Source organism: Neltuma alba, unplaced genomic scaffold (genome assembly GCF_004799145.2).
Source record: "Neltuma alba isolate B1F8T4 unplaced genomic scaffold, ASM479914v2 tig00010110_pilon, whole genome shotgun sequence".
Lineage (NCBI taxonomy): Eukaryota > Viridiplantae > Streptophyta > Magnoliopsida > Fabales > Fabaceae > Neltuma > Neltuma alba.
In genome coordinates this window covers 444,402-732,759 of record NW_021635062.1, presented here as the reverse complement: position 1 = coordinate 732,759, position 288,358 = coordinate 444,402, and the positions used below count along the sequence as shown (strand labels likewise).

Genomic DNA, 288,358 nt, shown 5'->3' with positions numbered 1-288,358 from the left:
CTTAAAAAGAACCTCATTAACTCAATGAGTCCAAAGCTTTCATTAATGAACTCATTAATGAAAACTTTGTTTAGCTTCCTTAATGTGTAAATTTGGAATGATCATGCAATTGGCTTAATGTAACACATAATCAACTCAGTACCCAAACACAACCATGCAAGATAGGAGAGAATAATGAGAGTTACAATAAGCATATATGCAACTACATATATTTAAGCTCATAGTTCAACATCAATCAATCCAAATTACAAATGATAATCAGTAACCACTGATTACAGAATTAATCAAAGTGCCTAACTAAGACTTTACAACTCCTATACCTAGGAAATTATAAACACATAGCTAGAAACCAAAAATTAAAACTAAAACTCCCCTTTAAAGCTTGGGAACTCATGCTACTCCACCATCTTCAAGAGTTGAAAAGCTTAGCTCATCATAGCCTTGGAATCAGCTCCAACCAGAGGTAGATCTTCAGCCATAACAGTAGCAGATGAAGGAAATGAAAATGGATGAAGAAGAAGTGCAAGAAAAATGGAAGGTGAAGGAGATGGAGATGGAGGATTAGGGATTTTGTGGGAGAGATGAGAGAAGATGATGATAGAAACGTAGGTGGTGGTTGAATAATAAGGGTTTGACCTCACCATACCCAAAATAGGGTTTCTAAGCCAAAAATTGCGTGTATGGGTCGGTTCCTGGGGGTGGGTAGGTCAGAATTTCCCGAAATGGTCGGGTCTAAAATTTGCTGATACGAGGGGTTCGTCGCGGCGAACCATGGTAGAGAGCTTTGCTTTGACAAACGATGTTCACCGCGGCGAAAGCAGAAGTGTACTGCGGTGAACTGAGGCAGAGGCTCCTCTCTTGCTTCTTGTGCCTTGACTTCTTCAATTCTAGCCCCAATCTCTAGTGTCCTACAATAAAAAGCAACAAATTGAAGTATCAATTGTCCTAGAAATCAATTGAATACAATTAATAACCAATTATGACAATTTTATCCTCAAAAAGACACTAACTTAAACTAAGGACTCTTAATCTAAATTAAGCACAATTATCATTAAAAAGGGCCAGAAAATACCACAAAATCATGGATAATGTAATGAAAAGATAATAATATCTTGAGCTCAATCAAATTCCCCCACACTTAGACCTTTGTACTCCTGGACAAAGCTCAAGAATAATTCAAAGAGATACTAGCACAAAGAGAAACACTACCATGCTTAAAGATGAAGGCAGAAGATTAGTAAGAAACTCTCACAGGGTTTGACATTAGTAAAACAAGGATATGCTAAGAAAATGACCACAATGGACAATTAACTCAAAAGATTGATCAAGAAAGATTTATCTCACGGATAAGTGTTTCACTCTTAACTCACTTGTTTTAGGGTTATTTCACTCCAAGTCTACTCAATCCAATTCCTATTGTAGGCTTGTAATAATTCTGCCTCTCTACCACAGGAAGCAAACTTTGCAAATCAAGAGGACTTTTAAGGGTTAGAACTTGAATGAAGGCCAAGTGAAATGAATGGAATGAGAATAAAAACGGAAATGAGTACAAACATACAAATTATTAAGACAGAATTAATCTAAATAAAAGTAAGGGGAGAAGCTATTTAGTTTTTATTTTATAATTTTTATATCTTTATCCTTTCTTTTCTTTGCTTTTTCTCTTTTTCTTTCTTTCTTTCTTTTTTTCTTTCTATTTCTTTTCTCTGTTTTTTTTTACTACAAAATAATTGCATGCATGTACTCAAGATGAAGGTCCAAAGGGGTTTACAACGGTAAAATGATTGGGTTTGTGTTTGGGAAACGAGGATTTGAAATCGAATGCCTCTATCATTTTTACAAAAATTGATTCACTAAGCTTCGATTAAGAATTAAAACAAGTTCTAGAGAAATATGAAATAAGCAGATTCACTCAATTTAATAACTTTAGGCCCAAAAATCCTTCCAACAAGGCTAAAATCTCAATTAATCAATCTCAAGGGTTAAGAACCACACAGTCATAATTTCAAAGCATATCATCATTTACTATCTGTCAAAAACATGAGAATAACTAGCCCAAGTTCAACCCTCATTTAAAAGCATGGGAAGTTTTCTAAAAGCACCAGTATAATTTGAACTTTTACAATAATTTTAAAATAGGGATGCAGGAGCGTAAAGAATCTAAGCCAGGAAAAATTTCTGAAGACCAGCTGAAATTGCAAAGAATTTATTATTTAAATTTTTTTTAGGGGGCTGCCACGGCGAAGAATGGAGGTCGCCGCGGCGAAGGCTCATAGAGAGCCAAACCTGGAGAAAGGCCCAGCTTCACCACGGTGAAACATAAGTTGGCCACGGCGATGTGTGGCCGAGAGCTACATTAACGGGATAAAAATGGGCTTCACCGAGGCGAAGGCAAATGTTTGCCACGGCGAAGGGTGGCAGAAAGCGAAATCCTGTGCAATTTTCAACTCTTCAGTAAACCAAGTTCAAAATATTTCAATTCAACCAATTTATCAGTTCAAAAACACCTCAAAATCACATAGATGCATGGATGCATGAGAATTATTTGCTAAAATCCACAATAAGTACCTCTGCCACACTTAAACACAACATTGTCCTCAATGTGTGAACAATGTGAATTAATGACAGCAAATACCAGAAATGAAGTGCAGGGGTGAAAATAAAGCAAAGATCATAACAAACCAATGAGAAAACATCCATCTAAACAAGTTCAAAACTAACGGGGCACAATAAAGGTTAAGAAATATCCAGCCTCAGAACAACAGAACAAACGAAACAAGAGAAAACAACAGAAACACAGAGACTAAAAACTAAAGCTGCTGCCCAGGATCATCTGCCCCGGACCCTGATGGTCCTGCACCCGATATGCCTGCTCTGTCCATACCCATACTGCTCTTTGGCTCCTCCTCCTCAGCTAGTAAGGCAAAGTTCAACCGGTCCGCGATCAAGGCATCAATACGGCAGCTGTAGTGACGATCTCGGTCATACAATGCATCACGGTCCTTTTGCCGCTTAATCTCCCGGAGTAGTGTAACGCGTAACTGGTGAACATCCTCGGACAGCTCGTCAATGTCATCCGCAAGTGCGTCTAAGGTGACTGGCTGGGAAGGCTCAGGAGCATCTTAGCCTTCCTCGACTGGCTTAGCAGCTGCCTGGCTTGCACTAACATCATAAATCGGATCAATAGGAGGGTGGGGTGCAATAGTAGGCTGTTTGAGGTGCTCATACCGGAAGAGGGATGCAGGTACCCCGCACACGTGGAAAATGTCAGAGATAAGGTGGGGAAAAATGATGCTATTGGTGAGTTTGGTGGTGTTGACGGAATCGTAGAGGGCTGATTGGATAGTTTCAGCTACATCGAAAGTTTTTCCGGTCATGAGGAGAAAAACGTAAAGGTCTTAGTGTTTAGGAAGGTTTGGAGATGGGAAGTGGGCAAGATGTTGTTGCAGACCAGGTGCAGCCACGGCCTCGCCTCAAGCCGGAAATCAAAGCGTTTCAAGTAAAGCTCAGCATTGCGGGGACGATGCCAAGTGGCACCATCCCGGCACAGGGTCTAGAGAATTTCATCAAAAGGGTAATTACCTCTATAATGCGAATAGTGGGAATGACGAACCTCAGGAAGGTGGTAATGGCGGGATATGTTATCTGTGGTGAAGGAGTAATTCACACGATGGTCACAGAACACAATGGATAACATGCCATTAAGGCGGGCGTAGGTGTAAAAGTGGCAGACGAAGGCATTATTGCCTATTTCTCGTGGGCGAACCAATTCAGTCAATTGGGATTCCTGGAGTTGTTGGACAAAGGGGTTGTCTGGTGGGTCAAGAGGAAAGGGTCTCTCCTTAAGGAGGGGCGCTGGTCTACTAACTTATAGAGGTCGTCATAAGACAAGCCTTCCTTAGAGTCAGAGTTAGACGCAGGCAAGGGTTCAGGGCATTTAGTGTGAGGCATTATCCTGTAGCAACAAACAACAGAAACACTAAACACAGAACAAACAACCACAACCTAAATAACCCCAAAAAAACCAAAATTACAACCTAGACAGTAGCAAATGGTTATATAATGATTCATAGGTTTTCAGAGGATCAAAAGTTTTCAAAATTAAGCAAAGAGATTAAAGAAAAACACAATGTACTATGAATCATTAGATAACCTACAGGCTACGTAACTAAAATCTAACAACAAAATAACCCAACCCAACAACACAATACCAGAACAAACAAGCTAATTAACAACTAAACAAAATTAAACTAAAGGAAATAACAAAGGAAGAGAGAAAAACATACCAAGAAGGGGAGAGAAGCAGGCACACGGCTGATTAAGAGCAGAGGAATGAGGGAGAGGGAACCGAAAATTTGAGAAGAAAAGGGAGAAGAGAAGAGAGGGGGAAGCAACTGAGAGGGAGTCGACGAGTGAAAGAGAGCCTTTTCTTGTCGTTCGCTTAGAGGTTCTCGCTCAAAATTTATCCAAGCTATGCAGTAGTGCAAACTCGGGTCGTTCTCTTTTGGGAGCCTAAATTAGATGTCTAAGTTAGATTAATGCTATGCAGAGTAATGAAAAAGGGGTTTTAGGTGTTTTTATCCATTAATGAAATGCTCAAACTAAATGCAATTAATTCAAATCTAAGTGACTATGTTTTTGGATTTTTCTAAGATAGTAGTAATGAAGTGAAGTTAATGATATGTAATCTCTTGAATATAGCTTTGAAGCAATCATAGTTCAAAATAATTATGGGAGTAGAAATCACCAAGTTTTCTAAATGAAAAACCTTAAAGAACTCTTTAAGTCTAGGATCTTAATCAATGGTACCCATTTCATAAGATCCTATTAAGCTCACTTAGTGTGTGTATTAAGATTAATTAATGCACTTGGTTAAATGCAAGCCCAGATCAACTCAACAATCACACATTACCATGCAAGACAGAGAGTATCAAAAGAGTTGCATAAAAACATACATGTAACCACATGTATTGAAGCTCAAATTCAACACTAATAATCCAATACACAAAACAATCATCCAGAATTGATTACAACCATAATCAAAATAGTTCAGCCCAAATTTACAAATCCTAAGACCTAGAAATTCATAAACAAAGAACTAGAACTTATAGATGAAGCTAACTCCCCTTTGAAGCTTTGTGAACTCATGCTTCTTCCACCATATTCAACAGTTGAGAAGCTTAGCTGGTCATAACTCTTGAATCAACTCCAACTAGGTATTGTTCTTCAGCCATGGCAGCAGCAGATGGGAGAGATGGAAATGGGATTAGGGTTTCTGAGGTGGAAATGAGAGAAGAGGATGGAAAATACGTAGATGGTGGCTGAATAATGGTCATCCCCCCTCATCATACCCAAAATAGGGTTTCTAACCCGAAACTTACGTGCATGGGTCGGTTTTTGGGAATGGGTAGGTCAAAATTTCCCGAAATGGTCGGGTCTAAGATTTGTTGCTTCGAGAGGTTCGCCGCGGCGAAACATGGCAGAGACCTGTCTTCACGGATGGATTTTCGCCACAGCGAAGTGAGATGTTGGCCGCGGCGAACTTAGGCAGAGGATCTTCTCTTGCTTCTTTTGCCTTGAGTTCTTCAATTCTGGCTCCAAATCTTTAGTGTCCTACAATAAAAAAATAACAAAATGAAGTATCAATTGTCCTAGAAGTCAATTGAATCCAATTAACAACCAATTATGACAATTTAATCCTCAAAATGACACTAACTTAAAGTAAGAACCATAAATCTCAGTTAAGCACAAATTTCATTAAAAAGGACCAGAAAGGATGACAAAATCATGGATAATGATATGAAAAGAAACTAATAATTTGAGCTCAATCAACGAGCTTGGAGATGGAACGCAGAGAGTGAGGGGCCGACGAGTTAAGGAAAGGGAGAAGTCGAGAGGGGGTTCAGAATGAGAGGCTTGCGCGAAATAATGGAGGAGCTGACGGTTTAGAGAGAATTGAATAGGTTAATGGGGGTTTAAAGGAATGGGTAGGGGAAAAGACGGAAATAGGCTCAGGTGAGAAGGGTGGGCATGTAACATCCAGACTTTTAGGCCTAGAAGTTCCAAAAATAGCCTAAATTAAATAAGTTACCAGACCCCTGTGAGCAGAAGTCCCAAAGACGAGAAAGGAAGTTAAAGCAGTTTCAGGGACAAAACTGCAAAATAAAAGTTTTCAGGGGCTCGAGTATAATTAAGGTTAGAGGCTCCAGTAAAGTCTCGAAGGCCCAAAAAGAGAAAAGAGGCTAGATACAAGCCAATAGGTAAGTTAGAAACCTCAAAGAGATGGTTCTATGAGGTTAGGCTTAAGCAGGGGTAAAACCGTAAATTCAAAAAGTTATGACCAGCAAGGGCAAAAATGGAAGAGTGTACAGAAAATTTCAAGAAAATCCCAAAAAATAGGAAATAATATTCTAAGACTCTTCTATGAAGAGAAAAGATGAAAATACCCCTCAGGCAGCTTAAATAGAATTTATGAGGTTGTGACCGGTAAAAAGTATACCGTTTGAGGTAATTATTTGAAATAGCAAGAGACCTCAAAAGTGTATACAAAAATGAGGTTAAATGGTTGAAAGGTTGTACTAATTTATAAAATTAGTCCCGCAACCAAAAGGCCAGTAGATTGGCTTTAAGAAATTAAAGAGCCGTTTTGCCGATAAAAGGGTATTTTAGTAAATGAATTTTATCCAAGGCTTAAAGGAAGTGTTATGGGCTAAGAAAATTCATAGATACTCTCTAGAATTAAAGAGAATTTATGGATCTGATAGAAAATAATTACAGAGGCCAGAGCACTGTAATTAGAAAAAAGAAGTTAAACCCGGAGTAAAAGTGCACCGATAAAGTATTAATCAGAGTCTTGCACTTTACTTGGGCCACAAGTCGCCACTTGTCAAGCCTTTAATGGATGGTAATTAAAGCTTTCCAAGTGTCAAGCTACCAATGGAGAGGATCTTGACTTTGGAATTTAATTACATTATGATTTAAGTTAATTAAGAGAGAGGATTAAGATTAAGTAGGCTAATGACACTTGGCATAACATTAATGATGGTTGGTGGGATATTTTGTACACATTAGTGAGCTTCTTCTCCCCCTAATTGCTAATGGAATTTTTTCCAAGTGAGAGGAAGAGGGAAAAGAGAGGGTTTTGAAGGAGAACCAAGGAAAAGCTATCAACTTTGGTCATCAATCAAGGATTCAAGGTGAGATCTTGGTCTAGATGTGTTCTTGTCTTGTTTTCCTTCTCTTTTAAGGTTGAAAAATCTGTCTTCTCTTCCTTTTGATGGTTGGTCGAAATGGTTGATGAGTGGGGAAGGGAGTTTGGTTGTTAGATCTTGCTAGAACACCTCAAAGTATAGTAGATCCAAGTGGATCTATGTGAAAATTGGAAGAATTACGTGCTGATTTGATGGCTTTTTTGAATTAGTACTGTTCATATCTGGTTTTGAAATTTGGCATGCTTAAAGTACACTCTGTGAGCTTTAAATCCATGGATAGAACACTTCATTTGGATATGTGTACGATTTATGGTGATTTTTCAAAGTTAGGGTTTGAAATCTGGAAGCAGTGTTAAGCTTTTGGAAGGGTGTTGAGTTCCGTACAATTCTGGTATTGTTCGGAATAGAATTGGTTCCTGAAACTATTTTTCCTTTAAATTTAACTTAATAATATTTCAGTGAGACTTGGAAGCACTCAATTTGGATTTTTATAGATTTAATTATGAATTTTCAAAGTTGAGCAAAAATTCTGGAGATTCTACGTGAACAGTACCCGCGAACCAAAATTTCCAGATTTGATATTCTTGAATCTAAAGCCATCTAAAGTGGTCCTAATTGATAGGAAATAGATCATAAGGATGTAAAATGATAAGATTTATATTATAAAAGTTAGAAAGAAAACCCTAAGACTAAGAGAAAGGGGTTGAGGTTCAAGAAAGCTAGTCTTGAACTTTATGTAATCTAATGGTCCTAATGGATTGTGTCATCATTATGGTTATGTTTAGGACCTTTGGAACATCCAAGAGGATGTTTAGTGATGTTGACCGAATGCCCACATGGTTGGAAAGTCAAGGGAGTCAAAGGAAAAGTAAGAGGAAAGCTTGAGGTGCAAGGTAGTGAACTTACCCTTTATGTGCTTGACATGGTATGCTTATGTGTTGGTTTGTATTTGTTGTTTGAATGATGTTGTGACATGATGATTGTTGCTGGAAATGCTGTTTTTAATATGTTCCCATGGCCATGCATTTTTATACCAAGCATAAAGCATGATGGCTTGTCACTAGTTAACTTAAGTTTATGAAAAACTACATACCATACACTAGCATCCATCTTGTGCATGTATGTGGTAATGTTTGCTACTAAGATTCTCCCGAATCTCACCCCCTCCCTAACCAACCATTTAGGTCAAATCAATGATGGGCACTAAGGGCATGAGAAGCAAGGAGAAGAAGTGGAGAATTATTAATGCTAATGATTGATATTATTATTCAATGTATAATTCTCCTATGTTGTAAGTTATGTTATGAATGCCATCAATTCAATGTATGTGCTTAGGATGTTTATGGCATGAATGAAAGTATATGAGCATGAATGGGAAAAAGTAAGCCCATGTTAGGTATGCCAAAGAAATAAAAAGAATTAAAGTAAAGAGATATTAAGGGATAAAACGTAGGTCCTGAAGCAGTTAATTTCAAGCTTCAGTTCGACCTACCATATGAATGAGTTAAGCTACGGAATTTGGTACACTTATAATAAATATCCCAAGCTTTAAAATGAGTGGTAAATCACATCATTTGGATGTGTATACAATGAGATATGAATTTTTGAAGTTAAGGCGCAGAATCTGGAAAGTCCAGATTTTACCAAATGAATAGTATTTTTAATCCAATAAACTGTACGTTTTCAGTGAGGATGAGTTCAGTTGAATATTTTTCCCTTAAAGAGCATTGAAAGAGCTTTCTGTAGAATTTTGGAATACCTCCATATGATATTTCTAGAATTAGTTATGATTTTTCAAAGTTGGACCTGTAATCTGAAAATTGGACAGTGAACAGTAATTTTTCGAAAATTAACGTCCAAATTGAAAATTTTAAGCTTAAGACCATCCAAAGTGGTCTGGAATGGTTCTAAATGAATGCTAAGGTATTATATAAGTAAGGTGTGACATTTTTGGTATCAGAGCAGAGGTTCTGGCATAGGAAGAAGAGAACTATCTGCAAGAATTTAGAAAAGCCCAGTTCAGGTTAGAGCTAGTAATGGAATACTAGCTAAGGTCCAACTAAGGTTATGGATTGGAGGTGAATGCTCTAGGGAAAATAAGTAATAAGGATCTTTAAATGAAGTTGGGATCCTCTGTTAGAAAGGTATAGATAAAATGATGATGAGAAGTTATACGCAGAGGAAGGTAGCCACTGTGTAAAGATAAAGAGACTTCCTTCTAAAGAAAAGGGGATAATGGCTCATAAGTCAGATAGAGGTATGAGTCTAAACCCTAGATGAAAAGGGTCAAGTGGCAACCTAAGTTAGATACAATTACTGTAGCCTTGATACAAGGTTAAGGCAGCACGATCAAAGTAGTTATCTTTGATTCCTAAATAGATATAAAAAGGTCAGAAGAGCTAAAAATTAATTTCTGCCACTGGTAATCCTTGAGGATAAGGGAAAGCAAAAGTGCTAATGGGCTAGAGTTGTGAGCCTGACCCTTCCTTTATTGCTTGAAAGGAAGTAGTTGACTTAGTTGGGGATTACAATGAGGCTAGGACATGGAAGTCCTTCAGGCAACAGTTAAGGTTACGATAAACAAAGCTAAGTAAAACTAGCAGAAGTAAGAGAATGTATGTTTTGTCATGATGAACCAGAGAAAGTGGTGGCGAATAAGAATTCTGGTCATGACGAATAGAGATAGTGACTCTCAGATGCTGAGGTGGTATCTTGGCACGACTTGATGGGCTATGAGGTCCCTGAGAGTAAGACTGATAGAGCTTAGAGAGAGGGTTGTAGCCACTATTTAAAAGCTATCAGATTCCTCCAGGGGGTCTTATTGAATTCAAACAATAACTACACTACTTTCCTACTGAAAAGGGTTTCTCCCCCACACTCATTCAACATACAATGCACAAAACATAGCAAGATCAATAATTAAGCAAAAGCATGTAAATGAGTGAAGGAAAGAAATGACCAGGGAGTTAAGGCGGCTTTTAGTTCTCATGGTAGAGCTTCAGTTGATGGCCATTAACTTTAAGCTTTGCTCCAGTTTCCTCATTAAGAAGCTCCACCATTCCAAAATTATGCACCTTTGTGACTGTGTAAGGCCCATCCCAACGGGTATTGAACTTTCCTTGCTTAAATGTGAATCTGGCCTTAAACATCAGTACCTTGTCTCCCACCTTGAAATTCTTTCGTAGGAGACCCTTATCATGCACAAATTTTGTCTTCTCCTTGTAAAGTCGAGAGTTCCCATAAGTCTCCAATCTCAACTCCTCTAATTCTTGCAGCTGCAACTTTCTCTCCATCCTAGAAGATTCCAAGTCCATGTTACATTGTTTGACTGCCCAATATGCTTTATGCTCCAATTCTACTAGTAGGTGACATGCTTTGCCAAAGACTAAGCGATAAGGAGACATTCCAATTGGTGACTTATAGGCAGTTCTATAGGCCCACAATGCTTCCTCTAATCTTAGGCTCCAATCTTTCTTGGATAGCTTGACCATTTTTTCCAGAATATGCTTCACTTCCCTATTAGATATTTCAGCTTGGCCATTGGTTTGGGGGTGATATGTAGTGGAGACTTTGTGGGTGACACCAAATTTAGAAAACAAGTTATCTACTACCTTATTACAAAAATGTGTACCTCTATCACTCACTACAGCCCTTGGAATCCTAAACCTACAGAAAATGTTAGACTTAAGAAACTTAGAAACCGCCTGGGCATCATCTTTTCTAGTAGGTACAGCCTCTATCCATTTGGAGACGTAATCAATAGCTAGAAGAATGTATATAAAACCAAAGGACGGAGGAAAGGGACCCATGAAGTCAATTCCCCAAACATAAAAAATTTCACAAAACAATAAAGGTTGTTGAGGCATTTCGTGTCTTTTACCTAACCCTCCAAAATGTTGACATTTGTCACAGGACCGACAAAAGTCAAAAGAATCTTTAAAAAGGGTTGGCCAATAAAAACCAGAATCTAAAATCTTCCTAGATGTTCTCCGAGCACTGAAATGATCACCACAAACGATGGAATGGCAAGCTGCAATGATAGGCTCAAACTCTTCACTAGGCACACACTTTCTTATAACCTGGTCACTACATATCCGCCATAGATGAGGGGCATCCCAAATGTAGTGTCTCGATTCGCTTCAAAGTTTTTGTGCCTGAAATTTAGACATAAAAGGAGGGGTGAGTCTAGTTATAAGATAATTAACAATATGCGCATACCAAGGCTCTTTAACAGCTAAGGCACATAATACTGAATCAGGAAAGGAATCACAGGTGAGTTCAGAAGAGTCTACTCCCTATGTATCATCTGGTAGCCTACTTAAGTGATCGGCTACATGGTTCTCTACCCCTGCTCGATCCTTTATTTCAATGTCAAATTCCTGGAGAAGTAATGCCCACCTAATCAATCTTGGCTTAGATTGTGGTTTCTTAAGAAGATAGTGAACAGCTGCATGATCAGTGAAAATAGTCACATGAGAGTTTAACAAGTAAGCCTAAACTTTTCTAAAGCGAAAACAACTGCAAATAGCTCTTTTTCTATTGTTGTATAGTTGACTTGAGCTGCATCCAATGTTTTCGAAGCATAGGCAATGACTCTTGAGAGCTTCTCTTCCCTCTGGCCTAACATAGCTCCTACAGCAAAATTAGAAGCGTCACATGAAATCTCAAAGGGCAAAGTCCAGTTAGGTGCAACAAGAATAGGAGAAATGAGTTTAGACTTTAAATCATCAAAAGCAACTCTACAAGAATCATCAAAATCAAATTTCACATCTTTTTGTAAAACTTTGAGAGAGGTAAAGCAATCTTGCTAAAATCTTTTATAAACCGCCTATAAAATCCCGCGTGACCCAAAAATGATCTAATATCTTTAACACAAGTAGGATAAGGCAAAGAAGATATAACCTCAATCTTAGCTTTATCAACTTCAATTCCCTTTTTAGAAATCAAATGCCCTAGCACTATCCCTTCATTGACCATAAAATGACACTTTTCGAAGTTTAAAATCAAATTCTTGTCAATGTATCTTTTTAAAACTTTTTCAAGACTAGCAAGACAATCATCAAAAGAACCACCATAAACAGTAAAATCATCCATAAAGACTTCCATACATTCCTCCAAGAAATCACAGAATATAGCCATCATACAACGTTGGAAAGTCCCTGGAGCATTACATAACCCAAAAGGCATCCTACGATAGGCGAAGGTACCAAAAGGACATGTGAAAGTAGTTTTATCTTGGTCCTCTGGTGCAATAGGTACTTGAAAGTACCCAGAGAAACCATCTAGAAAACAGTAATGAGATTTGCCTGCAAGTCTTTCAAGCATCTGGTCTATGAAAGGAAGAGGAAAATGATCTTTTCGTGTGGCATCATTGAGTTTTCTATAATCTATGCACACAAGCCAGGAATTCTGAACTCTCGTAGGAATAAGCTCATCCTTATCATTTCTAACCACAGTAACCCTACTCTTTTTAGGCACTACATGTATTGGACTAACCTACTCACTATCAGATATGGGATAGATGATCCCAGCACTTAGAAGTTTGGTAATTTCCTTCTTAACCACATCAAGAATCAGGGGGTTTAGTCTTCTCTAGGGTTGTCTCACTGGTTTGGAACCTTCACTAAGCAAGATCCTATGTGTGTAAATGGTTGGGCTAATCCCCGAAATGTCTGCTAAAGTCCACCCAATAGCCCTCTTATACTCTCTCAATACAGTAAGGAGTCTTTCTTCCTCAACCTTAGACAGGGAGTTAGCTACAATGACAGGTAATCGCTCATCAGACTCTAGAAAAGCATACTTCACAGTAGGGGGTAGGGGTTTCAAATCAAGTGTAGGTGGTTGCACAATAGAAGGAATCAATTTATGAAGTTCAAGAGAGAACAGATTACTCCCCTTTCCTTCAACCAGTGAGAGTTCCTCAACCTTGCAGTTAGCTTCCTCTCCAAGTGTTGAACTAACTTCTAGTTGATCTACAGCAACCGCCTTAGAGGGATTCTTCTCCATGACTTCTTCCTCCATATCTGAAATAACAACAGGAAACCTTTCCCCAAGGGAATTATCACTGATAATAGAGGAATCACAGTCTAACTTGGAGTTAAGGGAGGAAACAGAAAATGCATGTGGGATGGAAAGCATACAATTAAACACAGTACAATCAAGGCATGTAACATCACCACCACATGAGCAAGAAGAAGGTGTAGAGTAAAGAGATGAAAAAGAAGAAATGGATTCATCCTCATCAATAGATTCATCAGTGTAAATATCAGAATAGAAAGAGTCATTTTGCAATTCAACTTCAGAGCATGCATCCTCAACAGCAATGTCTATCATGTTAACCCCCAAAAGTGAATCGTCCTCATAAGGATGTTTCATTGCTTCATACATGTTAAAAGAAACTTTATGATCACCCACCTCCATAGTTATGGTGCCCTCTTTCATGCCAATCATGGTATTAGCAGTCCTTAAGAAAGGTCGACCAAGGATTAGTTTAGTATCATTCACACGTCCAGAAGACATGTCAAGCACATAAAAATCAGCAGGAAACACCTATCCCTTAACTTGGACTAAAATGTCTTTAATAATGCCCTCAGGATACCTAATAGTCCTATCAGCTAGTTGGAGCACAACAGTGGTAGACTTAAGAGTCTTGACTCCTAGAGAGGTGTATACGGACTTAGGTATGACATTAATGGCTGCACCTAGATCTAACAAGGCTCCCCCTATAGTAACCTTTCCTATAGTGCAAGGGATAGTGAAAGATCCAGGGTCTTGACACTTTACAGGAATTTGGGGTTTAAACAAAGCAGACACATTAGAGGGTAATTGGACTCTTTCATTAGGTTTAAATCTCCTCTTTTGAGTACATAATTCTTTTAAGACCTTAGCATACTTAGGAATCTTTTTAATCAGGTCAAGCAAGGGTATATTCACTTCTACTTTCCTAAATGTCTCAAGCAACTCATGATCTTGCCTCTCCTTACCCATTTTCACATTTTTTAAATAAGCATTAGGGAAAGGTAGTTCATTGATGTTTACCTCGTTACCTTCCTTGCTTGAGGCTCCATGATTGCTTGGCTCAGATTCCACAGTTGTCCCTTTGCCATCATGTTCTTTTGAGGCTTCTTTCAGCTTTAGCCTCTTCTCCTTGGAGCTTTCAGACTGCTTCTCCTTTGAAGGTGCTTACGGCAGCTCATCACACAAGATCTCCTCATCTATAACTTCATCCTCCTCTTCTCTGAATTTCACTTGCTTCCCACTCCTAAGGGTAATAGCATTGAAGCCCTTAGGATTGATAACAGTGTTGGAGGGGATTGCGCCACTGCTCCTTGCTTGTTGCTCACTCATGTTGTTGGACAACTGAGTTATATAGGAGTTAATGTTCTCAGATTTAGTCTCCCATTGCTCCATCCTCTTTTCTAAAGCACTAAATCTAGCATCATTCTTGGATGAGTCTTGTTGAATTAGTGAAGCTAAGGAGTTGAACTGAGTAGCGTTAGTAGCCCTTTCTTCCTTCATTAAGGTCATCATATTTTGTAGGAGTTGATTTGTTTCATCTTTAGGCGGGACAGTTAGGGCTTGAGATTGGTTTTGGAACTGGTTTGAAGATGGCCAGCTCCTCCACTCTTCTGAAATCTGTTTGGAGGTCTACTATCATCATTCCTCCAGCCCAATCGAGGGTTTGCTTTCCATCCCTCGTTGTAAGTGTTGGAGTAGGGGTCCTACTTTTGATTTGGACGGCCTTGGAAGACTGCAGACACTTCCTCATAGCGGTCTGGACAAACGCTAGAAATATGCATGACTGATCCACATGTTTCACAACTAGGCACTGTAATGTCCATAGGAGTAGATGGGCGATGCACACTCATATTCTTCAATTCAGTAGTGATCAAAGACAATTGAGATGTCACTTTGCGTCCCAAAGAATCTACTTTTGATTCTAAAGCGTCCATTCTCCTACTGTGCACCGAAGCAGCTCCCATCTCATGCACTCCTCTAGTATCTCTCACACCATGTTGTTGATGATTCAGGGCCGTCTTCTTTATCAAATCCCAAGCCTCCTCAGCAGTGGAGTCTATTAAAGATCCTCCCGATACAGCATCCAACATACCCTTCTCTTGGTTCTTCAACCCATCATAGAAGTACTGCACCAGTTGTTCATCCGGAATTTGATAATGTGGGCATCTTGATAGTAGGTCCTGAAATCTATTCCAGTAATCATAAAGAGATTCGTCATAGTCTTGCTTGGCAGAATAAATCTCCTTCCCCATTGATGAAGTATGAGAAGCTGGAAAGTATTTCTCTAGAAATGCCTTCCTTAAGTTCGCCTAACTGTGGTATGCATCAGCTACATGTCTTGGGAGGCTCATGTACCATTCCCTAGCTTTTCCTTCCAAGGATAGATGAAAAACCTTCCATAGCACTTGGTCCAATGATGCTCCCACAGGCTTCATACTCTGAAAATCATGGAAAGAGATTGCAGATGGAGGTATGGGTCTTCTCCTGTCAAGCCATGAAATTTAGGAAGAGAGTTAATCAATAAACCTTTAATCTCAAAGTTAACTTCAAAATTTGGACAAGCCGCAGTAAAAGGGTCAAAATTTACATCAGAAGTTGTGGCTTCTCTAATTGTTCTTCTCCTAGGGTTTCCATTATTTTTCTCCTACTCTCTTGTTCTCCATTCCCTCCATTGCCTCCATTCCTCACTTGGTTGGCATTGGGGTTAGGATTAGGTTGGTTTTGTGGTAATTCAGCCATTATCTCTTGGTCAGTAGGCTCACTCTCACTACTAGATAGGCTAGATTCCACAGAAATATTCTCTTGCTCAATCACCAACTCACTTGTCCCCTCAATTCTTTTCTCTCTTCTTATCTCTCTGAGTCTTCTCTCAATCTCAGGGTTATAGGGCACAAGTTTTGTTTTCCGTGGCATGCAAGATAAAAGTCACAAGAGAAAGAGCAAACAAAATTGACTTGCAGCACACAAAGTCAACTAAAAGCATGCAATGTGATGAATGCAAGTGTATGGGTGAGTATGAGTATGTATGCACAGAAAAAGAAGCAAAAAGTGTAAGTTTCAAAATTTTCCAGAAGAGTTCACCGCGGCGAAAGAAGAGGTTGGCCGCGGTGAAGGTTGACAGAGGCGACCAGATATCTGATTGCAGGGAGTTGGCCGCGGCGAAAGAGAATGTTTGCCGCGACGAAGGTATCCCGAGAGGAATCCTTCGGTTTTTCAGATAGTTGGCCGCAGCGAAGGAGAAAGTTGGTCGCGGCGAAGTGTCACAGAACGCTTATCAGATACTGGACTCCACTGATGCAACGTGAGATATGCTGAAAATCAAGAAAATGTATATTTGTTTGTATTTCCAAAAATTTTGATGCTATGCAAGATGAAAACCTATACTATGAACAAATATGCAACTAAACTACCTAAGATGCTACCCAAAAAGATCAAAACTTCAATTGACAACCAATTAGCACAAGCTAACCTAGAGAACCAATTTCTTGGCTCCCCGGCACAGCGCCACTTGAAGAGAGCCTTTCGTCGTTCGCTTTGGGGTTCTCACTCAAAAATAAATCCAAGCTATGCAGTATAATGCAAACTCGGGTCGTTTCTCTTTTGGGAGCCTTAATTAATTACCTAAGTTAGACTAAATGCTATGCAAAGTAATGAAAAGGGGTTTTTGGGTTTTTAACATTTAATGAAATGTGCCAAAATTGAATGCAATGAAAACAAATCTAAGATACTATGTTTTTGGAGTTTTTAAGATAATAATGATGTAATGGAAGTGATTGATAGGAAATCTCTTGAAAATGGTTTTGTTGGCAATCATGGTTCACTTAAATACTGGGAGTTTCAAAATCCATTAGGTTTTCTTAAAAAGAACCTCATTAACTCAATGAGTCCAAAGCTTTCATTAATGAACTCATTAATGAAAACTTTGTTTAGCTTCCCTAATTTGTAAATTTGGAATGATCATGCAATTGGCTTAATGTAACACACAATCAACTCAGTACCCAAACACAACCATGCAAGATAGGAGAGAATATGAGAGTTACAATAAGCATATATGTAACTACATATATTTAAGGTCATAGTTCAACATCAATCAATCCAAATTACAAATGATAATCAGTAACCACTGATTACAGAATTAATCAAAGTGCCTAACTAAGACTTTACAACTCTTATACCTAGGAAATTATAAACACATAGCTAGAAACCAAAAATTAAAACTAAAACTCCCCTTTGAAGCTTGGGAACTCATGCTACTCCACCATCTTTAAGAGTTGAAAAGCTTAGCTCATCATAGCCTTGGAATCAGCTCCAACCAGAGGTAGATCTTCAGCCATAACAGTAACAGATGAAGGAAATGAAAATGGATGAAGAAGAAGTGCAGGAAAAATGGAAGGTGAAGGAGATGGAGATGGAGGATTAGGGTTTTTATGGGAGAGATGAGAGAAGATGATGATAGAAACGTAGGTGGTGGCTGAATAATAAGGGTCTGACCTCACCATACCCAAAATAGGGTTTCTAACCCGAAAATTGCGTGTATGGGTCGGTTCCTGGGGGTGGGTAGGTCAGAATTTCCCGAAATGGTCGGGTCTGAAATTTGCTGATACGAGGGGTTTGCCGCGGCGAACCATGGCAGAGAGCTTTGCTTCGACAAACGATGTTCGCCGCTGCGAAAGCAGAAGTGTGCCGCAGTGAACTAAGGCAGAGGCTCCTCTCTTGCTTCTTGTGCCTTGAGTTCTTCAATTCTGGCTCCAATCTCTAGTGTCCTACAATAAAAAGCAACAAATTGAAGTATCAATTGTCCTAGAAATCAATTAAATACAATTAATAACCAATTATGACAATTTTATCCTAAAAAAGACACTAACTTAAAGTAAGGACTCTTAATCTAAATTAAGCACAATTATCATCAAAAAGGGCCAGAAAATACCACAAAATCATGGATAATGTAATGAAAAGATAATACTATCTTGAGCTCAATCAGATTTTACTCCAAGTCTACTCAATTCAATTTCTACCATAGGCTTGTAATAATTCTACCTCTCCACTACAGGAAGCAAACTTTGCAAATCAAGAGGACTTTTAGGGGTTAGAATTTGAATGAAGGCTAAATGAAATGAATGGAATGAGAATGAAAACGGAAATGAGTACAAGCATACAAATTATTAAAACAGAATTAATCTAAATAAAAGTAAGGAGAGAAGCTACTTATTATTTTTGTTTTGTAATTTTTATATCTCTATCCTTTCTTTTCTTTTCTTTTTTTTCTTTTTTTTTGTTTTTTTCTGTTTCTTTTTTTTTATTGGAGCAACTTCTCTCTCTCTGTTTTTTTTATCACAAAATAATTGCATGCATGTACTCAAGATGAAGGTCTAAAGGGGTTTATAATGGTAAAATGATTGGGTTTGTGTTTGGGAAGTGAGGGTTTAAAAACGAATGCCTCTGTCATCTTTACAAAAATTGATTCACTAAGCTTTGATTAAGAATTAAAACAAGTTCTAGAGAAATATGAAATAAGCAAATTCACTCAATTTACTAACTTTAGGCCCAAAAATCCTTCCAATAAGGCTTAAATCTCAATTAATCAATCTTAAGGGTTTAAAACTAGATAGTCATAATTTCAAAGCATATCATCATTCACTATCTATCAAAAACATGAGAATAACTAGCCCAAGTTCAACCCTCATTTAAAAGCATGGAAAGTTTTCTAAAAGCACAAGTACAATTTGAACTTTCCATCAATTTCAAAAGGATGTAGGAGCATAAAGAATCTAAGTAGGAAAAATTTCTGAAGATTAGTTGAAATTGCAAAGAATTTATTATTTATTATTATTATAAAAAAATTTCATTCGTTTTTTTTTTGGGTCGCCGCGACGAAGGCTCACAGAGAGCCAAGTTTGGAGAAAAGGCCTGCTTCACCGCAGCGAAGTGTGGCCGAGAGCTACCTTAACGCTGATAAAAGGGATTTCGCCGCAGCGAAAGCAGATGTTTACCGCGGCGAAAGGTGACAGAAAGCAATAAACAATGCAATTTTCAACTCTTCAGAAAACTAAGTTCAAAATATTCACAATTCAACCAATTTATTAGATAAAAAACACCTTAAAATCAAATAGATGCATGGATGCATGAAAATTATTTACTAGAATCCACAATAGATCCCTCCCCCATACTTAAACACAACATTGTCCTCAATGTTTGAACTAGAATAGGCAAACCAATCACAAAGTGAACTAGAAGTTATGAAGTCCAATTGAAATTGAAGCACAACACATCGAATTCACAAAAAGGAGGGAGAAGGTGATAGGTTGTATGTAAAACAAAGAGGAAAAGAAAACAATAGAAGTTGGGACTAAAGTAAGAGTAACAGCAAATTGTAAAGGCCATCAGTAGCCAAAGAGTCGAATAACATCCAATGTAACATCAAAAAAGTTTAACAAGTAACCAGCTACACCAACTAAAAAGAAACACAAAGAACAATAAAGAAAACAAAACACAAGCAAAGAGCTACTGCTGTGTCCTAGTATCATCTGCCCTAGACCCGGATGGTCCTGCACTAGAAGTGCTTGCTCCAGATGTGCCAGCTCCACTCTGAGGGTCTTCCTCGTCGAGAGGTAGGATGAAGTTCAACCAGTCAACAATCAGGGCATCCACACGACGACGATAACGTCGGTCTCGATCATACAGAGCATCGCGGTCCTTCTGCCTCTTCATCTTGCGGAGGAGGGTGACTCGCAACTGGTGGATATGGTCGGCCAGCTCATCAATATCATCAACCAAAGTGTCCAAGGTGACAGGTTCAGGAGCTTCTAGATCTGGCTGGTGTCACACCCTGATAATTTTATTCTAACTGATGAATGATTTGTGACTGACTAAGGCCAAGTAGTATAGTAGACTGGTAGAGGATCCAGGCTATGAGGAAAAATCAGGATAGGGACATAACGGTCATTTCTGAAAAGATCAGTTAAGAAAGGGCAGTATTGGAAATAATGTCCAAATTTCCTGAAAATTCCCAGAAAATCATGAAAAATAGAAAGGAGGGTACAGAATAATGTTTGAGGCTTAGAAGATGAATATAAGATTAAAAATAATTTATCAGGAATTATTTGTAATTATGGGAATTTTTGGTTAATTAAGGAAAATTAGCCAATTTCCATTATTTAAAATATATAGAGGCCTCAAAAATTCAAGGAAAAATATGGATAAATTATGTGACATATTATCCTAATTTATAAAATTATTTCCCACCTTTGGATGTACAGAGGTTAGCTTAAAGAATATTTACTACCGAATTATTATCGGTAGAATAGTGATTTTTGACAGAATAAAATTTAGAAAATTATAGAGGGAGATAGAACTTGAGAAAAATCATGGATTACCCTTGGAATGAGGGGAATTTAATGAGGTGTTGAAATCGGAATTTTGTGACAGTAAATTGGACAGGATTGTTGGAAAATCGGGCCGGAAATACACAAATAATCAGTGGATTGCACTGATTATTGGATGAGTCATATTTTTTCCAATATTAAGAGCAATAATTCGGCCAAAATTAGAAGGGGAGGACAAAGTTGGAATTTTCCAAATTGTTCAAGGGCATAAAGGGAAATAAGAGACAAAACAATAAAATAATATTTATTTTCCACATGAAAATCACATGGTGATTAGGTGTCCCTACATGTGTCACTTTCTTATGGTGAGTGCCCTAAGATTTGTCCATGTGTAAAGTAGAAAAAAATGGACGGCCGAGATCGCATCTTTTTCCCGAAGGGCATTTTCGGCATTTTGAAATATCAAGGCCTATAAATACCCCCCCTTTCATGAAGAATTCGGCCAAGAGGTGTTGTTGGGAGAGAATTTTGTGTTCTTGAGTTCTAGGAGAGAGAAAGGAAGAAAGAAGAGAGAGAAAGAGAGACAGCAAGCTTAATCACCTCTAATCGCCGATTAAGCGCTAATTAAGGTATGTTTATCTCCCTAAGTGTTAATTATTTTTAGTTGATTATTTATTTGAGGAAGATTAGGATTAATTACCTTGATTAATTATGGTTTAGTGATAGCTAAGATTAATTATGTTATTTGATTAAGGATTAGTAAGTGATTAAGGTTAGCTACCCTAATTAATTAGTGATTAGTTATGATAATTGAAGGATGATTAATTATGGGTAATCATGTTGATTAAGTATTGATTAAAGCTTAATCATATTGATTAGAGAATGATTAATGATTAATCATATTGATTAGAAAATGATTAATCATGTTAATTAAGGAATGAATAATGGTTAATCATATTGATTAGAGAATGATTAATGATTAATCATATTGATTAGAAAATGATTAATCATGTTAATTAAGGAATGAATAATGGTTAATCATGTTGATTAGAGAATGATTAATGGTTAATCCAAAAGGGATTAGTGATTTAATCCTAAAGGATTATGACTATGTGACTTGAGGACCTTAATTAAGTATTGGATTAAGGACTAAGGGTTAGTGATTAACCAAGGAAGCATGATTAATCATGGGTTAAGGAAGAATTCCAAGACCTTACTTGAGGATTAAGGCTTGGTCAAACCAAGGTCAAAGGTTTAGGAAAGGTATACAGAAATTATAAATTGAAAGATACAAGGGTAGCATCATATTGAGAAAGAATGGTATACTGGATATGGAATTTACCATACCCTTACTGTATGGTTGATAGGCAACTCTTCTGGAAACCTAGGAGGATCTCCAGCAAGGGATCAAGGAGGAAACGTTAAGCAAGGAATTGAGGTAGCGTGAACTGCAATTATTTTGTTGATCTGCATTTGATGTATCTGCTATGTGTGTTTATGTGCCATGAGAATGTTATGTACAGATGATGTGAACTCCTTGCAATGTATGCCTTGGCTCTTGCATGATTGAGTTTTGACCAGAATGATTATATGCTCCATGATATGATGACATGGATACAGAATGATTATAGCATGGCATAAAGACTAGAAATGTTATCTTACTGCATGTAGCATGACATCTTATGCATGTTGACTTGATGGTTGTATGTTCAATGCTACTGGGATTTCTATGAAATCTCATTCCTCCTATAACATGATATCCTAGGTGCCACTACTGCTAAGGAGAAAGGAAAGGAAATAGTCATGGCTTGAAGAAGTTATGAATTATGTAATGTATTATACGGTTTTGAACCTTTCTCTTTCAAGCCATGCAAGCATACTATGTTCATAAATACATGATATGATACCCTTTTTGGAATGTATATTAATGATAGAGTAGCTTTATAAGTGATTATGGTATGATTATAGTGAAAAACGAAATGCTGTCAAAATTAGTGAAAAAGGGGATAAAAATGGTCTAGATTTGACCAAACTTTGACCAACGAAGACCCTGGTCAAATGGTTGACTTTTTCCCTGAAATTTGGTATGCAAATAGATCTTATTTTTTCCCTTTAAAATGAGTGGTAAAGCGTCACAATCGGAGCTCTGTGTAAGAAGTTATGCCTTTCCGAAGTTAGGCAAAAATCCTGGAAAATAGAAAAATGACCAAATGAACAGTACTTTACGAAATTGAAAACGAATGCGTTTCTGATTAAAGCGGAACCTGAGGTCATTTTTCCTTGATAGATGATGTTGAGAGCTTCGAGTGAGACTTGGAACGACCTCGTTTCGATTTTTCTAGAATTAGTTATGATTTTTCAAAGTTATGCCAAGTTTAAGGTTACGGTGAATAGTAATGCGGGAAAAGAAATTTTCAAATTCAGGTTTTTCAACCCGGTAACCTTAGTTTGCGCTTCCGAATGTCTTAACTTGGCACAATATAAGGTCGTAAACGTAAGGTGTTACATTTATGGTATCAGAGCACATGGTTCTGGCACACAGAACAAATTTTGATATTTTGTATGCTCTGCATTTTAAGGAAAGCATGTGATAGTGCTTATTAATGAGTTCATTTGGTCATTAGGATTACAGAAAAGCTCAGGTAATGGCTGTTTGTAGTGGAAGTGGAAAATCCGGAGAGACCATCAGCAAGGTCATGCCCGGTGAGCGATATCCATGGTGGTATGATGAGACATGGTGGTACGAGGACATTGAGAGGTATGGAGAGCTTAGCACTAAATCCCCAGCTACTCAGGTAGATTACTTCGGTTTCAAGGGGAAGGCTCTAGAGAAAGACATTGCCACTGTTGCCTCTAATAATATAGCTCCAGTTGTTAAGATGCCTACTAAGGATGAAGCAGGTCCAAGTAAGATCCCTATACCTGAAATTAAGAAAGAGTTCCAGTGCCTCCCTCAGCTAGTTCAAGAATTCCAGTTTAGAAGCCGTTTCATTAGGCCATATGAGCACCAGGAAGCTGATGTATACTTAAGGTTCTTAGAGGACATTAAGAGCCTTTATTATTGGGTGACTAGAGAGGATCATACTTTGGGAAATGAAGATTGGATCCTAGCCCTGTTCCATGTAATCCCCAAGACATGGAAATGGAATGAAGGAATCAATGAGATATGTAATCGCCTAACCAGATGCACTTTCCTGGAGATGGTCGACGCCATAGAGACCTTTGTATGGGCTACTTTTCCATGAGCTGGTCATGGTCAATGCTAGACTGATGATGTATATAGTGTAAATAGTTTTGGACTGTATATAAGTTAGGCTAACTGCTAAAAACTCTGTGTAACCCTTGTGTTGCTGTACAAATGTTTGTTATATAAATAAGAAGGGTATGTTTATATGATAAATGATTAAAGAGTTCCTTTATTCTCCCATAGTTAGTTAAAGAACAAGCGAAATGGTGAGAACACGGAGAGGAGCAAGAAACACTCCTGAGGAACCACATAGAGATCCTATCCAGCAAGTAATGAATAGGCTGGATGAGCAACAACGAGTCGTACAGCAACTACAAGAGGCACAGTTACGGCAGCAAGAAGAGAGAGACGCCGTTATAGCAGCAGCGGTAGCAGCAGCGATTGCTCAGTTACGACAACCTGAGCAAATGCAAGCTGAAGCGACCCCACAAGTCCAACAGCAAGTACCTGAAGAGCAAGCAGGAGTGGCTGAAAATCAAGAAGATATTCAGCAGTGGATTACGAAATTTTGCAAGCATAATCCGCCAGAGTTCAAGGGTTCATTGGAACCACAAGTAGCTGAAGATTGGATTACCCGACTGGAGAAGATCTTTCGGGTAATGGGATGCTCATCTGAGGTTAAAGCTCAGATGGCAATTTATAAGCTAGAGAAAGAAGCAGATCAGTGGTGGAACAACACTGAGTTGGTACTGCAAGCCAACAACACCCCAATAACATGGGAGGTGTTCAAAGAAAGATTCTATCAGAAGTACTTTCCCCGATCAGCACAGGATAAAATGGAAGCTGAATTCCTAGTGTTGCAGCAGGGGAATAATGAAACTTTTGATGACTACTTAGCCAAGCACATTCGGCTGTCCCGTTATTCTGCTTATTTAAAACGTCTCAATGATGAACGGTGGAATACGGAGAAGCTGGTCAGAGGATTAAAGCCAACGCTAAGAGAGGTCGTGGCGCCTCAGCAGATCGAGAGTTTTAACAAGGCAGTAGAAGTCTGCCGTATTACTGAAGCAAGTCAGAATCATCGAGGAATGATGCCGATAGCTTTGAAAGCTGAGAGACCCCCATCGAGGCCGAATCAAGAAGGAACCTCTTATGTTAATAAGAAGAGGAAGAGGCCTGGCTTTGGCAGAAAGATGAGAAGAGGGAGCAGACGACCTGAAGGGTTTGATATCACACGAAGGGCCAAGAATGTGAGAAGTGTGGCAAGAATCATGGCGACAGGCCATGTTTATTTGGCCAGAACGTGTGCTATAGATGTGGGAGACCAGGACACTTTTCGAAGGAATGCCCACAAGGGGCAGATGGGACGAGACAGCAGACCCAAGGCAGGGTGTTTGCCCTTACACAGGAAGAGGCCCGTAAGTCACCTGACATGATCCAAGGTACGATCACTGTTAATGATTGCCTTGTGTATGCCATGTTTGACTCAGGTGCTAGCCATTCCTTTATATCACATGATTGTGTTGGGCGATTGGGTTTGACTGTTGATACCTTGCCATATGATATTGTTGTTTCTACTCCCACTAGTCCTAAAGTTGTGACTTCTAAAGCATGCCTGAATTGTGTGGTCTGTTATCAGCATTGTTGCACTATCATTGACTTGATATGCATGCCTTTTCGTGACATTGAGGTGATAATTGGTTTGAATTGGTTATCTGCCAATAACATACTTCTAGATTGTGGTAAGAAAACGTTAGTATTACCCTCTAAGGAAGAAATCCCTAGAAAAGAAGTAAGTTTAAATTTTATGACTGAAGCCGAAGCGAGTAGATGCTTACGGCACGGATGTCAAGGATATATTGTATTCTTCTCAATTCGAGCAGAGGCAGAAGAAGGAATTGAAGAAATACCGATAGTGAAAGACTTCCCAGAGGTATTTCCAACAGAGATCAGTGGACTTCCGCCAGAGCGAGAAGTGGAGTTCACGATTGATCTTGTACCAGGGACAAAACCAATATCCAAAGCTCCATATCGAATGGCTCCCAATGAAATGGTTGAGCTAAAGAGACAAATTGAGGAGCTGTTGGAGAAGGGTTTTATAAGACCAAGTGTATCTCCCTGGGGTGCTCCAGTACTCTTTGTGAAAAAGAAAGACGGTAGTCTAAGGCTATGCATTGACTATCGAGAGCTAAACAAGGTGACGATAAAGAATAAATACCCTCTGCCGCGAATTGATGATCTGTTAGACCAACTGGCAGGAGCAACGGTGTTTTCCAAGATCGATCTACGATCGGGATATCATCAGCTGCGGATAAAGACAGAAGATGTTTCGAAGACTGCATTTAGGACCCGATACGGACACTATGAGTTCTTAGTGATGCCGTTTGGATTGACAAATGCACCTGCTATTTTCATGGACTACATGAACCGGATTTTTAGACCATACTTAGATCTGTTTGTAGTAGTTTTTATTGATGACATACTAGTGTACTCCAAAACTCAGAAGAGCATGAGCAGCACTTGAGAATTGTGCTGAGTACACTGAAGGAGAAACAACTCTACGCCAAGCTCAGTAAATGTGAGTTTTGGTTAAAGGAAGTTAAATTCCTAGGCCATGTGATTAACCATGAAGGTGTGGCCGTAGATCCCAGTAAAATTGAATCAGTACTGAACTGGGAGCAGCCTAAGACAGTAACAGAGATACGAAGTTTCTTAGGGCTGGCAGGTTACTATAGGAGATTTATCCAGGACTTTTCTAGAATTGCCCAAGCGCTGACAAAGCTAACCAGGAAGAACCAGCAGTTCTTGTGGGACGAGAAATGTGAGGCAAGTTTTCAAGAGCTGAAGCGAAGGCTAACCTCTACCCCAGTACTAGTTATCCCCGATCCAACACTACCATATGTAGTGTACACAGATGCTAGCAAACAGGGATTGGGATGTGTACTGATGCAGCAGGGAAGAGTTGTTGCCTACGCCTCGCGCCAATTAAAACCTCACGAAGAAAATTACCCCACTCATGACCTGGAGCTTGCAGCGATAGTGTATGCCTTGAAGATATGGAGGCATTATTTGTATGGGGCAACTATAGAATTGTTCTGTGATCACAAGAGTCTCAAGTACCTGCAAGACCAGAAAGAACTTAACATGAGACAGAGGAGATGGATGGAGTTGTTAAAAGATTATGACTATCAGATCAAGTATCATCCGGGAAAAGCCAATGTAGTGGCTGATGCTCTGAGCAGAAAAGTGGTGCAAGTAGCTACCCTCATGATCAAAGAGGGTGATCTGTTAGAAGATATAAGAGATTGGGGTCCTATTTATCACATGCAGTTAACAGCAGATGATGTGGCTAATGAGCCATTAGTGCAGAGAACAACTGTTGATGTGATAAGACAAATCAAAGAAGCTCAAAGAGGAGATCCGTTAGCAAAGACCCTTCGAGCTAAAGTCTTGAGCAATGAGGCAAAAGATTTCGAGATCTCAACAGAGGGAGTAATAGAATTCAGAGGAAGATCGTATGTTCCTCCTGTAGATGATCTCAGGAAGCAAATCCTAGATGAGGCACATAAAAGCAAATATACGATTCATCCAGGAATGACCAAGATGTATCAAGACATCAAGTCATTATTTTGGTGGCCTGGTATGAAACGAGATGTCACGGAGTATGTGACAAAGTGCCTTACATGCCAAAAGGTGAAGACGGAACATCAGAAGCCGTCAGGATTGTTACAACCCCTTAGTATTCCTGAATGGAAGTGGGATAGTATCTCTATGGACTTCATAGTAGGACTACCTCGTACGTCGTCAGGATACGATGCAATATGGGTCATAGTTGATAGACTGACGAAGTCGGCCCATTTCTTGGCGATTAATGTTAAATATTCGCCAGAGAAGTTAGCGAGGTTATACATTAAAGAGATAGTAAGATTACATGGGGTTCCAGAGTACATTGTGTCTGACAGGGATCCAAGATTCATGTCGAGATTCTGGAAAGCAGTGCAAGAAGCCATGGGCACGGTACTGAGTTTCAGTACAGCTTATCATCCGCAAACGGACGGACAAACAGAACGAACGATACAGACACTAGAAGATATGCTAAGAGCGTGCGTTTTGGATTTCAAAGGGAACTGGGATGAATATCTGCCTTTGGCAGAATTCGCATACAACAACAGTTACCATTCCAGTATCCAGATGGCACCATACGAGGCATTGTACGGAAGAAAGTGCAGATCCCCGCTTTGTTGGACAGAACTCGGAGAGAGAAAATTTGGGGTCCAGATATAGTAGATCGTACCTCTGAACAGATTAAACAGATCAAACAGAGGCTACTCACGGCTCAAAGCAGACAGAAGAGCTACGCCGACAGTAGGAGAAAGCCGTTAGAGTTCGAGGTTGGAGACCATGTCTTCCTGAAGGTATCTCCAACTACCGGAGTAGGACGATCTATTAAGGCGAGAAAGCTGACGCCTAAATATGTGGGACCATTCCAAATACTCTCAAAGTAGGACCTGTAGCCTATCGACTGGCCTTACCCCCGAACTTAAGTCAGTTGCACAACGTCTTCCATGTTTCCCAGTTGAAGAAGTACAATCCGGATCCAGAACATGTGCTAGAATATGATCAGATTGAGCTAAAGAACAATCTGACATTTGAAGTAAGACCAGAACGCATAGTGGATCGGAAAGTCAAGCAGCTGAGGAACAAAGGAATCCCTTTGGTCAAAGTGATTTGGAAGGATCTAAATCAAGAAGAGGCCACGTGGGAAAAGGAGGACGAGATGAGGAGCAAGTATCCAGAGCTCTTCACATAAGGTATGTGTTAAAATTTCGAGGACGAAATTTATTTTTAGGGGGGAAGAAATGTCACACCCTGATAATTTTATTCTAACTGATGAATGATTTGTGACTGACTAAGGCCAAGTAGTATAGTAGACTGGTAGAGGATCCAGGCTATGAGGAAAAATCAGGATAGGGACATAACGGTCATTTCTGAAAAGATCAGTTAAGAAAGGGCAGTATTGGAAATAATGTCCAAATTTCCTGAAAATTCCCAGAAAATCATGAAAAATAGAAAGGAGGGTACAGAATAATGTTTGAGGCTTAGAAGATGAATATAAGATTAAAAATAATTTATCAGGGAATTATTTGTAATTATGGGAATTTTTGGTTAATTAAGGAAAATTAGCCAATTTCCATTATTTAAAATATATAGAGGCCTCAAAAATTCAAGGAAAAATATGGATAAATTATGTGACATATTATCCTAATTTATAAAATTATTTCCCACCTTTGGATGTACAGAGGTTAGCTTAAAGAATATTTACTACCGAATTATTATCGGTAGAATAGTGATTTTTGACAAATAAAATTTAGAAAATTATAGAGGGAGATAGAACTTGAGAAAAATCATGGATTACCCTTGGAATGAGGGGAATTTAATGAGGTGTTGAAATCGGAATTTTGTGACAGTAAATTGGACAGGATTGTTGGAAAATCGGGCCGGAAATACACAAATAATCAGTGGATTGCACTGATTATTGGATGAGTCATATTTTTTCCAATATTAAGAGCAATAATTCGGCCAAAATTAGAAGGGGAGGACAAAGTTGGAATTTTCCAAATTGTTCAAGGGCATAAAGGGAAATAAGAGACAAACAATAAAATAATATTTATTTTCCACATGAAAATCACATGGTGATTAGGTGTCCCTACATGTGTCACTTTCTTATGGTGAGTGCCCTAAGATTTGTCCATGTGTAAAGTAGAAAAAAATGGACGGCCGAGATCGCATCTTTTTCCCGAAGGGCATTTTCGGCATTTTGAAATATCAAGGCCTATAAATACCCCCCCTTTCATGAAGAATTCGGCCAAGAGGTGTTGTTGGGAGAGAATTTTGTGTTCTTGAGTTCTAGGAGAGAGAAAGGAAGAAAGAAGAGAGAGAAAGAGAGACAGCAAGCTTAATCACCTCTAATCGCCGATTAAGCGCTAATTAAGGTATGTTTATCTCCCTAAGTGTTAATTATTTTTAGTTGATTATTTATTTGAGGAAGATTAGGATTAATTACCTTGATTAATTATGGTTTAGTGATAGCTAAGATTAATTATGTTATTTGATTAAGGATTAGTAAGTGATTAAGGTTAGCTACCCTAATTAATTAGTGATTAGTTATGATAATTGAAGGATGATTAATTATGGGTAATCATGTTGATTAAGTATTGATTAAAGCTTAATCATATTGATTAGAGAATGATTAATGATTAATCATATTGATTAGAAAATGATTAATCATGTTAATTAAGGAATGAATAATGGTTAATCATATTGATTAGAGAATGATTAATGATTAATCATATTGATTAGAAAATGATTAATCATGTTAATTAAGGAATGAATAATGGTTAATCATGTTGATTAGAGAATGATTAATGGTTAATCCAAAAAGGGATTAGTGATTTAATCCTAAAGGATTATGACTATGTGACTTGAGGACCTTAATTAAGTATTGGATTAAGGACTAAGGGTTAGTGATTAACCAAGGAAGCATGATTAATCATGGGTTAAGGAAGAATTCCAAGACCTTACTTGAGGATTAAGGCTTGGTCAAACCAAGGTCAAAGGTTTAGGAAAGGTATACAGAAATTATAAATTGAAAGATACAAGGGTAGCATCATATTGAGAAAGAATGGTATACTGGATATGGAATTTACCATACCCTTACTATATGGTTGATAGGCAACTCTTCTGGAAACCTAGGAGGATCTCCAGCAAGGGATCAAGGAGGAAACGTTAAGCAAGGAATTGAGGTAGCGTGAACTGCAATTATTTTGTTGATCTGCATTTGATGTATCTGCTATGTGTGTTTATGTGCCATGAGAATGTTATGTACAGATGATGTGAACTCCTTGCAATGTATGCCTTGGCTCTTGCATGATTGAGTTTTGACCAGAATGATTATATGCTCCATGATATGATGACATGGATACAGAATGATTATAGCATGGCATAAAGACTAGAAATGTTATCTTACTGCATGTAGCATGACATCTTATGCATGTTGACTTGATGGTTGTATGTTCAATGCTACTGGGATTTCTATGAAATCTCATTCCTCCTATAACATGATATCCTAGGTGCCACTACTGCTAAGGAGAAAGGAAAGGAAATAGTCATGGCTTGAAGAAGTTATGAATTATGTAATGTATTATACGGTTTTGAACCTTTCTCTTTCAAGCCATGCAAGCATACTATGTTCATAAATACATGATATGATACCCTTTTTGGAATGTATATTAATGATAGAGTAGCTTTATAAGTGATTATGGTATGATTATAGTGAAAAACGAAATGCTGTCAAAATTAGTGAAAAAGGGGATAAAAATGGTCTAGATTTGACCAAACTTTGACCAACGAAGACCCTGGTCAAATGGTTGACTTTTTCCATGAAATTTGGTATGCAAATAGATCTTATTTTTCCCTTTAAAATGAGTGGTAAAGCGTCACAATCGGAGCTCTGTGTAAGAAGTTATGCCTTTCCGAAGTTAGGCAAAAATCCTGGAAAATAGAAAAATGACCAAATGAACAGTACTTTACGAAATTGAAAACGAATGCGTTTCTGATTAAAGCGGAACCTGAGGTCATTTTTCCTTGATAGATGATGTTGAGAGCTTCGAGTGAGACTTGGAACGACCTCGTTTCGATTTTTCTAGAATTAGTTATGATTTTTCAAAGTTATGCCAAGTTTAAGGTTACGGTGAATAGTAATGCGGGAAAAGAAATTTTCAAATTCAGGTTTTTCAACCCGGTAACCTTAGTTTGCGCTTCCAAATGTCTTAACTTGGCACAATATAAGGTCGTAAACGTAAGGTGTTACAGCTGGTCTTCTTGAGCTTCAGGAGCTGGTGCAGCGGCTGCATGCCCTGCGCCAACATCATACACAGGGTGGATGGATGGAGGGGGTCCAATGACAGGCTGTTTAAGGCGGTCATATCTAAACAAAGGGGTTGGCTCAAAATAGCTGCCATTGTTGTACTCAGGGACATTGGCAGCCCTAAAAGGGTCAGTGACTAGGTAGGGAAAAATGATACTGTTGGTGAGTTTGGGGGTGTTGATGGCATCATGGAGGGCTGAGTAGATGGTGTCAGCTACATTGAAGGAGCGGCCAGTCATGAGAAGGTAAACGTAAAGGGCTTGGCGCTTTGGAACATTGGCTAGGTGGGTGGTGGGTATAAGGTTGTTACAGATAAAATGCAGCCAGGGGCGAGCCTCAAGTCGGAACTCGGATCGCTTAAGGTATTGCTTAGAAGTACAGGGGCGATGCCAAGGGGCTCCGTCATGACATAAGGTTTGGACCACATCGTCAAATGAGTAATTGTCTCTGTAGGTCGAATAACCTGAATGGCGACTAGGGGGAAGGCGGTAATGGAAACGGATGTTGTCGGCGGTAAAGGAATGGCGGACAAGGACATTGCGGAAGTCGACGACCAAGGAACCATGGAAACGGGCATAAGTGTAAAAGTGGCGAACAAAAGCGTTATTACCCATAGAATGCTCTTGGACCAAACTGATCAATTGGGAGGCACAGAGCTGGCGGACAAAGGGGTGATCAGGGGGGTCTAAGGGAAAAGGTCATTCCTTAAGGAGGGGTCTTTGGTCAATTTTTCAGTATAATTCCTCAAAAGTGTATTCATCCCCCGAATCAGACTCAAACACAGGCGCAGGGTTCTTAGTGTGAGGCATACTTTGAACACAAGAAGTAAAACATACTAAACAAAATCCACACAAACAACAACTAACACTACCCCAAAAAAACCAAAATCACAACCTAGACAGTAGCAAATGGCTATATAATGATTCATAGGTTTTCAGTTTATCAAAAACTTTCAGAATTAAGCAAAGAGATTAAAGAAAAACACAATGTACCATGAATCATTAGATAACCTAAAGGCTACGTAACTACAATTTAACATCAAAATAACCCAACCCAACAACAAAATAATAGAACAAATTAAAAGACTAACAACTAAACAGAATTAAAACAAAAGAAAGAACAAAGGAAGAGAGAAAAAAACATACCACAAGAGAGAGATAGAAAGCTCCAGCGCCGACTAAGGAGAACAGAGGAAGAGAAGAACGAAACTAGGAGAATGAGAGGGACGGAAAGGGGGAAGGTCGACGGTTTGAATGGCTGAAGGTGAAGAGAGCGCCGGCTTGCTGAGGGTGGAATATGAAGAGTGGAACAGTTTCTAATGGGGAGAGACCGAGCAGTTCAAGCTGGGGGGCGACGGTTTTAAGAGAAAAAAATGAAAGGGTAAAGGGAGTATAATGGCATGGGGAAGGGAAAAGACCGAAAAGGGTTTAAGATAATGGGATGGGTGAATCAGAAATAGGGGCAAAAAGGGAAATTGATAAGTAAAATAGGGTTGAAACCGAGAATGATCAACGCTGAAACGGTGGGTTCGCCGCGACGAACCATTCCCGAGACGAAAACAAAGGGGGAGAAGGACGTTTCACCGCGGCGAAACTATCCCCAGAGCAATACCCAGAAGCTAGCGGTATTTGCCGCGGCGAAGTCTGGAGTTCGCCGCGGCGAAAGGTCACCGAGAGCAACACAAGAAACACAGAACCACTTCGCCACGGCGAAGGGTTAGGTTTGCCGCGGCGAAGTGTCATAGAGAGCACAAAACAACACAAAAAACACCCAAACAATAGAGAAACACAACACACAAACAACATATGTAGCTGGATACTTCAAAAATTTTAAAGTGCATCAAAATAGATCAAAAGGGTGCTCAATAAGTCCATCATTAAGCAATATACTACAAACAAGTTTTCTCAATCAATCTGATTCATATAATTCATTGCAAGCACCGTATTACCAATAAGCACAAAATGAAATAGGATAGAGATCAGAACTTGCAGGGGGTCTTATTGAATTCAAACTACAACTACACTACTATCCTACTGAAATGGTTTCTCCCCTACACTCATTCAGCATACAATGCACAAAACATAGCAATATTAATAATTAAGCAAAAGCATGTAAATGAGTGAAGGAAAGAAATGACCAGGGAGTTAAGGAGGCTTTTGATTCTCATGGTAGAGCTTCAGTAGATGGCCATTAACTTTGAATCTGGCCTCGGTCTCCTCGTGTAGTAGCTTCACCATACCGAAATTGTGCGCTTTAGTGACTGTGTATGGCCCATCCCATCTGGTGTTGAATTTTCCTTGCTTGAAAGTAAACCGAGCCTTATACAACAGTAATTTATCACCTTCCTTAAAGTTCTTTCTCAAGATACCCCGATCATGCACAAATTTTGTCTTTTCTTTGTAGAGTCTGGAGTTCTCATAGGCTTTAAGTCTGATCTCCTCCAACTCTTGCAATTACAGCTTCCTTTCCATCCCAGAGGACTCTATATTCATGTTGCATTGCTTGACCGCCCAATATGCTTTGTGTTCCAGCTCCACTGGCAAATGACATAGCTTTCCACAAACTAGACGGTAGGGAGACATGCCAATGGGTGATTTATACGCAGTCCGGTAAGCCCATAATGCTTCTTCTAGATGTGAGCTCTAGTCCTTCTTAGATGGTTTGACCATTTTCTCCAAAATATGCTTCACTTCCATATTAGATATTTCAGCTTGACCATTGGTTTGGGGGTGATAGGTAGTAGAGATTTTATGAGTGACACCAAATTTGGACAACAGGCTGTTGACTATCCTATTACAAAAATGTGTTCCCCGATCACTCACTATAGCCCTGGGGATCCCATACCTACAGAAAATGTGTGATTTTAGAAATCTATGAACAGTTAGGGCATCATCTTTTCTGCAAGAGATAGCTTCAATCCATTTGGATACATAATCTACAGCTAATAAAATATATACAAAACCAAAGGAAGAAGGAAAGGGTCCCATAAAGTCAATTCCCCAAACCTTAAAAATCTGACAAAACAGAAGTGGCTGTTGAGGCATCTCATGTCTTTTTCCCAACCCCCCAAATCACTGACACTTGTCACATGATCTACAAAATGTAAAAGAATCTTTGAAGAGGGTGGGCCAATAAAATCCAGAATCTAAGACCTTCCTAGATGTCCTCCTTACACTAAAATGACCACCACAAACCATGGAATGACAAGCTGAAATAATAGATTCAAAATCCTCCTCCGGCACACACTTTCATATTACTTGGTCACTGCACATCCTCCACAGATGAGGGGCATCCCAAATGTAATACTTTGACTTGCTACGAAGCTTTTGTGCCTGAAATCTAGACATAAAGGGGGGAGTGAGTCCAGACATGAGATAATTGACAATATTAGCATACCAAGGCTTTATAGTAACCACAGAACATAAAGTTGAATCAATAAAAGAGTCACAAGTCAAGTTAGAAGAATCTACTCCCCTTGTGTGCTCCGGTAGCCTACTCAGGTGATCGGCTACTTGATTCACTGCCCCGGGTCTATCCTTAATCTCAATGTCAAACTCTTGAAGCAGTAAAGCCCATCTGATCAATCTTGGTTTAGATTGTGGCTTTTTAAGTAGATAGCGAACAGCTGCATGATCTGTATACACAACCCACTCAAGAATTGATTAGATACTGTCTAAACTTATCTAAAGCAAATACAATGGCAAACATTTCTTTCTCAGTGGTGGTATAGTTGACTTGAGCTAGGTCAAGTGTCTTAGAGGCATAGGCTATTACTCTAGATTGCTTCTCCTCCTTCTGGCCAAGCATAGCACCCACTGCACAATTAGAAGCATCACATGAGAGTTCAAAATGTAAATTCCAGTTGGGTGCAGTCAAAATAGGAGGTGAAACAAGCATAGACTTTAGAGTATCAAAGGCATGTCTACATTTTTCATCAAAATTAAATTCAACATCCTTTTTAAGGAGAGTAGAAAGGGGCAAAGCAACTTTACTAAAATCTTTAATAAAGCGCCTATAAAACCCTGCATGCCCAAGAAAAAATCTCAAATCTTTAAGACAGGTGGGGTAAGGCAAAGATGAGATAACTTCAATTTTAGCCTTATCAACTTTAATCCCTTTGCTAGAGATGAAGTGACCTAACACTATGCAACTACCCACCATGAAATGACATTTCTTAAAGTTCAAAACAAGATTTTTGGCTATGCATCTCTCTAGAGCCTGCCTTAGGCTATTCAGGCACTGATCAAAGCTCTCCCCATAAACCGTAAAATCATCCATGAAAACCTCCATATTGTGCTCTAAAAGGTCACTAAAAATCGCCATCATGCACCTTTGAAAGGTGCCTAGAGTGTTACATAACCCAAATGGCATCCTTCGATAAGCAAAGGTACCAAAAGGGCATGTGAAAGTGGTTTTGTCCTGATCCTCAGGGGCTATAGGTACCTGAAAATAGTCGAAAAAGCCATCTAAAAAGCAGTAATGTGATTTACCAGCTAGTCTCTCTAACATTTGGTCAATGAAGGGTATAGGAAAGTGATCCTTATGTGTTGCATCATTAAGTCTCCTATAGTCTATACACACACGCCATGAGTTTTGAACCCTTGTAGGAATTAACTCATCCCTTTCATTCCTTACTACTGTTACCCCACTCTTCTTTGGCACAACATGCACCGGACTAACCCACTCACTATCAGAAATTAGATATATTATCCCAGCACTCAACAATTTAGTAATTTCTTTCTTAACTACATCCAATATGAGAGGGTTCAATCGTCTTTGGGGTTGTCTCACTGGTTTTGATTCCTCACTCAGTAAAATTCTATGTGTGCACACAGTAGGACTAATTCTTGGTATCTCTGCTAGTGTCCAACCTATTGCCCTTCTATGCTCCCTCAAAATAGACAAGAGTCTCTCTTCCTCACTCTCAGACAGTGAGTTAGCAATTATAACAGGTAGTTGTTCATTAGACTCAAGGAAAGCATATTTCAAAGTAGGTGGTAAGGGTTTCAAATCAAGTGTAGGTGGTTGCACAATAGAAGGAATCAATTTATGAAGTTCAAGAGGGAACAGATTACTCCCCTTTCCTTCAACCAGTGATAATTCCTCAGCCTTGTAGTTAACTTCCTCTCCAAGCATTGAACCAACTTCTAGTTGATCTACAGCAACTGCCTTAGAGGGATTCTTCTCCATGACTTCTTCCTCCATATCTGAAACAACAACAGGAAACCTTTCCCCAAGAGAATCATCACTGATAATAGAGGAATCACAGTCTAACTTGGAGTCAAGGGAGGAAACAGAAAATGTATGTGGGATAGAAAGCATGCAATTAACCACAGTACAATCAAGGCATGTAACATCACCACCACATGAGCAAGTAGAAGGTGTAGAGTAAAGAGATGAAAAGGAAGAAATGTCACACCTTACTTATATGATACCTTAGCATTCATTTAGAACCATTCCATACCACTTTGGATGGTCTTAAGCTTAAAAATTTCAATTTGAACGGTAATTTTCGGAATGTCACACCTTACTTATATGATACCTTAGCATTCATTTATAACCATTCCAGACCACTTTGGATGGTCTTAAGCTTAAAAATTTCAATTTGAACGTTAATTTTCGGAAAATTACTGTTCACTGTCCAGTTTTCAGATTACAGGTCCAACTTTGAAAAATCATAACTAATTCTAGAATATCGTATGGAGGTGTTCCAAAATTCTACGGAAAGCTCTTTCAATGCTCTTTAAGGGAAAAATATTCAACTGAACTCATCCTCACCGAAAATGTACAGTTTATTGGATTAAAATTACTATTCATTTGGTAAAATCTGGACTTTCCAGATTCTGCGCCTTAACTTCAAAAATTCATATCTCATTGTATACACATCCAAATGATGTGATTTACCACTCATTTTAAAGCTTGGGATATGAATTATAAGTGTACCAAATTCTGTAGCTTAACTCATTCATATGATGGGTCGAACTGAAGCATGAAATTAACTGCTTCAGGACCTACGTTTTATCCCTTAATATCTCTTTACTTTAATTCTTTTTATTTCTTTGGCATACCTAACATGGGCTTACTTTTTCCCATTCATGCTCATATACTTTCATTCATGCCATAAACATCCTAAGCATATACATTGAATTGATGGCATTCATAACATAACTTACAATATAGGAGAATTATACATTGAATAATAACATCAATCATTAGCATTAATAATTCTCCACTTCTTCTCCTTGCTTCTCATGCCCTTAGTGCCCATCATTGATTTGACCTAAATGGTTGGTTAGGGAGGGGGTGAGATTCGGGGGAATCTCAGTAGCAAACATTACCACATACATGCACAAGATGGATGCTAGTGTATGGTATGTAGTTTTTCATAAACTTAAGTTAACTAGTGACATGCCATCATGCTTTATGCTTGGTATAAAAATGCATGGCTATGGGAACATATTAAAAACAGCATTTCCAGCAACAATCATCATGTCACAACATCATTCAAACAACAAATACAAACCAACACATAAGCATACCATGTCAAGCACATAAAGGGTAAGTTCATTACCTTGCACCTCAAGCTTTCCTCTTACTTTTCCTTTGACTCCCTTGACTTTCCAACCATGTGAGCATTCGGTCAACATCACTAAACATCCTCTTGGATGTTTGAAAGGTCCTAAACATAACCATAATGATGACACAATCCATTAGGACCATTAGATTACATAAAGTTCAAGACTAGCTTTCTTGAACCTCAACCCCTTTCTCTTAGTCTTAGGGTTTTCTTTCTAACTTTTCTAATATAAATCTTATCATTTTACATCCTTATGATCTATTTCCTATCAATTAGGACCACTTTAGATGGCTTTAGATTCAAGAATATCAAATCTGGAAATTTTGGTTCGCGGGTACTGTTCACGCAGAATCTCCAGAATTTTTGCTCAACTTTGAAAATTCATAATTAAATCTATAAAAATCCAAATTGAGTGATTCCAAGTCTCACTGAAATATAATTAAGTTAAATTTAAAGGAAAAATAGTTTCAGGAACCAATTCTATGCCGAACAGTACCAGAATTGTACGGAAATCGATAATCTCCCAAAAGCTCAACACTGTTTCCAGATTTCAAACCCTAACTTTGAAAAATCACCATAAATCGTACACATATCCAAATAAAGTGTTCTACCCATGGATTTAAAGCTCATAGAGTGTACTTTAAGCATTCCAAATTTCAGAATCAGATATGAACAGTAACTAATTCAAAAAAGCCATCAAATCAGCACGTAATTCTTCCAATTTTTACATAGATCCACTTAGATCTACCATACTTTGGGGTGTTCTAGCTAGATCTAACAACCAAACTCCCTTCCCCACTCATCAACCATTTCGACCAGCCATCAAAAGGGAGAGAAGACATATTTTCAACCATAAAAGAGAAAGAAACCAAGGCAAGAACACATCTAGAGCCAAGAACTCACCTTGAACCTTGATTGTATGACCAAAGTTGATGCCTTTCTCTTGGTTTTCCCTCAAAACTCTCTCTTTTTCCCTCTCTTCATGCCTTGCACGAAATTGCCATCTGATTTAGGGGAGAGATGAGCTCATTAATGTGTACAAAATATCCCACCAACCATCATTAATGTTATGCCAAGTGTCATTAGCCTACTTAATCTTAATCCTCTCTCTTAATTAACTTAAATCATAATGTAATTAAATTCCAAAGTCAAGATCCTCTCCATTGGTAGCTTGACACTTGGAAAGCTTTAATTACCATCCATTAAAGGCTTGACAAGTGGCGACTTGTGGCCCAAGTAAAGTGCAAGACTCTGATTAATACTTTATCGGTGCACTTTTACTCCGGGTTTAACTTCTTTTCTCTAATTACAGTGCTCTGGCCTTTGTAATTATTTTCTGTTAGATCCATAAATTCTCTTTAATTTTAGAGAGTATCTATGAATTTTCTTAGGCCATAACACTTCCTTTAAGCCTTGCATAAAATGCATTTACTAAAATACCCTTTTATCGGCAAAACCGGCTCTTTAATTTCTTAAAGCCACTCTACTGGCCTTTTGGTTGCGGGACTAATTTTATAAATTAGTACAACCTTTCAACCCTTTAACCTCATTTTTGTATACACTTTTGAGGTCTCTTGCTATTTCAAATAATTACCTCAAATGGTATACTTTTTACCGGTCACAACCTCATAAATTCCATTTAAGCTGCCTCAGGGGTATTTTCATCTTTTCTCTTCATAGAAGAGTCTTAGAATATTATTTCCCATTTTTTGGGATTTTCTTGGAATTTTCTGTACACTCTTCCATTTTTGCCCTTGCTGGTCATAACTTTTTGAATTTACGGTTTTACCCCTGCTTAAGTCTAACCTCATAGAACCATCTCTTTGAGGTTTCTAACTTACCCATTGGCCTGTATCTAGCCTCTTTTCTCTTTTTGGGCCTTCGAGACTTTACTGGAGCCTCTAACCTTAATTATACTCGAGCCCCTGAAAACTTTTACTTTGCAGTTTAGTCCCTGAAACTGCTTTAACTTCCTTTCTCATCTTTGGGACTTCTGCTCACAGGGGTCTGGTAACCTATTTAATTTAGGCTATTTTTGGAACTTCTAGGCCTAAAAGTCTAGATGTTACAAGAAATGGATTCATTCTCATCAATAGATTTATCAGTGTAAAGATCAGAATAGAAAGAGTCATTTTACAATTCAACTTCAGAGCAAGCATCCTCAACAGCAATGTCTATCATGTTAACCCCCAAAAGTGAATAGTCCTCATAAGGATGTTTCATTGCTTCATACATGTTCAAAGAAACTTTATTATCACCCACCTCCATAGTTATGGTGCTTTCTTTCATGCTAATCATAGTATTAGCAGTCCTTAAGAAAGATTGACCAAGGATGAGTGTAGTGTCGTTTACAAGTTCAAAAGACATGTCAAGCACATAAAAATCAGCAGGAAACACCAATCCCTTAACTTGGACTAAAATGTCTTTAATAATGCCCTCAGGATACCTAATAGTCCTATCAGCTAGTTGGAGCACAACAGTAGTAGACTTAAGAGTCTTGACTCCTAGAGAGGTGTATACGGACTTAGGCATAACATTAATGACTGTACCTAGATCTAACAGGGCTCCCCCTATAGTAACCTTTCCTATAGTGCAAGGGATAGTGAAAGATCCAAGGTCTTGACACTTTATAGGAATTTGGGGTTTAAACAATGCAGACACATTAGAGGGTAATTGGACTCTTTCATTAGGTTTAAATCTCCTTGAAAGAGAGCCTTTCTTATCGTTTGCTTAGAGGTTGTCGCTCAAAAATTTATCCAAGCTATGCAGTAATGCAAACTCGGGTCGTTCTCTTTTGGGAGCCTTAGTTAGTTATCTAGGTTAGACTAATGCTATGCAGAGTAATGAAAAAGGGGGGGTTTTTTTTTCGGGTTTTTAACAATTAATGAAATGCCAAACTAAATGCAATTAATTCAAATCTAAGTTACTATGTTTTTTTGGATTTTTCTAAGATAGTAGTAATGTAGTGGAAGTTAATGATATGTAATCTCTTGAATACAGCTTTGAAGCAATCATAGTTCAAAATAATTTTGGGAGTAGAAATCACCAAGTTTTCTAAATGAAAAACCTTGAAGAACTCTTTAAGTCTAGGATCTTAATCAATGGCACCCATTTCATAAGATCCTATTAAGCTTACTTAGTGTGTGTATTAAGATTAATTAATGCACTTGGTTAAATGCAAGCTTAGATCAACTCAACAATCACACAATACCATGCAAGAAAGAGAGTATCAAAAGAGTTGCATAGAAACATATATGTAACCACATATATTGAAGCTCAAATTCAACATTAAGTAATCCAATACACAAAATAATCATCCAGAATTGATTACAACCATAATCAAAATAGTTCAGCCCAAATTTACAAATTCTAAGACCTAGAAATTCATAAATAAAGAACTAGAACTTATAGATGAAGCTAACTCCCCTTTAAAGCTCTTGGAACTCATGCTTCTTCCACCATATTCAAGAGTTGAGAGGCTTAGCTCGTCATAACTCTTGAATCAACTCCAACTAGGTATTGTTCTTCAGCCATGGCAGCAGCAGATGAAAGAAATGGAAATGGGATTAGGGTTTCTGAGGTGGAGATGAGAGAAAAAAATGAAAGAGACGTAGGTGGAGGCTGAATAATGATAGTCTGATCTCATCATACCCAAAATAGGGTTTCTAACCCGAAACTTGCGTGCATGGGTCGGTTTCTGGGGATGGGTAGGTTAAAATTTCCCGAAATGGTCAGGTTTGAGAATTGCTGCTACGAGAGGTTCGCCGCGGCGAAACATGGCAGAGAGCCTTGCTTCAACAGATGATTTTTGCTGTGGCGAAGTAAGATGTTTGCCGCGGCGAACTTGGCAGAGGATCCTTTCCCGCTTCTTTTGCCTTGAGTTCTTCAATTCTGGCCCCAATCTTTAGTGTCCTACAATAAAAAAGCAACAAATTGAAGTATTAATTGTCCTAGAAATCAATTGAATCCAATTAACAACCAATTATGACAATTTAATCCTAAAAAAAGACACTAACTTAAAGTAAGGACTCTAAATCTAAATTAAGCACAATTATCATTACAAAGGGCCAGAAAGTATCACAAAATCATGGATAATGAGATGAAAAGATAATAATATCTTGAGCTCAATCAAATTCCCCCACACTTAGACCTTTGCACTCCTGGACAAAGCTCAAGAATAATTCAAAGTGATACTAGTACAAAGAGAAACATTACCATGCTTATAGATGAAAGCAGAAGATTAGAAAGAAACTCTCACAGGGTTGACATCAGTAAACAAGGATATGCCAAGAAAATGAGCATAATGGGTAATTAACTCAAAAGATTGATCAAGAAAGATCTAACTCACGGATAAGTATTTCACTCTTAACTTATTTGTTTTAGGGTTATTTCACTCCAAGTCTACTAAATCCAATTTCTACCATAGGCTTGTAATAATTCTACCTCTCTACCATAGGAAGCAAACTTTGTAAATCAAGAGGGCTTTTAAAGTTTATAACTTGAATGAAGGCCGAGTGAAATGAGTGGGATGAGAATGAAAATGAAAATGAGTACAGGCATACAAATTATTAAGACAGAGTTAATCTAAACAAAAGCAAGGGAAGAAGCCACTTAGTTTTTATTCTATAAATTTTATATCTTTATCCTTTCTTTTCTTTTCTTTTTCTCTTTTTTTTTTCTTCTTCTTCTTCTTCTTGTTTTTTTTTGCTGCATAATAAATTACGAGATAATTGCATGTATGTACTCAAAATGAAGGCTCAAAGGGGTTCACAATGGTGAAATGATTGGGCTTGTGTTTGGGAAATGAGGGTTTGAAATTAAATGCCTCTATCATATTTACAAAATTGATTCACTAAGCTTCGATTAAGAATTAAAACAAGTTCTAGAGAAATATGAAATAAGTAGATTCACTCAATTTAATAACTTTAGGCCCAAAGATCCTTCCAAGAAGGTTAAAATCTCAATTAATCAATCTCAAGAGTTAAAAACCATATAGTCATGATTTCAAAGCATATCATCATTCACTATCTGTCAAAACATGAGAATAACTAGCCTAAGTTCATCCCTCATTTAAAAGCATGGAAAATTTTCTAAAAGCACTAGTACAATTTGAATTTTTCTAATAATTTAAAAAGGATGCAGGAGTATGAAGAATCTAAGCCAGGAAGAATTTCTGAAAACCAGCTGAAATTGCAAAGAATTAATTATTTGAATATATATATATATTTTTTTAAGAAAGGTGATCGCCGCGGCTAACTATTGAGGTTGCCGCGGCGAAACATGGCAGAAACGAAATCTGGGGAAAGGCATGCCTTCGCCGCGGCGAAGTATAAGTTGGCCGCAACGAAAGTATCCCGAGAGAGAATTAATCGTGAAAGAAAGGGGGTGCTTCGCCACGACGAATGGTAATGTTGCCGCGGCGAAGGGTGGCAGAAACGAAAAATCCTGTGCAATTTCAACTCTTCAACAACTAAACTCAAAATATTCCCAATTCAACCACTTTATAAGTTTAAAAGCACCTCAAAATCAAATAGATGCATGGATGCATGAGAAATATTTGCTAGAATCCACAATAAGTCCCTCCCCCACACTTAATCATAACATTGTCCTCAAGGTGAGAATCAAGGACAGCAAATACCAGAAATGAAGCAGGGGGAAAATAAAGCAAGGATCATAACAAACCAATTAAGAAACATCCATTTAAACAAGTTCAAGACTAAGGAGCATAATAAAGGTTCAGAAATATCCAGCCTCAAAACAAATGAAACAAAAGAACAAACAAAAAGAACAGAAACACAAAGACGAAAAACTAAAGCTGCTGCTCAGGATTATCTGCCCTGGATCCTGATGGTCCTGCACCTGATGTGCCTGCTCTGTCCATACCCATACTGCTCTGTGGCTCCTCTTCCTCAGCCGGTAAGACAAAGTTCAACCGGTCTGCGATCAATGCATCAAGACGATGGCGGTAGCGACGATCTTGGTCATACAATGCTTCATGATCCTTTTACCGCTTAATCTCCCGGAGGAGTGTAACGCGTATCTGGTGAACTTCCTCAGACAGCTCGTCAATGTCATCTGCAAGTGTGTCTAAGGTGACTGGTTGGGAAGGCTCAGGAGCATCTTGGCCTTCCTCAGTTGGCTCAGCAGCTGCCTGGCCTGCACTAACATTGTAAACAGGGTGGATAGGTGGGTGGGGTCCAATGGTGGGTTGTTTAAGGCGCTCATACCGGAATAGAGGTGCAGGTTCGAAGAAGATGTCATCATTAAATGAAAGAACTCCGCACTTGCGGAAAATGTCAGAGACAAGGTGGGGAAAGATGATGCTATTGGTGACTTTTTTGGTATTGACGGAATTGTGGAGGGCGGATTGGATAATTTCAGCTACATTGAAAGTTTTTTCGGTCATGAGGAGAAAAACAATAAGGGCTTGGCGTTTAGGGAGGTTCTGGAGATGGGAAGTGGGCAAGATGTTATTGCAGACTAGGTGTAGCCACGGCCTCGCCTCAGGCCGAAAATCAGAAAGTTTCAAGTACAACTCAGCAGTGCGGGGACGATGCCAAGTGGCACCATCTCGGCATAGGGTCTGGACAATTTCATCATAAGGATAATTATCGCGATAATGTGAGTATTGGGAATGACGGACTTCAGGAAGCCGGTAGTGGTTGGCTATGTTATAAATAGTGAAAGAATAATTCACAAGGTGGTCACAGAAGGGAATGGATAGCATACCATGAAGGCGGGCGTAGGTGTAAAAGTGGCGGACGAAGACATCATTACCCATTGCTCGTGGGCGAACCAATTCAAGCATTTGGGATTCCTGGAGTCTTTGGACAAAGGGGTGGTCGGATGGTTCAAGGGGAAAGGGTCTCTCCTTAAGGAAGGGGCGCTTGTCCACTAACTTATAGATGTCATCATAAGATACGGCTTCCTCCTCAGAGTCAGTCAGACACGGGTAAGGGTTCAGGATTTTTAGTGCGAGGCATTTTCCTGAAGCAACAAACAATAAGAACACTAAACACAACACAAACAACCACAACCTAAACTACCCAGAAATAACCAAAATTACAACCTAAACAGTAGCAAATGGTTAGTTGATGATTCATAGGTTTTCAGAAGACCAAAAATTTTCAAAATTAAGCAAAGAGATTAAATAAAACACAATGTACTATGAATCATTAGATAACCTATAGGCTACATAACTACAAACTAACCACAAAAGAACCCATCCTAATAACAACACAAAGCCAGAATAACTAAGCAAACTATCAACTAAATAGAATTAGACTAAAAGAAAGAACAAGGGAGGAAAGAAAAACATACCGAGAGGAGAGGAAAAACAGGCACACGATGGAGCAGAGGAAGAGGGAACCGAAAATTGGAAGAAGGAGAAGAGAAAAGAAAAGAAGTGGGGGGGTTAACAGGTGAGAGGGAGATAAATAGGGAGGGGGAAACTGATGGGTAAGGAGACGGAAGGCAGAGGGGCGCTGACTGCGGTTGAGGAGAGGGAGAAATCGAAGAGATGGAGCAGGGGAATAAGGGGTCGAATGGGGGGAAAGAGGCCGACAGTTTTGAGTAAGTAGAATGGGTAAAGGGGTTTTAATGGGGTGGGGGTGCAAAAAGATGGAAATGGGTTGAAGAAAATATGATGGGTAAATCAGAAATGGGGGGCAAAACGGTAAAATCACACGAAAAATCAGGGAAAAATGAAACCGTCCAGCGCACCGCGGCGAACCATGCCCGAGGCAAAACAAAGGGGAAGAAGGACGTTTTCGCCGCGGTGACAGTACATGTTCGCCGCGGCGAATACTTCCCGAGAGGAATACACAGGAACTGGCGACCTTCGCCGTGGCGAAATCATAAGTTCGCCACAGCTAAACATCACCGAAAGTAACACAAGAGAAAACGAACCACTTCGCCGTAGTGAAAGATAGGGTTTGCCGAGGCAAAGTGTTACAGAACGCACAGAACAAAGACACAAAACGCTCAATCAACAGAGAAACAGAACAACAATCAACAGATGAGGCTGGATACTTCAAAAACCTTAAAATGCCTCAAAAGAGATAAGGAGGTGTTCAACAATTTCCATGATTAAGCAGTATATCACATACAAACTTTTTCAATCAATCTGAATCATACAATTCAATATAAGCACCAAATCATCAAGCACAAAACAAGATAAGATAGAGATCAAAACTTCCAGGGGGTCTTATTGAATTTAACAAATAACTACACTACTTTCCTACTGAAAAGGGTTCCTCTCCCACACTCATTCAACATACAATGCACAAAACATAGCAAGATTAATAATTAAGCAAAAGCATGTAAATGAGTGAAGGAAAGAAACGATTAGGGAGCTAAGGAGGCTTTTGGTTCTCATGGTAGAGCTTCAGTTGATGGCCATTAACTTTAAGCTTTGCTCCAGTTTCCTCATTAAGAAGATCCACCATTCCAAATTGATGCACCTTTGTGACTGTGTAAGGCCCATCCCAGCAGGTATTGAACTTTCCTTACTTAAAAGTGAATCTGGCCTTAAACACCAGTACCTTGTCTCCCTCCTTGAAATTCTTCCGTAGGAGACCTTTATCATGCACGAGTTTTGTCTTCTCCTTGTAAAGTCGAGAGCTCTCATAAGCCTCCAATCTCAACTCCTCTAACTCTTGCAGCTGCAACTTTCTCTCCATCCCAAAAGATTCCAAATTCATGTTACATTGTTTGACTGCCCAATATGCTTTATGCTCCAATTCTACAGGTAGGTGGCATGCTTTGCCATAAGAAGACATTCCAATAGGTGACTTATAAGCAGTTCTATAGGCCCACAATGCTTCCTCTAATCTTAGGCTCCAATCTTTCTTGGATGGTTTGACTATCTTCTCGAGTACTTGTTTTACCTCTCGATTTGAAACTTCAGCTTGGCCATTGGTTTGGGGGTGATATGCAGTGGCGACTTTGTGGGTGACACCAAATTTAGAAAACAAGTTATCTACTACCTTATTACAAAAATGTGTACCTCTATCACTCACCACAACCCTTGGAATCCCAAACCTACAGAAAATGTTGGACTTAAGGAACTTAGAAACCACCTGGGCATCATCTTTTCTAGTAAGTATAGCCTCTATCCATTTGGAAACGTAATCAACAGTTAGAAGAATGTATATAAAACCAAAGGACGGAGGAAATGGGCCCATGAAATCAATTCCCCAAACATCAAAAATTTCACAAAAAAGTAGAGGTTGTTGGGGCATTTCGTGTCTTTTACCTAACCCTCCAAAACGTTGACATTTGTTACAGGACTGACAAAAATCATAAGAATCTTTAAAAAGGGTTGGCCAATAAAAACCAGAATCTAGAATTTTCCTAGATGTTCTCCTTGCACTGAAATGACCACCACAAACCATTGAATGGCAAGCTGCAATGATAGACTCAAACTCTTCACTAGGCACACACTTTCTTATAACTTGGTCACTACATATCCGCCATAAGTGAGGGGCATCCCAGATGTAGTGTCTCGATTCGCTTCGAAGTTTTTGTGCCTGAAATTTAGACATGAAAGGGGGATGAGTCCAGTTATAAGATAATTAACAATATGCGCATACCAAGGCTCTTTAACAGCTAAAGCACATAATACTGAATCAGGAAAGGAATCACAGGTGAGATCAGAAGAGTCTACTCCCCGTGTATCATCCGGTAGCCTACTTAAGTGATCGGCTACATGGTTCTCAGCCCCTGCTCGATCCTTTATTTCAATGTTAAATTCCTGAAGAAGTAATGTCCACCTAATCAATCTTGGCTTCGATTGTGGTTTCTTGAGAAGATAGCGAACAGCTGCATGATCAGTGAAAACAGTCACATGAGAGTTTAACAAGTAAGGTCTAAACTTCTCTAAGGTGAAAACAACTGCAAATAGCTCTTTTTCTGTTGTTGTATAGTTGACTTGAGTTGCATCTAGTGTTTTCAAAGCATAGGCAATGACTCTTGAGAGTTTCTCCTCCCTCTGGCCTAACATAGCTCCTACAGCAAAATTAGAAGTGTCACATGAAATTTTAAAGGGCAAAGTCCAGTTAGGTGCAACAAGAATAGGAGGAGAAATGAGTGTAGATTTCAAGTCATCAAAAGCAACTCTACAGGAATCATCAAAATCAAATTTCACATCTTTTTGTAAAAGCTTTGAGAGAGGTAAAGCAATCTTGCTAAAATCTTTTATAAACCGCCTATAGAATCCCGCATGACCCAAAAATGATCTAATATCTTTAATACAAGCAGGATAAGGCAAAGAAGATATAACCTCAATCTTAGCTTTATCAACTTCAATTCCCTTTTTAGAAATCAAATAAAATGACATTTTTCAAAATTTAAGATCAGATTCTTTTCAATGCATCTTTTTAAAACTTTTTCAAGACTAGCAAGGCAATCATCAAAAGACCCACCATAAACAGTAAAATCATCCATAAAGACTTCCATACATTCCTCTAAGAATTCACAGAATATAGCCATCATACAACGTTGGAAAGTCCCTGGAGCATGACATAACCCAAAAGGCATCCTACGATATGCGAAGGTACCAAAAGGGCATGTGAAGGTGGTTTTATCTTGGTCCTCCGGTGCAATAGGTACTTGAAAGTACCCAGAGAAACCATCTAGAAAACAGTAATGAGATTTGCCTGCAAGTCTCTCAAGCATCTGGTCTATGAAAGGAAAAGGAAAATGATCTTTTCGTGTGGCATCATTGAGTTTTCTATAATCTATGCACACACGCCAGGAATTCTGAACTCTTGTAGGAATAAGCTCATCCCTATCATTTCTAACAACAGTAACCCCACTCTTTTTAGGCACTACATGTATTGGACTAACCCACTCACTATCAGATATGGGATAGATGATCCCAGCACTTAGAAGTTTGGTAATTTCCTTCTTAACCACATCAAGAATCAGGGGGTTTAGTCTTCTCTGGGGTTGTCTCACTGATTTTGAACCTTCACTAAGCAAGATTCTATGTGTGCAAATGGCTGGACTAATTCCAGGAATGTCCGCTAAAGTCCACCCAATAGCCCTCTTATACTCTCTCAAAACAGTAAGGAGTCTTTCTTCCTTGACCTTAGACAGGGAGTTAGCTATAATGACAGGTAATCGCTCATCAGACTCTAGAAAAGCATATTTCACAGTAGGGGGTAGGGGTTTCAACTCAAGAGTAGGTGGTTGCACAATAGAGGGAATCAAATTATGAAGTTCAAGAGAGAAAAGATTACTCCCCTTTCCTTCAACCAGTGAGAGTTCCTCAACCTTGCAGATAGCTTCCTCTCCAAGCATTGAACCAACTTCTAGTTGATCTACAGCAACTGCCTTAGAGGGAATCTCCTCCATGACTTCTTCCTCCATATCTGAAATAGCAACAGAAAACCTTTCCCCAAGGGAATTATCACTGACAATAGAGGGATAAAAGTCTAATTTAGAGTCAAGGGAGGAAACAGAAAATGCATGTGGGAGGGAAAGCATACAATTAAACACAGTGCAATCAAGGCATGTAACTTCATCACCACATGAGCAAGAAGAAGGTGTAGAGTAAAGGGATGAAAAAGAAGAAATAGTGTCATCCTCATCAGCAGAATCAACTGAATAAAGTTCAGAACTAGAGGAATCATCTTGCAATTCAAACTCAGAACAAGCATCATCAACAGCAACATCAATCATATTTACACCCAAAAGAGAATAGTCTTCACAGGGATGCTTCATTGCTTCATACATGTTAAAACAAACCTTATGATCTCCTACTTCCATAGTGATGGTACCTTCTTTCATGCTAATCATAGTGTTAACAGTCCTCAAGAAGGGTCTACCAAGAATCAGTGTGGTGTCATGAACAAGCTCAGAAGACATGTCAAGTACATAAAAATCAGCAGGAAAGACCAAATCCTTAACCTGAACCAAAATATCCTTTATGATGCCTTCCGGATACCTAATAGTCCTATCAGCCAACTGGAGTACTACAGTGGTTGACTTAAGAGTCTTGACTCCTAGTGAAGTGTATACAGACTTAGGCATGACATTAATAGCTGCTCCTAGATCTAATAAGGCTCCCCTTATAGAAACTTTTCCTATAGTGCAAGGGATGGTGAAGGATCCAGGGTCTTGGCATTTCACAGGGATTTGAGGTTTAAACAGGGCAGACACATTGGAGCTCACTTGGACTCTTTTATTTGGTCTAAACTTTCTCTTATGGGTACACAGGTCTTTAAGGTATTTAGCATAAGCAGGAACCCTCTTAACAAGATCAAGCAAAGGAATATTAACTTCCACTCTACTAAACAAATCAATAATATCTTTTTCATACTTAGTTTTAGTCTTTCTTTTGCTTATCAAGTACGAATTAGGAAAAGGGAGGTCTTTGAGATTTACCTCTTTATCATTCAGCTTATCGGCTCCATGCTTAGATGACCCAATATGCTCCTTTGATGCTGCTTGCTCATAATTGCTCTCAGATCTTGCTCCTTTGCTACTTAGAAGAGTTGACTTCTTTTCATCTAGCAGTTCTCTCTCTTTTGCACTCTCAGAATTCTTAACTCTTGAATGTGTAAGAAGAGGCTTATCACACTCAATCTCCTCATCAACTAATTCCTCATCCTCTTCACTAAATCTTGCCTCCCACTTCGCAGTGTGATTGCATTCAAACCCTTTGGGTTCATGACAGTATTTGAAGGAATGGTGCCATCACTTCTAGCTTGTTGCTCACTCATGTTGTTGGATAACTGAGTTACATAGGAGTTAATGTTCTCAGATTTAGTCTCCCATTGCTCTATTCTCTTTTCCAAAGCACTAAATCTAGCATCATTCTTGGATGAATCTTGTTGAATTAGTGAAGCTAAGGAGTTGAACTGAGTAGCGTTGGCAGCCCTTTCTTCCTTCATTAAAGCCATCATATTTTGTAGGAGTTGATTTGTTTCATCCTTAGGTGGAACTACAAGGGCTTGAGACTGGTTTTGGAACTGGTTTAAAGATGGACCAGCTCCTCCACTCTTCTGAAATCTATTTGGAGGTCTACTGTCATCATTCCTCCAGCCCAATCGAGGGTTTGATTTCCATCCTCATTGTAAGTGTTGGAGTAGGGGTCCTACTTTTGATTTGGGCGGCCTTGGAAGACTGCAGACACTTCCTCATAGCGGCCTGGACAAACGCTAGAAATATGCATGACTGATCCACGTGTTTCACAACTAGGCGCTGTAATGTCCATAGGAGTGGATGGGCGATGCACACTCATGTTCTTCAATTCAGCAGTGATCAAAGATAATTGAGATGTCACTTGGCTTCCCAAAGAATCTACTTTTGATTCCAAAGCGTCCATTCTTCTGCTGTGTATCGAAGCAGCTCCCATCTCATGTACTCCTTTAGTATCTCTCACACCATGTTGTTGATGATTCAGGGCCATCTTCTTTATCAAATCCCAAGCCTCCTCAGCAGTGGAGTCTATCAAAGATCCTCCCAATACAGCATCCAACATACCCTTCTCTTGGTTCTTCAACCCATCATAGAAGTACTGCACCAGTTGTTCATCCGGAATTTGATGATGTGGGCATCTTGAAAGTAGGTCCTGAAATCTATTCCAGTAATCATAAAGGGATTCATCGTAGTCTTGCTTGGCAGAATAAATCTCCTTCCTCATTGATGAAGTACGAGAAGCCGAAAAGTATTTCTCCAAAAATGCCTTCTTCCTTAAGTTCCCCCAACTGTGGTATGCATCAGCTACATGTCTTGGAAGGCTCATGTACCATTCCCTAGCCTTGCCTTCCAAGGATAGATGAAAAACCTTCCATAGCACTTGGTCCAACGATGCTCCCACAGGCTTCATACTCTGACAAATCATGGAGAGAGATTACAGATGGAGGTATGGGTCTTCTCCTGTCAAGCCATGAAATTTAGGAAGAGACTTAATCAATAAACCTTTAATCTCAAAGTTAACTTCAAAATTTGGACAAGCCGCTGTAAAAGGATCAAAATTTACATCAGGAGTTGTGGCTTCTCTAATTGTTCTTCTCCTAGGGTTTCCATTATTTTCTCCTACTCTCTCTTGTTCTCCATTCCCTCCATTGCCTCCATTCCTCACTTGGTTGGCATTGGGGTTAGGATGAGGTTGGTTTTGTGGTAATTCAGCCATTATCTCTTAGTCAGTAGGTTCACTCTCACTACTAGATAGGCTAGATTCCACAGAAATATTCTCTTGCTCAATCACCAAGTCACTTGTCCCCTCAATTCTTTTCTCTCTTCTTATCTCTCTGAGTCTTCTCTCAATCTCAGGGTTATAGGGCACAAGTTTTGTTTTCCATGACATGCAAGATAAAAGTCACAAGAGAAAGAGCAAACAAAATTTACTTGCAGCACACAAAGTCAACTAAAAGCATGCAATGTGAAGAATGCAAGTGTATGGTTAAGTATGCAGTGTATGGATGAGTATGAGTAAGTATGGGTGGGTATGAGTATGTATGCACAGATAAAGAAGCAAAGTGTAAGTTTTAAAATTTTCCAGAAAGGTTCGCTGTGGCGAAATAAGATGTTGGCCGCGGCGAAAGTTGGCAGAGGCGACCAGGTATCTGATTGCAGAGAGTTGGCCGCGGTGAAAGTATCCCGAGAGAAATCCTTTGGTTTTTCAAAGAGTTGGCCGCGGCAAAAGATAATGTTGGCCGCAGCGAAAGTATCCCGAGAGGATTCCCTCAGTAATTCGAACAGTTGGCCATGGCGAAAGTTAATGTTGGCCGCGGTGAAAGTTGACAGAATGCTTATCAGATACTGGACTCCACTGATGCAACGTGAGAGATGCTGAAAATCAAGAAAAGCAGTATATTTGTTTATATTTCCAAAAATTTTGATGCTATGCAAGATGAAAACCTATACTATGAACAAATATGCAACTAAACTACCCTAAATGCTACCCATAAGGATCAAAACTTCAATTGACAATCAAATAGCACAAGCTAACCTAGAGGACCAATTTCTTGGCTCCCCGGCAACGGCGCCACTTGAAAGAGAGCCTTTCTTATCGTTTGCTTAGAGGTTCTCGCTCAAAAATTTATCCAAGCTATGCAGTAATGCAAACTCGGGTCGTTCTCTTTTGGGAGCCTTAGTTAGTTATCTAGGTTAGACTAATGCTATGCAGAGTAATGAAAAAGGGGGGTTTTTTTTTTGGGTTTTTAACAATTAATGAAATGCCAAAACTAAATGCAATTAATTCAAATCTAAGTTACTATGTTTTTTTGGATTTTTCTAAGATAGTTGAAAGAGAGCCTTAATTGTCGTTCGCTTAGAGGTTCTCGCTCAAAAATTTATCCAAGCTATGCAGTAGTGCAAACTCGGGTCGTTCTCTTTTGGGAGCCTAAATTAGATGTCTAAGTTAGATTAATGCTATGCAGAGTAATGAAAAAGGGGGTTTTTGGTGTTTTTAGCCATTAATGAAATGCCCAAAACTAAATGCAATTAATTCAAATCTAAGTTACTATGTTTTTGGATTTTTCTAAGATAGTAGTAATGAAGTGAAGTTAATGATATGTAATCTCTTGAATACAGTTTTGAAGCAATCATAGTTCAAAATAATTTTGGGAGTAGAAATCACCAAGTTTTCTAAATGAAAACCTTAAAGAACTCTTTAAGTCTAGGATCTTAATCAATGTCACCCATTTCATAAGATCCTATTAAGCTCACTTGGTGTGTGTATTAAGATTAATTAATGCACTTGGTTAAATGCAAGCCAGATCAACTCAACAATCACACATTACCATGCAAGACAGAGAGTATCAAAAGAGTTGCATAGAAACATATATGTAACCACATATATTGAAGCTCAAATTCAACATAAACAAATCCAATACACAAAATGATCATCCAGAATTGATTACAACCATAATCAAAATAGTTCAGCCTAAATTTACAAATCCTAGACCTAGAAATTCATAAATAAAGAACTAGAACTTATAGATGAAGCTAACTCCCCTTTGAAGCTCTTGGAACTCATGCTTCTTCCACCATATTCAAGAGTTGAGAAGCTTAGCTAGTCATAACTCTTGAATCAACTCCAACTAGGTATTGTTCTTCAGCCATGGCAGCAGCAGATGGAAGAAATGGAAATGGGATTAGGGTTTCTGAGGTGGAAAAATGAGAGAAGAGGATGAAAGATATGAAGGTGGAGGCTGAATAATGGTCATCTCCCCTCATCATACCCAAAATAGGGTTTCTAGCCTGAAACTTACGTGCATGGGTCGGTTTTTGGGGATGGGTAGGTCAAAATTTCCTGAAATGGTCGGGTCTGAGGTTTGCTGCTTCGAGAGGTTCGCCGCAGCGAATAATAGGTTCGCCGCGGTGAAACATGGCAGAGAGACCTTTCTTCACGGATGAGTTTTCACTGCGGCGAAGTGAGATGTGTGCCGCAGCGAACTTAGGCAGAGGGTCCTTTCCTACTTCTTTTGCCTTGAGTTCTTCAATTCTGGCCCAAATCTTTAGTGTCCTACAATAAAAAAAGTAACAAATTGAAGTACCAATTGTCCTAGAAGTCAATTGAATCCAATTAACAACCAATTATGACAATTTAATCATCAAAATGACACTAACTTAAAGTAAGAACTATAAATCTCAGTTAAGCACAATTTTCATTAAAAAGGACCAGAAAGTATAACAAAATCATGGATAATGATATGAAAAGAAACTAATATCTTGAGCTCAATCAAATTCCCCCACACTTAGACCTTTGTACTCCTGAACAAAGCTCAAGAATAATTCAAAGTGACATTAGCACAAAGAGAAACACTACCATGCTTAAAGATGAAAGCAGAAGATTAGTAAGAAATTCTCACAGAGTTGACATCAGTAAACAAGGATACGCTAAGAAAATGATCACAATGGAAAATTAACTTAAAAGATTGATTAAGAAAGATCCATCTCACGGATAAGTGTTTCACTCTTAACTCACTTGTCTTTAGGGTTATTTCACTCCAAGTCTACTCAATCCAATTTCTACCATAGGCTTGTAATAATTCTACCTCTCTACCATGAGAAACAATTTTGCAAATCAAGAGGACTTTTAGGGGTCAAAATTTGGAATAGAGGTCAGTCGGAATGAATGAAATGAGAATGAAAATGAAAATGAGTACGAACATACAAATTATTAAGACAAAATTAGTCTAAATAAAAACTGGGAGAGAAGCTACTTATTTTTAATATTTATATCTTTATCTTTTTTTTTTTGCATATATCTCTTTTTCTTTTTCTACCCCTTTTTGTATATTTTTTTTTTCGTACGAGCAACTTCTCTTTTTTTTTTTATATTTTATATTGCATGCATGTACTCAAGATGAAGGCTCAAAAGGGTTTGCAATGGTAAAATGATTGGGTTTGTGTTTGGGAAATGCGGGTATGAAATCGAATGCCTCTATCATTTTTACAAAAATTGATTCGCTAAGCTTCGATTAAGAATGAAAACAAGTTCTAGAGAAATATGAAATAAGCAGATTCACTCAATTCAATAACTCAAGGTCCAAAAATCCTTCCAACAAGGCTCAAATCTCAAAAGTTAACAACCACATAGTCATAATTTCAAAGCACATCATCATTTACTATCTGTCAAAAACATGAGAATAACTAGTCTAAGTTCAACCCTCATTTAAAAGCATGAAAATTTTTCTAAAAGCACAAGTAAACTCTGAACTTTCTATCCATTTTAAAAAAAATTGTAGGAGCATAAAGATTCTAAACCAGGAAAATTTCTGAAGACCAGTTGAGATTGCAAATTTTAAAACTTACATTTTGCTTCCTTATCTATGCATACTTACTCATACCCCACCCATACATACTCATACTCATCTATACATACTCATACTCATCCATATACTTGCATACTTAACCATACACTTGCATTCATCACATTGCATGCTTTTAGTTGACTTTGTGTGCTGCAAGTCAATTTTGTTTGCTCTTTCTCTTGTGACTTTTATCTTGCATGCCACGAAAAACAAAACTTGTGCCCTATAACCCGGAGATTGAGAGAAGACTCACAGAGATAAGAAGAGGGAAAAGAGTCGGAGGGACAATTAAGTTCGTGATTGAGCAAGAGAATATTTCTGTGGACTCTAGCCTATCCAGTAGTGAGAGTGAACCTACTGACCAAGAGATAATGGCTGATTTACCACAAAACCAACCTCAACCTAACCCCAATGCCAACCAAGTAAGGAATGGAGGCAATGGAGGAAATGGTGAACAAGAGAGAGTGGGAGAAAATAACGGGAACCCTAGAAGAAGAACAATTAGGGAAGCCACCACATCTGATGTTAATTTTGACCCTTTTACTGTGGCTTGTCCAAATTTTGAAGTTAACTTTGAGATTAAAGGTTTATTGATTAACTCTCTTCCTAAATTTCATGGCTTGACAAGAGAAGACCCATACCTCCATCTGCAATCTCTTTCAATGATTTGTCAGAGTATGAAGCCTGTGGGAGCATCGTTACACCAAGTGCTATGGAAGGTTTTTCATCTATCCTTGGAAGGCAAGGCTAGGGAATGGTACATGAGCCTTTCAAGACATGTAGCTGATGCATACCATAGCTGGGGGAACTTAAGGGAAGGCATTTTTGGAGAAATACTTTTCGGCTTCTCGTACTTCATCAATGAGGAAGGAGATTTATTCTGCCAAGCAAGACTACGATGAATCCCTCTATGATTACTGGAATAGATTTCAGGACCTACTGATAAAGCCCAATTTTTTTATATTTTATCCCACAATAATTCAGGATTTAAATGATAATTTTGAGCTTAATTAGACTTTTTATGCATTATTGAATAAATTGGTTGATTTTTGGATTTTGCATAAAAATTGAGATTTTGGATTGAAAATATAAATATTTTGTGCTTTCCTATTTTTGACTTGGAATTAATTTTTCCCATTTCTTTGAAAACAAGTCTCATATTTTTAGAAAGATTATTTTTAGAAAGTTTTGCAAATTCTTGCCTAATTTTTGTGCAGATTCAATATTTTATTTTAGACATAATCTATATTAATGGATGCACTTAAAATCTTGTAGGTTAAGAAAGAGCATATAGAAGATCCAATGGTGCAAGATTGTTTCTTGGGATTTAAGCACAATCCAATGGCTAATATCAAGTGGACCAATTAATTACTAATGGGCTTGAGCTTTAGATTCATAAAAATTTCCTTTTCCCCCATCAAAATATTTTCCTTATTTTTTTGAGGAGAATTCACGCCGAAGAGCAAGACCTCCTTTCCATTCTCCATTGAGGACGCACGGATACCATTCACCCACCGCCAAATCATACCTTTTAATCCTTCTCCATTCAACGCGAACGTACATCATTTTTTAACGCCAACTCTCTCCTCCCCCTCGTTCACGTCAAGCCTCTCACCGCCTTTGAATAGCCTATGATACATTCTCAAATCATTGGGAATTCAGTATCTTGAATACCTCTCTTCACTACCACGCCAAGGACGCACGCCACTGTTCTTCAATTTCCTCACCAACATGGCCGTTCTCCACGTCATTAAGCTTGGAGGAGGAGACATTTTAATGGCAGCTTAAGCTTACAGGGAGGCAACTTGGGAGGAGCATGAAGGAGACTTGAGCCTTGGGCTAGCACTTGAAGACCACAAGGGAGTGATGTTCCATTTATCTTTTTAATTCAAGGACTTGAATTTATTTAGTTTTAAATAATTTTAAGTTGTAATTTTGTGAGACAATTTAGTTCTAGATTGTCATCTTTATGCTTGGATTGGATTGATATTTGGATTTTATTTGTGTTGAGACACTTGTTGGAATTTATGTTTAGAACCTTTGCATTGTTAATTGAATTTATAATTGAGTTTTCATTATGAGTTTAATTATCAATGTGGTTTGAATTGCAAAATTTGGGTTCTTTTGCCTCTTAATTGTTTAATTAAGTTGGTTAATTGTCTAATTGTTTAATTGGATAATTTCAAACATAATTTCCAGAATTAATTGGGTTATTTTTCATTGGTTTTAATAAGCTTAATTAACCAACCTTATACTGTTATGAGTTCTCTAATAGTTTAAGGGCTTTTGAAATTGAGGGTTCCCTTTGTTTCAAGTAGTAATTAAGTCTATTAATTCCACTCTCTTATCACTTCCCTTTGGTCTAATTAACTGATTAAGGTTATGAAAGTTAAATCCATGCGAATCCTGAGTTGTCCCCTCTACCGTACCTGAAGAGAAATCTCTGAATTTTTACTTCTTAATTTTCTTTGCTTTCTGATTAATTTTCTTTATTCATTATTTTTATTTTCTTTCAAAAAAACCCCCAAAAATTGCATTGCATTTATTTAGTTTAATTTAATTTTCATATAGATTTTAGGATATTTGCATTTTCCATTTAGAATTAGAATTTTGCATTTTAGTTTAGGTCCAATTTATTTTATTTTTTTATCACCTGAATTTTTACCTAAAGAAACCCATAACTTGCTCCTTGGAAGTAATGACCTAGGTCGACCCTAAACTACAAATTAATTGGGACCTAGTTTAATTGAGTGCTTTAACGACAAAAAGCATCATCAATTTTGGTGCCGTTGCCGGGGAGCAATGGTTAGACTTTAGGTTTGAGTTCTAAGTGATTCTGCATATTTCCTCTGCATTTTTTTTTGGTGCAAATTTTTTTTTTTCCATTTCACTTTGATTTGTGATAGTTGCTTAGTGCATGACTAGATCCTCTAGCAAGGAATTATTTGAATTTGATCCTGAGATTGAGAGGACTTTTCATCAAAGAAGGAGGGCTCAAGCTAGCAATCTTATAGAAAGTGATTCTTCTGTTAAGTTAACTGCTGATTCCTCTAATTCTCCTGACTCTTCTCATTCTGACAGTAGCATGGCTAATCCTGCTAGGACTATCAAGGAATTGGTTTCACCTGATCTGCATTTTCAAAATTGGTGCATTAATTATCCTGATATTGACACTGATTTTGAGTTAAAGTCTGGATTGATTCATTTACTTCCAAAATTTAATGGTCTTACAGGTGAGGATCCATACAATCACTTGAAGACTTTTCATATGATCTGTACTGCTATAAAGCCTTCTGGTGTGTCTGAGGATCAGATTAAGATGCGTGCCTTCCCATTTTCTTTGGAAAGTTCTGCAAAGAATTGGCTTCTTCGCTTACCTCCTGGATTCATTACTTCATGGGACCAGCTGAAAAGGTTGTTTTTGGAAAAGTATTTCCCAGCATCTCGTACTTCCTCCATCAGGAAGGATATTTGTGGTTGTCGACAAATGTCTGGGGAATCCTTATATGAGTATTATGAGCGCTTTAAGGCATTGTTATCCAGTTGTCCTCACCACCAAATTTCAGATACATTGTTGATTCAATATTTTCATGAAGGGCTCTTGCCTCTTGAGAGAGATTTACTAGATTCTGCTGCTGGAGGTGCTCTTCTTGACTTGACTGTTGAAGCTGCTTGGAGATTGATTGAAAAGAAAGCTGAAAATACCCAACAGTTTGGTACTAGGCAGCAAGCTAGAGTAAATGAAGTTGGATTGCATTCATCTTATTCTGAGTCTCGCCTTGAGAGCAAAATTGATAAGTTAACATCTGCTATGGAGAAAATGGTTGTATTTCAGATGAAAAACTCCCAAAATATGGCTCCTTCTGTGGGATCTTCCTCTGCTTTCATCCCACAAGCTGACTCTACAGCTCTAATTGGGCCACTTTGCTCTATTTGCTCTCTAGCTACTCACACCACTGACTCTTGCCCCTACCTAAATGATGGAGTTGACTCATGTAATGCAGTATACCACACTAAGCCTATGACTCAAGGTGGCCAGAAATATGATCCTTACTCAAATACATACAACCCTGGATGGCGTGACCATCCAAATCTCAGATATGGGAGTGGCCAGCCTCAACAATCACAGTTCAATCAAGGCATAAACTCTTCTGGTGGTAAAATGTTCCAACAAGTTAGGCAAACTATGCCCAATCAAGATGAGAGTTCAAAGTTAGAAGGCATGATGAAACTCCTGATGGATAAGTTTGAACAAAAGGATTTGCAACATAGCCAAGAAATTCAGAATCTTCAAACTCAAATTGGGCAGTTATCTAATGCATTTAGTAACATGCAAAGTCAAGGCTCAGGGAAGTTGCCATCTCAAGTAGTAGTTAACCCTAATGTTGGCACCCAGCAGAATCCTAACATTGGTGGAATTAATGCTATATCTCTTAGAAGCGGAAATTCAATTACCTCTGCAGATCCTGTCACTACCCATGCTTCAACGGACAAGGAAGCTATCATTAAAGATTCTCCCCCTGCTTCCACATCGCATAATAAGTCCACTTTATCAACACCACATGTGGCATTGCAAGAAGAGCAAGAAAAAGATGGGGAAGGGAAGAAAGTGAGCGAGCAAGTCTTACCTTTTCCTACGGGGTGATTAAGGCTGAAAGGAGAAAGAAAGAAGCTGAGATGTTCAAAGAGGTTTATGATATCTTCAAAAAGGTGGTGATCAATGTTCCATTAGTTGATCTAGTTGCACAAGTGCCTAAGTATGCGAAGTTTTTGAAGGAGTTGTGTACCACCAAGAGAAGGCTTAAGCATGATGGCAAAGTTGACTTAGGGGCGGTTGTCTCCTCTCTTTATCAAATGCCAATGCCAGTGAAGTGCAAGGATCCTGGTAGCTTTCTCATACCGTGCACCATTGGTAACATTGAGTTTTCAGATGCTCTAGCAGATCTAGGAGCGGCCATCAATGTCATGCCAAAATCAGTTTTTGCTCAACTTCAAGGTGTGGATCTTAAGCCTACAAATCTAATCGCTTCTCTTGCTGACAGACGCTGTGTAGTTCCAGAAGGAGTCTTGGAGGATGTCTTGGTGAAGGTAAAAGATCTCATATTTCCTGCAGACTTCTATGTTCTTGATATGGATGATGCTAGATTTAGGCAAAAGGGACATTCATCTTTGATTTTGGGTAGGCCATTTCTTAAGACTGCTAGGGCTATGATAGATGTGCATGCTGGTACTCTTACTATGGAATTTGCTGGTAAAATCATTAGATTTGATGTGCTTGACTCTATGAGACATCCACCTGATAGTTGTGCTGATGATGCTGATGTTAGATAGTATGATAAGTAGATCATGTGATATTGTTGGCTTAGATGATTCTATCTCTTGTTCATGTTCTGAAATCGGTAGTTGTGATACTTGTACTGGTATAGATGCTGCTGATATTGATGTTTTCACTGATTTCATTGAGATTGTTAGACATTTTAGTTTTGATTCTTCTGCACCTGTCCATAGACTTGGCACTTTCAGTGATTCCTCATCTAGTACTTCTATTGATTCACATGGACTCTCTCAGTTACTTAGTGTGATTGATGCTATAGATGCAACTGATTCATCTACATTACCTGACTCTGAGCTGTTAGTTAACATTGATCATGTCCTTGATATAGAGGTCTCTGATTTTGATCCCGATGTCGCTTCTGACATGAGTGCTACTGATGGTACTTCTTTCATGAATTGTGGTGTATTATCTGATTCTTCTGTTGTTACTGTTCCTGCTAATGATTCCCAAGTTGGGAAAGTCTGCTCTTTTGCTTGTGAGTCTTCAATGCAGGTTTCTAGTTTGACTAACATTGATTTGAAGCCCCTCGTGCCCTCAATTGAGCGAGCTCCTTCTTTAGAGCTAAAGCCACTTCCCGATTCGCTGAAATATGCCTATTTGGGGGAAGATGAGACATTGCCAGTGATTCTAGCTCGCGACATAGCTGTTGATGAAGAAATTCGCCTCCTGGAGGTGCTGAAAAGAAGGATGAAAGCTATTGGATGGACTCTTGCTGATATTCCTGGAATTAGCCCTAATGTGTGCGTGCACCGGATTTTGTTAGAGGATAGTGCCAAAGCTGTGCGTCAGCCACAGAGGCGACTCAACCCATTGATTCTTGATGTGGTAAAGAAAGAGGTTTCTAAACTTCTTTCTGCAGGTATAATCTATCCCATTTTTGATAGCCAGTGGGTTAGTCCGGTTCAGGTAGTTCCGAAAAGACTGGTATTACTGTTATTCGTAATGATGAAGGTGAGCTTGTTCCAACTAGAGTCCAGAATAGCTGGAGGGTATGTATTGATTATAGGAAGTTGAATTCTGTAACCAGAAAAGATCATTACCCCCTTCCCTTTATTGATCAAATGCTTGAAAGACTGGCTGGTAGATCCCATTATTGCTTTTTGGATGGTTTTTCTGGATATTTTCAAATTTCTATTGCACCTGAGGACCAGGATAAGACCACATTCACATGTCCATTTGGAACCTTTGCATACAGACGCATGCCGTTTGGATTATGCAATGCACCTGGCACTTTTCAGCGTTGCATGGTCTCCATATTTTCTGATTTTCTTGAGCATTGCATGGAAGTATTTATGGATGATTTCACTGTCTATGGTGATTCTTTTGATGCATGCTTAGCTAGTTTGGATAGGGTTTTGGAAAGATGCATTGAATATAATCTTGTCCTGAATTTTGAGAAATGTCATTTTATGGTCAGAAAGGCATTGTTTTAGGACATGTTGTCTCACATGATGGCATTGAGGTTGATAAAGCCAAAATTGATATTATTTCATCTCTTCCATATCCCTCTTGTGTGAAAGATGTGCGCTCTTTTCTTGGACATGCTGGATTTTACAGGCGATTCATTCAGGACTTTAGTAAAATTGCATTACCATTATCTCGTTTACTGCAGAAAGATGCGGGCTTTGTTTTTGATGATGCTTGCAGGTATGCTTGGGATGAGTTGAAAAAGCGACTCACTACACCTCCTATCATTCAGCCACCTAATTGGAGCCTTCCCTTTGAGCTCTTGTGTGATGCTTCTGATTATGCATTGGGTGCAGTTCTTGCTCAGAGAATAGAAAAGCGGCAACATATCATAGCATATGCATCACGGACACTGGATGCCACCCAGGCTAATTACACAACCACAGAGAAAGAGCTATTTGCAATTGTGTTTGGGCTTGAGAAATTTCGTTCTTACATCCTCCACACAAAAGTGACTGTCTTTACAGATCATTCGGCTATCAAGTACTTGTTCAAGAAGCCAGACTCTAAACCCCGCTTGATTTGATGGGTAATGCTGATACAAGAGTTTGATGTGGAGATCCGTGATAAGAGCGGTGCAGAGAACATGGTAGCTGATCACTTGAGTAGGATTGAGACTCTTGTGGTAACATCTTCTTTACCCTTAGATGATTTTCCTGATAATAGACTTTGTGGAGTTGATATGACTGTTCCGTGGTATGCTGACATTGCTAATTATCTGGCTGCATCTGTTTTACCAACTGATATGAATAAGCATCAATTAAACAAGTTTAAGAGTGATGCTAAGTTCTATATATGGGATGATCCCTACTTGTGGCACATTTGCAATGATCAGGTTATTAGGCGATGCATTCCTGATAGTGAATTTGAATCTGTGTTGACATTTTGTCACACTCTTGCTTGTGGAGGGCACTTTAGTGCTAAGCGTACTGCTAGGAAGGTCTTAGAAAGTGGGTTATTTTGGCCTACTCTATTCCATGATGCCCATGAGTTTTGTAAGAAGTGTTCCAGGTGCCAATTTGTTGGCAATATCTCTAGAAAGCATGAGATGCCGCAACAACCTCTGTTGTTTTGTGAAGTCTTTGATGTTTGGGGTATTGATTTCATGGGACCTTTTCCTACTTCATTTGGTTATGTTTACATTCTGCTTGCTGTGGATTATGTCTCTAAGTGGGTTGAGGCAATCCCCACTCATACTAATGACTCTTCTGTAGTGGTTTCTTTTGTCAGGTCTCACATCTTCTGCAGGTTTGGAATCCCAAGAGCTATCATTAGCGATCAGGGTACTCATTTTTGCAACCGAAGTATGCAGAGCTTACTGAGCAAGTATGGTGTGATGCATAAGGTGGCTACTCCATACCACCCTCAGACAAACGGTCAAGCAGAACTCTCAAACAGAGAAATTAAGCTCATTCTTGAAAAGACAGTGCAACCTAACAGAAAGGATTGGAGCAAGAGGCTAGATGATGCACTCTGGGCATATCGTACAGCATATAAAAGCCCAATTGGAATGTCCCCATATCGAATTGTCTTTGGTAAGGCTTGTCATCTGCCAGTAGAGGTGGAGCACAAGGCATATTGGGCCATCAAAAGCTGCAGCCTTGATCTTGCTAGTGCTGGTATTGAAAGAAAGTTACAATTGTAAGAACTTGAAGAGCTTAGGAGAGAAGCCTATGAGAATGCTCGGATCTACAAGGAAAGGACTAAGGCTATCCATGATAAGCTCATCTTAAGAAGGGAGTTTCACGTGGGCCAAAAAGTTCTACTTTATGTCTCTAGACTTAAATTCATGCCTGGTAAGCTCCGTTCTAGATGGGAGGGACCTTTTATTGTTACTAATGTTTTTCCCTATGGTGCTGTAGAGATTAAGAGAGAGCCAACTGGAAGATGCTTTATAGTCAATGGTCATCGCTTGAAGCCTTACTATGAGGGGTTCTCTACCCAAGATGTAGAGGTTATCACACTACGAGACGCCACGTAGCCTTGGTTGTATTCCTTCCCTTCACTCTTTTTGCTTTGCATTGTCATATTATTGAGTTGGGCTGTGCTGGATACTACTTGCTTTGTGACTTGCCTATGTGTTCTACATTGAGGACAATGCATTGTTTAAGTGTGGGGGAGGGATTTCATTCTTTTAGTTTTTTTTTTCCTTTTTTTTGTGTGTTTTTACTTTTGTTTTAGTTCCTCTAAAAAAAAAAAAGAAAAAAAATGTTTTGTTTCGTTTTGTTTTGAATGTGAAGATTGCAAGTTTGAAGTGATTCAAGTATGATGCATTCTTGATTTGAAAAGTGATTGATCATGTCTTGAGTGGATAAACTAAGTGGCAATGGATTTGACTTAGGTGAATTTAAGCTAGTAATCATGTACCTAATGAGGTTTTGAGCCTGATGCATTTTTTTTTCTGTTCATGTGTGTATACTCCTATCTCTTTCCTCAATCTAGAACTTGACTTGAATCTTGTTTGAGACCACGATTGTGCATTTGCAGTCATAAAGATGATAAAGGCACTCATTTCAATTTTTCTAGCCAGATAAGCCAAAAGCCCACCCTTTTCATGCATTTTTCCTTTGCTTAACTCCTTTGAGCCTTCATTTTTTTTTCTCCTAACTTATAGCAAAAAAGAAAAAAAAATCCTACCCTTTCTGAATGTCTTAGGAGTTGAAGAGTACTAAATTACATGTGCTTGGAATGGAAGAACACATTTGGAGTCATGGTTTGGGTCAATGTGAAAAAAAAACAGAGAAAAAGAGAAAAGAAGAAAAAAAAATACTATAATAAGATTCCGCTCCTCTAGTTTAAGCTGTGCTTAGTAACCGGGGATCTTCATCACCAATGTCAATCTTCGCGTCAAACGGCCAGTAAAAGCTATGAGTGTGCTAGTAGCATCTTAGTGCCAATGAGTTATCCATGCTTGAGTAACCGGGCCTTTGTATCACCAATATGAAGGTTTGCGTCAAAAGAGCATATACATAACAGCCTAAGAAAGTTTAAAAAAAAAAAAGTGCTTGAAAAAAAAAGGAGAAGAAAAGAAAAAAAAGAAAAAAAGAAGAAGAATGACCCAATCCAAGTTTAATTTAGTTTCTTGCACTCCATTACATTTTTTCGTTGGTTCTCTTCATTTCCTAAGATGTTCACCTTTGTTTTCCCAAACACTCTATCCGTTCTTTATTTACCTTAGCCCCATTACAACCTAATAAAAGTCCTTTTGATTTATGCTTGTAATTACTTTATGATTGGTGAAGAATATAGATTCTTGTCAAGCCTATGGAAAGAGGATTGAGTAGGATGATTTTGAGTGTAAACACAAGCCAATACACTTTTGAGTGATGAGTGACATACACATTAACCTTGGTGAGGGATTTCTGACTTAGATTCCCCTTTGTCAAGTAAATTACTATGATGTTTATTTTCTTGATTCATGAGAAGATTACTTGGATAAGAAAGATGTTAATTGCTTTGAGTTGCTTTTTTGCTTGTGATTGGAACATTCTCTTTTATTTGATTTTCTTTTGTTTTTCTTATTGTTCTTTGGTCTTCATTTGCTTTGCCCAGGAGTGCAAAGGCTAAGTGTGGGGGAATTGATAAAGCCCAATTTTTATATATTTTATCCCATAATAATTCAGGATTTAAATGATAATTTTGAGCTTAATTAGACTTTTTATGCATTATTGAATAAATTGGTTGATTTTTGGATTTTGCATAAAAATTGAGATTTTGGATTGAAAATATAAATATTTTGTGCTTTCCTATTTTTGACTTGGAATTAATTTTTCCCATTTCTTTGAAAACAAGTCTCATATTTTTAGAAAGATTATTTTTAGAAAGTTTTGCAAATTCTTGCCTAATTTTTGTGCAGATTCAATATTTTATTTTAGACATAATCTATATTAATGGATGCACTTAAAATCTTGTAGGTTAAGAAAGAGCATATAGAAGATCCAATGGTGCAAGATTGTTTCTTGGGATTTAAGCACAATCCAATGGCTAATATCAAGTGGACCAATTAATTACTAATGGGCTTGAGCTTTAGATTCATAAAAATTTCCTTTTCCCCCATCAAAATATTTTCCTTATTTTTTTGAGGAGAATTCACGCCGAAGAGCAAGACCTCCTTTCCATTCTCCATTGAGGACGCACGGATACCATTCACCCACCGCCAAATCATACCTTTTAATCCTTCTCCATTCAACGCGAACGTACATCATTTTTTAACGCCAACTCTCTCCTCCCCCTCGTTCACGTCAAGCCTCTCACCGCCTTTGAATAGCCTATGATACATTCTCAAATCATTGGGAATTCAGTATCTTGAATACCTCTCTTCACTACCACGCCAAGGACGCACGCCACTGTTCTTCAATTTCCTCACCAACATGGCCGTTCTCCACGTCATTAAGCTTGGAGGAGGAGACATTTTAATGGCAGCTTAAGCTTACAGGGAGGCAACTTGGGAGGAGCATGAAGGAGACTTGAGCCTTGGGCTAGCACTTGAAGACCACAAGGGAGTGATGTTCCATTTATCTTTTTAATTCAAGGACTTGAATTTATTTAGTTTTAAATAATTTTAAGTTGTAATTTTGTGAGACAATTTAGTTCTAGATTGTCATCTTTATGCTTGGATTGGATTGATATTTGGATTTTATTTGTGTTGAGACACTTGTTGGAATTTATGTTTAGAACCTTTGCATTGTTAATTGAATTTATAATTGAGTTTTCATTATGAGTTTAATTATCAATGTGGTTTGAATTGCAAAATTTGGGTTCTTTTGCCTCTTAATTGTTTAATTAAGTTGGTTAATTGTCTAATTGTTTAATTGGATAATTTCAAACATAATTTCCAGAATTAATTGGGTTATTTTTCATTGGTTTTAATAAGCTTAATTAACCAACCTTATACTGTTATGAGTTCTCTAATAGTTTAAGGGCTTTTGAAATTGAGGGTTCCCTTTGTTTCAAGTAAGTAATTAAGTCTATTAATTCCACTCTCTTATCACTTCCCTTTGGTCTAATTAACTGATTAAGGTTATGAAAGTTAAATCCATGCGAATCCTGAGTTGTCCCCTCTACCGTACCTGAAGAGAAATCTCTGAATTTTTACTTCTTAATTTTCTTTGCTTTCTGATTAATTTTCTTTATTCATTATTTTTATTTTCTTTCAAAAAAACCCCCCAAAAATTGCATTGCATTTATTTAGTTTAATTTAATTTTCATATAGATTTTAGGATATTTACATTTTCCATTTAGAATTAGAATTTTGCATTTTAGTTTAGGTCCAATTTATTTTATTTTTTTATCACCTGAATTTTTACCTAAAGAAACCCATAACTTGCTCCTTGGAAGTAATGACCTAGGTCGACCCTAAACTACAAATTAATTGGGACCTAGTTTAATTGAGTGCTTTAACGACAAAAAGCATCATCACCTACTTTCAAGATGCCCACATCATCAAATTCCAGATGAGCAACTGGTGCAGTACTTCTATGATGGGTTGAAGAACCAAGAGAAGGGTATGTTGGATGCTGCATCGGGAGGATCTTTGATAGACTCTACTGCTGCGGAGGCTTGGGATTTGATAAAGAAGATGGCCCTGAATCATCAACAACATGGGGTGAGAGATACTAAAGGAGTACATGAGATGGGAGCTGCTTCGGTGCACAGCAGAAGAATGGACGCTTTGGAATCAAAAGTAGATTCTTTGGGAAGCCAAGTGACATCTCAATTGTCTTTGATCACTGCTGAATTGAAGAATATGAGTGTGCATCGCCCATCCACTCTTATGGACATTACAGCACCTAGTTGTGAAACATGTGGATCAGTAATGTATATATCTAGCATTTGTCCGGGCCGTTATGAGGAAGTGTCTGCAGTCTTCTGTCACACCTTACTTATATAATACCTTAGCATCATTTAGAACCATTCCAGACCACTTTGGATGGTCTTAAGCTTAAAAATTTCAATTTGGACGTTAATTTTCGGAAAATTACTGTTTACTGTCCAGTTTTCAGATTACAGGTCCAACTTTGAAAAATCATAACTAATTCTAGAAATATCGTATGGAGGTGTTCCAAAATTCTATGGAAAGCTCTTTCAATGCTCTTTAAGGGAAAAATATTCAACTGAACTCATCCTCACTGAAAACGTACAGTTTATTGGATTAAAATTACTATTCATTTGGTAAAATCTGGACTTTCCAGATTCTGCGCCTTAACTTCGAAAATTCATATCTCATTGTATACACATCCAAATGATGTGATTTACCACTCATTTTAAAGATTGGGATGTGCACTATAATTCTGCCAAATCTTGTGATTTAAATCATTCATTTGGTAGGTTAAACTGAAGCTTGAAACTAACTGCTCCATGACCTACGTTTTATCCCTTAATATCTCCTTACTTTAATTCTTTTTATTTCTTTGACATACATAACATGGGCTTAATCTTTCTCATTCATACTCATATACTTTTATTCATGCCATAAACATCCTAAGCATATACATTGAATTGATGGCATTCATAACATAACTTACAACATAGGAGAATTATACATTGAATAATAACATCAATCATTAGCATTAATAATTCTCCACTTCTTCTCCTTGCTTCTCATGCCCTTAGTGCCCATCATTGATTTGACCTAAATGGTTGATTAGGGAGGGGGTGAGATTCGAGGGAATCTCAGTAGCAAACATTACCACATACATGCACAAGATGGATGCTAGTGTATGGTATGACGTTTTTCATAAATTTAAGTTAACTAGTGACATGCCATCATGCTATATGCTTGGTATACAAATGCATGGCCATGGGAACATATTAAAAACAGCATTTCCAGCAACAATCATCATGTCACAACATCATTCAAACAACAAATACAAACCAACACATAAGCATACCATGTCAAGCACATAAAGGGTAAGTTCACTACCTTGCACCTCAAGCTTTCCTCTTACTTTTCCTTTGACTCCCTTGACTTTCCAACCATGTGGGCATTTGGTCAACATCATTAAACATCCTCTTGGATGTTCCAAAGGTCCTAAACATAACCATAATGATGACACAATCCATTAGGACCATTAGATTACATAAAGTTCAAGACTAGCTTTCTTGAACCTCAACCCATTTCTCTTAGTCTTAGGGTTTTCTTTCTAACTTTTCTAATATAAATCTTATCATTTTACATCCTTATGATCTATTTCCTATCAATTAGGACCACTTTAGATGGCTTTAGATTCAAGAATATCAAATCTGGAAATTTTGGTTCGCGGGTACTGTTCATGCAGAATCTCCAAAAATTTTGCTCAACTTTAAAAATTCATAATTAAATGTAGAAAACTCCAAATTGAGTGCTTCCAAGTCTCACTGAAATATAATTAAGTTAAATTTAAAGGAAAAATAGTTTCAGGAACCAATTCTACTCATAACAGTACCAGAATTGTACGGAACTCGACAATCTCCCAAAAGTTCAACACTGTTTCCAGATTTCAAACCCTAACTTTGAAAAATCACTATAAATCGTACACATATCCAAATAAAGTGTTATACCCATGGATTTAAAGCTCATAGAGTGTACTTTAAGCATGCCAAATTTCAGAACCAGATATGAACAGTAACTAATTCGAAAAATCCATCAAATCAGCACGTAATTCTTCCAATTTTCACATAGATCCACTTGGATCTACCATACTTTGAGGTGTTCTAGCAAGATCTAACAACCAAACTCCCTTCCCCACTCATCAACCATTTCGACCAGCCATCAAAAGGGAGAGAAGATATATTTTCAACCATAAAAGAGAAAGAAACCAAGGCAAGAACACCTCTAGAGCCAAGAACTCACCTTGAACCTTGATTGTATGACCAAAGTTGATGCCTTTCTCTTGGTTTTCCCTCAAAACTCTCTCTTTTTCCCTCTCTTCATGCCTTGCACGAAATTTCCATCTGATTTAGGGGAGAGATGAGCTCATTAATGTGTTCAAAATATCCCACCAACCATCATTAATGTTATGCCAAGTGTCATTAGCCTACTTAATCTTAATCCTCTCTCTTAATTAACTTAAATCATAATGTAATTAAATTCCAAAGTCAAGATCCTCTCCATTGGTAGCTTGACACTTGGAAAGCTTTAATTACCATCCATTAAAGGCTTGACAAGTGGCGACTTGTGGCCCAAGTAAAGTGCAAGACTCTGATTAATACTTTATCGGTGCACTTTTACTTCGGCTTTCTTTATGGCCTTTCGGAGCTCAGAAAATTATTCTGTCTACTTTATAAATTCCCTTTAATTCTAGAGAATATCTATGAATTTTCTTAGGCCATAACACTTCCTTTAAACCTTGCATAAAAATTTATTTACCAAAATGCCCTTTTATCGGCAAAACCGGCTCTTTAATTTATTAAAGCCACTCCACTGGTCTTTTGGTTGCGGAACTAATTTTATAAATTAGTACAACCTTTCAACCATTTAACCTCATTTTTGTATACATTTTTGAGGTCTCTTGCTATTTTAAATAATTACCTCACATGGTATACTTTTTACCGGTAATAACCTTATAAATTCTGTTGAAGCTGCCTCAGGGGTATTTTCATCTTTTCTCTTCATAGAAGAGTCTTAGAATATTATAATCCCATTTTTTGGGATTTTCTTGGAATTTTCTGTACACTCTTCCATTTTTGCCCTTGCTGGTCATAACTTTTTGAATTTACGGTTTTACCCCTGCTTAAGCCTAACCTCATAGAACCATCTCTTTGAGGTTTCTAACTTACCCATTGGCCTGTATCTAGCCTCTTTTCTCTTTTTGGGCCTTCGAGACTTTACTAGAGTCTCTAACCTTAATTATACTCGAGCCCCTGAAAACTTTTACTTTGCAGTGTAGTCCCTGAAACTGCTTTAACTTCCTTTTTCATCTTTGGGACTTCTGCTCACAGGGGTCTGGTAACCTATTTAATTTAGGCTATTTCTGAAACTTCTAGGCCTAAAAGTCTGGATGTTACATCTTCCAAGGCCGCCCAAATCAAAAATGGGACCCCTACTCCAACACTTACAATGAGGGATGGAAATCAAACCCTCGATTGGGCTGGAGGAATGATGATAGTAGACCTCCAAATAGATTTCAAAAGAGTGGAGGAGCTGGTCCATCTTCAAACCAGTTTCAAAACCAGTCTCAAGCCCTTGCGGTCCCACCTAAGGATGAAACAAATCAGCTACTACAAAATATGATGGCTTTAATGAAGGAAGAAAGGGCTGCCAACGCTACTCAGTTCAACTCCTTAGCTTCACTAATTCAACAAGATTCATCCAAGAATGATGCTAGATTTAGTGCTTTGGAAAAGAGAATGGAGCAATGGGAGACTAAATCTGAGAACATAAACTCCTATGTAACTCAGTTATCCAACAACATGAGTGAGCAACAAGCTAGAAGCAGTGGCACTATTCCTTCCAATACTGTCATAAACCCAAAGGGTTTGAATGCAATCACGCTGCGAAGTGGGAGGCAAGTAAGATTCAGTGAAGAGGAATCAGTTGATGAGGAGATTGAGTGTGATAAGCCTCTTCTTACACATTCAAGAGTTAAGAATTCTGAGAGCGCAAAAGAGAGAGAACTGCTAGATGAAAAGAAGTCAACTCTTCTAAGTAGCAAAGGAGCAAGATCTGAGAGCAATTATGAGAAAGCAGCATCAAAGGAGCATGATGGGTCATCTAAGCATGGAGCCGGTAAGCTGAATGATAAAGAGGTAAATCTCAAAGACCTTCCTTTTCCTAATTCGTACTTGATTAGCAAAAGAAAGACTGAAACTAAGTATGAAAAAGATATTATTGATGTGTTTAGTAGAGTGGAAGTTAATATTCCTTTGCTTGATCTTGTTAAGAGAGTTCCTGCTTATGCTAAATACCTTAAAGACCTGTGTACCCATAAGAGAAAGTTTAAACCAAATGAAAGAGTCCAAGTGAGCTCCAATGTGTCTGCCCTGTTTAAACCTCAAATCCCTGTGAAATGCCAAGACCCTGGATCCTTCACCATCCCTTGCACAATAGGAAAAGTTTCTATAAGGGGAGCCTTATTAGATCTAGGAGTAGCTATTAATGTCATGCCTAAGTCTGTATACACTTCACTAGGAGTCAAGACTCTTAAGTCTACCACTGTAGTACTCCAGTTGGCTAATAGGACTATTAGGTATCCGGAAGGCATCATAGAGGATATTTTGGTTCAGGTTAAGGATTTGGTCTTTCCTGCTGATTTTTATGTACTTGACATGTCCTCTGAGCTTGTCCATGACACCACACTAATTCTTGGTAGACCCTTCTTGAGGACTGCTAACACTATGATTAGCATGAAAGAAGGTACCATCACTATGGAAGTAGGAGATCATAAGGTTTATTTTAACATGTATGAAGCAATGAAGCACCCTTATGAAGATTATTCTCTTTTGGGTGTAAATATGATTGATGTTGCTATTGATGATGCTTGTTCTGAGTTTGAATTGCAAGATGACTCCTCTAGTTCTGAACTTTATTCAGTTAATTCTGATGATGAGGATGACACTATTTCTTCTTTTTCATCCCTTTACTCTACACCTTCTTCTTGCTCATGTGGTGATAAAGATACATGCCTTGATTGCACTGTGTTTAATTGTATGCTTTCCCTCCCACATGCATTTTCTGTTTCCTCCCTTGACTCCGAATTAGACTTTGATTCCTCTATTGTCAGCGATAATTCCCTTGGGGAAAGGTTTTCTGTTGCTATTTCAGATATGGAGGAAGAAGTCATGGAGGAGATTCCCTCTAAGGCAGTTGCTGTAGATCAACTACAAGTTGGTTCAACGCTTGGAGAGGAAGCTATCTGCAAGGTTGAGGAATTCTCACTGATTGAAGGAAAGGGGAGTAATCTTTTCTCTCTTGAACTTCATAATTTGATTCCCTCTATTGTGCAACCACCTACTCTTGAGTTGAAACCCCTGCCCCCTACTGTGAAATATGCTTTTCTAGAGTCTGATGAGTGATTACCAGTTATTATAGCTAACTCCCTGTCTAAGGTTGAGGAAGAAAGACTCCTTACTGTTTTGAGAGAGCATAAGAGGGCTATTGGGTGGACTCTAGCGGACATTCCTGGAATTAGTCCAGCCATTTGCACACATAGAATCTTGCTTAGTGAAGGTTTAAAATCAGTGAGACAACCCCAGAGAAGACTAAACCCTCTGATTCTTGATGTGGTTAAGAAGGAAATTACCAAACTTTTAAGTGCTGGGATCATCTATCCCATATCTGATAGTGAGTGGGTTAGTCCAATACATGTAGTGCCTAAAAAGAGTGGGGTTACTGTTATTAGAAATGATAGGGATGAGCTTATTCCTACAAGAGTGTAGAATTCCTGGCGTGTGTGCATAGATTATAGAAAACTCAATGATGCCACACGGAAAGATCATTTCCCTCTTCCTTTCATAGACCAGATGCTTGAGAGACTTGCAGGCAAATCTCATTATTGTTTTCTAGATGGTTTCTCTGGGTACTTTCAAGTACCTATTGCACCGGAGGACCAAGATAAAACCACTTTCACATGCCCTTTTGGTACCTTCGCCTATCGTAGGATGCCTTTTGGGTTATGTAATGCTCCAGGGACTTTCCAACGTTGCATGATGGCTATATTCTGTGAATTTTTAGAGGAATGTATGGAAGTCTTTATGGATGATTTTACTGTTTATGGTGGTTCTTTTGACGATTGTCTTGCTAGTCTTGAAAAGGTTTTGAAAAGATGCATTGAAAAGAATTTGATTTTAAACTTTGAAAAGTGTCATTTTATGGTCAATGAGGGGATAGTTCTAGGACATTTGATTTCTAAAAAGGGAATTGAAGTTGATAAAGCTAAGATTGAGGTTATATCTTCTTTGCCTTATCTTGCCTGTGTTAAAGATATTAGATCATTTTTGGGTCATGTGGGATTCTATAGGCGATTTATAAAAGATTTCAGAAAGATTGCTTTACCTCTCTCCAAGCTTTTACAACAAGATGTGAAATTTGATTTCGATGATTCTTGTAAAGTTGCCTTTGGTGATTTGAAATCTAAACTCATTTCTCCTCCTATTCTTGTTGCACCCAACTGGACCATGCCCTTTGAAATTTCATGTGACGCTTCTAATTTTGCTGTAGGAGCTATGTTAGGCCAGAGGGAGGAGAAGCTCTCAAGAGTCATTGCCTATGCTTCGAAAACACTGGATGCAGCTCAAGTCAATTATACCACAACAGAAAAAGAGCTATTTGCAGTTGTTTTCGCTTTAGAGAAGTTTAGACCTTACTTGTTAAATTCTCATGTGACTGTTTTCACTGATCATGCAGCTGTTCGCTATCTTCTTAAGAAACCACAATCGAAGCCACGATTGATTAGGTGGACATTACTTCTTCAGGAATTTGACATTGAAATCAAGGATAGAGCCGGGGCTGAGAACCATGTAGCCGATCACTTAAGTAGGCTACCTGATGATACACGAGGAGTAGACTCTTCTGAACTCACCTGTGATTCCTTTTGCTAATTCAGTATTATGTGCTTTAGCTGTTAAAGAGCCTTGGTATGCGCATATTGTTAATTATCTTATAACCGGACTCACCCCTCCTTTCATGTCTAAATTTCAGGCACAAAAACTTCAAAGCGAATCGAGGCACTACATCTGGGATGCCTCTCACTTATGGCGGATATGTAGTGACCAAGTTATAAGAAAGTGTGTGCCTAGTGAAGAGTTTGAGTCTGTCATTACAGCTTGCCATTCAATGGTTTGTGGTGGTCATTTCAGTGCAAGGAGAACATCTAGGAAAATTCTAGATTCTGGTTTTTACTGGCCAACCCTTTTTAAAGATTCTTATGATTTTTGTCGGTCCTGTGACAAATGCCAACGTTTTTGGGGGTTAGGTAAAAGACATGAAATGCCTCAACAACCTTTACTGTTTTGTGAAATTTTTGATGTTTGGGGGATTGATTTCATGGGTCCCTTTCCTCCGTCCTTTGGTTTTATATACATTCTTCTAGCTGTTGATTATGTTTCCAAATGGATAGAGGCTGTACCTACTAGAAAAGATGATGCCCAAGCGGTTTCTAAGTTTCTTAAGTCCAACATTTTCTGTATGTTTGGGATTCCAAGGGCTGTGGTGAGTGATAGAGGTACCCATTTTTGTAATAAGGTGGTAGATAACTTGTTTTCTAAATTTGGTGTCACCCACAAAGTCTCCACTGCATATCACCCCCAAACCAATGGCCAAGCTGAAGTGTCCAATCGAGAAGTGAAACAAATCCTGGAGAAGATAGTCAAACCATCCAAGAAAGATTGGAGCCTAAGATTAGAGGAAGCATTGTGGGCCTACAGAACTGCCTGTAAGTCGCCAATTGGAATGTCTCCTTATCGTTTAGTCTTTGGCAAAGCATGCCATCTACCAGTAGAGTTGGAGCATAAGGCATATTTGGCAGTCAAACAATGCAACATGGATTTGCAATCTTCTGGGGTAGAGAGGAAGTTGCAGCTGCAAGAGCTAGAGGAGCTGAGATTGGAGGCTTATAAGAGCTCTAGACTCTACAAGGAAAAGACAAAATTGGTGCATGATAAGGGTCTCCTACGGAAGAACTTCAAGGTGGGAGACAAGGTGCTGATGTTTAAGGCCAGATTCACATTTAAGCAAGGAAAGTTCAATACCCGTTGGGATGGGCCTTACACAGTCACAAAGGTGCATAATTTTGGAATGGTGGAGCTTCTCAATGAGGAAACTGGAGCAAACTTTAAAGTTAATGGCCATTAGTTGAAGCTCTACCATGAGAACCAGAAACCCCCTTAGCTCCCTGGTAGTTTCTTTCCTTCACTCATTTACATGCTTTTGCTTATTTATTAATCTTGTTATGTTTCGTGCATTGTATGTTGAATGAGTGTGGGGGAGAAACTCCCTTCAGTAGGAAAGTAGAGTAGTTATAGCTAAATTCAATAAGACTCCCCTGGAAGTTTTGATCTCTGTCCTATCTTGTTTCATGCTTGATGAATTGGTGCTTTAAATGAATTATATGATTCAATTTGATTGAGGAAGTTTGTCTGTGCTATACTGCCTATTCATGGATTTGTTAAACACCTCTTGATCTCTTTTGAGGCATTTTAAAGTTTTTTTTTGAAATATCCAGCCTTGTCTGTTGTTGGTTGTTGTGTTTATCTGTGTTTAAGTGTTTTATGTCTCGTTCTGTGCTTTCTGTGACATTTCGTCGTGGCTAACTTATGTTTCGCCGCAGCGAAGTGGTTCGTTTTTCTTGTTTGTTGCTTTCGGTGATGTTTCGCCGCGACGAAAGTCACCAGTCTCTGCGTGTGTTGCTCTCGGGATTGTTTCACCGCGGCAAACTTATGTTTGGCCGCGGCGAAACGTCCTTCTTCCCGTTGCTTTTCTTCTCGGGCATGGTTCGTCGCGGCGAACGTGCCGTTTCTGCGGTGAGCCGTTTCGTTTTTGCCGAGTTTTTCGAGTGGTCTTCCCTTTTTGCCCCCCTTTTCCTGTCTAACCCATGCTTATCTCCTGAGCCCCTTTTGGTCCTTTCACACCCCCACTCCATTAAACCCCATTCATTCCCCTCTAAATTTCAAAACCGTCGCCCCCCTCTCTTAAACCACTCGGCCCCTCCATTTTCCTCTCCCTTCCCCCTGCTCTTCTTCTCCTTCGAAACCGTCGCACGCCCCCCTGCTCTTCTTATTTTCCAGTCGACGCCCTCCCTCCTTCTCTACTTAAAAACCGTCGCCCCCCATCTCTTCTCCTCTCCCTTCTTTCATTTTTCAGTTCCCTTTTTTCCCCTGCTCCAGCCGCGCGTGCCGTCGCCTCTCTCCCTTCTTGGTATGTTCTTCCTTTTCCCTTGTTCTTTCCTTTAGTTTAGTGTAGTTTAGTGGTTTATTAGTTTATTTGTTCTGGTTTTGTGCTGTTAGGGTGGCTTAGTTTGTGGTTAGTTTGTAGTTACGTATACTGGAGGTTATCTAATGATTCATAGTGCATTGTGTTTTTAATTAATCTCTTTGCTTAATTTTGAAAATTTTTAGTCCTCTGAAAACCTATGAATCATTAACTAACCATTTGCTACTGTTTAGGTTGTAATTTTGTTCATTTCTGGGTTGTTTAGGTTGTAGGTGTTTTTGTTGTGTTTAGTATTCTTATTGTGTGTTGCTTCAGGAAAATGCCTCGCACCAAAAACCCTGAACCTTTACCCGTGTCTGATTCTGAGTCTGACTCTGAGGGACCCATAACCTATGATGACATCTATAAGGTAGTGGACAAGCGCCCCCTCCTTAGGGAGAGACCCTTTCCCCTTGAACCATCTGACCATCCCTTTGTCCAAAGACTCTAGGAATCCCAAATGCTTGAATTGGCTCGCCCACGAGCTAATGGTAATGATGTCTTCGTTCGTCATTTTTACACCTACGCCCGCCTTCATGGCATGCTATCCATTCCCTTCCGTGGCAAGCATGTGAACTACACTTTCACTGTTTATAACATAAGAGACCACTACCGGCTTCCTGAAGTCCGTCATTCTCAGTACCCTCATTATCGCGATAATTATCCTTATGATGAGATTGTCCAGACCCTATGCTGGGATGGTGCCACATGGCATCGTCCCCGCACTGCTGAACTGTACTTAAAACGTTCTAATTTTCAGCCTGAGGCAAAGCCGTGGCTACACCTAGTCTGCAATAACATCCTACCCACTTCCCACCTCCAGAACCTCCCCGGCAACGGCGCCACTTGAAAGAGAGCCTTAATTGTCGTTCGCTTAGAGGTTCTCGCTCAAAAATTTATCCAAGCTATGCAGTAGTGCAAACTCGGGTCGTTCTCTTTTGGGAGCCTAAATTAGATGTCTAAGTTAGATTAATGCTATGCAGAGTAATGAAAAAGGGGGTTTTTGGTGTTTTTAGCCATTAATGAAATGCCCAAAACTAAATGCAATTAATTCAAATCTAAGTTACTATGTTTTTGGATTTTTCTAAGATAGTAGTAATGAAGTGAAGTTAATGATATGTAATCTCTTGAATACAGTTTTGAAGCAATCATAGTTCAAAATAATTTTGGGAGTAGAAATCACCAAGTTTTCTAAATGAAAACCTTAAAGAACTCTTTAAGTCTAGGATCTTAATCAATGTCACCCATTTCATAAGATCCTATTAAGCTCACTTGGTGTGTGTATTAAGATTAATTAATGCACTTGGTTAAATGCAAGCCAGATCAACTCAACAATCACACATTACCATGCAAGACAGAGAGTATCAAAAGAGTTGCATAGAAACATATATGTAACCACATATATTGAAGCTCAAATTCAACATTAACTAATCCAATACACAAAATGATCATCCAGAATTGATTACAACCATAATCAAAATAGTTCAGCCCAAATTTACAAATCCTAGACCTAGAAATTCATAAATAAAGAACTAGAACTTATAGATGAAGCTAACTCCCCTTTGAAGCTCTTGGAACTCATGCTTCTTCCACCATATTCAAGAGTTGAGAAGCTTAGCTAGTCATAACTCTTGAATCAACTCCAACTAGGTATTGTTCTTCAGCCATGGCAGCAGCAGATGGAAGAAATGGAAATGGGATTAGGGTTTCTGAGGTGGAAAAATGAGAGAAGAGGATGAAAGATATGAAGGTGGAGGCTGAATAATGGTCATCTCCCCTCATCATACCCAAAATAGGGTTTCTAACCCGAAACTTACATGCATGGGTCGGTTTCTGGGGATGGGTAGGTCAAAATTTCCCGAAATGGTCGGGTCTGAGGTTTGCTGCTTCGAGAGGTTTGCCGCGGCGAAACATGGCAGAGAGACCTTTCTTCACGGATGAGTTTTTGCCGCGGCGAAGTGAGATGTGTGCCGCGGCGAACTTAGGCAGAGGGTCCTTTCTTGCTTCTTTTGCCTTGAGTTCTTCAATTCTGGCCCAAATCTTTAGTGTCCTACAATAAAAAAAGTAACAAATTGAAGTATCAATTGTCCTAGAAGTCAATTGAATCCAATTAACAACCAATTATGACAATTTAATCATCAAAATGACACTAACTTAAAGTAAGAACTATAAATCTCAGTTAAGCACAATTTTCATTAAAAAGGACCAGAAAGTATAACAAAATCATGGATAATGATATGAAAAGAAACTAATATCTTGAGCTCAATCAATAGTAGTAATGTAGTGGAAGTTAATGATATGTAATCTCTTGAATACAGCTTTGAAGCAATCATAGTTCAAAATAATTTTGGGAGTAGAAATCACCAAGTTTTCTAAATGAAAAACCTTGAAGAACTCTTTAAGTCTAGGATCTTAATCAATGGCACCCATTTCATAAGATCCTATTAAGCTCACTTAGTGTGTGTATTAAGATTAATTAATGCACTTGGTTAAATGCAAGCTTAGATCAACTCAACAATCACACAATACCATGCAAGAAAGAGAGTATCAAAAGAGTTGCATAGAAACATATATGTAACCACATATATTGAAGCTCAAATTCAACATTAAATAATCCAATACACAAAATAATCATCCAGAATTGATTACAACCATAATCAAAATAGTTCAGCCCAAATTTATAAATTTTAAGACCTAGAAATTCATAAATAAAGAACTAGAACTTATAGATGAAGCTAACTCCCCTTTGAAGCTCTTGGAACTTATGCTTCTTCCACCATATTCAAGAGTTGAGAGGCTAAGCTCGTCATAACTCTTGAATCAACTCCAACTAGGTATTGTTCTTCAGCCATGGCAGCAGCAGATGAAAGAAATGGAAATGGGATTAGGGTTTCTGAGGTGGAGATGAGAGAAAAAAATGAAAGAGACGTAGGTGGAGGTTGAATAATGATAGTCTGATCTCATCATACCCAAAATAGGGTTTCTAACCCGAAACTTGCGTGCATGGGTCGGTTTCTGGGGATGGGTAGGTTAAAATTTCCCGAAATGGTCGGGTCTGAGAATTACTGCTACGAGAGGTTCGTCGCGGCGAAGAATAGGTTCGCCGCGGCAAACATGGCAGAGAGCCTTGCTTCAACAGATGATTTTCGCCGCGGTGAAGTAAGATGTTTGCCACGGCGAACTTAGGCAGAGGATCCTTTCCTGCTTCTTTTGCCTTGAGTTCTTCAATTCTGGGTCCAATCTTTAGTGTCCTACAATAAAAAAGCAACAAATTGAAGTATCAATTGTCCTAGAAATCAATTGAATCCAATTAACAACCAATTATGACAATTTAATCCTAAAAAATGACACTAACTTAAAGTAAGGACTCTAAATCTAAATTAAGCACAATTATCATTACAAAGGGCCAGAAAGTATCACAAAATCATGGATAATGAGATGAAAAGATAATAATATCTTGAGCTCAATCACTCCTCTTTTGAGTGATAATTCTTTTAAGACCTTAGCATACTTAGGAATCTTTTTAATCAGGTCAAGCAAGGGTATATTCACTTCTACTTTCCTAAATGTCTCAAGCAACTCATGATCATGCCTCTCCTTATCCATTTTAACATTTTTTAAATAAGCATGAGGGAAAGGTAGTTCATTGATGTTTACCTCCTTACCTTCCTTGCTTGAGGCTCCGTGATTGCTTGGCTCAGATTCCACAGCTTTACCCTTACCATCATGTTCTTTTGGGGCTTCTTTTAGCTTTAGTTTCATCTCCTTGGAGCTCTCATAATTCTTGACCTTTGAAGATGCTTGTGGCAGCTCATCACACAAGATTTTCTCATCTATAGCTTCATCCTCCTCTTCTCTAAAATTCACTTGCTTCCCACTCCTAAGGGTAATGGAATTCAAGCCCTTAGGATAAATAACAGTATTGGAGGGGATAGCACCACTGCTCCTTGCTTGTTGCTCACTCATGTTGTTAGACAACTGAGTTACATAGGATTTGATGTTCTCAGACTTAGTTTCCCACTGTTCCATCCTCTTTTCCAAAGCACTAAATCTAACATCATTCTTGGATGAATCTTGTTGAATTAGTGAAGCTAAGGAGTTGAACTGAGTAGCGTTAGTAGCCCTTTCTTCCTTCATTAAAGCCATCATATTGTGTAGGAGTTGGTTGGTATCATCCTTGGGTGGGACGGTTAAGGCTTGAGATTGGTTTAGGAACTGGGTTAAAGATGGACCAGCTCCTCCACTCTTTTGAAATCTGATTGGAGGTCTACTATCATCATTCCTCCAACCCAATCGAGGGTTTACTGATTAAACCCATTTATTCTATGTTATTTCATAACATTTTAAGGGTTTTTATCATAGGTTTTGGTTCCTTTTAATGATAATTGTGCTTAATTTAGATTAAGAGTCCTTACTTTGAGTTAGTGTCTTTTTTAGGGTAAAATTGTCATAATTAGTTATTAATTGTATTCAATTGATTTCTAGGACAATTGATGCTTCAAATTGTTGCTTTTTATTGTAGGACACTTGAAAATTAGAGCCAAGATTAAAGACCAAAGCATTACACAATATGAGAGTTTCCAAGAAAATGCTGTGCTGTAGCAAAAAGTCTAAAAATGTGCATCAATGGCTATTCTGGAATAGTTCGCCGGGGCAAACCTTTTGGTTCACCGGGGCAAACTTTCAAAATCTCACTAGAATACCTCTCTGGAATAGTTCGCCGGGGCAAACTTTTGAGTTCGCCGCGGCGAACCTCTTCGTATCAGTAACGTCAGATTCGGATCCAGAACGTAAAAATAGACCTTCTACTCATATGATTCGACCCAAATGGACCCCAAAAGCCCTTAGAAACCCTATTTTCGACCTATCACTCCATTCTATCATCTCCAACACCTCTATTCTCTCATCTTCTTTCCTCTCCACCTCCATCTTCTTCCCTATCCATTTCCTTCACCTTTCCTTCACTCCATCTCATTTCCTTCCATTCCCAGCTGCCATGGTTGATAGATTCACTTTGGTTGGAGTTTTTCTTGAAGCTATGGAGGGCTAGGGTTTATCAACTCTTGAAGAATGGTGGTGTGGCATGAGTTTCCAGACTTCAAAGGGGAGTTTAGTTTCAGTTTTCAATTTTTAGCTATGATGTATGGCTTTCTAGGTCTAGGAGTTGTAAATTGTTAGTTAAGAACTTGGGATTGTTACTGTAATCATTGGTTAATGATTAATATTTGTAATTTGGATTGATTGATGTTGAATTTTGTGCTTAAATATATGTAGTTGCATATATGCTTATTGTAACTCTCATGATTCTCTCCTATCTTGCATGGTTATGTTTCGGTACTGAGTTAATTGTGTGTTACATTGAGCCAATTGCATGATCATTCCAAATTTACACATTAGGGAAGCTAAACAAAGTTTTTATTAATGAGTTCATTAATGAAAGCTTTGGACTCATTGAGTTAATGAGGTTCTTATTAAGAAAACCTAATGGATTTGTGAAACTCCCAATATTTAAGTGAACTATGATTGCCATCAAAACCATTTTCAAGAGATTTCCTATCATTCATTTCCATTCCATCATTATTATCTTAAAACACCAAAAATATAGTATCTTAGGTTTGTTTTCATTGCATTTAGTTTAGGCACCATTCATTTAAATCTTAAAAACCCAAAACCCCATTTCATTGCATTGCATGGCATTTAGTCTAGCTTAGGTAATTAATAAAGGCTCCCAAAAGTGAAACGACCTGAGTTTACACTATACTACTTAACTTGGATTTATTTTTGATTGAGAACCCCAAGGCGAACGACAAAAAGGCTCTCGTCATTTACCTTCCATCCCTTGTTATAAGTGTTGGAGTAAGGGTCCCACTTTTGATTTGGACGGCCTTGGTAGATTGCAGATACCTCCTCATAATGGCCTGGACATACGCTAGAGATATGCATAACCGAGCCACAAGTCTCACAACTAGGGGCAATAATATCCATAGGGGTTGCTGGTTTATGCACATTCATATTCTTCAATTCCGCAATGATTACAGACAGTTGAGAGGTCATTATGCTTTCTAGTGAATCCATCTTTGATTCTAAAGTGTCCATTCTTCTATTGTGAACTGAAGCAGCTCCCAACTCATGTACTCCTCTAGTATCTCTTACACCATATTGTTGATGATTCAGGGCCATCTTCTTAATCAGATCCCATGCCTCCTCAGCAGTGGAGTCTATCAAAGATCCTCCTGATGCAGCATCCAACATACCCTTCTCTTGGTTCTTCAACCCATCATAGAAATATTGCACCTGTTGTTTATCTGGAATTTGATGATGTAGGCATCTTGAAAGCATGTCCTGAATCTATTCCAATAATCATAGAGAGATTCGTCATAGTCTTGCTTGGCAGAATAGATCTCCTTCCTCATTGATGAAGTACGAGAAGCCGAAAAGTATTTCTCCAAGAATGCTTTCCTTAAGTTCTCCCAACTGTGATATGCATTAGCTACGTGTCTTAGAAGGCTCATATACCACTCTCTAGCTTTGCCCTCCAATGATAGGTGGAAAACCTTCCATAGCACTTGATCTAACGATGCTCCCACACGCTTCATACTTTGGCAGATCATAGAAAGGGATTGCAAATGAAGATATGGATCTTCTCCTGTCAAGCCATGAAATTTTGGAAGGTAGTTAATCAATAATCCTTTAATTTCAAAATTAACTTTAAAATTTAGACAAGCAGCAGTAAATAGGTCAAAATTGACATCAGATGTGGTTGCTTCCCTAATTGTTCTTCTTATAGGGTTTCCATTATTTTCTCCCACTCTCTCTTGTTCTCCATTCCCTCCATTGCCTCCATTCCTCACTTGGTTGGCATTGGGGTTAGGATTAGGGTGGTTAGGTGGTAAATCATCCATTATCTCTTGATCAGTAGGCTCACTCTCACTATTAGATAGGCTAGATTCCACAGAAATGTTCTCTTATTCAACCAGTAACTCACTTATCCCCTCAACTCTTTTCTCTCTGAGTCTTCTCTCAATCTCAGGGTTATAGGGCACAAGTTTTTCTTTTCGTGGCATGCAAGAAAAGAGTCACAAGAGAAAGAGCAAACAAAATTGACTTACAGCACACAAAGTCAGATAAAAGTATGAGATGTGATGGATGCAAGTGTAAGGATTAGTATGAGTATGTATGCACAGAGAAAGAAGCAAAAAGTGTAAGTTTCAAAACTTTTCAGAATAGTTCGCCGCAGCGAAAGGTGACAGAGGCGACCAGATAGCTGAGTACAGGAAGTTTGCCGCGGCAAAAGCAGGAGTGTGCTGCGGCGAAGGTATCCTGAGAGGAATTCTTCGGTTTTTCAAAAAGTTTGCCGCGGCGAAAGGATAGGTTGGCCACGGTGAACTGTCACAGAAAGCTTATCAGATACTAGACGCCACTGATGCAAGGTGAAAATGCTGAAAGTGTAGAAAATTAGTATATTTGTTTGTATTTCCAAAACTTTTGATGCTATGCAAGATGGAAACCTATACTATGAACAAATATGCAACTAAACTAACTAAAATGCAACCTAAAAGGATCAAAACTTTAATTGACAACCTAATGACACAAGCTAACCTAGAGAACCAATTTCTTGGTTCCCCGGCAACGGCGCCACTTGAAAATCGCCTTAATTGTCTTTGTTTACACCTTGGGGCCAATTTCAAAAATTTATCCAAAGATTGTACTATAGGCACAACCTCGGGTTGTTTCACTTGTGGAGTTGAAATTAAGATCCTAGATTAACTAAATGCCATGGTTATGCAAATTAAGCTGGAAAAGGTTGGGGGTTTTCATTGAGATTTGTAATTAAGATAAAATGTAATAGAATGTAAATGTATTTTTGGATTTTTGGGAGATTAAGATGAAATGGATGGAAATCAAGTACTGAATCAATTGATAAAACCTCTTGAAAATGGATTATTGGTAATCATAGTTCTCTTAAGATGTGGGAGTTTTAGAAATTCATTAGGTTTTCTTGATAACAACCTTAATAACTCATTGAGTCCAATGTTTACACTAATGAACTCATTAAGGAAAACATTGTTAAGCTTCCCTAATGTGTAATTAAGAATGATTAATGCAAATGGTTCAATGCAACAGAAAATCAACTCATCATCAAAACATGACCATGCAAGATGAAGAGAATCAAGAAAGCTACAAAGAACATATATGTAACTACATATATTGAAGCATGAAATCCAAAATTAACCAATCCAACTACAAATATGAATCATCAACTAGTGATTACATATCAATCAAAGTCTTTCACTAAGAATTTACAAATCCTAGACCTAGGAATTCATAAATACATAGCTAAACTAAGATGAAACTGAAACTCCCCTTTTAAGCTCTTAGAACTCATGCCAATCATCCATCCTCAAGAGCTCGAGGAAGCCTAGCCACTCATGGGTGCAGAAACATCTCCATTGAAATTGACTCAGTGTTGCCCATGGATGAAGATGATAGTGGAAGATGAGGGATTAGGGTTCTGGTGGGAGAGATGAGAGAAGATAAAGAGAAAAAGGTGGATGGTGGCTGAATATTCGTGTCTGACTTCACTCATACTGAAAATAGGATTTCTAACCCGAATATGACGTATCAGGGTCAGTTCATAGAAGTGGGCAAGTCAAATTTTTCTGAAATGGTCGGGTCTGATTTTGCTGATACGAGGGGTTCGCCGCGGTGAACCATGGTAAAGAGTTTCTTTCCTGAAGGCAGACGTTCACCGCGGTGAAGGCAGAGTGTGCCACGGTGAACCATGGCAGAGGCTCCTCTTTTTGCTCTTTGTGCCTTGCGTCTTCAATCTTGGCTTAAATCTCAGGCATCCTACACTGGAAAGCAACAATTTAAGGCATCAATTATCCTAGAAATTAATTGAATACAATTAATAACTAATTATGATGATTTTACCCTAAAAAAGACACTAACTCAATGCAAAGACTCTTGATCTAAAATAAGCTCAATTATAGCCAAAAGAGCTAGAAAATGCAACAAAACCATGGATGATGTAATGAAAAGATAAGAATAATTTGAGCTCAATCAGTTTGTTCAATGCTTGGAGAGGAAGTTAACTTCAAGGCTAAGGAACTATCATTGGTTGAAGGAAAGGGGAGTAATATGTTCTCTCTTGAACTTCATAAATTGATTCCTTCTATTGTGCAACTACCTACACTTGATTTGAAACCCTTACCACCTACTTTGAAATATGCTTTCCTTGAGTCTAATAAACAACTACCTGTTATAATTGCTAACTCACTGTCTGAGAGTGAGGAAGAGAGACTCTTGTCTGTTTTGAGGGAGCATAGAAAGGCAATAGGTTGAACATTAGTGGACATACCAGGAATTAGTCCTGTTGTGTGTACACATAGAATTTTACTGAGTGAGGAATTAAAACTAGTGAGACAACCCCAAAGACGATTGAACCCTCTCATATTGGATGTAGTTAAGAAAGAAATTCCTAAATTGTTGAGTACTGGGATAATATATCCAATTTTTGATAGTAAGTGGGTTAGTCCGGTGTATGTTGTGCCAAAGAAGAGTGGGGTAACAGTAATAAGGAATGAAAGGGATGAGTTAATTCCTACAAGGGTTCAAAACTCATGGCGTATGTGCATAGACTATAGGAGACTTAATGATACAACACGTAAGGATCACTTTCCTATACCCTTCATTGACCAAATGTTAGAGAGACTAGCTGGTAAATCACATTACTGCTTTTTAGATGGCTTTTTTGGTTATTTTCAGGTACCCATAGGCCCCGAGGATTAGGACAAGAGGGAATTTTTAGGGTTTATGGAAACCAACTCTAAAAATTCAAGAACAAAGATGGAAGCTTTAAGGGGTTTAGAGGTTACTTGATTTATGTTGTTGATTTTTCATGTGGAATGGTTGATGATTCTTGCTGCCATTTTTACGGATTGCCATGTTAGAGTTTGGCATTTATGGAAGCAAGAAAGAAGAACAAGAAAATCAAAGAGCATTGGATTAAGGTAGTAAGATTTAATTGACCTTAATGTTGAATGTTGCATTGATTGCTTTGCAATTTCATGTGCTATTATTATGTGGCTGAACTAAATGATGAGGATGATGATGATTATGTAGCTATACTCCTTGGTTTATGTGCCTCGGCTATTGCATGTTAGAGTGCAACATGTATGAGGTAAAATAGTTCCCTATTAATAGTAAGAGGTTGGAATGCTTGTAATTGATGCATGTTAATGTTTTGGCTGATTGATCTTGCTACTGGGATTTTCAAAAATCTCATCCCCCAAATATAATGTAACATTTTAGGGCCTGTAACTCTCAAGAGCAAGCTGCAGATTGGAGGCTAAATTATAGTGATACACCATAAAAATTCGTGGACATTTGGTGATGTATAATTATCAATGGTTGGTGCAGTAACCCCTAAGCAGGATGTTAGTTTAGAGCCATGTTTTATTTATTTACCGAACGAATTTCTACATGGAATTTGGTATGGTTAGAATTGACGTCTTGATCTTCAAATTCATAGCAAGCACGTTAAAAATGGCCAAGTATACGATTTTTAATAATTTTTCAAAGTTAAGGTTTAGAATCTGGAAAAAGGGTTTTTGGCAAATGGACAGTGTTACCTTTCACAAAAACCTGACGCTTTTTCCTAAGGAATTGGATCATAAGATTATTTTTCCTTGAAAAACAACTTAAATAGCTTTAAATAGAATTTTGAGCCACCCTATTTTGATTTTTTTGGAATAAGTTATGAATTTTTGAAGTTGGGCTAAAAAACTGGATTTTTACCCGATAAACAGTAAAAATCCGAAAATCAGCGTTTTCATGAATTTTAAGCCCAAGACCATCCAATGTGGTCTAAAATGGTTTTAATTAAACCCTAAGTGGATCTGATAGTAAGGTGTGACAACCGGGGCTAGATCCAAAGTTAATGGCCATCTACTGAAGCTCTACCATGAAAATCAAAAGCCTCCTTAATTCCCTGGTCGTTTCTTTCCTTCACTCATTTACATGCTTTTGCTTAATTATTGATCTTGCTATGTTTTATGTATTGTATATTGAATGAGTGTGGGGGAGAAACCATTTCAGTAGTATAGTAATGTAGTTGTTGTTTGAATTCAATAAGACCCCTTGCAAGTTATGATCTCTATCCTATCTCATTTTGTGCTTGTTGGCAATATGGTACTTGTAATGAATTATATGAATCAGATTGATTGAGAAATCTTGTTTGTAGTATACTGCTTAATCATGGACTTATTGAGCACCTTTTGATATCTTTTGATGCACTTTAAAGTTTTTGAAGTATCCAGCTACCTCTGTTGTTTGTGTGTTGTGTTTCTCTGTTGTTTGGGTGTTTCTGTGTTGTTCTGCGTGTCTCTGTGACACTTCACCGCGGCGAAGTGGTCCATGTCTGTTTGGTTGCTCTCTGTGACCTTTCACCGTGGCAAACTCCAGCCTTCATCACGGCGAAGGTCACCAGTTTCCGGGTGTTGCTCTGGGGATGGTTTTGCCGCGGCGAAACATCCTTCTCTCCCTTGTTTTCTTCTCGAGAATGGTTCACCGTGGTGAACCTATGCTTTCACCGTGGTGAACCCATCATTTCAGCGCTGATCAGTTTCCGTTTCAACCCTATTTTCCTTATCAAATTCCCTTTTTGCCCCCATTTCTGCCTCACCCATTTCCGTCTTTTCCCCTCCCATTCTATTAACCCCCCCTTTTTGCCACTTCTCCTTCAGTTTCTCTGCTCAGAAGAACCATCGCCCCCTACTCCCTTTCAAAAACCGAAACCCCCTCTCTGCCTTCAACCTTCAAAACTGTCAGCCTCCCCCCTTCTCCGTTCCTCTCCAGCGCCCTCTCCCTCTCTCCTCTTCTCCCTTTATCTCTTCCTTCTTCAGTTTTCAGTCACCACTCCTTCTCTTCCTCTATATTTCTTCATTCTGCACTGAAGCTCTCTCTTTCTCTCTATTGTGATATGATTCCTCTCTTCCTTTGTTCTTTCTTTTGATTTAATTGTGTTTAGTTGTTAGTCTGTTTATTTGTTCTACTATTGTGTTGTTGGGTTGGGTTATTTTTAATATCAGTTTATGGTTATGTAGCTCTTAGGCTATCTAATGATTCATGGTGCATTTTGTTTTTCTTTAATCTCTTTACTTAATTCTAAAAGTTTTTGATCAACTGAAAACCTATGAATCATTAAATAGCCATTTGCTACTGTCTAGGTTGTGATTTTGGTTTTTCTGGGGTAGTGTTTGTTATTGTTTGTTTGGTCTTTGTTTAGTGTATTTTGTTTCTTGTGTTCAGAGTATGCCTCGTACTAAGAACCCTGCACCTATGTCTGAATTCGATTCAGGGGATGAGTATACCTTTGAGGAGTTATACTAAAAGATTGACCAGAGACCTCTTCTCAAGGAGCGACCTTTTCCCTTCGACCCCCCTGACCACCCTTTTGTCCGCCAGCTCTATGCCTCCCAATTGACTGGTTTGGTCCAAGAGCGTTCTATGTGTAATGACGCTTTTGTTCGCCAATTTTACACCTATGCCCGTTTCCATGGCTCTATGGTCGTCGACTTCCGCAATGTCCTTGTCCGCCATTCCTTTACTGCTGACAACATCCGTTTCCATTACCGCCTTCCCCCCTGTCGCCATTCAGGTTATTCGGCTTACAGAGACAACTACCCTTTTGATGATGTGATTCAAACCTTGTGTCATGATAGAGCCACTTGGCATCGCCCCCGTACTTCTGAGAAATACCTTAAGCGATTCGAGTTCCGACCTGAGGCTCGCCCTTGGCTGTATTTTGTCTACAACAACCTAGTACGCACCACCCACCTAGCCAATGTTCCTAAGCGCCAAGCCCTTTACATCTACCTTCTTATGACCGGCCGATCCTTTGATGTAGTTAACACCATTTACTCAGCCCTCCATAATGCCATAAACACCCGTAAACTCACCAACAGCATCATTTTTCCCCACCTAGTCACTGACCTTTTCCGCGCTGCCAATGTCCTTGAGTATAACAATGACAGTTACTTTGAGCCAGCCCCTTTGTTTCATTATGACTGCCTTAACAGCGTGTCATTGGACCTCCTCTACCCATCCACCCTGTGTATGATGTTGGCGCAGTGCATGCAGCCGGAGCACTAGCTCTAGAAGCTCAAGAAGAATAGCAAGATCCAAAAGCTCCTGAACCTGTCACCTTAGCTGATGATATTGATGAGCTGGCAGACCATGTCCACCAGTTGCGAGTCACCCTCCTCCGCGAGATGAAGAGGCAGAAGGACTGCGATGCTCTGTATGATCAAGACCGATGTTATCGCCGTTGTGTGGATACTCTGATTGCTGACCGGTTGAACTTCATCCTACCTCTCGAAGAGGAAGACCCTTAAAGCAGAGCTGGGACATCTGGAGCAGGCACTTTCGGTGTAAGACCCTTTGGGTCTGGGGCGGATGATACTGGGACACAGCAGTAGTTCTTTGTTTGTTGTTTGTTTCTTGTTCTTTATGTTTCTTTTTAGTTGGTGTAGCTGGTTACTTGTTAAACTTTTTGGATGTTGCATTGAATGTTGTTTAACTGATTGACTACTGATGGCCTTTTTCTTTTTACTGTTTCTCTTACATTGGTCGTAACTTCTATTTTCCTTTTCCTCTTTATTTTGCATGCAACCTATCACCTTCTCCCTTCTTTTTGTGAATTTGATGTGTTGTGCTTCAATTTCAATTGGACTTCACAACTTCCGATTCACTTTGTGATTTGTTTGCTTGTAGTGCTTTAAACATTAAGGACAATGTTGTGTTTAAGTGTGGGGGAGGGACCTATTGTGGATTCTAGCAAATAATTCTCATGCATCCATGCATCTATTTGATTTTGAGGTGTTTTTTGTAACACCTTACGTTTACGACCTTATATTGTGCCAAGTTAAGACATTCGGAAGCGCAATTTAAGGTTACCGGGTTGAAAACCTGAATTTAAAAATTTCTTTTCTCGCATTACTATTCATTGTAACCTTAAACTTGGCATAACTTTGGAAAATCATAACTAATTCTAGAAAAATTGAAACAAGGTCGTTCCAAGTCTTACTCGAAGCTCTTAACATCATCTATCAAGGAAAAATGACCTCAGGTTCCACTTTAATCAGAAACGCATTCGCTTTTAATTTCGAAAAGTACTGTTCATTTGGTCATTTTTCTATTTTCCAGGATTTTTGCCTAACTTCGGAAAGGCATAACTTCTTACACAGAGCTCTGATTGTAACGCTTTACCACTCATTTTAAAGGGAAAAATAAGATCTATTTTCATGCCAAATTTCAGGGAAAAAGTCAACCATTTGACCAGGGTCTTTGTTGGTCAAAGTTTGGTCAAATCTAGACCATTTTTATCCCCTTTTTCACTAATTCTAACAGCATTTCGTTTTTCACTATAATCATACCATAATCGCATATAAAGCTACTCTATCATTAATATACATTCAAAAAGGTTATCATATCATGTGTTCATGATCAGAGTATGCTTACATGGCTTGAAAGAGAAAGGTTCAAAACCGTATAATACAATACATAATTCATAACTTCCTCAAGCCATGATTATTTCCTTTCCCTTCTCCTTGGCAGTAGTGGCACCTAGGATATCATGTTATAGGAGGAATGAGATTTCATAGAAATCCCAGTAGCATTGAACATACAACCATCAAGTCAACATGCATAAGATGTCATGCTACATGCAGTAAAATAACATTTCTAGTCTTTATGCCATGCCATAACCATTCTGTATCCATGTCATCATATCATGAAGCATATAATCATTCTGGTCACAACTCAATCATGTAAGAGCCAAGGCATACATTGCAAGGAGTTCACATCATCTGGGCATAAACATTCTCATGGCACATAAACACACATAGCAGAAACACCAAATGCAGATCAACAAAATAATTGCAAGTTCACGCTACCTCACTTCCACGCTTAATGTTTCCTCCTTGTTTCCTTGCTTGAGATCCTCCTAGGTTTCCAGAAAATTGCCTATCAACCATACAGTAAGGGTATGGTAAATTTCATATCCAGTATATCATTCTTTCTCAATATAATGCTACCCTTGTGCCTTTTAATTTATAATTTCTGTATACTTTTCCTAAACCTTTGACTTTGGTTTGACCAAGCCTTAATCCTCAATTAAGGTCTTGGAATTCTTCCTTAATCCATGATTAATCATGCTTTCTTGGTAATCACTAACCCTTAATCCTTAATCCAATATTTAATTAAGGTCCTCAAGTCACATAGTCATTAGTACAACATAATCTTCTAAGATTAAGTCACTAATCCCTTATGGATTAACCATTAATCATTCTCTAATCAACATGATTAACCATTAATCATTCTCTAATCAACATGATTAATCACTAATCATTCTCTAATCAATATGATTAACCTTTAATCATTCCTTCAATTAGCATAACTAATCACTAATTACTAATTAATCAAGGTAGCTAACCTTAACTACTTACTAATATTTAATCAAATAACATGATTAATCTTAGCTATCACTAAACCATAATTAATCAAGGTAATTAATCCTAATCTTCCTCAAATAAATAATTAACTAAAAATAATTAACACTTAGGGAGGTAAACGTACCTTAATTAGCTCTTAATCGGCGATTAGAGGTGTTTAACCTTGCTTTCTCCCTTTCTCTCTCTTCTTTCTTCCTTTCTCTCTCCTAGAACTCAAGAACACAACATTCCCTCACTACCAAACCACTTTGGCCGAATTGTTCATGGAAGGGGGGTATTTATAGGCTTTAACATTTCAAAATTCCAAAAATGCCCTTCGGGAAAAAGATGCGATCTCGGCCGTCCATTTTTTTCTACTTTACACATGGACAAATCTTAGGGCACACACCATAAGAAGTTGACACATGGATGGACACCTAATCACCATGTGATTTTCATGTGGAAATAAAATATTATTTTAATGTTTTGTCTCTTATTTCCCTTTATGCCCTTGAACAATTTGGAAAATTCCAACTTTGTCCTCCCCCTTTATTTTTGGCCGAAATATTACTCTTAATATTGGAAAAAAATGACTCATCCAATAATCAGTGCAATCCACTAACTATTTGTGTATTTCCGGTCCGATTTTCCAACAATCCTGTCCAATTTACTGTCACAAAATTTTGATTTCAACACGTCATTAAATTCTCCTCATTCCAAGGGTAATCCATGATTTTTCTCAAGTTTTACATCCCTCTATAACTTTCTAAATTTTATTCTGTCAAAAATCACTATTCTACCGATAATAATTCGGTAATAAATATTCTTTAAGCTAACCTCTGTACATCCAAAGGTGGGAAGTAATTTTATAAATTAGGATAATATGTCACATAATTTATCCCTATTTTTTCTTGAATTTTTGAGGCCTCTATATATTTTAAATAATGGAAATTGGCTAATTTTCCTTAATTAACCAAAAATTCCAATAATTACAAATAATTCCCTGATAAATTATTTTTAATCTTATATTCATCTTCTAAGCCTCAAACATTATTTGTACCCTCCTTTCTATTTTTCATAATTTCCTGGGAATTTTCAGGAATTTTGGACATTATTTCCAATATTGCCCTTTCTTGACCGATCTTTTCAAAAATGACCGTTATGTCCCTATCCTGATTTTTTCCTCATAGCCTGGATCCTCTACCAGTCTACTATACTATTTGGCCTTAGTCAGTCACAAATCATTCATCAATTAGAATAAAATTATCAGGGTGTGACATTTTTGAACTGATAAATTGGTTGAATTGTGAATATTTTCAACTTAGTTTTCTGAAGAGTTGAAAATTGCATTGTTTACTGCTCTCTGTCACCTTTCGCCTCGGCAAACATCTGATTTCACTGCGGCGAAACCCCTTTTGCCAACGTGAATGTAACTCTCGACCACACTTTGCCGTGGCCAACTTATGTTTCGCCGCGGCGAAGCAGGCCCTTTCTCCAGGATTTGCTCTTTGTAAGCTTTCGCCGCGGCGACCCCATCCTTCACCGCAGCGAACCCCAAAAAAAAAAATATATATTTAAAAAAATATATATGTATAAAAAAAATATAATAATATTAATAAATAATAAATGCTTTGCAATTTCAGTTACTCTTCAGAAATTTTTCCTGGCTTAGATTCTTTGTGCTTTTAAAAAAAATTCCATGCTTTTAAATGAGGTTTGAACTTGGACTAGTTATTCTCATATTTTTGACAGATAGTAAATGATGATATGCTTTGAAATTAGGACTATGTGGTTTTTAACCCTTGAGATTGATTAATTGAGATTTTAGCCTTGTTGGAAGGATTTTTGGGCCTAAAGTTATTAAATTGAGTGAATCTGCTTATTTCATATTTCTCTAGAACCTGTTTTAATTCTTAATCGAAGCTTAGTGAATCAATTTTTGTAAAGATGATAGAGGCATTCAATTTCAAACCCTCACTTCCCAAACACAAACCCAATCATTTTACCATTACAAACCCCTTTGGACCTTTATCTTGAGTACATGCATGCAATTATTTTGTCATTATTGTATCCTGTTAAAAAAAACAGAGAGTTGCTTTAAAAAAAAAAGAAGAAAAAAAAGAAAAAGAGAAAAAGAAAAGAAAAGAAAAGATAGAGAAATAAAAATAATAAAAATAAAAATAAGTAGCTTCTCTCCTTATGTTTGTTTAGGATAATTCTGTTTTAATAATTTATATGCTTGTACTCATTTATGTTTTCATTCTTATTCCATTCATTTCATTTGGCCTTCATTCAAATTCTGACCCCTAAAAGTCCTCTTGATTTGCAAAGCTTGTTTCCCGTGGTGGAGAGGTAGAATTATTACAAGCCTATGGTAGAAAATGGATTGAGCAAACTTAGAGTGAAATAATCCCAAAACAAGTGAGTTAAGAGCGAAACACTTATTTGTGAGATAGATCTCTTTTGATCAATCTTTTGAGTTAATTGTCCATTGTGCTTATTTTCTTAGCATATCCTTGTTTTACTGTTGTCAACTCTTGTGAGAATTTCTTACTAATATTCTACTTTCATCTTTAAGCATGGTAGTGCTTCTCTTTGTGCTGGTATCTCTTTGAATTATCTTTGACCTTTGTCTAGGAGTACAAAGGACTATGTGTGGGGGAATTTGATTGAGCTCAAATTATTCTTATCTTTTTATTAATTATATCATCCATGGTTTTATTGCATTTTCTGGCTCTTTTGGTTATAATTGAGCTTATTTTAGATTAAGAGTCCATGCATTGAGTTAGTGTCTTTTTTAGGGTAAAATCATCATAATTAGTTATTAATTGTATTCAATTAATTTCTAGGACAATTGATGCCTTAAATTGTTGCTTTTCAGTGTAGGACACTTGAGATTGGAGCCAAGGTTGAAGACTCACGGCACACAAAGCAAAGAGGAGCCTCTGTATTGGTTCGCTACGGCGAACCCTCCATATCAGCACATTCAGACCTGACCATTTAGGGAAAAATTGACTTGCCCACTTCCATGAACCGACCTAGACACGTCATATTCAGGTTAGAAACCCTATTTTCGGTATGAATGAGGTCAGACATGGAGAAAGAGCCACCATCCACATTTTTCTCTTCATCTTCTCTCATCTCTCCCACCAAAACCCTAATCCCTCACCTTCCACTATCATTTTGATCCATGGGCAACACTGAGTCAACTTTAATGGAGATGTTTCTGCACACCATGAGTGGCTAGGCTTCCTCTAGCTCTTGAAGATGGATGATGGGCATGAGTTCTAAGAGTTTAAAAGGGGAGTTTTAGTTTCATCTTAGTTTTAGCTATGTATTTATGAATTCCTAGGTCTAGGATTTGTAAATTCTTAGTGAAAGACTTTGATTGATATGTAATCATTAGTTGATGATTTACATTTGTAGTTGGATTGGTTAATGTTGGATTTCATGCTTCAATATATGTAGTTACATATATGTTCTTTGTAGCTTTCTTGATTCTCTTCATCTTGCATGGTCATATTTTGATGATGAGTTGATTTTCTGTTGCATTGAACCATTTGCATTAATCATTCTTAATTACACATTAGGGAAGCTTAACAATGTTTTCATTAATGAGTTCATTAATGTGAGTATTGGACTCAATGAGTTATTGAGGTTGTCATCAAGAAAACCTAATGAATTTATAAAACTCCCACATCTTAAGAGAACTATGATTGCCAAGAATCCATTTTCAAGAGGTTTTATCAATTGATTCAGTACTTGATTTCCATCCATTTCATCTTAATCTCCCAAAAAATCCAAAAATACATTTACATTCTATTGCATTTTATCTTAATTACGAGTTTCAATGAAAATCCCCAACCTTTTCCAGCTCAATTTGCATTACCATGGCATTTAGTTAATCTAGGATCATAATTTCGGCTCCACAAGTGAAACGACCTGAGGTTGTGCCTATAGTACAATCCTTGGATAAATTTTGAAATTGGCCCCAAGGTGTAAGCAAAGACAAGTCAAGGCGATTTTCACAATTTCTTTTAGGGTCTAAATGGCACTGATATCCTCATCTTATTGAGTTGATTGATGCCAAATATGGGGACCTTCACTTTAACTTCTCCAGGCTCAGGGGATGCAATGTTATGCGCTTGGAGTAGATAGGTAGCCAATTGAGGATATAGAATAGGTGTAGACTTGGACTTATTGAGAACAAAGTCCTTTATCTAACTGTAAATCAAGGCTCCTATGTTGATCTTCTATCTACTAATGATTCTGACCAATAGGAGATAGTCATCTTAGTTTAAATGTGAGAAGCTGCCAGACTTATTCACTATGCTCCTTGAGTAAATTAGTGGATTATTCGATAATAATCACACATTTACTTTGGAGGAAAGTTCAGCTCCCCAGGTAGTTGTCACTCTGTATCAGGATCTTATAGGCTTCTATATCATTCATGTCACCTCCTCTGACATGATCCTACATCCTTAAAAGCTCATTGATCTTTACAGAAGTAAAATTAATGGTTCTGCCTTCGAGTTTTGTTGTGAGGTAATTGCTCACCAGATTATCTTGATCATTATACTCCTCAACAGATTCCATGTTGCAATAAAATCTCTTGACCACCTCAGGATAGTATTTGCCACCAATACTCAGCCAATTAGAGTAGTATTCTAAGGGGTTACTCAAATCTAATCAAATTTTCTCATTATTTTTTAAACTTTCCAAATTCACAGAGACCACAGGGTAGAATTTTGATGTTGCAAAATCTGCCTTAAACTTTATCATATTCACATCTCTATCCAGATTTCCTACCAAAAATTCATATAGTTTAAATTGAATACCTTGGGCAAGATTTTTCTAAGACACACCCTCATTGGTTCTCTATTTCTTGTGCCTTGGTTGTCTAGGTACCGAAATATTCAACACTGTGTCCATAGCTTTTTGATTTGAGACTTCCTTATCAGACTCGGTCTCTAATTCCTCAGTTACTACTAGCAATTTTGACTTTGCTCATGAAGACCTTCTCTGTGGTTGCTCAGTGCTCTCAGCTCAGCTTTCTCTGATTTTAAGCACACCTCTCTTCTTCGAAGAATCTTGTGTGCCTTTAGGTCTGTACCGCTTTTTCAAATTTGTCTAAGTTATTTCTTTAGACTGTGCTTGCCTCTCAATGCTTTCTTCTCAGTCATTTCCTACGTGCTTGACTCTCGCCGTTTTTCATCCCAGAGAAGAAATTTGAGAGAATGTTTGATGGTTTGCGAGTTTAAAAGGTTTGGCAATGATCAAGAGGGCTTAGGAAGTGATTTCGAGTAAAGTACAGCGGTTAATTTAATAGAACAATGGATTTTGATCGTTGCATGAAATAGGGGAGAAGGTTTATCGAGTTAGGGTTCTAAAAACTAACAGGATTTTTCAAATTCTGAACATTATAAACTCAAAATTGATCGATCAAGTTATCGATCAATGCATGACTGGCCACATGTTTGATAAATATGAAGAATAAACAAGAACATTGAGAGCAATTATCAATCAAGTTATCAAACAATGAATAATCAATCATATTATCGATAAATGTTAAGTAAAAACTCACATCTGGTCTGGTTTGTCGATCATTTGATTGATTAACAATTTATCAATCAAGTTATCAATAATTCTTACCTATTTGACTGAGGGTTTCATGCTATTGTTTATTGATGTGTTGATTGATAATTGAGTGATCAATCAGCTAATTGATAATTCTCCTTCCACTATCTCTAGTCAATTCCATATGCCTTGCTTATCGATCAGCTAATCCATAATTCGGGTTTATCAATCAGGTGATCAATAAATTATGCCATCTTCAATATATAATTATCGATGCCTTTATCAATCACATCATACTCTGTTCACCTCTATTTTTCAACTACCAAACAGAGCTTCCTACAAAACAAATTTCTATTCACTCTAATGCTTAAGTTAGTTTTCTGATCATCAAAACTTTAAATCTAAATGCTCAAATTAAAAAAGTAATGTGAGATTTCTTACAACTTATTGGGATTTGCCATTACCAATTCTCTTCTGAAGTAATTGAATTTCTGTTGATCGAGAGGCTTTGTGAATATGTCTGCTATCTGATATTCTGTGGGAATGAATTCTACCTTCACATCTTTTTTTTGGGCATGGTCCTAAATAAAGTGATGTCGAACATCACTGTGCTTGGTTCGGGCATAGTGAAATGGATTCTTGGACAAGCTAATTGTGCTTGTGTTGTCACACAGGATTGGGATTTCCTTCAACTTGATTCCCAAATTGATGAACCCTGTCACTAGGTAATCAAATTTATACTACGAGAACGCAGCAGGTGAGGCAATACCTAGGTCATTCTTCTCAAGGAGCCTTAAGTTGTTGATTGAACCTGATTATTCTATGTTATTTCATATCATTTTAAGGGTTTTTATCATAGATTTTGGCTCGTTTTGATGATAATTGTGCTTAATTTAGATTAAGAGTCCTTGCTTTGAGTAGTGTCTTTTTTAGGGTAAAATTGTCATAATTGGTCATTAATTGTATTCAATTGATTTCTAGAACAATTGATGCTTCAAATTGCTTTTCATTGTAGGACACTTGAAAATTAGAGCCAAGATTGAAAACCAAAGCATTACACAATATGAGAAGTCAAAATATTGAATTTGGAATAGTTGGTTGAGGCCAAGAAAATGCTGTGCTATGAAAAAAAAGTCTGAAAATGTGCATCAACGACTATTCTGGAATAGTTCGTCATGGCAAACTCTCAAAATCTCACTAAAATTCCTTTCTAGAATAGTTCACCGCAACCAACTTTTGAGTTTACCGCGATAAACTCTCTTGTATCGGTAACATCAGATTCGGATCCAGAATGCAAAAATAGACCCTCTACTCATATGATCTAACCCAGATTGACCCTTAAAACCCTTAAAAATCCTATTTTCGACCAATCACTCCATTCTATCATCTCCAATACCTCTATTCTCTCATCTTCTTGCCTCTCCACCTCCATCTTCTTCTACACCCATTTCCTTCACGTTTCCTTCACTCCATCTCATTTCCTTCCACTCCCAGCTACCATGGTTAATAGATTCACTCTAGTTAGAGCTTATCTTGAAGCTGTGGAGGGCTAGGGTTTATCAACTCTTGAAGAATGGTGGTGTGGCATGAGTTTCCTGACTTCAGAGGGGAGTTTAGTTTCAGTCTTCAGTTTTCTATCTCTGAATTTATGATTTTCTAGGTCTAGGACTTGTAAATTCTTAGTTGTACTATTGGATTGATACTATAATTGATTACATTTGTAGTTGGATTGATTAATGTAGAATTTTATGCTTAAATATATGTGGTTACATATATGCTTCTTTATAACTCTCTTGATTCTCTCTTATCTTGCATGGTTATGTTTTGATACTGAGTTGATTGTGGGTTGCATTGAACTAATTGCATTAATCATTCTTAAATTGCACATTAGGGAGCTTAACAATGTTTTTATTAATGAAGTTCATTGATTTAAACATTGGACTCAATGAGTTATTGAGGTTGTTATTAAGAAAACCTAATAGGTTTGTAAAACTCCCAATATCTTAAGTGAACTATGATTGCCATCAAAACCATTCTCAAGAGATTTCCGATCATTCATTTCCATTCCATCATCATTATCCAAAAATACTAAAAATATAGTAGCTTAGGTTTGTTTTCATTACATTTAGTTTGGTTACATTTCAATTTAATCTTAAAAATCAAACCCCCTTTTATTGCATTGCATGGCATTTAGTCTAGCTTAGCTAATTAATAAAGGCTCCCAAAAGTGAAACAACTTGAGTTTGCACTATACTGCATAACTTGGATTTATTCTTGATTAAGAATTAGTGATATAGTGCAAATTGAGAAATGAAAACATAGTTCAAAGTTGTACAATGGATAGTGATATAGTGATATAGTGCAAATTGAGTGATATAGTTCTTGAGTGATATAGTGAAAATTGGACTTTGGTAAATGTATATGAACTTGTATTGATACTCATAAGAATTGCTATTTGTTCAAAGTTGATTATTTTAGTTCCATTGGTCACAATTCTTCAAGCTTTCTTTTATAGTGACTAAGTTAATGTATTGTGATTAATCTGGAGTACAATTAATCTTTCTGTATGAGTATTTGAGATTTAGCTTTGTTGGAAGATTTTTTGAGCCTAATTTTCATTCACAGTGAGTTACATCCACTTACGTCTTCTACTTTCTAGAAGTTGTTCCAATTCTTAATCGAGACTTAGTTGCATTGATATGATGAGCATGATAGAGGCATTCTTTTCTAAACCTCTACGTCCCAAACACAAACCCTCACAATTTCATACATTGTTAGCCATTTAAGCCTTCATCTTTTCTTAAGTGCCATGACATGCATTATATATTCAAGTTTCTAATATTTTTACTATTACATTCATGATGTGTTAAACTGTGTCTTCTTGGGTTTGGAATTGCCCTAAAAAAATGAGAATAGAAATAGCAAAAGGCAAAGAAATAGAAGAAAATATTTGAGAAAAGCTAAAGAAAGAAAGATCAAAATAAAATGGTACTAATAGAATAAATCTTAAAATAAGGTAATTTATTAGTGGTTTGAAGAACAAAGTTGTGCTTTAAGAGATTAGAGTAGATGTTAGTTGGAAACCTTTTCTAAAATGCTTGGTGCCTTATCATTTCCTATCTTTTCACCTCATTTCTTTTCAATTGGCCCTTTCGATTATCATAACCTTAAAAGTCCTCTTGATCATTGCATTCATGTATTAAAAGTAGAGAGGTAGGATTTTAACAAGCTTATGGTAAAGTGTTGATTAAGTGGATTTGAGAGAGAATTACCCGAACTTGGTGAGTAGAGTGAAATAGTTTATATCTTGAGTGTTTTCTCTTTTGTTCATTTTAATTGCATTGACTACTCTACTTTAATCTCTTCTTGTTAACTTAGATCACTATGATTGCTGGTTTGAAGAGTTGGATTAATGGCACTACTGCTTTCTTACTTTGAATTCACAGGGGTTCCCATTTATATCAATGCTATTCTCTTGCTCTGGTTTTATTTTGCCTTTGTCCAGGAGTACAAAGGTTTTAAGTGTGGGGGATTTGGATGAACCCAATTATTCTACGTTATTTCATATCATTTTAAGGGCTTTTATCATAGATTTTGACTTCTTTTGATGATAATTGTTTTTAATTTAGATTAAGAGTCCTTACTTTGAGTTAATGTCTTTTTTAGGGTAAAATTGTCATAATTGGTTATTAATTGTGTTCAATTGATTTCTAGGATAATTGATGCGTCAAATTGTTACTTTTCATTATAGGACACTTGAGACTTAGAGCCAAGATTGAAGACCAAAGCATTACACTCAAAATATTGAATCTAGAATAGTTGGTTGCGACCAAGAAAATGCCATGCTGTGGCAAAAAGTCTAAAAATATGCATCAGTGACTATTCTGGAATAGTTTGTCGAGGCAAACTCCTGCGGCAAACTCTTAAAATCTCACTAAAATTCCTTTTTTTAGAATAGTTCACCACGGTAAACTCTCTCGTATTAGTAACATCAGATTCTGATCCAGAATTCAAAAATAAACCCTCTACTCATATGATCCGACCCAGATTGACCCCTAAAACCCTTAGAAACTCTATTTTCGACCAATCACTCCATTCTATCATCTCGAACACCTCTATTCCCTCATCTTCTTTCCTCTCCACCTCTATCTTCTTTTCCATCCATTTCCTTCACCTTTCCTTCACTCCATCTCATTTCCTTCCTCTCCCAGCTGCCATGGTTGACAGATTCACTCTAGTTGGAGCTTTTCTTGAAGCTATGGAGGGCTAGGGTTTATCAACTCTTGAAGACTGGTAGTGTGCCATGAGTTTCCAGACTTTAAAGAGGAGTTTAATTCTAGTCTTCAGTTTTCTAGCTCTGAATTTATGATTTCCTAGGTCTAGGACTTGTAAATTCTTAGTTGTACTATTGGATTGATACTGTAATTATTGGTTAATGATTACATTTGTAGTTAGATTGATTAATGTAGAATTTTATGCTTAAATATATATGGTTACATATATGCTTATCTGTAACTCTCTTGATTCTTTCTTATCTTGCATGGTTGTGTTTTGATACTGAGTTGATTATGGGTTGCATTGAACTAATTGCATTAATCATTCTTAAATTGCATATTAGGGGAGCTTAACAATATTTATCATTAATAAAGTTTATTGATTTAAACATTGGACTGAATGAATTATTGAGGTTGTTATTAAGAAAACCTAATGGATTTGTGACACTCCCAATATCTTAAGTGAACTATAATTGCCATCAAAACCATTCTCAAGAGATTTCCTATCATTCATTTCTACTCTATCATCATTATCCAAAAACACCAAAAATATAGTAGCTTAGGTTTGTTTTCATTGCATTTAGTTTAGTTACATTTCAATTTAATCTTAAAAATCAAACCCTTTTTCATTGCATTGCATAGCATTTAGTCTAGCTTAGGTAATTAATAAAGGCTCCCAAAAGTGAAACGACACGAGTTTGCACTATACTACATAACTTGGATTTATTTTTGATTTAGAAACCCAAGGCAAACAACAAAAGGTCCTTATCAGTTGAAGTTTAATTCTTAACTATTCACTTAATTATCAAGTTACCAAGGTAAAAGATTGAGTTTTAGACTGGAAAATCTAAGTAAGAACAAATTTAAAGTAAAAGGATAACAACAAAGGTTCTAAATACAGAAGAGATTAAGGTAAGAGAAGATAGTTCCCCTAGCAATTCATCCTTCCTCCCTTGTCCAATCTTATAATTTGGAGTCTCTTAGTGTAACATCCAAAGTTTTAGGCCTAGAAGTACCAGTAATAGCCTGAATTAGATAGGCTATCAGACCCCTGTGAGCAGAAGTCCCAAAGACGAGAAAGGAAGTTAAAGCAGTTTCAGGGACTAAACTGCAAAGAAAAAGTTTTCAGGGGCTCGAGTATAATTAAGGTTAGAGGCTCCAGTAAAGTCTCGAAGGCCCAAAAAGAGAAAAGAGGCTAGATACCGGCCAATGGGTAAGTTAGAAACCTCAAAGAGATGGTTCTATGAGGTTAGGCTTAAGCAGGGGTAAAACCGTAAATTCAACAAGTTATGACCAGCAAGGGCAAAAATGGAAGAGTGTACAGAAAATTCCAAGAAAATCCCAAAAAAATGGGAAATAATATTCTAAGACTCTTCTATGAAGAGAAAAGATGAAAATACCCCTGAGGCAGCTTCAACAGAATTTATAAGGTTATTACCGGTAAAAAGTATACCATGTGAGGTAATTATTTAAAATAGCAAGAGACCTCAAAAATGTATACAAAAATGAGGTTAAATGGTTGAAAGGTTGTACTAATTTATAAAATTAGTCCCGCAACCAAAAGGCCAGTAGAGTGGCTTTAAGAAATTAAAGAGCCAGTTTTGCCGATAAAAGGGTATTTTAGTAAATGCATTTTATGCAAGGCTTAAAGGAAGTGTTATGGCCTAAGAAAATTCATAGATACTCTCTAAAATTAAAGAGAATTTATGGATATGACAGAAAATAATTACAGAGGCCAGAGCACTGTAATTAGAGAAAAGAAGTTAAACCCGGAGTAAAAGTGCACCAATAAAGTATTAATCAGAGTCTTGCACTTTACTTGGGCCACAAGTCGCCACTTGTCAAGCCTTTAATGGATGGTAATTAAAGCTTTCCAAGTGTCAAGCTACCAATGGAGAGGATCTTGACTTTGGAATTTAATTACAATGTGATTTAAGTTAATTAAGAGAGAGGATTAAGATTAAGTAGGCTAATGACACTTGGCTCTTCATTAATTGTGGTAGATGGGATATTTTGATAGCATTGATGAGCTCTTCTCTCCCCTAAATCAGATGGGAATTTCGTGCAAGTCATGAAGAGAGGGAAAAAGAGAGAGTTTTGAGGGAAAACCAAGAGAAAGGCATCAACTTTGGTCATACAATCAAGGTTCAAGGTGAGTTCTTGGCTCTAGATGTGTTCTTGCCTTGGTTTCTTTCTCTTTTATGGTTGAAAATATGTCTTCTCTCCCTTTTGATGGCTGGTCGAAATGGTTGATGAGTGGGGAAGGGAGTTTGGTTGTTAGATCTTGCTAGAACACCTCAAAGTATGGTAGATCCAAGTGAATCTATGTGAAAATTGGAAGAATTACGTGCTGATTTGATGGCTTTTTCGAATTAGTTACTGTTCATATCTGGTTCTGAAATTTGGTATACTTAAAGTACACTCTATGAGCTTTAAATTCATGGGTAGAACACTTTATTTGGATATGTGTACGATTTATGGTGATTTTTCAAAGTTAAGGTTTGAAATCTGGAAACAGTGTTGAACTTTTGGGAGATTGTCGAGTTCCGTACAATTCTGGTACTGTTCTGAGTAGAATTGGTTCCTGAAACTATTTTTCATTTAAATGTAACCTAATTATCTTTCAGTGAGACTTGGAAGCACTCAATTTGGAGTTTTCTAGATTTAATTATGAATTTTCAAAGTTGAGCAAAAATTCTGGAGATTCTGCGTGAACAGTACCCGCGAACCAAAATTTTCAGATTTGATATTCTTGAATCTAAAGCCATCTAAAGTGGTCCTAATTGATAGGAAATAGATCATAAGAATGTAAAATGATAAGATTTATATTAGAAAAGTTAGAAAGAAAACCCTAAGACTAAGAGAAAGGGGTTGAGGTTCAAGAAAGCTAGTCTTGAACTTTATGTAATCTAATGGTCCTAATGGATTGTGTCATCATTATGGTTATGTTTAGGACCTTTGAAACATCCAAGAGGATGTTTAGTGATGTTGACCGAATGCCACATGGTTGGAAAGTCAAGGGAGTCAAAGGAAAAGTAAGAGGAAAGCTTGAGGTGCAAGGTAGTGAACTTACCCTTTATGTGCTTGACATGGTATGTTTATGTGTTGGTTTGTATTTGTTGTTTGAATGATGTTGTGACATGATGATTGTTGCTGGAAATGCTGTTTCTAATATGTTCCCATGGCCATGCATTTTTATACCAAGCATAAAGCATGATGGCATGTCACTAGTTAACTTAAATTTATGAAAAACTACATACCATACACTAGCATCCATCTTGTGCATGTATGTGGTAATGTTTGCTACTGAGATTCCCCTGAATCTCACCCCCTCCCTAACCAACCATTTAGGTCAAATCAATGATGGGCACTAAGGACATGAGAAGCTAGGAGAAGAAGTGGAGAATTATTAATGCTAATGATTGATATTATTATTCAATGTATAATTCTCCTATGTTGTAAGTTATGTTATGAATGCCATCAATTCAATGTATATGCTTAGGATGTTTATGGCATGAATGAAAGTATATGAGTATGAATGGGAAAAAGTAAGCCCATGTTAGGTATGCCAAAGAAATAAAAAGAATTAAAGTAAGGAGATATTAAAGGATAAAACGTAGGTCCTGAAGCAGTTAGTTTTGAGCTTCAGTTTGACCTATCAAATGAGTGAGTTAAATCACGAGATTTGGCAGACTTATAGTCCACATCCCAAGCTTTAAAATGAGTGGTAAATCACATCATTTGGATGTGTATACAAAGAGATATGAGTTTTCAAAGTTAAGGCGCAGAATCTGGAAGGTCCAGATTTTACCAAATGAATAGTAATTTTAATCCAATAAACTGTACGCTTTCAGTGAGGATGAGTTCAGTTGAATATTTTTCCCTCAAAGAGCATTGAAAGAGCTTTCCGTAGAATTTTGGAACACCTCCATACGATTTTTGTAAAATTAGTTATGATTTTTCAAAGTTGGACCTGTAATCTGAAAACTGGATAGTGAATAGTAATTTTCAGAAAATTAACGTCCAAATTGAAATTTTTAAGTGTAAGACCATCCAACATGGTCTGGAATGATTCTAAATGAATGCTAAGGTACTATATAAGTAAGGTGTGACATTTTTGGTATCAGAGCAGAGGTTCTGGCATAGGAAGAAGAGAACTATCTGCAAGAATTTAGAAAAGGTCCAGTTCAGATTAGAGCTAGTAGTAGAATACTAAGCTAAGGTCCAACTAAGGTTATGGATTGGAGGTGAATGCTCTAGGGAAAATAAGTAATAAGGATCTTTAAATGAAGTTGGGGTCCTCTGTTAGAAAGGTACAGATAAAATAATGATAAGGAGTTATACGCAGAGGAAGGTAGCCACTGTGTAAAGATAAAGAGACTTCCCTCTAAAGAAAAGGGGATAATGGCTCATAAGTCAGATAGAGGTATGAGTCTAAACCCTAGAAGAAAAAGGGTTAAGTGGCAACCTAAGTTAGATACAATTACTGTAGCCTTGATACAAGGTTAAGGCAGCACGATCAAGATAGTTATCTTTGATTCCTAAATAGATATAAAAAGGTCAGAAGAGCTAAAGATTAATTTCTACCACTGGTAATCCCTAAGGATAAGGGAAAGCAAAAGTGCTAATGGCCCAGAGTTGTGAGCCAGACCCTTCCTTCATTGCTTGAAAGGAAGTAGATGACTTAGTTGGGGATTACAATGAGGCTAGGACATGGAAGTCCTTCAGGCAGCAGTTGAGGTTACGATGAACAAAGCTAAGTAAAACTAGCAGAAGTAAGAGAAGGTATGTTTTGTCATGATGAACCAAAGAAAATGGTGGCGAACAAGAATTCTTGTCATGACAAATAGAGATAGTGACTCTCAGATGCTGAGGTGGTATCTTGGCACGACTTGATGGACTATGAGGTCCTTGAGAGTAAGACTGATAGAGCTCAAAGAGAGAGTAGTAGCCACTATTTAAAAGCTATCAGATTCCCCCTCAAGAGGAAGAGTAATGATGAGTTGAACAAGATAGTTAGGGGTTGAGTCTGTACACCGCTAAGAGGGTGTAGTGGCCACTTAAGCTGAGCAAGCTCTTAAAGCCTCGTTAGAGATGGGGCACTATGATAGAGTAGCTATCTCAAGTTCCTGAATAGATAAATAGGAACATGGAGATAGTAAAGTCAAGGTAGATAATCCTAGTGGAATTCTTAGGGATTAAAAAGAAGAGAAAGAGATGAGAATAAGACAGATAGCCATGCGGGAAACTAGTATTATGAGATTGGTATGTTCCCGATGATGTTAAGAGATACTCAGTCACGTGGGGTTAGGTTGAGAGGCACCCTTTCCAAGGGATAAGTTCTTGGCCAGGAATCTTCCTAGAGAAAATAGGAATTGGTCCTCCAAGTCAGAATTGACACTGCTCTAGATGGAGCAAAATGCCCTATCCGATCAGGGAAAGGGAAGCAGCCGAGGCAAGGCAAGTGGAGTTGACCTTACCTAATGGAAGCACAACTAGCCAAGAATAAAGCTAGGCTTAGATGTACCTGAGCTTAGCAGAGTACTAGAGTAAGCAGAAAGAAAAAGAACCTCAAAAGTCCTCTCCCTATAACTTTCAGAAGCAGCTGCGAACAGAGAAAGAGGCTCCCTCTTGTAGGGATAAGATGTCGAGTCGGCATGCTATGGACATAGCAATCAGTAAGAGCTTGCACTCCTTGCATTAAAATGTCAGAAATGCATGTTAGAGTATGCTCGTACTGAAAGGTAAAGCAGAAGAAAGAGAAGTTGCATAAGTCCTCTCTCTGTACCATTCTAAAGTAGTAAAAGACGGTAAGAGCAGCTGGAGGAGTAAGAGAACTCCTAAGACAGATTGGCTTAGGCACCTAAAGAGACGAGTAGGTAGCCTAGGGAATTGACAGGAGGCTTAAGAAAATGGTATTGGTTCTTGGAACAGTTTTGGGGAATTATTAGTATGGTGACCAACTGAGTGGAGATGACTTCACTTAGTCATATGGTCTAAGTCTCCCAGAGATTGGTACCTATTTGGGAAGATGAAGACCAAGGACAAGTTGAGGATGTGGAAACCTCCTTCAGTTGTAAACCAGTACTGAGAGAGTACCCATGATTTCCTTCCAGATAACCTTATCATTAATTAAGCTGGATTCAAATTCCTTCTGATTAATAGAGGAAAGCCAAAGTTAGAGGAGTTGGAGCCATAAGACCTGGAAAAAGAGACATTCAGGCTAGCTCTAGATACAGGAAGAACCCTTGTGACACAGAGACAGACTGAGTATTGACAGGTAAATCCTTAAGATAAGGAGAGAGACAAGAATGTAAGTTGAACAGATATGACTAAAGATAGAATAAGAAGGGCCTAAGACAGCAATGTACTAGGGTTCGCACCTATCAGCACTATTCAGGTAAGTGTGCTTGGGCAAAAGTAACCTAATGATAGGTAGCAGTTGGGAAGTTCAGGCAGAAGTCCTGACTAAGGTATAAGCAGAGTATTGGTTCAAGCAAAGCCCGGTATGAGAGAAAACCTAATTAGAAAAGTAACGGGTGACTAGGATTGGTCCAATTGAGATTATGATAGTGAGGTGTTTTCTTCAAGGGAAATAGATATAGAAGAGAAGTAAAGAATGACAAAGAGTAACCTGAGAGATAGGTAGTCACTACTAAGAGACTCCCCCTCAGGACAGGAATGGTTGGGCTAAGAGAGCTTGACTAGGGAATGAGTCAAAGTTGTAGACGCCTCCTGAGGGTAATGGCTAAGAATATGGTAAGCCAATAAGGAATTGGAGTCTAGACCCTAATAGGGAAGCAGGGTGACAACCTAAGCCTCGGGTAATTAGTTAAAGGTGCCTGACTGGAAGGTCACACAGCGGAGATGTTTTAATGATTAATGCCTGCTGTGTAGTATGGTCACTTTATGATTAGCATTTGACCATAGAAACAAATGGTTAAGGATACAATAAGCCAATCAGAGGTATAAGTCAATGCCCTAGTAAGGGAACTGAATATCAACCTGTACCTTAAGTAATCGATATGACCTTGATAGAGGCATGGTAACAGAATGAGATGTTTAAAGCTTGTTCAAATCCCTGAATAGAGGTGCAAATTCCTAAGGGATAGTGAACCAAGAGGGACAGAGATTATATGACAACGAATAAAAGGTCAATGATGACATTGGTGCCAGACCTAGATACCGCACAGCAAGATGATTAAACATTTACTATTTGATGTGATGTGATGAGAATATGGTGATCAATACCTGACTAGAAGAATAATTGGTCAAGAGGTAAAGAAAGTCAGAAAGAGTAAAGTGAGGCAAGATCCCTCTTGAGGATAGAGATGAAAGGAAATGAATAAGAACATGATAGTGGATGGTTGCATTGGGAACTAATGCAGAGAGAGAGAGATAAGCAAGTTCCTGGTGATACCTAGAGCTTAATGATGCTTAGATACATGATAATGTTAAGGACTAAACAGTATTCTTTTATGTCCCTAAGGTATCCAAAGTGTGCAACCATGCAATTAGGCCATTAAGGAATCTAAGAAATGAGATTCCTATAGATAGATGCCACTGCTTATAAGATTGAGTAATCCAGTAGAGAGGCTCTCTTTGATAGAGATATGGTATTCGAGGAATGTACCCTGGCCGAGATTGCATGAGGAAAGTCTTGACCATGAAGTACCTCTCTAAGATTGGGAAGTGGTTCTCTGGATCAGAGTGACGCTGCTCTAGTAAGAGTAAGCTATCCTCTGAAGGAATGAAATAGAAAGCAAGTGGTTGAGTTGACGATGCTCCAGTTAAAGCAATCTGTCCTCCCACAGGAAAAGCAGAAGTAGCCGAGATAAGGCACAGGAGGACCTTACCCCAGAGAGAGAGAGAGTGAAACTGGTTAAGACAACAGAAGTGTGATATGCAAACAGATGCTCCTCGAGCTTAGTAGGGTACTACGGAATACTAAAGGATAATGAGAATGTGATGATATAAGTCCTCTCCTGATGCTGTCCAAACTATTAAGAGACAGCAAAGACTACAGAGTCCTAAGACAAGGCAGGCTGGCATTGATATAATAGCAAGTTAATGGGCTCTAGAGATGAGCCAGTGCCTAGGGATTTGAAAGGCACAAAGAAAGGAAAGTGACTTAAGGAAGCTAAAACGAAGGGCTAAAGAAATAGGGAAAGGCTAAGAATTTCAGGAGTTGACAGAAAGGATTGAGCAATGCCTAAGAAGACAATACTGATATCTGTGAGCAGTCTTGGGGAATAATCAGTCAAGTTACTAGCTGAGTGGAGGTGACTTATTTTATTACTCAACTCTATGGTCCAGAGTCTCCTAGAGATCCTAAGATGGCTCAGATGGATGATAGTATTCTAGGGTCATAGTGGATCCTGAAGAGGCTTATGGTAGAGCGCAATAGCTCCCAAGGTCATAGTAGACCAAGCCTAAGAGAAATTAGCTGAGTCATTAAGGGTAAGAGTACAGTACCTCTTTGGAAAGACAATGACCAGAGATGAGTTTAAGATACTGAAATCTCCTTCAGCGGTGGACTAATATAGAGAGAGTACCCTTGACTTGTTCCAGACATGTCTATTGTCGATTAGACTAGGCTCAATTCTGTTCTAGTCAACGAAGAAAAGAAAGGAGATATGCCCTTAAAGTAAAGAGGAATAACAGGGTATACAGCAAAGAATGGATAAAGGCTGTATTAAGAGAACCCAAAATGCCATGGTATTGTAAAATACCATGAAGACAGGTATACTGTCGTGGTATTATAATGAAAGAATGAGCCTAAAGTATAGGAAGATTATGAGCAGTGGTGACAAAATACTTAAAAGCAAAGACCATGCTCATATGAATGACAGAAAAGTTTAGAACGACGAGTTATGTAAGTATGAAGCCCAGGGTGGAAACTCGGAAATGAGGTATAATGAAAAGTTGCAAAGGTCAGAGTTAAGTATAAGTAAGGATACTCTCCTCAGGTAACCTCTCATTAAGGGTAAGAATAAAGGTTTGACCCGAAATTTCGAGGACGAAATTTTTTTGAGAGGGGGAGAATTGTAACATCCAAAGTTTTAGGCCTAGAAGTACTAGTAATAGCCTGAATTAGATAGGCTATCAGACCCCTGTGAGCAGAAGTCCCAAAGACGAGAAAGGAAGTTAAAGCAGTTTCAGGGACTAAACTGCAAAGAAAAAGTTTTCAGGGGCTCGAGTATAATTAAGGTTAGAGGCTCCAGTAAAGTCTCGAAGGCCCAAAAAGAGAAAAGAGGCTAGATACCGGCCAATGGGTAAGTTAGAAACCTCAAAGAGATGGTTCTATGAGGTTAGGCTTAAGCAGGGGTAAAACCGTAAATTCAACAAGTTATGACCAGCAAGGGCAAAAATGGAAGAGTGTACAGAAAATTCCAAGAAAATCCCAAAAAAATGGGAAATAATATTCTAAGACTCTTCTATGAAGAGAAAAGATGAAAATACCCCTGAGGCAGCTTCAACAGAATTTTTAAGGTTATTACCGGTAAAAAGTATACCATGTGAGGTAATTATTTAAAATAGCAAGAGACCTCAAAAATGTATACAAAAATGAGGTTAAATGGTTGAAAGGTTGTACTAATTTATAAAATTAGTCCCGCAACCAAAAGGCCAGTAGAGTGGCTTTAAGAAATTAAAGAGCCGGTTTTGCCGATAAAAGGGTATTTTAGTAAATGCATTTTATGCAAGGCTTAAAGGAAGTGTTATGGCCTAAGAAAATTCATAGATACTCTCTAAAATTAAAGAGAATTTATGGATATGACAGAAAATAATTACAGAGGCCAGAGCACTGTAATTAGAGAAAAGAAGTTAAACCCGGAGTAAAAGTGCACCGATAAAGTATTAATCAGAGTCTTGCACTTTACTTGGGCCACAAGTCGCCACTTGTCAAGCCTTTAATGGATGGTAATTAAAGCTTTCCAAGTGTCAAGCTACCAATGGAGAGGATCTTGACTTTGGAATTTAATTACAATGTGATTTAAGTTAATTAAGAGAGAGGATTAAGATTAAGTAGGCTAATGACACTTGGCTCTTCATTAATTGTGGTAGATGGGATATTTTGATAGCATTGATGAGATCTTCTCTCCCCTAAATCAGATGGGAATTTCGTGCAAGTCATGAAGAGAGGGAAAAAGAGAGAGTTTTGAGGGAAAACCAAGAGAAAGGCATCAACTTTGGTCATACAATCAAGGTTCAAGGTGAGTTCTTGGCTCTAGATGTGTTCTTGCCTTGGTTTCTTTCTCTTTTATGGTTGAAAATATGTCTTCTCTCCCTTTTGATGGCTGGTCGAAATGGTTGATGAGTGGGGAAGGGAGTTTGGTTGTTAGATCTTGCTAGAACACCTCAAAGTATGGTAGATCCAAGTGAATCTATGTGAAAATTGGAAGAATTACGTGCTGATTTGATGGCTTTTTCGAATTAGTTACTGTTCATATCTGGTTCTGAAATTTGGTATACTTAAAGTACACTCTATGAGCTTTATATTCATGGGTAGAACACTTTATTTGGATATGTGTACGATTTATGGTGATTTTTCAAAGTTAAGGTTTGAAATCTGGAAACAGTGTTGAACTTTTGGGAGATTGTCGAGTTCCGTACAATTCTGGTACTGTTCTGAGTAGAATTGGTTCCTGAAACTATTTTTCATTTAAATGTAACCTAATTATCTTTCAGTGAGACTTGGAAGCACTCAATTTGGAGTTTTCTAGATTTAATTATGAATTTTCAAAGTTGAGCAAAAATTCTGGAGATTCTGCGTGAACAGTACCCGCGAACCAAAATTTCCAGATTTGATATTCTTGAATCTAAAGCCATCTAAAGTGGTCCTAATTGATAGGAAATAGATCATAAGAATGTAAAATGATAAGATTTATATTAGAAAAGTTAGAAAGAAAACCCTAAGACTAAGAGAAAGGGGTTGAGGTTCAAGAAAGCTAGTCTTGAACTTTATGTAATCTAATGGTCCTAATGGATTGTGTCATCATTATGGTTATGTTTAGGACCTTTGAAACATCCAAGAGGATGTTTAGTGATGTTGACCGAATGCCACATGGTTGGAAAGTCAAGGGAGTCAAAGGAAAAGTAAGAGGAAAGCTTGAGGTGCAAGGTAGTGAACTTACCCTTTATGTGCTTGACATGGTATGTTTATGTGTTGGTTTGTATTTGTTGTTTGAATGATGTTGTGACATGATGATTGTTGCTGGAAATGCTGTTTCTAATATGTTCCCATGGCCATGCATTTTTATACCAAGCATAAAGCATGATGGCATGTCACTAGTTAACTTAAATTTATGAAAAACTACATACCATACACTAGCATCCATCTTGTGCATGTATGTGGTAATGTTTGCTACTGAGATTCCCCCGAATCTCACCCCCTCCCTAACCAACCATTTAGGTCAAATCAATGATGGGCACTAAGGGCATGAGAAGCAAGGAGAAGAAGTGGAGAATTATTAATGCTAATTATTGATATTATTATTCAATGTATAATTCTCCTATATTGTAAGTTATGTTATGAATGCCATCAATTCAATGTATATGCTTAGGATGTTTATGGCATGAATGAAAGTATATGAGTATGAATGGGAAAAAGTAAGCCCATGTTAGGTATGCCAAAGAAATAAAAAGAATTAAAGTAAGGAGATATTAAAGGATAAAACGTAGGTCCTGAAGCAGTTAGTTTTGAGCTTCAGTTTGACCTATCAAATGAGTGAGTTAAATCACGAGATTTGGCAGACTTATAGTCCACATCCCAAGCTTTAAAATGAGTGGTAAATCACATCATTTGAATGTGTATACAAAGAGATATGAGTTTTCAAAGTTAAGGCGCAGAATCTGGAAGGTCCAGATTTTACCAAATGAATAGTAATTTTAATCCAATAAACTGTACTTTTTCAGTGAGGATGAGTTCAGTTGAATATTTTTCCCTCAAAGAGAATTGAAAGAGCTTTCCGTAGAATTTTGGAACACCTCCATACGATTTTTGTAAAATTAGTTATGATTTTTCAAAGTTGGACCTGTAATCTGAAAACTGGACAGTGAATAGTAATTTTCAGAAAATTAACGTCCAAATTGAAATTTTTAAGTGTAAGACCATCCAACATGGTCTGGAATGATTCTAAATGAATGCTAAGGTACTATATAAGTAAGGTGTGATACTTAGACTCAATTAAAAAGATAGAGTCAGCTACTACTCAAATCTCTTATGAACACATGTAAAAAACAACTGTCTTACTAGATTTATTGTCTTGCTCTGTAGAGAAGAAAAATCAATTGACAAGAACATTTGAAAAGAAAATTGTAATTCTCTGAGGATGATGATTGAGCTCAATTTATTCCTATCTTTTTATTACATCTTCCATGGTTTTGTGGTATTTTCTGGCCTTTTTTGGTTATAATTGAGCTTATTTTAGGCTAAGAGTCCTTACATTAAGTTAGTGTCTTTTTAAGGGTAAAATTGTCATAATTAGTTATTAATTGTATTCAATTAATTTCTAGGACAATTGATGCCTTAAATTGTTGCTTTTCAATGTAGGACACCTGAGATCGGGGCCAAGATTGAAGACTCAAGGCACAAGATGCAAAGAGGAGCCTCTGCCATAGTTCGCTGCGGCATACTTCTTCCTTCACTGCGGCGAACGTCGCCTATCAAATAGGAAAGCTCTCTGCCATGGTTCGCTGCGACGAACACCTCGTATCAACACATTTCAGACCCGACCATTTTGGGAAAATCTGACCTACCCACCTCCAGGAACCGACCCATACATGTCATTTTTGGGTTAGAAACCCTATTTTGGGTATGGGTGAGGTCATACACGGAGAGGCAGCCACCACCTACGTTTTTCTATCATCATCTCCTCTCATCTTTCCTACTGAACCCTAATCCTCCATCTCCATCTCCTTTACCTTCTATTTTCCTGCACTTCTTCTTCATCTACCTTCATTTCCTTCATCTCCTGACTGTTATGGCTGAAGATTTAACTCTGGTTGGAGCTGATTCCAAGGCTATGATGAGCTAGGCTTTTCTAACTCTTGAAGATGGTGGAGTAGCATGAGTTTCCAAGCTTCAAAGGGGAGTTTTAGTTTTAATCTTTAGTTTCTAGTTATGTGTTTATGATTTCCTAGGTCTAGGAGTTGTAAAGTCTTAGTTAGACACTTTGGTTAATTCTATAATCACTGGTTAATGATTAACATTTGTAATTTGGATTGATTGATGTTGAATTTTGTGCTTAAATATATGTAGTTGCATATATGCTTCTTGTAACTCTCATGATTCTCTCCTATCTTGCATGGTTATGTTTTGATACTGAGTTGATTGTGTGTTGCATTGAGCCAATTGCATGATCATTCCAAAATTACACATTAGGGAAGCTTAACAAAGTTTTCATTAATGTAAGCTTTGGACTCAATGAGTTATTGAGGTTGTTATTAAGAAAACCTAATGGATTTGTGAAACTCCCAATATTTTAAGTGAACTATGATTGCTATCAAAACCATTTTCAAGAGATTTCCATTACATCATTATTATCTTAAAACACTAAAAACATAGTATCTTAGGTTTGTTTTCATTGCATTCAGTTTAGGCACCATTCGTTTAAATGTTAAAAACCCAAAAACCCCTTTTGATTACATTGCATCGCATTTAGTCTAACTTAGGTAATTAATTAAGGCTCCCAAGCGTGAAACGACCTGAGTTTACACTATACTGCATAGCTTGGATTTATTTTTGATTGAGAACCCCAAAGTGAACGACAAAAAGGCTCTCGTCAAGTGGCGCCGTTGCTGGGGAGCCAAGAAATTGGTTCTCTAGGTTAGCTAGTGTTAGTTGGTTGTCAATTGAAGTTTTGATCTTTTTGGGTTGCATCTTAGGTAGTTTAGTTGCATATTTGTTCATAGTATAGGTTTTCATCTTGCATAGCATCAAAATTTTGGGAAATACAAACAAATATACTGATTTTCTTGATTTTCAGCATTTCTCACGTTGTATTAGTGGAGTCCAGTATCTGATAAGCTTTCTGTGACAGTTTGTCGTGGCCAACCTGACCTTTTGCCGCGGCAATCTTTTTGAAAAACTGAAGGATTCCTCTCGGGATACCTTCGCCGCGGCAAACTTCCTGTACTCAGCTATCTGGTCACCTCTGTCACCTTTCACCGTGGCGAACTATTTTGAAAAGTTTTGAAACTTACACTTTTTGCTTCTTTCTCTATGCATACATACTCATACTAATCCTTACACTTGCATCCATGACATCTCATACTTTTATTTGACTTTGTGTGCTACAAGTCAATTTTGTTTGCTCTTTCTCTTGCGACTCTTTTCTTGCATGCCACGAAAAGAAAAACTTGTGCCCTATAACCCTGAGATTGAGAGAAGACTCAGAGAGATAAGAAGAGAGAAAAGAGTTGAGGGGATAAGTGAGTTAGTGGTTGAACAAGAGAACATTTCTGTGGAATCTAGCCTATCTAGTAGTGAGAGTGAGCCTACTGATCAAGAGATAATGACTGATTTACCACCTAACCACCCTAATCCTAACCCCAATGCCAATCAAGTGAGGAATGGAGGCAATGGAGGGAATGGAGAACAAGAGAGAGTGGGAGAAAATAATAGGAACCCTAGAATAAGAACAATTAGGGAAGCAACCACATTTGATGTCAATTTTGACCCATTTACTGCTGCTTGTCTAAATTTTAAAGTTAATTTTGAAATTAAAGGATTATTGATTAACTCCGTTCCAAAATTTCATGGCTTGACAGGAGAAGACCCATATCTTCATTTGCAATCCCTCTCTATGATCTGCCAGAGTATGAAGCCTGTGGGAGCATGTTAGATCAAGTACTATGGAAGGTTTTCCACCTATCATTGGAGGGCAAGGCTAGAGAGTGGTACATGAGCCTCCCAAGGCACGTAGCTGATGCATATCACAGTTGGGGGAACTTAAGGAAAGCATTCTTGGAAAAATACTTTCTGACTTCTCGTACTTCATCAATGAGGAAGGAGATCTATTCTACCAAGCAAGACTATGATGAATCTCTCTATGATTATTGGAATAGATTTTAGGATATGCTTTCAAGATGCCCACATCATCAAATTCCGGATGAACAACTAGTGCAGTACTTCTATGATGGGTTAAAGAACCAAGAGAAGGGTATGTTGGATGCTGCATCGAGAGGATCTTTGATAGACTCCACTGCTGAGGAGGCTTGGGATTTGATAAAGAAGATGACCCTAAATCATCAACAATATGGTATGAGAGATACTAGAGGAGTGCATGAGATGGGAGCTGCTTTGGTGCACAGTAGGAGAATGGACGCTTTGGAATCAAAAGTAGATTCTTTGGGAAGCAAAGTGACATCTCAATTGTCTTTGATCACTACTGAATTGAAGAATATAAGTGTGCTTCGCCCATCCGCTCCTATGGACATTACACCGCCTAGTTGTGAAACATGTGGATTAGTCATGCATATTTCTAGCGTTTGTCCAGACCGCTATGAGGAAGTGTCTACAGTCTTCCAAGGCTGTCCAAATCAAAAGTGGGACCCCTACTCCAACACTTACAATGAGGGATGGAAAGCAAACCCTCGATTGGGCTGGAGGAATATGATAGTAGACCTCCAAACAGATTTCAGAAGAGTGGAGGAGCTGGTCCATCTTCAAACCAGTTCCAAAACCAATCTTAAGCCCTAACTGTCCCGCCTAAGGATGAAACCAATCAACTCCTACAAAATATGATGACCTTAATGAAGGAAGAAAAGGCTGCTAACGCTACTCAGTTCAACTCCTTAGCTTCACTAATTCAACAAGACTCATCCAAGAATGATGCTAGATTTAGTGCTTTGGAAAAGAGGATAGAGAAATGGGAGACTAAATCTGAGAACATCAACTCCTATGTAACTCAGTTGTCTAACAACATGAGTGGGCAACAACCAAGGAGCAGTGGTGCAATCCCCACCAACACTGTTATCAATCCTAAGGGCTTGAATGCTATTACCCTTAGGAGTGGGAAGCAAGTGAATTTTAGAGAAGAGGAGGATGAAGTTATAGATGAGGAAATCTTGTGTGATGAGCTGCCACAAGCACCTTCAAAAGTGAAGCATTCTGAAAGCTCCAAGGAAAAGAGGCTAAACATGAAAGAAGCCTCAAAAGAAAATGATGGCAAGGGTAAAGCTATGGAATCTGAGCCAAGCAATCATGGAGCCTCAAGCAAGGAAGGTAACGAGGTAAACATCAATGAACTACCTTTCCCTAATGCTTATTTGAAAAATGTGAAAATGGGTAAGGAGTGGCAAGATCATGAGTTGCTTGAGACATTTAGGAAAGTAGAAGTGAATATACCCTTGCTTGACCTGATTAAAAAGATTCCTAAGTATACTAAGGTCTTAAAAGAATTATGTACTCAAAAGAGGAGATTTAAACCTAATGAAAGAGTCCAATTACCCTCTAATGTGTCTGCTTTGTTTAAACCCCAAATTCCTATAAAGTGTCAAGACTCTGGATCTTTCACTATCCCTTGCACCATAGGAAAGGTTACTATAGGGGGGAGCCCTGTTAGATCTAGGTGCAACCATTAATATCATGCCTAAGTCCATATACACCTCTCTAGGAGTCAAGACTCTTAAGTCTACTACTATTGTGCTCTAATTAGCTGATAGGACTATTAGGTATCCTGAGGGCATTATTGAAGACATTTTAGTCCAAGTTAAGGGATTGGTGTTTCCTGCTGATTTTTATGTGCTTGACATGTCTTTTGAACTTATAAATGACACTACACTCATCCGTGGTCGACCTTTTTTAAGGACCGCTAATACCATGATTAGCATGAAAGAGGGCACCATAACTATGGAGGTGGGTGATAATAAAGTTTCTTTTAACATGTATGAAGCAATGAAACATCCTTATGAGGACTATTCACTTTTGGGGGTTAACATGATAGACATTGCTGTTGAGGATGCTTGTTCTGAAGTTGAATTACAAAATGACTCTTTCTATTCTGATATTTACACTGATGAATCTATTGATGAGAATGAATCCATTTCTTCCTTTTCATCTCTTTACTCTACACCTTCTACTTGCTCATGTGGTGGTGATGTTACATGTCTTGATTGTACTGTGGTTAATTGCATGCTTTCTATCACACACACATTTTCTGTTTCCTCCCTTGACTCCAAAGTAGACTGTGATTCCTCTATTATCAATGATGATTCCCTTGGGGAAAGGTTTCCTGTTGTTGTTTCAGATATGGAGGAAGAAGTCATGGAGAAGAATCCCTCTAAGGCAGTTGCTGTAGATCAACTAGAAGTTAGTTCAACGCTTGGAGAGGAAGTTAACTACAAGGCTGAGGAATTATCACTGGTTGAAAGAAAGGGGAGTAATATGTTCTCTCTTGAACTTCATAAATTGATTCCTTCTATTGTGCAACCACCTACACTTGATTTGAAACCCTTACCTCCTACTTTGAAATATGCTTTGCTTGAGTCTAATGAACAACTACCTATTATAATTGCTAACTCACTGTCTGAGAGTGAGAAAGAGAGACTCTTATCTGTTTTGAGGGAGCATAAAAGGGCAATAGGTTGGACACTAGCAGATATACCTGGAATTAGTTCTGCTGTGTGCACACATAGAATTTTACTGAGTGAGAAATCAAAACCAGTGAGACAACCCCAAAGACGATTGAACCCTCTCATATTGGATGTAGTTAAGAAAGAAATTACTAAATTGTTGAGTGCTGGGATAATATATCCAATTTTTGATAGTGAGTGGATCAGTCCGGTGCATGTTGTGCCAAAGAAGAGCGGGGTAACAGTAGTAAGGAATGAAAGGGATGAATTAATTCCTACAAGGGCTCAAAACTCATGGCGTGTGTGCATAGATTATAGGAGACTTAATGATGCAACACGTAAGGATCACTTTCCTATACCCTTCATTGACCCAATGTTAGAGAGACTAGCTGGTAAATCACATTACTGCTTTTTAGATGGCTTTTCCGGCTATTTTCAGGTACCCATAGCCCCCGAGGATCAGGATAAGACCACCTTTACATGCCCCTTTGGTACCTTTGCTTATCGAAGGATGCCATTTGGGTTATGTAATGCTCCAGGCACCTTTCAAAGGTGCATGATGGTGATTTTTAGTGACCTTTTAGAGCACAATATGGAGGTTTTCATGGATGATTTTACGATTTATGGGGAGAGCTTTGATCAGTGCCTGAATAGCCTAAGGCAGGCTCTAGAGAGATGTATAGCCAAAAATCTTGTTTTGAACTTTGAGAAATGTCATTTCATGGTGGGTAGTGGCATAGTGTTAGGTCACCTCATCTCTAGCAAAGGGATAGAGGTTGATAAGGCTAAAATTGAAGTTATCTCATCTTTGCCTTACCCCACCTGTCTTAAAGATTAGAGATATTTTCTTGGGCATGCAGGGTTTTATAGGTGCTTTATTAAAGATTTAGTAAAGTTGCTTTGCCCCTTTCTACTCTTCTTAAAAAAGATGTTGAATTTAATTTTGATGAAAAATGTAGACATGCCTTTGATACTCTCAAGTCTATGCTTCTTTCACCTCCTATTTTGACTGCACCCAACTGGAATTTACATTTTGAACTCTCCTGTGATGCTTCTAATTGTGCAGTGGGTGCTATGCTTGGCCAGAAGGAGGAGAAGCAATCTAGAGTCATAGCCTATGCCTCTAAGACACTTGACCCAGCTCAAGTCAACTATACCACCACTGAGAAAGAAATGTTTGCCATTGTATTTGCTTTAGACAAGTTTAGACAATATCTAATCAATTCTCGAGTGGTTGTGTATACAGATCATGCAGTTGTCCGCTATTTGCTCAAAAAGCCACAATCTAAACCGAGATTGATTAGATGGGCTTTATTGCTTCAGGAGTTTGACATTGAGATTAAGGATAGACCCGGGCAGTGAATCAAGTAGCTGATCACCTGAGTAGGCTACCGAAGACACAAGGGGAGTAGACTCTTCTGACTTGACTTGTGATTCTTTTACCGATTCAGCTTTATGTTTTGTGGTTTCTATAGAGCCTTGGTATGCTAATATTGTCAATTATCTCATGTCTGGACTCACTTCTCCCTTTATGTCTAGATTTCAGGCACAAAAGCTTCGTAGCGAGTCGAAGTACTATATTTGGGATGCCCCTCATCTGTGGAGGATGTGCAGTGACCAAGTAATACGGAAGTGTGTGCCGGAGGAGGATTTTGAACCTATTATTTCAGCTTGCCATTCCATGGTTTGTGGTGGTCATTTTAGTGCAAGGAGGACATCTAGAAAGGTCTTAGATTCAGGATTTTATTGGCCCACCCTCTTCAAAGACTCTTTTACATTTTGTAGATCTTGTGACAAGTGTCAACGATTTGGGGGGTTGGGAAAAAGACATGAGATACCTCAACAGCCCCTCCTGTTTTGTGAAATTTTTGAGGTTTGGGGAATTGACTTTATGGGACCCTTTCCTTCTTCCCTTGGTTTTGTATATATTTTATTAGCCGTAGATTATGTATCTAAGTGGATTGAAGCTATACCTTGCAGAAAAGATGATGCCCCAACTGTATATAGATTTCTAAAATCACACATTTTCTGTAGGTATGGAATCCCTAGGGCTATAGTGAGTGATCGGGGAACACATTTTTGTAATAGGATAGTTAACAACCTATTGTCCAAATTTGGTGTCACTCATAAAATCTCTACTGCCTATCACCCCCAAACCAATGGCCAAGCTAAAATATCTAATAGGGAAGTAAAGCATATTCTGGAAAGAAGAATAGAAGAAGCATTATGGGCTTATCGGACTGCCATCGCCCATTGGCATGTCTCCCTACCGCTTAATTTATGGAAAGCCATGTCACTTGCCAGTGGAGTTGGAACACAAAGCATATTGGGTGGTCAAGCAGTGCAACATGAATATAGAGTCCTCTGGCATGGAAAGGAAGCTGCAATTGCAAGAGCTGGAGGAGATTAGACTTAAAGCTTATGAGAACTCCAGACTCTACAAGGAGAAGACCAAATTTGTGCATGATCGGAGTATCTTGAGAAAGGAATTCAAGGAAGGCGATAGAGTGCTGTTGTACAAGGCTTGATTTACCTTCAAGCAAGGAAAATTCAACACCAGATGGGATGGGCCATACACAGTCACTAAAGTACACAATTTCGGTATGGTGGAGCTACTACATGAGGAGACCGGGGCCAGATTCAAAGTTAATGGGCATCTACTGAAGCTCTACCATGAGAATCAAAAGCCTCCTTAACTCCCTGGTCATTTCTTTCCTTCACTCATTTACATGCTTTTGCTTAATTATTAATCTTGCTATGTTTTGTGCATTGTATGTTGAATGAGTGTGGGGGAGAAACCCTTTTCAGTAGGATAGTAGTGTAGTTGTTGTTTGAATCCAATAAGACCCCTTGCAAGTTTTGATCTCTATCCTATCTTATTTTGTGCTTGATGAATTGGTGCTTGTAATGAATTATATGATTCAAATTGATTAAGAAAGTTTTTCTGTGGTATACTGCTTAATCATGGACTTATTGAGCACCTTCTGATCTCTTTTGATGCACTTTAAAGTTTTTGAAGTATCCAGCTACATCTGTTGTTTGGTGTTGTGTTTCTCTGTTGTTTGGGTGTTTTATGTATTATTCTGTGCTCTTTGTGACATTTCACCTCGGCAAACTCCAGCCTTCGCTGCGACGAAGGTCACCAGTCTCTGTGTGTTGCTCTCGGGATGGTTTGGCCATGGCGAACGTTCACCTTCGCCGTGGCGAAACCCTTCTCTTCTCCCTTTGTTTTTGCCTCGGGCATGGTTCGCCGTGACGAACCTGCCGTTTCAGCACTGGATGGTTTCATTTTTCCCTATTTTTCTGTGTGAAATGTCCTTTTTGCCCCCCATTCTGACTCACCCACTCTTTTATCTTAACCCCTTTTCAGTCTTTTCCCCTCCCCACTCCATTATACCCCATTACCCATTCAATTTTCCAAAACCGTCGGCCCCTCTCTTCTTCAAAAACCGTCCCTCTTCGTCTTCTCCCATTCAGTAACCGCAGACGGCGAACTCCCTCTGCCTTCCATCTCCATAACCATCAGCTTCCCTCCCTCTCCTTATCCCTCTCAGTCGCCTTCCCCCTCTCTCCTCTTCTCCCTTATCTCTTCCATTTTCCCATTCCCTCTCCCTTTTTCTCTACTCTTAGTCGGTGCTGGTGATCTCTCCCTCTCTCTTGTGGTATGTTTTCTCTCTTCCTTTGTTCTTTCTTTTAGTTTAATTTTGTTTAGTTGTTAATTTCCTTGTTTGTTCTGGTATTGTGTTGTTGGGTTGGGTTATTTTGATGTCAAATTGTAGTTACATAGCCTTTAGGTTATCTAATGATTCATAGTACATTGTGTTTTTCTTTAATCTCTTTACTTAATTCTGAAAGCTTTTGATCAATTGAAAACCTATGAATCATTATATAGCCATTTGCTACTGTCTAGCTTGTGATTTTGGTTTTTCTGGGGTAGTGTTAGTTGTTGTTGTGTAGCCCTTGTTTAGTGTGTTTTACTTCTTGTGTTCAGAGTATGCCTTGCACTAAGAACCCTACACCCGTGTCTGAGTTTGATTCGGGGGATGAATACACTTTTGAGGAATTATACCGAAAAATTGACCAAAGACCCCTCCTTAAAGAATGACCTTTTCCCTTAGACCCCCCTGATCACCCCTTTGTCCGCCAGCTCCATGCCTCCCAATTGACCGGTTTAGTCCAAGAGCGTTCTATGGGTAATGACACTTTTGTTCGCCATTTTTATACTTATGCCCATTTCCATGGTTCTATAATCGTCGACTTCCACAATGTCCTTGTCCGCCATTCCTTTACCGCCGACAACATCCGCTTCCATTACTGCCTTCCCCCTAGTCGCCATTTGGGCTATTCGGCCTACAGAGACAATTACCCATTTGATGATGTGGTCCAAACCCTATGTCATGACGGAGCCACTTGGCATCGCCTACATACTTTCGAGCAATACCTTAAGCGATCCGAGTTCCGACCTGAGGCTCGCCCCTGGCTGCATTTTGTCTGTAACAACCTCGTACCCACCACCCACCTAGCCAATGTTCCAAAGCGTGAAGCTCTTTATGTTTACCTTCTCATGATTGGCTGCTGCTTCGATATAGCCGACACCATCTACTCAGCCCTCCACGATGCCATCAACACCCCTCAAACTCACCAACAGTATCATTTTTCCCCATCTAGTCACTAACCTTTTTAGGGCTGCCAATGTCCCTGAGTACAACAATGACAGCTATTTTGAGCCCGCCCCCTTATTTAAATATGACCGCCTCAAACAGCCTGTCATTGGATCCCCTCCACCCATCCACCCTGTGTATGATGTTGGCGCAGTGCATGCAGCCGGTGCACCAGCTCTTGAAGCTCAAGAAGACCAGCCAGATCCGGAAGCTCCTGAACCTGTCACCTTGGACACTTTGGCTGATGATATTGATGAGCTGGCCGACCATGTTCACCAGTTGCGAGTCATCCTCCTCTGCGAGATGAAGAGGCAGAAGGACCGTGATGCTCTGTATGATCGAGACCGACGTTACCACCGGCATGTGGATGCTCTGATTGCTGATCGGTTGAACTTCTTCTTACCTCTTGAGGAGGAAGACCCGCAGAGCGGAGAGGGGACATCTGGAGCAGGCACTTCTGGTGCAGGACTATCCGGGTCTGGGGCAGATGATTCTGGGACGCAGCAGTAGCTTTTCACTTGTGTTTTGATTTCTTTATTGTTCTTTTTGTTTCTTTTTAGTTGGTATAGCTGGATACTTGTTCAACTTTTTAGATCTTACATTGGATGTTGTTTGACTTTTGGGCTACTGATGGCCTTTACAATTTGCTGTTACTCTTACTTTGGTCCCAACTTCTATTGTTTTCTTTTCCTCTTTGTTTTGCATGCAACCTCTCACCTTCTCCCTCCTTTTTATGAATTCGATGTGTTGTGCTTCAATTTCAATTGGACTTCACAACTTTCGGTTCACTTTGTGATTGGTTTGCCTATACTGGTTCAAATATTGAGGACAATGTTGTGTTTAAGTGTGGGGGAGGGATCTATTATGGATTTTAGCAAATAATTCTCATGCATCCATGCATCTATGTGATTTTGAGGTGTTTTTGAACTGATAAATTGGTTGAATTGTGAATATTTTGAACTTGGTTTGCTGAAGAGTTGAAAATTGCACAGGATTTTGCTTTCTGCCACCCTTCGCCGCGATAAACATTTGCCTTCGCCGCGGCAAAGCCCCTTTTATCACGTTAATGTAGCTCTCGGCCACACTTCGCCGCGGCGAAGTAAGGCCTTTCTCCAGACTTGGCTCTCTGTGAGCCTTCGCCACGGCGACCTCCATTCTTTACCACGGCGACCCCCTAAAAAAAATTATTTAAATAATAAATTCTTTGCAATTTCAGCTGGTCTTCAGAAATTTTTCCTGGCTTAGATTCTTTATGCTCTTGCATCCCTTTTAAAATTGTTGGAAAAGTTCAAATTGTACTAGTGCTTTTAGAAAACTTCCCATGCTTTTAAATGAGGGTTGAACTTGGGCTAGTTATTCTCATGTTTTTGACAGATAGTAAATGATTATATGCTTTGAAATTATGACTGTGTGGTTCTTAACCCTTGATATTGATTAATTGAGATTTTAGCCTTATTGGAAGGATTTGTGGGCCTAAAAAGTTATTAAATTAAGTGAATCTACTTATTTCATATTTCTCTAGAACTTGTTTTAATTCTTAATCGAAGCTTAGTGAATAAATTTTTGTAAATATGATAGAGGCATTCGATTTCAAATCCTCATTTCCCAAACACAAACCCAGTCATTTCACCATTGTGAACCCCTTTGGGCCTTCATCTTGAGTACATGCACGAAATTATTTTTTGATTTAAAAAAAACAGAGAAGTTGCTCCATTCAGAAAAAAAAAGTAGAAGAAGAAAAGATATACATATTCCAAAAAAAAAAGAAAGGATAAAGATATAAAAATTATAAAACAAAAACTAAGTAGCTTCTCCCCTTACTTTTATTTAGATTAATTCTGTCTTAATAATTTGTATGTTTGTACTCATTTCAATTTTCATTCTCATTCCATTCATTTCAATTAGCCTTCATTCCAAATTCTAACCCCTAAAAGTCCTCTTGATTTGCAAAGTTGTTTCCCGTGGTGGAGAGGTAGAATTATTACAAGCCTATGGTAGAAATTGAATTGAGTAGACTTAGAGTGAAATAATCCCAAAACAAGTGAGTATAGAGCAAAACACTTACCCGTGAGATAGATCTCTTTTGATCAATCCTTTGAGTTAATTATCCATTGTACTCTTTTTCCTAGCATATCCTTGTTTACTGATGTCAAATCCTGTGAGAATTTCTTACTAATCTTCTGCTTTCATCTTTAAGCATGGTAGTGTTTCTCTTTGTGCTAGTATCTCTTTGAATTATTTTTTAGCTTTGTCCAGGAGTATAAAGGTCTAAGTGTGGGGGAATTTGATTGAGCTCAATTTATTCCTATCTTTTGATTACATCTTCCATGGTTTTATGGTATTTTCTGGCCCTTTTTGGTTATAATTGAGCTTATTTTACGCTAAGAGTCCTTACATTAAGTTAGTGTCTTTTTAAGGGTAAAATTGTCATAATTAGTTATTAATTGTATTCAATTAATTTCTAGGACAATTGATGCCTTAAATTGTTGCTTTTCAATGTAGGACACCTGAGATCGGGGCCAAGATTGAAAACTCAAGGCACAAGATGCAAAGAGGAGCCTCTGCCATAGTTCGCCGCGGCACACTTCTTCCTTCACCACGGCGAACGTCACCCATCAAATAGGAAAGCTTTCTGCCATGGTTCGCCGCGGCGAACACCTCCTATCAGCACATTTCAGACCCGACCATTTCGGGAAAATCTGACCTACCTACCTCCAGGAACCGACCTAGACACGTCATTTCCGGGTTAGAAACACTATTTTGGGTATGGGTGAGGTCATACACAGAGAGGCAGCCACCACCTACGTTTTTCTATCATCATCTCCTCTCATCTTTCCCACTGAACCCTAATCCTCCATCTCTATCTCCTTCACCTTCCATTTTCCTGCAGTTCTTCTTCATCCACCTTCATTTCCTTCATCTCCTGACGGTTATGACTGAAGATTTAACTCTGGTTGGAGCTGATTCCAAGGCTATGATGAGCTAGGCTTTTCCAACTCTTGAAGATGGTGGAGTAGTATGAGTTTCCAAGCTTCAAAGGGGAGTTTTAGTTTTAATCTTTAGTTTCTAGCTATGTGTTTATGATTTCCTAGGTCTAGGAGTTGTAAAGTCTTAGTTAGACACTTTGGTTAATTCTGTAATCACTGGTTAATGATTAACATTTGTAATTTGGATTGATTGATGTTGAATTTTGTGCTTAAATATATGTAGTTGCATATATGCTTCTTGTAACTCTCATGATTCTCTCCTATCTTGCATGGTTATGTTTTGATACTGAGTTGATTGTGTGTTACATTGAGCCAATTTTATGATCATTCCAAAATTACACATTAGGGAAGCTTAACAAAGTTTTCATGAATGAGTTCATTAATGTAAGCTTTGGATTCAATGAGTTATTGAGGTTGTTATTAAGAAAACCTAATGGATTTGTGAAACTCCCAATATTTTAAGTGAACTATAATTGCCATCAAAATCATTTTCAAGAGATTTCCTATTAATCATTTCCATTACATCATTATTATCTTAAAACACTAAAAACATAGTATTTTAGATTTGTTTTCATTGCATTCAGTTTAGGCACCATTCGTTTAAATGTTAAAAACCCAAAAACCCCTTTTCATTACATTGCATGGCATTTAGTCTAACTTAGGTAATTAATTAAGGCTCCCAAGCGTGAAACGACCCGAGTTTGCACTATACTGCATAGCTTGGATTTATTTTTGATTGAGAACCCCAAAGCAAATGACAAAAAGGCTCTCGTCAGATGACCACAACTGTGAATCATCAAAATCATTTAATCAAATTCAGAATTATAGAACAACAGTCCAAGAAATTTGAATTAGATCTACAAATTATCAGAGAATCCTCTATTCAACTGAATCAAAGGACACAACTCATTTCCAAATGTTCAATCAGATCTAAATTCCAAGAAACATAAATCTAATCACATAGCTCTCATTTTAATCACAAATGTCCAACTGATACAAATGAATCTTTGAATAGAAAGTGGAAATCAGATCTGAAAAGGCTTCTTGTTCAGCTCTATGAATTGAGGTTAGCTTCATTACTAGAAGAACTTGAGAATTTAGCCATTCATGCTTTGATTTACAATAGAATCAATAAGAATAAACAAAAGATCCATGGATGATCGGTGGAAGATGATGGATTTAGACGAAAATGGAAGAGAGAATTGAGAGAAGGCGGAGAGAACAAGAAAACTGGTGATTTGGAGGTGGAAGAATTGAATCTGAACTTCCTCTACACAAGCACATGACTTCTGTATTTAAATCTGAAGTTTCTTATCATCCACCATGATGCCTTCTCCCATCCGCCGTGGTGCCTAGCCAGAACAATGTCATTTCAATTAGTGATTTTGAGCTCTTTGTTAAACTGAATCCGCTGTGTCGCTTTTGATCAGCCACCATGGCACCTATTATGGAGAGCCCTCTTGTAAATCCGTCGTGGCGCCTTTTGTGACATGCTGTGGTGCCTCAGACAAAATGCGAGTTACTAGTGAAGCTCCCTGAAATTCATACTAAACAAGGATTAAAAGTACACACAAATAAAATGACATAGAATCATGCAAAAACACAAAGAAAACCTCACAACTTTCTTCACCAACTCTTATGCACAATGAAAGCTAATTATACCCAAAATATGCAAATATAAGTGGCAAAAGCATAAGTTTAGGACTAGAAATATATCCAAATAATGAGGTTTATCAACTCTCCCATACTTAGCCTTTGCACTCCTAGGAAAAATCCAATCTAAACATAATGCAAAAGAAAAAGATAAAAGGAAAGGAGAAGGCAGGCTCAAGAGTCCAAGCTACACTATAACCAACAACGGTTCTTCAATTAATATCAATCCATGCAACATTTCCAATGCAAAGAAATCAATCAATGATATACAATTTAATCCAAGTGAATAAGATATAGAAGACCACACAAAGGAATTAGTGTATCACTCAACTCACAAGCATTTAAGGTTCTTTTATGCAATCCACTTATTTAGATACTCTACCGTATGCTTGTAATAGCTCTACCTCTCTACCACTCAAATATATGAGCACTCAAGAATCAAGAGGACTTTTGTGACTTGTAATGTAAGGGTAGAAGGGTAATGCACAAGAATGCATATGAAAAAGGGTATGAGGTGTAGATTAATGAGCAGGATTCAATAGCATTAGCAATGTTCAATTTAAGGGTTGATTTCTTGATCTTGAACTTGAAAGTTGTTAAGGTGCTTTTATTTCATCTTTCTTTTCTTTTCTTGCTTTCTTCAATTCTTTTCTTTTTCTTTTTTCTTCTTCTATATTTTTTTCTTTCTTTTCTTCATTTCTTTTCAGCTTCTTTCTATAGTTTTTTATATTTCCTTTTCTTTTCTTTTTACACCCATGCTCAAGTATGTACTTTCTCATATCAATCTATCAATTGAATCCATCATAATGCTAAAGAATTCCAAAAGGGATGAATGAAATGAAATATGCATTCCTGTATGAAAAAGGTTATATGAATGGAAAATTCAACTAAAAGGCTCAAATGGGTAGCAAGGGATAAATCATGTAAGGGTTGGCTATTTGGTCTAAGTAGCTAATTTGAATGGATGCCTTAATTATGTTCAAGAGTGTAAATGTTACATGTAGTCTTGATTAAGAACTAAGACAAGTTCTAGAGAGTATAAGAGACAAGTGAATACACACACAAGAAATGAATATTAAGGCCCAAAGAATCCTTCTAACTAGGCTTTGTCTTCCATATTCATTCACTTAGGCTAGGGAACACATCATGCTTAATCTCAATGCATTAGAAAATTTCACTTCACGATATTAATTTCCAAATCAAAATTAATCACAAATGCAATATTAAACCCTTGAAACAATCTTAATCCTTCAAAAAGTTTTTGAAAACAGAGGTTTCCACAAAAGACACAAAAAGCACACAAAAACATAACACACACTCCCCCACACTTGATCCTTGCATTGCCCTCAATGCAAATCTGAACAAAGATAAGCAAGGAAAAGTGGTAAAGGAAAGAATAGGCAAAAGCAGTAAAACACTCGAAATAAACTAAAAACAACTTACACTTGCTACTGGTCATGCCCTTCCCCCACACTTGTTCACAAGTGGAGTTCAAGAATAATACAAGTCAAATAAACACAGACTAAGGTATGTGAGGTAAAGAAGGGGACAACCTGAAAATATGGTGGATCAAAATTCTCTTTGTAGATTTTGACCAGGTGGCCATTGACCTTGAAAGTCTTACTACTCGTCTCATCTACCTACTCTGAGTTATGCACCTTAATGACCAAATATGGTCCTTCCCATCTGGTGCTCAACTGCTCAACTTTCCAAGTTTAAATGTGAACTGTGCCTTGTACAGCAACACTTTATCTCTAACCTTGAAAGTCTTCCTTAGAATTTACTTGTCATGAATCATCTTTGTCTTCTCCTTGTAAAACCTGGAATTCTCATAAGCTTCAAGTCTCAATTCTTCAAGTTCCTGCAATTACAATAACCTTTCCATACCAGTTGAATCAAAATCAAGGTTACATGCTTTTATAGCCTAAAGAGACTTATGTTCAACCTCAACTGGTAGGTGACACATTTTACCATAAACCAACCTATAAGGAGACGTGCCTATAGGGGTTTTAAATGCTATTCTATATGCCTATAAAGCATTATCTAATCTGGCACTCCAATCCTTCCTGGATAGTTTAACTATTCTTTCTAACACCTTCTTAATTTCTCTATTTGCATTTTTAGCTTGCCCATTACTTTGGGGATGATAAGGTGTGGATGTCTTATTTGTCACACCATACTTAGTGAACAACCCTTGCGGCAACTTATTACAAAAATGAGTTCCATTATCACTAACTACTGCTCTAGGGATGCCAAATCTAGAAAAAATGTTATTTTTCAGAAATTTTGAAATAGTAGTAGCATCATTCTTTTTAGTTGCTATGGCCTCTACCCATCATGAAAGATAATCAACTGCAAGGAGGATGTATATAAAACTCATGGAAGGAAGAAAGGGGCCCATAAAGTCAATACCCCATACTTCAAACACCCCATAGAAAAGCATTAGGTGTTAGAGTAGTTCATGTTTCTTAGTTAAGCTACTAAATCTTTAGCAAATATCACAACTCTTGCAATACTCATAAGAGTCTTTAAAGAGTGAGGGCCAATACAAACCAGCTTCTAATATTTTCCTTACTGTCTTTTGAGCATTGAAATGGCCTCCATAAGTTTGAGTGACAAGCATGCATGATGTTACACCTTACTATCGTATCGTCTTAGGGTTCAATTAAGACCATTTTAGACTACATTGGATGGTCTTGGGCTCAATTCTATCTCAAAAATGCTAATTTTCGGATTTTCACTGTTCATTAGGTAAAAATCCAGTTTCTGGTACAACTTAAAAAATTCATAACTTAATCTAGCAAAATCAAAATGGAGTGGTTCAAAATTCTATAAAAAGTTCTTTGAATTATCTTTCAGGAAACAATAGTTTTTTGAACCAATTCCATTGGAAAAATCATCAGGTTTTTGTGAAAGTCACCTCTGTCCATTAGGCAAAAACCCTTTTTCCATATTCTGAACCTTAATTTTGAAAAATCATTAAAAATAATGTAGTTGGCCATTTTTAATGTGGTAACCATCAAAATGAAGCTCAGAACGTGATCTACAAACATGAAAAATTTTGTGATTAAAAGCATTCGGGAACTTGATCAAAATGTCACGTAAAAGTGGCGGTGTCAGTGAATTTATAGCACTGCCCAGCATAATATTACATAACCGAAAAGTCCACGAATTTTTATGGTATGATACCACAATTTTAACCTTCAATCTGCAGCTTTCCCTTGGATGTTTTAGGTCCTAAAATGTTAGATTACATTTGGAGAATGAGATTTCATTGAAATCCCAATAGCAAATTAACCAACTATATCATCAACAAGCATCATCATCATGCATAACTACGTTAACTACTATTGGTGAACTAGCATGCTTATTATTTGGCAAAATCAATCATGCAAAGGCCAAAGTAAGAAAGTGCAAAGAGTAGGCACATCACAATCAAGAAAGTTCATCCACATAATAGCAATTAATCATGCAATAATCAATAATGCCAAGTTAATGTTAGTAGTTAGGTTCAACTTGCTACCTTGCTCCAAAAGCTTGAGTTTTCTTTGTTTCTCTTCTTCTCCTTCACAAATATCAAACCCTAGCATGGCAATCCATCAAAAAGGACAGCAAAAATCATTAACCAAACCAAGTAAAAGCAAGAACACAACTTAAATATGACTCTTCCTCCTTAAAGCTTCCACCTTTGTTCTTTATTTTTGAACTTGTTTCCTTTTAACCCTAAAAATTGCTTCTTGACTTATTCCTACATGGTTTTTCATTTAGATTCCAAATATGTGCTTAGATTTAAAAAAATAAAACTCCTCCTTTTAGTTGCTCTTGACCAACCCAAGAGGGTTCTTTAACCCAAAATTACAACTTTGGTTTTAATGCTTCCAACACTTATTCCTTTTGGTTTACCCTACACCATTTTTCATTTTGAGTACCATGGAAGCCTTAAAACATTGAAAAAATCATCCTAGGATTCAGTTACTATCTTGGCCGAAATGAACCTTAGGAAAAACACCAAAGAAAACACTTCAAAAACAACCAATAACCACTTGCAACCACTAGAAACTATCATGCTTTGAAGTGTCTTAACAAGTTTGACTAACCAAACTTCTTCCCCCTCATGATAAACCAGTTCAACCATAACAGAAATGAGAAGAGACAGAATTTTTCAACCACACAACTCAAGCAAACAAGGTGGAGAACAACTTAAGACCAAAAACTAACCTTGAATCCTTGATTAAGTGACCAAAGTTGATAGCTTTTGTTTCTCCTTCAAAACCCTCTCTTTTCTCTCTTCCTCTCACTTGGCAGAACCACCATCTGAAATTAGGGGGAGGAGAGCTTGTTTAATGAGCCAAAATATCCCAACCACCATCATAAATGAAATTCCAAGTGTCATTACCCTCTTTAATCTTACTTTCTCTTTCATAATTAATTAAATTCAAATGAAATTAATTACCAAAAGTCAAAATCCTCTCCATTTGAGGAGTGACACTTGGCAAGTTCAAATCCTCTCCATTAGGGGCTTGACACATGGTTAATTGTGAACCATTTGAATTGCAAGACTCTAGTCTTGCTTTATCGGTGCACTTTGACTCTGGATTTAACTTCTTTTCTATAATTACAGTATTTTAGCCTCTGTAATTATTTTCTATCAAATCCCTAATTTATTCTCCTTATTTTTATCTTCCCAAATTGCCCTCTTTGTCTCAAAATTAATTTCCCAATAATTAAATAAAAAGGAAAATTAATTTCCTTCTCTTTAGGGTTTTTCCACTTTGCAAAGGTATTGGGAAAAATCTTGGATACTTGAGGGTCTTTATTTAATTCCATAATCTCTTATAATTCCTTGGGATATCATAGGAATTTTCTTAGAATTTTATTCTCCTTGAAAATATTTATTTGGAATTTTCCAAATAAAATCCTTTAAATTGGCCTAAATCATCCTTAAATTCTTTTGTAATTTGTCTAAGGGTAATTTGGTCATAAAACCAATTTTATAATCTCATATAATTCTTAAAGGATATTATCCTTATTTTTTTCTTAATTTTATAAAGCTTAAAAATATTATTCCATAATTATATTTGACCAATTTTCCTTAATTAATCAAATTTTCATAATTGGCTTGGAAAATCATAATAATTATTTTCCACCAAAATTCTTCTAATTCTCCTTATCATTTTTTGCCCTTGATTATTTAGGAATATTTCTTATTCTTAATTACCATAGTACTGGATGTGACACATGATGTCTTAGAATTCCTCATTTGGCACACATCTTCAAATGATCTGGTCGCTATGCACTTTCCAAAGGATTGGAGGGTCTCAAATATAGTGTTTAGACTCAGTCCTAATCTTTTACATCTGAAAATGAGACAATAAAGAAGGGATTAGACCAGCAACTAAAAAGTTGACAATGTGATAATACTAAGGTTCCATGAAGGACACAACAGAAATAGAACAATCCTTAAATTTGTCATAAATACAAGCTGAATCAATTACTCCCCTTGTAGTTTCTGGTAGGCAACTGAGATGGTCAGCCACCACCTTTCTGCTCTAGGCTTGTCTTTTATATCAATATCAAATTCTTGTATCAACAACATCTACCTTAAGAGCCTCGGTTTGGATTGTGATTTGCTGAAAAGATACTTAACAGCATAATGATCAGTGAAAATAGTGACTTTAGAGTTAATTAGGCAAGGTCTAAGCTTGCCTAATGCAAAAACAATAGAGAAGAGCTCCTTTTTAGTAGTTGTGTAATTAGTTTGAGCTTTATCTAATGTTTTTGAAGCATAACCAATAACCTTGGAAGCCTTACCATCTTTTTGTCCCAGAAATGCACTGACTGCATTATTAGAGGCATCACAACACAATTCAAATGGTAAATTCCAATTAAGGCAAGTCAAAATAGGTGGAAAAGCTACTTTACTAAAGTCCTTTATGAATCTTCTATAAAATCCAGCATGGCCTAGGAAAGATCTAGGTTCCTTAAGATTTGTTGGATAAGGTAGAGATGAAATTACTTCAATTTTTGCCTTGTCTCTATTCCTTTTTCAGAAATTAGATGACCTAGAACTATTCCTTGCTACACCATAAAGGAAACCATCAAGGAAACAATAGTGAGATTTACAAGCTAATCTTTCAAGCATTTGATCTTTAAAGGGTAAGGACAGATGATCTTTTCTTATAGAATCATTAAGCTTCCTATAGTCAATGCAAACACACCAAGAATTTTGTATTCTAGTGGGAATTAATTCATTTTTCTCATTCCTAACCATAGTGACTCCACTTTTCTTAGGAACAACCTAAACTGGACTTACCCGTTCACTATCGAAAATAGGATATATAATACCAGCACTAAGCAGCTTTGTTACTTCCTTTTTAACAACATCAAGTATAAGTGGGTTAAGTCTTCTTTGAGGTTGCCTTATGGGCTTTGTATTTTCATTTAACAAGATTTTATGAGTGCAAATTAAAGCATTAATACCAGGAGTATCTACCAGAGACCACCTAATTGCACTTTTACACCTCTTCAAAACAGCAAGTAATTTAAACTCTTTAAGGTCAGTTAAAGAGCTAGAGATTATCATTGGTAGTCTTTCATTTTCAGCTAAAAATACATATTTCAGTGTTGGTGGCATGGGTTTAAGATCCAATTTAGGAGGTTGAACTACTGAGGGTATCAGTTTCTTGAGCTCCAAGGTGGTACAATTATTTTCAGTTTGCTTTCAGGCTTCAACACCAGAAACTATAACTATGCATTCATCCTCACATGAGTAACGCTCCTTACCAGGTCCTTGCAATAATGTATTTAAAACACTTGTAAATCCATCAAAAAACTCAAAATTAGATGCAGCATAATCTTGGGGAATTCCAATTTCACAAGTAAAAGCAGATTGCAAAAGAGTACTCCCTATGATTGGTGTCATGACTAATTTCCTAAGTTTAGGGGTAGCTGCACTTTGCATGATTTCCAAGTGATGTTGTAGTTCTACACAATTAAAGAAGCTAAGATCAAGTGACTCGTAAATAGGATTTAAAGATAAAATATGATAAGAGTTTAAAGAAAAATTTGTTGTCCAGAAAGTTCAACTTCATGCTACTTGAATGGGGAGTTTGTTGATGGTTGCACTGAATACTCAGTCTTGGGGACAAGACTTGTGGGGTTTACATCATCCACAGTGCCTAGTTGATAAGAGTTTAAAGAAAAATCTTGTTGTCCAGATAGTGCTTGGTTGATAAATGTTTTAAATTGTACTCTGGTTGACTAATGCTCAAATGCTGAATGTTGTATGCCTATTTTGTTAATGAAATCCAAGCAAGATATTCTTGTTCCTTGTTATGCTATCCGGTTAGTTAAACAATGGTTAGAACTCAACGAAACCTTTCATCGGAGAGACCCCTAGTGCAAGACGTAAGGGTCCCTCCCGATCCACTACAATTAATTTTGGATCACCTCGAGCAACAGCAGAAGACCATCAAAGACATGAGAGCAGCGCAAGCTCACCAAGAACAAAAAAGGAATGCAGCGATAGCTGCAACGGTAGCAGTGGCATTAGCGAACCTTGACAGGAGGCAGCCAGAGGAGGATGTCTTTGCAGCATAAGCATCAAAACCATTGCCCAGGTCAGTAATGCCAGAAGCAGACCCCGACAGCATCCAACAGTGGATGACCCGCTTCTGTAAGCACAACTCGCCATCGTTTGATGGAACATTTGATGTCCAAGCAGCGGAAGATTGGATTAATCATCTAGAGAAGATTTTTAAGGTACTGGACTGCTCATCCGAGCGAAAAGCCTAGATGGCGATATATAAGCTAGAGAGAGATGCTGATCGCTAGTGAAAGAATACTAAGATTCTTCTGGATGCTCGGAACACAATGGTGACTTGGGAAGTGTTTCTGGAGCAGTTCTATGAGAAGTATTTTTTGAGATCTGTCCGAGATGAGAGAGAAGCAGAATTTCTGACTCTGAAGCAAAGAGATGACGAGCCTTTTGACGAGTACTTGGCTAAGTTCATCTGTCTCTCTCATGATTCAAGCTATCTCTGCTATAGAGACGATGAGAGGTGGACAACATAGAAGATGGTTCAAGGACTGAGGCCATCATTGAGGGAGATGATTGCTCCCAGACAATTTGAGCAATTTAACAAGGTAGTTGAGGCTTGCTGAATCACAGAAAGCAGCCTAAACCATCATCTAATGGACAAGACAACTCCCAGAGTAGAGAAGGGAGGTCAGGGAGGTCAAGATGGCACCTCATCCCATGTGAATAAGAAGAGGAAACGACCATGGGATAACCGCAAGAATAAGAAAGGCGGTAAGGCACCGAAGGACAAGGAGTATGCAAAGTATGACAAGAATCATAGTGACAGACCATGCATGGCTGGACAGAATGTTTGCTACTCATGCAGCAAACCTGGACATTTCTCAAGAGAATGCCTGCAGAACACTGAACAGGCAAGACCACGCACCCAGGTTCGAGTGTTTGCCCTCACAAGGGAAGAAGCCCAGAAGTCCTCGGAGATGATTGATTGAACCCCATTGTTCTATGTTATTTCATATCATTTTAAGGGTATTTATCATAGATTTTGGCTCCTTTTGATGATAATTGTGCTTAATTTAGATCAAGAGTCCTTGCTTTGAGTTAGTGTCTTTTTGAGGTTAAAATTATCATAATTGGTTATTAATTGTATTCAGTTGATTTCTAGGACAATTGATGCTTCAAATTATTGCTTTTTATTGTAGGACACTTGAGAATTGGAGCCAAGATCAAAGACCAAAGGATGACACAACACAAGATCAGAGTATCAACACTAACACAGTTCGCCGCGGCACTAAATTGAAATCTCACCAGTAATCTCTCGGGCAGAGTTCATCGCAACCAACTTATAGCTTCGCCGCGGCAAAATCACAAGATTAGTCAGAGCTCCTCTCGGGAATGCTTCGCTGTGGCAAAAGTATACTTTCACCGCGGCGAAAGACTCGTATCAGCAATGCCAAATCTGGATCAGAACGCAAAAATGGAGCCTCTAATCATATGATCCGACCCATATGGACCCTTTAAACCCTTATAAACCCTATTTTCAGGGGAGAACTCCATTCTATCATCTACAACACCTCTATTCTCTCATCTTCTTGCCTCTCCACCTCCATCTTCTTCCCCATCCATTTCCTTCATCTTTCCTTCACTCCATCTCATTTCCTTCCACTCCCAGCTACCATGGCCGACGGATTCACTTCAGTTGGAGTTTTTCTTGAAGCTATGGAGGGCTAAGGTTTATCAACTCTTGAAGAATGGTGGTATGGCATGAGTTTCCAGACTTCAAAGGGGAGTTTAGTTTCAGTTTTCAATTTTTAGCTATGATTTATGGCTTTCTAGGTCTAGGAGTTGTAAATTGTTAGTTAAGAACTTGGGATTGTTACTGTAATCATTGGTTAATGATTAACATTTGTAATTTGGATTGATTGATGTTGAATTTTGTGCTTAAATATATGTAGTTGCATATATGCTTCTTGTAACTCTCATGATTCTCTCCTATCTTGCATGGTTATGTTTTGATACTGAGTTGATTGTGTGTTACATTGAGCCAATTGTGTAACATCCAAAGTTTTGGGGCCTAGAAGTACCAGTAAAAGCCTGAATTAGATAGGCTATCAGATCCCTTTTTAGCAGAAGTCCCAAAGATGAGAAAGGAAGTCAAAGTAGTTTCACGGACTAAACTGCAAAGTAAAAGTTTTAAGGGGCTAAAGTGTAATAAAGTTAGAGGCTCCAGTAAAGTCTCGAAGGTCCAAGAGAGAGAGAGAGAGAAAAGAGACTAGACATAGACCAAAGGTTAAGTTAGAAACCTCAAAGAGAGGATTATATGAAGTTAAGTCCAAGCAGCGACTAAACTGTAAATTCCGGAAGTTATGACCAACAGGGGTAAAAATGGAAGAGGGTACAGAAAATTCTAAGAAAAATCCCAGAAAATGGGAAATAATATTCTAAGACTCTTCTATGAAGAGAAAAGATGAAAATACCCCTGAAGCAGCTTAAATTGAATTTATGAGGTTATTACCGGTAAAAAGTATACCATGTGAGGTAATTATTTAAAATAGCAAGAGACCTCAAAAATGTATACAAAAATGAGGTTAAATGGTTGAAAGGTTGTACTAATTTATAAAATTAGTCCCGCAACCAAAAGGCCAGTGGAGTGGCTTTAATAAATTAAAGAGCCGGTTTTGCCGATAAAAGGGCATTTTGGTAAATGAATTTTTATGCAAGGTTTAAAGGAAGTGTTATGGCCTAAGAAAATTCATAGATATTCTCTAGAATTAAAGGGAATTTATAAAGCAGACAGAATAATTTTCTGAGCTCCGAAAGGCCATAAAGAAAGCCGGAGAAACATGGGCCAAGTAAATTCGGAGGAAGCTTATGAAACAAGTTTGATCCAACGGTTAGGATCTAATCTCCCATCTCCTCCACCACTTTCATGACACTTGGCATCTTCTAGAAGGTTGAGGTAAGCATGATGTAATAAGATGATGCAATGATGATGCAAAAGTCCACTTGAACTTGCAAATTTGCCCTTACCGTTTCTATTAGCCACCAAGGGCATTTTGGTCCATTCAAGCCAACTTTTTGGCTATAAATAGGCACTCTCCCTCCCCCCATTTCGGCCAAGCTGATGAACATAAGGGGAAACTCTTGCAATTTTGATTCTTGAAGCTTAAATCAAGAGGAAGACACCTACTTTGATCAACCGAGTTTAGATATGAGGTTAGTAAGTTGTTCCCTCTTGTTTATTGCTTTGAATATTTGGTTTTATGGTTAAAAAAATGTGAGATCCCCTAAGAGGAGGTGCTGGCCGAATTGACATAAGCTTAGGGGAGGATGATTTTGATGTTAGATCTAGCTAGAACACATTGATTAGAGGTTGTTTCAAGTGGATCTATGTGGAAATTGGAAGAATTACGTGCTGATTTGATACCTGTTTCGAATTAGTTACTGTTCATATCTGGTTCTGAAATTTGGTATGCTCAAAGTACACTCTGTGAGCTTTAAATCCATGGGTAGAACACTCCATTTGGATATGTGTACGATTTATGGTGATTTTTCAAAGTTAGGGTTTGAAATTTGGAAACAGTGTTAAGGTTTTGGAAGGGTGTCGAGTTCCGTACAATTCTGGTACTGTTCGGCATAGAATTGGTTCCTGAAACTATTTTTCCTTTAAATTTAACTTAATAATATTTCAGTGAGACTTGGAAGCACTCAATTTGGATTTTTATAGATTTAATTATGAATTTTCAAAGTTGAGCAAAAATTCTGATGATTCTGCGTGAACAGTACCCGCGAACCAAAATTTCCAGATTTGATATTCTTGAATCTAAAGCCATCTAAAGTGGTCCTAATTGACAAGAAATAGATCATAAGGATGGGAAATGATGAGATTTATGTTAGAAAAGTTAGAAAGAAAACCCTAAGACGAAGTGAAAGGGTTGAGGTTCAAGAAAGCTAGTCTTGAACTTTATGTAATCTAATGGTCCTAATGGATTGTGTCATCATTATGGTTATGTTTAGGACCTTTGAAACATCCAAGAGGATGTTTAGTGATGTTGACCGAATGCCCACATGGTTGGAAAGTCAAGGGAGTCAAAGGAAAAGTAAGAGGAAAGCTTGAGGTGCAAGGTAGTGAACGTACCTATTGTCATTGCTTGATGTGGTATGCTTGTGTGTTGCCGTGTACATGTTATTTGCATGTTGTTATGACATGTTTTAGCTGCTGTAATTGCTATTCATGATGAGTAGATTATGTCTCCATGGCCATGCATCAAGAAGTTAGCTTTGAGCATGCTAGTATGTCACTAATTAACAAGAGAATAAACAAGTTGCGTGTAGTGCATGAGCATCCATCTAACATGATTAATATGGTATTGTTTGCTCCTGAGATTCCCCCGAATCTCACCCCCTCCCTAACCAACCATTTAGGTCAATCAATGATGGGCACTAATGGCATGAGAAGCAAGGAGAAGAAGTGGAGAATTATTAATGCAAATGAATGATATTAATATTTAATGTATAATTCTCCTATGCTGTAAATTATGTTATGAATGCCATTACTTCAATGTATATGCTTAGGATGTTTATGGCATGAATGAAAGTATATGAGTATGAATGAGAAAGATTAAGCCCATGCTATGTATGTCAAAGAAATAAAAAGAATTAAAGTAAGGAGATATTAAAGGATAAAACGTAGGTCCTAAAGCAGTTAGTTTTGAGCTTCAGTTTGACCTATCAAATGAATGATTTAAATCATGAGATTTGGAAGAATTATAGTGCACATCCCAAGCTTCAAAATGAGTGGTAAATCACCTTATTTGGATGTGTATACGAAGAGATATGAATTTTCAAAGTTAAGGCGCAGAATCTGGAAAGTCCAGATTTTACCAAACGAATAGTAATCTTAATCCAATAAACGGTACGTTTCCAGTGAGGATGAGTTCAGTTGAATATTTTTCCCTTAAATAGCATTGAAAGATATTTCTGTAGAATTTTGGAACACCTCCATATGATTTTTCTAGAATTAGTTATGATTTTTCAAAGTTAGACCTGTAATCTGAAAACTAGACAGTGAACAGTAATTTTTCGAAAATTAACGTCCAAATTGAAATTTTCAAGTTTAAGACCATCCAAAGTGGTTTGGAATGGTTCTAAATGACTGCTAAGGTACTATATAAGTAAGTTGTGACAAATTGCATGATCATTCCAAAATTACACATTAGGGAAGCTTAACAAAGTTTTCATTAATGAGTTCATTAATGTAAGCTTTGAACTCAATGAGTTATTGAGGTTGTTATTAAGAAAACCTAATGGATTTGTGAAACTCCTATTATTTTAAGTGAATTATGATTGCCATCAAAACCATTTTCAAGAGATTTCCTATCATTTATTTCCATTCCATCATTATTATCTTAAAACACTAAAAACATAGTATCTTAGATTTGTTTTCATTGCATTCAGTTTAGGCACCATTCATTTAAATGTTAAAAACCCAAAATCCCCTTTTCATTACTTTGTATGGCATTTAGTCTAACTTAGGTAATTAATTAAGGCTCCCAAGCGTGAAACGACCCGAGTTTGCATTATACTGCATAGCTTGGATTTATTTTTGAGTGAGAACCCCAAAGCGAACGACGAAAGGCTCTCTTCAATGATCCAAGATACGATCATGATTAACAATTCCCCGGTGATTGCAATGTTTGATTCGGGTTCTAGTCATTCTTTTTTTTTCATATGCCTGTGTTGAAAGACTTGGCTTGAATATAAATATATTGCCATATGATATACATGTGTCTACCCCAACACAGAATAGGGTAATTACATTTGATGTGTGCTTAAACTGCATAGTTTGATATGAGTAATGTTGCACTGCTGTAGACTTGATATGTGTGCCCTTCCATGAGATTGATGTGGTGATTGGAGTAAATTGGTTATCATCCCACAATATCCTAATGGACTATAAGAATAAAACCCTAATCTTACCCTCGAGAGATTTAGAGTTGAATCTGGAAGTTAGATTGAACTTCATCACGGAAGCCCAAGCGGGCAAATGCCTACGGAAAGGCTGTCAAGGATTCCTCATTTTCTTCTCGGTGCAAGTAGAGGTTGAGAAAGGGCTAGGAGAAATCCCAGTTGTTAGGGAATTTTCGGAAGTGTTTCTGACAAAGATCACAGAATTACCCCCAGAAAGAGAAGTAGAATTCACAATTGACATCATACCTAGAGCAGGACCAATTTCTAAGGCCCCTTATAGAATGGCTCCAAATGAAATGACAGAACTTAAGAAGCAGATAGAGGAATTACTCGAAAAAGGTTTTATTAGATCAAGTGTATCGCCATGGGGTGCTCCAGTGCTGTTTGTCAAGAAAAAGGATGGTAGGCTAAGATTATGCATAGATTATAGGGAGTTGAACAAAGTCACAGTCAAGAACGAGTATTCGCTCCCTAGGATAGATGATCTGTTAGACCAGCTAGTTAGAGCCAGTGTATTCTCTAAGATTGATCTAAGATCTGGCTACCACCAACTTAAGATTAAGTTTAAAGATGTCCCTAAAACTGCGTTTATAACTCGCTATGGGCACTATGAATTCTTAGTGATGCCGTTTGGATTGATGAACACACCTGCGATATTCATAGATTACATGAATAGAATCTTTCATCTTTATTTAGATCAATTGATGGTCGTCTTCACTGATGACATTTTAGTGTACTCCAACTCTCTTGAAGAGCATGAGATGCATTTAAGGATTGTCCTAAATACCCTGAAAGAGAAGCAACTGGTGGCTAAACTTAGCAAGTGCGAGTTTTGGCTCTAGGAAGTCTGATTTCTCGACCATGTGATTTCCCGAGAGGGAGTGGCTGTTGACCCCAGTAAGATTGAGGTAGTACTCAACTGGGAGAGACCCAAGACGGTGACCGAGATCAAAAGTTTTCTCAGACTAGCAGGGTATTACAGAAGATTCATGCAGGACTTTTCTCGAATTGCTCTTCCACTGACCAAGTTAACCAGGAAGAACCAACCGTTCATATGGGACGAGAAGAATGAGGCTAGTTTTTAGGAGCTAAAGAGGAATCTCACTTCTACTCCCGTACTTATACTTCCTGATCCTTCACAATCGTATGTGGTTTATACAGATGCTAGCAAGCAAGGACTAGGATGTGTGCTCATGCAACAAGGGCGGGTAGTAGCCTATACCTCACGCTAGTTGAAATCTCACAAAGAGAATTATCTGACCCACCACCTGGAATTGGCAGCGATAGTTTATGTATTAAAGATATGGAGACACTATCTGTATGGAGCAACAATAGAATTGTTTTGTGACCACAAGAGCCTCAAGTACCTCCATGATCAAAAAGAGTTGAATATAAGACAACGAAGATGGATGGACTTACTTAAAGACTATGATTTTCAGATTAAGTACCATCCAGGCAAAGCGAATATAGTTGCAGATGCCTTAAGTAGAAAGGCAGTACAGGTAGCATCACTAAGATCAGAGAGCAGAAGCTGGTAGAGGATTTCAGAGATTGGGGGTCCTCTATATCAGATGCAGTTAGTAGAAGGAAATAGAGGTAGAACCTAGTTTACAGCCCTACTCAAGAATTAAATCAGAGAAGCACAATCACAGGATTGGCTAGTGAAAATTCTCAAAGGGAAACTATCTAGAGGAGAGAATAAGAACTTTGAAATTTCTGAGGAGGGGATACTAAAGTTTAAAGGAAGAACCTATGTTCCCCAAGTATTTGACCTCAGAGAAAAGATACTGGTAGAAGCCCATAAGAGCAAGTATACTCTTCACCCAGGAATGACAAAGATGTACCATAATGTTAGAGAACTTTTCTAGTGGCCTGGAATAAAGAAGGATATTACGGAATATGTGACAAAGTGTCTTACCTGCCAGAAGGTGAAGGTAGAACACCAGAAGCCTACAGGAGAGTTGCAACCCCTGGATATCCCGGAGTGGAAATGGGATAGCATATCTATGGACTTTATAGTAGGGTTACCAATGATAGTGGCTAAACATGATGCGATATGGGTGATAATAGATCGTCTGACTAAGTCTGTGTATTTTCTTGCTATGAATGTTAAGGATTCTCCAGAAAAGTTAGCGAGACTTTACATCAAAGAAATTGTTAGGCTGCATGGTGTTCCAAGCAGTATTGTTTTGGACCGAGACCTAAGATTTACTTCTAAGTTTTGGAGGTCCTTACAGAAAGAGATGGACACCACTCTCAGATTCAGCACAGCCTACCACCCTCAGACTGATGGGCAGATGGAACAAACGATTCAGATATTTGAGGATATGTTACGTGCCTGTGTATTGGATTTTGGCAGTAATTGGGATACATATTTACCGTTAATTGAATTCGCCTACAATAACAGTTTCCATTTAAGTATTCGAATGGCACCTTATGAGGCCCTTTATGGGAGGAAATGCAGATCTCCCTTACGTTGGACAAAGCTTAGTGAAAGAAATTCTCTTGGTCATGATATAGTGGATCAGACTTCCCGACAGATTAAAGCTAGTAAGCAAAGCCTTCTAATGGCTCAGAGTAGACAGAAAAGTTATGTAGATACAAGAAGGAGACCGTTAGAATCTGATGTTAGTGATCACGTTTTCCTCAAAGTGTCGCCAATAACGGGAGTCGGTCGATCCCTAAAGACTAAGAAGCTCAGTCCAAAGTATGTTGGATCATTTCAAATTTTATCCAAAGCTGGACCAGTGGCCTACAAGTTGGCTCTTCCCCCGAAACTAAGTCAGATTCATTATGTTTTCCATGTCTCCCAACTAAAGAAGTACCATCCCAATCCAACGCACGTCATAAGCTATGATGACATTGCACTTCAAGATAATCTATCTTTTGAGGTTAGACTGGAACAAATCATTGATCAAAAGGTCAAGCAACTGAGGAACAAGCAGATTTCACTAGTCAAAGTGGTCTGGAAGGGCCTTTCCTCTGAAGAAGCTACATAGGAGATGGAAATTGAGATGAAGGAAAAGTACCTTGAGCTTTTCCATTAAGGTATGCTTTAAATTTCAAGGACGAAATTTATTTAGGGGGGAGAAATGTCACTTCCAGCATTATGGTAATTAGAAATAAGAAATATTCTCAAATCATTGAGGATTAAAAATGATAAGGAGAAATAGAAGAATTTTAGTGGAAAATAATTACCATAATTTTTCCAAACCAATTATAGGAATTTGACTAATTAAGGAAAATTAGTCAAATGTAAATAAGAAAAAAATATTTTCAAGCCTTGAAAAATTAAGGAAAAATAAGGATAATATCCTTTGAGAGTTATATGAAATTATAAAATTGGTTTTATGACCAAATTACCCTTAGAGAAATTACAAGAAGATTTAAGGGTGATTTAGGCTAATTAAGGGATTTTATTTGGAAAATTCCAAATAAATATTTTTAAGGAGAATAAAATTCCAAGAAAATTCCTATGAGACCCCAAGGAATTATAAGAGATTATGGAATTAAATGAAGACCCTCAAGTATCCAAGATTTTTCCAAATACTTGTGAAAAGTGAAAAAATCCCTAAAGAGGAGGAAATTAATTTTTCTTTTTATTTAATTATTAGGAAATTAATTTTGAGGCAAAGAGGGCAATTTGAGAAGATAAAAATGAGGAGAATAAATTAAGGATCTGATAGAAAATAATTACAGAGGCCAAACTACTTAATTATAGAAAGGAAGTTAAACTCAGAGCCAAAGTATACTGATAAAGCAAGACTAGTGTCTTGCAAATCAAATGGATCACATTGAGCCATGTGTCAAGCCCTTAATGGAGAGGATTTGAACTTGCCAAGTGTCACTCCTCAAATGGAGAGGATCTTGACTTTTTGTAATTAATTTCCTTTGGATTTTGTTAATTAAGAAAGAGAAAGCAAAATTAAAGAGGGTAATGACACTTGGATTCTCATTAAAGAGGGTGGTTGGGATATTTTGGCTCATTAAACAAGCTTATCTCCCCCTCATTTTCAGACGTGATTTTGGCCAAGGGAGGAAAGGAGAGAAAAGAGAGGGTTTTGAAGAAGGAACAAGGAAAAGCTAGCATCTTTGACCATACAACCAAAGATTTAAGGTTAGTTCTTGGTTCTAGATAGGTTCTTGCTTTGTTTTCTTTCTTTCTATGGTTGAAAAATCTATTTCTCCTCTCCTTTGGGTGTTGGCTGAACTACTTATTTTGAGGGGAAGGAAGTTTTGTTGATCACACTTGCTAAGACACATCAAAACATGTTAGCTCCTAGTGGTTGCAAGTGAGTATAGGTTGTTTTGAAGCATTTTTCTTGGTTGTTTCTTTGGATGTTTATTTCTGCCAAGATGATGAATGAACCCTAGGATGATTTTTTCAATGTTTTAAGGCTTCCATCATGCTTAAAATGAGAAATGGTGTAGGGTAAACCAAAAGGAACAAGTGTTGGAAGCATTAAAACAAAGTTGTAATTTTTGGTTCAAGTACCCCTAGTGGTTCAGTCAAGGGTAGCTGAAAAGAAGAGTTTTATTTTCATATATCTAAGCACATATTTGGAATCTACATGAAAAATCATGTAGGAATAAGTTAAGAAGCAATTTTTAGGGTTAAAAGGAAACAAGTTCAAAAATAGTGAACAAAGGTGGAAGCTTTAAGGAGCAAGAGTCTTTTTTTTTTTTATTGTGTTCTTGCTTTTTCTTGATTAGGTAATGATTCTTGCTGCCTTTTTTATGGATTGCATTTCTAGGATTTGATATTTATGAAGGGAAAGAAGAGAAAGAAAGAAAGCTCAAGCTTTTGGAGCAAGGTAGCAAGTTAAACCTAGCTACTAACACTAACCTGTCATTATTGATTATTGCATGATTAATTACTATTATGTGGTTGAACTTTCTTGATTGTGATGTGGCTGCTCTTTGCACTTTCTTACTTTGGCCTTTGCATGATTGAGTTTGCCAAATGATAACCATGCTAGTTCACCAATAGTATTTTATATAATTATGCATGTTGATGATGCTTGTTGGTGATATAGTTGGTTAATTTGCTATTGGGATTTCAAAGAAATCTCATCCCCCAAATGCAATGTAACATTTTAGGGCCTGAATCCTCCAAGGGAAAGCTGCAGATTGAAGGTTACATTTGTGGTGTCTTGCCATAAAAATTCGTGGATCTCTTTGGCTATGTATATATTATACAGACAGTACTGTAACACACTAACACTACCATGTTCACATGACTTTTTGATTAAGCTACCGAACGCTTTTAATCGTGAAATTTGGTATGACTATAGATAATGTCCTTAGCTTCAATTTGATACCTAATAGGTTAAAAATGGCTAAGTATACGATGTTTAGTGATTTTTCAAAGTTAAAGGTCAGATCTGGGAAAAATGGTTTTTGGCAAATGGATAGTGTTACCTTTCACAAACACCTAATGCTTTTTCCTAAGGAATTGGATCACAAAATTATTTTTCCTTGAAATAGTACTTAAATAGCTTTAAATAGAATTTTGAACCACCCCATTTTGATTTTAGTAGAATAAGTTATGAATTTTTGAAGTTGGGTCAGAAAAACTAGACTTTTACCTGATGAACAGTAAAAATCCGAAATTTAGCATTTTTCAGATAAAAGTGAGCACAAGACCATCCAATGTGGTCTAAAATGGTCTTAAATGGAACCTAAGTTGATAAAATAGTAAGGTGTGACATTTTTGGTATTAGAGTAGAGGTTCTGGTATAGGATAGAATGCTCTACTTAAGTATTCCCTAGATTTTGGGTTAGTTAAGAAAGAATTAACACCTCTTTACAGGAATCAGGATGGGGATTGCTATGGATTGGAACTCTAAATCAGAGCCGTCAATCAATGATTGGGATCTTAATGTAATTGATCTCACTAAGGATGAGGACCCAGAGGAATGGATAATGGGAGATGCTAGCCCTGGCCATTCATCAGTGTGCTCCAATAACTATGCAGAGTGCTATTTTGAGCTGCTAGGGATCACTGCAAAATAGTTGTTGAACCTCCCCGACCCCGGAGACTTGATCAACCCAGTAACTGGCTTGTACCAGGAGCCATTAGACTTAGACCTTTATATTCAGTCCCTTAAACAGCTTGTTGTCCCTGTTATGTATCCATGTAATGTCCCTAAACCTAGCTACTAACACTAACCTGGCATTATTGATTATTGCATGATTAATTGCTATTATGTGGTTGAACTTTCTTGATTGTGATGTGGCTGCTCTTTGCACTTTCTTGCTTTGGCCTTTGCATGATTGAGTTTGCCGAATGATAACCATGCTAGTTCACCAATAATAGTTAATATAATTATGCATGTTGATAATGCTTGTTGGTGATATAGTTGGTTAATTTGCTATTGGGATTTCAAAGAAATCTCATTCCCTAAATACAATCTAATATTTTAGGGCCTGAATCCTCCAAGGGAAAGCTATAGATTGAAGGTTAAATTTGTGGTGTCTTGCCATAAAAATTCGTGGATCTTTTTGGCTATGTATATATTATACTGACAGTACTGTAACACGCTGACACTGTCATGTTCACATGACTTTTTGATTAAGCTGCTAAATACATTTAATCATGAAATTTGTCATGATTATAGATAACGTCATGAGCTTCAATTTGATAGTTAACACATTAAAAATGGCCAAGTATACGATGTTTAGTGATTTTTCAAAGTTAAAGGTCAGAATCTCGGAAAAAGGGTTTTTGGCAAATGGATAGTGTTACCTTTCACAAAAACATGATGCTTTTTTCTAAGGAATTGGATCACAAGATTATTTTTCCTTGAAATAGTACTTAAAGATCTTTAAATAGAATTTTGAACCACCCTATTTCAATTTTTTTAGAATAAGTTATGAATTTTCGAAGTTGGGGCAGAAAAATTGGACTTTTACCCAATGTGATCTAAAATGGTCTTAAATGGAACCTAAGTTGATAAACTAGTAAGGTGTGACACAACACCTTCTGTGACATGTTGTGGTGCCTCAGATAGAATGTGAAGGTGCTAGTAAAGCTCCCTAAAATTCATATCAAACAAGGATCAAAAGTACAAACAAATAAAATCACAAAATCATGCAAAAACACAAAGAAAACTTCACAACTTCCTTCAGAAACTCTTATGTGCAATGAAAGCTAATTATACCCAAAATATACAAATATACATGGCAAAAGCATAAGTTTAGGACTAGAAATATATACAAATAATGAGGTTTATCATAAATCTTTTAGTTTTTGCCTTAACCATAGAATCTGAGCACAACAGCTAGTAATGGCAACGTATTCTAATTCTGTAGAGGATATCACCACAATGTTTTGCTTTTTGCTCGACCACGAGACAAGACATCCTCTCAGAAATTGACATTGACCACTGGTACTTTTCCTATTTGTTTCATAGCCTCTATGATCAGCATCTGAGTATCCCATTAGATATTCTGCTCCTTTCTTTGGATATCAGATTCCCATATTTGGTGTTTTGACAAGATATCTGAGGATTCTCTTGACAGCTTCTTTATGTGATTCATTGAGAGCTGATTGGTATCTTGCACACATTCCCACACTAAATTGAATGTCTGGTCTACTTAGTGTGAGGTAGAGTAGTGATCCAATCATTCCTCTATACTTGGTCAGATTCACGTCTTTGCCTTTCTCCTTTACGTCTAGTGAGATGGTTGAACTCATGGGAGTCTTTACACTTTTTGCATTTTCCAAGCCATATTTATTTAGTTACTCCTTAAGATTTTTCATCTGGGATGTGAATATTCTGTTTTTCTTCTGTTTGATTTACAATCCCAGGAAGAAATTCAATTCTCCCATCATTGACACCTCAAATTCACCATGCATTAACTTAGCAAACTCTTGGCTAAGATCCTTATTAGTAGCTCAGAATATAATATCATCAACATAAATTTGAACAATTAACTGTTCTTTTCTATTTCTTTTGATAAAAAGTATAGTGTCCGCTTTGCCTCTTTCAAAACCTTTTTTCTATCAGGAAATTGCTAAGTCATTCATACCAAGCTTTAGGTGCTTGTTTTATACCATATAATGCCTTTTTCAGTTTGTAAACATGATCAGGGTAATTTGGATCTTTAAAACCAGGAGGTTGTTCAATGAAAACTTCTTCCATTATATAACCATTCGAAAAGGTACTTTTAACATCCATTTGCTATAATTTAAAATCCTTTATGCAGGCAAAGGCTATAAGTACTCGTATGGCTTCCAATCTAGCTACTGGAGCATATATTTCCTCACAATCAATACCTTCTTCCTGATTATAGCCCTTAGCCACTAATCTGGCTTGTAGATTACCATTTGGGCTCTCTACTTTATCAGGTAGTCTAGCACTTTAAAGATCTTTTACAGGCAGTTTTTCTAGTCTTCTGCCACTTGGACATCAAACACTCTGTCGAATGATGGCGGGTTATGTTCGCAGAAGCGAGTCATCCACTGTTAGATGCTGTCAGGGTTTACTGCTGGTATTGTCAGTCTAGGCAATTGTTTTGATGCTTGTGCCATGGAGGTTTCTTCCTCTAGCTACCTCCTATCAAGGTTAGCCATAGCCACTGCTACTGCTGCAGCTATCGCGGTGTCCCTCTCTTGTTCATGGCAAGCTTATGCTGCCCTCATATCCTCAATGGTCTTTTACTATTGCTCAAGACGATCCAGAATTAACTGTAGCGAATCGGGAGGGACCTTTGTGCCTTGAGCTGGGGGTCTCTATGGTGAAAAGTTTCATCGAGTTCTAACCATCGTGTTTAACTAATTGGATAGCATAACAAAGGAACAAGAACTAAACATCATGTTTGGATTTCATTTAACAAAATATGGATACATCATTCAATGTTTAACCATCAGTCATCAACAATATAGATCAAAACATACATACACCAAGCAATATCAGTCTAACCTACTATGGTTAGCTATAGCAAAATACATGCTACGTTAGCGATAGGAGGGTCCTAGTCATCTAAAGGAAATGAACAATAACAAAGCCCTCAAGACTCTGAATCCAATCCTCCACATCATCTCCAAGTATGTAGTTTAGGCAAACAATCTTGTGTGTCCAGAAAGGTGTGTTAGGTAGGATCTCTACCATCTCTCTTAGCCAATCAAAAGGTTCTAGGTAAGGGTTGCCTGGTCCATGGGCTCGATACAGCTCTCTGACACCCTGGAGGTAATCTAGGTGTACTCTCAGGTCTGCATCCACATTCCTCCTAATGTGATGCCCTAGAAACCTCAGTGTAACATCCAGACTTTTAGGCCTAAAAGTTCCAGAAATAGCCTAAATTAAATAGGTTACCAGACCCTTGTGAGCAGAAGTCCCAAAGATGAAAAAGGAAGTTAAAGCAGTTTCAGGCTCCAGTAAATTAAGGTTAGAGGCTCCAGTAAAGTCTGAAAGGCCCAAAAAGAGAAAAGAGACTAGATACAGGCCAAAGGTTAAGTTAGAAGCTTTAAAGAGAAGATTATATGAAGCTAAGTCCAAGAAGGGACTAAACTGTAAATTCAGAAAGTTATGACCAACAGGGGTAAAAATGGAAGAGTACGCAGAGAATTTGAAGAAAATCCTAGAAAATGGGAAATAATATTCTAAGGCTCTTCTATGAAGAGAAAAGATGAAAATACCCCTGAGGCAGCTTCAACGGAATTTATGAGGTTATTACCAGTAAAAAGTATACCATGTGAGGTAATTATTTAAAATAGCAAGAGACCTCAAAAATGTATACAAAAATGAGGTTAAATGGTTGAAAGGTTGTAATAATTTATAAAATTAGTCCCATAACCAAAAGGCCAGTGGAGTGGCTTTAATAAATTAAAGAGCCGGTTTTGCTAATAAAAGGGCATTTTGGTAAATGAATTTTTATGCAAGGTTTAAAGGAAGTGTTATGGCCTAAAAAATTCATAGATATTCTCTAGAATTAAAGGGAATTTATAAAGTAGACAGAACAATTTTCTGAGCTCCGAAAGGCCATAAAGAAAGCCGGAGAAACGTGGGCCAAGTAAATTCGGAGGAAGCTTATGAAACAAGTTTGATCCAACGGCTAGGATCTAATCTCCCATCTCCTCCACCACTTTCATGACACTTGGCATTTTCTAGAAGGTTGAGGTAAGCATGATGTAATAAGATGATGCAATGATGATGCAAAAGTCCACTTGAACTTCCAAATTTGCCCTTACCCTTTCTATTAGCCACCAAGGGCATTTTGGTCCATTCAAGCCAACTTTTTTGGCTATAAATAGAGCCTCTTCCCCTTCATATTTTCAGCCAATATGAGTTTAAGAGGGGAAACTCTGCCAAAATTTAGAGAGAAAAACGTAGGGGTGAAGGACAAGAAGAAGGAACAAAGTTCAAGCTTCAAGATCAAGGTATGTGGTGGCTGTAGCATCTGATTTGATACCTATTTCGAATTAGTTACTATGCATATCTGATTCTGAAATTTTTCATGTTTAAAGTACACTCTGTGAGTTTTAAATCCATGGGTAGAAAACTTCATTTGGATATGTGTACGATTTATGGTGATTTTTCAAAGTTAGGGTTTGAAATCTGAAAACAGTGTTAAACTTTTGGGAGATTGTCAAGTTCCGTACAATTCTGGTACTGTTTTGCGTAGAATTGGTTCCTGAAACTATTTTTCCTTTAAATTTAACTTAATTATATTTCAGTGAGACTTAGAAGCACTCAATTTAGATTTTTTTAGATTTAATTATGAATTTTTAAAGTTGAGCAAAAATTCTAGAGATTCTGCGTGAACAGTACCCGCGAACCAAAATTTTCAGATTTGATATTCTTGAATCTAAAGCCATCTAAAGTGGTCCTAATTGACAAGAAATGGATCATAAGGATGGGAAATAATGTGATTTATGTTAGAAAAGCTAGAAAGAAAACCCTAAGACTAAGAGAAAGGGTTGAGGTTCAAGAAAGCTAGTCTTGAACTTTATGTAATCTAATGGTCCTAATGGATTTTGTCATCATTATGGTTATGTTTAGGACCTTTGGAACATCCAAGAGGATGTTTAGTGATGTTGACCGAATGCCCACATGGTTGGAAAGTCAAGGGAGTCAAAGGAAAAGTAAGAGGAAAGCTTGAGGTGCAAGGTAGTGAACGTACCTATTGTCATTGCTTGATGTGGTATGCTTGTGTGTTGCCGTGTACATGTTATTTGCATGTTGTTGTGACATGTTTTAGCTGCTGTAATTGCTATTCATGATGAGTAGATTATGTCTCCATGGCCATGCATCAAGAAGTTAGCTTTGAGCATGCTAGTATGTCACTAATTAACAAGAGAATAAACAAGTTGCGTGTAGTGCATGAGCATCCATCTAGCATGATTAATATGGTATTGTTTGCTACTGAGATTCCCTCGAATCTCACCCCCTCCCTAACCAACCATTTAGGTCAATCAATGATGGGCACTAGTGGCATGAGAAGCAAGGAGAAGAAGTGGAGAGTTATTGATGCTAATGATTGATATTATTATTCAATGTATAATTCTCCTATGTTATGACTTATGTTATGAATGCCATCAATTCAATGTATGTGCTTAGGATGCTTATGGCATGAATGAAAGTATATGAGCATGAATGGGAAAAAGTAAGCCCATGTTAGGTATGCCAAAGAAATAAAAAGAATTAAAGTAAAGAGATATTAAGGGATAAAACGTAGGTCCTGAAGCAGTTAATTTCAAGCTTCAGTTTGACCTATCATATGAATGAGTTAAGCTACGAAATTTGGTATAATTATAATACATATCCCAAGCTTTAAAATGAGTTGTAAATCACATCATTTGGATGTGTATACAATGAGATATGAATTTTCGAAGTTAAGGCGCAGAATCTGGAAAGTCCAGATTTTACCAAATGAATAGTAATTTTAATCCAATAAACTGTACGTTTTCAATGAGGATGAGTTTAGTTGAATATTTTTCCCTTAAATAGTATTGAAAGAGCTTTCCGTAGAGTTTTGGAACACCTCCATACGATTTTTCTAGAATTAGTTATGGTTTTTCAAAGTTGGACCTGTAATCTGAAAACTGGACAGTGAACAGTAATATTCCAAAAATTAACGTCCAAATTGAAATTTTTAAGTTTAAGACCATCCAAAGTGGTCTGGAATGGGTCTAAATGAATGCTAAGGTACTATATAAGTAAGGTGTGACACTCAGTCTATCACTCAACTGACCCATACACCAAATCTCATGATTAGGTAGAGCTGGGGCAGGTACTACTGGTACTGTAGGTGCCATGGGTGTTACAAAGGCTGGGGGCACAACTAGTCCGGTACTGGGTCTGGGAATGTTGCTTGGATGTATATCTGGAATAACAAGCTGTCTGTAAGATTGAATGTAAAGAATAATGTCCAATAGTTCCTGATACAAACTAGTTACAGGATCCAATAGGTCATCGGGTCCAAGAAGGTACGGTAACTCTTCCACATAAATCCCTAGCAGCTCAGCATAGTGCTCAGCATAATTGTTAGAGCTTACTGATGAATGGCCTAGGCTAGCATCTCCCATAGTCCATTCTACTGGATCCTCCTCTTTAGTAAGATCGATTATGTTAGTATCCCAATCATTGACAAACAACTCAGATCTAGTATCCCAATCCATTGTGTTTTCCATCTCAATTCCTGTAAAAACTTGCTAGTTCCTCAACCAACCCCATTATCTAACAAATAAACTTAAGCAGAGTATTCTATCCTATGCTAGAACCTCAGCTCTGATACTAAAAATATTACAGCTTACTATCGTATTGACTTAGGGTTCAATTAGAACTATTTTAGATCATATTGGATGGTCTTGGGCTCAAAAGTTACTTAAAGAAACGCTGATTTTCAAAAATTCACTGTTCATTTGGTATGTTCCAGATTTCTGGCCCAAATTCAAAAAATCATAACTTAATTTAAAAAAATCAAAATAGAGTGATTCAAAATTCTATGGAAATCTCTTTGAATGATATTTTAATGAAAATAAACTTGTGAACCAATTCTATTTGAAAAAGTGTTAAGTTTTTGTGGAAGTCACCACTGTCCTTTTGGTAAAAATCCTTTTTTCAGATTTTGATTCTTAAATTTGAAAAATTACCAAAAATCATGCAGTTGGTTATTTTTAATGTACTACCTATCAAATTGAAGCCCAAGATATGATTTACAATCATGCCAAAATTTTTTATTTGAAACGTTCAGGAACTTAGTCAAAACATCACTCCAAGTCAACAATTAAGTTAGGGTTACAGCACTGAACAACTAGATTAATTACATAATCAAAGTCAATGAAATTTTTATGGTTTGGCACCATAATTAACCTTGAATTTGAAACTTTCCCTTTGATGATCCATCTCCTAAAAGGTTAGATTTTTTTTTTGAAAAGAATGAGATTTCAATGAAATCCCAATAGCAAAATTAACTAACTGTACCATCAACAAGCATCATTATTATGCACAACCATGTTAACTACTATTGGTGAATTAGCATTCTTATAATTTGGCAACCTCAATCATGCAAAGACCAAAACAACAAAGTGCAAAGCACAGCCACAACACAATTAGCAAAGTTCATCCACATAATAGCAATCAATCATGCAATAATCAATAATGAAAAGTTAATATTAGCAGTTAGGTTAAACTTTGCTACCTTGCTCCAAATGCTTGTGCTTTCTTTTTTTTTCTTTCTTTCCTTCATAAATGTCAAACACTAATATGACAAACCACAAAAAGGGTAGCAAGATCATCAACCATTCCACATAAAAATCAATAACATCACTCAAGTAACTCTTAAACCCTTTAAAGCTTCCATCTTTGTTCTTAAATTTTTAGAGCTTATCTTCTTAATCCTAAAATTCTCTCTTGACTCATTCCTACATGATTTTTTATATAGATTCCATATATGTACTTGGATTTAAGAAAATAAAACTCCTTCTTCTAGATTCAAAGTGACTGAATGCCTAGGGTTCTTTGTTCAAAAATTACAACTTTGATTCTAATGCTTCCAACACTTGTTTTTTAGGTTTATCCTATACCATTTTCCATTTTGGACACAATAGAAGCATGAAAACATTGAAAAACTCACCCTAGGGTCTAGTTACTATCTTGGCTGAATAGCTCCTCATGAAACACAATAAAGAAATCTCTTTAAAAACAACCTACAACTACTTGAAATCACTTGGAAATATCATGCTTTGAAGTGTTCTAACAAGTTTGAACAGCAAAACTTCCTCTCATACTTATTAAACATTTTGGCCAGCTCCAAATAAAAGAAAAAACCAGAAATTCCAACCAAACAAATCATGAAAACAAGGCAAGGAACAACTTAGAATCAAAAACTAACCTTAAATCTCACTTGAATAATCAAAGTTGCTCACTTTTCCCTTGATTTTCCTTCAAGCTCTCTCTTGTTCACTCACTTCCTCTCTTGGCCTAAACATAATCTAAAAATAGGGGGAGAAATGCTCTCTTTAATGGCCAAAATATCTCAACCACCTCATTAATTGAAAATCCAAGTGTCAATCCCCTACTTAATCTTGTATTCTCTTTCTTAATTAACTAAATCCAAAACTAATTAATTACCAAAAGATAAAATCCTCTCCACTTGAGGTGTGACACTTAGAAAATTCAAATGCTCTCCATTAGGGGCTTGACACATGGCAAAATGTGGGCCATTTAAAGTGCAAGACTCTAGTTTTCACTTTATCGGTGCACTTTTACTCCGGGTTTAATTTCTTTTCTATAATTACAGCACTCTGTGTCACACCTTACTATTGGATTCACTTAGGGTTTAATTAAAACCATTTTAGACCACATTGGATGGTCTTGTGCTAAAAAATTCATGAAAAACGCTTATTTTCATATTTTTACTGTTCATCGGGTAAAAATCTAGTTTTCTGGCCCAACTTCAAAAATTCATAACTTAATCTAGAAAAATCAAAATGGAGTGGTTCAAAATTCTATAAAAATATATTTGAATTCTATTTCAAGGAAAAATAAAATTATGAACCAATTCCATTTGAAAGAGCATAAGGTTTTTGTGAAATTCACCTTTGTTCATTTGGCAAAAATCCTTTTTCCAGATTCTAAACCTTAACTTTGAAAAATCATTAAAAATCGTATACTTGACCATTTTTAACGTGCTGCCTATCAATTTGAAGCTCAGGATGTCAAATCTAACCATACCAAATTTCACATGGAAATACATTTGGTAACTAAATAAAACATGGCTCTAAACTAACGTCCTGCTTAGGGATTACAACACTAACCATTGATATTTATACATAACCAAATGTCCACGAATTTTTATGGTGTATCACCATAATTTAGCCTCCAATCTGCAGCTTGCTCTTGAAATTTTCAGGCCCTAAAATGTTACATTATATTTGCGGGATGAGATTTTGAGAAATCCCAGTAGCAAGACTAATCAACCAAAACATTACATGCATCAATTACAAGCATTTCAACCTTTTGCTACTAATAGGGAACTACTTTACCTCATACATGTAGCACTCTAACATGCAATAGCCAAGGCACATAAAGCAAGGAGTATAGCTACACAATCATCATCATCCTCATCATTTAGTTCAACCACATAATAGCACATGAAATTACATAGCAATCAATGCAACATTCAACATTAAGGTCAATTAAATCTTACTACCTTAATCTAATGCTCTTTGATTTTCTTGTCCTTCTTTCTTGCTTCCACAAATGCCAAATCCTAACATGTCAATCCACAAAAATGGAAGCAAGAATCATTAACCATTCCACATAAGAATCAATAACATAACTCAAGAAACTCCTAAACCACTTCAAGCTTTTATTTTTGTTCTTGAATTTCTAGAGTTGGTTTCCATAAACCCTAAAAATTCCCTCTTGACCTTTTCCTACATGGTTTTTCATGTAGATTCCAAATATCTACTTAGATTTAAGAAAATAAAACTTCCTCTTTCAGTTTCAGCTTGGCCGAACCATTAGGGCTCCTTAACCAAAAATTTCAACTTTGATTCTATGGCTTCCAACACTTGTTTTTTAGGTTTACCCTACACCATTTTTCATTTTGAACACAATGGAAGTGTCAAAACTTTGAAAAACTTATCCTAGGGTCTAGATCTAGCTTTGGCTGAAATGAAACTCAAGCAACATGGTAAAGAAAACACTTCAAAATTAACTTACAACCACTTGCAACCACTAGGATTTATCATGCTTTGAAGTGTTCTAGCAAGATTGAACCATAAAACTTCCTCCTCTACAATATATATGTTTCGGCCAGTACCAAAAGAGAAGGAAACTATGATTTTCAACCATACAACTCAAGCAAACAAGGTGGAGAACAACTTAAGACTAAAAACTAACCTTGAATCCTTGGTTAAGTGACCAAAGTTGATAGCTTTTCCTTGGTTCTCCTTCAAAACCCTCTCTTTTCTCTCTTCCTCTCACCTTGGCCGAAAATATGATCTGAATATGGGGGAGGAAAAGCTCATTCAATGCACACAAAATATCCCACCAACTATCATTAATGTTATGCCAAGTGTCATAAGCCTACTTAGTCTTAATCCTCTCCCTTAATTAACTTAAATCATAATGTAATTAAACTCCAAAGTCAAGATCCTCTCTATTGGTAGCTTGACACTTGGAAAGCTTTAATTACCATCCATTGAAGGCTTGACAAGTGGCAACTTATGGGCCAAGCAAAGTGCAAGACTCTGATTAACACTTTATTGGTGCACTTTTACTCCGGGTTTAACTTCATTTCTATAATTAAAGTGCCCTGGCCTCTGTAATTATTTTCTGTCAGATCCATAAATTATTCTTCTCATTTTTATCTTCCCAAATTGTCCTCTTTGTCTCAATTTTAATTTCCCAATAATTAAATAAAAAGGAAAACTATTTTCCTTCTCTTTAGTGATTTTTCCTCTTTTCAAAGGAATTGGGAAAAATCTTGGATACTTGAGGGTCTTCTTTTAATTTCATAATCTCTTATAATTCCTTGGGATATCATAGGAATTTTCTTGGGATTTTATCCTCCTTAAAAATATTTATTTGGAATTTTCCAAATAAAGGACCTTAAACTAGTTTAAATCACCCTTAAATTCCTTTGTAATTTCTCTAAGGGCAATTTGGTCATAAAACCAATTTTATAATCCCATATAATTCTCAAAGAATATTGTCCTTATTTTTTCTTAATTTTTTGAGACTTGAAAATATTTTTCCATAATTATTCTTGACTAATTTTCCTTAATTAGTCAAACTTTTCATAATTGGCATGGAAAATTATAATAATTATTTTCCACCAAAATTCTTCTATTTCTCCTTGTCATTTTTTACCCTTAATTATTTAGGAATATTTCTATTCCGTAAATGCCATATTACTAGATGTGACACTCTAGCCTTTGTAATTATTTTCTGTCAAATCCATAATTCATTCTCCTAATTTTTATCATCCCAAAATGCCCTCTGTCTCAAAATTAAATTTCCAATAATTAGATAAAAAGAAAAACTAATTTCCTTCTTTTTAGTGATTTTTCCACTTTTTAAAGGAATTAGGAAAATATTGGATATTTGAAGGCCTTCTTTTAATTCTATAATCTCTTATAATATCTTGGGATATCATTAGAATTTTCTCAGAATTTTATTCCCCTTAAATATATTTATTTGGAATTTTCCAAATAAAAGCCCTTAAATTAGCCTAAATTACCCTTAAATTCCTTTGTAATTTTTCTAAGGGTAATTTGGTCATAAAACCAATTATATAATCTCATATATTTCTCAAAGACTATTATCCTTATTTTTTTGTAATTTTCTGAGTCTTGAAAATATTTTTTCATAATTATTTTTAACTAATTTTTCTTAATTAGTCAAATTTTCATAATTGACATGGAAAATCATAATAATTATTTTCCACTAAAATTCTTCTATTTCTCCTTATCATTTTTGGCCCTTAATTATTTAGGGATATTTCTTATTCCTAATTATCCTATTACTGGATGTGACATTTACAATATCCAAGATTCAATACAAAATTATAATAAAGTTCTCCAAAAGACAACATAATAACAATACATTGTCATGAAATCCACATAGTCTCATTATCCCAAAACTATCTCCTTGCCCTTGTTCTTGGTTGATTCATTCCCTAATTGTTATATAATTTAACATAGGAAGGAATGAGATTTCATGGAAATCTCAATAGCAATGAACTATAATAATCATGTTAATCAAGCTTTGCATAATATGATATGTTCAATACTTCAAGACATCCTCCAATCATATCGATTTTGTCATGCCTTATGTGATAAAAAGAAACAATCACATAATCACATTGGCATATTATTATGCATTTGGATAAAGCTTACCATAGCACAATTCAGCCACTATATGACAAAATAAAGCAATGAACACATACATATTAAACAAGCAAGAAAAACAATCAATTATAGTTTCAATGCTACCTTTTGTTCTTGATTTAATTTGGTATCTTTGAGGGTTTGGTATTCTCCCTTGTTCTTCTCCATGAAACCTATCAATACAAGCTACATTATCAACCATTCAAGCTTGATTACAAGTGCTTAACTTTAAACCTAATTAAATCCCCTTTTCCCTTTGATTTTTGTTCTTTGATTCCATAAATCTCTTGGTTCATTCCTACACAATTTTTAATGTAGAATCCAAATATAAATTCAGATTTAACAAAATCACACTCCTTCCCCCTCAACTAGCATTGGCTAAATAGGGTACTTAAAGGATCCAAAAATTTCAATTTTGATTCCAATGTTTTCAAACACTTTTTGTTAGTGGTTCCCTAGATAATAACACCTTTTGAACTCATTGGAATCATCAAAACTATCACACCTTAAAGCCCATTTAGAATTATTTCTAATCACTTTGGGTGGCCTTAAGCTCATAAAAACGTAACTAGGATGTTACTATACGAAATTACTGTTCATTGTATATTTTACAGATTACAGGTCTAACTTTGAAAAATCATAACTAATTCTAGAAAAATCGTATGGAGGTGTTCTAAAATTACATGGAAGCTCTTTCAATGATCTTTAAGGGAAAAATATCCAGTTGCACTTATCTTTGGCCAATTCGTACAGTTTAATCAATAAATATTACTGTTTATTTGGTAAAATCTGGAACTTCCAGATTCTGTACCTCGATTTTGAAAATTCGTATCTTCTTGTATACACATCCAATTGAGATGATCTACCTCTCATTTTAAAGCTGGGGAGGGTACTATAGGCATGCCAAATTTCATGGTTTAACTTGTTCATTTGATAGGTCAAACTAAAGCTCGAATCTAACTGCTCTAGAACCTACGTTTTATTCCTTAACCACTCTTTGCTTCAATTCTTTTTATTTCTTTGGCATACATAACTTGGGTTTACTTTTTTCCATTCATGCTTATACGTTTCCATTCATGCCATAAGCATTCTACGCACATAAATTGCATCAAGGCATACATAACTATAATTTACATCATAGGAGAATTATTCATTGAACATAATCTCATTCATTAACATCAATAATCCTCCACTTTCTTCTTCTTGCTTCCCATGCCATTATTGCCCATTATTAATTAATCTCAATGGTTGGTTAGGGAGGGGTGAGATTTAAAAGAATCTCAGTGGCAAACATTACCACATACATGCACAAGATGGATGCTAATGTATGTTATGTAGTTTTCCATAGGCTTAATTAATTAGTGACATGCCATCATGCTTCATGTTTGGTATAAAAATGCATGGCCATGGAAACATATTAAAATAGCATTTTCAACAACAATCATCATGTCACAACATCATTCAAGCATCAACAAATACAAACTGACACATAAGCATACCACATCAAGCACAAAAAGGTAAGTTCACTACCTTATACTTCAAGCTTTCCTCTTGTTTTTTTCTTTGATTCCCTTGAATTCCCAACCATAGTAGCTTTCAATCAACATCAATAAACATCCTCTTGGATGTTCTAAGGCCCTAAACATAACCATATTAATCACACTATCCATTGGGACTAAGAGATTACATAAAGTTCAAGACTACTTTCTTGAACTTAACCTTTTCTCTAGATTTTAGATTGATGTTTTAACTTTGTAACAATTATTTTCATAGACCAATCTTACACAATTTTGCCCTAGGAATCCAAATATGAGCTTGGATTCATGAAAATAAAACTCCTTCCCCAAGAAATAGTGTTGGCTGAATGGGGGGTTTGAGTTCCGAAAATCCCAACTTTAATTACAATGCTTCTAATACTTGTTCTTTAGGTTTACCCTACACCATTTTCCATTTCAAACACAAAGAAAGCATCAAAACTTTGAAAATATCATTCTAGGGTATAGATTTTAGCTTGGCCAAATAGCACACCCAAAATCCAAACTATACAATCTTTTAAATATCAACATAAAACCACTTGAAACAACCTTAAATCAATAGTTTTTAGCTAGATATAACATCAAAACCTCTACCCCCTAACCCTATACATTTCAGCCAGTAACATTAAAAGGGGAGCACAAATTTTTCCACCATCAAACTGAAGGAAACAAAGCAAGAAACAACATAGATCAACTTACTAACTTTAGATCCAAGCTTGGTTGATAAAAGGTAAAAGCTTCCTCTTGGTTATGCTTCAAGAATACAAATGGTAAGAGTTTCTCCTCTTATTCTCCAACTGGACTGAAATGAAGGGGAAGGGGGTGTCTAGCTATAGCCAAAACTTTGACTTGAATGGACCAAAATGCCCTTGGTAACTAATAGAAAGAGTAAGGATAAACTTGGAAGTTTAAGTGAACTTTTACATCACCGTTGCATCACCTTCTTACATCATCCTTACATCATTCTTGTAGAAGGTGCTAGGTGTCAACAATTTGGTGGAGAAGAAGGAAGATTAAATCCTAGCCATTAGATCAAAACTTAGTCCTTAAGTTTCCTCCTGATTTACTTGGCTCACGTTTCTCTGACTTTATTGATGGCCTTCTAGAGCTCAAAAAAATTTTTGTCTGCTTTATAAATTCTCTTTAATTCTAGAAAATATCTGTGAATTTTCTCAGGCCAGAACACTTTCTTTAAGCCTTGCATAAAAATCATTTACTAGAATGCCCTTTTATCAGCATAATCGACTTTATATTTTGTTAAAGCCATTCCACTGGCCTTTTGGCTGCGGGAATAATTTTATAAATCAGTAGAACCTTTCAACTATTTAACCTCATTTTTGCATACATTTTTTAGGTCTCTTGCTATTTTAAATAATTACCTCAAAAAATATACTTTTTACTGGCCATAACTGTCACACCTTACTATAGGATCCATTTAGGGTTTAATTAAAACTATTTTAAACCACTTTGGATGGTCTTGGGCTTAAAAATCCTTGAAAAATGCTGACTTTCAGATTTTTACTGTTCATTAAGTAAAAATCTAGTTTTCTAGCCCAACTTCAAAAATTCATAACTTAATCTAGAAAAATCAAAATGGAGTGGTTCAAAATTCTATAAAAAGATCTTTGAATGATCTTTCAAGAAAAAATAATCTTATGAACCAATTCCATTTGAAAAAGTGTTAGGTTTTTGTGAAAGTCACCTCTGTCCATTTGGCAAAAATCTTTTTTCCAGATTTTGAATCTTAACTTTGAAAAATCATTAAAAATCATGTGGTTAGCCATTTTTAATGTTTTGCCTATCGATTTAAAGCTCATGATGTAAAATTTAAGTATATCAAATTTCATGTAGAGATTTATTCAGTAACTAAATAAAATGTAGCCTAATTTGGCATTCTGCTTAGGGATTACAGCTCCAACCATACATACTTATTTATAGCCAAATATAAATGTTTCCTCATGGTTCATCACATATTTATCCTTGGATTTGCAGTCTCCCTTTTGATGATTCAGTCCCTAAAATGTTAAGTTACATATGGGGCATGAGATTTCAATAAAATCCCAATAGAAAGATCAATAAACCAAAACATCAACATGCATTAATTACAAGCATTCCAACCTTTTGCTATTAATAGGGAACTACTTTACCTCATACATGTAGCACTCTAACATGCAATAGCCAAGGCACATAAAGCAAGGAGTATAGCTACATAATCATCATCATCATCATCATGTAGTTCAACCACATAATAGCACATGAAATTACATAGCAATCAATACAACACTCAACATTAAGGTTAATTAAATCTTACTACCTTGATCCAATGCTCTTTAATTTTCTTACTCTTCTTTCTTGCCTCCACAAATGCCAAACCCTAACATGGAAATCCATAAAAAGGGAAGCAAGAATCATCAACCATTTCACATAAAAATCAACAGCATAACTCAAGGACAACCTCTGTCTCTTAAAGCATCCACCTTTGTTCTTTAAATTTTAGAGTTTGTTTCCTTAAACCCTAAAAATTTCCTCCTGACTCATTCCCACATGATTTTTCATGTAGATTCCAAATATCTACTTGGATTTAAGAAAATAAAACTTTCTCTTCCAGTTTCAGCTTGGCTGAACCACTATGGTTTATTTTCCAACAATTACAACTTTGATTCTATGGCTTCCAACACTTGTTCTTTAGGTTTATCCTACACTATTTTCCATTTTGAACACAATGGAAGCCTCAAAACTTTGAAAACCAAATCCTAAGGTTCATTTTTGATCTTGGCCGAACCATACCTCTTGGAGTTCGACCATGAAAAACTTTTCAAAACAACACTAAACCACTTGAAACCACCTTGATCCATAGTATCCTAACTATGTTTAACAACAAAACCTCCTTCCCTACACTATACCCATTTCGGCCAGCAACAAGAAGGGACAAGAAGTGATTTTTCCAACCATACAACTCAATAAAACAAAGCAAGGAACATCTTAGAACAATTTACCAAGCTTGAATCTTAGTTGGAAGATCAAAGTAGCTTGCTTTTCTCTTGATTTCCCTCCAAGCTCTCTCTTTTTCCCTCTCTTCTTGCCTTGGCCAAAACTCCATCTGAATATGAGGGGAGGAGTGTGTTGATTAAGGCAAAAAATATCTCACCAACTAACATTAATGATTTGCCAAGTGTCAAATGCTTACTTAATCTTAATCCTCTCTCTTAATTAACTTAATGCCAAATGAAATTAATTTCAAAAGTCAAGATCCTCTCCATTGGTGGCTTGACACTTGGAAAGCTTTAATTACCATCTATTAGAGGCTTGACAAGTGGCAACTTGTCAAGTAAAGTACAAGACTCTAGTCTTCACTTTATAGATGCACTTTTACTCCGGGTTTAACTTTTTTTTCTATAATTACAGTGCTCTAGCCTCTATAATTATTTTCTGTCAAATCCATAAATTATTCTCCTCATTTTTATCTTCCAAATTGCCCTCTTTGTCTCCAATTTAATTTTCTAATAATTAAATAGAAAGGAAAACTAATTTCCTTTTCTTTAGTGATTTTTCCACTTTTCAAAGGAACTGGGAAAAATCTTGGATACTTGAGGGGCTTATTTTAATTCCATAATCTCTTATAATTTCTTGGGATACCATAGGAATTTTCTTGGGATTTTATCCTTCTTAAAAATATTTATTTGGAGTTTTCCAAATAAAGGACCTTAAACTAGCTTAAATCGCCCTTAAATTCCTTTGTAATTTCTCTAAGGGCAATTTGGTTATAAAACCAATTTTATAATCCCATATAACTCTCAAAGGATATCATCCTTATTTTTTTCTTAATTTTTTGAGGCTTGAAAATATTTTTTCATAATTATTCTTAACCCATTTTCCTTAATTAGTCAAACTTTTTATAATCAATTTGGAAAACTATAATAATTATTTTTCACTAAAATTCTTCTATTTCTCCTTGTCATTTTTAACCTTTAATTATTTAGGAATATTTCTTATTCCTAATCATCCTTTTTGGCCTTTGAATATTTAGAAATATCCCTATTCCTAAATGCCATATTACTGGATGTGACAATAACCTTATAAATTCTATTTAAGCTGCCTCAAGGGTATTTTTGTCATTTCTCTTCACAAAAGAGCCTTAGAATATTATTTCCGATTTTCTAGGATTTTTCTTAGAATTTTCTTTATACTTTTCATTTTTACCCTTATTGGCCGTAACTTTCTGAATTTATGGTTTTGCCCTGCCTAGGCTCAACCTCATAAAACTCTCTCTTTGAGGCTTTTAACTTAACCTTTAGCCTATATCTAGCCTCTTTTCTCTTCTTGGGCCCTTGAGACTTTACTAGAGCCTCGAGCTTTGATTATACTTCAGCCCCTGAAAACTTTTACTTTGCAGTTTATTCACTAAAACGGGTTTGACTTCCTTTCCCATCTTTGGGACTTATGCTTAAGAAAAGCTTAGTAGCCTACCTTCTTTAGGCTACTTCTAGGGCTCTTGGGCCTAAAATTGAGATGTGACAATTCTCCCCTTATTTTAAAAATTTTGTCCTTGAAATTTTAGGGCTAAACCTCTAGTTTGACTATCGCAGAGAGGTTACTCGAGGGGCAAATCATTATGTTATGAACATTGTTGATTTATGAATTTCTTAATTATGTTATCATGTTATTTGCATGTTTACTGTGATGACTATCCTTGGATAACTCATGATTTTATCCTAAATGTCCCTGGTCGGTCATCTATGTGGGAGCAGAGATGAAATAAAACCAGTATGACTTTGAAGATGTATAGAGATATAAATCAAACTCATAGGCACATGTAAGGGTACGAGGTGTTGGACGGACCCGCTATGAGAGAGCTGCATGGGTTAAGTCATAAGCTTCTCTCATATACAAACCATGTCACTATGCCCTTTGACTTGAGATCATCATGGATTCCTATATGAGAAACGCTCAGCTTTGACCTAGTCAAAAGTCACTTTTGACTGAGTGATCATAAAGACTATGTTCAGGCTTAGTGGTTTTTCATATGGAGGAATGTGAATGGTCAAGATGGAATTTGTCCCTCACATTCGTAGAGAGACATTACTGGGCCCCTCAATGAGTGAGTCTGAGAAATGTATGGCCATACTATAATGGAAAGGTAGTTCCATTTCTATACTCAGACTACTCAAGGATCAAGAAAGTAACGGTCAGGAATAAGAGGATGATGTTCTCCATGCCTCATTCATGACCGAAATGTTGTGTGACAAAAGGGACGTGATATGGTTGTATGAAAGGTTACATCGTTCATCGATCCTCATATGATTTGGGTAGTCGTAATGTCTTGCTAGAGACCGCTTACGACTTGTGAGTCATTATAGTAAATGGCCCACTGCCAACTTTATATGGGCCTACAGGGTCACATACAAAATAGCCCAACACGAGCTATGATGTCCAGATTCATTGAATCTAAAATATGTCTAGATTCAATGAATAATCTAGGGTGGACGTGTATATATATATATAAATTCATGTATATATATATTATATGATATAAGAGATATTTATAAGGTTTGATTTATAAGGATAAATTAAATCTATATTATTTTTTAAATTGATAAGGTATAATATCTCAAATTTGATTTATTAGAATAAATCAAATATAATTTCGTCATATCTTTATTTTGAATTAAATGAATAGGTGAATTAAATCTGTAGGACAGATTTAATATACAAACCATATTTATTTAATTGATTTCTTATCAGATTACGCAATATATGATATTGTATTAATTTCGGAATTAATTTAGGATTAATTCCGAAATCCAATGTCCTTCATAATACTGATGGCATCCTATATATTTGATATTAGGAGCTAGGGTTTTGTGTGTGTGAGAGTGTAAAAGGTTTGCAGATAAGAAACGGCCAAAATAGAGATGGTGAGGACGGATTCTCAAACCCTAGAAGGACAAGAGGCGCTAGCACGTCGTTTGTGATTGGAACATTGTTCATATGGATACCGGTAGAGGAAGCTGATCTGAGTTGTTGACTTCTCACGATCGAAAAGAGAGCATAGGCATCCCGAACGTCGGAATCCCTAAGCCACCAACGATTCGAATACCGCAGGTAACACCTCTTACTACTTGACTTAAACACAATCGGTAGATCCGAGCAAGGGATTGGAAAATTTTAAAGTTATTTTTCCGCTGTGTGTCTTTCAATTCCTTACAGAATGTCCCCTTCTTTTTCCCTATTTAGCATGCCGTAATATATCCTAATCAGGATTTGTAGCTCTGAAATCTTAAACGGTCCTACGTACTTCAGCGTCAACTTTTCATTTTAATGGTTTTCGCCTATTATCAGTGTAACTTTCTGCCTGCTCTGAGCCATAAGCAACCTCTGCTTAAATAACTGTATTTACTTGGAGGTTCAGTCGATTACATTTGGACCTCAAACTTCCCTTTCTCCAAGTTCCGTCCAGCAAAATAGGGTTCTATACTTTCTCCTATATAGAGCTTTGAACAGGGCCATTTGAAGGCTGGAATAATAGCTACTACTGTAAGCAAACTCTGCCAATGGTAGGTGCTCATTCTAGTTTCTTTTAAAATCCAAAACATATGCCCTCAATATATCTTCTAGGGTTTGGATCATTCGCTTTGTTTGCCCATCCAGTTATGGTAATAAACCATACTGAGACTCAACTAGGTTCTCATGGCTTCTTCCATCTTTTCCAGAATCTAGATGTAAACCTTGGGGCTCTATCTGGCATGATATCCTTTGGTACAACATGAAGTCTAACAACTTCCTTAATGTATAACCTCGCTAATTTCTCTGGCAAATAATTAACTTTAATTGCTAGGAAATGGGCCGACTTCGTCAATCGATCAACCATGACCCATATCGCGTCGTAACCTGACAATGGACGAGGTAATCCTATAATAAAATCCATAGAAATGCTATCCTATTTTCACTCAGGGAGATCCAGGGTTGTAGAACCTAACGGTTTCTTATGCTTTATCCTTATTTTTTGGCATATGAGGCATCTTGTCACACATTGGATGGCATCTTGTTTCATACCGGGCCATCAAAACCTCTGCTTAAGATCTTGGTACATCTTGGTCATTCTTGGATGGACCGTGTACTTACTCTTATATGCCTCATCTAGAATTTGGTTCCTGAAACCATTTACTGCAGGGACATAGGTTCATCCTCTATACCTTAATATTTCCTCAATTGAGATTTCAAAATCTCTTGTCTCATTGTTTAGTACTTTAGCTCAAAGGGTTCTTGCCAATTCATCCCTTCTTTAAGCTTTTTTAATCTGATTGGTCAATAAGACCTCTATTCCCGCTTCTTCTGCTTCATTAGATGTCAATTACATCTAATAGTTAGGACCTTAATCCTTAATACCTTTTAACAATTCACCTTCTGTAATCATTAAGGTTGCCACCTACACTACCTTCCTACCCCAGGTATCAGTAGCTACATTGGCCTTTCTCGGATAGTACTTGATCTGGTAGTCATAGTCTTTAAGTAATTCCATCCATCCTCTCTGCCTCATGGTTAGCTCTTTTTGATCTTACAGGTACTTAAGACTCTTAAGATCTCCTATAGTAACCTACTAGTCCTAAGAAACTTCTTATCTTTGTTACCGTCATGAGCTATTCCCAGTTGAGTACTGCTTCAACTTTACTGGGATCCACAGCCATATCTTTTTGCTTAATTATGTGGCCTAAGAATCTAACTTCATCTAATCAAACTCACATCTACTGACTTTGGCATAGAGCCGTTTCTCCTTTAATGTACTCAAGTTGTTAGTGGCAATCTCACCCAAAAGGGGGGGTGAATTGGGGGAGTTATAAAAGTTTTGTGAAATTAAAACAATAAACTACTGGAAACAAAGAGTGTGAGTTAGAGAGATTTCACTGTAGAAAAGTGGACACAGAATTTATGTAAAACCCTTAACCTTAAAAACATTATAACTCATCATAAAATCACTACTATAGTAAAAAGGAAATCTGTTAAACGAACTACCATAGCAGGAAGAAATTTGCCTAATTTTGAGTTCACATTTAAATCGTTGCATGCAACTGAAATCATTCATTTACATCTACTGGGCCTCCGAGCCTCCGGCCCGGGTAACAAAACACATCACACCAGCCCATCTAAAAGATTCCCAACAAAATAATCCAGAGTTTCATAAGACACTATCAATAGCCTCCGGCCAACCAAAATAAGGAGATGCAATCTCTCCAGTTTACAACAAGGCCGGGTAACAAATATTTCAAAAGCAGTCCTAAATGTGGCAATATATACTAGCCATACATATAGAAATGCTAGAGGCCTAAAGCTAACCAAGCTCAAGCCTCTACGTCTCTTCCCGATGGCCCACGCCCGAAACCTTCACCTGAAAACATTTTAAACCACGGGGTGAGACAAAGTCCCAGTAACCAGCCTTTCCAATACTAGGTACTACTAAATAGGTGCTCGTGAGGTGTCAAGTGGGGTAGTTCACAAATAATATGATAACAAGATAGCCACAACAAGTTATGCAAGTGCAATGATGCAATCCCATTCACCAAATCCCTCACTTTGGGGGATTTTTCAAGAGCCGAAGCCGGCCTATCCCTCACTATGGGGGACGTAAGGAGCCTTAAAAGGCCTATCCCTCACTCTGGGGGACGTAGGGAGCCAAAAGGCCTATCCCTCACTATGGGGGACGTACTAAGCCAACCATCATGCATTAATGGAGGCCTTACCACGTGGTAGTAACTATCAAAAACTCTCACCAATTCCCAAATCATGCATCATGCTCAAATCATAATCAAATAGTAATTGAACATCTCATAAGTAACTTCATTCAGTGGCATATCCTTCACAATTTTCAAGATTTCATTCATCATCAATCAAAAACCCCACAAGACGGTTTTCCCTTTTTATATACAACATATAGTTTGAACACAATTACTACTTGGAGCACAAAACACAAATCTACTCACAATACCACAGAAGCAAGTACTAAGGATTGGAAAGTGGTTACCTCTCGCCTGAGCAAGGAACAACAAACCAACGATGTGGCCCCGAGCACCACCAAGACTCACAACCGGTCTACATAAGCACACAAACACACAACCATCATATATTAGCTTTCAAACTAATAATGTGGCCAAAAACAACACTTGGGGACACAAAATTCCTATCTCCCACCAACTCTACCCAACTCAAAGGGTATAACTATCAAGGCAACACTCTAAAGTCATACCAATCCATTAAAACCTTAATTCCTTTCCAAACATCAATTAAAATTCATAACCTCAAGGACCCACTATAGGAATTCTACCCCCAAACATCCCATTTGAGTAATTATTGTTCCAACAACAAATCTAAACCGATTAAACATCCAATTTAACCCTCCTTAATATAACCCAAATCACAAAACTCAGAATCAACCTCTACATTGTCATCCTCAATCCCAAATCACCTATTTCCATAAACCCTAACTCCAAAAATTCAAGATTCTTTAAATCCAAAGAAACTACACCGATTAAATACTTAAACTAACCCAATGCAATCAATTAAACTCAAAACAATCGGTCAAAAACCTCAGTTCCATCACAACTTAGAAAATCATAGGGTTCCACCAAAAATCCTCAAAAATTCCAAGAAATTCCAAGAAAGAAAGAAGATTAGAGGTTAAAATCACTTACTTGAGGTAATGGATCCTTAGAAATGCCCCCTCCAAGCCAAAATACGGAAACCCTAGCAGAGCCTCTCTCTCTACCTTAGATTTTTCTAATTCCCGCACGATGAACTCCTCCCGTGAATATATAGATTCGCGACCTTTCGCCGCGGCGAACTCCAATCTTCGCCGCGACGAACTAATCCCGAGAGGGATTACTCGCTTGAAAACCCAACTTCGCCGTGGCGAAAGCTTCCCGAGAAGAAACTCTCGCTCGCCCAGAAAAACTTCACCGCGGCATGCCCTTACCTTCGCTGCGGCGAAACCTTCCCGAAAGGGAAGCCTCGCTCACCTGAACAACTTCGCCACGACGTCCCTATGACTTCGCCGCGGCCAAACCTTCCAGAGAAGACACTCCCCTCTAAAACTCCCGGTGCGCCGCGGCGAACATACCCTGAGAGGGGTACGTTCACCTATTCCTCCAACATACCTCAAATTCAATCCAAACACCAAGATCAAGATTAAATTGCTAATCTATCCTCAAAACCAACCCAAAAGAGGCTATTAAAACCTGATAAGACTTAGGATGTTACAATTTATACTGGTTCAGTCTCAACCACTTGACCTACGTCCAATCCTCTGAACACCTCTGAGTATTCCACTATGTTCCAAGATTGATCGGGCTCTTGGTGCTACAGTACAGTAATTGATACTCTCAATCACTCCCCCTTACTACCCGTAAGGTTACAATCCCTCTCAAAAGTCGACACTCTTGAGTTTAACACAAGACGTGATTAATGATGAAAAATATAAACTCTCTAATAAATGATAATCACTGAAGCTCAGTGTATGGAAGAACAGAGTATTGAATGTAACAGTAAATGATCAACAGAGGGTAGTTCACGTATTTTATTTGTTCATTTAATGCTTCCTCGCACCTTTTATAGTTGAGGTAGTTTAGTAACCGTTATACGGAAGAGCTTCAAGCCGTTGAGAGTTCAGTTGCGTGTTTTCCTAGTTGCAACGGTTTCTACCATTAATGCTTCGGACAAGGTAGGTTACAGGCTACTTAGATAACTGTTGGAGAGCTGTTGGGTTTTTCTTCATAATCTGCAATAATACATTAATTCAATAAGTTTTTCTTTGCAGAGTAAGATCAAAGGCAGAACCGAACAAATGATAAAATGAACATTCATAGTTTATAAGTAGAATCAATCACTTGTTAAATGTGCTGAGCAATAACTAGACATGCTTGATCAAAGTACTAATCGATTACTAGTTCATCAATCAGGTTATCGATTATTCAGAGTAAGAGCTTTTGAAATAGATAACTAAGTTTATCGATCAAGTGATGGATTAATGATTTATCGATCAAGTGATCGATAAAATGAAACAGTGACTTTATATTGATATGTAGAGAAAAAGAAGATCAAGGTTGCTTTTGATTTTGAATCTCTTTAAATAGAGAATTAAGACAAACATGAAGGCTGAGAAAAGCTCAAATGAAATAGATGATAAATTTTGAGAAACATCATGACTGGTTGAAGTTTAGACTGAAATCGCTCCATGATCGAATAAGTGATCGAACACTTATTGATCGATCAGGTTATCGATAAACAAAGTATTATAGAACAGAATTTAAAGCAATAATTTTTAAACACATTATCGATAAATAGATGATGGATAACCTTATCGATAAACAATAAGCAAAAGTATATTCAGTGAAAACACAGGCTATGTAGGTTAATCGAATAGGTGATTGATTAATGAATGATCGATAAGGAGGTTTAATCCTGTAAAGTCAAAGAACTGATTTATCGATCATGTTCTGTGAAAAACAAGGTAGACATGTAAGTGTGATGATTGATCATATTATCGATAATCTGATTATCGATCCAGTGATTGAAGAACCATGATTTAAGAGTGATGTATTGATGATCGATCATATGATCGATAATTTGCTGATCGATAAGCTACTGAAATAAGTACCTGCAGAGAGTGTTATGAAGCAATGTTCGATCATATTATCGATAAATGACTGATCGATAGAGTGATTGATAAATGGTGACTAAGGCAAAACATAGAATGAGTATAGCGCATTACCATTTATCTGTCTTCTCATCGATAATCTGTTTATCGACCATGTTATCGATAAATGCCTATCAGATTTGTATCCCTTTATTTGACTGATGTTCAATCATCTTGATTATCGATCAAGTGATCGATAATTTACTCCATACTTTCATACATAACTAAGTTAACAATGATCGATCAATTGATCGATCAACACATTATCTAACAAGTTATCGATCAAAGTTTCTGCTAAGTTACTTGATTCTCGTTGGCTCAGTGCACAGGTAAGTATGTTGATGGCTTTATCGTTTAGAGTCACCAACTTTCTGTCTTCTTCATCGAAATCACTGGGACTCTTACGTACTTGCTGTCCATCTACGGTTTTCATAGGAACGTAGTTACCATGCTCAATCACGTCTGATAATCCATAATTGGCCGCCTTGATGAAGATCTTCATCCTCATCTTCCAGAAGGTATAATGTTCGTCTCTTTAGGTGACTAAGCCAATCCGTCTTAGGAGTTCTCTTACTTTCCAGCTGCTCTTACCATCTCTTACTACTTTAGAACGGTACAGAGAGAGGACTTATGCAACTTCTCTTTTCTCTACTTTACTTTTCAGTACAAGTATACTCTAACATGCATAATGTCTGACATTTTAATGCAAGAAGTGTAAGCTCTTACTAGTTGCAATGTCCGTAGCATGCTAGCTGGACATCTTATCCCTATAAGAGGGAGCCTCTTTTCTGTTCGCAGCTGTTTCGGGAAGTTATAGGGAGAGGACTTTTGAGGTTCTTTTTCTTTCTATTTTCCCTTCTCTGCTAAGCTCAGGGACATTGAACCCTAGCTTTATTCTTGGCTAGTCATGCTTCTATTGGGGTGAAGTCAACTCTGCTTGCCTTGCCTCGGCTGCTTCCCTTTCCTGCTCGTATAGGGTATCTTGCTCTATCTAGAGCAGTGTCAATTCTAACTCGGAGGACTAGTTTCCCACTTTCTCTAGGAATACTGGTAGCCAAGACCATATCCTCTGTGAAGGGTGCCTCTCAACCTAACCCCAAGTGACTGAGTATCTCTTAACATTATCAGGAACATGCCGACCTCATAATGCTAGTTCCTCGCATAGCTATCTATCTTATTCTCATCTCTTTCTCTTCTTTTTAATCCCTAAGAATTCCATTAGGGTTATCTACCTTAACTTCACTATATCCATATTCTTATTTATCTATTCAAGAACTTGAGATAGCTACTCTATCATAGTGCCCCATCTCTAACAAGACTTCAAGAGTTTGCCCAGCTTAGGTGGCCACTACACCCTCTTAACGGTGTACAGACTCAACCCCTAACTATCTCGTTCATCTCATCATTACTCTTCCTCTTAAGGGGGAATTTGATAGCTTTTAAATAGTGGCTACAACCCTCTCTTTGAGCTCTATCAGTCTTACTCTCAGGGACCTCATAGTCCATCAAGTTGTGCCAAGATACCACCTCAGCATCTGAGAGTCACTATCTCTATTCGTCATGACCAGAATTCTTATTTGCCACCACTTTCTTTGGTTCATCATGACGAAACATACTTTCTCTTACTTTTGCTAGTTTTACTTACCTTTGTTCATCGTAACCTTAACTACTGCCTGAGGGACTTCCATGTCCTAGCCTTACTGTGATCCCCAACTAAGTTAACTATTTCCTTTCAAGCAATTAAGGAAGGGTCTGGCTCACAACTCTAGGCCATTAGCACTTTTGGTTTCCTCTATCCTCAAGGATCACTGGCAGCAGAAAGTGATCTTTAGCTCTTCCTAGCTTTTATATCCATTTAGAAATCGAAGATAGCTACTTTGGTCATGTTGCCTTAACCTTGTATCAAGGCTACAGTGACTGTATCTAACTTAGGTTGCCACTTGACCCTTTTCATCTAGGGTTTAGACTTATACCTCTATCTGACTTATAAGCCATTATCCTTTTTTTTCTTAGAGGGAAGTCTCTTTATCTTTACATAGTGGCTACCTTCCTCTGCGTATAACTCCTTATCATCATTTTATCTGTACCTTTCTAACAAAGGATCCCAACTTCATTTAAAGATCCTTATTACTTATTTTTCCTAGAGCATTCACCTCCAATCCATAACCTTAGTTGGACCTTAGCTAGTATTCCACTACTAGCTCTAACCTGAACTGGACTTTTCTAAATTCTTGTAGATAGTTCTCTTCTTCCTATGCTAGAACCTCTGCTCTGATACCAAAATTGTCACACCTTACTTATACAATACCTTAGTATTTATTTAGAACCATTCCAGACCATTTTGGATGGTCTTAAACTTAAAAATTTCAATTTGGACGTTAATTTTTGGAAAATTACTGTTCACTGTCCAGTTTTTAGATTATAGGTCCAACTTTGAAAAGTCATAACTAATTCTAGAAAAATCGTATGGAGGTGTTCCAAAATTCTATGGGAAGATCTTTCAATGTTCTTTAAGGAAAAAATATTCAACTGAACTCATCCTCACTGAAAACGTACAGTTTATTGGATTAAGATTACTATTCCTTTGGTAAAATCTGGACTTTTCAGATTCTGTGCCTTAACTTTGAAAATTCATATCACTTCATATACACATCCAAATGAGGCGATTTACCTCTCGTTTTAAAGCTTGGGATGTGTACTATGAGTTTGCCAAATCTCGTGACTTAACTCATTCATTTGGTAGGTCAAACTGAAGCTCAAAACTAACTGCTTCAGGACCTACGTTTTATCCCTTAACATCTCTTTACTTTAATTCTTTTTATTTCTTTGGCATACCTAACATGGGCTTACTTTTTCCCATTCATGGTCATACATTCCTATGCATACCATAAGCTTTATAATTAAATACATGGAATTCACAACATAATTATAACTTAGGAGAATTACACATTGAATATTAATACCAATCATTAGCATCAATAATTCTCCACTTCTTCTCCTTGCTTCTCATGCCATTAGTGCCCATCATTGATTGACCTAAATGGTTGGTTAAGGAGGGGTGAGATTCGAGGGAATCTCAGTAGCAAACAATAGCATATTAATCATGCTAGATGGATGCTCATGCACTACTCGCAATTTGTTTATTCTCTTGTTAATTAGTGACATACTAGCATGCTCAAAGCTAACTTCTTCATGCATGGTGATTGAACCCAATTGGTCTATGTTATTTCATATCATTTTAAGGGTTTTTATCATAGGTTTTGGCTCCTTTTAATGATAATTGTGCTAATTTAGATTAAGAGTCCTTACTTTGAGTTAGTGTCTTTTTGAGGGTAAAATTGTCATAATTGGTTATTAATTGTATTCAATTGATTTCTAGGACAATTGATGCTTCAAATTATTGCTTTTTATTGTAGGACACTTGAGAATTAGAGCCAAGATTGAAGACCAAAGCATTACATAACATGAGAGTTTCCAAGAAAATGCTGTGCTGTGGCAAAAAGTCTGAAAATGTGCATCAGTGGCTATTCTGGAATAGTTTGCCGGGGCAAACTTTTTGGTTCGCCGGGGCAAACTCTCAAAATCTCACTACATTTCCTCTCTGGAATAGTTCGTCGCGGCCAACTTTTGAGTTCGCCGCGGCGAACCTCTTCATATCAATAACGTCAGATTCGGATCCAGAACGCAAAAATAGACCCTCTACTCATATGATCCGACCTAAATTGACCCTAAAAGCCCTTAGAAACCCTATTTTCGATCTAACACTCCATTCTATCATCTCCAACACCTCTATTCTCTCATCTTCTTGCCTCTCCACCTCCATCTTCTTCCCTATCCATTTCCTTCACCTTTCCTTCACTCCATCTCATTTCCTTCCATTCCCAGCTGCTATGGTTGACAGATTCACTCTAGTTGGAGTTTTTCTTAAAGCTATGGAGGGCTAGGGTTTATCAACTCTTGAAGAATGGTGGTGTGGCATGAGTTTCCAGACTTCAAAGGGGAGTTTAGTTTCAGTTTTCAATTTTTAGCTATGATTTATGGCTTTCTAGGTCTAGGAGTTGTAAATTGTGAGTTAAGAACTTGGGATTGTTACTGTAATCATTAGTTAATGATTAGCATTTGTAATTTGGATTGATTGATGTTGAATTTTGTGCTTAAATATATGTAGTTGCATATATGCTTATTGTAACTCTCATGATTCTCTCCTATCTTGCATGGTTATGTTTCGGTACTAAGTTGATTGTGTGTTACATTGAGCTAATTGCATGATCATTCCAAATTTACACATTAGGGAAGCTAAACAAAGTTTTCATTAATGAGTTCATTAATGAAAGCTTTGGACTCATTGAGTTAATGAGGTTCTTATTAAGAAAACCTAATGGATTTATGAAACTCCTAATATTTAAGTGAACTATGATTACCATCAAAACCATTTTCAAGAGATTTCCTATCATTCATTTCCATTCCATTATTATTATCTTAAAACATCAAAAATATAGTATCTTAAGTTTGTTTTCATTGCATTTAGTTTCGGCACATTTCATTAAATCTTAAAAACCCAAAACCCCATTTCATTGCATTGCATGGCATTTAGTCTAGCTTAGGTAATTAATAAAGGCTCCCAAAAGTGAAACGACCCGAGTTTGCACTATACTGCATAGCTTAGATTTATTTTTGATTGAGAACCTCTAAGCGAACAATAATTAAGGCTCTCCTTCACATGGCCATGGAAACATAATCTACTCATCATGAATAGCAATTACAGCAGCTAAAATATGTCATAACAACATGCAAATAACATGTACATGGCAACACACAAGCATACCACATCAAGCAATGACAATAGGTAAGTTCACTACCTTGCACCTTAAGCTTTCCTCTTACTTTTCCTTTGACTCCCTTGACTTTCCAACCATGTGGGCATTTGGTCAACATCATCAAATGTCCTCTTGGATGTTTCAAAGGTCCTAAACATAGTCACATTGATCATACAATCTATTAGGACCACTTGATTACATAAAGTTCAAGACTAGCTCTCTTGAACCTCAACCCCTTTCTCTTGCTCTTAGGGTTTTCTTTCTAGCTTTTATAATATAAATCTCATCATTTCTCATCCTTAAGATCCATTTCCTATCAATTAGGACCACTTTAGATGGCTTTAGATTCAAGAGTACTAAATCTGGAAATTTTGGTTCGCGGGTATTGTTCACGCAGAAACTTCAAAATTTTTGCTCAACTTTGAAAATTCATAATTAAATCTAAAAAAATAAAAATTGAGTGCTTCCAAGTCTCACTGAAAGATCCTTAAGATAAATTTAAAGGAAAAATAGTTTCAAGAACCAATTTGATGCTGAACAGTACCGGAATTGTACGGAACTCGACACTCTCCCAAAAGTTCAACACTGTTTCCAGATTTCAAACCCTAACTTTGAAAAATCACCATAAATCGTACACATATCCAAATGAAGTGTTCTATCCATGGATTTAAAGCTTACAGAGTATACTTTAAGCATACAAAATTTCAGAATCAAATATACACAGTAACTAATTCGAAATAGGCATCAAATCAGATGCTACAACCACCACATACCTTGATCTTGAAGCTTGAACTTAGGTGGACTTTCTCTCACTAGAAATAGCTCTTTCTCTCTCTAGATGCAAGGGCGGCAGAGTTTCCCCTATAGATCCTTGCTTGGCCAAAAATGAAGGGGAGGGAGTGCCTATTTATAGCCAAAAATTTGGCTTGAATGGACCAAAATGCCCTTGGTAGCTAGAAGAAGGAGTAAGGGCAATTTTGGAAGTTCAAGTGGACTTTTGCATCATCATTGCATCACCTTATTACATCATCCTTGCATAATGCTTCTAGAAGAGGCCACGTGTCACGAAAATGGTGGAGAAAAAGGGAGATTAGATCATAACCGTCGAATCTAAACTTAGCCCTTAAATTTCCTCCTATTTTACTTGGCCCACATTTCTCCGACTTTCTTTATGGCCTTTCGGGGTTCAAAAAATTCTTTTGTCTACTCCATAAATTCCCCTTCATTCTAGAGAGTATCTATGAATTTTCTCAGGCCATAACACTTCCTTTAAGCCTTGTATAAAAATCATTTACTAAAATACCCTTTTATCGGTATAATCTGCTCTTTAATTTATTAAAGCCATTCAACTGGCCTTTTAATTACGGGACTAATTTTATAAATTAGTATAACCTTTCAACCAATTAACCTCATTTTTTCATACATTTTTGAGGTCTCTTACTATTTTAAATAATTATCTCAAACAGTGTACTTTTTACTGGCCATAACATCATAAATTCCATTTAAGCTATCTCAGGGGTATTTTCGTCTTTTCTCTTCATAGAAGAGTCTTAGAATATTATTTCCCAATTTTTGGGATTTTCTTGAAATTTTATGTACACTCTTCCATTTTTGCCCTTGCTGGTCATAACTTTTTGAATTTATAGTTTTACCCCTGCTTAAGCCTAACCTCATAAAACCATCTCTTTGAGGCTTCTAAATAAATCTTTGGCCTGTATCTAGCCTCTTTTCTCTCTCTAGGCCTTCGAGACTTTACTGGAGTCTTTGACCTTGATTATACTGAAGCCCCTGAAAAACTTTTACTTTGTAGTTTAGTCCTTGAAACTGCTTTGACTTCCTTTCTCATCTTTGGCACTTCTGCTCAAAAAGGGTCTGGTAGCCTATCCAATCCAGGCTACTTTTGATACCTCTAGCCCAAAAGTCTGGATGTTACACTCAACCATTCCTCTCCTGAGGGGAGTCCTTTAGCAGCGACTACCTATCTCTCAGGTTACTCACTGTCATTCCTTACTTCTCTTCTATATCTATTTTCCTTGAAGAAAACACCTCAATATCTTAACCTCATTTGGACCAATCCTAGTAACCCGTTACTTTTCTAATTTAGATTTCCTCTAATACCGGGCTTTGCTTGAACCAATACTCTGCTTATACCTTGGTAAGAACCTTTACCAAAATTTATGTTCTGTCTCAACACTTGCCAGAACCTTTGTTCTCTTTACATTCTTGCCAGAACCTCTACTCTGATACCAAAATGAAACATACTACCCTTAACTCCTCAGAGCACATATTCGCAAGTGTTATGGTTTAAGTAGATCATATCACAAACCCGTGGATTTAAAATTTCAACATAACTACTCGGGTTACTATTCACTGTTTAATTTCCAGATTACAGGTCCAACTTCAAAAATTCATAACTAAATTCATAAAAATCATATTAGGGTGTTCTAAATTTCTAAAAAAATCTATTTCAATTCTCTTTAAGGGAAAAATATCCAATTGAACTTATCCTTGCCCAATTCGTACAGTTTAATTAATAGATATTACTATTCATTTCAAAAATTTGGAACTTCCAGATTCTGTGCTTCAACTTTGGAAATTTGTATCTCCTTGTGTACACATCCAATTGAGGTGATCTACCTCTCATTTTAAAGCTTAGGATGTGTACTATGACTCTGCCAAATCTCGTGACTTAAATCATTCATTTGATAGGTCAAATTAGAGCTACAAACTCATTGCTCCAGGACCTACGTTTTATCCCTTAACATCTCTTTACTTTAATTCTTTTTATTTCTTTGGCATACATAACATGGGTGAAAGAGAGCCTTTCTTATCGTTCGCTCAGAGGTTCTCACTCAAAAATTTATCCAAGCTATGCAGTAATGCAAACTCGGGTCGTTCTCTTTTGGGAGCCTTAATTAGTTATCTAGGTTAGACTAAGTATTATGCAGAGTAATGAAAAAGGGGGGTTTTTGGTTTTTAACATTTAATGAAATGCCAAGACTAAATGCAATTAAATCAAATCTAAGTTACTATGTTTTTGAATTTTTCTAAGATAGTAGTAATGTAGTGGAAATTAATGATATGTAATCTCTTGAACATGGCTTTGAAGCAATCATAGTTCAAAATAATTTTGGGAGTAAAAATCACTAAGCTTTCTAAATGAAAAACCTTAAAGAACTCTTTAAGTCTAGGATCTTAATCAATAGCACCCATTTCTTAAGATCCTATTAAGCTCACTTAGTGTGTGTATTAAGATTAATTAATGCACTTGGTTAAATGCAAGCCTGGATTAACTCAACAATCACACAATACCATGCAAGAAAGAGAGTATCAAAAGAGTTGCATAGAAACATATATGTAACCACATATATTGAAGCTCAAATTCAACATTAACTAATCCAATACACAAGATAATCATCCAGAATTGATTACAACCATAATCAAAATAGTTCAACCCAAATTTACAAATCCTAAGACCTAGAAATTCATAAATAAAGAACTAGAACTTATGGATGAAGCTAACTCCCCTTTGAAGCTCTTGGAACTCATGCTTCTTCCACCATATTCAAGAGTTGAGAAGCTTAGCTCGTCATAACTCTTGAATCAACTCCAACTAGGTATTGTTCTTCAGCCATAGCAGTAGCAGATAGAAGAAATGGAAATGGGATTAGGGTTTCTGAGGGAGAGATGAGAGAAGAGGATGAAAGAAACGTAGGTGGAGGCTGAATAATGAGAGTCTCATCTCATCATACCCAAAATAGGGTTTCTAACCCAAAATTTGCGTGCATGGGTCGGTTTCTGGGGATGGATAGGTCAAAATTTCCTAAAATGGTCGGGTATGAGATTTGCTTATACGAGAGGTTCGCCGCGGCGAAACATGACAGAGCGCCTTGCTTCAACAGATGATTTTCACCGCGGCGAAGTCAGATGTGTGCCGCGGCAAACTTAGGTAGAAGATCCTTTCCTGCTTCTTGTGCCTTGAGTTCTTCAATTCTGGCCCCAATCTTTAGTGTCCTACAATAAAAAAGCAACAAATTGAAGTATCAATTGTCCTAGAAATCAATTGAATCCAATTAATAACCAATTATGATAATTTAATCCTCAAAATGACACTAACTTAAAGTAAGGATTCCTAATCTAAATTACGCACAATTATCATTAAAAAGGGCCAGAAAATATCACAAAATCATGGATAATGAAATGAAAAGATAATAATATCTTGAGCTCAATCAATGGGCTTACTCTTTCCCATTCATGCACATACACTTTCATTCATGCCATAAATATTATAATTAATTACATGGCATCATATGCATCCATAATATAAATTACATAATAAGAGAATTACACAATGAATAATAATATCATTCATTGACATCAATAATTCTCCACTTTCTTCTCCTTGCTTCTCATGCCATTATTGCCCATCATTGATTGACCTATATGGTTGGTTAGGGAGGGGTGAGATTCGGGAGAATCTCAGTAGCAAACAATACTACATAATCATGCTAGATGGATGCTAATACACTACATGTAATTTGTTTATTCTCTTGTTAATTAGTGACATACTACCATGCTCAAAGCTAACTTCTTGATGCATGGCCATGGAGACATAATCTACTCATCATGAATAGCAATTACAGCAGCTAAAATGTCACACCTTACTATAATATTGACTTAGGCTCCTTTTCAAAATCATTTTTGACCACATTGGATGGTCTTGGGCTCACTTTTTTAAAAAAAACGCTAATTTTCGGATTTTTACTGTTCATCGGGTAAAAATCCAGTTTTTCTGGTCCAACTTCAAAAATTCATAACTTATTCTATAAAAATCCAATTGGGGTGGTTCAAAATTCTACTTAAATATCTTTACGTCCTCTTTCAAGAAAAAATAATCTCATTGTCCAATTCTTTATGAGAAAGCGTCAGGTTTTTGAGAAAACAACACTGTCCATTTGCCAAAAACCCTGATGTCCAGATTCTGACCATTAACTTTGAAAAATCATTATAAATCGTATACTGGTCCATTTTTAACGTATTAGCTATCAATTTGAAGCTCAGGATGTCATCTTTCATTATACAAAATTTCACGATTTAAAGCATTCGGGAACATAATCAAAAAGCCACATGAACCGGTCAGGGTCAGTTTGCTTCCAGCACTGTTAGTTTAATATTTACATAACCAAAATAAGCTCACGAATTTTGTGGCTAAACTCCACAAATCAACCTTCAATCTGCAGCTTCCCTTTTGAAGATTCAGGCCCTAAAATGTTACATGATTCTTGGGGGATGAGATTTTTGGAAATCCCAGTAGTAAATTAATCAACTATATCACCAAGCAAGCATCATTATTATGCATGATCACATTAGCTACTATGGATGAACTAACATGCTTATCATTTGGCAAACTCAATCATGCAAAGGCCAAAGCAAGATACTATAAAGAGCAGCCACATAACAATCAAGAGAGCTTAATCACAATAATAGCAATTAACCATACAATAATCAACAATGCTAGTTAGTGGTAGTAGCTTGGTTTAACTTACTACCTTGCTTCAAAAGTCTTAGCCTCTCTTCCTTCTCCTCTTTCCCTTGGCAAATATCAAACCCTAACCATGTGATTCAACAAAAATGGCAGCAAGAATCATTATCCAACCATGAAAAAGCAAGAACATACATCAAAATGATTCTTGAACCATAAAGTTCCCTCCTTTGTTCACTAGTTTTAGATTTGGCTCTCTCTAACCCTAAAAATCACTCCTTGACTTGTTCCTACATGGATTTTCATGTAGATTCCAAAAATGAGCTTAGATTTGTGAAAATAAAACTGATTCTTCCAGCCACAAACTGACCAAACCACTAAAGGTTTTGACCCAAAATTTTCAGCTTTGCTTTTAGGCTTCCAACACTTGTTTCTTTTAGTCTACCCTACACCATTCCTCATTTTAAGCATCATGGAAGCCTTAAAACAATGAAAAGCTCATCCTAGGGTCCAGTTCTTTACTTGACTGAAAATAACTCTCACAACAACAACCATGAAAAATGCTTTAGAATCACTTAAACTCACTTGCCAACACTAGGATCTAGCTTGTGTTGTTGTGTCTTAGCAAGTGTTATGATCAAAACTTCTTTGCCCTTTTTATTAATCAGTTTGGTCCACATTAAGAGAGGGAAGAGACAGATTTTAAATCATAAAAATGAAAGAAACCAAAGCAAGAACACTTCTAGGACCAAGATCTAACCTTGAAACCTTGCTAGGATAGTCAAAAGTGCTCCCTTTCTCCTTGTTTCCTCTCAAACTCTCTCTTTTCCTCTATTTTTCTCCCTTGCACGAAATGAACATCTGAAAATGGGGAGGGAAGAGCTTGATTAAGGCTTCAAAATATCCCAACCACCTTCTTTAATGATAGTCCAAGTGTCATTATCCTACTAAGTCTTGATTCCTCTCTCTTAATTAACATAATTCCAAATGAAATTATTTACTAAAGTCAAAATCCTCTCCATTCATGGAATGACAATTGGCTAATTCAAATCTTCTCCTTGAGGAGCTTGACAAATGGCTCAATAGGATCCCTTGGATTTGCAAGATACCAATCTTGCTTTATCGGTATACTTTAGGCTCTGAGTTTAACTTCTTTTTTATAATTACAGTAACTTAGTCTCTGTAATTATTTTCTATCAGATCCTTAATTTATTCTCCTCATTATTATCTTCCCAAATTTCCCTCTTTGTCTCAAAATTAATTTCCTAATATTTAAATAAAAAAGAAAATTAATTTCCTTCTCTTTAGGGATTTTTCCACTTTTCACATTTATTTGGAAAAATCTTGGACACTTGAGGGTTTCCATTTAATTCCATAATTCCTTATAATTCCTTGGGATCTCATAGGAATTTTCTCAGAATTTTATTCCTCTTAAAATATTTATTTGGAATTTTCCAAATAAAATCCCTCAATTAGCCTAAATCACCCTTAAATTCTCTTATAATTTCTCTAAGGGTAATTTGGTCATAAAACCAACTTTATAATTTCATATAACTCTCAAAGGATATTATCCCTATTTTTCCTTAATTTTCCATGACTCGAAAATATTTTTCCTTATTTACATTTGACCAATTTTCTTTAATTAGTCAATTTCCTATAATTGGCTTGGAAAATTACTGTAATTATTTTCCACCAAAATTCTTTGACTTTTCCTTATTATTTTTAATCCTCAATAATTTGAAAATATTTTTTATCTCTAATTATCATAATACTAGATGTGACATAAAACATGTCACAATAACATTCAATAACATGTACACGGCAACATACAAGCATATAACATCAAGCAATGATAATAGGTAAGTTCACTACCTTGCACCTCAAGCTTTCCTCTTACTTTTCCTTTGACTCCCTTGACTTTCTAACCATGTGGGCATTTGGTCAACATCACCAAACATCCTCTTGGATGTTCCAGAGGTCCTAAATATAACCATAATGATCATACAATCCATTAGGACCACTAGATTACATAAAGTTCAAGACTATCTCTCTTGAACCTCAACCCTTTCTCTTAGTCTTAGGGTTTTTTTTCTAACTTTTCTAACATAAATCTCATCATTTCCCATCCTTAAGATCTATTTCTTGTCAACTAGGACCACTTTAGATGGCCTTAGATTCAAGAAGATCAAATCTGGAAATTATGCTTCGCGGGTACTGTTCACGTAGAATCTCTAGAATTTTTGTTCAACTTTGAAACTTCATAATTAATTCTATAAAAATCCAAACTGAGTGGTTCCAAGTGTCACTGAAAGCCCTTTAAGTTAACTTTACACGAAAAATAGTTTCAGGAACCAATTCCATGCTGAACAGTACCGGAATTGTACGGAACTCGACACTCTTCCAAAAGTTCAACACTCTTTCCAGATTTCAAACCCTAACTTTGAAAAATCACCATAAATCGTACACATATCCAAATGAAGTTTTCTACACATGGATTTAAAGCTCACAGAGTATACTTTAAGCATGAAAAATTTCAGAATCAGATACACACAGTAACTAATCCGAAATAGGCATAAAATCAGGTGCTATAACCATCACACACCTTGATCTTGAAGCTTGAACTTAGGTGGACTTTCTCTCACTAAAAATGGCTCTTTCTCTCTCTAGATGCAAGAGCGGCAGAGTTTCCCCTATAGATCCTTGCGTGGCCAAAATATGAAGGGGAGGGAGTGCCTATTTATAGCCAAAAATTTGGCTTGAATGGACCAAAATACCATTGATGGCTAATAGAAAGGGTAAGGGCAATTTTGGAACTTCAAGTTGACTTTTACATCATCATTGCATCATCCTCTTGCATCATGCTTATCTTAACCTTCTAGAAGATGCCAAGTGTCATGAAAGTGGTGGAGGAGATGGGAGATTAGATCCTAGTCGTTGGATCAAACTTAATTCCTCCGAATTTACTTGGCCGAAGTTTCTCCGGCTTCTATTATGGCCTTTCGGAGCTCAGAAAATTCTTCTGTCTGCTCTATAAATTCTTTTTAATTCTAGAGAATATCTATGAATTTTCTTAAGCCACAACACTTCCTTTAAGCCTTGCATAAAAATTCATTTACTAAAATGCCCTTTTATCGGCATAATCGGCTCTTTAATTTATTAAAGTCATTCCACTGACCTTTTGTTTACAGGACTAATTTTATAAATTACTACAACCTTTCAATCATTTTACCTCATTTTTGTATACATTTTTTAGGTCTCTTGCTATTTTAAATAATTATCTCAAATAATGTACTTTTTACTGGCCAAAACCTCATAAATTCCATTTAAGCTACCTCAGGGGTATTTTCATCCTTTCTATTCACAGAAGAGCCTTAGAATATTATTTTCCATTTTTTAGGATTTTCTTGGAATTCTCTGTATACTCTTCCATTTCTATCCTTGTTGGTCATAACTTTTTGAATTTACGGTTGAGTCCTTGCTTGGACTTAGCTTCATATAATCCTCTCTTTGAGGCTTCTAACTTAATCCTTGGCCTGTATCTAGCCTCTTTTCTCTCTCTGGGCCTTCGAGACTTTACTGGAGCCTCTAACTTTGATTACACTGTAGCCCCTTAAAACTTCTACTTTGCAGTTTAGTCTTTGAAACTGCTTTAACTTCCTTTCTCATCTTTGGGACTTCTGCTCAAAAGGGGTCTAGCAGCCTATCTAATTCAGGCTATCTCTGATACTTCTAAGCCTAAAAGTTCGGATGTTACAATTCGAGAGCTCAAAGGGATGGTGGCCTCTCTCTACAACAATTTCTCTGCCGCCAGCACTACTTTTAACTTTGAGAATTTACTCTTTTATCCACCCTCTCCTCCTCATCATAAGCCTACACCTCTTACCTCTGCTATACCCGCTTCTCCAATTTCCACTTCACCATCTGTACCCCTTACCTCTCCTACTCCTTCTTTAGCCCTTATTACTGTTCCCCAACCAGTCCCTTCTCTGTATTTTCCACCATTCTCTCCACTTTCTCACCTTCCACCTCTTTCTATTCCACTGCCCATACCTACTGTTTCTATCCTTCCCCTTCTTCATCTGATGCTAACAAAAAGGGGGAGAAGGATTCTGATGTTTATTTTCTTTTTCTGATGTTGTTTAATTTTTTTTTTCTGATGTTTAGTTTCTTGCCTTTACTGATATGCCTTTTACTGTTTTGTATTTTGAGTTTTGTGTAATTTTCTTACTGATGTATTCTGACAGTTCATGCTATCAATTACACTTTTCTATTGCCTTTCTGTCTCACTTTGATCTGTCAAGTACCTTTGCTATTTTAATTTTACTGTTATCTGATGCTACATGGTTAATATTCCTTACCTATGTTTTGTCATCATCAAAAAGGGGGAGAATGTTAGGATTAAGGTTTTGATGATAACAAAGTAAGTAATTTGTGTTTCAGTATGATTGATCGATCAAGGACTTATCGATAAGCTGGTACATAATATCTCTGTACAATCAAGTAACTTAGCAGAAACTTTGACCGATAACTTGTTAGATAATGTGTTGATCGATCAATTAATCGATCATTGTTAACTTAGTTAGGTACAAGAATCTGGAGTAAATTATCGATCATATGATCGATAATCAAGATGATTGAACATCAGTCAGATAAGGGGACACAAATCTGATAGGCATTTATCAATAACATGATCAATAAACAGATTATCGATGAGAAGATAGATAAATGGCAATGCATTCTACTCACTCTATGTTTTGCTTTAGTCACCATTTATCAATCACTTTATCGATCAGTTATTTATCGATAATATGATCGAACATTGCTTCATAACTCTGGGTACAAGTAATTATTTCAGTAGCTTATCGATAAGCAAATTATCGATCACATGATTGATAATCAGCACATCGTTTTTAAATCATAGTTCTTCAATCACGAGATCGATAATCTCATTGTCGATAATATGATTGATCACCGCAATTCATGTTTACCTTGTTTTCACATAACGTGATCGATAAATCAGTTCTTTGATTTTACAATAATAAGCCTCTTTATCGATCACTTGATCGATCATTCATTAATCGATCACCTATTCGATCAATCTACATTGCCTGTGTTTTCACTGAATATACTTTTGCTTATTGTTTATCGATAAGGTTATCCATCATCTATTTATCGATAATGTGTTCAAAAATTAGTGCTTTAAAATCTATTTCTATAACACTTTGTTTATCGATAACTTGATCGATCAATTAGTGTTTGATCACTTGCTTGATCATGAGGTGATTTCAGTTTAAACCTTAACTAGTCACAATGTTTCTCAAAATTTATCATCTATTTCATTCGAGCTTTTCTCAGCCTTCATAATTGTCTTAATTCTCTATTTAAAGAGATTTAAAATCAAAAGTGACCTTGATCTTCTTTTTCTATGCATATCAGTATGATGTCACTATTTCCTTTTATTGATCACTTGATCGATAAATCATTGATCCATCACTTGATTGATAAACTTAGTTATCTGTTTCAAAAGTGCTTACTCTGAATAATCGATAACCTGATCGATCAAGTAGTAATCGATCATCACTTCGATCAAGCACGATCAGTTATTATTCAGCACATTTAACAACTGATTGATTCTAACCGTAAACTGTGAATGTTCATTTTATCATTTGTTGGGTTCTACCTTTGATCTTACTCTACAAAGAAAAACTTATTGAATCAATGTATTATTGTAGATTACGAAGAAAAACCCAACGGCTCTCTAACAGTTGTCCAAGTAGCCTATAACCTACCTTATCAGAAGCATTAATGGCGGAAACCGTTGCAACTGGGAAAACACGCAACCGAACTCTCAACGGCTAGAAGCTCTTCCGTCTAACGGTTACTAAATACCTCAACTATAAAAGGCATGAAGAAGCATCAAATGAACAAATTGAATACGCGAGCTACCCTCTGTTGATTATTTACTGTTGCATTCAATACTTTGTTCTTCCATATACCGAGCTTCAGTGATTATCATTTATTCACTCTGTAAGAGAGTTTACATTTTCATCATCAATCACGTCTTGTGTGATACTCAAGAGTGTGGACTCTTGAGTGGGTTTGTAACCTTACGGGAAGTAAAGGGGAGTGATTGAGAGTATCAATTACTGTACTGAGGCACCAAGAGCCCAATCAATCTTGGAACATAGTGGAATACTCAGAGGTGTTCTGAGGACTGGACGTAGGTCAAATGGTTGAGACTGAACCGGTATAAATTTTGTGTCCATTTTTCTACGGTGAAATCTCTCTAACTCACACTCTCTGTTTCTGTTAAAACATTGTTTTAATTTCACAAAATTTTTATAACTTACCCAATTCACCCCCCTCTTGGGTGAGACTGCTACTAACATAGGAGAGGTAGATGGTGCAGGCTCATGGTGAGGAGGAGATGGTGGATGAGAGAGTAAGTCCTTAAAGCTAAAAGTAGTGCTAGGGGCAGAGAAGTTGTTACAGAGAGAGACCACCATCCTTTTAAGCTCTCAGATCTCTTTGTCAACATGGTCAAATCTCTGAGAAACCTCCTTTTCCAAAACCATCATTGCTTGTCAGTGAAGATCGAGGATTTTAGAAATGCCCTCAAATTTTCTGTCTGAGACTTCTCTATAGTCTTTGGCCGTGGTGTAAAGTCTCCTCTCAAATTCTTGGAGTTCTGCTTGGAACATCTCCTTGATGGATCTCTCCAGAAATGATGGTCTAGGGGTATGAGAGGGAGCTGTAGTGGATTCAGCCTCATCCTAAGTTCTAAAAGTGCTAGTAGCCGATTGCTTCCCCTTATCTTTTTTATTCTTCTTCTGTGAAGGTTTGAAGGGTACAGGGATCCTCATTTTGTTGAGCAGGGTGATGCCAAAAGTAGGAACTTTGGTTTCGAGTTCTCCCGGTTCAAAAGGGGCAATGTTATTTGCCTGTAGGATGTATGTGGCCAACTGAGGGTAGGGGATTGGTGTAGACTTGGATTTGTTAAGAACAAAATCCTTCATCTCATTATAGATCAAATCCCCAATGTTGATCTTATCCCTGCTGATAATCCTAGCCAGCAGTAAATAATCATCTTGAGTTAAATGTGAAAAGCTCCCGGATTTGTTGATCATGCTCCTCGAATAGATATAGTGAATTATTCTATAATAATCACACATCTACTTAGGTGGAAAGTTTAGCTCTTCGTGGTAGTCATCACTCTGTATCAAAATCATATAAGCTTTTATATCATTCATATCTCCCCCTCTCATAGATTCTTGGGTTCCCATCTACTCATTCAGCTTAGCACCAGTAATGTGGAAGGTTCGTCCTGTAAGTTTGACCCTTAAATTAATCTTCTATCAGATTATCCTGCTCATCATATTCTTCTACTGATTCCATATTGCAGTAAAATTTCTTAATTACTTCAGGACAATATTCTTCATCAATAATCAACCAATTCGAATAGCATTCCAGGGGGTCACTTAAGTCCAAATTAATTTGTTTATTTTTCTTTAAACTCTCAATATCCAAAGACACAACAGGACAAAACCTTTGATTTGCAAAATCTATCTTAAACTTAGCTGAATTCACATCTTTATTTGGGTTTCCAATCAACACCTCAGAAAAATCAGATGGAATACCTTCAGTAGGAATTTGCCGTGACACACCTTCACTAGCTCTCTGTTTTTTTTGCCTCGATTACTTGGGGATGAGAACTCTCAAGGCGGTCTCTATAGCTTTCTGAACTGAGGCTCCTTCATCTGACTCAGTTTTCAATTCTTCAGTGACTACTGGTAGCTTGGATCTGGACCAGGGAGATTTTCTTTGAGGAGTGGGTTGCTCTTCAGCCTGACTCTCTCGAATTTTAAGGACTCCTCTCTTCTTTGATGATTCTTTCCTCACTTTCAGTCTATTCCTCTTCTTAGTACCCAAATGTCACACCTTCTTATCGGATCCACTTAGGGTTTAATAAAAACCATTTTAGACCACATTGGATGGTCTTGGACTTAAAAATTCATGAAAAACGCTGATTTTCGGATTTTTACTGTTCATCAGGTAAAAATCCAGTTTTTCTGGTCCAACTTCAAAAATTCATAACTTATTCCATAAAAATTGAAATGAGGTGGTTCAAAATTCTATTTAAAGCTCTTTAAGTCCTCTTTCAAAAAAATAATATCGTTATCCAATTCCTTATAAAAAAGTGTCAGGTTTTTGTGAAAGGTAACATTATCCATTTGCTAAAAGCTCTTTTTCCAGATTCTGAACCTCAACTTTGAAAAATCATTAAAAACTGTATACTTGGCCATTTTTAACGTGCTGCCTATCACTCTGAAGTTCAGGATATCAACTATAAGCATACCAAATTTCGTGCAAAGATTCGCTTGGTAACTAAATAAAATGTGTCTCTAAACTAACGTCCTGCTTAAGGGTTACAGCACCAACCATAGATAATTATACATAACCAAATGTCCACGAAAATTTTATGGTATGACACCATAATTAGCCTCCATTCTGCAGCTTGCTCTTGAGAAGTTCAGGCCCTAAAATGTTACATTATTTTTGGGGGATGAGATTTTTGAAAATCCCAGTAGCAAGATCAATCAACCAAAACATTACATGCATCAATTACAAGCATTTCAACCTTTTGCTATTAATAGGGAACTACTTTACCTCATACATGTAGCACTCTAACATGCAATAGCCAAGGCACATAAAGCAAGGAGTATAGCTAAACAATCATCATCATCATTTAGTTCAACCACATAATAGCACATGAAATTGCATAGCAATCAATGCAACATTCAACATTAAGGCTAATTAAATCTTACTACCTTAATCCAATGCTCTTTGATTTTTCTTGTTCTTCTTTCTTGCTTCCACAAATGCCAAATCCTAACATGACAATCCCCAAAAAGGGCAGCAAGTATTATTAAACATTCCACATAAAAATCAATCACATAACTCAAGAAGCTCCTAAACCCCTTAAAGCCTCTATCTTTGTTTCTTGAATTTTTAGAGTTGTTTTCCATAAACCCTAAAAATTCCCTCTTGACCCTTTCCTACATGGATTTTCATGTAGATTCCAAATATCTACTTATATTTAACAAAATAAATTTTTCTCTTCCAGTTTCAGCTTGACCGAACCCTTAGGGTTTAAAACTCAAAAATTGCAACTTTGCTTCTATGGCTTCCAACACTTGTTCTTTAGGTTTACCCTACACCATTTTTCATTTTGAACACAATGGAAGCCTCAAAACTTTGAAAAACACATCCTAGGGTTCAGATCTTGTCTTGGCCGAAAATGACACTCAAGGAAGTAACCATGAAAAATGCTTCAAAACCAACTATAATCACTTGCAAACACTAGGATCTAGCTTGTGTTGTAGTATTTTAACAAGTGTGATGAGCAAAACTCCCTTTCCCCTTAAACAACCAGTTCGGTCAGCATCAAAAGAGGGAGAGAAGACATATTTTCAACCATAAAAGAGAAAGAAAACAAGGCAAGAACACATCTAGAGCCAAGAACTCACCTTGAACCTTGATTGTATGACCAAAGTTGATGCCTTTCTCTTGGTTTTCCCTCAAAACTCTCTCTTTTTCCCTCTCTTCATGCCTTGCATGAAATTCCCATCTGATTTAGGGGAGAGATGAGCTCATCAATGCTATCAAAATATCCCATCTACCACAATTAATGAAGAGCCAAGTGTCATAAGCCTACTTAGTCTTGCATTTTCTCTTTAATTAACTTAATTCACATTGTAATTAAATTCCAAAGTCAAGATCCTCTCCATTGGTAGCTTGACAATTGGAAAGCTCTAAATATCATCCATTAAAGGCTTGACAAGTGGTAGCTTATGGGCCAAGTAAAGTGCAAGGCTCCGATCAACACTTTATCGGTGCACTTTTACTCCGGGTTTAACTTCTTTTCTATAATTACAGTGCTATGGCCTCTGTAATTATTTTCTCTCAGATCCATAAATTATTCTCCTTATTTTTATCTTCCCAAATTGCCCTCTTTGTCTCAAATTTAATTTCCCAATAATTAAATAAAAAGGAAAACTATTTTCCTTCTCTTTAGTGATTTTTCCACTTTTCCAAAGAATTGGAAAAAATCCTGGATACTTGAGGGTCTTCTTTTAATTTCATAATCTCTTATAATTTCTTGGGATTTCATAGGAATTTTCTTGGGATTTTATCCTTCTTAAATATATTTATTTGGAATTTTCCAAATAAGGACCTTAAATTAGCTTAAATTGCCCTTAAATTCCTTTGTAATTTCTCTAAGGGCAAATTGGTCATAAAACCAATTTTATAATTCCATATAATTCTCAAGGAACCTTTTTCTTATTTTGCCTTAATTTTCTGAGACTTGGAATTATTTTTCCCTTATTTACTCTTGACCAATTTTCCTTAATTAGTCAAACTTTTCATAATTGGCTTGGAAAATTATAATAATTATTTTCCACCCAAAATTCTTCTATTACTCCTTGTCATTTTTTACCCTTAATTATTTATGAATATTCCGATTTCCCAAATACCATATTTCTGGATGTGACATTTCTCCCCCTCTAAAATAAATTTCGTCCTCGAAATTTAAAGTGTATGTTATTGGAAAAGTTCAGGATACTTTTCCTCTGTCTTAGTCTCTATCTCCCTCATAGCTTCTAGTATAAGATCTCTCTAGACAACCTCAACTAGTGGAAACTGCCTGTTTCTTAGCTGTTCCACTTTCTGATCAATAATTCACCCTAGTTTAATCTCAAAGATAGGTTGTCTTGGAGTACAATGTCATCATAGCTTATGACATGTGTCGGGTCTAGATGATACTTCTTCCATTTACATTCGGGGGAATGGTCACTTATAACCTACTGGTCCAATCTTGGACAAAATTTGAAGCAGTCCATTGTAGTTTGAATTTAACTTCTTAAACTTTAGGGATCGACTGACTTCCGTTGTTGGTTACACTTTAATCACCAACCTCAATCTTTAACGGTCTCCTTTAATATTTGAGTAGCTCTTTTGTCTACTTTGAGCCGTTAGAAGTCTTTGCTAAATGACTTTAGTCTACTGGGAAGTCTGATCCACTATCTTAGGACTATACTTACTTCTTTCATTGAACTCTATCCAGCACAAGGGAGATCTACATTTCCTCCCATAGTGTGCTTCTTATAGCGCCATTCAGATACTTGAATGGAAATGGTCATCTTAACTGAATTCGGCTAATGGTAAGTACGTATCTTAATTACCGTCGAAATCAAGCACATATGTGTATATCATGTCTTCTAACATCCATATCGTTCTCTGTGTCTGCCCATCCATCTCAGGATGATAGGCTATACTGGAGTTGAGAGTAGTGTCCATTTCTTTCATAAGGACCTCCAAAACTTCAAGCAAATTTCGGGTCTTAGTCTGAAACCATACTGCTTAGGACACTTGGTAGCTTAACAGCTTCCTTAACTTTCATCTTCTATTATCTGCTAGTCTTAGTGCATTCTTGCCAAAATGACTAACATTTCTAGCTTTTGCACTTTCTCATACTCTTTTCAGGGTCACCCTTCCTTGTGCTACTTTTGCCTGAAACACTTAACTAAACAGTGCTAACTGGGAACTGAGGCACTGATTCTGATAAGCTTAACCTTGGTACTTTACTGTCTTAGACCCCTTTCCTGATCTATCTTTAGCCGGGTCTTTTCAGCTTACATTCTTGTCTCTTGCCTCATCTTAAGGATTTATCTGTCAATACCTAGTCTGTCTCTGTATCACATAGGTCCTTTCTGTATCTAGAGCTAGCCTGAATGTCTCTTTTTCAGGTCTTATGTCTCTACTCCTCTAACTCCTCTAACTTTGGCTTTCCTCTGCTAATCGGAAGGAAACTAAATTTAGCCTAATTAATGATAAGGTTTTCTGGAAGGAAGTCATGGGTACTCTCTCGGTATCGGTTTTCAACTGTAGGAGGTTTCCATAACCTTAACTTATCCCTGGTCCTTTTCTTCCCAAAGTGGTACCATATTCTTAAGATCTCTGGGAGACTTTTGACCATAGGACTCAGTATAGTCACCTCCTCTCAGTTGATCACCTAACTGATAATTCCCCAAGACTTCTAAAAACCAATACCATTCTCTTAGACTTCGTGTCAATTCCCTAGGCCACCTTTTTTTTTTATCTCTTTAGGTGCCTAAGCCAATCTGTCTTAGGAGTTCTCTTACTTTTCCAGCTGCTCTTACCGTCTCTTACTACTTTAGAACGGTACAGAGGGAGGACTTATGCAACTTCTCTTTCCTCTTCTTTACCTTTCAGTAGGAGCGTACTCTACCATGCATAATGCCCAGCATTTCAAATGCAAGGAGTGCAAGCTCTTACTGGTTGCTATGTCTGTAGCGTGCTAACAAGACATCTTATCCCTTAAAGGGAAGCTTCTCTTTCTGCTCACAATTGCTTTCAGAAGTCATAGGGAGAGGTCTTTGACATTCTTTCTCTTTCTACTTGCTCTAGTACTTTGCTAAGCTCAGACACATCCAAGCCTAGCCTCGTTCCTGGCTAGTCATACTTCCATTGGGTAAGGTCAACTCCGCTTGCCTTGCCTCGGCTGCTTCCCTTTCCTGCTTGGATAGGGTACCTTGCTCCATCTTGAGCAATGTAAATTCTAACTTGGAGGACCAACTCCCATTCTCTCTAGGAAGATCCCTAGCCAAGACCTTATCCCTTGAAAAAGGGTGCCTCTCAACCTAAACTCCAAGCGACTGAGTATCTTTTTAACATTAAGGGGAGCATGCTAACCTCTAACCTAGTTTCCTGCATAGCTAGCTGTCTCATCCTCTTTTTCTTAATCCTTAAGATATTTCACTAGGGCTCTCCATCTGGACCTCACTATCTCAAAGTTCCTATTTATCTATTTCAGGGTTTGAGATAGCTACTCTATCCTAGTGCCTTAGCCCTAACGAGGCTATAACAGTTTATCCAGTTTAGGTTGCTATTTACACCTTCTAAATGGTGTAAAGACTCAACCTCTAACTGTCTCATTCAACTTCTCATCATTACCCTTCCTCTTAAGGGGAAATCGGATAATTCTAATTAATGGCTACTGCTCTCTTCCTGGCTTCTACTTATCTTACTCTTTGCGACCTATAAGAGTCATTACGTCTTGTTGAGATATTACCTCAACATCTGAGGGTTATTGTGTTTATTTGTCATGACTAGAATCCTTGTTTGTAGCGATGAAAGTTACCACTTCCTCTGGTAAGCACTCTATATTCGTTCATCGCCACTAATTCTCTTGGTTATTATGAAGAAACACACTTTTCTCTTAACCTCTGCTAATCTTTGCGTAACTTTATTCATCATACTATTGCCTGTCTAGGCACTTATTATGAAGTTTTACTTAACTTCCGGATTCACTCCATTTCTCTTGGGGGTAGGATTAGGGTTTTGTCCTTGCCATTATGGGACGACAACTGATTCAATCCCATCACCACATCAACTTCATAGAAGGCCTACATATCAAGTCTAAGGCCATATATGTAATATCCTTTAAAAAAAATTCAAAAAAAAAAGTAATTGAAAAATATAATATAATATAATATAATAATATTTTATTATTAAAAAAAACAAAAGTCCAACTTTCCACCGATATTTCGGTGGAAAGTTGGAGGGGGGCTGGAAATTTGGGGAGGGGCGGTGGAAATTTGGGGTTGGGTTTGAAAAACAAACCCCTCCCCCAATAATTGTGTGGGGGTGTTAAACACCCCCCACAATCCATTTCCCCCACGGCAGGCGCAAGAAGGAGCGAGAGAGAGAGAGAGAGAAAGTGTGTGTGAGCGAGAGAAACATACCGGTGAAGCAGAGGGCAAGCTTTGAAGATATTTTAGGTACATGAAATTATCTCTTTTCATCAAACTTTCTTCATAAATATTTCATATATATTTTATGCTTCCTAATAGTAGTATTACCCTAGTGATTAGAGAAAATTTTGAGACTTATATATGATATAAGTTTTGAGTTTTGACAAAAGATGACTATAGAAATTTAGAAGTGAATGAGTTGTTAATTTTAATCGGTTAGATTTGTCCATTTGTTAGTTTTTGGTATTTAAATTAATTTTTCTAGTTGAAAAATCTGTTATATATGATTTATATTATATTTTTACCAATTAAATTCAAGTTAAGCAATTTATTTGGGTTGTTTGACATATTATTAAGATTTTAATCGGTTTAGTTTTATTTATTGGGTGACTAGAGGTTTTAAAATAATTATTGTAACTAAAAAGTTTATTATTTGTGGAAATATATATGTGTGGTAGTTATACCATTAAAGTTTTTTATCAGATTATTTATTTATAAATCCTTGAAGTATTATTGAATTTTTAAGAGTTTGATTTTGAGGTTTAAACTGAAAATGAGAGTTTTTAGAATTTAGAACATAATAATTTTATATTTAGAAATTGTGGAAAATCCTTTTTATTAAGGTAAATAATTTGGAGGTGGTAAATAAATAATTTGGCTTGTTAGAAATTTTAAGTTGTTGCTAAAATACTTAATAATTTTTGAGTTATGAGAGTTGAGGGAATTTAAAGTAAAAATTTAATTAAATCAGAAATTTAAATAATATAGAGAAGTTTAATTAATTAATTAATTAATTTATATTAATATGTGGTTATATTAATTGTGTAGATTAATTATTGGGTGAGCAAAGGATTGACCTTGTGGTAATCCTTAGTATTGCTTTGGCGAGAGGTAACCACTTTCCACTTGTTATATGTGCTAATATGTTGTTTGTGAGTATTTTGCTATTTTGGTATAATGATTTGTTATTTGAAACTCGAGTAGATAAATTATATCTTTTAAGCTATGAAAATTGTCTTGTGGGATTTTTGGAATGGTGATTGAGAAGTTTGGAAAAGATATATGATTTATATCTTATGGATTATACTGAGAAAAGATTGAGACATTTTTCGTTATATTGTGAATGATTGGTTGTTATTTGGATTTTGGATTGAGCGCTATCCTACCACGTGGTAAGGCCGCCATTGGTGCACATTGGTTGGCTTCTTCCTTCGTCCCTAGAGTAAGGGATAGACCCTTGTGGCTTTTTATTCGTCCCCCAAAGTGTGGGATAGACCTGTAATAAGGGATGGATCTTTGTGACTATTTAATCGTCCCCCAAAGTGTGGGATAGGCCTATAGGTCGGTTTGATCCCCTATAGTGAGGGATAGACTTATGTGGCTTGTGTGTTAGCCCCCGTAATGAGGGTTTGGATGATTGAGATTATTTGAGTATACATATTTGTATTTTCATTGGTACATAGATATTGAGATGTAATACTTATCCCACTTGACACCTCATGAGCACATGTTAGTATGTATGATGAGTTGGAAAGTTGATTACTGAGGCGTTTGTCTCACCCCGTGGTTTAACATTTTCAGGCGATAGTTCAGGTGGTGGCCCATCAGGGAAGGCTCCGGAGGCATAGTGTGCTGTTATAGCCTGTATAGCCTCCCTGCTTTTGTTCTATGTGTTGACTTGTTATATATTGCCACATAGGGCTCATTTACTATCATGATGTAAAATAATACTTTTAATTACTACTATCTGGTATGACAAGGCCATGAGGAGGCCTGAGACATCTTAGACTCTGCATGCAACGCTCCTTTGAAAGTGTTGACTTTTGACTAATGAGCTCTATAGTTTATATTAAACTGATTTATCAGTTGTATGTTTGAAAATATAAGTTTGGTTTGGGCTAATGGTTGAATGGTATTCCTGGACTTTGGAAGTCCAAGGCCCAAGGTAACGATCGATGTGGCTCGTAATATAAGTTTATTTCTTTTAACCATGATAGCGATTTTAAAATTTTAAGGTTTCTTCTTTTCTATCATGGTTAATCGTTTGAATAGATCAAAAATTTTGATCTAAATGGGTTTTAAAAGAACGGTTGTCACAATTTGGTGTCAGAGCTAAAGATTCTGTGAAGTGGGTTGCATTACATTGCATTTAGTGGCAATATATAATAATCTCACATAACCTTCCCTGTTACTTTGTGTCTGTGTTTGTCCTTACTTTGTGTTTCTTTTGGTGGGTTCCATCCTTAGGTGGGGAAGATGGTACGGACACGATCCCGACAAACCGATTAGGGTGGAGATGAATCCACAAACCCACCTAATCAACCACCTAATCCTCTGCAGTTTAACCAGGAGGCTTTACTGCAACAGTTAAGGGAAGTGGTAGTTACGGTGGTAGATGAGAGAGTATGGAAGATGGAGGAAGATTTGAGAGTCAAGAAAGCTGTGGAAGAGTTTGAAGGGAGTGGGCTTCCTGGACCATTTGTGGGAAATTCTGTCACCCACATGGGTTCTATTGAAGGAACCAGAGAAGAAAGTAGTTCACAAAGGCGACCAGGAAAAGAAGAAGCGGTGAACCTTAAAAGCGTATGGAAGGACATAGAGTGGCATCACCCAAAGACGTTTGATGGGGGTATGGATCCTGACAAAGCTGAGGCTTGGATAGATGACATGGAGATAATATTTAAAGCTTGTGGCTGTAATACCTACCAAAAGGTACAAGCAGCGGTAGTTTTACTGAGGGACCGAGCTAAGAGGTGGTGGAGGAGCGTAAGCGGCATAGATGACTCGGGGATTACTTGGAACAAATTCAAACAGATGTTCTTTGATCACTACTTTCCTCCAGCCATGAGACAAGAAAAAGAAACAGCTTTTTATGCTCTTCGATAAGAGAACATGCATGAGGATGAGTTTATTGCCAAGTATATTGACCTCTCCAAGCACGTTACCTACCTGCAGCAGAATGATGATCCAGAGTGGATGGCCCGACAATTGATAGAACGGGCAAGGCCAGAGTTGAAACAGCAAATGGCTTTATATGAGTTTAAGAGTTTCGAGGATGCCTGCATGAAACTCAGGATGACAGCCCGCAGAACCCGAGAAGTGGAAGAGAGCCGATGTCGGGATAACCAGGGCAGATTCTCTGGTTTTATGAGACCAACGGGAGGAGTCAATAAAAAGAATAACTACAGTTATGGGAGCTCGGGTAACTCAAGCAGAGGCAAGAGCCAGAATCAGAAGAATTCAGCCCGTGGAGGCTTTATGCAAAGGAGACAGGCTTAGGGGAGTCGTATAGGGGAGATCGGAGTGTCCACCATGAGCCTACCAGATCCACACCAAGTGTTAGTGGTCCTTACATGAGATGTGGGAGAAATCACCCAGGACAGTGTTGGGAATGCTACAGATGCCATAAGTTTGGACATATAGCTCGCAATTGTCCAGAAACGCAGCAGCAAACTCCTAGTTTCAGATCTACAGTGCCAGGGAGAGTTTTTGCTTTGACTAGAGAGGAAGCTGGTATGTCTCCTAATTTGATTAGAGGTACTGTCTCTCTTTAAGGACATGATATACCTGTGTTATTTGATTCTGGTGCCACTCATTCTTTTATTGTTGCGGAATGTGCTCAAAAGTTTAAATTTCCAATGCATGATTTGTCTTACATGTTGAAAGTGTCAACTCCAGCGGGAGCCATTGTGTTAACCACACAGGCGTGTTTAAGTCTTGTACTTAAATTTGAGAATCGTGAGCCTGTGATTGATTTGATTTGTCTACCCCTCAAAGGTATTGACGTGATTATTGGTATGGATTGGCTATCAGTAAATAATGCCATTTTGGATTGCAAAAGGAAGATAGTAACTCTTCCTTTGTGCACTACGATAGTTGAGGCTATTAATGGTCGTTTGTGGTTGTCTGCTACTCAAGCAACTAAGTGTATTCAGAAGGGTTGTCAAGCGTATGCTGTTTTCTTTTTTGTTAGTACGGATAAAGAAGTTGTTATAGACCCAATCGAGGTAGTAAAGGAGTTTCCTGAGGTATTTCCTGAGGAAATATCCGGTTTACCTCCTGAAAGGGAAGTTGAATTCTCCATTGAGCTAGTACTAGGGACAGCTCCAATTTCTAAAGCACCGTACAGAATGTCACCTTCAAAATTGGCAGAGCTGAAAAAGCAAATCGAAGAGTTACTTGAAAAAGGATTTATTAGACCAAGTGTCTCACCGTGGGGATCACCAGTACTGTTTGTGAGAAAGAAGGATGGGAGCTTAAGATTGTGTATAGATTACAGGCAGTTGAATAAAGTGACTATCAAGAACAAATATCCTTTGCCTAGGATTGATGATTTGCTAGATCAATTAATGGGGTCAGCAGTGTTTTCTAAGATTGACTTAAGGTCGGGATATCATCAATTAAGAGTTAGAGCAGAGGACATCCCAAAGACGGCCTTTCGTACCAGATACGGACATTACGAGTTTCTAGTAATGCCTTTTGGTTTGACGAATGCTCCAGCAGTGTTTATGGACTATATGAACCGGATCTTTAGGCCGTATTTGGACAAGTTTATTGTGGTGTTTATAGATGATATTCTGATATACTCTAAGAACGAGGAAGAGCATCGAGGGCATCTTTACATTGCATTGCGAATATTGAGGGATCATCAGTTATATGCTAAGTTGAGCAAGTGTGAGTTCTGGCTTAGAGAAGTGAAGTTCTTAGGCCATGTAGTATCTACAGAGGGAGTAGCTATTGATCCTAGCAAGGTCGATGCCGTATTGAAATGGGAAACACCAAAATCTATGACGAAGGTAAGAAGTTTCGTGGGCTTAGTTGGGTATTATCGAAGATTCATCAAGGGATTTTCTCAGATCGCCATGCCTCTAACTAAGTTGACTAAGAAAGACCAACCGTTTATCTGGAGTGAAAAGTGTGAGGCAGCTTTCCAAGAACTGAAAGCTAAGTTGACTACGGCTCCAGTGTTGACTATTCCAGATCCTAGTAAACCATACACCCTTTATACTGATGCTTCACTTAAGGGTTTAGGGTGTGTCCTGATGCAGGAAGGTAAAGTGGTTGCCTATGCATCTAGACAATTAAGGCCACATGAGGAAAATTATCCTACTCATGACCTGGAATTAGCTGCGGTGGTTTTTGCATTGAAGATCTGGAGGCACTACTTATATGGATCAGAGTTTGAAGTCTTCAGCGATCACAAGAGCCTGAAGTATTTAATAGATCAGAGGGAATTGAATAATAGACAACGTCGATGAATGGAATTCATCAAGGACTACGACTTTGAACTTAAGTATCATCCGGGTAAAGCCAATGTGGTTGCAGACGCTTTGAGTAGGAAAACGGTGCATGTGTTTCACATGAGTTTGGAGGAATACTACTGCTTAGAGAGATTGAGAGATCTCCAAGTGGTGCATGAGGCTCCAGCCACTCTACAATCAATTTTGGGTGATTATGAGTTCTTTCGAGACTTGAAGGCTGCACAGATGGAGGATGACCGGTTACTAAGCATCCGAGAGGAAGTGGAGACCCATGGTGTGCCTGATTATGAAATTGGTGAAGAAGGAATCCTGAGGTACAAGAAGAGGATTTGTGTCCCTAATAATGAAGAAATCAAAAGAACTATTCTAGAAGAGGCGCATCGAAGTAATTACACGATACACCCAGGGATAACCAAGATGTACCAAGACCTGAAAAAGAACTACTGGTAGCCAAAAATGAAGAGGGATGTCACGGACTTTGTAATGAAGTGTCTGACATGTCAAAAGGTCAAGATAGAACATCAAAAACCTCCAGGACTATTAAAGAATCTTGATATTCCCCAATGGAAATGGGATAGCATTTCTATGGATTTCATTACTGGTATGCCAAGAACCCCGGCTGGCTATGATGCGATATGGGTAATTGTAGATAGATTGACTAAGTCAGCGCACTTCCTGCCTATCAAGAGTACTTACTCTTTAGAACGATTGACAAAGCTGTATATAGATGAGATTGTTCAACTTCATGGAGTGCCGGAGTCTATCATTTCAGATAGGGACCCAAGGTTTACATCGAACTTCTAGCAGTCATTACATGAAGCCATAGACACCAAGCTCAGGTTTAGTACTGCTTATCATCCTCAGACTGATGGACAGACTGAGAGGACGATTCAGACTCTGGAGGACATGTTGAGGGCTTGCGCTATAGAGCTAAGGGGTAGTTGGGACACTCACTTGTCATTAGCAGAGTTTACCTATATAACAACAGCTATCACGCTAGTATTTAGATGGCACCATATGAGGCTTTATATGGGAGGAAATGTAGATCTCCACTTTGTTGGACTGAATTAAGTGAAAGAACAATTATTGGCCCAGATTTAGTGGACATCACAACCAGAAAGATTGAGCTGATCAAGCAGAAGTTATTGATGGCCCAAAGTCGACAGAAGAGTTATGCGGACCGTCAGAAGAGACCTTTAGAATTTGAAGTGGGTGATCATGTATTTTTGAAGGTTTCACCTGTTACTGGTATTGGTAGATCCATTAAAGCCAAGAAGCTTACACCCCGATTTATGGGTCCTTATGAGATTTTGGAGCGAATTGGACCTGTTGCATATCGAATTGCACTGCCGCCATATCTTTCCAGTTTACACGACGTGTTCCACGTGTCACAGTTGAAAAAGTATCATCCCGATCCGTCTCATGTTATTGAACCCGAAGAGGTCGAGTTGCGAGATAATTTGACCTATCCAACAGAACCAAAGCGAATTTTGGATGTTAAGGACAAACAATTGAGGAACAAAACTATCCATCTTGTTAAGGTCTTTTGGAAGGGCATGAGTCCTGGTGATGCTACTTGGGACACAGAGGAACGAATGCGTTATGAGTACCCTTACCTGTTTACTTTTGTCTTTATTTCTTGTGTGTGGTTGTTTGAATTTTGAGGACAAAATTCTTATTAGGTGGGGGGAATTGTAATATCCTTTAAAAAAAAATTCAAAAAAAAAAGTAATTGAAAAATATAATATAATATAATATAATATAATAATATTTTATTATTAAAAAAAAACAAAAGTCCAACTTTCCACCGATATTTCGGTGGAAAGTTGGAGGGGGGTGGAAATTTGGGGAGGGGCGGTGGAAATTTGGGGTTGAGTTTGAAAAACAAACCCCTCCCCCAATAATTGTGTGGGGGTGTTAAATACCCCCCACAATCCATTTCCCCCACGGCAGGCGCAAGAAGGAGCGAGAGAGAGAGAGAGAGGAAGTGTGTGTGAGCGAGAGAAACATACCGGTGAAGCAGAGGGCAAGCTTTGAAGATATTTTAGGTATATGAAATTATCTCTTTTCATCAAACTTTCTTCATAAATATTTCATATATATTTTATGCTTCCTAATAGTAGTATTACCCTAGTGATTAGAGAAAATTTTGAGACTTATATATGATATAAGTTTTGAGTTTTGACAAAAGATGACTATAGAAATTTAGAAGTGAATGAGTTGTTAATTTTAATCGGTTAGATTTGTCCATTTGTTAGTTTTTGGTATTTAAATTAATTTTTCTAGTTGAAAAATCTGTTATATATGATTTATATTATATTTTTACCGATTAAATTCAAGTTAAGCAATTTATTTGGGTTGTTTGACATATTATTAAGATTTTAATCGGTTTAGTTTTATTTATTGGGTGACTGGAGGTTTTAAAATAATTATTGTAACTAAAAAGTTTATTATTTGTGGAAATATATATGTGTGGTAGTTATACCATTAAAGTTTTTTATCAGATTATTTATTTATAAATCCTTGAAGTATTATTGAATTTTTAAGAGTTTGATTTTGAGGTTTAAACTGAAAATGAGAGTTTTTAGAATTTAGAACATAATAATTTTATATTTAGAAATTGTGGAAAATCCTTTTTATTAAGGTAAATAATTTGGAGGTGGTAAATAAATAATTTGGCATGTTAGAAATTTTAAGTTGTTGCTAAAATACTTAATAATTTTTGAGTTATGAGAGTTGAGGGAATTTAAAGTAAAAATTTAATTAAATCAGAAATTTAAATAATATAGAGAAGTTTAATTAATTAATTAATTAATTTATATTAATATGTGGTTATATTAATTGTGTAGATTAATTATTGGGTGAGCAAAGGATTGACCTTGTGGTAATCCTTAGTATTGCTTTGGCGAGAGGTAACCACTTTCCACTTGTTATATGTGCTAATATGTTGTTTGTGAGTATTTTGCTATTTTGGTATAATGATTTGTTATTTGAAACTCGAGTAGATAAATTATATCTTTTAAGCTATGAAAATTGTCTTGTGGGATTTTTGGAATGGTGATTGAGAAGTTTGGAAAAGATATATGATTTATATCTTATGGATTATACTGAGAAAAGATTGAGACATTTTTCGTTATATTGTGAATGATTGGTTGTTATTTGGATTTTGGATTGAGCGCTATCCTACCACGTGGTAAGGCCGCCATTGGTGCACATTGGTTGGCTTCTTCCTTCGTCCCTAGAGTAAGGGATAGACCCTTGTGGCTTTTTATTCGTCCCCCAAAGTGTGGGATAGACCTGTAATAAGGGATGGATCTTTGTGACTATTTAATCGTCCCCCAAAGTGTGGGATAGGCCTATAGGTCGGTTTGATCCCCTATAGTGAGGGATAGACTTATGTGGCTTGTGTGTTAGCCCCCGTAATGAGGGTTTGGATGATTGAGATTATTTGAGTATACATATTTGTATTTTCATTGGTACATAGATATTGAGATGTAATACTTATCCCACTTGACACCTCACGAGCACATGTTAGTATGTATGATGAGTTGGAAAGTTGATTACTGAGGCGTTTGTCTCACCCCGTGGTTTAACATTTTCAGGCGATAGTTCAGGTGGTGGCCCATCAGGGAAGGCTCCGGAGGCATAGTGTGCTGTTATAGCCTGTATAGCCTCCCTGCTTTTGTTCTATGTGTTGACTTGTTATATATTGCCACATAGGGCTCATTTACTATCATGATGTAAAATAATACTTTTAATTACTACTATCTGGTATGACAAGGCCACGAGGAGGCCTGAGACATCTTAGACTCTGCATGCAACGCTCCTTTGAAAGTGTTGACTTTTGACTAATGAGCTCTATAGTTTATATTAAACTGATTTATCAGTCGTATGTTTGAAAATATAAGTTTGGTTTGGGCTAATGGTTGAATGGTATTCCTGGACTTTGGAAGTCCAAGGCCCAAGGTAACGATCGATGTGGCTCGTAATATAAGTTTATTTCTTTTAACCATGATAGCGATTTTAAAATTTTAAGGTTTCTTCTTTTCTATCATGGTTAATCGTTCGAATAAATTGAAAATTTTGATCTAAATGGGTTTAAAAGAACGGTTGTCAAAATATAACAGTGCTCATAACCAACTACAGAGTTTAAGCACACGTTAGCAATGTAATTGTCCTCTGTTGTGCTGGTATGGACACATGCATGTCATACAGCAACATATTCATAATCAAGTTGAGTCCTTTAAAACAATCATACGAGAGAAGAAAATAATTAGCACCCTAATTAAACATTGCAATCACTGGGAAGTTCTTAATAATGATCGTTCCTTTGGATCATTTCCGGAGGTTTCTGGACTTCTTTCCCTACGATGGCAAATACTCGTCCTTGGATGCGTAACCTTAGCTTCTCTATACTCTGTGGACATTATCTCGAGAAGTATCTAGGCTTACTATAACTGTAGCAGACATTCTGTCTGGCCATACATGGTCTATTATTCTGACTCTTACTACAGGTTGGCATTCCTTGCCATTTGAGGGTTTGCCTTCCTCCTTACTCTTTCACTTGTCCTATAGCCTTCTTCTTTTCCTATTCGCCTTAGAAGAGGTGCCACCTTGATCTCCCTTCTCTAACTTGGGAGTAGGTTCAATAATCAAATGATCGTTCAAACTATTCTCTGTAATTCAGTAGGCCTCAACTGCCTTGTCGAAGTGCTCGAATTACCTGAGAACAATCATCTTCCTTAAGGACTACTTTAGTCCTCTGACCATCTTTTGGTCATTTACCTTTCATCATCTCGGTAACGCAGGTAACTGAAGTAGCGAGAAGGGCATCTAACTTAGCTAAGTACTCATCAAATGACTTGTTATCCTTCTGCTTCAGGGTTAGGGATTCTGCTTCCTGTCCGTTCTTGGCTGTCTTTGAAAAACATTTCTCGTGGAATTGCTCCAGGAACACTTCCCATGTCGCTCTCGTGTTCCGAGCATCCAGAAGAATCTTGGTATTCTTTCACTAATGATTGGTATCCTTTTCTAGTTGGTAAATAGCCATCTGGGCTTTCTGCTTAGTCGGACAATCCAGAACTTTGAAAATCTTTTCCAGTCCTCTGCTGCTTAGATGTCAATCACTCCATCGAAGGATGGCGGATTGTGCTTGTAAAAGCGAGTCATCCACTGCTGGATGCTGTCAGGGTCTACTGCTGATATTGCTAATCTGGTCAATGCTCTGTTGCTTATGCTGCTGAGCTTTCTTCCTCTGGCTGCCTCCTGTCGAGGTTAGCCACTGTCACTGCTGCTGCTGCCGCTGCTACTATTACAGCATCGTTTTCTTGTTCTAGCTAGCTTGTGCCGCCCTCACCCTCCAATAGCCTTTTATTGCTATTCTAAACGATCCAAAATTAATCGTAGCGGATCGGGAGGAACCTTTACGTCGTGTCCTGAGGGTCTTTTCGGTAAAGCGTTTCATCAGTCCTAACTACTATGCTAACTAAATGAATAGCATAACTGAGGAACAAGAAATAAACATCATGCTTGGATTTCATTTAACAACATAAGCATTCATCATACAGCATTCAAGCATCAGTCACTAGTCATAGCAATATAGTTTAACATACATAGCCATTAAACATGCCAGACTAACCTACTACGGTTAGCTGTAACAATACAAGTCCTACCTCAGTTCTACGAGGATCTGACTATCTAGAAATAATGAATCTTAACAAAGTTTTCAAGGTGCTGGATGTAATCCTCAACACCGAAATCCTCCATCTGATTCAGGTGACAGAACTGATATACCCAGAATGGTAGATATAGAAGCATGTCTGTCATTGTAGACGTCCAGTCCTTGGTGTCTAGATAAGGGTTACCCAATCCATGAGTCTGATATAACACCTTTACTCCCTGAAGGTATTCTAGGTAGATGTTCGGGTCTTGCTCATCATTATCCTTCCTGATATATTGACCCAAGAATTCCAACTTCTCTCTCAGCTAATCCTGTCCACGGATCTTAGGCTCAGTTGGAACAGGGATAGGTATTCTGGGTGTCAGGGGTATCCCTGGCTTGGTACTAGGTTCGGGGATATCACTTGGGTATACACTTGGGGTAGCAAGCTGTCTGCGAGACTGAATATCAAAACTAGGATCCACTGATTCTTGATACATGTCAATTGTGGGATCCACTGGATTACTGGGTCTAGAAAGATTTATTAAATCTTCAACAGTAACCCCTAAAAGGTTAGCCCCATGCTCTCGGTAATGGTTGGACTCCTTTGTTGAGTACTCTAGGCTAGCAGTTCCCACAGTCCATCCTATTGGATTCTCTTTAGTGGGATCGGTCATGTTAACATCCTAGTCATTGACCGACTTCTCGGATCTTGCGTCCCAATCCATTGTGGTTTCCATCACAATTCCAGCAACAATATGTCAACTTTCCTTTTAATTGACATATTAACTAAGCAGAGCGTTCTACCCATGCCAGAACCTCCGCTCTGATACCAAAATGTCACACCTTCTTATCGGATCCACTTAGGGTTTAATAAAAACCATTTTAGACCACATTGGATGGTCTTGGGCTTAAAAATTCATGAAAAACGCTGATTTTCGGATTTTTACTGTTCATCAGGTAAAAATCCAGTTTTTCTGGCCTAACTTCAAAAATTCATAACTTATTCCATAAAAATCGAAATGAGGTGGTTCAAAATTCTATTTAAAGCTCTTTAAGTTCTCTTTCAAGGAAAAATAATATCGTTATCCAATTCCTTATAAAAAAGTGTCAGGTTTTTGTGAAAGGTAACATTATCCATTTGCTAAAAGCTCTTTTTCCAGATTTTGAACCTCAACTTTGAAAAATCATTAAAAACTGTATACTTGGCCATTTTTAACGTGCTGTCTATCAATCTGAAGTTCAGGACGTCAACTATAGGCATACCAAATTTCGTGCAGAGATTCACTTGGTAACTAAATAAAACGTGGCTCTAAACTAACGTCCTGCTTAAGGGTTACAGCACCAACCATAGATAATTATACATAACCAAATGTCCACGAAAATTTTATGGTATGACACCATAATTAGCCTCCATTCTGCAGCTTGCTCTTGAGAAGTTCAGGCCCTAAAATGTTACATTATTTTTGGGGGATGAGATTTTTGAAAATCCCAGTAGCAAGATCAATCAACCAAAACATTACATGCATCAATTACAAGCATTTCAACCTTTTGCTATTAATAGGGAACTACTTTACCTCATACATGTAGCACTCTAACATGCAATAGCCAAGGCACATAAAGCAAGGAGTATAGCTACACAATCATCATCATCATTTAGTTCAACCACATAATAGCACATGAAATTGCATAGCAATCAATGCAACATTCAACATTAAGGCTAATTAAATCTTACTACCTTAATCCAATGCTCTTTGATTTTTCTTGTTCTTCTTTCTTGCTTCCACAAATGCCAAATCCTAACATGACAATCCCCAAAAAGGGCAGCAAGTATTATTAAACATTCCACATAAAAATCAATCACATAACTCAAGAAGCTCCTAAACCCCTTAAAGCCTCTATCTTTGTTTCTTGAATTTTTAGAGTTGTTTTCCATAAACCCTAAAAATTCCCTCTTGACCCTTTCCTACATGGATTTTCATGTAGATTCCAAATATCTACTTATATTTAACAAAATAAATTTTTCTCTTCCAGTTTCAGCTTGACCAAACCCTTAGGGTTTAAAACTCAAAAATTGCAACTTTGCTTCTATGGCTTCCAACACTTGTTCTTTAGGTTTACCCTACACCATTTTTCATTTTGAACACAATGGAAGCCTCAAAACTTTGAAAAACACATCCTAGGGTTCAGATCTTGTCTTGGCCGAAAATGACACTCAAGGAAGTAACCATGAAAAATGCTTCAAAACCAACTATAATCACTTGCAAACACTAGGATCTAGCTTGTGTTGTAGTATTTTAACAAGTGTGATGAGCAAAACTCCCTTTCCCCTTAAACAACCAGTTCGGTCAGCATCAAAAGAGGGAGAGAAGACATATTTTCAACCATAAAAGAGAAAGAAAACAAGGCAAGAACACATCTAGAGCCAAGAACTCACCTTGAACCTTGATTGTATGACCAAAGTTGATGCCTTTCTCTTGGTTTTCCCTCAAAACTCTCTCTTTTTCCCTCTCTTCATGCCTTGCACGACGAAATTCCCATCTGATTTAGGGGAGAGATGAGCTCATCAATGCTATCAAAATATCCCATCTACCACAATTAATGAAGAGCCAAGTGTCATAAGCCTACTTAGTCTTGCATTTTCTCTTTAATTAACTTAATTCACATTGTAATTAAATTCCAAAGTCAAGATCCTCTCCATTGGTAGCTTGACACTTGGAAAGCTCTAATTATCATCCATTAAAGGCTTGACAAGTGGTAGCTTATGGGCCAAGTAAAGTGCAAGGCTCCGATCAACACTTTATCGGTGCACTTTTACTCCGGGTTTAACTTCTTTTCTATAATTATAGTGCTATGGCCTCTGTAATTATTTTCTCTCAGATCCATAAATTATTCTCCTTATTTTTATCTTCCCAAATTGCCCTCTTTGTCTCAAATTTAATTTCCCAATAATTAAATAAAAAGGAAAACTATTTTCCTTCTCTTTAGTGATTTTTCCACTTTTCCAAAGAATTGGAAAAAATCCTGGATACTTGAGGGTCTTCTTTTAATTTCATAATCTCTTATAATTCCTTGGGATTTCATAGGAATTTTCTTGGGATTTTATCCTTCTTAAATATATTTATTTGGAATTTTCCAAATAAGGACCTTAAATTAGCTTAAATTGCCCTTAAATTCCTTTGTAATTTCTCTAAGGGCAAATTGGTCATAAAACCAATTTTATAATTCCATATAATTCTCAAGGAACCTTTTCCTTATTTTGCCTTAATTTTCTGAGACTTGGAATTATTTTTCCCTTATTTACTCTTGACCAATTTTCCTTAATTAGTCAAACTTTTCATAATTGGCTTGGAAAATTATAATAATTATTTTCCACCCAAAATTCTTCTATTACTCCTTGTCATTTTTTACCCTTAATTATTTATGAATATTCCTATTTCCCAAATACCATATTTCTGGATGTGACACCAAAGGAGTAGTGTCGCTTGATTGAGTTCGTTTCTCAGTGCTTTCTTCCCTCTCAATGTTCGGCTGCTTCACTCTCACCATTTTTTAGGTACCAAAGGATTTCTGGGGAATTAATTGGTTGAAGGAGTGTATTTCGAGTTCAGTGGAGGTTAATTAAGTGGTAGAGATGGATTTGAGTGGAAGGGAGCTGAAAATTTAATGGAATAGTGAGTTCGGACTGTTACGTGAAACAGGGGATCGGCTTTGTTCGAGCTAGGGTTCGATAACTGACAGGGGGGTTTTTAAAAGTTGAACATTATAAACTTCAGAATTATCGATCATGTTATCGATCAACAGATGATCGATCATGTGTTTGATAAATATGAAGAGCACACAAGAACACTGAAGACAATTACCGATCAAGTTATCGAACAAGCAATTATCGAACATGTTATCGATAAAATTGATAGAGGAAATACATACCTGGTCTGTTTTATCAATCATTTGATCAATTAATAGGTTATCGATCAACTTATCGATTAATGCTTACCAAAATTGAACGAAGTGTCTCAAAAACTTGTCGCTCCTGATCGATGTTCTAATCGATAATCCACTTATCGATCAGCTTATCGATAATCATCATTCTGAATTTCTTCTTTCTCCTCACATTATGCATTTATTGATCAGGTGATCGATAAATGTTCCCTTTATGGCATCATGATTATGAATGTCTTGTTCGATTATTCTATACTCTATTTACCTCTGTTTTTCTTTGACAAAACAGAGCTTCCTGTAAAACAAATTTCTATCCACTTTGATGTTTAAGTTAGTCATTTAATCATCAAAATATTAAATCTAAAGATTCAAATTTGAGAGATAATATGAGATTTCTTACAACTCATTGGGATTTACCATTCCCAATTCTCTTCTAAAATAGTTGAATTTCTGTTGATCTAGAGGCTTCATGAAAATATCTGTTATTTGATATTTGGTGGGAATGAATTCTACTTTTACATCTTTCTTTTGAATATGATCTTGAATGAAATGATGTCAAACGTCGATATGCTTAGTTCAGGCTTGATGGACTGGATTCTTGGACTGGCTTATTGTACTCGTGTTATCACATAGGATTGGAATCTCTCTCAAGTTAATTCCTAGATCATGTAGTTGTTGTCTTAACCATAGAATCTAAGCACAACAACTGGCAGTGGCAACATATTCTGATTCTGTTAAGGAAATTGCCACAGTATTTTGCTCTTTGCTTGACCACAAGACAAGGTACCCTCTGAAGAATTGACATTGTCCACTGGTGCTCTTTCTGTCCGTCTTATATCCTCCATAATCTACATGATTGAGCTCAGGTTATTATTATCTTTTCATTACATTATCCATGATTTTGTGGTATTTTCTAGCCCTTTTTAATGATAATTGTGCTTAATTTAGATTAAGAGTCCTTACTTTAAGTTAGTGTCTTTTTTAGGATAAAATTGTCATAATTGGTTATTAATTGTATTCAATTGATTTCTAGGACAATTAATACTTCAATTTGTTGCTTTTTATTGTAGGACACTAGAGATTGGGGCCAGAATTGAAGAACTCAAGGCACAAGAAGTAAGAGAGGAGCCTCTGCCTCAGTTCGCCGCGGCACACTTCTGCTTTCGCCACGGCAAACGTCGTCCGTCAAGAAGCAAAGCTCTCTACCATGGTTCACCGCGGTAAACCCCTCGTATCAGCAAATTTTAGACCCGACCATTTCGGGAAAATCTGACCTACCCACCTCCAGGAACCGACCCATACACGTCATTTTTGGGTTAGAAACCCTATTTTGGGTATGGTGAGGTCAGACCCTGATTATTCAGCCACCACTTACGTTTTCTATCATCATCTCTTCTCATCTTTCCCACAAAACCCTAATCCTCCATCTCCATCTCCTTCACTTTCCATTTTTCCTGCACTTCTTCTTCATCCATTTTCATTTCCTTCATCTCCTTACTGTTATGGCTGAAGATTTACCTCTGGTTAGAGCTGATTCCAAGACTATGATGAGCTAAGCTTTTCCAACTCTTGAAGATGGTGGAGTAGCATAAGTTTCCAAGCTTCAAAGGGGAGTTTTAGTTTTAATCTTTAGTTTCTAGCTATGTGTTTATAATTTCCTAGGTATAGGAGTTGTAAAGCCTTAGTTAGACACTTAGGTTAATTTTATAATCATTGGTTAATGATTAGCACTTGTAATTTGGATTGATTGATGTAGAATTTTGTGCTTAAATATATGTAGTTACATATATGCTTATTGTATGGTCATGATTCTCTCCTATCTTGCATGGTTATGTTTCGGTATTGAGTTGATTGTGTGTTACATTGAGCCAATTGTATGATCATTCCAAATTTACACATTAGGGAAGCTAAACAAAGTTTTCATTAATGAGTCCATTAATGAAAGCTTTGGACTCATTGAGTTAATGAGGTTCTTATTAAGAAAACCTAATGGATTTGTGAAACTCCCAATATTTAAGTGAACTATGATTGCCAACAAAACCATTTTCAAGAGATTTCCTATCAATCACTTCCATTACATCATTATTATCTTAAAACTCCAAAAACATAGTATCTTAGGTTTGTTTTCATTGCATTCAATTTTGGCGCATTTCATTAAATGTTAAAAACCCAAAAATCCCTTTTCATTACTTTGCATGGCATTTAGTCTAACTTAGGTAATTAATTAAGGCTCCCAAGCGTGAAACGACCCGAGTTTGTATTATACTGCATAGCTTGGATTTATTTTTGAGTGAGAACCCCAAAGCAAATAACAAAAGGCTCTCTTCAAGTGGCGCCGTTGTCGGGGAGCCAAGAAATTGGTTCTCTAGGTTAGCTTGTGCTAATTGGTTGTCAATTGAAGTTTTGATCTTTTTGGGTAGCATCTTAGGTAGTTTAGTTGCATATTTGTTCATAGTATAGGTTTTCATCTTGTATAGCATCAAAATTTTTAGAAATACAAACAAATATACTGATTTTCTTGATTTTCAGCATCTCTTACGTTGCATCAGTAGAGTCCAGTATCTGATAAGCATTCTGTGACACTTCGCCGCAGCAAACTTTCTCCTTCGCTGCAGCAAACTTTCTCCTTCGCCGCAGCCAACTATTTGAAAAACCGAAGGATTCCTCTTGGGATACCTTCGCCTCGGCACACTCCTGCTTTCGCTGCGGCCAACTCCCTGCAATCAGATATCTGGTCGCCTCTGTCAACCTTCGCCGCGGCCAACCTCTGCTTACGCCGCGGTGAACTCTTCTGGAAAATTTTGAAACTTACACTTTTTGCTTCTTTTTCTGTGCATACAACTCATACTCACCCATACACTTGTATACTCGCCTATGCACTTACATTCATCACATTGTATGCTTTTAGTTGACTTTGTGTGCTGCAATTCAATTTTGTTTGCTCTTTCTCTTGTGGCTTTTATCTTGCATGCCACGAAAAACAAAACTTGTGCCCTATAACCTTGAGATTGAGAGAAGACTCAGAGAGATAAGAAGAGAGAAAAGAATTGAGGGGACAAGTGAGTTGGTGATTGAGCAAGAGAATATTTCTGTGGAATCTAGCCTATCTAGTAGTGAGAGTGAGCCTACTGACCAAGAGATTATGGCTGAATTACCATAAAACCAACCTAATCCTAACCTGAATGCTAATCAAGTAAGGAATGGTGGTAATGGTGAACAAGAGAGAGTAGGAGAAAATAATAGAAACCCTAGGAGAAGAACAATTAGAGAAGCCACAACTTCTAATGTAAATTTTGACCCTTTTACTGCGGCTTGTCCAAATTTTGAAGTTAACTTTGAGATTAAAGGTTTATTGATTAACTCTCTTCCCAAATTTCATGGCTTGACAGGAGAAGACCCATACCTCCATTTGCAATCTCTTTCCATGATTTGTTAGAGTATGAAGCCTGTGGGAGCATCATTGGACTAAGTGCTATGGAAGGTTTTTCATCTATCTTTGGAAGGAAAAGCTAGGGAATGGTACATGAGCCTCCCAAGACATGTAGTTGATGCATACCACAATTGGGGGAACTTAAGGAAGGCATTTCTGGAGAAATACTTTTTGGCTTCTCGTACTTCATCAATGAGGAAGGAGATTTATTCTGCCAAGTAAGACTATGACGAATCTCTCTATGATTACTGGAATAGATTTCAGGACCTACTTTCAATATGCCCACATCATCAAATTCCGGATGAACAACTGGTGCAATACTTCTATGATGGGTTGAAGAACCAAGAGAAGGGTATGTTGGATGCTGCATCGGGAGGATCTTTGATAGACTTCACTGCTGGGGAGGCTTGGGATTTGATAAAGAAGATGGCCCTGAATCATCAACAACATGGTGTGAGAGATACCAGAGGAGTGCATGAGGTGGGAGCTGCTTCAGTGCACAATAGGAGAATGGACACTTTGGAATCAAAAGTATATTCTTTAGGAAGTAAAGTGACATCTCAATTGTCTTTGATCACTGCTGAATTGAAGAATATGAGTGTGCATCGCCCATCCGCTCTTATGGACATTACAGCGCCTAGTTGTGAAACATGTGGATCAGTCATGCATATTTCTAGCATTTGTCTAGACCGCTATGAGGAAGTGTCTGCAGTCTTTCAAGGCCGTCCAAATCAAAAGTGGGACCCCTACTCCAACACTTACAACGAGGGATGGAAAGTAAACCCTCGATTGGGCTGGAGGAATGATGATAGTAGACCTCCAAACAGATTTCAGAAGAGTGGAGGAGCTGGTCCATCTTTAAACCAGTTCCAAAACCAATCTCAAGCCCTAACTGTCCCACTTAAGGATGAAACTAATCAACTCCTACAAAATATGATGGCTTTAATGAAGGAAGAAAGGGCTGCTAACGCCACTCAGTTCAACTCCTTAGCTTCACTAATTCAACAAGACTCACCCAAGAATCATGCTAGATTTAGTGCTTTGGAAAAGAGGATGGAGCAATGGGAGACTAAATCTGAGAACATTAACTCCTATGTAACTCAGTTGTCCAAAAACATGAGTGAGCAACAAGCAAGGAGCAGTGGCGCAATCCCCTCCAACACTGTTATCAATCATAAGGGCTTGAATGCTATTACCCTTAGGAGTGGGAAGCAAGTGAATTTTAGAGAAGAGGAGGATGAAGTTATAGATGAGGAAATCTTATGTGATAAGCTGCTACAAGAACCTTCAAAAGTGAAGCATTCTGAAAGCTCCAAGGAGAAGAGGCTAAAGCTGAAAGAAACCTCAAAAGAACATGATGGCAAGGGTAAAGCTGTGGAATCTGAGCCAAGCAATCATGGAGCCTCAAGCAAGGAAGGTAAGGAGGTAAACATCAATGAACTACCTTTCCCTAATGCTTATTTGAAAAATGTGAAAATGGGTAAGGAGAGGCAAGATCATGAGTTGCTTAAGATATTTAGGAAAGTAGAAGTGAATATACCCTTGCTTGACCTGATTAAAAATATTCCTAAGTATGCTAAGGTCTTAAAAGAATTATGCACTCAAAAGAGGAGATTTAAACCTAATGAAAGAGTCCAATTACCCTCTAATGTGTCTGCATTGTTTAAACCCCAAATTCCTGTAAAGTGTCAAGACCCTAGATCTTTCACTATCCCTTGCACCATAGGAAAGGTTACTATAAGGGGAGCCTTGTTAGATCTAGGTGCAACCATTAATGTCATGCCTAAGTCCGCATACACCTCTCTAGGAGTCAAGACTCTTAAGTCTACTACTGTTGTGCTCCAATTAGCTGATAGGACTATTATGTATCTTGAGGGTATTATTGAAGACATTTTAGTCCAAGTTAAGGGATTGGTGTTTCCTGCTGATTTTTATGTGCTTGACATGTCTTCTGAACTTGTAAATGACACTACACTCATCCTTGGTTGACCTTTCTTAAGGACTGCTAATACCATGATTAGCATGAAAGAGGGCACCATAACTATGGAGGTAGGTGATAATAAAGTTTCTTTTAACATGTATGAAGTAATGAAACATCCTTATGAGGACTATTCACTTTTGGGGGTTAACATGATAGACATTGCTGTTGAGGATGCTTGTTCTGAAGTTGAATTGCAAAATGACTCTTTCTATTCTGATATTTACACTGATGAATCTATTGATGAGAATGAATCCATTTCTTCCTTTTCATCTCTTACTCTACACCTTCTACTTGCTCATGTGGTGGTGATGTTACATGTCTTGATTGTACTTGGGTTAATTGCATGCTTTCTATCCCACACACATTTTCTGTTTCCTCCCTTGACTCCAAAGTAGACTTTGATTCCTCTATTATCAGTGATGATTCCCTTGGGGAAAGGTTTCCTGTTGTTGTTTCAGATATGGAAGAAGAAGTCATGGAGAAGAATCTCTCTAAGGCAGTTGCTGTAGATCAACTAAAAGTTGGTTCAACGCTTGGAGAGGAAGTTAACTACAAGGCTGAGGAATTATCACTGGTTGAAGGAAAGGGGAGTAATATGTTCTCTCTTGAAATTCATAAATTGATTCCTTCTATTGTGCAACCACCTACACTTGATTTGAAACCCTTACCACCCACTTTGAAATATGCTTTCCTTGAGTCTAATGAACAACTACCTGTTATAATTGCTAACTCACTCTCTGAGAGTGAGGAAGAGAGACTCTTATCTGTTTTGAGGGAGCATAGAAGGGCAATAGGTTGGACACTAGCTGACATACTAGGAATTAGTCCTGCTGTGTGCACACATAGAATTTTGCTGAGTAAGGAATCAAAACCAGTGAGATAACCTCAAAGACGATTGAACCCTCTCATATTAGATGTAGTTAAGAAAGAAATAACTAAATTGTTGAGTGCTGGGATAATATATCCAATTTCTGATAGTGAGTGGGTCAGTTCGGTGCATGTTGTGCCAAAGAAGAGTGGGGTAACAGTAGTAAGGAATGAAAGGAATGAGTTAATTCCGACAAGGGTTCAAAACTCATGGCGTGTGTGCATAGACTATAGGAGACTTAATGATGCAACACGTAAGGATCACTTTCCTATACCCTTCATTGACCAAATGTTAGAGAGACTAGCTGGTAAATCACATTACTACTTTTTAGATGGCTTTTCTGGCTATTTTTAGGTACCCATAGCTCCCGAGGATCAGGACAAAACCACTTTCACATGCCCCTTTGGTACCTTTGCTTATCGAAGGATGCCATTTGGGTTATGTAACGCTCCAGGCACCTTTCAAAGGTGCATGATGGTGATTTTTAGTGATCTCTTAGAGCACAATATGGAGGTTTTCATGGATGATTTTATGGTTTATGGGGAGAGCTTTGATCAGTGCCTAAATAGCCTAAGGCAAGCTCTAGAGAGATGCATAGCCAAAAATCTTGTTTTGAACTTTGAGAAATGTCATTTCATGGTGGGCAATGGCATAGTGTTAGGTCACCTCATCTCTAGTAAGGGGATTGAGGTTGATAAGGCTAAAATTGAAGTTATATCATCTTTGCCTTACCCCAACTATCTGAAAGACTTGAGCTCTTTTCTTGGGCTGCAGGGTTTTATAGGCACTTTATTAAAGATTTTAGTAAAGTTGCCTTGCCCCTTTCTACTCTACTTAAAAAGGATGTTGAATTTAATTTTGATGAAACATGTAGACATGCATTTGATACTCTCAAGTCTATGCTTGTTTCACCTCTTATTTTGACTGCACCCAACTGGAATTTACATTTTGAACTCTCATGTGATGCTTCTAATTGTGCAGTGGGTGCTATGCTTGGCCAGAAGGAGGAGAAACAATTTAGAGTTATAGCCTATGCCTCTAAAACACTTGACCCAACTCAAGTCAACTATACCACCACTGAGAAAGAAATATTTGCAATTGTATTTGCTTTAGACAAGTTTAGACAATATCTAATCAATTCTCGAGTGGTTGTGTATACAGATCATGCAGCTATCCGCTATTTGCTCAAAAAGCCACAATCTAAACCAAGATTGATTAGATGGCTTTATTGCTTCAGGAGTTTGACATTGAGATTAAGGATAGACCCGGGGCAGTGAATCAAGTAGCCGATCACCTGAGTAGGCTACCGGAAGACACAAAGGGAGTAGACTCTTTTGACTTGACTTGTGATTCTTTTACCGATTCAGCTTTATGTTCTGTGGTTTCTATAGAGCCTTGGTATGCTAATATTGTCAATTATCTCATGTCTGGACTCACTCCTCCCTTTATGTCTAGATTTCAGGCATAAAAGCTTCGTAGCGAGTCGAAGTACTACATTTGGGGTACCCTTCATCTGTGGAGGATGTGCAGTGACCAAGTAATACATAAGTGTGTGCCGGAGGAGGATTTTGAACCTATTATTTTGGCTTGCCATTCCATGGTTTGTGGTGGTCATTTTAGTGCAAGGAGGATATCTAGAAAGGTCTTAGATTTAAGATTTTATTGGCCCACCCTCTTCAAAGACTCTTTTACATTTTGTAGATCTTATCACAAGTGTCAACGATTTGGGGGGTTGGGAAAAAGACATGAGATACCTCAACAGCCCCTCCTGTTTTGTGAAATTTTTGAGGTTTGGGGAATTGACTTTATGGGACCCTTTCCTTCTTCCCTTGGTTTTGTATATATTTTATTAGCCATAGATTATGTATCCAAGTGGATTGAAGCTATACCTTGCAGAAAAGATGATGCCCCAACTGTACATAGATTTCTTAAATCACACATTTTCTGTAGGTATGGGATCCCTAGGGCTATAGTGAGTGATTGGGGAACACACTTTTGTAATAGGATAGTCAACAGCCTATTGACCAAATTTGGTGTCACCCATAAAATCTCTACTGCCTATCACCCCCAAACCAATGGCCAAGCTGAAATATCTAATAGGAAAGTGAAGCATATTTTGGAGAAAATGGTCAAACCATCCAAGAAGGACTGGAGCTCACGTTTAGAAGAAGCATTATGGGCTTACCGGACTGCATACAAATTGCCCATTGGCATGTCTCCCTACCGCTTAGTTTATGGAAAGCCATGTCACTTGCCAGTAGAGCTGGAACACAAAGCTTATTGGGCGGTCAAGCAGTGCAACATGAATATAGAGCCCTCTGGCATGGAAAGGAAGCTGCAATTGCAAGAGCTGGAGGAGATTAGACTTGAAGCTTATGAGAACTCCAGACTCTACAAGGAGAAGACCAAATTTGTGCATGATCGGGGTATCTTGAGAAAGGAATTGAAGGAAGGCGATAGAGTGCTGTTATACAAGGCTCGATTTACCTTCAAGCAAGGAAAATTCAACACCAGATGGGATGGGCCATACACAATCACTAAAGCGCACAATTTCAATATGGTGGAGCTACTACACGAGGAGACCGGGGCCAGATTCAAAGTTAATGGCCATCTACTGAAGCTCTACCATGAGAAACCAAAGCCTCCTTAACTCCCTGGTCGTTTCTTTCCTTCACTCATTTACATGCTTTTGCTTAATTATTGATCTTGCTATGTTTTGTGCATTGTATGTTGAATGAGTGTGGGGGAGAAACCCTTTTCAGTAGGAAAGTAGTGTAGTTGTTGTTTGAATTCAATAAGACCCCCTGGAAGTTTTGATCTCTATCCTATCTTATTTTGTGCTTGATGATTTGGTGCTTGTAATGAATTATATGATTCAGATTGATTGAGAAAGTTTGTCTGTGGTATACTACTTAATCATGGACTTATTGAACACCTTCTGATCTCTTTTGATGCACTTTAGAGTTTTTAAAGTATCCAGCTTCATCTGTTGTCTGGTGTTGTGTTTCTCTGATGTTTGAGTGTTTTTGAGTGTTTTATGTATTATTCTGTGCTCTCTGTGACACTTCATCGCGGCAAACCTAAGCCTTCACTGTGGCGAAGTGGTTCTTTTTCTCTTGTGTTGCTCTCGGTGATATTTTGCCGTGACGAAGGTCGCTAGCCTCTGTGTGTTGCTCTCGGGAAGGTTTGGCCGCGGCGAATGTTCACCTTCACCGCGGCCAACCCCTTCTTTTCTCCCTTTATTTTCGCCTTGGGCATGACTTGCCGCGGCAAACCCGCCGTTTCTGTGTTGGATGGTTTCGTTTTTTTTCCCTGTTTTTCGTGTGAATTTCCCTCTTTACCCCTATTTCTGACTCACCCACCCTTTTCTCCTGAACCCATTTCAGTCTTTTCCCCTACCCATTCCTTTAAACCCCCATTAACCTATTTCATTCTACCCAAAACCATTGGCCCCTTCTTCCCCTGCTCCATTTCTCGACTTCTCCCTTTCCTCAACCATTTGAGCCAATCCCTCTCCCTTCCATCTTAACCCGTCGGCCCCTCCCTCTCCCTATTCTTCTTCTACACCCTTCTATCTCTTCTCTCTGGTCTCATTCTCCCCTTTTCCTTTCTCAGTTTCCCCCTCCTTCTCTTCCTCCACCGTGCGCACCTGCTTCTCTCCCCCTCTCTTGTGGTATGTTTTCTCTCTTCCTTTGTTCTTTCCTTTAGTTTAATTTTGTTTAGTTGTTAATTTGCTTATTTGTTCTGTTATTGTGTTGTTGGGTTAGGCTATTTTGTTGTTAGATTGTAGTTACGTAGCCTGTAGGTTATCTAATAATTCATAGTACATTGTGTTTTTCTTTAATCTCTTTACTTAATTCTGAAAGCTTTTGATCCTCTGAAAACCTATGAATCATTATATAACCATTTGCTACTGTATAGGTTGTAATTTTGGTTTTTTCTGGGTTTTTTAGGTTGTGGTTGTTTGTTTTGTGTTTAGTGTTTCTGTTCTTTGTTGCTACAGGAGAATGCCTCGCACCAAATGCCCTGAACCCTTGCCCACGTCTGACTCTGACTTAGGGGAAGACTTGTCTTATGACAACCTCTATAAGTTAGTAGACCAGCGCCCCCTCCTTAAGGAGAGACCCTTTCCTTTTGACCCACCAGACAACCCCTTTGTCCAACAACTCTGGGAATCCCAATTGACTGAATTGGTTCACCCACGAGAAATGGGCAATGATGCCTTCGTCTGCCACTTTTACACCTATGCCCGCCTTAATGGCATGTTATCCATTGTGTTCCGTGACCAGCGTGTGAGTTACTCCTTCACCACAGATAACATATCCTGCCACTACTGCCTTCCTGAGGTTCGTTATTCCCACTATTCGCATTACAGAGATAATTACCCTTTTGATGAAATTGTCCAGACCCTGTGCCGGGATGGTGCCACTTGGCATCGTCCCCGCAATGCTAAGCTTTACTTGAAACGCTCTGATTTCCGACCTGAGGCGAGGCTGTGGCTGTACCTGGTCTGCAACAACATCTTCCCCACTTCCCATCTCCAGAACCTTCCTAAATGCCAAGCCCTTTACGTTTATCTCCTCATGACCGGAAAAACTTTCGATGTAGCTGAAACTATCCAATCAGCCCTCTACGATTCCGTCAACACCCCTAAAACTCACCAATAGCATCATTTTTCCCCACCTTATCACTGACATTTTTCGCGCGTGCGGGGTACCTGAATTTGATAATGACAGCTATTTCGAACCTGCACCCCTCTTCCGATATGAGTGCCTCAAACAGCCTACTATTGGACCCCACCCTCCTATCCATCCTATTTATGATGTTGGTGCAGGCCAGGCAGCTGTTGAACCAGCCGAGGAAGGCCGAGATGCTCTTGAGCCTTCCCAGCCAGTCACCTTAGACGCACTTGCGGATGACATTGACGAGCTGTCCGAGGATGTTCACCAGTTGCGCATTACACTACTCCGGGAGATTAAGCTGCAAAAGGACCGTCATGCATTGTATGAGCGAAATCGTCGCTACCGCCGCCGTATTGATGCCTTGATCGCGGACCGATTGAACTTTGCTTTACCAGCTGAGGAGGAGGAGCCACAGAGCAGTATGGGTATGGACGGAGCAGGCACATCGGGTACAGGACCATCAGGGTCCGGGGCAGATGATCTTGGGCAGCAGCTTTAGTTTTTAGTCTCTGTGTTTCTGTTGTTTTCTGTTGTTTCGTTTGTTCTGTTGTTCTGTTGTTCTGAGACTGGATATTTCTTAACCTTTTTTGTGCTCCATTAGTTTTGAACTTGTTTAGATGGATGCTTTCTGTAACATCCTGATTTTTAGGCCTAGAAGTATCAGAAATAGCCTAAATGAGATAGGCTACCAGACCCCTTTTTAGTAGAGGTCTTAAAGATGAGAAAGAAAGTTAAAGCAGTTTTAGGGACTAAACTGCAAAGTGAATGTTTTAAGGGGCTAAAGGGTAATCAAAGTTAGAGGCTCCAGTAAAGTCTCAAAAGCCCAGAAAGAGAAAAGAGGCTAGATACAGACCAAAGGTTAAGTTAGAAGCCTCAAAGAGATTGTTTTATGAGGTTGAGCCTAAGCAGGGGTAAAACCGTAAATTCAGAAAGTTACGGCCATCAGGGGTAAAAATGGAAAGTACTTAGAAAATTCTAAGAAAATCCCAGAAAATGGGAAGTAATATTCTAAGACTCTTTTGTGAAGAGAGATGATGAAAATACCCCTGAGGTAACTTAAAAGGAATTTACAAGTTTATGGCTCAATTTAAGATGTAGAGGTAGATTTAATTGTTTGAGTCATAAGGAAACCTCAGAAAATTATGGTAAAATGGGGATGTATGATCTAAGAGACTGTAGAAAATTATAAAATTAGTCTCATCCCTAGAAGACAAGCAAAATGGCTTTAAGAATACTTAAAAGCCAGTTGTGCCCAAAAAAGGCATTTTAAAGAATGATTTTTAAGTGGGGCTATAGGTTGAGTTATGACCTGAGAAAATTCATAGATTTTCTCTAGAATAGGAGGAATTTTATGATATTTTTGGATGAATTTTTGGAGCTCTGGACTGAATAAAATGCTCCAGTCAAATATTAAATAATTTTGTCCCCTAAATAGGAGACAAAACCAAAGAAAATATCTAAAAGCCATCATGACGATGCTGAGTCAGCAAGCGTAATCATGACACCGACGAGTCATCATGCTGAGTCATCAAGCGTAATCATGACACCTACGAGTCATCATGTTGAGTCACCAGAAGATATTTATGGACAGCATAAAAATCAGAACGCAGTATGGGAATATTTTAGACAGTCTTTTGTCTACCCATTATAGCGAAATCTCTACTGCATGACTCAGTAAGGTTAAGTAGCCTGTCAGTAGAGCTAATTATTTTCATCTATGCTCCTCTAAGGTGGCACCATATATGTACTTAATTAAGATGAGAAAATAGTGTCAGAACATGTCCTGGTGATACAGGGTAAGTCAGGACCCGAAAAGTATCTGATATGGTGCAAGATTGGCTTGATAGGTGGAGAAATAATTAAGGAGATATTTTTGCACGAATTTCCATTTATTTTCTCCCTATTTTAATGCCATAAATGATGAAAGGACATAAAAGTGACAAGTGTACGGTTAGATGAGAAAAAGAAAATATTACGTGTACGGCTAGATGGAAGACACGTGTACGGTCGGATGCAAGGCACGTGTGCGGTCGGATTAAAGACATGTGGCTTGATGATGTAAGCATGATGTCATCATGATGAGGTAAGCATGATGTCATAGGACACTTGTCACCGTAAGATCAAAAGAGAAAATGGACGGTCCAGATCGAGCCACGTATTTTTAAGATCAACGGTCCAGATTCGGTCTGTTTTTCTATAAATACCCCCTCCCCTCCCTACCATTTCGTCCAAGCATAAGGAATCCATGGGGAAGCTCTTGCAAAATGGTTTCTAGAGAGAGAAAGAAGAGGGAGAAAGAAAGGCCAAGTGGTTCCAAGCCAGATCAAACTCTAAAACACGGTATGTGGTGGTTATAGCACCTGATTTTATGCCTATTTCGGATTAGTTACTGTGCGTATCTGATTCTGAAATTTTGCATGCTTAAAGTACACTCTGTGAGCTTTAAATCCATAGGTAGAATACTTCATTTGGATATGTGTACGATTTATGGTGATTTTTCAAAGTTAGGGTTTGAAATCTGGAAACAGTGTTGAACTTTTGGAAGAGTTTCGAGTTCCGTACAGTTCCGGTACTGTTCGGCGTAGAACTGGTTCCTGAAACTATTTTTCATTTAAAGTTAACTTAAGGATCTTTCAGTGAGACTTGGAAGCACTCAATTTGGAGTTTTCTAGAATTAATTATGAATTTTCAAAGTTGAGCAAAAATTCTGGAAATTCTGCGTGAACAGTACCCGCGAAGCAAAATTTCCAGATTTGGTATTCTTGAATCTAAGGCCATCTAAAGTGGTCCTAATTGACAAGAAATGGATCTTAAGGATGGGAAATGATAAGATTTATGTTAGAAAAGTTGGAAAGAAAACCCTAAGACTAAGAGAAAGGGTTGAGGTTCAAGAAAGCTAGTCTTGAACTTTATGTAATCTAGTGGTCCTAATGGTTTGTATGATCAATGTGACTATGTTTAGGACCTTTGGAACATCCAAGAGGATGTTTGGTGATGTTGAGGGAATGTCCACATGGTTGGAAAGACAAGGAAAGCAAAGGAAAAGCAAGGGGAAAGCCATGTTACAAGGTAGTGAACTTACCTATACTGTGTGCTTGATATGTATGCTTGCATGATGTGATTGTGTTGCCATGATGTGACTAAGCTATGATGAAATGTTTGCAAAGTTATGTTTGCAAGTTTATGTTATGTTTTGCCTTGGCAATATGTTATGGAAGCATGAAATGCTTTAGCTTACTTTCCATGGCATTCATGTGTTAATGTTATAACATGTCATGCATGTGCATTATGTCTTGCATGCTTATGGGTAGTGTTTGCTACTGAGATTCTCCCGAATCTCACCCCTCCCTAACCAACCATTTAGGTCAGTCAATGATGGGCAATAATGGCATGAGAAGCAAGGAGAAGTAAGCGGAGAATTATTCTTGTTAATGGATGAGACTGTTGATATATGTATAATTCTACTATTTTTTGTGAACTATGTTATGGATGCCAATGATACCATGTATTTAATTATAATATTTATGGCATAAATGAAAGTGTATGAGCATGAACGGGAAAGAGTAAGGCCATGTTATGTATGCCAAAGAAATAAAAAGAATTAAAGAGATGTTAAGGGATAAAACGTAAGTCCTGGAGCAGTGAATTTGTAGCTCAGTTTGACCTATCAAACGAGTGAGTTAGGTCATAAGATTTGGCAAGCAAAGAGATCTGATGTTTCTATTTAAAATGAGGGGTAGTTTGCCCGATTCCGATAACCGAGCAGAAAGTTATGCCTTTCCAAAGTTAGGCAAAAATACAGTAAAATCCGAAAATGACCAAATGAACAGTAACTTTTTCAAAGGAAATTGAGCTCGAATTTCAAGGCAATCAGTTCAGAAACTATTTTTCCTCAAAATTTTATCCAAAGAGCTTTCTGTAGAACTTGGAATCACTCAATTTCAATTTTTCTACAATTAGTTATGAATTTTCGAAGTTTGTCACATTTTAAGGTGACAATGAATAGTAACCCGTAAATGAAAATTTTCAAACTTGATTTTTCATCAATTGTAGCCTTCAAAAGTGATTCCAAATGCTTCCGCAAGGAAAGTTAATTGGTATAAACATAAGGTGTTACATTTTTGGTATCAGAGCAAATGGTTCTGGCAACCAGAACAAATTTTAAATTTAAAATTTTTATGCTCTGAATTTTGAGGAAAATAATTTACACTGTTCATTAATAAATTTATTTGGTCATTTGGATTACAGAAAGCTTAGGTGTTTTCTCCGAAAGAAATAGACATAGAAGAGAAGTAAGGAATGATAGAGAGTAACCTGAGAAATAGGTAGTCGTTGCTAAGAGACTCCCCCTCAGGAGAGGAATGGTTGAGCTGAAAGAGCTTGACCAAGGAATGAGTTAAAGTTGAAAGACGTCTCCAGAGGGTAATGGCTAAGATTATGGTAAGCCAGTAAAGAATAGGAGTCTAGACCCAAATAAGGAAGCAGGGTGACAACCTAGCCTCGGGTGATTGGTTAAAGGTGCCTGATTGGAATGTCACACAACGGAGGTGTTTTAATGGTCAATGCCTGTTGTGTAATATGGTCAGTTTATGATTAGCATATGACCATAGAAATGAATGGTTAAGGGTACAGTAAGCCAGTCAAAGGTATAAGTCAATGCCCTAGTAAGGGAACTGAATGTCAACCTGTACCTTAAGTAATCGATGTGACCTCGATAGAGGCAAGGTAACAGGATGAGATGTTTGAGGTTTGTTCAAATCCTTGAATAGAGGTAGAAATCCCTAAGGGATAGTGAACCAAGAGGGACAGAGATTAGATGATAATGAATGAAGGGTCAATGATGACCTAGGTGCCAGACCTAGATACCACACAGCAAAGTGATTAAATATTCACTGTGTAATGTGATGAGAATATGGTGATCAATACCTGACCATAAGAATAATTGGTCAAGAGGTAAAGAAAGTTAGAAAGAGTAAAGTGAGGCAAGATCCCTCTTGAGGATAGAGATGAAAGGAAATGAATAAAAACATGATAGTGGATGGTTGCATTGGGAACTAATGAACAGAGAGAGATAAGCAAGTTCCTAGTAATACCTAGAGCTCGATGATGCTTAGATACATGATAATGTTAGGGACTAAACAATATTCTTTTATGTCCCTAAGTCATCTGAGAGCGTGCAACCATGGTACATAGGCCATTAAGGAATCTAAGAGATGAGATTCCTATAGATAGATGCCATTGCCTACATGATTGAATAATCTAGTGGAGAGGCTCCCTTTAATGGGGATATGGTATTCAAGGAGTGTACCCTAGAAGAGATTGTATATAAGTGAAGTCTTGACCATGAAGTACCTCTCTAAGATTGGGAAGTGGTTCTCCAGATCAGAGTGACGCTGCTCTAGTAAGAGTAAGCTATCCTCTGAAGGAATGAAACAGAAAGCAAGTGGTTGAGTTGATGATGCTTCAATTAAAGCAATTTGTCCTCCCACAAGAAAAGTAGAAGCAGCCGAGGCAAGGCACAGGACGAACCTTACCCCAGAGAGAGAGAGTGAAACTGGTTAAGACAATAGAAGCGTGATATGCAAACAGATGCTCTTTGAGCTTAACAGGGTACTACAAGATACTGAAGGATAATGAGAATGTGATGATATAAGTCCTCTCCCGAAGCTGTCCAAATTATTAAGAGACAGCAAGGACTGTAGAGTCCTAAGACAAGACAGGCTGGCATTGATACAATGGCAAGTTAATAAGCCCTAGAGATGAGCCAGTGCCTAGGAATTCGAAAGGCACAAAGAAAGGAAAGTGACCTAAGAAAGCTAAAACTAAGGGCTAAAGAAATATGGAAAGGCTAAGAATTCCAAGAGTTGACAGAAAGGATTGAGTAAGGCCTAAGAAGACAATACTGATATCTGTGATCAGTCTTGGGGAATAATCAGTCAAGTTACTAGCTGAGTGGAGGTGACTTATTTTATTACTCAACTCTATGGTCTAGAGTCTCCTAGAGATCCTAAGATGGTTCAGATTGATGATAGTATTCTAGGGTCATGATGGATCCTGAAAAGGCTTATGGTAGAGCGCAGTAGCTCCCAAGGTCGTGAAAGACCAAGCCTAAGAGAAAGTGTCTGAGCCATAAGGGTAAGAGTACAGTACCTCTTTGGGAAGACGATGACCAGAGATGAGTTTAAGATAGTGAAATCTCCTTCAGCGGTGGACTAATATAGAGAGAGTACCCTTGACTTGTTCCAGACACCTTTATTGTTGATTAGACTGAGCTCAATTCTGTTCTAGTCAATGAATGAAAGAAAGGAGATATGCCCTTAAAGTAAAGAGGAATGGCAAGGTATACAGCAAAGAATAGATAAAGGTTGTATTAAGAGAACCCAAAATGCCATGGTGTAGTAAAATACCATGAAGACAGGCACACTGTCATGGTATTATTATGAAAGAATGAGCCTAAAGGAGAGGAAGAAGGTGAGCAGTGGTGACAAAATGCTTAAAAGCAAAGGCCATGCTCATGAAAATGACAGAAAAGTATAGAACGACAAGTTATGTAAGTATGGAACCATGGTTGAAACCTGGAAATGAGTATAATGAAAAGTTGAAGAGGTCAAAATTTAGTATAAGTGGGGATATTCTCCTTAGTTAACCTCTCATTAAGGGTAAGAATAGAGGTTTGACTCGGAATTTCGAGGACGAAATTTTTTTGAGAGGGGGAGAATTGTAACATCCTGATTTTTAGGCCTAGAAGTATCAGAAATAGCCTAAATGAGATAGGCTACCAGACCCCTTTTTAGTAGAGGTCTTAAAGATGAGAAAGAAAGTTAAAGCAGTTTTAGGGACTAAACTGCAAAGTGAATGTTTTAAGGGGCTAAAGGGTAATCAAAGTTAGAGGCTCCAGTAAAGTCTCAAAGCCCAGAAAGAGAAAAGAGGCTAGATACAGACCAAAGGTTAAGTTAGAAGCCTCAAAGAGATTGTTTTATGAGGTTGAGCCTAAGCAGGGGTAAAACCGTAAATTCAGAAAGTTACGGCCATCAGGGGTAAAAATGGAAAGTACTTAGAAAATTCTAAGAAAATCCCAGAAAATGGGAATAATATTCTAAGACTCTTTTGTGAAGAGAGATGATGAAAATACCCCTGAGGTAACTTAAAAGGAATTTACAAGTTTATGGCTCAATTTAAGATGTAGAGGTAGATTTAATTGTTTGAGTCATAAGGAAACCTCAGAAAATTATGGTAAAATGGGGATGTATGATCTAAGAGACTGTAGAAAATTATAAAATTAGTCTCATCCCTAGAAGACAAGCAAAATGGCTTTAAGAATACTTAAAAGCCAGTTGTGCCCAAAAAAGGCATTTTAAAGAATGATTTTTAAGTGGGGCTATAGGTTGAGTTATGACCTGAGAAAATTCATAGATTTTCTCTAGAATAGGAGGAATTTTATGATATTTTTGGATGAATTTTTGGAGCTCTGGACTGAATAAAATGCTCCAGTCAAATATTAAATAATTTTGTCCCCTAAATAGGAGACAAAACCAAAGAAAATATCTAAAAGCCATCATGACGATGCTGAGTCAGCAAGCGTAATCATGACACCGACGAGTCATCATGCTGAGTCATCAAGCGTAATCATGACACCTACGAGTCATCATGTTGAGTCACCAGAAGATATTTATGGACAGCATAAAAATCAGAACGCAGTATGGGAATATTTTAGACAGTCTTTTGTCTACCCATTATAGCGAAATCTCTACTGCATGACTCAGTAAGGTTAAGTAGCCTGTCAGTAGAGCTAATTATTTTCATCTATGCTCCTCTAAGGTGGCACCATATATGTACTTAATTAAGATGAGAAAATAGTGTCAGAACATGTCCTGGTGATACAGGGTAAGTCAGGACCCGAAAAGTATCTGATATGGTGCAAGATTGGCTTGATAGGTGGAGAAATAATTAAGGAGATATTTTTGCACGAATTTCCATTTATTTTCTCCCTATTTTAATGCCATAAATGATGAAAGGACATAAAAGTGACAAGTGTACGGTTAGATGAGAAAAAGAAAATATTACGTGTACGGCTAGATGGAAGACACGTGTACGGTCGGATGCAAGGCACGTGTGCGGTCGGATTAAAGACATGTGGCTTGATGATGTAAGCATGATGTCATCATGATGAGGTAAGCATGATGTCATAGGACACTTGTCACCGTAAGATCAAAAGAGAAAATGGACGGTCCAGATCGAGCCACGTATTTTTAAGATCAACGGTCCAGATTCGGTCTGTTTTTCTATAAATACCCCCTCCCCTCCCTACCATTTCGTCCAAGCATAAGGAATCCATGGGGAAGCTCTTGCAAAATGGTTTCTAGAGAGAGAAAGAAGAGGGAGAAAGAAAGGCCAAGTGGTTCCAAGCCAGATCAAACTCTAAAACACGGTATGTGGTGGTTATAGCACCTGATTTTATGCCTATTTCGGATTAGTTACTGTGCGTATCTGATTCTGAAATTTTGCATGCTTAAAGTACACTCTGTGAGCTTTAAATCCATAGGTAGAATACTTCATTTGGATATGTGTACGATTTATGGTGATTTTTCAAAGTTAGGGTTTGAAATCTGGAAACAGTGTTGAACTTTTGGAAGAGTTTCGAGTTCCGTACAGTTCCGGTACTGTTCGGCGTAGAACTGGTTCCTGAAACTATTTTTCATTTAAATTTAACTTAAGGATCTTTCAGTGAGACTTGGAAGCACTCAATTTGGAGTTTTCTAGAATTAATTATGAATTTTCAAAGTTGAGCAAAAATTCTGGAAATTCTGCGTGAACAGTACCCGCGAAGCAAAATTTCCAGATTTGGTATTCTTGAATCTAAGGCCATCTAAAGTGGTCCTAATTGACAAGAAATGGATCTTAAGGATGGGAAATGATAAGATTTATGTTAGAAAAGTTGGAAAGAAAACCCTAAGACTAAGAGAAAGGGTTGAGGTTCAAGAAAGCTAGTCTTGAACTTTATGTAATCTAGTGGTCCTAATGGTTTGTATGATCAATGTGACTATGTTTAGGACCTTTGGAACATCCAAGAGGATGTTTGGTGATGTTGAGGGAATGTCCACATGGTTGGAAAGACAAGGAAAGCAAAGGAAAAGCAAGGGGAAAGCCATGTTACAAGGTAGTGAACTTACCTATACTGTGTGCTTGATATGTATGCTTGCATGATGTGATTGTGTTGCCATGATGTGACTAAGCTATGATGAAATGTTTGCAAAGTTATGTTTGCAAGTTTATGTTATGTTTTGCCTTGGCAATATGTTATGGAAGCATGAAATGCTTTAGCTTACTTTCCATGGCATTCATGTGTTAATGTTATAACATGTCATGCATGTGCATTATGTCTTGCATGCTTATGGGTAGTGTTTGCTACTGAGATTCTCCCGAATCTCACCCCTCCCTAACCAACCATTTAGGTCAGTCAATGATGGGCAATAATGGCATGAGAAGCAAGGAGAAGTAAGCGGAGAATTATTCTTGTTAATGGATGAGACTGTTGATATATGTATAATTCTACTATTTTTGTGAACTATGTTATGGATGCCAATGATACCATGTATTTAATTATAATATTTATGGCATAAATGAAAGTGTATGAGCATGAACGGGAAAGAGTAAGGCCATGTTATGTATGCCAAAGAAATAAAAAGAATTAAAGAGATGTTAAGGGATAAAACGTAAGTCCTGGAGCAGTGAATTTGTAGCTCAGTTTGACCTATCAAACGAGTGAGTTAGGTCATAAGATTTGGCAAGCAAAGAGATCTGATGTTTCTATTTAAAATGAGGGGTAGTTTGCCCGATTCCGATAACCGAGCAGAAAGTTATGCCTTTCCAAAGTTAGGCAAAAATACAGTAAAATCCGAAAATGACCAAATGAACAGTAACTTTTTCAAAGGAAATTGAGCTCGAATTTCAAGGCAATCAGTTCAGAAACTATTTTTCCTCAAAATTTTATCCAAAGAGCTTTCTGTAGAACTTGGAATCACTCAATTTCAATTTTTCTACAATTAGTTATGAATTTTCGAAGTTTGTCACATTTTAAGGTGACAATGAATAGTAACCCGTAAATGAAAATTTTCAAACTTGATTTTTCATCAATTGTAGCCTTCAAAAGTGATTCCAAATGCTTCCGCAAGGAAAGTTAATTGGTATAAACATAAGGTGTTACACTTTCTCATTGGTTTATTATGATCTTTGCTTGATTTTCACCCCTGCACTTCATTTCTGGTATTTGCTGTCATTGATTCACATTGTTCACACATTGAGGACAATGTTGTGTTTAAGTGTAGGGGAGGAACTATTGTGGATTTTAGCAAATAATTCTCATGCATCCATGCATCTATGTGATTTTGAGGTGTTTTTGAACTAATAAATTGGTTGAATTGTGAATTTTTTGAACTTGATTTGCTGAAGAGTTGAAAATTGCACAGGATTTCGCTTTCTGCCACCCTTTTATCACGTTAATGTAGCTCTCGGCCACACTTCACCGCGGCGAAGCAGGGCCCTACTCTAGACTTGGCTCTCTGTGAGCCTTCGCCGCGGCGACCTTCATTATTCGCCGCGGCGACCCCCTAAGGAAAAAAAATTTATTTAAATAATAAATTCTCTGTAATTTTAGCTGGTCTTCAGAAATTTTTCCTGGCTTAGATTCTTTATGCTCCTGCATCCCTTTTAAAATTATTGGAAAAGTTCAAATTGTACTAGTGCTTTTAGAAAACTTCCCATGCTTTTAAATGAGGGTTGAACTTGGGCTAGTTATTCTCATGTTTTTGACAGATAGTAAATGATGATATGCTTTGAAATTATGACTATGTGGTTGTTAACCCTTGAGATTGATTAATTGAGATTTTAGCCTTGTTGGAAGGATTTTTGGGCCTAAAGTTATTAAATTGAGTGAATCTGCTTATTTCATATTTCTCTAGAACTTGTTTTAATTCTTAATCGAAGCTTAGTGAATCAATTTTTGTAAATATGATAGAGGCATTCGATTTCAAATCCTCGTTTCCCAAACACAAACCCAATCACTTTACCATTGTAAACCCTTTTGGACCTTCATCTTGAGTACATGCATGCAATTATTTTGTAAGAAAAAAAACAAAAGAAAAAAGAAAGAAAGAAAGAAAGAAAAAAGAGAAAAAGCAAAGAAAAGAAAGGATAAAGATATAAAAATTATAAAATAAAAACTAAGCAGCTTCTCCCCTTACTTTTATTTTGATTAATTCTATCTTAACAATTTGTATGCTTGTACTCATTTCCATTTTCATTCTCATTCCATTCATTTCGATTGGCCTTCATTCCCAATTCTAACCCCTAAAAGTCCTCTTGATTTGCAAAGTTGTTTCCCGTGGTAGAGAGGTAGAATTATTACAAGCCTATGGTAGAAATTGGATTGAGTAGATTTAGAGTGAAATAATCCCAAAACAAGTGAGTTTAGAGCGAAACACTTATCCATAAGATAGATCTCTTTTGATCAATCTTTTGAGTTAATTGTCCATTGTGTTCCTTTTCCTAGCATATTCTTGTTTTACTAATGTCAAACGCTGTGAGAATTTCTTACTAATCTTCTGCTTTCATCTTTAAGCATGGTAGTGTTTCTCGTTGTGCTAGTATCTCTTTGAATTATTCTTGAGCTTTGTCCAGGAGTACAAAGGTCTAAGTGTGGGGGAATTTGATTGAGCTCAAGTTTTTATTATCTTTTCATTACATTATCCATGATTTTGTGGTATTTTCTGGCCCTTTTTAATGATAATTGTGTTTAATTTAGATTAAGAGTCCTTACTTTAAGTTAGTGTCTTTTTTAGGATAAAATTGTCATAATTGGTTATTAATTGTATTCAATTGATTTCTAGGACAATTGATACTTCAATTTATTGCTTTTTATTGTAGGACATTAGAGATTGGGGCCAGAATTGAAGAACTCAAGGCACAAGAAGCAAGAGAGGAGCCTCTGCCTCAGTTCACTGCGGCACACTTCTACTTTCGCCGTGGCGAACGTCATCCGTCAAGAAGCAAAGCTCTCTGCCATGGTTCACCGTGGCGAACCCCTCGTATCAGTAAATTTTAGACCTGACCATTTCGGGAAAATCTGACCTACCCACCTCCAGGAACCGACCCATACACGTCATTTAAAGGTTAGAAACCCTATTTTGGGTATGGTGAGGTCAGAACCTGATTATTCAGCCACCACTTACATTTTCTATCATCATCTCTTCTCATCTTTCCCACAGAACCCTAATCCTCCATCTCCATCTCCTTCACCTTCCATTTTTCCTGCACTTCTTCTTCATCCATTTTCATTTCCTTCATCTCCTTACTGTTATGGCTGAAGATTTACCTCTGGTTGGAGCTGATTCTAAGGCTATGATGAGCTAAGCTTTTTCAACTCTTGAAGATGGTGGAGTAGCATGAGTTTCCAAGCTTCAAAGGGAAGTTTTAGTTTTAATCTTTAGTTTCTAGCTATGTGTTTATAATTTCCTAGGTATAGGAGTTGTAAAGCCTTAGTTAGACACTTAGGTTAATTCTATAATCATTGGTTAATGATTAGCACTTGTAATTTGGATTGATTGATGTAGAATTTTGTGCTTAAATATATGTAGTTACATATATGCTTATTGTATGGTCATGATTCTCTCCTATCTTGCATGGTTATGTTTCAGTACTGAGTTGATTGTGTGTTACATTGAGCCAATTGCATGATCATTCCAAATTTACACATTAGGGAAGCTAAACAAAGCTTTCATTAATGAGTCCATTAATGAAAGCTTTGGACTCATTGAGTTAATGAGGTTCTTATTAAGAAAACCTAATGGATTTGTGAAACTCCCAATATTTAAGTGAACTATGATTGCCAACAAAACCATTTTCAAGAGATTTCCTATCAATCACTTCCATTACATCATTATTATCTTAAAACTCCAAAAACATAGTATCTTAGGTTTGTTTTCATTGCATTCAATTTTGGCGCATTCCATTAAATGTTAAAAACCCAAAAACCCCTTTTCATTACTTTGCATGGCATTTAGTCTAACTTAGGTAATTAATTAAGGCTCCCAAGCGTGAAACGACCCGAGTTTGCATTATATTGCATAGCTTGGATTTATTTTTGAGTGAGAACCCCAAAGCGAACGATGAAAGGCTCTCTTCACTACATTTGAGTATCCCATTAGATATTCTACTCCCTTCTTTGGATACCAGATTCCTAAATTCTGAGTTCCGACAAGGTATCTGAGAATTCTCTTGACGGCTTCTTCATGTGATTCTTTTGGGGCTGATTGATATCTTGCGCACATTCCCATATTAAATCGAATATCTGGCCTGCTAGCAATGAGATAGAGTAATGAACCAATCATTCCTCTATATCTGGTCAGATTCATGTCCTTGCCCTTTTCATCTGCATCTAGCGAGATAGTTGAGCTCATAGGAGTTTTTACACTTTTGGCATTTTCTAATCTATATTTCTTTAGTAACTCCTTTAGATAATTTGTCTGGGATATAAATATGCCATTTTTCTTCTGCTTGATTTGTAATCCCAGAAAGAAATTCAATTCTCCCATCATTGACATTTCGAACTCTCCCTGCATTAGCTTAGCAAACTCTTGACAAAGATCTTCATTAGTAGCTCCGAAAATAATATCATCCACGTAAATTTGAACAATCAAAAGATCTTTCCTACTTCTTTTAATGAAAAGAGTAGCATCCACTTTGCCTCTTTCAAATCCCTTTTCTATTAGAAAATTGCTAAGTTGTTCGTACCAGGCTCTAGGAGCTTGTTTTAAAGCATATAAAGCCTTTTTCAGTTTATAAACATGATCAGGAAAGTTTGAATCTTCAAAACCAGAAGGTTGTTCGATAAAAACTTCTTCTAAAATATAGCCATTCAAAAATACACTTTTAACATCCATTTGATATAATTTGAAATCTTTTATGCAAGCAAAGGCTAAGAGTACTCGTATAGCCTCCAATCTAGCCACTGGAGCATAAGTTTCCTTATAATCAATTCCTTCTTCCTGGTTATATCCTTTAGCTACTAATCTGGCTTTGTTTCTAACAATTTGCATAGATTCATTGAGCTTATTTTTGAATACCCATTTGGTGCCTATGACCGGATGATCATTAGGTTTGGGTACCAACTCCCAAACTTGATTTCTCTTAAATTGGTTAAGCTCTTCCTGCATTGCAACTATCCAGAATTCATTAGATAGGGCCTTGTCAACATTGGTAGGTTCAACATGCGAGATGAATGTAGAGAAGCGCACTTTATTGAACACTTGTCTCTGGGTTTTGACCCCTTCATTGACTTTACCAATGACTTGTTCCAGAGGATGGTCTCGGTTATGTCTCCAAGCCTTAGGCTGCTCTGAATTTTCTTGTGAAGAAGGTTTATTTAAATCATTTTTTTTCTAAACATTCTTCTGAAAGTAATTTGTTTGAAAATTTGTTTAAATCTAGTTTTTGGAAATTTTGAACGATCTCAGCATCATCATCTAGAGGTTTTGAAATCAGCTTAGTTTCAGTAAACACAACATGTATTGATTCTTCAATTGTAAAAGTACGTTTGTTGAAAACCCTATAAGCTTTACTACGATTAGAGTAACCAAGAAATAAACCTTCATTAGCTTTAGGATTGAATCTACCGAGATTCTCTTTGTTGTTGTTGTGAATGTAGCACTTACTCCCGAAGATCTTTAGATGAGCCAAGTTAGGCTTTCTTCCTTTGTATAGCTCACATGGTGTTTTCCCGAGCAGTGTTCTGATATAAGCTCTATTAGAGATGTAGCAAGCCGTGCTCATTGCTTCTGCCCAGAACACTTGTGAAATTCCTTTCTCATTCAGTATTGCCCTTGCCATTTATGTGAGCACTCTGTTTTTCCATTCAACAACACCGTTTTGTTGAGAAGTTCTTGGTGCTGAAAAGTTGTGATCAATTCCATTCTCATCACAGTAGTCTGTGAATTCGTTGTTTTCAAATTCTCCTCCGTGATCAGACCTGATTGACACAATGGAAATACCTTTCTCATTTTGGACCTTTTTGGCAAAAACAATGAATGCATTAAACGTTTCATCTTTAGAGGAAAGAAACAAAGTCCAAGTGAATCTTGAATAGTCATCAACTATCACAAGAGTGTACAGATTTCCACCAAAACGTTTCACTCTCGACGGACCAACCAAATCCATATGAAGCATTTGGAGTGGCCTTTCAGTTAAGACTGTCTTCTTTGATTTAAATGAAGACTTTGTTTATTTACCCTTTTGACAGGCATCACAAATAATATCACGTTCGTACTGAATTTTCAGTAAACCAACAACCAAATCCCTTTTTGTTAATTTTGAAAGTTGATTCATGTTAACATGTGCAAGACGTTTATGCCAAACCCCACTTTCCTCCTTTTTAGAAATAAAACAGTTTTCAGAAGATTCTGAGTTAATTTAGAATGCATAATAGTTATTGTCCCTTGGAGCTCTCAGCTTTATATTCAACTCTTCTTTCTTTAATGGCAAGTCGTCTTTGCTTATGATTAAGCATTCTTCTGAATCGAAGATCACCTAATTGTTTTTGTCGGTACTCTAACTGACGCTGAGTAGATTGTGACACAGACCTTCTACATAGTACACATCTTCAACCTTTATTCCTTTATCACTTCCTATTTCTCTGATTCCAGCAATTCTTCCAAATTGATTGCCACCGAAGCTTACTTTGCCTCCTTTTGGTTTGAGTGATGTGAACTTCTCAGTATTACCCCTCATATGTCTGGAGCATCCACTGTCGATGTACTATTTGTTCGTTCTGGATGCTTTGAGGCATACTTGCAATAATACAATTATGTTTTAGGTACCCATACCTTCTTGGGTCCTTTTTAGTTAGTATGAGTTGTCCTAGGCACATAAGTACCTTTGAGTACCCATTTTAATGTCTCGTAAATTCCTTTCTTCCTGTGATAACAAGAAGAGGTGGTGTGACCTTTACGATTGCAATAAGAACATAGTGCAAAAGGATTAGAGGAATGAATAGTATTTCTAAAGAAGGTAAGATACGATCGACCACTAGTCTTCTTCTTTCCCTCCGTCTTATCTTGAATAGGGTCATATCCTATTCCAGTTTTATGCATTGAATATCGTTGAGCTCCCAAAATCACTTTGAGCATTTCACTACTCTTAATGAATTTCTCTAAGGTGTTTGTGAGATCCTCAGCTTTCTTTTTGTTCGGTTCACATTCCGTACATACTTGAGGTGGAACTTCGTTGTCTTTTGGCTTTGTTTGTTGTTCCTCTAGAAATTTTATTCTTTTCTTGGAGCTTACCAACTCCTTTGCAATTCTTACTAATTCTAAATGTAATGCATTCTGTTCAGATTATAATTCATCATAGGAGGGTTCAGAAGTGATTACCTTATCTGTCTCTGATTCTATATCTTCCTGAGCCACAAGACAGATGTTGGTGGTTTCTTCGTCATCACTTTCTTCTTCTTCTTCTGAAGAACTATCTCCCCAGATTGACGTGATGAAGGCTTTCTTCTTTCTAAATCTTTCTTTCTTCTTTTCTCTGTCCTTTATCTTGGATGGCTGGGGACACTCTGCTTTGATGTGTCCCGACTTTTTGCACTCAAAGCAGATAATTGGTTCTTTTGGCTCATTCTAAGATGTGGAGACTCCGCGTTTTGACTGAAACTTCCTTCCGGCTTTCCTCTTGTAAAATTTCTTGAATCTTGTGACAATAAGACCCATTTCGTCATCCTCCAGGTCTTCTTCGTTGTCATCTTCGCTCTCTTGAGTTCTGAGAGCATTACTTTTGCGGTTTTTCTCATTCATCTCCTTTTTATATCTTTGCTTGCTCTCATATTCTACAAGGCTTCCAAATAGCATGGCAACTGAGCTAATTGATTCTCCCTTCGTTTCCTTAATAGCTGTTACTTTCGGCTCCCATTCTTTTGTAAGACCACTTAAGATTTTCCTCACTTAGTCTTCCTGAGTATACTTCTTCTCGAGTACTGTGAGGTGTTTTATGAGATGTGAGACTCTAACCTTCATGTCTCGGATGCTCTCTCTATCCTTCATTCTGAATAACTCGAATTCTATGGTGAGAGTGTTGATTCTGCTCTATTTTACACCGGTAGTCCCTTCGTGAGCTATCTCCAGTGCTTCCCATACTTCTTTCGCAGTTTCCAGACTAGAAACTCAGAAGTATTCTCCTTGACTCAGTGCACAAGTAAGTATGTTGATGGCTTTGTCATTTAGGGTCACCAACTTTCTGTCTTCTTCATCAAACTTGCTGGGACTCTTACGTACTTGTTGTTTATCTACAGTTTTCATAGGAACGTAGTTACCATGCTCCATCACGGCCCATAATGTCACATCCTTACTTTTATACCGTACTAGGAATCTTAGATAGGAGTACTATTCCAAATAAGTTCCCAGGAAAGGCTGGTGGGGTCACAGACGGTCCCACTTAAGTACCAGTCTCCTTAGACAGAACCTATCCGGGTAGTAACTCTTATCCTTAATTCCTATCGGTTCACCTTATCTGGATCAGAGTCTGGCAGCGAAACAGAACTAAATAATCTTTTTCTATTACTGGAACCTCAAGGTCTTACATATACTAGATATAAAAACATATACATCATATATTCTACAGGAAAGCATACACAAAGGTTTCAAATTAAGCTAGCAGCAACCTTGACTCTCTCTTGAGTCATTCCTTGTGCTGCTCCTGGTCTCTGCCCTGCAACTCTCCTCCTGTGGGTTGGACAGGGTGGGGTGAGATTTCTGGAGAAATCTCAGTAGCAACAATACCACAGTATGCATGATGAGTGCTAGTGTGAGATGTGCTGTGTCTACTACCTCATGCTGTATGATATATGAATATAACCGGTGCCTCATGTTAATGAATGGCCAGACAAAACAGAGCAAACTCAAACATATATCACGACAATTATAACATCTAACATCATCATCACAAAGCAGCACATCAGTTATACAGGGTAAGTTACTACCTGGCTAAGGTTTCCTGCTTTACCGGCTTTCTAGCTTTCCTATGCTATCTGCTTTTCCTATATTAGACCAGAGGTTCCTTACTTTCTATTAAAGAGAGAATATTAAAAAGAGCTTGAGAAAAATAATACTTACTTGGATCTCCAGCTCTTTCTCCAGCTCTTTCTTCCTCCAGAGCTTCCTTTATGCCTTTCTCTCTTTTTCTCACTATTTCTCTCTCTAGAATTTTCAGAGCTTCTCTCTCTATATTGCTTGGAGGGACACGGTTTTTGATGCTCAAAATGAGGGGGAGGAGGGTCCTATTTATAGGGTGGACTTTTTCCCTTGAAGGACGAAAATGCCCCTGCCCCTTTTTGGAAATTACGCCCTTTTCTGCGTCATAATTCATTTTTCTTTTTTCTCTTTGCTGCATCACGACTTCCTCTTCAAGAAATCTTCCAAGTGGCGTGCTAGGGGGCTGCTGACTCACTCTCTAGAATTTTCTTGGAATTTCCAGAGAATTCCTGCTCTATCGGATCCCCGGTCGGTCCTATAACTTATAAATTCTGGATAAATTAATCTAGAGATATTTTGCCCATACTTCCTTCACAAAATATTCTTAAAATATTATCTCCTATTTTCTGGGAATTTTTCGGAATTTTCTGAGCACTTTCCGAAATTACCCCTCTTGGCCTGATATTTTCCCGAAATTACGATTCTGCCCCTGATCGGGGGTCTGACCTCATATTGGGCCTCGGGCTTGGGCTTGCCCTGTCTAACTTGTTCCCCACGTTTTTGGGCCTAGGGCGTGTGCTTTCGGGCTCTGGCCTGGGCCCACATACTCTGTTGGGCCTCTATCGGATACCGGGTCACTATACTGATATAATGAACTATTATAAATTCCTCTAAAAATTCTCTGGACCTCTTTTCTGGGCTCCGACTTAACTGGGCCTGTCTATACTGAGCCTAGCCTGTCCTGGGTGGTGTCTTCTGGGTCTTTACGTGTTGCCCAAGTTACCCTGGGGTACATTTCCTTAAGGAATTTCTTCTGTTTTTCTGACTTTTGACCCTGATATCTTACAATCCGGGTCTCAGTTTGGGATTCCGTCTGCGCCATGATGATCAGCGCGACCAACTGTATAAGGCCGTTCCGCCGGCCGCCGGTGCGTCCGGGACCCCCTCTTTGCGCGTCGGGGGCTATTTTTCAAAATGACCATTTTGCCCCTAGTTATAAATTAACCTTTTGGCAAAATTACCATTTTGCCCTTGGGCTTTCCTTGGTCATAACTCATCTTCTATTCACTGTCTAGCCCCGCCACTTGGGCTCCTAGGGTTTTTCAGCCCACTGATTCCATTTTCGCAGACCGTTTCTGCTACTTCTCATTCCTTGTCCCTCAGTCTCAGTTTCTAGAAATTCTCTTTCACTAACTCCTCCCGAAAAACTTAGGACTCATTGTTAATGAAAGGCTTGATAACCTGTCCCATTACTAGGCTACCTCACTCAAGAAGCCTGCCCATATCAAGCTTCCTGCAGAATTCCTAGGCTTAAGGCTTTGGGATACCTCATCCCTCCTCTTAAACCTCGGAGTACTGTCCCTGTCTTATAGGTCTAGAGACTTCTCTCATCTCTAAGTTATCTTCGGGACTGATTCCGTCACGGGATTCCCTACAAAACAAAGGTAATAGTCTGCCCATATCAGACTATATCCTGGGACTAAGGGTTTAGCAGCCTGCCCATATCAGACTACTTCCCAGTTCTCCTAAGCCCAAAATTTGGGATGTTACACATAATCCATACTCGGTCGCCTTGATAAAGATCTTCATCCTCATCTTCCAGAAGGTATAGCTTTCTCTATTGAAGCCAGGTGGTTTGGATGTTGAACACCCTTCGGGTAGCACACTGTCTCCGAATCCTGCCATAAGATCTCTCTTCGGACTGTTAAGTCTTTACTGAAGAGACCTGTTTTGATGCCAAATGTTAGTGGTAGTCTCACCCAAAAAGGGGGTGAATTGGGTGAGTTATAAAAATTTTGCAAAATTAAAACAATGAACTAACGGAATTAGAGAGTATGAGTTAGAGAGATTTCACTACAGAAAAGTGGACACAGAATTTATACTGGTTTGGTCTCAACCACTTGACCTATGTCCCTCTCAAGAGTCGACACTCTTGAGTTTCACACAAGACGTGATTAATGATTATAAACTCTCTTACAAAGTGAATAAATGATAATCACTGAAGCTCGGTGTATAGAAAAACAGAGTATTGAATGTAACAATAAATGATCAATAGAGGGTAGGTCGCGTATTTTATCTGTTCATTTAATGCTTCTTCACGTCTTTTATAGTTAAGGTAGTTTAATAACCATTAGACGGAAGAGCTTCTAGCCGTTGAGAATCCGGTTGCTTGTTTTCCTAGTTGCAACAGTTTCCGCCATTAATGCTTCTAACAAGGTAGTTTACAGGCTACTTAGATAACTGTTAGAGAGCCGTTGGGTTTTTCTTAGTAATCTGCAATAATACATTAATTCAATAAGTTTTTCTTTGCAGAGTAAGATCAAAGGCAGAACCGAACAAATGATAAAATGAACATTCATAATTTATAAGTAGAATCAATTAGTTGTTAAATGTGCTGAGTAATAACTAGACATGCTTGATCAAAGTACTAATCGATTACTGGTTGATTGATCAAGTTATCAATTATTCAGAGTAAGAGCTTTTGAAACAGATAACTAAGTTTATCGATCAAGTGATGGATAAAATAAAGCAGTGACTTTATATTGATATGCAGAGAAAAAGAAGATCAAGGTCCCTTTTGATTTTAAATCTCTTTAAATAGAGAATTAAGACAAACATGAAGGCTAAGAAAAGCTCGAATGAAATAGATGATAAATTTTGAGAAACATCATGATTGGTTGAAGTTTAGACTGAAATTGCTCCATGATTGAACAAGTGATCGAATACTTGTTGATCGATCAGGTTATCGATAAACAAAGTGTTATAGAATAGAATTTAAAGCAATAATTTTTGAACACATTATCGATAAATAGATGATGGATAATCTTATCGATAAACAATAAGCAAAAGTATATTTAGTGAAAACACAGGCTATGTAGGTTAATCGAATAGTGATCCATCAATGAATGATCGATCAAGTGATCGATAAAGACGTTTAATCCTATAAAGTCAAAGAACTGATTTATTGATCACGCTATGTGAAAAACAAGGTAGACATGTAAGTACGATGATCGATCATATTATCGATAATCAGATTATCACTCCCGTGATCGAAGAACCATGATTTAAGAGCGATATACTGATGATCAATCATATGATCAATAATTTGCTGATCGATCAGGTGATCGATAAGCTACTGAAATAAGTACCTGCAAAGAGTGTTATGAAGCAATGTTTGATCATATTATCGATAGATGACTGATCGATAAAGTGATCGATAAATGGTGACTAAGGTAAAACATAGAATGAGTAGAGTTTATTACCATTTATTTGTCTTCTCATCGATAATTGTTTATCGATCATGTTATCGATAAATGCTTATCAGATTTGTATCCCTTTATCTGACTAGTGTTCGATCATCTTGATTATCAATCAAGTGATCGATAATTTACTCCAGACTTTCATACATAACTAAGTTAACAATGATCGATCAATTGATCGATCAACACATTATCTAACAAGTTATCGATCAAAGTTTCTGCTAAGTTACTTGATTGTACAGAGATATTATCTATCAGCTTATTGATAAGTCCTTGATCGATCAGATGATCGATCAATATACTGAAACACATATTACTTACTTTGTTATCATCAAAACCTTAATCCTAACACAAGTTAGTTCTCAAATATTACTCGTGTTCCTCTCAAGATTTAGGGTACACAAGGATATCATCGTTGAAGCCTACGATAAACTAATCTAAGTACAGCAAAAATCTAATTCATATAATCTATGAAAGTAGCAGGGGCATTCGTTAAACCAACAGTATCACTAAGAACTCATAGTGTCTATATAGGGTCTTAAAAACAGTGATCGTCCTTAGGTTTTATCCTCAGCTAGTGGTATCTTGATCGTAAATTGATCTTGGAGAATACTGTAGCTCTAACCAGCTTGTCCAGCAGATCATCAATCCTCGAATTGTCCTTGCTTATCTTAACTTTATCTTCTATCTTATTGAGCTTAGTGCATTCTTGCTAAAAAAATGGCTAACATTTTTTGCCTTTGCACTCTCTTACATTACTTCCCAGGGTCACTCATCTTTAGGCTACTCTTGCCCAAGCACACTTAACTAAACAATGCTAACGGGAATTTAAGACACTGATACTGATAGGCTCAAACCCGGGTACTTCACTGTCTTAGACCCTTCTTGTTCGATCTTTAGTTAGGTCTTTCCAGTTCATATTCCTGACTCTAGCCTCATCTTAGGGATCTGTCGTCAATACTCAATTTGTCATTGTATCACAAGGGGTTCTTCCTGTTGATTTTCACAACCTGTTCCAGACCTTGGAGGTTAGATCAAAATTTTTTTCTAAGGATTGCACTATAGGGTGCAACCCCGGGTCATTTTACTTAAACGAAGCCTTAATGAAATGGACCAAAGCTAACTCAAATGTCATGTAATGCAAACTTGAATATAAATAGGAGGTTTTGGGTTTTTTTGAAATCATTAAGTAAATTGAATGAATGATAAACAAAATATTTTTTTGGATTTTAGGGAAATGAGTAATGAATGCTGGTAAAACAGATAACCAAATAATGATTAAGATCCTCTTGAAAGTGTGCTTAGGCTGTCATAGTTCAAAATCAATTGATATAGGAGTAGAAATCACTAAGTTTCAAAATGATAAACCTTAAAGTAGTCTTTAAGTCTAGAATCTTAATAAATGAACTCCATTTCTCAAGATCCTGTGAAGTGCTCCTACTGTGTGTAGAAAGAGTGGTTAATGCAACAGGTTAAATGCAATCAAAATCAACTCAATATCAAGACACAACCGTGTAAGAGTAGAGAGAATCAAAAGATTACAACTAACATACATGAAACTTCATATATTTAAGCTCAAGGTTCTACAATAACCAATCCACTACACAAATGAATATCCAAAGCTGATTATAACTATAATCAAGTAATTTAACTACAAATTACAAATCCTAAACCTAGAAATTAGGGTTAGATAAGAGAAAACTGAAGCAGGATTAAACAACTCCCCTTCTTAGCTCATTGAACTCTAGCCATTGCTACACCTTCAAGAGGAAAGAAAACGCCTAGCCATGGTGGAGGTTTGACAGTGGAAAAATGGAAGAAATTATGGTTAGATAAGAGAAAGATGAGAGAGAATGGAGATGGAGGCTGTGGTCTCAGTGTGTGATGTCACTTACACAAAAATAGGGTTTCTAAATCGATATTGAGGTGTATTGGGTAGGTTTTTAAGAGTGGGTAGGTAAAATTTCTAAAAATGGTTCAGGTCTTGGTTGCTGATTCGAGGGGTTCATTGTGACAAACCATAGCCGAGAAGACTTCTGCTTGATGTGGTGTCTTCGCTGTGAAGAAGATAGAAGTTGACCGCGATGTACCTTCCCAGAGGGATCTTCGGGTGGAGAATCCTTGCTTCGCCGCGGCGAAACATGAGTTGGCCGTGACAAAACCTGGCAGAGGCATTGTTGCGTCTTGTGTGTTACACTTCCTTAGTCTTCACTCTTGGCTCTTTTTCTTGACTATTCTAAAATAAAAAGAAATGGTTTGAGGTATCAATTGTCCCAAAATTCAATTGAATGCAATTAATGAATAAATATGACAATTTTACCCTCAAATAACACTAACTCAGAACAAAGACCCTCAATCTCAATTTAGCACAAATATCATTAAAATGAGCAAAAAAAGTGTAATAAAAACATAAAAATGCCATCAAATAATATAAACAATTTGAGCTCAATCACCTGTATCTAAAGCTAGCTTGAATGTCTCTTTTTAAGGTTTCATGGCTCTAATTCTTCTAACTCTGGCTTCCCTCTATTAATCGGAAGAAAATTGAGCTTAGCCTAATCAATGTTAAGGTTATCTGGAAGGAAGTCATGGGTACTCTCTCTGTGCTGGTTTACCACTGAAGGAGGTTTCTGTATCTTAAACTCATCCTTGGTTCTCATCTTTCCAAAGAGGTACTATACTCTTGCTCTTATAGCTGAACCACTTTCTTTAGGCTCAGTCTACTATGACCTTGGGAGCTACTGCGCTCTACTGTAAGCCTCTTCAGGATCCATGGTAACCCTGAAATGCTATCATTATTCTATGCCATATTAAGATCTCTAGGAGACTCGGACCATAGGGTTGGGTAATAAAATAAGTCACCTCTACTTAGTTGGTAACTTGACTGATCATTCTCCAAGATTGTTCCAATAGCCAATATCATTCTCTTGGGCCTCATTCAATTCTCTATGCTACCTATCTGCTTCTTTAGGTGCCTAAGCCAATCTACCTTAGGAGCTCTCTTACTCCTCTAGCTGCTCTTACCATTCTTAACTACTTTAGAACAGTATAGGGAGAGGACTTGTGCAACTTCTCTTTCCAGTATGTGTATACTCTAACATGCATAATGACTGGCATTTCAATGGAAGGAGTACAAGATCTTACTGGTTGCTATGTCTGTAGGGTGCCAATCAGACATCTTATCTCTACAATAGGGAGCCTCTCTTTCTATTCATAGCTGATACTGGAAGTTATAGAGAGAGGACTTGTAAGGTTTTCTTCTTTTTACTTGCCCTTCTCTGGTAAGCTTAGGGACATTTAACCCTAGCTTTGTTCTTAGCTAGTCACGCTTCCATTGGGGTGAAGTCAAATCTGCTTGCCTTGTCTCGGCTGCTCACCTTTCCTACTCGGATAGGGTATCTTGCTTCATTCGGAACAACATCAATTATGACTCAGAGGACCAGTTCCCACTTTCTCTGGGAAGACTCCTAGCCAAGACCTTATCTCCTGTAAAAGGGTGCCTCTCAACTTAACCCCAAGTGACTGACTATCTCTTAACATTATCAAGAACATGCCAACCTCTTAAGCTAGCTTTTGCACAACTATCTATCTCTTTCTCTTCTATTTGATCCCCAAGAATTTCATTAGGGCTACCCATCTTGAGTTTACTATCTCCAAGTTTCTCTTTATCTATTCAGGGACTTGAGATAGTTACTCTATCATGGTGCCCAAGTCCTAACAATACTATGAGAGTTCGTCCAGCTTAGGTGGCCACTATGCCCTCTTAGTGGTGTACAAACTCAACCCCTAACTCTCTTATTCAACTTTTTATCATTACTCTTCCTCTTGAGGGGAAATTTGATATAGTGGCTACAACTCTCTTTCTGATCTTTACCAGTCTTATTCTCAGTGACCTCTAAGAGTCATAGTTTATTGAGTCTTGTCGAGATACTCCCTCAACCTCTGAGAGTCACTATCTCTATTCGGCATGACCAGAATCCTTGTTCACCATGATGAAGGTCACCACTTCCTCTGGTAATCATTTCTTTTTCTTTTTTTTTTTGGAATCAGCAAGCTAGTGCTTGCGGAGCGGATCAAAACTGCGACCTGTTGCACCCAAGGCAACCAACGTGCCACTACCCCATAGCGGTATTGGCCTCTGGTAATCATTTCTGTATTCGTTCATCGCCACCAATTCTCTTGGTTTATCATGACAAAACACATTTTCTCTTAACTCCTGCTAGTCTTACCTAGTTTCGTTCATCATAACATTGCCCGCTACTTGAAGGACTTCTATGTCCTAGCCTTACTATGACCCCCAACTAAGTCAGCTACTTCCTTTCAACCAATTGAGGAAGGGTCTGGCTCACATCTCTAGGCCATTAGCACTTTTGGTTTCCCATATCCTCAGGGATCACTAGTAGGGAAAAAACTATCTTTAACTCTTCCTAACTTTTTATATCCATTTAAGAATCAAAGATAGCTACTTTGATCATGCTGCCTTAACACCATGTTAAGCTACACTAACTGTATCTAACTTAGATTGCCACTTAACCCTTTTTGCTAGGGTTCAGACTCATACCTCTATTTGACTTAAAAGTCATTATCCTTTCTTTTTCCAGAGCAAAAGTCTCTTTATCCTTACACAGTGGCTGCCTTCCTTATTGTATGATTTCTTATCACCATTTTATCTGTACTTTTCTAACTAAGGATTCAAACTTCACCTCTTAAAGATCCTCAATACTTATTTTTCCTAGAGCATTCACCTCTAATCCATAGCCTTAGTTGGACCATAGCTAGCATTCCATTACTAGCTCTAACTTGAACTGGGCTTTTTCTAAATCTTTACAAATAGTTCTTTTTTTCCTATGCCAAAACCTCTGCTCTGATACTAAAAATATTACACCTTACTTATATCATACCTTAAAGTCTATTTAGAACCATTTCTGATCACTTTGGATGGCCTTAAGCTCATAAAAATGTAACTAGGACATTACTTTACAAAAATACTGTTCACTGTATATTTTCCAATTACAGGTCCAACTTTGAAAAACCATAACTAATTCTAGAAAAATTATATAGAGGTGTTCTGAAATTCCGCGGAAAGCTCTTTTAATGATTTTTAAGGGAAAAATATCCAATTGGACTTATCTTTAGCCAATTCATACAGTTTAATCAATAAATATTACTGTTCATTTGGTAAAATCTAAAACTTCCATATTCTATGCCTCAAATTTGAAAATTTATATCTTCTTATGTACACATCCAATTGAGGTGATCTACTTCTCATTTTAAAGTAGGGGAGGTGTACTATAAGCCTGCCAAATTTCATGGCTTAGCTCGTTCATTTGATAGGTCAAATTGGGTCTACTCTTTCCCATTTGTGCTCATACATTGCCATTCATGCCATAAGTATTCTACACACATAAATTGCATCAAGGCATACATAAATATAATTTACATCATAGGATAATTATACATTGAATATAATCTCATTCATTAACATCAATAATCCTCCACTTTCTTCTCCTTAGTTCTCGTGCCATTATAGCCCATCATTGATTGACCTAAATGGTTAGTTAGGGAGGGGTAAGATTCGAGAGAATCTCAGTGACAAACATTACCACATACATGCACAAGATGGATGCTAATGTATGGTATGTAGTTTTCCATAAAATTAAGTTAACTAATGACATTCCATCATGCTTTATGCTTAGTATAAAAATACATGGCCATGAAAACATGTTAAAATAGCATTTTCAACAATAATCATCATGTCACAACATCATTCAAGCATCAATAAATACAAACCAACACATAAGTATACCACCTCAAGCATAAAAGGGTAAGTTCACTATCTTGTACTTCAAGCTTTCCTCTTACTTTTCCTTTAATTCCCTTAACTTCCTAACCATAATAGCTTTTGGTCAATACCAATAAACATCCTCTTGGATGTTCTAAGGTCCTAAACATGGTCATATTGATAACACAATTCATTAGGACTAAGAGATTACATAAAGTTCAAGACTACTTTCTTGAACTTAACCTTTTCTCTAAATTTTGGATTGATGTTTTAGCTTTGTAAAAATTATTTTCCTAGACCAATCCTACACAATTTTGCCCAAGGAATCCAAATATGAGCTTGGATTCATGAAAAGAAAACTCTTTCCCCAAGAGACAGTGTTGACCGAATAGGGGGGTTTGAGTTCCAAAAATCCTAACTTTAATTACAATGCTTCCAATACTTGTTCTTTAGGTTTACGCTACACAGTTCTCCATAGAAAACATCAAAACTATAAAAATATCATCCTAGGATACAGATCTTAGCTTGGCCGAACAGCATACCCAAAATCCAAACCATACAATCTTTCGAATATCAACATAAAAAAACTTGAAACAACCTTAAATCAATGGATTTTAACTAGATATAACATCAAAACCTCCTCCCCCTAACTTTATACATTTTGCCCAGCAATATTAAAGAGGGGAAAACAAATTTTTTTTCACCATCAAACTGAAGGAAACAAAGCAAGAAACAACATAGATCAACTAACTAACCTTGGATCCAAGCTTGGTTGATCAAGGGTAGTAGCTTTCTCTTGGTTATCCTTCAAGAATCCAAATGGCAAGAGTTTCCCCTCTTGTTTTCCAACTTGACTGAAATAAAGGGGGAGGGAGTGTCTATTTATAGCCAAAACTTTGGCTTGAATGGACCAAAATGCCCTTGGTAGCTAATAGAAATAGTAAGGGCAAACTTGGAAGTATAAGTGGACTTTTACATCATCATTGCATCACCTTCTTACATCATCCTTACATCATTATTGTAGAAGGTGCTAGGTGTCAACAATTTGGTGGAGGAGAAGGTAGATTAAATCCTAGCTATTAGATCAAAAATTAGTCCTTAAGTTTCCTCCTAATTTACTTGGCTCACGTTCTCCGACTTTCTTGATGGCCTTCTAGAGCTTAAAAAATTTTCTGTCTACTCCATAAATTTTCTTTAATTCTAGAGAATATCTATAAATTTTCTTAGACCAAAACACTTCCTTTAAGCCTTGCATAAAAATCATTCACTAGAATACCTTTTTATCGGCATAATTGGCTTTATATTTTATTAAAGCCAATCCACTGGCCTTTTGGTTGCAGGACTAATTTTATAAATTAGTACAACCTTTCAACCATTTAACCTCATTTTTGTGTATATTTTTTAGGTCTCTTGCTATTTTAAATAATTACTACAAACAGTATACTTTTTTAATCTGTAATAACCTTATAAATTCCATTTAAACTGCCTCAAAAGTATTTTCGTTATTTCTATTCACAAAAGAGCCTTAGAATATTATTTCTCATTTTCTAGGATTTTTCTTAGAATTTTCTTTATACTTTTCATTTTCTTTATACAATATTGTCATCAAATTATCAACATATATTACATAACATCAAGTAATATTGCATAACTCATACTATTCTTTCAACCCAACACCAATTCCTTCCCTTTTTCCATGGACGAGTTGTCACATCCAGTACTATGATAATTAGGGATAAGAAATATTTCTAAATAATTAAGGGTCAAAAATGACAAGGAGAAATAGGAGAAGTTTGATGGAAAATAATTATTATAATTTTCCAAGCCAATTGTAGAAAGTTTGACTAATTAAGGAAAATTGGTCAAGAATAATTATGGAAAAATATTCCCAAGCCTCAGAAAATTAAGAAAAAATAAGGACAATATTCCTTGAGAATTATATGGGATTATAAAATTGGTTTTATGACCAATTTGCCCTTAGAGAAATTACAAAGGAATTTAAGGGCAATTTAAGCTAGTTTAAGGTCTTTATTTGGAAAATTCCAAATAAATATATTTAAGGGGAATAAAATTCCAAGAAAATTCCTATGATATCCCAAGGAATTATAAGAGATTATGAAATTAAAAGAAGGCCCTCAAGTATCCAAGATTTTTCCCAATTCCTCAGAAAAGTGGAAAAATCACTAAAGAGAAGGAAATTAGTTTTTCATTTTATTTAATTATTGGAAAATTTAATTTGAGACGAAGAGGGCAATTTGGGAAGATAAAAATGAGAAGAATATTTTATGGATCTGACAGAAAATAATTACAGAGGCCAGAGTACTGTAATTATAGAAAAGAAATTAAACGCAGAGTAAAAGTGCACCGATAAAGCAAGAAGTAGAGTCTTGCACTTTACTTGGCCTATAAGTTGCCACTTGTCAAGCCTTTAATGGATGGAAATTAGAAATTTCCAAGTGTCAAGCTACCAATGGAGAGGATCTTGACTTTTGAAATTAATTTCAATTGTCATTAAGTTAATTAAAAGGGAAAATGCAAGACTAAGTAGGCACTTGACACTTGGCTTCTCATTAATGTGGGTAGATGGGATATTTTGTGAGCATTAATGAGCTCATCCTCCCCATTTTTCTGATGAAAGTTTTGGCCAAGGAGAGTTAGAGAGGAAAAAGGAAGAGCTTCAAAGGAAAATCAAGAGAAAGGCATCAACTTTGGTCATTCAATCAATGATTCAAGGTGAGTTCTTAGTTCTAGATGTGTTCTTGCCTTGTTTTTCTTCTCTTTTATGGTTGAAAAATCTGTCCTCTCTCTCTTTAATGGTTGGATGAACTGAATAATAAAAGGGGAAGGGAGTTTTGTTCATCACACTTGCTAAGACACAACAACACAAGTTAGATCCTAGTGTTTGCAAGTGATTATAGTTGGTTTTGAAGCATTTTTCATGGTTATTTTCTTGAGTGTTATTTTTGGTCAAAGCAAGATCTGAACCCTAGGATATGTTTTTCAAAGTTTTGAGGCTTCCATTGTGTTCAAAATGAAAAATAGTGAAGGGTAAACCTAAAGAATAAGTGTTGGAAGCCATAGAAGCAAAGTTGCAATTTTTGCGTTTTAAACCCTAAGGGTTCGGCCAAGCTGAAACTAGAAGAGAAAAATTTATTTTGTTAAATCCAAGTAGATATTTGGAATCTACATGAAAAATCATGTGGGGTTGAGTCAAGAGGGAATTTTTAGGGTTTATGGAAACCAACTCTAAAAATTCAAGAACAAAGATGGAAGCATTAAGGGGTTTAGGAGTTACTTGAGTTATGTTATTGATTTTATGAGAAATGGTTGATGATTCTTGCTGCCTTTTTTGTGGATTGCCATGTTAGGGTTTGGCACTTGTGGAAGCAAGAAGGAACAACAAGAAAAACAAAAAGCATTGGATCAAGGAAGTGGGATCTAATTAGCCATTAATGTTAACTTTGCATTGTTATTTATGGCATGTATGCTTGCAATTATATGGTTGAACTATGATGTTGTGATATGGTTGCTCCTTGCATTTGTTGCCATGGCCTTGCATGTTGAGGTTGCCTATTTATAAAAAGATTAGTTCTCCTATGATAGCTAATGTTGAAATGCTTTATAATGATGCATGTTAATGTTTTGGTTTATTGATCTTGCTACTGGGATTTCTTAAAATCTCATCCCCCAAATATAATCTAACATTTTAGGGACTGAAACTCCTATGAGCAAGCTGCATATTGGAGACTAAAGTATGGTGTCTTGCCATAAAATTCGTGGACCCTTTTTGGTTATGTATCTATTAAGCTAACAGTGCTGTAAGCACACTGAGACTGCCATGTTCACTTGACTTTTTGATTATGCTCTCGAATGGGTTTAATCACGAATTTTGGCATGATTATAGATAACGTCCTGAGATTTAATTTGATAGATAATACGTTAAACATGGCCAAGTATATGAATTTTAATGATTTTTCAAAATTAAAGGTCAGAATATGGGAAAAAGGGTTTTTGGCAAATGGATAATGTTGCATTTCACTAAAACCTGACGCTTTTTCATAAGGAATTGGATCATGAAATTATTTTTCCTTGAAAGAGGACTTAAATATCTTTAAATAGAATTTTGAACCACCCCATTTGGATTTTTGTGGAATAAGGTATGAATGTTTGAAATTGGGTCAGAAAAACTGAATTTTTACCCGATGAACAGTAAAAATCCAAAATTTAGCCTTTTTAAGGTGAAATTGAGCCCAAGACCCTCCAATGTGGTCTAAAGTGGTTTTAAATGAAACCTAAGTGGATATAATGGTAAGGTGTGACACGAACCATGTCCTATTGAGATAGAAATTGACATAGAAGGAGTGAGATTTCATAGAAATCTCAGTAGCAATTGAACTATAATCCTCATATAAATCAAGTAAGTTATAATGTGACATGCTTTGGAACTTCAAGATATCCTCAAGTCACACAAAATCATGCTTTGTATCATAACAAGAGAGGAACATCAACACTTTCACATTAACATCCAAGCATTTGGCCAAAGCACAAATCAATATCATTAAACCAACAATAGTCACAACACAAGTTCCTCAATCAAAGCGATTAACATAATCACATTAAACAAGTAAGATAAACATTCAAATTATAATTCAATGCTACCTGCCACACTTGATAGGTTTTGGCCTATTTGGAACAATTAGTCTCCCCTTTTATTCTCCTCACAAGTCCTATCAATTTAAGTATAAGTGCAACCCACATTAACAATTATACAACTTAGATACAACACTTTAACCTTAACCTACAAACTTCCCCCCTTTTTCTTTGATTTTTTTATCAACATTATTCCTCCTTTACATTCCACAATCTCTTGGCTCAATCCTACACAATTTTTCATGAGGAATTCAAATATCAAATTAGATTTACAAAAATCAAACTCCTTCCCCTTGAAACTGTTTCAGTTAATAGGGTATAGGTTTTTTCAAAAAATTTATTTTTGATTCCAATGATTTTACACACTTCTCTTTAGTATATCCCCACATAAAAACATATTTTAAACCCATTGGAATCATCAAATCAATACAAAACAAACTCCTCCATCATCTACTACTCTTGGTCGAATTGAGACACATAGGACCCTAAGTTGATTTTCTTTCAAAAACCACTCAATGCATCACTTAAACAAGCTTATTCCATATCATATTTAAGGTTTCTATCCTTCTCTAATACCCAAGCATACCAACCAAATTCATGCGGCATTTTTCCTTGAATTTTTATGCCAAAAACCTAACCAAAACTAACTTAAATCTTAGGTATAGCAAGGCTTAGACATACCTTGATGCTTCCTTGACCAAAGCTAGATGATTCCTTATCCAAACACTCAAGAAAACCAGTTTACAAGTCTAGAACAAAAGTGGTCGAACCTCCCCCTGTATTTTCCAATTTCCTACCATTTTCATGCATTTTGAGGGGGTATTTATAGACAAAGATTTGCTAGCACTCCCCCTCCAGTTGGACATCCAAGATGCCACCTCAAGGGGTACTTGGCAGCCATCAACAACAAGGAGCATTTAGATTTGTACAAGTGTGCAATTACTAGAGTTTTCCATAATTTATCCATAAAAAATAGATTTTATTTTAATTAATTTGAAGTGTCCAAAATTATCACAAGACTGGGCTTCATTCCAGGCCTAATGTGGGTCCCACACATGGTTTAGGGTGGACTAAAAAGATGGCCCACAAACCAAATCACAATCCTAAACCATTCTGATACTTTATCGGTTACTATTCACTAGTAATATTTCATAATTTTTTTAGACATCCAAAAATTTATTTATCTCCATGAAAAATCCCTTTTTCATATAAGGATATGATCTAAAAATTTTTAGAATTTTTCTCCACCTCTAACTATTTATTTTGAATTTTTCCCGATTAGGCCTCTATCAGTGTAATTGCAGGAAAATAAATTCTGTAAAATTAATTCCTGAACTTTCAAGGCCTAAAACACGTCTTATAAATTCCCATAATAATTTATATAATTTATCCATATTTTTTCTGGAATTATTGATCACTCTAACTAATTAAAATAATTATTTTTCTCTGATTTTTTTACTATTTTCCCGCAAAACCTTTGTTTATGAGAAATTTCATAATAATTTATTTTCATAATAATTCCACCTTTTGGGTCTCAACTAAGATTTCAAAACTTCTAATTTACATTTTTTGTATTTTTTAAGAATTTTCTAGAATTTTTCTCAAAATTTTCCGTGTCGCCCTTCCTAAATCGATAATTATGAAAATGCCAGCTCAGACCTTATCGAGGCTTCACATCAAAAGTTGCTTCATCTCCCCATCTAGTTTCCACATTGGCCATCATCCTAATTTTTAATTCTCTATGCTCAGATGAAATTTCTTGAGATGTGACACGCTTAGTTCGTCTTAACCCGTAATTCACATCATTAAGGCCTCCAACAAAACTTTTGGCCTATATTTATCTCTATTTCTCATTCCTGAGCCTCAAGACTTCATCCGAGTCTCTAACTTCCTCTTTTTTCAGTCTCAAATTTTTTTTTTTTTTTTTGCGATTTAGTCCTAGGGAATCCCTCTGTCCTTCCAGGGAATCTCTGGGACCTCTGTTAAAAAGGGTCTGGTAGCCTACTCATTTCGGGCTAATTCCAATACTTCTAAGCCCAAAATTTAGGACATATCATTGTGGGATCAATATGGTTATGTTTAAGACCTTAGAACATCTAAGAGGATGATGTTGACTGAAAGCCCATATGGTTGGGAAGTTAAGGGAGTCAAAGGAAAAGCAAAAGGAAAGTTTAAAGTACAAGGTAGTGAACTTACCCTTTTATGTACTTGATATGGTATGCCTATGTGCTGGAAATGCTGTCCTTAATATGTTTCCATGGCCATGCATTTTTTATACCAAGTATAAAGCATGATGGCATGTCATTGGTTAACCTAAGTTTATGAAAAATTGCATACCATACATTAGCATCCATATTGTGCATATTATTTGCTTCTAAGATTCCCCTGAACCTCACCCCTTCCTAACCAACTATTTAGATCAATCAATGATGGGCAATAATGGGATGAGAAGGAAGGAGAAGAAGGTGGAGAATTATTAATGTTAATGAATGAAGTTAATGTTCAATATATAATTCTCCTATTTTGTAATTTATTTTTATGGATGCCAATGATATAAAGTATTTAATTATAATATCTATGGCATGAATGGGAAAGAGTAAACCCAAGTTATGCATGCTAAAGAAATAAAAAGTGTTAAATCAAGAAAAGGAAAAGAGAAAAACATAGGTTCTAGGACAGCTAGCTTCCAACTCTAGTTTAACCTACCAAATGAATGAATTAAGCCATGAAATTTAGAGGGTTATAGTACACATCCCCAGCTTTAAAATGAGAGGTAGATCACCTTAATTGGATGTGTATACAAGAAGATATGAATTTCTAAAGTTGAGGCATAGAATCTGAAAGTTCTAGAAATTACCAAATGAACAGTAAAGTTTAACAAATAAACTGTATAAATTGTTCAAGGATAAGTCTAGTTTGAAATTTTGCCTTAAAGATTTTTCAAAGAACTTTTCATAGAATTTTGGAGCACCTCAATATGATTTTTATAGAATTAGTTATGAATTTTTAAAGTTGGCCTATAATATGAAATTAAACAGTGAATAGTAACCTGAGTAATTATGTTGAAATCTTCAATTCGTTGGCTTGTTTCATGATCCACTTGAACCATAACGCTTACGAATGCGTACTCTAAGGCATTAAAGGAAGGATGTTACAGGTTCCCTGCCTAGGCCTTCTGTTCTAATTAGGTCTCCTCTTTTTCCTGTTACCACCAAAGGAGGTTCCTTCCTAACTAGCTTTCGCCCTTGACTTCTTGGCTCTCGAGGTTGCCTTGGCTAGCTCAATATGATTCTAGTTGTTTTTAGTGATACGACAGACTTCCACTGCCTTGTTGAAAGCTTTAAGTTGTCATGGGACCACTTTTTCTCTCAACTCGGGTTTAAGTCCTCTAATCTTCTTTTCTGTAAACCATTGCTCATCATTCATATGTTGAAGGTATGTGGAATACCTCGACATTTTGATGTACTGTGTCACATCCAGCATTATGATAATTAAAAATAAGAAATATTCTCAAATTATTGAGGATTAAAATGATAAGGAGAAGTAGAAGAATTTTGGTGGAAAATAATTACAGTAATTTTCCAAGCCAATTATAGGAATTTGACTAATTAAGGAAAATTGGTCAAATGTAATTATGGAAAATATTTTCAAGCCTTGGAAAATTAAGGAAAAATAAGGATAATATCCCTTGAGAGTTATATGGAATTATAAAGTTGCTTTTATGACCAAATTACCCTTAGAGAAATTATAAAAGAATTTAAAGGGGTGATTTAGGCAAATTAAGGGATTTTATTTGGAAAATTCCAAATAAATATTTTTAAGAGGAATAAAATTCCAATGAGACCCCAAGGAATTATATGAGATTATGGAATTAAATGAAGACCCTCAAGTATCCAAGATTTTTCCAAATACTTGTGAAAAGTGGAAAAATCTCTAAAGAGAAGGAAATTAATTTTTCTTTTTATTTAATTATTAGGAAATTAATTTTGAGGCAAAGAGGGCAATTTGGGAAGATAAAAATGAGGAGAATAAATTAAGGATCTGACAGAAAATAATTACATAGGCCAAACTACTGTAATTGTAGAAAAGAAGTTAAACTCAGAGCCAAAGTATACTGATAAAGCAAGACTAGTGTCTTGCAAATAAAATGGATCATATTGAGCCATGTGTCAAGCTCTTGATGGAGAGGATTTGGACTTGCCAAGTGTCACTCCTCAAATGGAGAGGATTTTGACTTTGGTAATTAATTTCTTTTGGATTTTGTTAATTATGAAAGATTAAGTAAGCACTTGACACATGACATAGCATTAAAGGATGGTAGTTGGGATATTTTGGCTTGAAGAGAAAGCCATTCCTCTCCCTAATTCAGATCCATTTCGTGCAAGAGAGGAAAGGCAGAGAAAAGAGAGAGTTTTGAGAGAAAAGCAAGGGAAAGCAAGCACCTTTAGTCATACAATCAAAGATCTAAGGTGAGTTCATGGTTCTAGATGTGTTCTTGCTTTCTTTTCTTCCCTTTTTGTGGTTGAAAAATCTATTCTTCCCTCCTTTAATGGCTAGCTAAACTAGTTTATCTTGAGGGGAAGGAAGTTTTGTTCATCACACTTACTAAGACACATCAACACAAGTTAGATCCTAGTATTTGCAAGTGAGTATAGGTTGTTTTAAAGCATTTTCCATGGTTGTTTCTTTGAGTGTTATGTTCGGCCAAGTGGTTGACTAAACCCTAGGATGAGTTTTTCAATGTTTTAAGGCTTCCATGATGCTTAAAAGAAGAAATGGTGTAGGGTAAACCAAATGGAACAAGTGTTAGAAGCTTTAAAGCAAAGTTGTGATTTTTGGTTTAAACCCTCTAGTGGTTCGGTCAAGGGGTAGCTAAAAGAAGCAATTTGATTTTCCTAGATCTAAGTATATATTTGGAATCTACATGAAAAACCATGTAGGAGTAAGTCAAGAAGTGATTTTTAGGGTTAAAGAGAAACAAGTCCAAAAATGGTGAACAAAAGAGGGAGCTTTATGGATCAAGAATCATTTTTTATTTATGTTCTTGCTTTCTCTTGGTTGGTTAATGATTCTTGCTGCCCTTTTTGATGGATTGCATTGTTAGGGTTTGATATTTGTGAAGGAAAAGAGGAGAAGGAAAGAAAGCTAAAGCTTTTGGAGCAAGGTAGCAAGTTAAACCTAGCTACTAATACTAACTTAGCATTATTGATTATTGCATGATTAATTGCTATTATGTGGTTGGACTTTCTTGATTATAATGTGGCTGCTCTTTGTACTCCTTGCTTTGGCCTTTGCATGTTTGAGTTTGCCAAGTGATAAGCATGCTAGTTCACCAATAGTAATTAATATAATTGTGCATATTGATGATGCTTGTTGGTGTCATAGTTGGTTAATTTGCTATTGGGATTTCTATGAAATCTCATTCCACAAATGAAATATAACATTTTAGGGCCTGAATCCTCCAAGGGAAAGCTGCAGATTGAAGGCTAATTTGTGGGGTTGAGCCACAAAAATTCGTGAACTCATTTTGGTTATGTACATATTATACTAACAGTGCTGTAAGCACACTGACCCTGTCTGGTTCACGTGACTTTTTTATTATGCTCCCGAATGCGTTTAATCATGAAATTTGGCATGATGAAATATAACATCCTGAGGTTCAAATTGATAGCTAATATGTTAAAAATGGCCAAGTATACGATTTTTAATGATTTTCTAAAATTAAAGGTCAGAATCTAGGAAAAAGAAATTTTGGCAATGGACAGTGTGGTATTTCACAAAAACCTGACACGTTTTCATAAAGAATTGGATCTTAAGATTATTTTTCCTTAAAAGAGGACTTAAATATATTTAAATAGAATTTTGAACCACCCCAATTGGATTTTTTTGGAATAAGTTATGAATTTTTAAAATTGGACCAGAAAAACAGGATTTTTACCTGATGAACAGTAAAAATCCAAAATTTAGCGTTTTTGTGGTAAAAAGTGAGCCCAAGACCATCCAATGTGGTAAAAAATGATTTTGAAAGGAACCTAAGTCAATATAATAGTAAGGTGTGACATTGGCTACTTGTTTGATTGTGAGGAACTTTGTCTCCTTCTCATCCCTGACGGAACGAGAAAAATATTTTAAGAGAATTGCTCCTTGAAAACTTCCCAAGTAATAGGGGTTGTGTTTGCCTAGAGAACCAACTCTGTATTCCTCCACCATCAGTCTGCCTCTCCTTCCAATTTATAAATTGTCATATGACCTTCCTCTCAGATAAGCAATCCAAAATGTTGAAAATCTTTTCTAACCAAGTTATCCAATCCTCGGCCACCTGTATATCAAATGTACCCTTAAAAGCTGGAGGGTGGTGTTTTCCAAATGTCACTATCAACTGCTACAATGTCTCGGGTTCCGCAGCAAGTTGTGGTCTTATGGCAGCTACTTCCTATTGTTGGGGTTGTTGGACGGGTTGGGTTACCCCAGTCATGCTTTGGCCAGGTTGCTGTAACTATGCTAATGCTACTACTACTACTGTAGTGATAGCAGTATCCCTTTTTTATTCATGTCTAGCTTGTGTTGCTTGTATTTCTTGCATGGTCTTTTACTATTCCTCTAACCTTTCTATGATTCTTTGCATAAGGTCAATAGGGGACTTTGTTGATTCTCCCCTTAGTCTAGATCCTCATCTTATTCTAACCATTTTGTTGATTCTTCTTAAGTACAAGAGGAACAGAACCATCACTTTACATAAAAGATATTTTATATTAAACTTTTTAACTCATACATACAGATAGTGCACAGTTCGCAAAATATTATTCAAGTGTTAATACAGCCGTCATAACCACACATTATACAATCATCCAAGTTCACATCACAGAAGTAAAGAAAGGGAACAAAGTAACAATAAAGATCTCCAAGTCATCCAGCAACTGATCAAAAGTGCGGGATACAGAGCAGCTATAGATCTTTCGGAGCTCTTCTTGCCAAACCCCGCTACTCGGTAGTGTATCTGTTACACCTTACTTCTATTATACCTTAGAGTCCAATTAGAACCATTTCAGACCACTTTGGATGGCCTTAAGCTCATAAAAACATACTAGGATGTTGATTTACGAAAACACTGTTCACTATGCATTTTTCATATTACAAGTCTAACTTTGAAAAATCATAACTGATTCTACACAAATCACATGGAGATGCTCTAAATTTTATTTAAAGCTCTTTCAATGCTCTGTAAGGAAAAAAAATATCAAACTGGACTTACATCTTGCCAATTCGTATAGTTTAATCCATAAATATTACTGTTTATTTGGAAAATTATGGAACTTCCAGATTTCTTGCTACAACTTTGGAAATTTGTCACACCCTGATAATTTTATTCTAGTTGATGAATGATTTGTGACTAACTAAGGCCAAATAGTATAGTAGACTGGTAGAGGATCCAAGCTATGAGGAAAAATCAGGATAGGGACATAACGGTCATTTCTGAAAAGATCAGCTAAGAAAGGGCAGTATTGGAAATAATGTCCAAATTTCCTGAAAACTCCCAGAAAATCATGAAAAATAGAAAGGAGGGTACAGAATAATGTTTGAGGCTTAGAAGATGAATATGAGATTAAAAATAATTTATCAGGAAATTATTTGTAATTATTGGAATTTTTGTTAATTAAGGAAAATTAGCCAATTTCCATTATTTAAAATATATAGAGGCCTCAAAAATTCAAGGAAAAATATGGATAAATTATGTGACATATTATCCTAATTTATAAAATTATTTCCCACCTTTGGATGTACAGAGGTTAGCTTAAAGAATATTTACTACCGAATTATTATCGGTAGAATAGTGATTTTTGACAGAATAAAATTTAGAAAATTATAGAGGGAGATAGAACTTGAGAAAAATATGGATTACCCTTGGAATGAGGGGAATTTAATGAGGTGTTGAAATCGGAATTTTGTGACAGTAAATTGGACAGGATTGTTGGAAAATCGGGCCGGAAATACACAAATAATCAGTGGATTGCACTGATTATTGGATGAGTCATATTTTTTCCAATATTAAGAGCAATAATTCGGCCAAAATTAGAAGGGGAGGACAAAGTTGGAATTTTCCAAATTGTTCAAGGGCATAAAGGGAAATAAGAGACAAAACAATAAAATAATATTTATTTTCCACATGAAAATCACATGGTGATTAGGTGTCCCTACATGTGTCACTTTCTTATGGTGAGTGCCCTAAGATTTGTCCATGTGTAAAGTAGAAAAAAATGGACGGCCGAGATCGCATCTTTTTCCCGAAGGGCATTTTCGGCATTTTGAAATATCAAGGCCTATAAATACCCCCCCTTTCATGAAGAATTCGGCCAAGAGGTGTTGTTGGGAGAGAATTTTGTGTTCTTGAGTTCTAGGAGAGAGAAAGGAAGAAAGAAGAGAGAGAAAGAGAGACAGCAAGCTTAATCACCTCTAATCGCCGATTAAGCGCTAATTAAGGTATGTTTATCTCCCTAAGTGTTAATTATTTTTAGTTGATTATTTATTTGAGGAAGATTAGGATTAATTGCCTTGATTAATTATGGTTTAGTGATAGCTAAGATTAGTCATGATATTTGATTAAGGATTAGTAAGTGATTAAGGTTAGCTACCCTAATTAATTAGTGATTAGTTATGCTAATTGAAGGATGTTTAATTATGATTAGTCATGTTGATTAAGGAATGATTAAAGCTTGATCATATTGATTAGAGAATGATTAATGATTAATCATGTTAAATAAGGATTGATTAAAGCTTAATCATATTAGAGAATGATTAATGATTAATCATGTTGATTAAGGAATGATTAATGGTTAATCATGTTGATTAGAGAATGATTAATGGTTAATCCAAAAAGGGATTAGTGATTTGATTTGAGAGGATTATGACTATGTGACTTGAGGACCTTAATTAAATATTGGATTAAGGATTAAGGGTTAGTGATTAACCAAGAAAGCATGATTAATCATGGATTAAGGAAGAATTCCAAGACCTTAATTGAGGATTAAGGCTTGGTCAAACCAAGGTCAAAGGTCTAGGAAAGGTATACAGAAATTATAAATTGAAAGATATAAGGGTAGCATTATATTGAGAAAGAATGGTATACTGGATATGGAATTTACCATACCCTTACTATATGGTTGATAGGCAATTCTTCTGGAAACCTAGGAGGATCTCCAGCAAGGGATCAAGGAGGAAACGTTAAGCAAGGAATTGAGGTAGCGTGAACTGCAATTATTTTGTTGATCTGCATTTGGTGTATCTGCTATGTGTGTTTATGTGCCATGAGAATGTTATGTACAGATGATGTGAACTCCTTGCAATGTATGCCTTGGCTCTTGCATGATTGAGTTTTGACCAGAATGATTATATGCTCCATGATATGATGACATGGATACAGAATGATTATGGCATGGCATAAAGACTAGAAATGTTATTATACTGCATGTAGCATGACATCTTATGCATGTTGACTTGATGGTTGTATGTTCAATGCTACTGGGATTTCTATGAAATCTCATTCCTCCTATAACATGATATCCTAGGTGCCACTACTGCCAAGGAGAAGGGAAAGGAAATAGTCATGGCTTGAGGAAGTTATGAATTATGTAATGTATTATACGGTTTTGAACCTTTCCTTTTCCAGCCATGTAAACATGCTATGATCATGAATACATGATATGATAACCTTTTTGGAATGTATATTAATGATAGAATAGCTTTACATGTGATTATAGTATGATTATAGTGAAAAACGAAATGCTGTTAGAATTAGTGAAAAAGGGGATAAAAATGGTCTAGATTTGACCAAACTTTGACCAACGAAGACCCTGGTCAAATGGTTGACTTTTTCCCTGAAATTTGGCATGCAAATAGATCTTATTTTTCCCTTTAAAATGAGTGGTAAAACGTCACAATCGGAGCTCTTTGTAAGAAGTTATGACTTTCCGAAGTTAGACAAAAATCCTGGAAAATAGAAAAATGACCAAATGAACAGTACTTTTCGAAATTGAAAACGAATGCGTTTCTGATTAAAGCGGAACCTGAGGTCATTTTTCCTTGATAGATGATGTTAAGAGCTTCGAGTGAGACTTGGAACGACCTCATTTCGATTTTTCTAGAATTAGTTATGATTTTTCAAAGTTATGCCAAGTTTAAGGTTACGGTGAATAGTAATGCGGGAAAAGAAATTTTCAAATTCTGGTTTTTCAACCCGGTAACCTTAGATTGTGCTTCCGAATGTCTTAACTTGGCACAACATAAGGTCGTAAACGTAAGGTGTTACAAAATTCATATCTCTTAGTATATACATTCAAATAAGGTAAACTATCAATGCAGTTAAAGCCTAGGATGTGTACAATAAGCCTGAAAAATTTCGTGGATAACTCATTCACTTGATGGTTAAACTGGAGCTCAGAATTGATTGTTCCAGAACCTATATTTCTCTCTTTGCCTTTACTTGTCTTAATTCTTTTTATTGCTTTGGCATGTATAACTTGGGCTTACTCTCTTCCACTCATACCATAGACATCCTAGTCAATTACATTGCATCCTTGGCATCCATAAACATAATATACATAATAAGAGAATTATACATTAATCCTTAATCTCATTCATTAACATCAATAATTCTCCACTTTCTTCTCCTTCCTTCTCATGCCATTATTGCCCATCATTTATTGACCTAAATGGTTGGTTAGGGAGGGGTGAGATCGAGAAAATCTCAGTAGCAAACAATACCACATTAATCATGCTAGATGGATCCTAACGCACTACATGCAACTTGCTTATTCTTTTATAGAGACATATTAGCATGTTTAATGCTACCTTGTTGATGTATGACCATGGAGACATAATCCAATCATCATAAATAGCAATTAGAGCAACCAAAACATGTCACAACAACATTCAAACATCATGTATATAGCAATACACAAGCATACAACATCAAGCAATGACAATATGTAAGTTCACTACCTTGTATTTCAAGCTTTCCTCTTGTTCTTGAACTTGTTTCTTTGATCTCCCAACCAACTTACTTTCTATCAACATCATCAAAGGATGTTTCAAGGTCCTAAACATAGCCATATTAATCATACAATCCATTAGGACCAAGAGATTGCATAAAGTTCAAAACTAGCTCTCTTGAATTTAACCTTTTCTCTAAATTTTAGGATTAGTGTTCTCACTTTGTAACAATTGTTCCCTTAGGCCAATCCTACATAATTTTACCCAAAGAATCCAAATATGAACTTAGATTTAGGAAAAGGAAACTTCTTCCCTAAGAATCAGTGTTGGCTGAAACATAAGGCTTGGAATTCTCAAATTCCACATTTGATTCTAACACTTCCAACTTCACTTTCTCAACTTGTTTTCATGTAATTTTTCATTCTAAATCTATTGGAAGCCTTAGAATCATCAAAAACACATCCTAAGGGGATGATCTTAGCTTGGCCGAACTGATCACACAACATCCATATCATGAAATCTTTCAAATTTCAACATAATACCACTTGAAACAAGCTATAACCAAAGACTTTAGACTAGGTTTAACATCAAAATCATCTTCCCCTCATCAAGACTCAATTCGACCAGTACCTCCCCTTGAGGGAGATAACATTTTCCAACTAGCCAAATCAAGAAATTAAAGAAAGAAACATAATAGAACAACCTACTAACCTTAGATCCAAGTTTCATTGCTCAAAGATGGTAGCTTTCCTCTTGGTTTGAATTCAGGAAAATATTTTGCAAGAGTTTCTACTCCTTTGGCTAAAACTCATCTGTTGCAACGGGGAGGTAGTGTCTATTTATAGGCTAAGTCTCTTACTAACCCCTTAAAATCACATTAAATGCAATGGTGAGGTATCATTTGATTATGGCTTCTTGCACTAATTCCATCCTTAAAATAAATCCAGATTTAATTAAAATGCAAGAGGATCAAAAGTCAAAATCCTCTCCATACATAGCTTGACAAGTGGCATCTTAATCCCTTCTATTCATAATTACTCCACATGGTGTATTGATGAGCCATTATTACTTTTGTCTTTTCTTTAGATTTTTTCCTCTATTTACATGGCCCTTGTTTGTAGAAATTTCTTCCTGGCTTTCTGGAGCTCTAAAAATTATTTTGTCTATTCTAAAAATTCCTTTTACCTTTAGAGAAAACCTATGAATTTTCTCAAGCCATAACTCATCACGTAGGCCCCACTTAAAGACCATTCTTTAAAATGCCCTTTTTAATTGTATAATTGACCTTATATTTTATTAAAGCCATTCCACTTGCCATCTGAGAGTGGAACTAATTTTATAAATTAGTACAACCTTATAACTATTTAACCTCATTTTTGTGTATATTTTTTAGGTCTCTTGCAATCTCAAATAATTATATCAAACTGTATACTTTTTACCCACCATAATCTTATAAATTCCATTTAAGTTACCTCAGAGGTATTTTTGTCATTGCTCTTCATAAAAGAGTCTTAGAATATTATTTCCTATTTTTTTAGGATTTTTCTGGATTTTTCTATGTACTTTCTATTTTTACCCTTATTGGCTGTAACTTTCTAAAATTACGATTTACTTCTTACTTGGACTTAACCTCATAAAACATCTCTTTGAAGCTTCTAACTTAACTTTTGCCCTGTATCTAGCCTCTTTTCTCTTTCTAGGCCCTTGAGTTTCTCCTGAAATCTCAACGTTACTTACACATTTGCCCCCTGGTAACTTTCTCAATTTACAGTTTAGTCCCTAAAATTGCTTTGACTTCCTTTCTCGTTTTTTGGGACTTCTGCTCTGAGGGGCTTTGTAGCCTACCTATTTTGGGCTATTTCCAGGGCTCCTAGGTATGAAATTTGGGATGTGACAATTCTCTCCCTCTTTAAAGAAATTTCGTTCTCAAAATTTCAAGGCTAAACCTCTAGTTTGCCTGTCACTAAGAGGTTACCCGAGGAGAATGTCCCTTACTATTCCTTAACTTTCTACTAAACTTAGTGTATTTATGCCAAACATGACTTACTTTTAGCATTTACACCCTTTTTATCTTACTTCCCAGTGGTTACTCTTCCTTAGATTTCTTTAGCTCAAGCACACTTAATTAAAAAGTACTGTCTGAAATGAGCTAAGTTATGATCTTGGAAGCACTGGTTAATGGTGCGTTAGTACTTGGCAAGCTAAAATCCTGGTATTCTACTATCTCAACCCTTCTTACCCTATTTCTGAAGGGTCTTTTCAGGTTAAATCCTCGATTTTAATCTCATCTTGGGATTTTGTCGGCTATTCTAGCCTTATCTTTCCTTATTTAGCATGCCTGAATATATCTCAATCAAGAGTTATAGCTCTACAACCTTAAAGTTTAACTTTCCTTCGTTGATCAGAAGAAAATTAAGCACGGCCTAATTGAAAATAGGGCTATTTGGGAACACATTATGGGTACTCTCTCTGTATTAGTTATCCAACTAGAGAGATTTTTATATCTTAAACTTATCCTTGGTTATCATCTTCTCAAAGATACCGCATCTTTGTTTTTATAGCCCATAACTTTTCTTTAGGTCTATTATGACCATGAGATTTAACCACGATCTCGAGATCCACTATGTTCTCTCTGGGTTCTGCTTTGGATCTAACTGTGATCCCTTACTTAACCATATTAAACTTCAATTGTTGGGTCACAAGAAGAGTTTAGAATAAAGGACTAAGTTGTACAATACTTTGTCTCTACTCAGTTGGCAACTTGACTGATAATTCTCCAAGACTATTCACAAATATCGACATTGTCTTCATAAACCTTACTCATTCCTTTTGTCAACTCCAAACTATCTCTACTTACCTTAACTTCATCTTCTATCTTGCTGAACTTAGTGCATTCTTGCTAAAAATGGCTGACATTTCTGGTCTCTGCACACTCTTACATTACTTCCCAGAGGTCATCCATCCTTAGGCTAATCTTGCCTGAGCATACTTAACTAAACAGTGCTAACAGGAATCTAAAGCACTCATACTAATAGGCTCGAATCCTGGTACTTTGCTGTCTTAGACCCTTCTTGTTCTATCTTTATCGGGTCTTTTCAACTTATATTCTTGACTCTAGCCTCATCTTAGGGATCTACCCATCAATACTCTGGCTAGCCTGAATCTTCGTATCACAAGGGGTTCTTCCTTTATTTGGGATGAGTTCTAATCTTCGTATCATAAGGGGTTCTTCCTTTATTTAGAGCTAGCCTGAATGTCTCTTGTTTAGGACTCATGACTTTAATCCTTCTAACTCTGGCTTTCCTCTGTTAATCAGAAGAGAATTGATCTCAGCCTAATCAATGATAAGGTTATCTAGAAGAAAATCATGGGTACTTTTTCTATACTAGTTAACTACTGAAGGAGGTTTTCATATCTCAAACTCATCCTTGGTACTTATCTTCCCAAAGAGGTACTGTAGTCTTACTCTTATGGCTCAGCCACTTTCCCTTGGGCTCGGTCTACTACGACCTCAGGTGCTATTACACTATACCATAAGCCTCTTCAGGATTCATTGTGTAACATCCCAACTTTTAAGCCTAGAAGTACCAGAAATAGCCTAAATTGGATAGGCTATGAGAGCCCTATTAGTAGAGGTCCCAAAGAGGAGAAAGGAAGTTAAAGCAATTTTAGGGACTAAACTACAAAGTAAAAGTTTTCAGGGGCTCAAGTATAATCAAGACTAGAGGCTCCAATAAAGTCTTAAGGGCCCAAAAAGAGAAAAGAGAGTAGAAATAGGCCAAGGGTTAGGTTAGAAACCTTAAAGAGATGATTGTAAGAAGTTAAGTCCAAGCAGGGACTAAACTGTAAATTCAAAAAGTTATAACCAACATGGGTAAAAATGGAAGAGTATACAGAGAATTCTGAGAAAATCCCAGAAAATGGGAAATAATATTCTAAGGCTCTTCTGTGAAGAGAAAAGATGAAAATACCCCTGAAGCAGCTTAAATGGAATTTATGAGGTTACGGCTGGTAAAAAGTATACTGTTCGAGGTAATTATTTAAAATAGCAAGAGACCTTAAAAATGTATGTAAAAATGAGATTAAATGGTTGAAAGGCTGTACTAATTTATAAAATTAGTCCCACAACCAAAAGGCTAGTGGAATGGCTTTAATAAATTAAAAAGATGATCATGCTGATAAAAGGGCATTTTAGTAAATGAATTTTATGCAAGGCTTAAAGGGAGTGTTATGGCCTAAGAAAATTTATAGATATTTTCTAGAATTAAAGAGAATTTATGGAGCAGATAGAAGAATTTTTTTGAGCTCCGGATGGCCATAAAAAAGTCAGAGAAACATGGGCCAAGTAAAATAACAGGAAACGTAGGGAACAAGTTTTGATCCAATGGCTAGGATCTAATCTCCCTTCTCCTCCACTACTTTTGTGACACCTAGCACCTTCTAGAAGAATGAGATAAGGATGATACAAGAAGATGATGCAATGATGCCGTAAAAGTTAAGTTAAAGTTTCAAGATGCCTTTACCCTTTCTATTAGCCACCAAGGCCATTTTGGTCCATTCAAGCCAAAGTTTTGGCTATAAACACCCCACCTTAGAAGAGCATTTTGGCAGCCATTTGTAAAGGAAAAACTCTGCCAAAATTTAGATAGAAAAATGTAGGAGTGAAGGTGAAGAGAGCCTTTTTATCGTTCGTTTTGGGGTTCTCACTCAAAAATAAATCCAGGCTATACAGTATAATGCAAACTCGGGTCGTTTCACGCTTGGGAGCCTTAATTAATTACCCAAGTTAGACTAAATACCATGCAAAGTAATGAAAAGGGGTTTTTTGTTTTGGGTTTTTAACATTTAAATGAATGGTGCCTAAACTGAATGCAATGAAAATAAATCTAAGATACTATGTTTTTAGTGTTTTAAGATAATAATGATGTAATTGAAATGATTGATAGGAAATCTCTTGAAAATGGTTTTGATGGCAATCATAGTTCACTTAAATATTGGGAGTTTCACAAATCCATTAGGTTTTCTTAATAAAAACCTCATTAACTCAATGAGTCCAAAGCTTTCATTAATGAACTCATTAATGAAAACTTTGTTTAGCTTCCCTAATGTGTAATTTTGGAATGATCATGCAATTGGCTCAATATAACACACAATCAACTCAGTACCAAACATAACCATGCAAGATAGGAGAGAATCATGAGAGTTACAATAATCATATATGCAACTACATATATTTAAGCACAAAATTCTACATCAATCAATCCAAATTACAAAAATTAATCAGTAACCACTGATTACAGAATTAACCAAAGTGTCTAACTAAGACTTTACAACTCCTAGACTTAGGAAATCATAAACACATAGCTAGAAACTAAAGATTAAAACTGAAACTCCCCTTTGAAGCTTGGACACTCATGCTACTCCACCATCTTCAAGAGTTGGAAAAGCTTAGCTCATCATAGCCTTGGAATCAGGTCCAACCAGAGGTAGATCTTCAGCCATAACAGTAAGGAGATGAAAGAAATGAAAATGGATGAAGAAGAAGTGCAGGAAAATGGAAGGTGAAGGAGATGGAGATGGAGGATTAGGGTTTTGTGGGAAAGATGAGAAGAGATGATGATAGAAAACGTAAGTGGTGGCTATTTTCTTATGTCTGACCTTACCCATACCCAAAATAGGGTTTCTAACCTGAAAATGACGTGTATGGGTTGGTTCCTAGAGGTGGGTAGGTCAGATTTTCTCGAAATGGTCGGGTCTGAAATTTGCTGATACGAGGGGTTCGCCGCGGCGAACCATGGTAGAGAGCTTTGCTTCTTGACGAATGACGTTCGCCCTAGTAAAAGCAGAAGTGTGCCGCGGCGAACTGAGGCAGAGGCTTCTCTCTTGCTTCTTGTGCCTTGAGTTCTTCAATTCTGGCCCCAATCTCTAGTGTCCTACAATAAAAAGCAACAAATTGAAGTATCAATTGTCCTAGAAATCAATTGAATACAATTAATAACCAATTATGACAATTTTATCCTCAAAAAGACACTAACTTAAAGTAAGGACTCTTAATCTAAATTAAGTACAATTATCATTAAAAAGGGCTAGAAAATACCACAAAATCATGAATAATGTAATGAAAAGATAATAATAAATTGAGCTCAATCAAATTCCCCCACACTTAGACCTTTGTACTCCTGGACAAAGCTCAAGAATAATTCAAAGAGATACTAGCACAAAGAGAAACACTACCATGCTTAAAGATGAAAGCAGAAGATTAGTAAGAAACTCTCACAGGGTTTGACATTAGTAAAACAAGGATATGCTAGGAAAAGGAACACAATGGACAATTAACTCAAAAGATTGATCAAAAGAGATCTATCTCACGGATAAGTGTTTCGCTCTAAACTCACTTGTTTTGGGATTATTTCACTCTAAATCTACTCAATCCAATTTCTACCATAGGCTTGTAATAATTCTACCTCTCTACCACGGGAAACAACTTTACAAATCAAGAGGACTTTTAGGAGTTAGAATTGGGAATGAAGGCTAATCGAAATGAATGGAATGAGAATGAAAATGGAAATGAGTACAAGCATACAAATTATTAAAACAGAATTAATCTAAATAAAAGTAAGGGGAGAAGCTACTTAGTTTTTGTTTTATAATAATAATTTTTTATATCTTTATCCTTTCTTTTCTTTTCTTTTCTTTTTCTTTTTCTCTTTTTTTTTCCTTCGATTTAAGCAACTTCTCTTCTTTTTTTTTTTTTAAATAATTGCATGCATGAACTCAAGATGAAGGTCTAAAGGGGTTTACAATGGTAAAGTGATTGGGTTTGTGTTTAGGAAACGAGGATTTGAAATCGAATGCCTCTATCATATTTACAAAAATTGATTCACTAAGCTTCGATTAAGAATTAAAACAAGTTCTAGAGAAATATGAAATAAGCAGATTCACTCAATTTAATAACTTTAGGCCCAAAAATCCTTCCAACAAGGCTAAAATCTCAATTAATCAATCTCAAGGGTTAACAACCACATAGTCATAATTTCAAAGCATATCATCATTTACTATTTGTCAAAAACATGAGAATAACTAGCCCAAGTTCAACCCTCATTTAAAAGCATGGGAAGTTTTCTAAAAGCACAAGTAGACTTTGAACTTTCTATCAATTTTAAAAGGGATGCAGGAGCATAAAGAATTTAAGCCAGGAAAAATTTCTGAAGACCAGCTGAAATTACAAAGAATTTATTATCTAAATAAATTTATTATTATTTTTAAGCAGGGTTGCCGCGGGGAATAATGGAGGTCACCGCGGTGAAGGCTCATAGAGAGCCAAATCTGGAGAAAGGCCCTGCTTCGCCGCGGCGAAGTATGGCCGAGAGCTACATTAATGTGATAAAAGGGGCTTCGCGGCGGCGAAGGCAAATGTTTGCCGCGGCGAAGGGTGGCAGAAAGCGAAATACTGTGCAATTTCAACTCTTCAGCAAATCAAGTTCAAAAAATTCACAAATCAACCAATTTATCAGTTCAAAATCACCTCAAAATCATATAGATGCATGGATGCATGAGAATTATTTGTTAAAATCCATAATAGGTCCCTCCCCCACACTTAAACACAACATTGTCCTCAATGTGTGAACAATGTGAATCAATGACAGAAAATACCAGAAATGAAGTGCAGGGGTGAAAATAAAGCAAAGATCATAACAAACCAATGAGAAAGCATCCATCTAAACAAGTTCAAAACTAATGGAGCACAAAAAAGGTTAAAACATATCCAGCCTCAGAACAACAGAACAAACGAAACAAGAGAAAACAACAGAAACACAGAGACTAAAAACTAAAGTTGCTGCCCAGGATCATCTGCCCCGGACCCTGATGGTCCTGCACCCGATGTGCCTGCTCCGTCCATACCCATATTGCTCTGTGGCTCCTCCTCCTCAGCTGGTAAGACAAAGTTCAACCAGTCCACGATCAAGGCATCAATACAGCGGCGGTAGCGACGATCTCGCTCATACAATGCATCACGGTCCTTTTGCAGCTTAATCTCCCGGAGTAGTGTAATGCATAACTGGTGAACATCCTCGGACAGCTCGTCAATGTCATCTGCAAGTGCGTCTAAGGTGACTGGCTGGGAAGGCTCAAGAGCATCTCGGCCTTCCTCGGCTGGCTCAACAGCTGCCTGGCCTGCACCAACATCATAAATAGGATGGATAGGAGGGTGGGGTCCAATAGTAGGCTGTTTGAGGCGCTCATACCGGAAGAGGGGTGCAGGTTCGAAATAGCTGTCATTATCAAATTCAGGTACCCCGCACACGTGAAAAATGTCAGTGATAAGGTGGGGAAAAATGATGCTATTGGTGAGTTTGGGGGTCTTGACCGAATCGTAGAGGGCTGATTGGATAGTTTCAGCTACATCGAAAGTTTTTCCGATCATGAGGAGATAAACGTAAAGGGCTTGGCGTTTAGGAAGGTTCTAGAGATGGGAAGTGGGCAAGATGTTGTTGCAGACCAGGTGCAGCCACGACCTCGCCTCAGGCCAGAAATCGGAGCGTTTCAGGTAAAGCTCAGCATTGCGGGGAAGATGCCAAGTGGCACCATCCCGGTATAGGGTCTGGACAATTTCATCAAAAGGGTAATTATCTCTGTAATGCGAATAGTGGGAATGACGAACCTTAAGAAGGCGGTAGTGGCGGGATATGTTATCTGTGGTAAAGGAGTAATTCACACGCTGGTCACGGAACACGATGGATAACATGCCATTAAGGCGGGCATAGGTGTAAAAGTGGCGGACGAAGGCATCATTGCCCATTTCTCGTGGGCGAACCAATTCGGTCAATTGGGATTCCCGGAGTTGTTGGACAAAGGGGTTGTCTGGTGGGTCAAGAGGAAAGGGTCTCTCCTTAAGGAGGGGGCGCTGGTCTACTAACATATAGAGGTTGTCATAAGACAAGTCTTCCCCTGAGTCAGAGTTAGACGTGGGCAAGGGTTCAGGGCGTTTGGTGCGAGGCATTGTCCTATAACAACAAACAACAGAAACACTAAACACAGAACAAACAACCACAACCTAAAGAACCCAGAAAAAACCAAAATTACAAACTAGACAGTAGCAAATGGCTACATAATGATTCATAGGTTTTCAGTTTATCAAAAACTTTCAGAATTAAGCAAAGAGATTAAAGAAAAACACAATGTACCATGAATCATTAGATAACCTACAGGCTATGTAACTATAATCTAACAACAAAATAACCCAACCCAACAACACAAAACCAGAACAAACAAGCAAATTAACAACTAAACAAAAATAAGAGACAAGAAAGAACAAAGGAAGAGAGAAAACATACCACAATGAGAGGGGGAGAGAACAGGTGCGCACGGTGGATGAAGAGAAGGGGCGGAGAAAGGAAAGGGGAGAATGAGACTAGAGAGAAGAGATAGAAGGGTGCAGAAGAAGAATAGGGAGAGGGAAGGCCGACGGGTTAGGGGGAGAGTGACGCTGCAATGGCTGAGGAAAAGGGAGAAGTCGAAGAGGGAGATGTTTAGAAATGGAGTAGGGATGACGGTTTGGGATGAAATGAAATAGGTTAATGGGGGGTTTAATGGAATGGGTAGGGGAAAAGACTGAAATAGGTTCAAGAGAAAAGGGTGGGTCAGTCAGAAATGGGGGTAAAGAGGGAAATTCATGCGAAAAATAGGGAAAAAACAAAACCGTGCAGCGCAGAAACGGCGGGTTCGCCGCGGCGAAGAATAGTTTCACCGTGGTGAACCATGCCCGAGGTGAAAACAAGGGAGAAAAGAAGGGTTTTGCCGTGGCGAAGGTGAACGTTCGCTGCAGCCAAACCTTCTCGAGAGCAACAACATAGAGGCTAGCGACCTTCGCCGTGGCAAAATATCACCGAGAGCAACACAAGAGAAAAAGAACCACTTCGCCGCGGCGAAGGCTTGGGTTTACCGCGGTGAAGTGTCACAGAGAGCACAGAATAATACATAAAACACTCAAACATCAGAGAAACACAACACCAAACAACAGATGAAGCTGGATACTTCAAAAACCTTAAAGTGCATCAAAAGAGATCAGCATGTGTTCAATAAGTCCATGATTAAGCTGTATACCACACACAAACTTTCTCAATCAATTTGAATCATATAATTCATTACAAGCACCAAATCAACAAGAACAAAATAAGATAGGATAGAGATCAAAACTTCCAGGGGGTCTTATTGAATTCAAACAACAACTACACTACTTTCCTACTGAAAAGGGTTTCTCCCCCACACTCATTCAACATACAATGCACAAAACATAGCAAGATCAATAATTAAGCAAAAGCATGTAAATGAGTAAAGGAAAGAAACGACCAGGGAGTTAAGAAGGCTTTTGGTCCTCATGGTAGAGCTTCAGTAGATGGCCATTAACTTTGAATCTGGCCCTGGTCTCCTCATGTAGTAGCTCCACTATACCGAAATTGTGCACTTTAGTGACTGTGTATGGCCCATCCCATCTGGTGTTGAATTTTCCTTGCTTGAAGGTAAATCGAGCCTTGTACAGCAACACTCTATCGCCTTCCTTGAATTCCTTTCTCAAGATACCCCGATCATGCACAAATTTGGTCTTCTCCTTATAGAGTCTGGAGTTCTCATAAGCTTCAAATCTAATTTCCTCCAGCTCTTGCAATTGCAGCTTCCTTTCCATACCAGAGGACTCTATATTCATGTTGCATTGCTTGACCGCCCAATAAGCTTTGTGTTCCAGCTCCACTGGCAAGTGACATGGCTTTCCATAAACTAAGCGGTAGGGAGACATGCCAATGGGCAATTTGTATGCAATCCGGTAAGCCCATAATGCTTCTTCTAAACATGAGCTCCAGTCCTTCTTGGATGGCTTTACCATTTTCTCCAGAATATGCTTCACTTCCCTATTAGATATTTCAACTTGGCTATTGGTTTGGGGGTGATAGCCAGTAGAGATTTTATGGGTGACACCAAATTTGAACAATAGGCTGTTGACTATCCTATTACAAAAATGTGTTCCCCCGTCACTCACTATAGCCCTAGGGATCCCATACCTACAGAAAATGTGTGATTTTAGAAATCTATGTACAGTTGGGGCATCATCTTTTTTGCAAGGTATAGCTTCAATCCACTTAGATACATAATCTACGGCTAATAAAATATATACAAAACCAAGGGAAGAAGAAAAGGGTCCCATAAAGTCAATTCCCCAAACCTCAAAAAGCTCACAAAATAGAAGGGGCTGTTGAGGCATCTCATGTCTTTTTCCCAACCCCCCAAATCGTTGACACTTGTCACAAGATCTATAAAATGTAAAAGAGTCTTTGAAGAGGGTGGGCTAATAAAATCCTGAATCTAAGACCTTCCTAGATGTCCTCCTTGCACTAAAGTGACCACCACAAACCATGGAATGGCAAGCTGAAATAATAGGTTCAAAATCCTCCTCTGGCACACACTTACGTATTACTTGGTCACTGCACATCCTCCACAGATGAGGGGCATCCCAAATGTAATACTTTGACTCGCTACGAAGCTTTTGTGCCTGAAATCTAGACATAAAGGGAGGAGTGAGTCCAGACATGAGATAATTGACAATATTAGCATACCAAGGCTCTATAGAAACCACAGAACATAAAGCTGAATCGGTAAAAGAATCACAAGTCAAGTCAGAAGAGTCTACTCCCCTTGTGTCTTCCAGTAGCCTACTCAGGTGATCGGCTACTTGATTCACTACCCCGAGTCTATCCTTAATCTCAATGTCGAACTCCTGAAGCAATAAAGCCCATCTTATCAATCTTGGTTTAGATTGTGGCTTTTTGAGCAAATAACGGGTCGCTGCATGATCTGTATACACAACCACTCAAGAATTGATTAGATATTGTCTAAACTTATCTAAAGCAAATACAATGGCAAACATTTCTTTCTCGGTGGTAGTATAGTTGACTTGAGCTGGGTCAAGTGTTTTAGAGGCATAGGCTATAACTCTAGATTGCTTCTCCTCCTTCTGGCCAAGCATAGCACCCACGACACAATTAGAAGCATCACATGAGAGTTCAAAATGTAAATTCCAGTTGGGTCCAGTCAAAATAGGAGGTGAAACAAGCATAGACTTGAGAGTATCAAAGGCATGTCTACATTTTTCATCAAAATTAAAGTCAACATCCTTTTTAAGTAGAGTATAAAGGGGCAAGGCAACTTTACTAAAATCTTTAATAAAGCGCTTATAAAACCCTGCATGCCCAAGAAAAGATCTCAGATCTTTAAGACAAGTAGGGTAAGGCAAAGATGATATAACTTCAATTTTAGCCTTATCAACCTCAATCCCCTTACTAGAGATGAGGTGACCTAACACTATGCCATTGCCTACCATGAAATGACATTTCTCAAAGTTCAAAACAAGATTTTTGGCTATGCATCTCTCTAGAGCAACCTTAGGCTATTCAGGCACTGATCAAAGCTCTCTCCATAAACCGTAAAATCATCCATGAAGACCTCCATATTATGTTCTAAAAGGTCACTAAAAATCACCATCATGCACCTTTGAAAGGTGCCTGGAGCGTTACATAACCCAAATGGCATCCTTCGATAAGCAAAGGTCCCAAAGGAGCATGTGAAAGTAGTCTTGTCCTGATCCCCGGGAGCTATGGGTACCCAAAAATAGCCAGAAAAGTCATCTAAAAAGCAGTAATGTGATTTACCAGCTAGTCTCTCCAACATTTGGTCAATGAAGGGTATAGGAAAGTGATCCTTACGTGTTGCATCATTAAGTCTCCTATAGTCTATGCACACACACCATGAGTTTTGAACCCTTGTAGGAATTAACTCATCCCTTTCATTCCTTACTACTGTTACCCCGCTCTTTTTTGGCACAACATGCACCGGACTGACCCACTCACTATCAGAAATTGGATATTTATCCCAGCACTCAACAATTTAGTAATTTCTTTCTTAACTACATCTAATATGAGAGGATTCAATCTTCTTTGGGGTTGTCTCACTGGTTTTGATTCCTCATTCAGTAAGATTCTATGTGTGCACATAGCAGGACTAATTCCAGGTATATCTGCTAGTGTCCAACCTATTGCCCTTCTATGCTCCCTCAACACAGATAAGAGTCTCTCTTCCTCACTCTCAGATAGTGAGTTAGCAATTATAACAGGTAGTTGTTCATTAGACTCAAGGAAAGCATATTTCAAAGTGGGTGGTAAGGGTTTCAAATCAAGTGTAGGTGGTTGCACAATAGAAGGAATCAATTTATGAATTTCAAGAGAGAACAGATTACTCCCCTTTCCTTCAACCAGTGATAATTCCTCAGCCTTGTAGTTAACTTCCTCTCCAAGCGTTGAACCAACTTCTAGTTGATCTACAGCAACTGCCTTAGAGGGATTCTTCTCCATGACTTCTTCCTCCATATTTGAAACAACAACAGGAAACCTTTCCCCAAGGGAATTATCACTGATAATAGAGGAATTAAAGTCTACTTTGGAGTCAAGGGAGGAAACAGAAAATGTGTGTGGGATAGAAAGCATGCAATTAACCACAGTACAATCAAGACATGTAACATCACCACCACATGAGCAAGTAGAAGGTGTAGAGTAAAGAGATGAAAAAGAAGAAATGGATTCATTCTCATCAATAGATTCATCAGTGTAAATATCAGAATAGAAAGAGTCATTTTGCAATTCAACTTCAGAACAAGCATCCTCAACAGCAATGTCTATCATGTTAACCCCCAAAAGTGAATAGTCCTCATAAGGATGTTTCATTGCTTCATACATGTTAAAAGAAACTTTATTATCACCCACCTCCATAGTTATGGTGCCCTCTTTCATGCTAATCATGGTATTAGCAGTCCTTAAGAAAGGTCGACCAAGGATGAGTGTAGTGTCATTTACAAGTTCAGAAGACATGTCAAGCACATAAAAATCAGCAGGAAACACCAATCCCTTAACTTGGACTAAAATGTCTTCCATAATGCCCTCAGGATGCCTAATAGTCCTATAAGCTAGTTGGAGCACAACAGTGGTAGACTTAAGAGTCTTGAATCCTAGAGAGGTGTATACGAACTTAGGCATGACATTAATGGTTGCACCTAGATCTAACAGGGCTCCCCCTATAGTAACCTTTCCTATAGTGAAAGGGATAGTGAAAGATCCAGGGTCTTGACACTTTACAAGAATTTGGGATTTAAACAAAGCAGACATATTAGAGGGTAATTGGACTCTTTCGTTAGGTTTAAATCTCCTCTTTTGAGTACATAATTCTTTTAAGACCTTAGCATACTTAGGAATCTTTTTAATCAGGTCAAGCAAGGGTATATTCACTTCTCCCTTCCTAAATGTCTCAAGCAACTCATGATCTTGCCTCTCCTTACCCATTTTCACATTTTTCAAATAAGCATTAAGGAAAGGTAGTTCATTGATGTTTACCTCCTTACCTTCCTTGCTTGAGGCTCCATGATTGCTTGGCTCAGATTCCACAGTTGTCCCCTTGCCATCATGTTCTTTTGAGGCTTCTTTCAGCTTTAGCCTCTTCTCCTTAGAGCTTTCAGACTGCTTCTCTTTTGAAGGTGCTTGTGGCAGCTCATCACACAAGATCTCCTCATCTATAACTTCATCCTCCTCTTCTTTGAATTTCACTTGCTTCCCACTCCTAAGGGTAATAGCATTCAAGCCCTTAAGATTGATAACAGTGTTGGAGGGGATTGCGCCACTGCTCCTTGCTTGTTGCTCACTCATGTTGTTGGACAACTGAGTTACATAGGAGTTAATGTTCTCAGATTTAGTCTCCCATTGCTCCATCCTCTTTTCCAAAGCACTAAATCTAGCATCATTCTTGGATGAGTCTTATTGAATTAGTGAAGCTAAGGAGTTGAACTGAGTAGCATTAGCAGCCCTTTCTTCCTTCATTAAAGCCATCATATTTTGTAGGAGTTGATTAGTTTCATCATATTTTGTAAGACTTTCAAAACCACATTTTTTTCATGAAAAATTCTCTTTTAATATAAGAATAAGATCTGGAAAGTTATAGAATTTTTCTCCACCTCTAACTATTTTTTTTTTAATTTTTCCCAAATAGGATTTTATCACTAAGACTTTTGGAAATAAATTCTCAAAAATAATTTCCTGCACTTCCGGGGCCTGATATCAATTTTATAAATTTCCATAAATATTTATATAATTATTCTATTTTTTAGAATTATTGAAGCCTCCAAATAATTATAATAATTATTTTTACTTAATTTCTATTATTTTTCCTGAAAACCTCTGTTTTCAGGTGATAATTTATTTTCACACCAATTTCACCTTCAGGGCCTCTATCGAGTTTCCAAAACCTTTAATTTACCCTTTTACTATTTTTGGGAATTTTCTAAAATTTTCTCAGATTTTTTTGTTTTGCCCTTCCTGGACTGATAATTCTAAAAATGCCAGTCCGGACCATATCTGGGTTTCACATGAAAAGTTGTTTTATCTACCTATCTACTTTCATTGTTGGCCCTCATTCAAATTTTTAGCTTTCTTTGTCTAGATAAGATTTTTGGGATGTGATATTAGCTATCTCTTCATTACTATCTTCTTTAGATGAGCTATCTCCCCATATCGAAGTGACGAAGGCCTTCTTCTTTCTAAATTTTTCTTTTCTTTTATCTTTGTCCTTTGACTTAGATAGCTGAGGGCAATCTTCTTTGAAGTGTTCTGGTTTCTTGTACTCAAAGTATGTGATTGGATCTTTAGTCTCTATTTGAGATGTGGAGGCTTTTCATTTTGATTGGAATCTGCTCCCATCTCTATTCTTGTAGAATTTCTTGAATCTCTTAATTATGAAACCTATTTTCTCATCCTCTAGATCTCCTTCATCATCATCTTTACTCTCTTGAGCCTTGAGAGCAATGCCTTTGCGAGTTTTTGTTCATCTCTTTTTTATACTTGTGCTTGCTTTCATATTCTACCAAGTATCTGAAGAGTGCAGCAATCGAGCCAATTGATTCTTCTTTTGTTTTTTCAATGGTTGTCACCTTCGGTTCCCACTCTTTGATAAGGGTAACACCTTAAGTTTATACTAATTAACTTACCTTGTGGGAGCATTTGGAATCACTTTTGAAGACTACAAGTTATAAAAAATCATGTTTGAAACTTTATATGACCCTTAAGTATGAGAAAAGGCTTAAAAATTTGAAACATTTTCATTTTCCCCGTTCAGGTCACAACTTAGTGCTTTCAGGTCATGACTTGAGGTCACAAAGGCCATTTTTGCATTCAGGTCGCGACCTCAACTTCTCAGGTTGTGACCTCAAGTCATAAAATACTTCTGGGCACTATTCACATTTTACTGAAATCTTGGCCAACTTCAAAAACTCATAACTAATTCCATGTATTGAGGTGTTCTAAAATTCCATGGAAAGCTCTTTGAAAGCTATTTAAGGGAAAAATATCCAATTAGACTTATCCTTTCCTAATTCATACAGTTTAATCAATAAAAATTATTGTTTATTTGGTAAAATCTAGAACTTTTAGATCCTGTGCCTCAACTTTAAAAGTCTATATCTCCTTGTGTACACATCCAATTAAGGTGATATACCCCTCATTTCAAAGTTTGGGATGTGTACTATAAGTATGCCAAATCTTGTGACTAAAGTCATTTATTTGATAGGCCAAACTGGAGCTACAAACTCACAGCCCCAGGACCTACGTTTTATCCCTTAACCACTCTTTACTTTAATTCTTTTTATTTCTTTGGCATACATAACTTGGGTTTACTCTTGCCTATTCATTCTCATACATTTCTATACATGCCATAAGCATTATAATTAAGTACATGGCCTCCTTGGCATCCATAACATAGTTTACAAAATTGGAGAATTATACATTCATCAACAGTCTCATCCATTAACAAGAATAATTCTCCACTTACCTCTCCTTGTTTCTCATGCCATTCTTGCGTATCATTGGTTGACCTAAATGGTTGGTTAGGTAGGGGTGAGATTCGGGGGAATCTCAGTAGCAAACATTACCACATACATGCACAAAATGGATGGTAGTGTATGGTATGTAGTTTTTCATAAACTTAAGTTAACTAGTGACATGCCATCATGCTTTATGCTTGGTATAAAAATGCATGGCCATGGGAACATATTAAAAACAACATTTCTAGCAACAATCATCATGTCACAACGTCATTCAAACAACAAATACAAACCAACATATGAGCATACCACATCAAGCACATAAAGGGTAAGTTCACTACCTTGCACCTCAAGCTTTCCTCTTACTTTTCTTTTGATTCCCTTGACTTTCCAACCATAAGGGCTTTCAGTCAACATCATCAAACATCCTATTAGATATTCCAAGGTCCTAAACATAATCACATTGGTCATACAATCCATTAAGACTAAGAGATTATATAAAGTTCAAGACTAACATTCTTGAACCTAACCCTTTTCTCTTAATTTTGGATTGATGTTCTAGCTTTGTAAAATTATTTCCTATCATTTTGATAAAATTTGGGTAGTACTTTCCTTTAGAAAAATGACTTCCCAATATCATCAAACTATCATAAAATCAACATATAACTACCATAAACCAACATAGAGAAGTTTGGAAGCCTTACCTTGGTTCTAAGTCACTTCCCCTCTCTAGAATTCTCTTCTTTCTCTCTCTAGTTTTGATTTTGCAAGAGTTTCCCCTCTTAAAATGGTCTTGCACAAAAATGAACTATGGATGGGGGGTATTTATAGGCTTCATACTTTCCATAATGCCTTACATGCCCTTCTTGAATAAGAGCTCATCTTAGCCCTCCATTCAACCACCCTTCCCTATGTACACATCTTAAGCATTATAGCCTAAGAAGATGACAAGTGTCTTGGTGAGTCATGGCTTCAATAAGCTTGTAGATGCTTCTAGAGATTTCTAGATCCCTCTAGGTTCTTCTATACTCTTCTTGATTGTTCTAGATTCTTCTAGATGGTTCTAGATTTTTCTAACAATTTGAACAATTCCTTTAATGTCCATTCATCAACTTGGCATTAAAATAGGGAGAAAATAAATGAAAAATTGGTGCAAAAATATTTTCTTAATTATTTCTCCACCTATCAAGCTAATCTTGCACCGTATCGGATACTTCTTGGGTCCTGACTTACCCTATACCACTGGGACAACTTCTTCTTAAAATTCTAGCCCATAAAAGGTACATATATGGCACCACCTTAGAGGAGCAGAGGGAAAAAAAATAGTCAATATTGTTGACCAATTTGTTAACCTGATTGAGTCACATCGTAGAAATTTTCCTTTACCGGGTAGATTGGGAACTGTCTAACACTTACTTGTATTGCATTCTAATTTTTCTACTGCCAAAAAATATCCCCTGGTGACTCATATGATGACTTATCACCCTCATAAATGAAGTACATGGGAAAGAGGAAGAGAATTCAAGTTGAACTTGTTTTCCTCAAAATATCTGAGATATTTTCTAACTTGTCTCCTAATTAAGGGACATTAATTATTTAACATTTGACTGGAGCATTTTATCCAATCCTGAACTCCAAAAATTCATATATTTATACCATAAAATTTGTTTAATTCTGTAGAAAATCTACGAATTTTCTCAGATCATAACTCAGACCATAAGTATTTCTTTTTAAATTTCTCATAACAAACCCATAAACTGTATTTCTAACATTAGAAAATGTTAAAGCCATTTGGCTGGCCTTCTAGGGTCAAGACTAATTTTATAAATTAGTGCAACCTTTCAACCTTTTAATCTCATTTTTGCTTACATTTTTGAGGTCTCTTGCTATTTTAAATAAGTACCTCAAATAGTATACTTTTTACCGGCCATAACCTTATAAATTCTATTTAAGCTATCTCAAGGGTATTTTTGTAATCTCTCTTCACAAAAGAGTCTTAGAATATTATTTTCTATTTTTTGGGATTTTCTTAGAATTTTCTATGTACTTTCCATTTTTACCTCTGATGTCTGTAACTTTCTGAATTTATGGTTTTACCCCTGCTTAGGCTCAACCTCATAAAACCATCTCTTTGAGGCTTTTAACTTAATCTTTAGTCTGCATCTAGCCTCTTTTCTCTTTTTAGGCCTTCGAGACTTTACTGGAGCCTCTAACTTTGATTACACTTTAGCCCCTTAAAACTTTCACTTTGCAGTTTAGTCCATGAAACTGCTTTAACTTCGTTTCTCATTTTTGGGACCTCTGCTAAAAAAGAGTCTGGTAGCCTATCCAATTTAGGCTATTTCTGATACTTCTAGGCCCAAAAATCGGGTTGCTACAATAAGTCTGCTTAATATTTTTCTCATTTGATCTTCTTGGCCATATTTTTTGTTGAGTGCAATGAGGTGATTGATGAGGTATGAGAATTTTATTTCTATATCTCGAATGCTCTCTCCGTCTTTCATTCTAAACAATTCAAATTCTATTATGAGAGTGTTGATCCTGCTCTGTTTTACTCTGGTTGTTCCTTAGTGAGCAATCTCTAGTGCTTCCCACATTTCCTTTGTAGTTTCCAGGCTTGAAACCTGAAAATACTCTTTCTAGCTCAAGGCATAGGTTAGCATGTTGATCGCCTTATCATTCAGCAGAATGAGCCTTTTACCCTCATCGTCAAATTCGCTAGGACTCTTGGAAACTTGTTAGTTATTTACTGTCTTCATTGGAACGTAGTTGCCATGCTCTATCACATCCTATAAGCTGTCTTCTGTGGCTTTGATAAAGATCTTTATTCTCATTTTTCAGAATGTAAAATTTTCTCTATTGAAGCCTGGTGGTTTTGTTGTTGAGCAACCTTCAGGTAGCATGCTATCACCGAATCTTGCTATTTGGATCTCTCTTCAAACGATTAAGTCCTTTTTGAAGAGACCTACTCTGATACCAAATGTTAGTGGCAGTTTCACCCAAGAGAGGGTGAATTGGGTTATAAAAAAGTTGACTTTATAAGATAAATAATCGAATAATGAAAAGGAAGCAAGTTTAGAAAGATTTTGTTAGTGGCAGTTTTATCCAAGAGGGGGTGAATTGGGTGACATATAAAAATTTAACTTTAAAAAAAAGAATAATTAAATGAAGCAATAGAGATAAGTTTAAAAGGATTTTACTGAGGATGAACAGAAGATGAATTACACAGAAGTTTATATTGGTTCAGTCTTAACTACTTGACCTACTCTAGTCCTAAGAGGGCCTCTGAGTTTTCCACTAAATCCCTAAGATTCAATGGGCTCTTGGTACCTCAGTGTAACAATTGAGTCACTCCCCTTTACTACCCGTAAGGTTACAATCCCCTTAAGAGTCCACACTGTTGAATCACTCACAGAATTGAGTAAAAGGAATTACAAACTATCTCCAAGAGTATATATTATAAACACTGATGCTCAGAAACAAAAAACAGAGTATTGAATGTGAGAGTTAATTTTTACAGATAGTAGCTCAATAATTCAATACTTCATTCAATACTCTTCACGCCATTTATAGTTAGAGACTTTCAATTTT

General features: G+C 37.3%; 1 pseudogene; it reads left to right on the top strand.

The window, feature by feature from the left end:
• The first annotated feature begins 65,755 nt into the window (after positions 1-65,755).
• LOC114754209 (uncharacterized) lies at positions 65,756-225,171 on the top strand (annotated as a pseudogene).
• The last annotated feature ends 63,187 nt before the right edge of the window (positions 225,172-288,358 follow it).